The 255,986-nt window shown below is 57.0% G+C and overlaps 38 protein-coding genes and 2 non-coding genes across 40 annotated transcripts; 16 read left to right on the forward strand and 24 right to left on the reverse strand.

The window, feature by feature from the left end:
- Positions 1–221: 221 nt before the first annotated feature.
- On the reverse strand, positions 222–2,925 carry BESB_009830 (SGS domain-containing protein; the record flags this gene model as incomplete). The annotated part of the gene is made up of 6 exons (XM_029359737.1): positions 222–272; positions 583–648; positions 895–1,014; positions 1,405–1,641; positions 2,244–2,505; positions 2,843–2,925. The coding sequence occupies 6 exons, from the start codon at positions 2,923–2,925 to the stop codon at positions 222–224; spliced, it is 819 nt and encodes a 272-aa protein (XP_029222650.1).
- Positions 2,926–4,194: 1,269 nt separating this feature from the next.
- BESB_009840 (putative GCN1) lies at positions 4,195–20,995 on the forward strand (the record flags this gene model as incomplete). The annotated part of the gene is made up of 15 exons (XM_029359738.1): positions 4,195–5,274; positions 5,823–6,013; positions 6,282–6,507; positions 7,161–7,784; positions 8,364–10,994; positions 11,462–13,111; positions 13,498–14,652; positions 15,107–15,623; positions 16,335–16,948; positions 17,237–17,655; positions 18,241–18,481; positions 18,972–19,208; positions 19,439–19,617; positions 19,774–20,008; positions 20,747–20,995. 15 exons carry the CDS (start codon positions 4,195–4,197, stop codon positions 20,993–20,995), a joined length of 10,248 nt encoding a protein of 3,415 aa, XP_029222651.1.
- A 2,206-nt stretch (positions 20,996–23,201) lies between these two features.
- Positions 23,202–26,322, forward strand: BESB_009850 (uncharacterized protein; the record flags this gene model as incomplete). The annotated part of the gene is made up of 2 exons (XM_029359739.1): positions 23,202–24,836; positions 25,645–26,322. 2 exons carry the CDS (start codon positions 23,202–23,204, stop codon positions 26,320–26,322), a joined length of 2,313 nt encoding a protein of 770 aa, XP_029222652.1.
- A 698-nt stretch (positions 26,323–27,020) lies between these two features.
- Positions 27,021–29,746, forward strand: BESB_009860 (uncharacterized protein; the record flags this gene model as incomplete). The annotated part of the gene is made up of 4 exons (XM_029359740.1): positions 27,021–27,147; positions 27,827–28,192; positions 28,690–29,057; positions 29,384–29,746. 4 exons carry the CDS (start codon positions 27,021–27,023, stop codon positions 29,744–29,746), a joined length of 1,224 nt encoding a protein of 407 aa, XP_029222653.1.
- A 2,323-nt stretch (positions 29,747–32,069) lies between these two features.
- Positions 32,070–34,708, reverse strand: BESB_009870 (uncharacterized protein; the record flags this gene model as incomplete). Its single annotated transcript, XM_029359741.1, has 2 exons — positions 32,070–32,663; positions 33,410–34,708. 2 exons carry the CDS (start codon positions 34,706–34,708, stop codon positions 32,070–32,072), a joined length of 1,893 nt encoding a protein of 630 aa, XP_029222654.1.
- A 10,376-nt stretch (positions 34,709–45,084) lies between these two features.
- On the forward strand, positions 45,085–54,739 carry BESB_009880 (LsmAD domain-containing protein; the record flags this gene model as incomplete). The annotated part of the gene is made up of 13 exons (XM_029359742.1): positions 45,085–45,222; positions 45,948–46,082; positions 46,419–46,731; positions 47,077–47,360; positions 47,798–48,341; positions 48,684–48,771; positions 49,128–49,444; positions 49,884–51,070; positions 51,510–51,731; positions 52,429–52,561; positions 52,890–52,997; positions 53,143–53,894; positions 54,257–54,739. 13 exons carry the CDS (start codon positions 45,085–45,087, stop codon positions 54,737–54,739), a joined length of 4,704 nt encoding a protein of 1,567 aa, XP_029222655.1.
- Positions 54,740–57,171: 2,432 nt separating this feature from the next.
- Positions 57,172–62,298, forward strand: BESB_009890 (putative oligosaccharyl transferase stt3 protein; the record flags this gene model as incomplete). The annotated part of the gene is made up of 13 exons (XM_029359743.1): positions 57,172–57,327; positions 57,514–57,718; positions 58,102–58,841; positions 58,978–59,215; positions 59,697–59,836; positions 60,148–60,240; positions 60,589–60,649; positions 60,773–60,875; positions 61,008–61,104; positions 61,219–61,284; positions 61,439–61,564; positions 61,959–62,150; positions 62,251–62,298. 13 exons carry the CDS (start codon positions 57,172–57,174, stop codon positions 62,296–62,298), a joined length of 2,265 nt encoding a protein of 754 aa, XP_029222656.1.
- Positions 62,299–62,570: 272 nt separating this feature from the next.
- BESB_009900 (putative folate/biopterin transporter) lies at positions 62,571–64,835 on the reverse strand (the record flags this gene model as incomplete). Its single annotated transcript, XM_029359744.1, has 15 exons — positions 62,571–62,604; positions 62,670–62,826; positions 62,881–62,938; positions 62,994–63,076; positions 63,141–63,265; positions 63,336–63,459; positions 63,521–63,652; positions 63,715–63,814; positions 63,877–63,951; positions 64,097–64,220; positions 64,283–64,343; positions 64,400–64,476; positions 64,543–64,623; positions 64,699–64,709; positions 64,782–64,835. 15 exons carry the CDS (start codon positions 64,833–64,835, stop codon positions 62,571–62,573), a joined length of 1,296 nt encoding a protein of 431 aa, XP_029222657.1.
- A 1,493-nt stretch (positions 64,836–66,328) lies between these two features.
- On the reverse strand, positions 66,329–70,366 carry BESB_009910 (uncharacterized protein; the record flags this gene model as incomplete). The annotated part of the gene is made up of 10 exons (XM_029359745.1): positions 66,329–66,394; positions 66,585–66,678; positions 66,773–66,901; positions 67,107–67,261; positions 67,531–67,936; positions 68,399–68,529; positions 68,679–68,794; positions 69,007–69,152; positions 69,532–69,639; positions 70,014–70,366. The coding sequence occupies 10 exons, from the start codon at positions 70,364–70,366 to the stop codon at positions 66,329–66,331; spliced, it is 1,704 nt and encodes a 567-aa protein (XP_029222658.1).
- An 8,604-nt stretch (positions 70,367–78,970) lies between these two features.
- Positions 78,971–83,388, forward strand: BESB_009920 (SCP family extracellular subfamily protein; the record flags this gene model as incomplete). The annotated part of the gene is made up of 12 exons (XM_029359746.1): positions 78,971–79,046; positions 79,130–79,240; positions 79,562–79,759; positions 80,113–80,334; positions 80,431–80,580; positions 80,883–80,998; positions 81,360–81,540; positions 81,654–81,677; positions 81,806–81,963; positions 82,232–82,344; positions 82,758–82,969; positions 83,216–83,388. 12 exons carry the CDS (start codon positions 78,971–78,973, stop codon positions 83,386–83,388), a joined length of 1,734 nt encoding a protein of 577 aa, XP_029222659.1.
- Positions 83,389–85,423: 2,035 nt separating this feature from the next.
- BESB_009930 (tubulin/FtsZ family, GTPase domain-containing protein) lies at positions 85,424–88,840 on the reverse strand (the record flags this gene model as incomplete). The annotated part of the gene is made up of 6 exons (XM_029359747.1): positions 85,424–85,682; positions 86,045–86,305; positions 86,649–86,898; positions 87,259–87,567; positions 88,006–88,214; positions 88,647–88,840. 6 exons carry the CDS (start codon positions 88,838–88,840, stop codon positions 85,424–85,426), a joined length of 1,482 nt encoding a protein of 493 aa, XP_029222660.1.
- A 1,875-nt stretch (positions 88,841–90,715) lies between these two features.
- On the reverse strand, positions 90,716–91,060 carry BESB_009940 (uncharacterized protein; the record flags this gene model as incomplete). Its single annotated transcript, XM_029359748.1, has 1 exon — positions 90,716–91,060. The coding sequence occupies one exon, from the start codon at positions 91,058–91,060 to the stop codon at positions 90,716–90,718; it is 345 nt and encodes a 114-aa protein (XP_029222661.1).
- An 89-nt stretch (positions 91,061–91,149) lies between these two features.
- BESB_009950 (uncharacterized protein) lies at positions 91,150–91,464 on the reverse strand (the record flags this gene model as incomplete). The annotated part of the gene is made up of 1 exon (XM_029359749.1): positions 91,150–91,464. One exon carries the CDS (start codon positions 91,462–91,464, stop codon positions 91,150–91,152), a length of 315 nt encoding a protein of 104 aa, XP_029222662.1.
- A 2,415-nt stretch (positions 91,465–93,879) lies between these two features.
- Positions 93,880–95,279, reverse strand: BESB_009960 (DNA-directed RNA polymerase II RPB4; the record flags this gene model as incomplete). The annotated part of the gene is made up of 4 exons (XM_029359750.1): positions 93,880–94,054; positions 94,480–94,557; positions 94,737–94,833; positions 95,237–95,279. 4 exons carry the CDS (start codon positions 95,277–95,279, stop codon positions 93,880–93,882), a joined length of 393 nt encoding a protein of 130 aa, XP_029222663.1.
- A 3,973-nt stretch (positions 95,280–99,252) lies between these two features.
- BESB_009970 (uncharacterized protein) lies at positions 99,253–108,732 on the forward strand (the record flags this gene model as incomplete). The annotated part of the gene is made up of 3 exons (XM_029359751.1): positions 99,253–99,344; positions 99,523–101,306; positions 101,633–108,732. 3 exons carry the CDS (start codon positions 99,253–99,255, stop codon positions 108,730–108,732), a joined length of 8,976 nt encoding a protein of 2,991 aa, XP_029222664.1.
- A 2,215-nt stretch (positions 108,733–110,947) lies between these two features.
- On the reverse strand, positions 110,948–120,692 carry BESB_009980 (uncharacterized protein; the record flags this gene model as incomplete). The annotated part of the gene is made up of 14 exons (XM_029359752.1): positions 110,948–111,481; positions 112,134–112,465; positions 112,874–112,996; positions 113,986–114,120; positions 114,541–114,722; positions 115,146–115,198; positions 115,534–115,632; positions 117,007–117,097; positions 117,564–117,645; positions 118,155–118,218; positions 118,343–118,395; positions 118,910–119,009; positions 119,668–119,947; positions 120,313–120,692. 14 exons carry the CDS (start codon positions 120,690–120,692, stop codon positions 110,948–110,950), a joined length of 2,508 nt encoding a protein of 835 aa, XP_029222665.1.
- On the reverse strand, positions 116,067–116,137 carry BESB_011530. Its single transcript has one exon. It is a non-coding gene; the product is annotated as a tRNA-Gly (tRNA).
- BESB_011520 lies at positions 116,664–116,734 on the forward strand. Its single transcript has one exon. It is a non-coding gene; the product is annotated as a tRNA-Gly (tRNA).
- Positions 120,693–125,027: 4,335 nt separating the features above from the next.
- BESB_009990 (glucosamine-fructose-6-phosphate aminotransferase) lies at positions 125,028–128,066 on the forward strand (the record flags this gene model as incomplete). The annotated part of the gene is made up of 2 exons (XM_029359753.1): positions 125,028–127,124; positions 127,458–128,066. 2 exons carry the CDS (start codon positions 125,028–125,030, stop codon positions 128,064–128,066), a joined length of 2,706 nt encoding a protein of 901 aa, XP_029222666.1.
- A 2,306-nt stretch (positions 128,067–130,372) lies between these two features.
- Positions 130,373–134,697, reverse strand: BESB_010000 (WD domain, G-beta repeat-containing protein; the record flags this gene model as incomplete). Its single annotated transcript, XM_029359754.1, has 7 exons — positions 130,373–131,713; positions 132,092–132,329; positions 132,541–132,652; positions 132,756–132,856; positions 133,170–133,281; positions 133,849–133,999; positions 134,338–134,697. 7 exons carry the CDS (start codon positions 134,695–134,697, stop codon positions 130,373–130,375), a joined length of 2,415 nt encoding a protein of 804 aa, XP_029222667.1.
- A 3,606-nt stretch (positions 134,698–138,303) lies between these two features.
- BESB_010010 (uncharacterized protein) lies at positions 138,304–140,646 on the reverse strand (the record flags this gene model as incomplete). Its single annotated transcript, XM_029359755.1, has 3 exons — positions 138,304–138,741; positions 139,304–139,385; positions 139,757–140,646. 3 exons carry the CDS (start codon positions 140,644–140,646, stop codon positions 138,304–138,306), a joined length of 1,410 nt encoding a protein of 469 aa, XP_029222668.1.
- Positions 140,647–143,763: 3,117 nt separating this feature from the next.
- Positions 143,764–149,649, forward strand: BESB_010020 (sarcalumenin/eps15 family protein; the record flags this gene model as incomplete). The annotated part of the gene is made up of 13 exons (XM_029359756.1): positions 143,764–143,988; positions 144,212–144,319; positions 144,677–144,796; positions 144,983–145,153; positions 145,330–145,440; positions 145,820–145,915; positions 146,269–146,361; positions 146,926–147,087; positions 147,545–147,667; positions 147,914–148,060; positions 148,385–148,485; positions 148,769–149,058; positions 149,624–149,649. 13 exons carry the CDS (start codon positions 143,764–143,766, stop codon positions 149,647–149,649), a joined length of 1,773 nt encoding a protein of 590 aa, XP_029222669.1.
- Positions 149,650–151,254: 1,605 nt separating this feature from the next.
- BESB_010030 (uncharacterized protein) lies at positions 151,255–163,027 on the reverse strand (the record flags this gene model as incomplete). Its single annotated transcript, XM_029359757.1, has 9 exons — positions 151,255–154,325; positions 154,753–154,864; positions 155,372–155,760; positions 156,126–157,005; positions 157,281–157,893; positions 158,336–159,105; positions 159,442–159,773; positions 160,293–160,917; positions 161,525–163,027. 9 exons carry the CDS (start codon positions 163,025–163,027, stop codon positions 151,255–151,257), a joined length of 8,295 nt encoding a protein of 2,764 aa, XP_029222670.1.
- Positions 163,028–165,916: 2,889 nt separating this feature from the next.
- BESB_010040 (arsenite-activated ATPase family protein) lies at positions 165,917–170,465 on the forward strand (the record flags this gene model as incomplete). Its single annotated transcript, XM_029359758.1, has 9 exons — positions 165,917–166,066; positions 166,429–166,536; positions 167,148–167,302; positions 167,578–167,767; positions 168,226–168,291; positions 168,978–169,113; positions 169,404–169,588; positions 169,919–170,015; positions 170,350–170,465. 9 exons carry the CDS (start codon positions 165,917–165,919, stop codon positions 170,463–170,465), a joined length of 1,203 nt encoding a protein of 400 aa, XP_029222671.1.
- Positions 170,466–171,715: 1,250 nt separating this feature from the next.
- Positions 171,716–172,486, reverse strand: BESB_010050 (uncharacterized protein; the record flags this gene model as incomplete). Its single annotated transcript, XM_029359759.1, has 1 exon — positions 171,716–172,486. One exon carries the CDS (start codon positions 172,484–172,486, stop codon positions 171,716–171,718), a length of 771 nt encoding a protein of 256 aa, XP_029222672.1.
- A 2,352-nt stretch (positions 172,487–174,838) lies between these two features.
- BESB_010060 (uncharacterized protein) lies at positions 174,839–175,489 on the reverse strand (the record flags this gene model as incomplete). The annotated part of the gene is made up of 1 exon (XM_029359760.1): positions 174,839–175,489. The coding sequence occupies one exon, from the start codon at positions 175,487–175,489 to the stop codon at positions 174,839–174,841; it is 651 nt and encodes a 216-aa protein (XP_029222673.1).
- A 3,584-nt stretch (positions 175,490–179,073) lies between these two features.
- On the forward strand, positions 179,074–180,002 carry BESB_010070 (myosin-light-chain kinase; the record flags this gene model as incomplete). The annotated part of the gene is made up of 3 exons (XM_029359761.1): positions 179,074–179,104; positions 179,233–179,426; positions 179,544–180,002. 3 exons carry the CDS (start codon positions 179,074–179,076, stop codon positions 180,000–180,002), a joined length of 684 nt encoding a protein of 227 aa, XP_029222674.1.
- A 4,125-nt stretch (positions 180,003–184,127) lies between these two features.
- BESB_010080 (rhoptry kinase family protein ROP37 (incomplete catalytic triad)) lies at positions 184,128–185,384 on the forward strand (the record flags this gene model as incomplete). Its single annotated transcript, XM_029359762.1, has 1 exon — positions 184,128–185,384. One exon carries the CDS (start codon positions 184,128–184,130, stop codon positions 185,382–185,384), a length of 1,257 nt encoding a protein of 418 aa, XP_029222675.1.
- A 2,471-nt stretch (positions 185,385–187,855) lies between these two features.
- Positions 187,856–201,799, forward strand: BESB_010090 (RecF/RecN/SMC N terminal domain-containing protein; the record flags this gene model as incomplete). Its single annotated transcript, XM_029359763.1, has 23 exons — positions 187,856–188,239; positions 188,753–188,959; positions 189,504–189,731; positions 190,368–190,478; positions 190,765–190,908; positions 191,720–191,827; positions 192,345–192,407; positions 192,897–193,146; positions 193,386–193,525; positions 193,879–194,088; positions 194,383–194,511; positions 195,080–195,220; positions 195,480–195,678; positions 196,099–196,322; positions 196,695–196,796; positions 197,511–197,600; positions 198,064–198,211; positions 198,470–198,591; positions 198,801–198,977; positions 199,326–200,039; positions 200,483–200,606; positions 200,878–201,086; positions 201,533–201,799. 23 exons carry the CDS (start codon positions 187,856–187,858, stop codon positions 201,797–201,799), a joined length of 4,491 nt encoding a protein of 1,496 aa, XP_029222676.1.
- Positions 201,800–202,880: 1,081 nt separating this feature from the next.
- On the reverse strand, positions 202,881–203,889 carry BESB_010100 (uncharacterized protein; the record flags this gene model as incomplete). The annotated part of the gene is made up of 2 exons (XM_029359764.1): positions 202,881–203,144; positions 203,608–203,889. The coding sequence occupies 2 exons, from the start codon at positions 203,887–203,889 to the stop codon at positions 202,881–202,883; spliced, it is 546 nt and encodes a 181-aa protein (XP_029222677.1).
- Positions 203,890–206,598: 2,709 nt separating this feature from the next.
- BESB_010110 (uncharacterized protein) lies at positions 206,599–209,467 on the reverse strand (the record flags this gene model as incomplete). Its single annotated transcript, XM_029359765.1, has 3 exons — positions 206,599–206,874; positions 207,205–207,920; positions 208,486–209,467. 3 exons carry the CDS (start codon positions 209,465–209,467, stop codon positions 206,599–206,601), a joined length of 1,974 nt encoding a protein of 657 aa, XP_029222678.1.
- Positions 209,468–212,892: 3,425 nt separating this feature from the next.
- On the reverse strand, positions 212,893–213,701 carry BESB_010120 (ribosomal protein RPS25; the record flags this gene model as incomplete). Its single annotated transcript, XM_029359766.1, has 2 exons — positions 212,893–213,144; positions 213,627–213,701. The coding sequence occupies 2 exons, from the start codon at positions 213,699–213,701 to the stop codon at positions 212,893–212,895; spliced, it is 327 nt and encodes a 108-aa protein (XP_029222679.1).
- A 3,329-nt stretch (positions 213,702–217,030) lies between these two features.
- Positions 217,031–223,078, reverse strand: BESB_010130 (uncharacterized protein; the record flags this gene model as incomplete). Its single annotated transcript, XM_029359767.1, has 11 exons — positions 217,031–217,089; positions 217,642–217,795; positions 218,300–218,459; positions 218,765–218,938; positions 219,311–219,501; positions 220,148–220,262; positions 220,762–220,933; positions 221,280–221,322; positions 221,645–221,734; positions 222,005–222,805; positions 223,067–223,078. The coding sequence occupies 11 exons, from the start codon at positions 223,076–223,078 to the stop codon at positions 217,031–217,033; spliced, it is 1,971 nt and encodes a 656-aa protein (XP_029222680.1).
- Positions 223,079–225,909: 2,831 nt separating this feature from the next.
- Positions 225,910–226,224, reverse strand: BESB_010140 (PAN domain-containing protein; the record flags this gene model as incomplete). Its single annotated transcript, XM_029359768.1, has 1 exon — positions 225,910–226,224. The coding sequence occupies one exon, from the start codon at positions 226,222–226,224 to the stop codon at positions 225,910–225,912; it is 315 nt and encodes a 104-aa protein (XP_029222681.1).
- Positions 226,225–231,123: 4,899 nt separating this feature from the next.
- On the reverse strand, positions 231,124–233,172 carry BESB_010150 (putative ribosomal protein S11; the record flags this gene model as incomplete). The annotated part of the gene is made up of 3 exons (XM_029359769.1): positions 231,124–231,377; positions 231,917–232,004; positions 232,366–233,172. The coding sequence occupies 3 exons, from the start codon at positions 233,170–233,172 to the stop codon at positions 231,124–231,126; spliced, it is 1,149 nt and encodes a 382-aa protein (XP_029222682.1).
- A 1,921-nt stretch (positions 233,173–235,093) lies between these two features.
- Positions 235,094–235,898, forward strand: BESB_010160 (uncharacterized protein; the record flags this gene model as incomplete). Its single annotated transcript, XM_029359770.1, has 2 exons — positions 235,094–235,178; positions 235,537–235,898. The coding sequence occupies 2 exons, from the start codon at positions 235,094–235,096 to the stop codon at positions 235,896–235,898; spliced, it is 447 nt and encodes a 148-aa protein (XP_029222683.1).
- A 1,716-nt stretch (positions 235,899–237,614) lies between these two features.
- BESB_010170 (uncharacterized protein) lies at positions 237,615–239,929 on the reverse strand (the record flags this gene model as incomplete). Its single annotated transcript, XM_029359771.1, has 4 exons — positions 237,615–237,934; positions 238,607–238,702; positions 239,147–239,524; positions 239,710–239,929. 4 exons carry the CDS (start codon positions 239,927–239,929, stop codon positions 237,615–237,617), a joined length of 1,014 nt encoding a protein of 337 aa, XP_029222684.1.
- Positions 239,930–243,184: 3,255 nt separating this feature from the next.
- BESB_010180 (uncharacterized protein) lies at positions 243,185–244,901 on the forward strand (the record flags this gene model as incomplete). The annotated part of the gene is made up of 2 exons (XM_029359772.1): positions 243,185–243,958; positions 244,059–244,901. The coding sequence occupies 2 exons, from the start codon at positions 243,185–243,187 to the stop codon at positions 244,899–244,901; spliced, it is 1,617 nt and encodes a 538-aa protein (XP_029222685.1).
- A 1,161-nt stretch (positions 244,902–246,062) lies between these two features.
- Positions 246,063–246,320, reverse strand: BESB_010190 (ribosomal protein RPL38; the record flags this gene model as incomplete). Its single annotated transcript, XM_029359773.1, has 1 exon — positions 246,063–246,320. One exon carries the CDS (start codon positions 246,318–246,320, stop codon positions 246,063–246,065), a length of 258 nt encoding a protein of 85 aa, XP_029222686.1.
- Positions 246,321–249,296: 2,976 nt separating this feature from the next.
- On the reverse strand, positions 249,297–253,322 carry BESB_010200 (protein kinase; the record flags this gene model as incomplete). Its single annotated transcript, XM_029359774.1, has 1 exon — positions 249,297–253,322. The coding sequence occupies one exon, from the start codon at positions 253,320–253,322 to the stop codon at positions 249,297–249,299; it is 4,026 nt and encodes a 1,341-aa protein (XP_029222687.1).
- Between the last annotated feature and the right edge of the window lie 2,664 nt (positions 253,323–255,986).

Genomic DNA, 255,986 nt, shown 5'->3' on the forward strand with positions numbered 1-255,986 from the left:
GCCCCAGCCGAGAAACTCGTGGACAGGCGGCGCACGGAGAGGGAACATACAAGGCACGCAGAGAGCGAGAGATCCCGTGCCTTGTGGAGGCCAGCACGTGCATCAGAGGAGGGAGAATCGAGAGAACCGGAGAAACAAAAGGAAACGCATGCAGAAGAATCATACGACCTTTGACAAGAAGTTGTTTCAAAAACGCGCGCTGCGTCGCGGCTTCGCGGGGCTCATGACTGCGTCCACCGGCGGACTTCCTGGCCTTCTGGGGCTGTGACGCTCTGAAGAAACAAATCAAATCAAAAAATAGTTTGAATACATTAATTTATTGAGCAATTAATGAAACTACATAAATATTTATATAGTTGATATAATAATGAAAATACATTTCATACAATGTCATCATATGAAGCGCCCATACTAGGGAACCTAAAACAGAAATACAACCCCGATGCCTGATCAAGGCAGCACACCCCGGCGAGGATTGCGCTTGGTCTTTTCTGTTATGACTTGTGTAGAAGCAAAAGACTCCGGCAGCCGCGGGCAGATACAGCAGCAGACTCGCCCCCCAGAGGCACTCTCAAAACCCACCTGTTCGTAGTTCTTTCCTCGGACTTCGTCCCAGTTTGTTGAGAGGACCGTCCCACCCGACGTTTGCTGGAAACAAAGGACAGGAAAAGAACGAACGCAGAGATCCCACGACTGGTTCTTCTCACCACAGCCACCATTCTTCTACAGCGAAAGAATGACAAGGCAAGGACGGAAACGGGAAAAAGCAGAAAACACGGACGCAGAAGAAGACAGCGAAGGCGCACTAGCCACGGCGCTGGCCGGCTGAAAGGAGGACAATTCGGCGGAAGAGAGGGATAAGTAGGGCTAGAATGATGGATGCATTGAACGTACGTATGACTTGATCATAGCGCGCCTCGTGTCGTCATCCGCATTTGCGTAGATCTGTTGGAAGAGCTTCTGAAGCGCAGCCTCGCCTTCCTTGTCGTCGTCCTTCAACTCATCATCGATTTCCTAGACCGGAAAAGAAAAGGTCCGTCTCTAAGCGTCAAGCGAGTCGTGCACCGCACGCCAGCCGAACAGGCGACAGAGAGGTCTATTCAGTCGTCTGGCCGCGGACTACTTTACGCGCCTGTTTGTCTACTTTTTCCTCTGCGTGATTACATAAAAATCTAACCAAAACTCAATGCATGGATGTGCATCTTCACTTATTTGTAAGCATCCATTTTCTACTTGGCGATCTTCAGTCCTCCATTCCAGGCGCCACAATAGGTTAGGCCAGGCACGTCTATCTTTCTTTCTATCTATGTATCTTTCTACCTTTCTACCTAATGCAGAACGCTCTGCGTCCGTGCATGCCCCCGCCGCCAGGGAAATGCATGGCTTCCTGGAGAGCCCACTTACTTTTTCGACTTGGTTCCAGTCGATCTTCTTCTTGGACGACGGATACATCGGTTGCTTCGACTTTTCGTTCGTGTCTGCTTCTTTGTTCTCGCCCTTCCCGCACTCTCCCTCCGGTTTCTTCGCCGAGTCCACTGTCGCGATGGGCTGCAGAGGCGCGGCCGGTCCCACGGGCGACGCCTCGAGGGCAGCCCAGTGGAAGCCTGCGCGCTTCTTCTTCAGCGAAACTTCGATCTTTGTCTGGCGGCAAACGAGTGTCGCAGCAGAGCAAAGCAGATCCCACACGACGCTTGTCTGCGCACCGCGACGTTCGAATCCTCACAGAGACCGGAAACGCGAAAAACGGATTCAGGCAACCGTCAAGAGGCGAGTCTCTTCACTACAGCGGGGGCGAAAGGAAGGGAAGTCTTCCAAGATGTACACTGTGACACGGCCTTCAGCCAGAAGACGCAACGAAAACAAGCGTGCGCAGTTCCTCTCCTGCCACCATAAAGGTTTTACTGAGACGCGAGACGTCCAATAAGACGTACGAATTCGCGGGTAGAAGGCAACGGCGCGTCTAAAATGCCCGAAACAAGACAGAACAGACATCACGCGCCACCACAACGTACGCAACCAGCGAAGACGATGGACAGCGCCCGCCAGAACGCTCCCGCAACAACGAGGAAAACGCAAAGCCGTGTCAAGTACTTATTTATGCGTGCATAGACATGCCCGTGTCGGCGCCTTCGAGCGAGCAGATGCCGACAAATACCACCCTGTGCGGGAAGGTGCCGCGGACACGACGTTACCCACACAGAGCCGCGGCTCCACAGGACAGCCGACGAGGCGATGGGGCTTACCTGCGAGAGCGTGTACTTGGACTCTTCTGGAACGATTTCCTCCAAGAGCTGCTCAATGTGGAAAACGTAAAGCTTCTTCTCTTCGCCGCAAGTTGCAGCTGAAGCCGGCGCGCCTCCCTCGGTGGGTGCAGGAAGAGGAGGGACGAGCAGGCGCACGCAGAACTCTCGAGGTTTGAATTCGATGGATTGCACGTCCCCAGGAGACAGATGCTTCACGAAAAACGTGAGACACAGACGCTCTCCACTTTGCATCCATTCGAACCTGGGCATGGAGAGTGCATACAGCCACACAAAGAACCCTAACACTGACAACTGACACGCACGAAACGTACGCGCGCAGCACACAAGGCCATCCAAAATAAAGCAAGCGAAACCACGGTTCACCTTACACAATGACATATGGGGCTACGACTTGCTGAAGGTGCGGTCTATACGGGCAGCGTAGAACGCGTGTCGAGGTTATTCGGGCACACTGATTTCTGCTAGTTCAGCGCCGACAGTCACACGCACAGCTGCACTCGATGAAGCCCTACAGCTTTATTGCAGGTTAAGCCACACACATGCCATTCAACTAACTGGGAAGGCAAGGGGGGACGTACCGAGGAGTCTGCGTGCGACGTGCTGGCCCCGACGCGGAGCTCGCGCCGCCCTGCAGTGTACAAGAAGCGCTGGGTGAAGCCATCCTCGAAAAATACAGCTGACGAAATGCAGAGATAGATCTTGAAAGGGAACAGCTTCGATGGTCAACGAAGCCAGAGCGTGTATGAATGGTCTCGTTTTCGACGGTGTCCCGCAGAGAAAGCTGGTGCTGATCCGCTGCCTCACTTGGTCGGCGAAAGGGTCGCTCAGCCGGTGCACACCTGTAACGCACACGACTGAGTGAAGACTTAGACACCGTGTCGTCTTTACGGTGGTCAGAGGCTAGACTTCCCGTTTACTCAGCGATTGCGCTAGCTGCCGTACCAAAGCAGGCAAACGGCACAGATACAAAATGGCACAACTGTGTGCTGCAGTAACCTAACGTTGGCGGGCGCAGCCCGCGCCGAACGCATCCAGCTGCAGCGTGCTTTGCGCTCGCAGGAGGCACAAGTCAATCAACGCACGCACGCGACAAGATCCTCTAGAGAAGAGTACCCCGCCGCCTTGCCGTGGCACACCACTGAATCGGAAACTTTACACATGACCTCCAGATAGGATGAAAGAACAGAGGCTGCGGTGCACGCTGACAATCGAATGCACCATCAATGACGATGTCAGGCTACTGCAAACAGAAGCAGCATGAAAGAAGACGACGAGCGTTTCCAGACATGCCACAATCAAACGGAACAAGGATAAGCACGGTCGCGCAAAGTTGCCCGACAACAACTCATGCGATTGTTCGCAACCGTGCAGCACCAGGACAAACCGCTGGCAACGGGCGTACACGGCACCGTGTACGCCCGTTGCCAGCTCACAAGCCGCTGTGCGCATCCGACAAGAAACGCTGTTGCAGCATGCAAGAGCAGGCGTGCGGAGTACACAAGTGTTTTGAGGTGTAAGATTACCTCGTCTGAAGGCCACTAGTCACCGCAGTCTGCTCGCTTCTGTCCTCCTCCCGTGTTCTGTGATCGGCAAAAAGAAGACGGCGTGCCGCTTTGTGCCTGCGACCGATTGTCCTGGCCAGACTCACCCCTCAAGCTTTCTCCGGAGACGGGTCCAGCTTGCAACCGCGTTCTTTCGGCACCCTCATTGCCCGTTAGGTGAACGCAGATCGGTTAGGCTGTCACAACACTGAGTGTGCTGCTCTGCTGCTGGAGATCCCTGGAAGAACTTGTGCCGTTGCCAGTTTCGAGGGCATCTGTGCCTCATTTGCTCCCGCGTGTCGCCTCTTCGCGTCTCACGCAGAGCGGCGGCCAATAATCGAGCCGTTCCTCCGAGTCCGCTGACGTGGCTGTGTACTGGCGTTTCCGAAATGAGTGCGGATACGCTGCCTGAAGGCGCTCACAATGGAGTGAGCCCTTCGGCCCGGGAGGGCTTTGAGGGCGCGAGCGACCCTGTGTCGATGACGGACGCTCTCCGTGCCGCTTCGCTGGCAGCTCGCGGGGGAACTCTCCCGGGTGAGTTGGCTGCTTCTCTAGACGTCGTGCTCGCTCTCCTTCAGTCGAATTCTGCAGAGGGAGACTCTCCAGAGGAGTTGCCTGCTGCGCTGGATGCCGCCACAGTCAAGATCCTCACCAGCGCAGTCGGCCTGCACATTCCCGTCACACCGGAGACGGCCAAAGCGGCGTCGGCTCAGCTTCAGCAGATTCTGCAGGTTGTTTGCAAAGCTCTGGTGCTTGAAGTCCGCGCCGCCGGTTGCTCGTCGGGAGCAGCCGCCAGCGATGACGTGTTGCCAACACTGACGGCTTTCTGTTTGGGCGCACAGCACGCTCTCAAACGTCTGAAGACGGCATCAGCCACTGTTGCAGCGGCTGGAGTTGGGCGGTACTTCGCTGTGCTCCTGGATGTCATCCAGCAGCTGAGTGACCCCGAAGCACAGCTGTTCTTTCAGCACCAGGCATGCGGCTCGGTTTTCTCGGCGGCCCTCGCGCTCTTGGGTCGAGCTCTCGCGCCCGATGCGGCCGCCGCAGCAGAGGCAGCGATCCGGGCGAGCGGCTCACAGGACAGCGTGACACAGCTTGAGCAACAGATGTTCCAGCCCAACGCGGGGAGTTCCAACGCCATTCTCCGAGGAAAAGCCGTCCATCTGCTGGAGCGACTCTGCGACATCTCACCATCCGTCCGCGAACTGCTCCAGCAGGACATCTCGAAGGGCCTCGCGTCACCCCTCGCGGAAGGGGCTTGTGGACCGTACGTTTCTGTCTTCGTTGTCGGGCGCTATCTGCGCCAGACCTTGCTGAGCAACGCCGCGAAAACGCGAGGAACAGCCAACAAAGGAGGCTCCAGCGCTGCAAAGCACACGGCTGCTGACGACGAAAAGGCCAAACTTTTGGCCGCCAAAAAGGCAGAGGCGCTGGAAATGAGGCAGACCATGCTCGAGGTGTATGTTCAGGTGAGATGCGCACGATTCTTCCAAGACGTGTGTGTCTGCGGTTTACGGCACCACTGCTAAGCAGCAGCACGCTGCTGCAGTGCGGTGGAGCGGTCTGCCGTCTTCGGTTGGAGCCTTGAATTCTGCAAGCGGCTCCGTGCGTGTGCTGCAGTTCGGCTCCTGTGCAGATTTTTGTATCAGTCTGTCCAGTTTCTGCAGTAAATTGTATAGAACCAGTAACACATACAGTGTATAGACGGAATTGAGGACCATATCCTTCAAAACTGGTGGCAACATCCGCTCCCCGGCGGAGGGCGAGGTTGCTGGGGCAGCTTTTTGCGTATTTTTGCGGGAAATACCAAATACCGATTATACCGATGCCTGCTGCGTACGTTGAGTTCGCAGCCTCTTGCGAACGCTGAGTGCATGCGTGCTACCTACGCGGATGGGGACGCCTATGGAGGTGCGTCGCGTTGTGAAGAGGGATGTCAGCCCTCCGGTGGTTTCAGTCAGGACTCGACTTGCGGCATGCCGCGCACCCGAAACATGCACGTGGATGTTTCTTGCAGGCAGTTGTGGAGGCCCGACAGCCCCCCGCCGCTCTCCTCTCCGCAGCGTTTCGCCCTCTTCTTTCGCTCGTTCAAGAAGGAGACTGGGCGACTCTCCTGCCCCCGCTGCAGCGCAGCCTGAAGCGCACTCCGAATGCGGCGCTGGCTGCGGCCGTCTCTCTCTTTTCGTCTTCTTCTGTCGAGTGCAGCAGGTAAGTGACGACAGCCGCAGACACAGCGAGTCGGCAGCGCGAGCAGTGGTGCGACGCTCTCTGTTTCAAGGACCGGAGGCACACGAGAGAGCGAATGCAGCTGGAGCAGCTGTTTGCGCGCCGCGGATGCATCTGTGACGACGCATCCTTCGCTGCCCAGCGGCCTGACGATGTGCCGCGGACTCGTGAGTGCCCGTCAGAGGGACTCTTGGACCTGTTCCTTGCGATGTGCGCTCTGCGCACCTCGTGCCGCCTTTGTGCTCTTCAGCTGCTTGACTTCTGTCTGCGACCAAGGCCTCCTCGACATCGTGAAAAGCAGCAGCACTACAACAACCGAGACTGCTCGACTGCAGACGGCGCTGCAAGTTATCGGCTTGCTCGCGCAGCGCTGCAGCGACACGGCTGCTCTGGTCCAGGTCGTCTTAAAGCGTCTCTACGAGCCGCTCAAGAAAGGCAGTTTCACGAAGGCTGGAGAGAGAATCGCTTTCCTTGCGGTGAGTCAAACAGACGGTGCCGATCTCGAAGGGGTACCTAGCAACCCACTTCTGCACGCTTCTTCGCAGGATTTTGCGACTTTGGGCAGTGGGGGTGTTCATTTTCTTCGACGCGTCTCAGCTAGTTTTCACTGCGCCTTGAGAGTTGGAGCGACCGACTGACACCAGACGTGCTCCGTGGAACCAGCCAGCACCTGCTAGGGCTGCATGGAGTGCGTCTCCTTGCTGAGGCGAAGAGCATATCACATCTAATGATAATCGTGCAATATGCACCAGTGCGAACTTCCGTAAAGAGTTGTCTACGTCTTCCGCGGACGTCTCACGCGTGGGCGGAGGTCGGGGGGGGGGGGGGGGGGGGCGGGCGAGCAGCGAGAGAGGACGAAGAACGGGCGGAAGCGAGAAGAGTCTCGAAGAAGAAGGGACTAGTGGGGGACTGCAGCGGTAGAATTGTGGGATTGGAGACTGGGAATCTACTGCACCAAAGAGGACGACGAGGCGGCGGGATGATTCCTTCTCCTGTATGCCGCGTCTGCGGCTAGTCGAGACAATCAGAGCGCAAAGGAGGGGACAGAAGCGTGATGGCTCTTGCAGGCACCTGCTGTATGCCTGTGCGGGCGGTCATCCTACCTGCGTGTGCTGGCGTGTGTGCCCAGGCCCTGTCGGAGTGCCTTCTGTCGCCACATCTGCGCCGGCGCTTCCCGTCGGAGTTGCGCGAGGAATGGCTTTCGGACTTTGCGTCCGGTAAGACTTCGTTCTTCCTCACGTCTCTGCAGAACGAACTGAACGAAGAAGTGAAGGTGGCAGTCTGCCGAGTTGTCGGCCTTCTCCTCGCCGTGTCGCTTCCCCTGGCGCCGGAGCCAGATGCCCTGAAGCCCTTCGTCGCTGCCCTGTCCAAGCTCCTCTCTCTGCCGGGAGCAGGGACCGCCACTGGCAAGTCTGCGTCATCGTCGCCGCGGCTGGCTGCCGCAGCTCTCGAAGCGCTCACCGTCGCGGCGGTCAGCCAGCGGAGCCGCGTGGCGGGCCTTGGCGTCCTCAGGGAGGCGAGCGCCGCCGCTGCGGCTCTGCTGCCGGTCGCGACGACGAAAGTCGGTCTGCGGCCGCAGTGTCTGCAAGCCTGGGCGCTGCTCTCTCTCTTGGAAGACCTGCGGGCGAACGAGGAGGGCTCCGCAGGCGCCGCAGCAGGAGACAAAGAGGCGACGGATCTCGTGCCAAAGAACGCCGCGCAACTGATCGTCGAAGAGGACTCCTACCTCAACAGCTTAGTCGCCATGGAGAAGGTCTGCAACCCGGGGGGGAGAGATGCGGGGGCAAGGGGGGGAGGGGGGGCAGCCTGCCTGGCGAGTTTGGGAGCACAAAGAGGCAGACGCCGCGTTCGTGCGGGTCACAGACTTGCCAGCCAACTGTGTCTCTGTGTGCTAGTGGCTAAGTTCGATTCCAGTGCTGCGCTGCCAGATGATTCTTGTAGACTTTTAGTGGGAGGGTAGCTCGTAAATCTGTTGCTCTCGCGGCTTTGCCATGCGCAGAGGCCCAGGGTAGCGAGCATGCTTCACCTGAGAAGCGGCCTCGATTTTTTTGGCGTAAGCCGGAGGACTACGCGGCTCGGCGTTGACAGCGTCGCTGTCTGTTGGTCTGTTTTGGTCCGCGTCTTCTCCCCTTCTGTAGAGAGCCGATCTCAACTCCGCGGGCGCGGGTCGCCTACGCTCTCATGCGCCTCATATCTGTCCAGAGGTATTTTGCAACGCAGATGCATAGACATATATATATATATATATATATATATTGCATTTTTTGTGTGCGGTTGGCTGGCTCACTGCACACACGTCTGATGTGTATTCCTTTTGGTCTTCGGCGTTTAGGCCCAGGAAGCGGAGGAGCTGCGTTCGCAGCTTCGTTTCTTCAGCATCCTCTGTGCGCGGCGCCCCCTCGTTCTGTCGGCCGTCGCGTACGGCTTTCCGCATCAACTGTCCACCGAGCCTCTTCTCCTCGCTGGGAGCGGAGCCGGTTTCCTGAATCTCGGTGACCGCGCGCAAGTCCCTTTTCCTCTCGAGTCTTTCGGCCCCGCTTGCTCTCTTCTGTCTGGCTTCCACTTTGGAGTTGTGCGCCTCCTCATGACCGTCATGCAGCGGCGTCTTCAGGGCGCCTCCGCGGGCGACGAGGAGACTTCGGCCTCTCCTGCGCCTCGGGGAACGCCCGCAGCTTCCTCCAGCCTGTCGCGGCCCTTCGGCGCGACGTCATCGTTCTTCCTCTCCCGCCTCCAACAAGCCGTCCGCACTGTCCCTGAGTTTGTTGACTTGCTTCTTCTCGCGTTCTACTTCCAGCTGGCGCGTTTCTCCGCGCCGGTCGGGACGCCCGCAGCGTCTCGGTCTGTCGCTCAGGCTGCGGCAGGAAACGCAGCGCCGTCGAGCTCTGCGTCGACTTCGGCCGTCGGCGTCCCTCCGTCTGCCGCGGCGCTCCGCTCCACGCTGAGGTTCCTCCTCACGCTGCGCTACCCGCAGGCCTCCACTGCGCCTGCGCTTGCGCACGGCGGCCCTGCGGCGCCTTCGCCGCAGTTCAACGCCCTGCTGCTGCTCTGCCTGATGCATCCGCTGCTGCTTCAGTCTCGCAAGAAGTCTGGGGGCCACGTGATCCGCGCGTGTCTCGTGCGCGTCCAGGCGCTGTGCGGCGCCGACGCCGCGGGCGCTGGAGAGACCGAGTCGAAAAAGAAGAAGAAGCCCGGCCTCGTTGCCTGGGATACTCTTTTCGGGCTCTTGCCTCTCGCCGCGCAAGCCGGCTGCTCGACGAGCGAAGCCACGGGCGGCTACAGGGATGCGCTCTTCGGGCTCGTCGAGGGGCTGAGAGGCCTCTGTCTGGCAGCCAAAACGGAGGAACGGATAGAGAAGACGCCCCCCGGCGCCGCCAGCCGGAAGAAGAAGAGCTGCGGCGAGGTGGCTGCGCGTGACGAGGAAGACCTGGGAGGCAAGCCGAGCAGGAGTGGTCGCGCCGAAGAGGCCTCGACGCGTCAGAGCAGCGTGCCGATTTCTTTGTTGCTCAGGGGCCTCGAGTCGGCTGCCAAGGCTGCATGCAGCCAGCTTGCGGGCTTGTTGGGCACGGAGGAAATGAAGGCTTTCTCCGAGCAAGACGTCGCGCTCTACTTTGCGCGCGACGACGAGCTTTACCGCGAAGAAGGGACTTACCAGGCGCAGGAAGTCGAGGCGAAAAACGTGAAGAAGAACAAGTTCCAGAGCGCCTTGTACGGCGACCTCGCAGACGAAATCCAGCAAGAGCCCAAGACACGGGCAGGCGCCGGAGCCTCGAAGAGCTCCGCCAAGCCCACAGGCGCCGCCGGCGTGCACCGCGCGGGCGCCACTGCGTCGGCGCGGAAAGATGCGCGAGGCGCGCGGCCTGGTCACGGCGCCGGCGGCGCAGCTGCCGGGAGTGGCAACCAGACGAAGGCAGACTTGGAGGCCGAGGAGCTCGCTCTGCAGCAGGCGCAGCGTCGCCGCATGCGCGCCAGCGTCGAGCGGACGGAGTACGCGTTGCAGTGCCTGGGACTCTTGGGGGAGTGCATGCCTGGCGCAGTGGAGGCTCTCTTTTCGGTTCAGGACGAGGGCGGGAAGGCGAAGGCCGTTGCCGAGGACGCTAGCCAGGCGGCGGGGGGCAGGCACGCGGAGGGGGGAAGTGTGCGCCTGCAGGTTGCCTTCCAGGATCTCATGCGCAGCCCCCTGGTGAGCATGGAGGCGCTGAAGACGCTGCGGCGGATCGTGAATGGCGGGCTGGTGCCGCAGGCCGTCGTTCCGCGGCGCAGCGTTCTCCCCGATGCGCTGCTGCGCGTGGGGTTGAGCCTGCCGCTAGAAGAGGCGGACGTGCAGCTGCTGGCAACTATCCACCCGAAGGCAGTCCTGTCGCCGGCTGCGGCGGCGTTGATTCTGCCTGTCGTCTCGGCGATTCTTCAGAACGCCCAGAGTTCCGGCCTGCCGGCCTCGCAGCAGGCCATGGAGCTCCTCCGCCAGCAGCTGCAGCTGCGCGCGCCGTTGCATGAGCGCGAAGTTCTCGGCTGCCTCTCCTGTTCGCTCCGCGCGCATCCGTCGCTAGTCAGCACGGCCGCGACGGCGCTGCAGGACTTTTGCGCATACCTCCTCGCGCGCAGGGAGAAGAAACGCGACGACGCTTGCGACGCGGAGACTGAGGAAGCTGACCAGACGTCGCTCCTGGAGACGCTTCTGAACGTCGCGGTCGCCGACGATGCCACGGTGCGGCGCGCAGTCGTCGAGGCCCTCCAGGTCGCCCCCAAGGACTTCCTCAAGAAGCACCTCGAGTGCATCGCGTACTTGCTCGTTCTGCAGCAAGACGTCAAAGAGGGCGACGAAGACGCAGACGCGAAGCGCACGCAGCTCGCCGCCAGCAAGCTGCTCAAATCCGTCTGGGTGCAGAACGAAGTTGTCAACAAGGAGAGACTCGGGGACGTCGGCGTGCTCCTGCGGACGCCCCACAAGGGCTTCCAGCTCCTGGTAAACTTCTGAAGCCCGTAGAGGAAGGAAACTTAAGCAACGAAGCGATTTGGGGGTACATCGTGTTGCTGAGGCCTCTGCGCATACGACCAGTTGGACACGAGGACGGCGATCAGACGAGTGACGTTCTTCTTCCTTGTTGAGTTGCGAGCGGAATGCAGAGTGCGCGTCCGCCGCACGCGCCTCATCCGCCGGCGCTCCCTGCGCACAGCGTCGAGCTGGAGTCTCTGCATCCGCACCTTCGCGCCTCCGCGCACTCTGCGCAGACGTGCGAACGTGTATGGCCTTGCGGTCGTGTCTGCGCGGCAGTTCTTCGGCGATGCAAAAAACTGGGTGGAGCAAAACCTCAGTCTCAGTCTCAGTGTTTCAGGTGCCGCAGGGAAGGCGTGCACTCTCTTCTACGTAGAGTTGCGTGACCCTTCTGCGTGCTGCATGGCCTTTTTTGAGTTCTTTTCTTGCGTGTGCAGGCGGCGAAGGCCTTCGCCTCGCTCGTCGCGGACTTGGGCGGCGCGAGCCAGCTCGACGTGGCGATGTCTGCGTTGCCGCAGCTATTTTCTTGGTATCTGCTGGAGTCGTATCCCGAGGGCGCGGAGAAGGCGGCGGCGCGTCGCGCGCGGCGTGCGGCTGAGAAGAGCGGCGCGGCTGCAGAGGGCGCGGAGCGCGGCGCGCGCGGGGGCGATGCGAAGCCGACCATTGCGTACCAGAAAAAGGAGGCAAAAGACCCGTTTTTCGTCGGCGGGAAGGGCCGAAAGACGCAAGGCGGCTCGCCTGGCTCGCCGGCGTCGCCGCAGCCGACCGCCGATGCACGCGAAGGCGAGAAGAACGGCGGGGGAGGGGCGAGTCCGAACCTGAAGACGCTGGAGGCGCACGGAGCCGCGGCACGGCCTGCGACGCGCGGAGAAGAAGAGGAGCAGCAGGAGTCGTTGAACATGAAGCTGGGTGTGGCGCGGACGCTGCAGTGCCTCGCAGAGAGGCGGCTGCTGGCGTGGGAAGAAGCCGTTCAGGAAGTGCTTCGCTTTTTGCTGACTTCCGCGTTGACAACAGTCGAGGCGATCGAGGACGAGGGCCTGCAGCAGGCGCTGCTCGCTGCAGGTGTGGCGGCGATTCAGAACTGCGCGACGGAGAACGAGGAGGACGGCGGGCAGGCGGTGCGCCAAGAGCTCTTCCACGTCGTGGAGAAAGCGTCGAAGAAGGGCGTCTCCGCGTGCGGCGCGGCGGGCGAAGGCAAGAAGGCGCGCAGCGTGGACGCGTCTGAAGTGCAGGCGGTGTTGAACGTCGCCTGCTCCGTCTTTTTCGGCGCGATTGCGGAGAAGCTGGACGGCTCGGATCCCACGGTGAAGAAGATCATCAAGGAGTTGATTGCCTGCATCGTCGACCCGCGCGCGCCCTCGCCAGACGTCCAGCGCACGATCTCGCGCGCGCTGTCTCCGCTGGTTCGCCTCTGCGCGTCGGGCGGCGCCACGCCTGCAGGCGAGGTCTCCGAGAGCCAGGCCTTCTGCTTCTCGCTGCTGTCGCAGATGCTGGACGCCGCGCTGACGGGCGACGACATCGTGGTGCGGCGCGGCGGCGCGCGGGGTTTGGGCGGCATCGTCAAAGGGCTGGGCATTCTCACGCTCAAGACGCAGCACGTGATGGACGCGCTCAAGGAGGCGATGGAGAGCAAGGACGGCGTGCGGCGCCAGGGCGCGTTGCTCTGCATCGAGGCGTTGTCTGACGCCCTCGGCCGGCTCTTCGAGCCCTACACGCTGCACACGCTCTCTCTGCTCCTGAGCAGCTTCTCCGACACAGCCTTCCCCGTGCGCCTCGCCGCCCAGCAGGCAGCCAGGCAGATCATGGCGCAGCTCAGCGGCCATGGCGTGAAGCTCATCCTCCCCACGCTGATTGAGAAGCTCGAAGACCCGCAGTGGCGAACCAAAGTCGGCAGCATCGAGCTTCTCGGCGCCATGACTCACTGCGCGCCGCGGCAACTCGCCTCCTGCCTCCCGCAGGTCGTCCCCCTCCTCAGCGAAGTCATGTCAGACACGTGCTTCCCTAAAGTCCGCGAAAGCGCCCGCGACGCCCTCTTCGCTATCGCGGAGGTCATATCTAATCCAGAAATCAAGCAGCTCGCCCCGAAGGTGCGGAAAGAACGAGGCGGGCGGGGCCTGGTGGCTCTGTTTCATCGCGAAAAAACGCCCGCTCATGTGGCGCCCGTAGACCTGGCGGACCTGCCTGCCTCTGCGCGGGCGTGTCTGTCTTAAAACCAGAGAGCAACGACCAGAAAAAGACGAGAGACGTGGATGAATGGCCCAGTGCAAATAGGAGGATCAAGCGTATAGGATGTCTTTCCGTCAAGGGACGCCACCACGTTCCCGCCTCGTTGATGCTGGGCTCTCGAACTCCGGTTTCAGGCGGGTTCAGTCTGTGTGTCTCTCTTGGTTTCTTCGCCACGTTTCGTCCACTTCGCGAGGAGGCAGCTGCCTGTGACTTTTTTCTTCTTTCTTCCGCGTATGAGTTTTCTCAGCTCATCGAGACGCTCGTGGATCCGACGACGGAGAATACGAAGCGCATGCTCGAGGTTCTGCTGACGACATCTTTCCGGAATTCCGTGGACGCTCCCTCGCTGGCACTGGTGTGCCCGATTGCCATTCGCGGCCTGCGCGAGCGCGGCTCGGAGACGAAGCACAAAGCGGCGAATATCGTGGGGTCCATGGTGTGTCTGGCGACGGAGCCGAAGGACTTCCTGCCCTACCTCCCGCAGATTCTCGTGCACCTGCAGTCGACGCTCGTGGATCCGATTCCGCATGTGCGTGCGGCGGCTGCGCGTGCCTTCGGCACGATTGCCAAGGGCGTCGGCGAGGAGCACCTGAGCGACGTGCTTTCGTGGCTCTTTCGCACACTCAAGACTTCGGAGAGCTCCGTGGAGCGCAGCGGGGCGGCCTACGGGCTGTCCGAAGTCCTCGTCGCGCTCGGGCCTGAGCGCCTCAAGGCCTTCCTGCCTGACATCCTCGCGAACGCCACCGACCAGCAGGCGCCGCCCGACGTCCGCGAGGGATACCTCGGCTTGTTTGTCTACTTGCCCACGGCATTCCGCGAGAGTTTCCAGGACTACGTGCCCGAAGTCCTGCCGGTGCTTCTCGGCGGCCTCGCCGACAACGCCGAGCCCGTCCGCGAAGTCTCGCTGCGCGCCTGCGACGTCTGCGTCCAGCAGTATGCGCAGACGCACACCGCGCTCCTGCTGCGGCCCCTGGAGGACGGGCTCTTCAGCCCCGACTGGCGCATTCGCCAGAGCTCCGTGACGCTCATTGGCACGCTCCTCGATCGTCTGCTGCGCGGCTGCGGCGAAGGCGTCGCGGCGGAGGACGTGATGCAGACGGAGATCCTGAGTCTGGAGCGCCGTGCGTTCATCCTCAGCTCGCTCTACATCATTCGCTCCGACGAAGCGGCGGCCGTCAGGCAGACAGCTGTCCAAGTCTGGAAGAGCCTCGTCTCCAACAGCCCGCGCACGCTCAAGGAACTCCTCCCCATCCTCACCAAGCGACTCATCAGCAACCTCGCCGCCTCCTCCGCACTCCCCGGAGGCGAAGAAAAGCAACGCGTCGCCGCCCGCTGCATCGGAAGCCTCGCGCACAAACTTGGAGACGCGGTGCTGCCCCAGCTGCTGCCCTGCCTCGAGCAGGTCAGAGACGCCGCCCAGAACCCGCTTTCTTTGGCGTCCTTCCTCTGTTAAATGCCCGCGCTGTCCATCTTGCTCGTTGATCGAAGGGGCTTTCACGCCGTATCCTCTCTGCCTACGTCCTGTCTGCCTGTTCAGAGACTCCGCTCGCACCCCGACGTCTGTCGCGGACCGTCGTTGGTCTGCTCCTGTGTTACCGCGTGAAGACTCGCCGTTGTGTTTGTTGCTGTAATTACAGTCTCGTTTTGAAAGTGGAAGTTCAATGTTGAAACTATTCTTAGCCTACACGCGGAGGGGAAAGGGCGATTTTTGTAAGAAAATTCGAAGGAAAATTCTGAATTTTATTTTTCTATAACCCATATAATGCTCTCGGGAACCGACCTCCGAGCCACCCTATATATTGGTGCGACGAGTGCGCTGTTGTTTATCGGCCTTTCTGCTGCGCGTTTGTTCGCAGTCTCTCAGGAGCCCAGATGCCTCGACGCGTCGGGGCGTGTGCGTGGGTTTGGCGGAAGTTGTCGCCTCGGCGCCGCGCGCCACTCTGGTGGAGCACATGTCTCCGTTGCTGCAAACGGTTCGCTCGGCGTTAGCCGATCACGACGCGTCGGTTCAGCACGCAGCGAGCCGCGCGGCAGGCTGCCTCATCGACGGCCTCGGCAGCGACGCCTCAGACCGCATCCTGCCCCCGATGCTGTCGCAGCTCATCGAGCCCGCGGTGTACACGCGTGAACAGGCTGCGAAGGTTTTCACGTCGCTGCGCGAGGCTCAGCTGCAAGGCTTCGAGTTGCTGCTGCAGGAGCAGACGCAGGCCGTCCTGCCGCGACTCCTCGCACTCGTCGGAGACGCATCGCGGCCCCTGGACGCCTCCAAGCTTCGCCTTCTTGGCTCATGCGCCACAATTCAGCCTCTCGAGAGACTGCAGCGCAACCTCAAGCGAATCCTGCAGCTCCTCCTCGGCGCCTGCTGTCAGACAGGTGGGTTAGCCCAAGTCCAGCGCCGAGGCGCCGGACTGCGCCGAGGCGCCGCGAGAGGAAACAAAGACACGCACGCGGGCGCGTGGACGCCGCAGGGATTTTTGATTCGCTGATAACTCAAACATATCACTGTCGATCCAACAAACTTCCCAAGCTCTGCATACGCGGGGCAAGCACACAACAGAAAAGCGAGTAGTGCCTTCTCAGACAGAGGCTCGCCTGTACCTTCGTGCATTCTGGGCCTACACCGGTCCTCTCTGTCTGCCAGTCGCTGAAGTCAACATTTGCCCGGCAAGGGAGAAATGCATGGTGCACTGGGGTGAGGCAATTTGTGTTGCCCTGCAGCGGAGACGCGACCGTCTCAAGTGTACGAATGCTACCAGTGCCGCGTTTTCGGTGACTTTCTTCGTTGTCTGCGGCCTTCGTCTACCTCTGCTCTGTCTGCGTGCGTCTCTGTGCCCTCTCTTTCTGTGCACGTGATTCGGTTGTCTCACTCTGGACCCTGCTCTCCTCCGTCGCGTGTTTCTTTCTTTGCTTTCATACGTGTTTCGTGCTGCGTCGTTTGCCTTCCGTTTGCACGAATCTCTCTCCTTCTGGCCGCGGGCCTTCCCCCCGTTTTCTGTCCGTCTCTCGGGTCTTTGTCTTCCGGCGACTGATACGGTGTCAAGCGTTCATCCTATGTCTTTTCTCGCGTGTCTCGTTCTGCGTCAGCTCTGCCTGAGAGTGCGGACTCGACGCTGCTGTGGACGGAGGCGCTCGCGGCGGCGCTGCGGCTGATCAAGCGCCTGGACGCGGAGGGGATCACGCTGCTCGTGGCAGTTTTGGAGGAAGAGCTGCGAAACGTGAACCCGATCGTCGAGCTCACTGCGCACGGTCGCCAGCAGCTACTCTCGCGAAGCGCGGCGACTGCGGCGCGGGCTGCGTACCAGAACGCGGCGGGGGCCGGCAAGTCCAAGCGAGACGACGACGGGGAGGACGGCGAGGAGGCGGGCGCCGCGAAGACCGCGACGTCGACCTTCGCGCCGATCGCCGCCACGGCCTTCTTGAACATGAAGGAGTTGCGGGCACATCCGGACTTCATGAAGTTTGTTGAAACCGACCCCCTGAACGGCAGGCGCAGACGTGCCATCGGAGAAGTCTTTCTGCTGCTGCTCTGGTCGCGCGGCGTCAACTCCATGGTGCCCTTCCTCGAACACATCCTCCAGCTCGTCCTCCCCATGGCGCTAGCCGACCCCGCCGAAGAGGCCCTTGTCGCCGGAGGCGCGTGCCTGGCTGCCCTCCACGTGCAAATCAGACGCGAGGAGCTGCTCGGAATCATTCCCGAGGTGCGCCTGGCAGCGGGCTCTGAGGGCACAGACACCCCCACTCTAGGCCGCACGTGGGCACTCGACCCCCCACACACACGCAACTACGACTATATATATACGCATATATGCATACGTATATCTGTATATATGTATGTATGCATAGATATATGTATGTATGCATGTATGTATATATACAGGTAGAGATGCCTGTATGTCGCAGAACGGCAGCATCAGGAGAGAAAGGCGATGAGGTGAGGTGCCCCGTGTCGAGACTGTCTATTGGGCGTGCGGTGTGTCGCTTTTCAGCTGCACGGTACAGTGCTGAAGTTCGTGGCGGATCCGGTGACTGGGAAGCCAGTTGGCAGCCAAGTGCTGGTGCTGCCTGGACTGGCGATCTCGAAGAAGGAGCCCGCGACGTTCGCGCTGTCTCCCGCGCCGCTACCGCCCGCGTTCCCGCCCTTCAGCAGCGCCTCGCTGCTGGCAGCTGAGCCGCCGAATCCGTGCCCGTCGACGTTCGAGACGCTGGCGCTGATTTACCAGCAGGGACTGATGTATGGCACCTCGACGATTCGGGAGGCCTCCGCCCGCGCGCTCCAGCAGCTCGTCCTGCATGCAAGCGCCTCTGCAGTCGAGCCCATGGCGGTGAAGCTCGCGGGTCCGCTCATTCGCACGGTCGGCGACAAGTTCTGCGGCCAGGTGAAGGGCGCAATCCTCCTCGCCATCCGGTGAGCGCCAGCAGACACAGCCGCGTCTGCTAAGAAGACGCAAGCTGGCGCCGCCGCGCCGCGCACGCTACTCACGTCACCAGAGTTCCCAACGGTGACGAGAGATCGGCGGCGCTCTCTCGAATTACCCCTTCCCCCCCTCCCCCCGCCCCCCCGCGTGATTGTGCGCGACAGGGGTCGCGCATGCATGAGGTGCCGCATCCGGTGGCCCCCGCAGATATACGGACTACCGCCTCGACCCTTCAGATGCAGACCCATTTCGACACCAATATATATATATATATATATATATATATATATATATATATATGCATACATGGATACCGCGTGTGCCCAAGGGATGTGTGGAAATCGTGGCGACGTGCTGCGCATGCATGTCCGTGACCGTTTCTTGAGCGCTTGTGAGTCGCTTCTATCCGTTCTGTCTTTGCCGCTCTGTTCACGCGGGTAAAGCGCACAGTTCCGCGCCCACGCGCTCCCGGTTCGGGATAGGAGCCCCGCAAACTCCCCCCTTGCTGAACCCGCCTCGGCCCCCGGTCAAGGAAGCGTCTTCTGCGGGTTGGTGGATGTTTGTGCCCTTTGCAGAGCGCTGCTGCTGAAGGCTGGCCTGAGTGTGAAGCCTCTGCTGCCGCAGCTCCAGACGACGCTGCTGAAGTGCATCGTCGATCCTCATCCCACTGTGCGCACTCTCGGCTGCCGCATCATTGGCACGGTCACGTCGCTTAATGTGAGCACGCGCGTGGAAGGACTTCTTGGAGACCTGGTCGGCCTCATTCAGAACGCGGCGGCGACCGGAGCCGGTGCGCTGCAGGTTTCTCTTCTCCAGGTACGTTGGCGACTCGGTGCCGCGTGGATCGCTCCCGCGCTTCAATGGAGCATGCACTCCACGTGGCGCACGGCGTGCCTGGAGTGCAGAGAAGGCGGGCGCGTCTCTTTTATTCCTGCGACAAAGCAACTCGTTGGAGCGGCGTGCGACACCGTCAGGCGTTTCCACCACGTAGGGGGTACCGGTGTGGCGCCCGCATTCGCGCCGGCGGGAGACTTACCTGCGCGCATTCTCTTCGAAGCGAGGTATACATGCGCAGAGCGTTGGTGACTCTCTGTGTGCGTTTCTTCGTGTGGTGTCCTGCGTATTCCGTGCTTCTCTGATGGCCTGTGCTGACGCGTAACTCCGGCGTGTTGCTCGTTCTGCACATCGCGCGGGCCCGTACATCCTTGTCACTCCGAGTCTACCTTCTCAGCATGCGGCGGTGGGCTGCGCTCTTGGGGACGCGACCCTGTGTTCACGATCCGCGGTCTGCCTTCCTCGTATTCAGGCGGTTTCAAACGTCCTTCGCAGCCTCACAGCTCGGTGCTCCGGAGCGACCTACGCGAAGGTCCTCGACGCCACGTGGGAAGGCGTGCGGAGCCGGCAGGAAGAGGAGGCGAAAGTCGCGGCCGGTCAGGCGATCTCCGTGCTCCTTCTGAAGCATGCGAGCCGCGAGGATGCGCTCGCTTTCTTGCGCGACCAAGTTCTCGACAGCGGCAACCAATTCGAAGCGGACAGCCGCTTGGTAAGCGGCTGCGAAATTCTTAGCTGAAAACGGCGGGCTGCGTGCGAAAGCGTTGAGTGCGGCGGGGGGGGGGGGGGGGGAAGGGGGGGGGGGCAAGCGTAGTGAAACCTCGTGCGAAAAGAATAACGCTTCATTTAGGCCTGGCTTTTTTTCCGCCGCGTTTGTCACGTCGCGCTACATCCATAAGCACGTCTATGTCGGTGGGGTGTGCGCTGCTGGCTGTTGTTCAGGCCGCTTGCCTCGTCCTGACTCCGATTTTCCGTGGAGGCCGAGACGGTTGGGAAATCCTGAAGGACTCAGACATCGAAGACGAGATATTCGTGCTCATCGGCACTCTCCTGGAAGACCAGGCGAGCGCCGTCCAGCGCGCAGCTCTCGATGTCTTCCGAGTTGCAGCGGCTTGCAGCAGGTAACTCTCACCTCTCTGTTTTACGCGTATACATGTATATATATATATATATATGTGGAGGTTCTCGGGCATGTCCCGCTGAGTTTTTTTTTCTGAATCTGTGTGGCTTGTGTGCGTGCATGACGTGTGGCGAGTCGCGTGTCTCCATTTCTGCAGACACGACCAAGCGGTTGCGCGTCACTGCTTCAAGCTCGTTGGCAACGCGAAGGCTGCTGCGGCGGCGGCGGGCGTGACGAACACAGGAGCCCTTCTCGCTTGTCTCCGGGGCCTGCGAAGCCTCGCCAAGCACTCCACCGCTCTGCTGGCAGACAAGCGCGAGCGCTACTTGCTCGACACCTGCGACTTGGCGTCGCTCTATCTCTTCCATCAGTCTCCGGTTGTCAAGCTTCAGGTGAGGAAAGAATGGAGAGAGGAGAGAGGGGGCGGTGAGTCTCAGATTTCTAAGCCCCTGGGGGCGGGTGGGCATTTACTTAAAGGCTCTCCTTGCGTCCACAGTGGACCGGAGGATTTTTCGATAGGCTGGCCCTGCATTTTTATAGCGCACTGAGTTTTTTAAGCGCCGCTGTGATCCACCCGACTCCTCTCGATGACACGCGAGCGACACTGGGCTGTCGAAACGAAGGGCTAGGGCTTTGCGAGTCTCGGCGTCGCTCTGTCCGCGACAAAGCTAGCAAAGAAAAGCCACGTTGTGGTGCTTGCCCGCGTGGTGCAAAGGGAGATGTTGAGTAGCAGCATTCCTTTGGTAGGGCACCATCTGTAGCAGGGCTAAGCAAAGTCGTTTCCGCTGCGCCGGTCTTCGCCGACCCGGAGGAAAGGAGATTTTTGTGGAGATTTTCGTCTTGTGGATCCTTGCTTCAGAAGTATTGCCGTCCAAAATCGTGCGGTGGCAGTGTTTGGGTTGCCAGCATGCCCACAGTTTCAACCTACTCTTCCCTCTAGGCGGCACTACGAGCTCGCGCTGAGTAACTAATTGAGTGGTGGTAGTTTTGATCCGCCCAAACGCGTTTTTCTCCCGTTTTGTCTCTATTCCGCAACCGAGCAGCCGTGCGTTGACCTCTGTGCTGGTTCCCATAGTTGTATACTTTCAGCCTCCTTCTTTTGCTTCGCCCTCTCCCTGTGTGTTGTTCAGGCCGAGGCCGTTTTCCGCTACGCGCTCCGTGTGTCGGGCAGCGAAGATGGACGCGATGAAGCTGGGATCTTCGAAGCTCTTCAGCAACTGCAGGCAGGCGGTTTCGATCCTCGCAGACTCCAGCAGCTCTCTGAGTACGCGAAGCGTGTCCTGACACGCACGGCTCAGTCCACCAACCAACTCTCAGACACGGACGACGAGGAAGAAGACAGCCAAGAGGATCTGAACGACTTCGACTGGATGGCCTAGAGCTGGCGGAAGAATATGAAGACCCCTCCCCCCCGTCTCCCGTCCCCCATCCCCCCGTCCCCCCGTCCCCGCCCCGTCCTTCTTGGCGGATAGGAACGTGGACGTAGTTGTCGTCTTCGTGTCGGCCTGCTGCGGCTTATATGCGTGAGAGTGCGGTGGTAGTACCGTTGGACGTTCAGACACTCGCGAAGCGCGGCTGGGTGGTATGAAGCTGTTTGCATGCGTTGGCCGTCACTGCACTTCCTTCCTCGCAGTGAAACGCGGTCCTGGTTCCCTGAGGTACCTAGTCTTACCCTTTGTTGTGTTTGTTGGGAGTCCTGTGCCGACCCGGCCTGCTGCGTATCAAGTGGTTGTGAGAGCCTGGATTCGGTCGTGTGCAACGTCTACATTTCTGAGCTTGTACCTGTACGTAGGTGCACGTAAATGATTCGGCGTATGCGCGGCTACGCAATAGTCTACAGCAGGTTGACTGCCGCTACGTGACGATTTCCTTTCGGCTCTGCTCGTCGCGCAATGACTTTTAATACATCACTATTTCCTTCCGGCCGTGATCGCCGTTCAGTCACGCCAGCAGTTTGCACGCGTCATTTGGGCAAAGCACGTCCCTGTCAGACGCCGTGTTGGAGGGGCCTGCAGTCTACCGAATTTTAAGTTGTCAAACGACACCTACCTCGCGCGTGCCGCTACGGTACCTCACGGCGCGCGGTCGTGTCGCCTGCTCTGAGCGGCCTCACCCGCAATCGCCAAGAGGCGGCCCTAACAGGAGAATATAGTGCGCTTTACTAGAGGGATTGTGCCGCGAGATATGCCTGGCGGCGCTGGCATGTAGGCTCGAGGCTGACGACAAAGGTGATAAGCTCGCAGCCCCCCCCCCCCCCTCCTCCTCGCCCCGCCTCCCTCGCAGTCCGTTTCGTGATCGGTTCCCAAATGCAGTTGTGTCCTCTTTGCTGCGCTGTGTAACAAGCAGAGACAATTGTTTGGTACAGACAGAGTGACCAGCTTTCACTGACAGGTTCCCGCGCCGTTGGCCCGCGTAAATCTCTTCACAAGCACGCCGTTTTAGTGTCGAGATCCTGAACCGTTGTCCGAAGGGATGACGGGAAAACGGCGCGCAGGAAACAATCCATCGCGCATCTGGTCAGAGAAAGTACCATTTCCGGCTGAGACTGAAGATCCGATTTCTTGTCTCCCTCCGCCGGTTGCTTGCACCTGACGTTTTAGTGTTTCCGGTTTGGCTGCTTTTAGTATCCATCACATCCCAGGACACTATCCTTTGGGGAGAACCTCGAGAAATCCGAAGTCTCGTCGAGTCTATATCAGTTCTGGTTCCCACTGGCATTTTTGTAGACACGGCTCACGTTCATTCCGTGGTAACCCAAATTACCGCAGCGTGATATCGGGAGCCACACCAGGCGAATTGCAAACTGTATGCGAGCCACTACCCTAATGTCCTCTCGCTTTCGGTCAACTACCAGCAGGGAACGTCCCTGTATGCGAAAACACGACAATTCTCTTCAAAGCAGCAAAATATTGGATGTGTTCTTTGTTTTCTTTATATCGAGGCGTCTTACCACGAGCCCGGGTCTAGAGCCAGTGAGTGTTCTACTACTTTTTAGTACAGTGTAATTTGTTCTTGCATGCGAGTAAATCAGATAGCCCCTGGTAGCCAATTCAGTGTTCACCGGACGTCGGGTAGGATTGCTGCACAAGGATGATGCAAAAGTGTAAAATCGTTTGCGATGTTACCCAGTAGAAAAAACTCCTCCTCCGTCCGAGCTCACGCAGCTCGAAGCCGCAGAGCTTTGCCCGTCCCCTGAGGTATTCTTACGCCGAGTTAAAAACAAAAGTGGGAGGGAGGTACCCCACACGTCCAGGGCCCTGAGGGGGGCAGTATGCTTTCCGTTTCAGTGAGACATCCTGATGTCCTACACGGTTTTCGTAAACCCTCAACCGCGCTTGCAGGCGGCCACATTTGATCGGGTTCACCGGATGTGTCTACGAGCTTGCTTTACTTTCCGTTACGCTTATCGTGACTAAGAACTGCAACTGGAAATAGAACAACAACATGAACCACCCGGAGCCGGATGCATGATGAACAAGTGGAGGCCATGAACTGGTGTGATAACGCTGAGGCAAAACGGGAAAGTTCATAGCGGACAGCTGGATGGCAGTAGACGCTTCTCAGTACGAGGTTTAGCGCTGCAAAATGCTTCGTCAACTAATGCGGTCGAGTCCACGCCAGCTGGACAGCTCCAGCGCGTTATCGAGCAATGGGAAGAATGGTGAAGAGCGCGGACGAAGGCGCGTTGGTGGGCGTCGCGGAAGAGCGCGCTCTCTTCCATCATCGGTAGGCCGTCAGTCTACGCTCCGGAGCGGCCAAACTACGGATCCTCTTGAGTTGGTGGAACGTTATGGACCGGGTAAGGAGGTGTTGAATGACTGCCGAATCGTACCTCCTCACTTGAATGAAGGCCACTCCTCAAACGCAATTGCGATGATACGACAAAGGCCGAGGCCTGCCCGGCCCTCACACCGATCGTTATCGCCATCGGCGGCGGCGTGTTCAGAACGCAAGGTGAAAACGCCGTATGACAGCGACACAACCGCGAGGCGAAGGTCGATGCCAAGGACCTTTACTACGCGAGAGAAACGGAGTAGCTGCACATCAGCATCAGAGGCACTCTTACGTTTCCGCGATAGTGAACTCACCAGCTCGTTCTCTAAAACTCCTAATGACGAAGCTTTTTCGAAATTCTCCTACGGCGGACGTGGCCCTGGTGCGAGAGGAGGCAACAGTGTCTCAAGAAGCTCAACAGAAGTGCCACTGGTAACGACTAGTCCAGCTAAAACAGCGCAACACCTGAATGTGGCGGACACCCCCCTGCCACCGCCTTTACGCATGGAGATTACAGGCCGCTTGGCGACATGGAACCACGGTTGTCATGTGAGAGCGCTGCATTCGTCATCGTCCCCGCTAGCCTATATAGATTCCCCCCGCTCTCGCTCGAGAACCCTACAGTCAGGAGGTCAGCGAAGTGATGACGTTTCCATACTGAAACGAGGTGCCGAGAAGGCAACAATGCTGAATATAGATGTATGGCTAGAGCCGTTTCGTAAACGAATAAACACCCTCAGCGATATATGCAGGGATATGGTCCGCGACATTGAGCTGACAATAAACAGCCGTCCGCCCTTTCGGGGTTCTTCTATTCACATACCTGCGGAGGAGGACCACCATCAAAGTTTACAAGATCTCCCGCCATGCTCCTCTCGGTCAGTTGGAGGCTCTTTGCCGAGCTGTCAGCAAACCCCACAAGAACTGGCAAGACATAAAAAAGTTCCGTTCCAGCAAACTTGGACGGAAGCCGGGGAGAACGGTCACTGTGAGCCGTACAAACGGCGTCTTATACCTTTTCTACCCGGAGGTGAAGGTCACCAGGTCATTTCTAAGGCAGAATCTGGAGCAGCAGAGCCGGGAAACAACGGTTCTCTTCGGTTTCCTATGTACAACAAGGCTGGCAATGCGGCCACCGCGGTGTCCGCTGCCCGGGGATCAGTGCCGTGTTACCCCATGGCGTCAACGACAGTAGCGTTTCTATCAGGAGAGGAAGAACATGCAAGAGTGGCAGCGTTCACGAAGCATCTTGCTGAGATAGCAGCAATACTGCGTATCACTAATCCCGACGCCGTCAAGCGCAAGCTCTTCGTGGCAGAAAATTGCCCCTTTTTGATCCCGCCCAGCGAGGCGGAGGACTTCTTCGCTTTCTCTATCATTCTATACAGCTTAACGCTTCCCCAAAACTACCGGTGGAACCAAGGAGTCTATAAGCTTCCACCGGCTGTGAGCGTCAGAGAGGCTTGATAGCCCCAGTGACGAATGCCCAGGCTCCGCGGGCGTGCGTCCTCGTATTTTCTCGACATAAAGAAATGGAGAATCTCGTTCCTACCGGCTGTGAGCCACGTCTACTCTCACTTGGACTCGTTTTCGCCGTAGCCTTCCATCTCGAAACCACATGCTCGTCTGGATCAGCTAGTTTCAGTGATAGGCAGTCTCGCCGAGCTCTCAAGAGGCCGAACTTTAACGCTGGCAGCGTTCTCCAAGGCCGGGGCGCGGGGGGCGGGTAGAATATGGCATTTTGACATTCACTTTGGCAAACCACGTCACTTCACTGGCCGTTAAACAGCATCTACTAACTCGTTCCCGTAATGGCTGACTCAGTTTAGGGTTTAGGGGGTTTAGGGGGATAGTCGCGACAATCGCCAAATGCGTGTTGGGTCCCCCGGGATGACGTGGTCTAATAAAAAAATCACACGCTAATGCTGTGTCAAAGTTGCTCTGAACTGCCGTTTTCGTCTCCGTACTGTGCACTACAATCTACACACCCTACAATGGCATCAGCAGGAAAACAAACATGTGACTGACCATCGCCACTTCGCTTGCGTTTCCCGTGCGTACACGGGCACCACGCCGGTGATGAGCTCGTTCCCCGTCCGTTACGCTGAGCAGCTCAGGACAGCTAACAAGCTACCATGAGGAACGACGCTTTCGCGCCCCCACCGCAACTCGCCGTTCTTTGGCCACACCACAGAGGCAGGATTTTCTCCTGCTTGATGTTTACTGCGTCCGCATCTCTGCACGATGCCTGCAGGTCCATGCTCTGTCGTGGGAGCTGAACAACGCGCTCCTGCGCCTGTGCAGAGCGATTCCAGAAGACTGGCTACTGGATCTTTACAACGTGATTCCGCGCAATCAAAGGGCAGGCTGGCAGCAACTCCTTCAGACAGTTGAGTCTCAACTTGAGGTATTCACTCAGAGCTACCGAAAGTTTGAGGTGGAGTATTGCACCCACATGGCCAAACTACTTCGGATGGTGTTTGAGCCTCTCGCCGTCATGTGCCGCGAGTCCCGCGTTCTCCTCGATAAAGCTAATACGGGTCCTATCGAAGGGGTATCTTGGATAAGTTATGAACCGCCACGAAACAGGAAACATGGAAGACCCTCTGCATTTCCCGCCGAACAGGAGGAAACGGGGAGACGGCGGAAGGATAGTCCTGCTCAAAAGTTCAGTGGCAGTCCAGAGCAGGGAGATGAGAAAGCTGCAGTGACAGGCGACCCCCTCGGTGCCCGCAGAGAACAACAAAGGTCCCGTACTGCAATGATGCAGTACCAGAGATCGTCTTGCTTTGAGGCAGTCTGCGAAACGAACCTGCTTCAACGGCTCTATGAATTGTATACAACAGGCAGACTGAGTTTTGACTGCGATCCCGTAGAGACCTTCGATCCTGGAGTCCTTTACAGAGCAAAACGAATTAGATCATTCCGGTAGGCGCGGCGCCCTTGGCCACACACACCGGAGGGCTCGCAGGAAGAATCTATACGCGCATTGCCGCATGCCGCTGCAAGCGTGCTTCCTCTTCGCATACTCACGAACTTCTCAAATAGAGTGTTGAAGCAGCATGGACGTCCGGAATTAAACCAGAACTGTTCAGTGCTGCCGAAGACGCGCCTGGCGATTGCGCAACAGCCGCCAACCTAAGTTTATCTCTTTGATATTATATCCGTATCTCTTTCGTGCTTGTCTTTGGGAAGCATGAGAAGGCGAACAGTAACACGGTCTCGATCAAGGGTATTCTTTGCGTCGCGGCTTTGTTTCGGAATGTCATTGCAAACCAAGATTATTCCGTTTGCAGTCATTTCCATGAGAGGCAAAATCTTTGTCAATGATAACTCCGCAAGTGTTTCAATTGGGGTGTTGGCCACCTCATTGAAGGCGTCTGGATCGTGCTGCGGAGGCGTGAACGGAGAGAGCTGGTGCTAGCCTGGACATATGATGCGCCTCCTCTGTCGCCTCTCCAACGCAGGACGGGAACAGACATAGACAGACTCTGCGTGGCGCATGCCATAGCAACCGCAGTTCTATACGAAACACAAACCGGCAGGTTCGCTTTGGCGGAGGCTGAAGATTGCGTGCAAAACTTCGCTCTCAATCCTACTTTCAATCGCAATCCGACGCTCGCCCGGCGCATGAAAACTTTCGAGCAGACGTGGAAGCTTGCCGAGAATGTGTTAGACCAAGACGCTTTGATTTTCGCCGAGAGTATAATTGGGATCCTATGCCGAGAGTATGGAAACCCTGAACCGGAGGAACACCGTGAGCATAAAATCCAACTTGACACCGCCCAGCAAACCAATCTACACATTCTGTCACCCCAGAGTCTCCGTCTCTTTGCCGGAGCTTCCAAGGAGTCTTGTATCCTGCCTTACCTTTGGTCTTCTTTTGCTCGTATTCACAATACAGAGGCTGCCCCGGGCGGAGCATATACTGCCGAAAGCCTCCTTACCCTCACGTGTGTCTATTAGAAACCCCGTGATAAAGCAGGCAGATCTTTGTCACGTTATTCGTTCATGTATTCAAGCATACGTATACATGCACACATACATACATACATACATACATACATACATACATACATACATACATACATACATACATACATACATACGTATATACATATATACATACATACATACATCGTATAGCCGATCTTTTATGGAATTCACATGCCTTGGAGCGCGTCACTGCGTGCGTTTCTTTTTTACACCGAATTCTCGTTGCAAGCCTCACCGCTGAGAGGGAATAGAGCTTCGTGCGGATTTTTTTGTGCGTATTGGGAAGCTCGGGCGGGTCTCAAGTTCGGCGCTTTATGCCTGGTGTCTAAAGTGGATACGAGAGAGGAAGGAGGCAGCTATTTTCACTCAAAAAACACATACCCCCTCTGTTCGAATCAATCTTCCGCGTGGCGACTCTCCTAATTTTATCTCGATGGCAGCATTGATCACGGACGACGAGCCCTTTGACTCACCGGTACAGGACACAGAGACGACGGCGCTCATGCGAAGACTCCTGTCAACGGTAGCACAGCCTGACCCACCCTCAGCAGTCCTATATGACCTGCTACCAATTATCGTGCTCCTAGAGCATCTCGTCCGCAATGATACCGCAATATATGAGCGCCTTCTTCTTCCAAGGACGGACGAGACCCAGGATTTGATGAAAAAAATTAAACTAGATACGAGGGAACTGAAGCTTGATAGCTGGAAGCGTCTGCGCCTCCATATCTTACAAGAGTTACTACCGCGCGCACCCAGGCCAAAGCGACTCCCAAGCCGCCAACAGAATGGTGACTTCCATCTTGGTAAATGCTCACGCTACATTGGGGAAGCGGACAAAATGACATGTGTTTATTTATTGTGGTTAGGTCTGTTTAAACGGTGAAAATACGCCCCGTTCATAGCCAAGCACCCACATAAAATGTGTTGTGCCCGCTCGTGCGCGCACATACTCTCGATGACGCCTTGTCTCTCAGTCATGACGATACCGGGAAAAATGCTGCCGTCGGCAATACTGACCGAAGACCTGCACCTTTACAGTCCTTGAACTCCATTAATGCAGTTTGTGTGCCGATCCGCTCTATCCCCCAACCCCGATTCGTGCTTTCGACGTCTGCTAGCGCGGGGAGCACCTGGCGCGGGCACGCAATTTCGAACTCCTTCGAATCGACAACAAATCAGCCACTCTGCATTCTTGAAGCTGCTGAAACCATTCCCTCCACCCGCTTCGCTGACACGGAGAGCTACCCTATCACAGCTGTCCTCAGTGTCGCTTGTTTCCTTTTCCTCGATTTCCGTCTAGGCGGCGGGGTTCGCCCAAGGTCTCCAGATGACCAAGAACGGGTTGGAACAGAGAAGCCTAAGATCGGTGTGGGTGGTGGATCGCCGCGAGCTTCACCTCCATCGAGTGCTTGGTACGGAACTAAACCGATGAGCCGAGGTCGCTCTCCAAGCCCTCCGCAGTCAGGTGTGAAAAGTCCCGGCGAAGACAAATCCAGGATGGTGTCATATGGCGGAGGAGCGAGGCTCGCCGACATGCAGAATCAGAGATTCGAGATGCTGACTTCGTACTTCCTACAAGCCGTCGAGTGCCTCTCTCCCTCTTTCGAAGATCTGCCTGCATTGCTTCTGAGTTTCGGCGGAGAGTGTCCGCCGGGGAGTCGAGCTCGGGTAGGGGCACGTGCTTGGCCAGGCACCTGATCACAGCCCCCTCTCTTGGGGAAAAAAAGACAACACCGATCAGATAAGAGGCCCAAGGTTCGGGGTCAGATTCTGGCCTTCCCGCAGAAGATTCCGTCGTTCCTCTGCCGGAAATGCGGACTGAGGGGCAACACTAAGCATCGGGTAGAACTCCCTGAGGCCATGAATCGTTCAAACAGGAGCAGTTAAGTGCTGCGGAGGGGTCGAGTCCCGGCACTGGTGCTAGCTGGACTGCTCTCCAAGCTGTAAGAGAACTGCTTCCATGAATGCGTGGCTTCCTCTTTCGCATGTCTCAGCCCCTATCACCGTCTCCAGCAGCGTGCCAAGAGCAAAAGAGAGGCGGGAGAAGGGACTCTCGCTGCACGCGACGGTGGGAAGACATTTTCGACTTCGTGAAGGAGGAAATTCGGAACCGAATGCTGCAGACGCTCCACGGTGGAAGCCAACAGGCGGTACCTAATCCAGTGGAGGTGGCAAGGGGGCGGCCACGAACCCAAGAGAAACAAAGCGGCGAAATCCGACCCGCCCATTCTGGAACGAGCAACGTCGCCACCCAGCCAGCTGGAACGCCACAGCCGGAACATCCCCAGAGTGTTGCAGGCACCAGAGACATTGGTCCGTCTGCCGCTCTTGCGTCACTCTCTAGCCATGAGTGCTGACGAAATCTTGCTGAAGCCCCTCCCACCTGCTACAGTAGACCGAAACGCACTGCCGCCGTGGCTCCTGCACATGCGCTAGTGTGCGTCGAGATTTTGGCATACACTCTGAAACCTTCCTGTACAGTTACGCATACGATTTTCCCCCTGACCATACCAATAACGATAGCGTAAGTATATATGCATCTACTAATGTACAGATATATTTAGGCCCACATACGGCTCACGCTGATGGATACTAGACATACACGTAGATGTCCATGATCTGTATGGTCGTGCCTCTACCCATGTGCTCGCAACTGTGGACCGAGTGAAATCGCACAACACCATATGGAACTTCTCTTGTGTGGGGTTGAGGATCGAAGCCGAGCTATGGGCGCTCGACTGGATGCTTACCGAATATCCTCCGCACTCCGAGCCCCAATCCACTGCCGTTTATCTCCGCGTGATGTACATTCCTCTTCTCTCTTTTAGAATATCGGGACAGAGGACATAGCGGAGACTTGTCAAATCCTAGCCACTCGAGGAGGCAGAATTCGCCACCTCCCGTTCTCCGCGGGCGTTCTGAGTTTCAAAAGCAGCTTTTTAAACTCATGTCCAAAGATGCCATCGTCACCCTTGCGGCTGGAACAAGCGCCGGAAACATTTCCCCCGGTCCTCTTTACGCCTTCATGAGGAGGTCGCCGGCATGTTCAGGAGCATCCCCTGGGGCCGACGTGGCGCTTTCTTCGGGTACGTTGCAGAAGCAGCAACAGAAACTCTCGTCGGTTTTATTCACTGCCAGCGCCAAGGCATCGCCCTGCATAAAACGAACTACAGCTGAGAGACAGCTGTTGCATGCGCGAAATCCGTATGCACGCGACTGGGTGTTGTTATTGCTCCGATATCAGGTCCCCGAGAACTAGTCGACTTCATGCCGGATCTCCATCGCAAAAACAGCACACTCGCCGCTGTCCTGATGCGCTACATAGCAATGATAGAAACATCCTCGACTTTCGACTAGCTCGCTCGTGATAAGACGTTTTCACGCTTGCACGGATAAACCGAAAAATGCCAAAGAAGCGCGCACATGTCCATGATCCTCCGTCACACGATACCGGGTCACTGGGACCAGCTTCACAGTAGGCGGACAGGGAGGCTGAATCTCAGTTCGGTCAACTTGCTCACGTCCTCTGCATCTGCTTATGCGTTCTGAGTAAAGTGCTAGGGACGCAAGCGCACTCCTACTCATCCTCTGTGACCCTCGTGTCAACAGTACTGCGTCACGTAATTAGTAGTTGCGTGCTCGTGTTAGAGCCGCGACAACAATGTATCACTGCGCGTGTGGTCAATGGCCTAGAGACCCAGACACGTGCCGGAACAACGCGCGTTTGCTTCAGTATATGTATGCATATATCCATATGTGCAGTGAACACCAGGTGCCAGCCTTGGGAGCGGATAGGGAACTTGCTACTAACTCCGCCTTCCTGCGTCAACGAGCTCTTAAGTTGTTGTCTGAAACGTCTACACGCAGTAGAACTGCTTGTGCTCGATGTGCGCCGTTCGTCGCCAATCGCTCTTGGACCCCGGTAGGCTTCGGCGGGGCGTCTACCTGTCTATTCACATGATAGGCATTTCCAAAGCCGTTTGCAGGATTCCAATAAATCCTCTGTTTGAAAAAGCGAAAAGAACAAGTTCTGTAAAGCAGGTTTCTGAAGCGCCAGCCGCCAGCTAGGTCTCGGCGCACAAAAAGCACTCGCATCCCCCTTCTTCCCTTTACAAATAAAAAGACGGATGCATTTAGATATCCGTGCATAAATAGATCACTGAATACAAAGGGGCTGCCACCTGGGTGAGGGCAGCGAATCACTCGCTTTCCTCGTCGAATTTACGCGACTCTCGTACGAGCTACGGAGCACGCATCCATGGAACACCCGCGCCCTATTCAAGGGTCTCCTCGTCACAAGTTCAGACGCGCTCTACTACGTACTCCGCCTGGGACTTCTCTCCGAAGAGCTTTCATTGCATCGCTGCAGACGAACACAGAGTGTCCGGCACACGCGCAGAATACAAGCTCAAAACAGTATGAATAACAGCAACAGGCCTTTACTGCCGCGCAGCGCCGTACCAAGACTAAAGAAGCGCGCCAAATTCTGCAGCCTCAGACTTTGTGCAGTCTGGAAAATCAGATTCCCTCCTGTAACAACACAGACCCTGCTCCGCTAATTTGACGCGCACAAAGAAGCTAATTCAGTTACTGGCCAGAAAAACCCAACTCATATATGACGCACTTCTGCGACGGCGAGCGCGGCACACGCTTGCACTCGTGCGAAGCGAAGCCTGCAACTTACATCAGGAATTGAACCGCCTCGTCCGTGGGCGCTCCGACTACGTGCCACCTGATGAGCCCGGCGCGGTCGATGAGCATCGTCGTGACCATTTCTGGACGGAAAGCGAGGCCAGTTGCCTCGACTATTTTTCGGCCTCCTTCTTTGGCGTTTCCGAGAAAGGTGCCCCACATAGACGGCGCACTTCCGTTGAGCGTAAACGCAGGCGCTCCATCGCCGCCCGCATTTCGCTCCGACTGCGGAGCGAAATGCGCAGCTGTGAATCTCATGGACCGAATACACAGCCAACGAAGAAAGAGCGAACACGATTCACTGCACAGGTACGCAACCTGATACAGTTCGTCATGGCGCGCAGAGAGTCGGTTCGCCTCGCGCGGAGGCCACAGGGGCGCGGCCGAGGGCTGGCTGTATGGCGAGCCTAAATCAACGGCGCTGGCGCTCGGTGGAGTTCTAGCTGGATACACAAGAGCCGAGTACTCCGGATGTTCCTCCAAGTCGCGCCGCCATTTGACAAGGTCCTTCATCTCGCTGTGCGGCGGCTGGTCAGTAAAAATGAAGAGAAGGGTGAGACGACCCGCACACCGCTCCGTAAGCTGAGAGATGAATCATCGACGGAAAGACACAGGGGCAAAGCACAGCACTGCACGGAAGGACCTTTCAAAGGAAAAGACACACTTCCCTTCGAGATGCGTACTCAGAAGTTGCTCGCACTGCTGCACCGGCACAAAATAGCATGGAACTGAACATAAGGTTGCGCCCACCGCGGACGCACACACGCATATTCATAAGTATAGGCAATCCATCAAAACACGCCTGCAAACGAGCACATATACATTAACTGTTGGAATCATCTACACGCGACGGGAGGCGAGGTCAGAGAGAAGATTTCCATTCATCGGCCTGTGCAGGACATGCCGCCTCAGCATTTCTGAGTTTGGAACGAAAAAACGTGGAGCATCACTCCAGCCTCCTTTTGGGCGCGAAATTCACCCCTAAAAATCAGTAACCACGGACAACACAGAATTCACGTTAACACAGTTACCAGACACAGACATGTTAACTCGCGCGGCCAGAGGACAGTGCAGGAAAACGCTGACGGCAGACGGTGGAGTTAGAAGTTAGAAGCGCAACGGATAGAAACAGCATACTCAAGCGTGAAGCAGGTGCCAGGAGGCACAGACGGGCCGCAGATATGCACACGGTCACACACATACATGCATTCATACACATACATGCATGCATACATATACGTGCAAATATATATATACATATTTATATGCACGCATGCACTCTGGGAGCTCTAGTGTGTGTCATTTGTGTTTGGTGGGGCATGGCTTACGAGGACAGGCATCTGAGGGCGATTCGTGTTCCCGTCGTTTGGGTCCTGACTGGCCGCGAGCGGCTTTCCCGCTCTGCGAGATCTCGGGGAGGAGACCCCTGCGCGGCTCGCCAAGCTCGTTCTGCTGAGGGGCTGCTGGAAGTGCGTCGCAAACGGAGTTACTAAGACGTTTCCCGGGAGCGGGGCCGAGTGGCTAGGGGGCAGCAGGCGAGAGGGATAGTAGTGGGCGGCGTGCATGCCCTCTTGGTACTTTTTGAACGTGATTGGCGGCAGGCCGCGAGGCAGCGAGAGTGAAGAGAGTCTCTCCGCCGACTCCGGCGCCGGACTCGGAGACGCCTCATGGCGAAACGGGAGCAGCAGAGATCGCATGTACTGACGAAAGTTAACGGGAGCGCCTCTCCGGTTTTCCTTCCTCATCTCCTCCAGCGAGTAAAAACTACTCCTGTCCACCATCGGCGGCGCCTCCCTGAGACTCGACAAAAAAACCTGAGATTCAGAGGGAGATGGGCTGAAGCCGGAGACTGCGGAAACAGACGTGCTGCTCCAGCGAGACTCGCCAGTGTCTCTTTCCCTGCCGCCGAGGCGCGCCGCTCCTTCCAGCAAGATTGCCTCCTTAGTCTTTCGGCTGGCGCTCGAGACCGAGACGTCCGCGGTGAAAAGCCGCTTCTGGCCGCCGGCAAGGGCTCCGCTGCGGCCTTGAGAAAATCGACATCTGGAAAACGTGTTGTCTTCGCTTCCCGCAAAGCTGCCAGTGCCCTGCGTTGGAAAGGAATGCAGGGCTACCCCCGACGAGAAGAAAGGTAAAAACCATCGAGGCAGCACTTCCAGCGTATTTGAAGCTGGAACTGCATGCATCACGCTGCCGCGGTGCCCGCGTGTGCGTCGCCCACCCACGTTTCGCTTTTGTCTACATGACCCCGCTGCAGCTACATTTCCCCTGGAATAAGAACCACAGAATGGCGACGAAAACGGAAGAACTGAAGAAACGGCAGGATTCGCCTGCGAACTGGAGGACGAGCACCAGCACGTGTCACGAATCACTTCGCCGTCTTCCCGTCTTTCTCTCTTGTCTTCCGCGGGCTCGCTGCCCCCTGTCCCTTCCCATGAGCACACACCAGACGCGGCGGCGCCCCTGACGCAGGTCTTCTCTTTGGTGGATTTCTCAAGGAGACTCGATCGCCTGGCACTGCCATCCACCGGCAGCTGCGTACCCGCCTTCTGCCGAAGGAAGAGCGGAAGCCGCCGGCAAAAGTGCGCGAGATGTATCTCGCAGAAAACCGAGGTTGCCAAATTCGACATTGGTGCCGCACTTATAATTGTAGCGCCCCTCACACCAACGCGGAACGGCAGATCCTGACTTCAAAGGAAGCGGAGAAACCTATACGTAAATGTAGGAAGTCTCTCTCTATATATATGTCCTCCTAAGCGTATGTGAGGGCACACACAGGCGTCTATGTAGACTTCTGGGCGAAGAGAGCGCTGTAGTTCATTTTTGCACTGTGGAAGCCCCTCAGACGCCGGACACCGAGGACTCGAACGAACAGGGGAACAGGCGCGAGCCTCAAGTTCCTTATCCGTTGCGGTGCGGAAAAACTAGAAGGCCGACGCTTCTCCCGCGCAGGGCGGAGGCCTCTAGCGGTTAGAGCAGCGCGAGTAGCGGCGAGCGCTGCAGACGCCAATAAGCGAAGGCGAGGAAGACAGCCGAGAGAAGAGCGTGTGTGGAGTCGAGATATCGGATCGATCGCCAAGCGTCCGACGAGCCCTTGCAGTTTTGTTTTCGCAAGAGCGTGTGTGGAGTCGAGATATCGGATCGATCGCCAAGCGTCCGAAGAGCCCTTCAGTTTTGTTTTCGCAAAAAGCCTCATCTACCATGGAGCGTGGATACCGATAGCTCCCGCCAAGTAAAACCGACAGGAGATGGCTCCAATAGGTTCTCAGTAACAGCTTTGTGCAGCCTTAGTGCAACCGAATACAACAATCACTCGTCTCCGGGAAAAAAAAAAGAATTTGTTTAGCAGTCCGACATCTGGGAGTCCCTCAAGGCACCCAGCTCGGAGAGACGCCCCCAGCACGACGTCGAATGAACGACAGCTTCTTTAAAACGAAATGGAAGAGGAAATACGTGGCTCTCCCCTCTTTCCATTTAACACGGGGTGGCATAAATATTTGTTCATCCCTGAAAAAGGACGAGGTAATCCAGCATTGGAGGCGCAAGGAGAAAACATGCAGACGCATGCGTGCGGACCCGTTGGGGCAAGATGAATTGAATGAACATGCTGTTTCTTCTTCCACGACACGTATTGCATCTCATTTCGTCTACTTCAATTTTATGAGTGTTCCATTGATGTCACATGGTTCTCTCCCCTTGGTGTATGAATAGAGAGGTGAGGTCGGGTTGGATCAGAAGATGTCGCCGGGCAAGAGCGTAAACGGATCATTCATAAGTCGTGTGCCTAGTTGTGAAGCTCAAAAGTAAAATACGCTTGAGGAAATTCATCTACGATGTGAGCTGAGAGTCGCTTTTGACTTTCCGTGGTGGAAAAACAAACGCACTGCCGCCCTTCCCACGACTGCCGACTGCGTTTTCGTCTCTACTTCATCTTACGGGCTGCCCTTGTGGGATCAGGGAAACACTTCGCGGTAGCGTACGAGCAGGTTCTGCGCTGATGTCAGATTTCCTGACACTCTTTTCTGAGGCACCCGTCGACTGCCTTCCTGCTCTGCACCGCTGAAGTGGAGAACGCTGGGCACATGGAGAAATATATCACGCCTCGGTGAGCTGGAGCGAAACACTAGGATCATTACAGACACACATCTGCCCTTTGATCGGGTAAGAAACCGTAGCGAAAGCCCACCCTGCTGAAAAGTAAAATGGCTGAGTATGGAGAAAGACTATAGTCCCCTTGGGGGCCCGTTTGCTGCACACTGTTCTGCAGTGTTGACCCATGCTGACCCCTCTGCTGTTAATCCACAAAAAATAACCTGTCAGTTTTTTACAGAAAACGAGTGAGCAGCAGTTCGCATGGCGCGAATGTGCACGAAAAAATCCCCTTCCATATGTCTGGAATTGTACAGGAGGATGCGTCCACAGGTGCATACCTCCAGGTCCACGCACACACCCCACCAACAAATAGATGCGACTACGTATTTGCGCATCCACAAGCTCGCTCAGTCTAAATGCATGGACGATTCATCGCAAGCGTCCGTACGCGCGCCGCTTCTGTACCCGTACTACTACACTCCGCAGTTCATTTCGAAGCCTTCTTGTCTGCTGAACGCGTTGAAATCGATCATTTCCTGAAGTTCAGAAAGGCGGCGGAGACAGCAGAGCAGCTTATTTTTGACAGACGTTTGCTGCCGGGCTACCACCTCATTGTTTCCTGGCGTACTCTCATGCGAAAGGTTGAAAAACAATGCCAACCAGATTGCCGCAGGTGTCAGCTGCGCCGTCTCTGCGTCCGTCCGCTCGTCTTTTCCGTGCTTGGTTGGCCATACTGTGTGCGAAGGCACTTCGTGACCGACAAGAGGAGGATGCGAGCGGATCACAGTTTCGAATGGTTCCAGACACTCCTCGAACTCTGGTGCGTGGCAGGTTGCCTTCTCGGTATTGCAATATACGAACGGTGTAGCACCTACCCAACAGTCTGAGTCGATTAAACAGGGTTTCCCCGTAATGTTTTCGCATTCAGAGCTCGCGCCCTTGAGCTCTCCCGCGCTTCTCCTATTTTTCAGGGTATTTAGGTGAACGCCACCCTTTTTGCCCTGTTTTGCTCGAGTTTCTTTCGGGCTCTGCCACGGTTTACATAAGAGCGCGGCTGACGCCTCAGTGTGAAGCTCTTTCTGTGGTGCATTGAAAGAATGCTCCCCCTCGGGTGCATCGGTGCCCTCAAGTACAGGTTGCGAATATAGTGGGAAGCTAGATGGTGCTACACCAGCAGTTTGAGAATTCTGTGGAACGACTCTGCTCTGGCGATAATCGTGCCCGTTATGCGGGTGTCTGTTATCTGTGGAATCCCCGCTGCGTGCTGGCGGCGCTGCGAGAAAGCCGAAGAGAGCGTCATTCGTGGCGGATGTTTCATTTTTGGAAGTATGGGCGGGTGAGGCCGAGAAGGCGTACAGCACCTCCGGTTGGCAACGTCCGCTTGCGCAGATCAAACCTCTCTGGCATTCCCTTGGACTGATGTTCCTGCATAGCTGCCCTTCGCGCAGACGAGGCAAGCAATTGGTTGTCGCCGGGACGGGACAATAAAAATCCTGCGTGATAACAGCAACCACACATGTCCACGACAGGCAGAAACAGATCACGCGCGATACAGACGCATGCCCCCGCGCCCGTCTGAGTAGCAATAAAAACACTAATAGAGCCAATGAGAAGGCTCCGCCTCCTCGACGCACCTGGCTTTGCGGCGTCGGCCTCCGTGCATCCACGTGCCATGGAAAAGGAACGGCGACGTGCGTAACGGCTCTGGTAGAAACATAACTCTATATACGTGCCTGCTCAAGGTTGTGCACGAAGATATCGTCAATCACGGGTGAGCAAGGAGACATGGAATTTAGCTGATGTGCTCTGGGACTGGCAGCAGAGCAGGAATGCCTATACTTGTCTGCACTCACGCGTCTGAAACCTAATAACCAAGATGATGCAAACATCTCTTTTGCGAGAGGAGGGTGAGGTGCGTCTCCTCGCGTGCACAATCTGCGCCGCTCCGCTCACCCGGCCGCAGCACATATCTATGCATTTTTCGAGAGTGAATTGGCCAGAGCTGAGGTTGTTGGGTTGGCCGTTCACGCCAACAACGACAACATTGCCCCCCACTCCTCCAGGACGAGTCGGTCCATACGGGCCCTCTATGACAATATTATCTCCCATAACTGAGTTTGTTACGCTGCCTGCCACACCGTTATTTCGAGGGTTGCTTCCGACTGCGGCAAAGGGAGAATATTGCGGGTAAGACGACGGGGTAGAATCGCTGTTTGTTACGGCAGCAAGAGGCAGCCGAGGCGCTGTGGCGATCCCTGTTTGAGAATTATAGACATTTGCCTGGGGATAGGCGTTGGGTCGATACAGAGAGGCCACGACAGCAGGGCCTCGTGAGTTTGCAGCGTTGTTCACCGGCAGAACGGGGACAGGCGATACGTACTGCCCACCTACAGGAGTTGAAATGACAACAGGAGGCGGGGCTCGCGAGATAACGCTTGGAGCTGCGGCAGGATTTCGAACTACTTGTTCGCCAACAAGTACTGGCTGGGTTCCAGCGGGAATGCTTGCTGGCTGCTGGGGAGCCACAACGGCTATCGTTGGCACAGAAGCGGGAGCGGCTATTACGTTGGCAGTGGGCACCGCCACAGTTACAGGCTGAGTGGATTGGAGCTGCATGTTCGCAGGAACTACTGGAAGCTGCTGCGCCATCCGGTTCCCATTTATGTTTTCGAGGGGGCCAACTGCCGTCGCGATCCCGTCAAACAAGGAAGAAATCCGTTTTGCAAGCGTTCCTGGAGGCGGAGGAGGCCGCGGTGCAAACGGATTCTCAAACGGATATCCGGAATATTGAGGCATAGCGGGTGGAGGCATGTATTGCTGTCCGTCGAGAGACGCGGCGTCTGCTGTGGGTACAGCGCCATCCTCTTGGCTTCCTGGCGATAAATCAGCAGGAACGGGTGATTGCAGGTTCCTTTTTTGAGTGGGTAAAGTCTGAAGGCTCACTAGCATTATTGGGGCTGCTGTCTTGGACCCACGGGCGAAGGTATGCTTCTTGGTGACGGCGTCAAAAGCAGACAAGTCCGTAGCTGTTGCGCTTGCTCCATTCCTATTCGGTTGTATTTTACCAAACTCTGGATCCCTGTCGGTAAAAGCTTCTTTTATGTCGTCATTCAGCGCTGATACAAGAGCTCTGTCTTTTGGCGAAGACTCTCCTCGGTTTCCAAGAGAAAGACGGCGAGGGTATACAACAGGGGGTACGCCATTATAATTCGGGACAAGAACCCCAGGTTGATTGAGTATACTTCCGGAATTCGGAAATATCCCGTCCCCATTTCCACCTGACGGATACCGTCTGCAAAGTCCTTGGACGCAAACGTGGCACGGAGCCTGGCAGTGCTTGTATAAGTCGCATGAATCCCCCAGTGGCACATTCTTCTGTACGCATACAGTTCGGCGAGGAATGTTGCTGGAGTGCCGTTGCTGGCCTGACAAGTCGCGATTCTCGTTGAGTTCGGAAGAATAATGATTTTCTCTCAAATTACGAGAATAGCTCTTTGATTTACTTGTTGAAGCCTCGGACCCCGATAGCAAGCTGACATCTTCACAGATTCCAGACACGCAGTGATGTGCCTCATTAACAGAACATGGCTGGCCCAGCGCAATATTACCGAACCCCTGGTTGTTCGGCGTTTGCCGCTCACAACGGAAAGTCTGTTGGTCACAGAAAGTCGATGTTTCGCACAGATAGGGGGATCCTCTGCATGAGCTTCCTGCAGGCCGGCTTCCGGGCATCCTGCAGACGCCTGGAGGTACTCCATACACAAGAATATGCATGGAGCCATCATCCACACAAGGAATGCTGAGGAAAGAAGCGGCGGACAAATGTGTGCTCTACTAACGACTTGAAGAGAGCTTCCACTCAGTCTGTCTTCCAATCACGTCGGTGCTCGCTCAATAGTTCCAGCGCATACATCAATCGCTGGTCACGCTGGCCATTGATCTACATGCACTCCTACCAGCATTATCATTGTTCCTCAGGGGGGAGGGACCCATGTGAATAGTACTTGCGTGCGCATACGACGTCCACAGACATGTGAGGGGACACACAGGAAAGTATTCGCACTTAGACGCGTCTATACACAGCTCATCTGAACAAACGTGCGTGCAGCTACGCTCACCTGTCGTGCTGGTGGCATGCTGGAAATCACAGAGAAGCGGTACTGCACAGCGTCTCCGGTTCGAAAGGACGCTGGATTCCCAATAAACCGTGCAAGGCTCGCCATCGGGCTGCCACCCGCCTCCGCCAGATCTTGTGGCGGAAAGAGTCGCTACGGCAATCACGAGAACCAAAACAATGACCACCGCGACCGATGCCGCACACACGATAACCTTCGTGAATGTGTTCATTTCCTTTCTCCAGATGGGACGATGAGCTAGGGGGTTTCAGGAAGGCAGGTGGCCTGCTTAGTGAAGGGGCTGCTCTAGGCAATAAGTGCGTCAAAACGACAGAAAGTCGTCTCACGAGACACGAGGAAAGGAGACTACGGGAATACCGTACGTTGGTACTAGTCAAGAGACATGATAGAGGCACACAGGCAATTCACACCGGGCGGGGCGGGACTGGCATGTGGATAACGAATTCGCAAGCGGATATGTACGCAGCGCCGTCTCCACGCATTTGCACGCAAGCAATGCAGAGCATTGCCCGTGAGCAGTGGGCTCGGCATCAAATCCCTAAATTCGGCACAGTACATCAACAGAATAGACCGTGAAAGGGTTGTATGAACAGGGCAACAACAAACGCAGCGATCTCGTTACTTACTGCGATGTGTAGCATGTTAACAATACGGCAACGAAACGAGAAACTAGCTGTGGACGTGGGCTACCAGGTTATATGCTTTTATATTCATCAGCAGACGTGCAAGGGATCAGATATGTATCGAATGCCTCTCGGAAAAGGACAAGCATGCTCGCGCCGCTTTGAGGTTCAGCCACTGAAGGGCAACGATGAAGGACCACGCCCGTTTGCAGAAAAAGAAGGAAACTTGCCACTGGGAAGCGGACCCCAGTTGAGGTCACACAAAGTTGCGCGGCAATGAACGAAGAAATATATTTTTTCCCGAGTTCATCCTTCACTGCCGCGGGGGGTGCGGGAGATGGGCTCTCGACGCACTGGCACGCTGAAGGTATTGAAAAGACAGGATGAAGAATCGACGGTACGCATTAACCTGTGGAAAGGAAATTAGTTCCATGGTCTAGGGGAAGGGACACACCGCAGCAAATAACTGGTAGAACGGAAATCAATACCATGTTTTAGGGTAAGAGGGGCAAAAACTGAATTTCAAGATATAACCTGTGGAACGGATATTATTGGCTCTCGTGCGTATGGCTTTACCATATACCTTATATCTACTTGACCCTCTCCCATGAAGAACATGTCTTCTCCACTTGGCCTTGGCGAGAGCTGTACAAGTCGAAACCGACAAAAGAGCACAACTTGTCGTGCTCTAACACTAAGAAAGAGAGCTGCCATGCAAAATAGGTTACCCCTTGAACAGAGCCTACAAAGAGCACAAAGACATGCTCTTGTGTTTGCCGCACAGCTACATAATGCTGTGCCCAACTCACACATACCTTTTGTCCGGAATTTCCCGCACAAATGCATACAAGGGGATATTCCAAGCCTTCCGACCCTTCGACGATAGGGGGAATGGGAAATGGGAGAGAGGCCATTAACAGCCAAAAAGGATCACTGAGTTGAAATATCGCAGGAACGTGTCCCCCCATGTATCTGTCAAAGCCTCAGAAAGAATCAGGGAGATGCACGTGTTCCATGACGCACTTTGTTTTTCTCGCATCAAGCCAGCAGGCAGTGCGTTTCGCCGCGCAAACCGGGGAATATGGCACTAAAGCTATAAAGCAAAACAGCGTAGAGGGATACACCATCCATAACAGCAAGATGAACGCGGGTTATGTATGCATACGTATTTGCTTACTCTAGAGGAGGAGAGCGGTGGAGGAGGGTCGCGACTCAGTTAGACAGATACAGGATCACACTCAGTGGCAAGGATGCAAATATGTAGGGTTGCAATAGGAAAAACCAGCCTACATAGTAGTCTACAAAGGCAGCTAGCGACTGTTAGGGTTTCAGAGAGAACACGCTGTTGAGGTCAACCAATGTTGACTTCAACGTGCGCATATACACTTTAGACGCGGAACACTTGATCGGAACACACAGGCGCGAGCGGTGTGTTTGTTTATTGAGAAGGCAAGGAAACCAAGGGGCACACTCACATATCTGACTTAGAATCCTGTCGATGGCTTACTACCGGTGAGCCTGCCGCGTGCCGCGAGCGGCTTCAACCCTCATGCATCGATAGGGCAGCTATATGCCAAGGGTAGCCTCTTGAATGCTGCATTTTCGTATTCGCGAGCCGAAAGCTTCTGTCACCGAGTAAGCTCGAAAGCATCTGCCATCTTGGGTTTGGGCCTGGTGACTGCCTTTGCATGGTAAGTTCGTGTCGCAGTTGTGGACTTCAGTAGTGGACCTGGTTTGCACCTCTCTTGAGGGCGACCGCGGCGTACAAGTGTGCAATATATATATATATATATATAGCCAGAAGCCATATGAGGCCGTAGCTTGTTCCGCTGCGTTTACTGCCTCATAATCAGATTTAAGGTAATCGGATCTGCCCGCCAGGTCCGAACGCGAATCATCAGTCAGCACGCGTGTGCGATGTTCGAGCTTGGCGTGGCACCGAACCACACCCCGCCTTGCAGGAGACGCTGGTCCATACGAACCAAGGCAAAGGCAACTTTGTATAGCGGCGCCAATCTTTGACACGTATAAGGTCCTGTGATCTTTGGGAAGTCCTGTGATCTTTGGGAAGTCCTGTGATCTTTGGGAAGTCCTGTGATCTTTGGGAAGTCCTGTGATCTTTAGGAAGTCCTGTGATCTTTAAGAAGTCATGAACATCGTCGTCGCTGTCGAGCCGTTGCCGTGCGTGCGCGTCGCGTAACGTCCCCCGTCGTGAAGGTACTGTATCGGCCGCTATGCAGATCTCCCCCACCGTCGCATCCAGAGGTTTGTGTGCATGTGCCCGGAGCTCCGTATTCTACATCACGATTGCAGCAGCCGTGTGCTTGTGCGGGTTTCTCTGAGCATCAGTCGTGTAGGCGCGTACTAAGGGTGATATGCAATGCACGCCAATCAGTAGGTGTGAGTCTGTTACCTTCTGCAAGCCCAAGGCGCGTTGAGGTTCGTTCCGCACCATAGATAGACAGGGTGGGAGGAGAGAAAATGGACGGCGGGTCAACAATTTACGGGTCCGTCCACAATGCAGAATCGCGGTCGTCGGAAAAAACAAGGGAGTTTCTGCACACTCATTATTATCCTCGTCTTGTTTATGGCTTGGGAACAAGTGTGTCGGGGGTCAACGTTTTTGCTGCACTCACCCGCGGCACGCTGTTCCCTTCCCGCACGAGCAACGGAGGGAGCCGCCGCGCGAGGGAGTGGCCTATCTCTGTTCACAAGCCTTCGTCCTTTCTTTTTTGCTGGCCTCGCATGAATCCATGCGACCGAGAACCAAAGTCGACGCTGTTGAGCGGAGCCAGTCATGGCGGGTTCTGTTTACTGGAAATAATGACCGGGCGGAGATAGTGGAGAGGCCGCAACAAGGTGTGTTCTCTCCCTCTTACGTGGACAAAAACTGGCGGGAAGAAAGCTGCAGCAAGGCGACGTGCGCTTCCATGCATACGTTCATCGACCGAGCGCGACCGTGTTTTCCCTCTCTCGATATTTCCTCAGTAGCACTGCGCCCACATGCATTTTGCTTCATCTTTTTCGAATTTCGTCTTCCCACCGAAACACGAGGGCGTGCGGCGAACAGCTGTTTGAGCATCCATTTGCTGAATTATCGAACGGGCTTTTCTTCAAGGAGCCCGGGAACCCAGGCTGAACTCATCTGCCTGAGGAGACGAAGAGGACTGAATTTGGCGGCTCTTCTCTCAAGAGAAAACATCTCTGTGTTGTTTCATTTGGCGAGACTTCTGTTCGATCCCTCTTTTTTAGGCATCCTGCCCCATTCTTCCGTCTCATCTTCTGCGCCTTTTCCAAATACCGTTCCGCAGTCTCTGCAACCACGGCGGCACACAGTCCCCCCAGTCTTTTCCTCCCCTCCGCGCGGCCCCATTTTTCAGCAAACCTCTTCTGTCCACATTTTGAGCGCAACGAAACGCAAATCCCTTCGTTGCAGGTTGAGACACGGAGCCAAAAAACCCACCCATACAGCTCTGCACTCGACCAGCCATCCCCGTAGACTCCTTTTCTCCTCCGTTGTTTCCTTTGCCACCTCATGCCAGAGTCGGTGTGCGCGCCTTATCGTCTGCTGAAAACCCCCTTGGCAAATAAGTGAACGAACGTGTGTTGCACATGATATAATGCGGGTCGCGTCGGTAGGATGTCTTACTGCGTGTTGAACAAATTTCAGATGTTTTCGTTGGAGCAGGAGGAACGTGCGGACTATCAACCCAAGCCATATTTGCATGAAAGGGTTGTGTACGACTTTGGCGGCCTCTGTTTTGCGCACTTTGTGTATCACTTGATCTGAGGCCAAGTCCTACGTGGGTCGTTTGAGGCATCGAATCCGTTGATATATATTTGATCTATTGTTTAAACTTCTGAAAGCTCGGAAGTCTCAGTTCTGAACTGCGTGGTCGAGACCCCCGGTGCAGGAAACTTTGGACGGCAAGATCTGCCTCTCGCCTCCCTCTCTGCGTCACGCTCTCCACAGCAACTTGCCCTGACGGAGTGTTTTCCCGGTTTTCTCCCCCCGACTCTGCTTGCCTTCTCGCAAGGCCCTCCACACGAGGAGGAGGGCTTGTCTTCCACCGGTGTTTGAAAAGGAACGACACACGCGAGGGAAATTGCCGCGGTGCCGTCCTCCCTCCTGAGTTATTTCAGACGCTTGTGTAGATGGGGAAGCCGGAGCCGCAGCCGCCCGCCGCGGGCGCGGGCGCAGGGGGGCTGCGATCTGAGCGGGGCGGGAGAAAGTCGCCCTCCGTGGCTGAGATCAATGAAATGCGGATGAACTACTGCATGGCAGTCCTCACGGTAAGGGTCGAAGCGCTCAGCTGCTTCTGCTGCATGCCTCTTGCGGCAGGATGAATTCCTCCTCCGCAGCACCTCCATGTCGGCTCTGGACTACTTAAGACAGCTAAAAGTGTTGGATATTAGATTCTTCTATAGTTTAACCGCTACTGCTGCGACTGTATATTATGTACTTAGGGTAGTACTATCAAGCCTTTTGTTCCAAACAGATTGTATGGAAAACCTAAAATTCGCATGTTTGATTGACATTTAGCCGGTAATATACAATCATCCAAGATACCTTTACCGCATGAGGGAATAAACAAGAACCTTTCCTCTGGGCTTCCTGCGTCGTGGCGTGTGGGTATCTCCCCCTTCCGCCTTGGTGTTTCGTAGACGCTTTTTTTCTTCCACTTCTTCTTCGTCTCCGTTCTGTCTCAGCGCCTTCACAGTTCCTAGGAATGCTGTTTCCCTCGAAGGGGTGTGTCTCTACTGCAGCATTTCATACTCGGTGTGGCTGCGAGCTCTTTAGGAAGGATGCCTTTTCTTTTTTGGATTCGGTGTGGGAAGTTGTCATCGTTCCCCATCTGCCTGACTTCGCGTAGAGTGGGGGGTTTCCTTCTTCAAATGCGTGTTTCGTCGTTCTTCGCCTTCATGGTGCGTTCTGTCTGCTGCAAGCGAATGCATACGCGGGGACGGTCTCCTAGATTGAGCTGTGCGTTTCCTGAGTGTTCCGCGCCTTTTTTCAGGGTCGTGAAGTCCGCGTGAAGTTGGAAAATGGCGGTCAAGTTCAGGGCCTGTTCCACGCGTATGAGAAGAAAGAAAGAAAAGACGGCCCAGAGGGCGACTTGGTTCTGTCGTGCGCCAGAGAACTCCCGACGGCGGTAAGCGAAATGCTGCTTCGAAGCCAGAAAAGGCTTCTTCAGATCGCAGCGCCTACTTCGGACTCGTTCCGCCCCCGGGTTCGTCTCTGCCTGCCGCGGTGATTGGTTCCGCCGGGACTAGCCCGACGGGGAGGGGGAGGGGTGGGGGAGGGGGCGCATGTGGGCGGCGGAGGCTGCAGTCACCAGAGCAAAGCTGCACAGCCGGCAACTTTTCGTTTTCAGGCGGAAGGCTAAAGGAAAACTAGGAGAAGGGCGACGCCCGGGGGGTAAAGAGACCGTATCGACGTTGGCTGGTACCTCTTCTGTGTTTCTCGTTGCCGGATTCCGCGTTTGTAGAACCGTTTGAGCGGAGAAGTGAAGCGCCAGCTGCATCTTCCAGACCGCTCCTTTCTCTCGCTGCACGCCTATGACGTCCCGCTCGCACCCGCTGCGCCGGCGACCGGTCCGGCGGGCGCCTCGGGCTCCAGTTCTGTCTTCTCGACCCCCGCTGCTTTCGCCTCCGGCGCGGGAGGCTTCCAGACAGACACGCAGATCAGCTCGCACGGGGGAGGAAAGCGATTCATGGAAAGAGGACTCGGTCACGGCCCCTCTGGCGGTGGTCGCGGCGGCGCAGGCTATCCCCGAGAGCTGCAGAAGTGGGTTGCTGATGGTAAGGCTCAACTTTTGTCTTTTCGCCCGAAACCACGCGACGCACTGGAGGGGGAGAAGACGTGACACGCTGCTGGTGGCAGAGGGCGGTGGCGTTGAGGCTAGGCGCTGCTGCTCGCCCGGCTCCTCTGTAGCGCGTCTCACTTTTCCTTCCTTGTCTGTCTTTTTTTACTTTTTCCACTTTATCTCTCCGTGTTTATGTGTGTTTTCCCGCGGGGGCGCCGCGTTGACCTGTCTCCGCGGTCGCGGCGCAATCTGGCGTTGCCTCTTCGACGTCGGGTCGTTCATGCGTCCTGCCTGTTGACACTGCCCGCTCGCCTTTGCGTGTTCGCTCTCGTGTCTTCAGGAGCGGGATCTTCACGAGGCGACGACGCCCTCGGCGCTCTGGAGCCTTCGGGCGGCTTGGGAGGGCGGCGACTGAGCGGCTCCGCGGGCACGGAGTGGGATCAGTTCGCTGTGAATGAGCAGCGCTTCGGAGTCCGCAGTTCCTACAAGGAGGAGCTCTACACGACGAAGCTCGATCTGGACGCCATTCCCCTCCAAGTCCAGCAACAAGCCGACAGACTGGCGACTGAAATGGAGAAGCAGCAACAGGGGGCCCGCGACGCCGCCGTCGACGACGTCAGAGGAGTAAGTCCGAAACGGAGGGCGTCGTCGCGCTGGCTTCGGGACCGCAGAGGCTTACGAAAGGGGGGCTGGAAGTCGTTAGACCCTGTGCTTGCTGCAGGTCTGCGTGGATGTTTGGTCGTCTTGGAATAAGAAACGCAAAAATGCTTGTTCCCTCAGATTGTAGCTAGGGGGGACGCTGTCGTGGAAGGCGAAGACGATGTGCATAAGCACCCGGTCCCGTTTTCTCGTGCCTCAGTGGAACTCTGCTGTCGAAGGTTTTCCGAGACACGCTTATGGGAACTCGCAGAGACAATACATACACGTCCTGCGGTCGTCTGCGGACGGACGCAAGATGTGTAATGGCAGTCAGTGGTTGCCTTCCACGAGATGGGGTAACGCATCCGTTGTTGTTGAGCGCTTGCAAGCTCTGATCGTTGTGTGGGCACATTTTTATCCAGGGTGAAGACGAAGAGGCCCTGTTCAGCGCGGTCACAGGCACGGGCGGCTACGCGCAGCACCGGCGCTCGCCGGGAGGCTCTGGAGGCGGGGTCTTGCGAGCGTCGCCGCCGCCGCCCGACAGCGCGGGTGGCGGGGGCGGGCGCGGCTCCACACGCAGTTCTGTGGCTTCCAACAGTCCCCACGCTGCTGGCGGACCCTCGGGGCTGGGAAACAAGTCGGGTGCGGCGAGCGGGTCTGGCGCGGGGGCGGCGCCAGCTGGCGAGCGCGGCGGAGACCGACGCGCGTCTTCTTTCGCGTCGTTGCCGGCGCAAAACTCCACGGGCCAGCGAGGAGACACCAGTCGGGCCTCGGGGAGCGCGGGTTCACCGGGCGGCAAAGGCGCGTCGGGCGGAGGCATCAGCGGCCACGTCGCCAAAGTCGCGGGCGGCGCCTTGAGGGAGTTGAGAGAAAACCTCGAGATCGCCGCCAAGGAAAACCAGAGGAAGGAACTCGCCAGAGGCCACGCGCCTGCTGCCGGGGGGCTTCCGGGGCCCAGAGGAGCCGGTAGGCGTTTGTTTGTTTTTGGTAGACAGGTGTGATGTGGGCTAGCCCACCAGAAGCGACGTGTGCATGCCTGTGGCGGCTGTGCTGTGAGTCTGCGAGTGGGAGGCAAGTGTCGAAGGAGCTCCGATGCGTCTGCAGTCGATGCAGAGAAAGGAAGAGAATACAGCCCGATTCTGGGGACTGCATTTCTGTTGGAGACGCGACGAAACTTGAGTCTGTATTGAGGCAGGGCGACTGTAGACCTCAGAGCTCTCGTCCCTCTTGTTCAGGCGAGGGAAGGCAAAGATGGAAAATCGCTGGAAGAAATGACACGGCTGTTGTGCGGGTGTTTGTCACTGCCAGGGGTCACCTCGACTCCTCCTGCACATAAAGAGCTCCACGAGACCCACAAGAAGATGCGCAGCATCCTGGCGTCAGGCTCACCCGGCCGGTAGGTTGTCTCGCTCCCTCGTGGGCGCGAGAAGTTCATGAGTCTGAGCCGCTTTCATGCGATGCTCAAGGAAGGCAGGGAGGGCAGGGCTGAGAAACATATCGCACCCAAGGTTCCATGTCCCCCATGGGAGGACTCCCTCACGCTGTTCAACGCTGCTTAAATAGATTTTGCAGAGACCTGTGCTCAATTAGGCGTGACCGCGTCTCGCGGGTCACTGCGGCTTTCTGGTGTCGAGTTGCTCTATTCAAACAGCAAAGGCTTGTTGTGTTTTTGGCGCATCTGTGTGTAGCTTGTATACGTGCTTGTGGGTAGAAACATTTCCTGTTTCTGCCTTCTCTCCGTTGCGTCTTCAGGGCTCCCGCGCTGCATGAACTCGGAGGCATCAATGCGTTGAACTTGGAGCCGGCGCTGCCGAAGCTGGACGACCAGACGCAGGAGGAATGGCTCAACTTCAAAAACAAGAAGACGCAGCAAGCGCAGCCAGGAGGCGGGGAAACAAAGCGCCGAGATCGAGCGCAAGATAAGAACGAATTTTTAAATGCGTCGAAAGTTTTCACGCAGCTGCTAGAGAAAAACAAGTCGCCGGGCTCTGCGAGGGGAAGTGGAAACAGCACAAGCGGCGGGCCCTCCCACGATACCTCGCCCGCGGGGGCAGCCTCGTCCGCTCAAAGTTCTCCGCACTTCAACACAAGTCATCAAACGGCCAACGCGGTCAATGCTTCTGGAGCTGCGGAGGGAGCGAGCGCATCAGAGGCTGCCGGGGGCGGCGCGAGCCCCTCGGGGGCTGCTTCAGCCGCAGGCGGGTCTTCTGCTCCCTCAGGCGCGGGTAAAGACGCTGGTCGCAGTAAGAACGGCGCGGGCTCATCCGCCACGGGCGTCAACGGCAGCGCCGGAACAACGAACAAGGGTGAGAAAGCGAGACGGGAGGAGATGGGCACATCGTTTTGGTTCAGAGGCGAATACTCCTGCTGACATGGTTGCTGGATTTGCCCCGAACGGTGGCTTTCAGGCTGTTTCGACGCCTTCATTGGTCAGTGCCGCGTGAGCGGCTGTGTGCAGGCGATCGATTGCTGTGTTCTCTGTCGTTCTTTTGCCTTGCACCGCTTTAGATTCGTCGCAGTCTTCATCGACTTTCGGCACTAAGAAGGGATTCCAGTTCAACCCTCACGCGAACGCCTTCACCCCGTCAACGCCCTCCCACACAAACCCGGCGGCCCTCCGGGGCCCGCATGGTGCGGCGGGGGCGGCTGCGTTGCATGCGAACGCGTATGGCGCCCATCGGCCCCACCCTGGAGTCCCAGGAGCGCCGGGGATGATGACTGGGTTGCCTCCGCAGCTCGGTCCAGGGGGCATGGTGGGAGTGCCTGGAGCCGCTGGCGGGCCGCCCGCTGGGCGAGTTATGGGCCCGTCGCCTGCGTCCGCGATCCCAGTTGTGGGATTGCCAGGAGCAGGGGGTGTCCGCGCCGGAGACCCCCCCCACATGCACACGTCTCTTCCGCATGCGAACGCCGCTGGGGCGCGTCACCATCCTCACCATGCTGCCACCGTGGATGGGACTGGTACCTCTGCGGTGCACGGCAAGGGTCACCTTGGCGCGGGGAGCGCAGGAGGCCCGAATGGGCTCGGTGGCCCACAGATTGCAGGGGCAGGCGTCCCCGGGGTACCGGGGGCCACCGGTGGGGCTGTTGCCCCACACGGCGGCAACACTGGAGGAGCCAACGCTGGCGCCACCGGAGCTGGCGCTCGCGGTCATCCTCAGGGGGCGACTGGCGGGAACCCGAATCACGGGGCTCCTCAACACCTGAACCCGGCTGGCGGCATGGCACTCACCCAGACGCCTCCAGGAGGTTGTGCGCCGCCTCCTGCGCATCCGTTCGCCGGTCAGCCAGGAGGCCCACCCCCACACGCTGCAGGTTGTTGGCCCGGCGGCATGGGTGCGGGAGCATCTAACGAGGGCCTGGTCGCCGGCGTGGTCGTCGCAGGAGGGACAGGCACCGCAGGAGGACTCCCTCCTCCCCAGCATCCGCAGGCCCCCGGCGGAGTGGCCGGGCCTCACCCCAACCACGCAGCCGGCGGCACGCCTGGAGGCGCCGCAGCGACGGGTCTCATGGGCCCGGCAGGGGGTGCTGGAGACCCGCAGAACCCAGGTGCCGCGGGGATGGCAGCAGGTGCTCTGCAAGGAGGCGGCATGATGGCCACTGCGGGCCCCGGAGGGGCGTCCGTGATCCCTGACGGACTTGCGGCCGGAGCGATGCCATTTGGAATGGGTGGATTCGCAATCAATAGCCACATGGCGGTAAGTGGATAAACAGGTCCGTGGCGCTCCGTGCCCTCCTGGGTTTGTTCGCACGCGCCGGTGACGGCGGCGCGATGCCTGTGCCGCAGCACGCCCTCGAGCACCTGCACTGCTCTTGCCTGCGTGTGGAGTTCCGCGCTAGGCTCTTGCAGCCCCACTCGGTTGAAACTTGGACATTTTTTGAGTTCCTTCGTCCACCCTGTATTATGCGAGGACGTCGGAACCAAAGTTCTCGTTGTTTCACCAGGTGCCTGCTGCACATGTCATCCCCAAGGCGCCGGCCTGCCGGAAGCCTGGCAGAGTCGGAGTCCCATGCACGCATGTAGGGCGATACCCCTCTCTCTGCTAGGTGCTGAAGGAACCGGGTCGAGAGGGATGCGGCTGACGCTGCTTCGTTCTCCCGGCGGAATGCCTGTGTCTTTCTGTGTGTTGCATGCAGCAAATGAACATGATGGGCGGAAATTTGATCGGCCAGCCTCCGCCTCCGCCGAGCCAACAGGGCCACCAGAGGCAACACCCTCATCACCAGCAAGGCCTCATCGGGAGCGCCAACATGCGAATGGGCCCCGGGGGAACGGTCGCTCCGCATCCCCACGGCGGAGGGCATCCTAACGGCAACGGGGCGCCGCACTTCGCGCCCTTCCAGCGTCTCTCTGCCTCTGTGGTAAGCGTTTATTGCCTCGCAGGAAGACACGAGACGCAGGCGTTGCGCAGTGAAATTCCAGGTGAATGCCGCGTGGGAGGGGCGCTCTCGACGACTTTTCTACCGTTTTCTTCAGGGCCCAGTGGCGGCGCTCAGATGTTACAGGGCTTCTCCGCAACGAGAGAATCCTGGTCTACTGGGCCAGGAATCATTCTAGGAAAACTGGGGGAAACCGCATCTGTTTAGCAGTGCTGGCGTCACGAAGGAGAAGCAGGCTTTGCGTTTTGCGTTCGTCTCGTATGTGACGCGGATAGTAATAGTACAGTCGACATAGTGATCAAGCAGTGCGGACTGTGTGAACCGGGTAGATCCTTTGGCGCTGGTGTTACATACTTTTTTGCGTGTGTGTGTGTTTGTGTTTGTGTGTGTGTGTGTCTTCGCCCTCAGAAGGTAGGCCGGTGACTCATGTCGCGCTGCCAGAGGGTGGAGGGTGACGGCTGAATGCCTCGCAGGCATCGTCAGCTCTCCCAGCGAGCCGCCTACGCAGTTCAGGTTGAGAGGGACCCGCGACGGCTTGGCGGTCAAGTGCGTGCGTTGGGTCGCAGTCGCGCGTATGCAGGAGTTTTTAATGCAGGTGGGAGGCGAGTGTGCGCTCGGCGGGGTGCGTTTATGCGCCTTTTTCCACCTTCTGTCTGCGTTGGTATGTCTTTTTCAGAAGGGTGGTAAGGGAGGCCGAGGGTCGTCGGGCATGCAACGCAACCGCGATGTTGGGGAGTTCGTGAACTCCCTCATAAACAAGGCGCGCCATGAGAAGCTGTCTCAAGTCTCGTCGGAATGGATTGGCCTCGGTAAGGTCGCTTGTCCACTAGCTCCTCTGCTGATGTTTTTTCTGTGCTATTCCTCTTTCGATGGGGCCTACCAGTACCTTAGTTGCAATTCAGGCGGGCACGGAAGAAGCAGGCGGCTGCGAAGCCTGTCCATTGCGGCTCAAGAAATCAGAAGGAGCCGCAGTCGAAGAACGGGGGCACCCAGTCTCTGCATGCAGTAGGTGGAGCTGGTGCCTCGCTCTTGTGCAAGCGATCGCGGGAGGATGCAAGACGTATCTTTTGGCGGGTTTTCAGAGCATGGTTTCATGCACCATGGAGTGCGGGCGGCGTTCGCTTTATTGGTTTCCAGGCACTGATTCATATAGAATGATTCTTGGACAGATTCCTCCGACGTCCTTCCCCCCAGCCGCGGCTCTGCCTGCCGCAGCTCTCAGTGCGCCCATTGCGCCTTTCCCGAGTAAGCTACGTTGAGTGGAAGGAAGGTCGCCCAGTAGCCGATCGCCCTTTCATCACACTCCACCGCTGTAAGACTGCGGACTGAATATCTGTGTGTCGCTCATCAGCACGCTTGATGTCTCCTTCCCTTCCTTGCTGTGCTGCAGTTCTTCACCCGCAGCTTTCGGCGCCGTTGCCAGCTAGCCCGCTGTTCAGCCTCCACCCGCGGCTGCTGTTTCCGGCTGGTCCCCAAGCCTTTTTGCCGGCGGCCGGCGCGCCGCCGCACCCGGGAGCGATGTCCTACCCTCTGATGTATCCGCCTCTCCCTCTCGCTCAGCATCTGTCCCCGCTTGTCTCTAATCCGGCTGCCGCCGCCGCTGTCGCGGCAGCCGCGGCGGCTGCAGCTGCGCACCAGCAGGGTCATGCGTCTCACCCAGGGGGCGGCGCTGGGGCGCAGGCGCCCTTGGCCCCGGGAGCGCCTGGGCAAGCTGCAGGGGCGTTGCCGAACGCCCCGAACCAAACTGGCGGCGTGGTGGGGGCTGCGGGGGCGCTTGGCCCGCCGGCGTTGCCTGCGGGCAACGGGGCCGCCGCGGGAGCCCCGGGCGCAGGGTTTCAGCAGTCCCAGCTACTTGTGCAGCAGCAGGTCCCTTCGGGAGGGGGAGTGCAGCCTCACCAGAGAGGCGTGGGCGCCGTCGCAGGAGTCCCGTGCACGCTCCAGGCGCCCCAGGGGCAGCCGCAGTCCGGGCAACAGCCCCAGCAGACGATAGTGGGCCTCGCCGCTGGTGCCGCCATGGGCCAGCCGCTGGCCGCGCAGACAGGGCCCGCTAACTTCGCGGCCATGGCCGCCGCGCTGGGCCACCCGCACTTCCCAGGAGCTGCAGCCGGCGGCGGCGTCATGGGCGCCGCGCATGCTGTTCCGGTAAGGGGGAGAGAGCAGGAGTTTGGTGCGGCACGCAGCAGAATGCTTGTGTAGAGGACTGTAATGTGAAGCTGTCCGATGCTCCGCGATCCCCTACTGCCTGCGGAGTTTCGTGCTAGAAGTGCCGACAGACGTTTCTGTTCCGAGCTGTCTTGTTTCGAACATGTGGAGGGTAGAAATGAGTGGAATTTTCCCAAGTGGAGCCCGCCAAGTAAGGTGCAAACACTACCGACTCAGCAACTACCCATAGTTGTCTCTCGACGTGTTGGTCGCTCGTTTATGCTCAGTTTCGCGTGTCATGATCTCCATGCGTGTTCCGTCTTGAGAGTTGGTTTTCTGCTGCTTTTTCTCCCTGTTCCCAGTACGTTCCGCAGCCGCTTGCGGGTCTCGCGGCTGCCGGTCGTCCTCTAGCGTACGCGCCGATGATGGCTGCCGGCGCGCAGCAGCCGGGACTTCTTCATGGATTCGGGGCGCCGCAGCAGGCAATTATGCCCGTTCCGCCGCTGCTGGCGACCCCGGCGGCGACAGCGGGCGTTGCTCACCCCTCGCAGGGCACGCGGGGGGCCTCCGGAGCGCAAACAGGCCCTGCAGAGGCATCGGCTGCTCCACAGACTCCAGGTGGGTCGAGTGGAGGCGGCGATACCGCCCCCGCTGCAGGCGTGGGGACCCAGGGGGCTGCATCCGGGGGGTCTCAGGGCGCCGGGGGGGACGCAGGACCCGGGGGCGCGGGAAGTAGTGGAGAGAACGGCAGCACAGCCACCGGAGCAAGCGGAGGAGGAGGACCAGGCAGCGAAACTGGTGGGGGTTCGGGGAACAGCAGTGGGGGAGGAAATGCAGCGGATTGAGGACCGTAGGATGGAGCTGTGTAGGGGGAAGGGGGGGGGACGGAAGCAGATGTGGATGAATGGGCGTGGAGAACGTGGTATCAGGCTTCGGAGAAAGCTGCTCCACAGTATGAGGCGAAGAAAGTGGAGAAGTGGCGCTCGAGCAGAAAGTGACTGTGGGGATTCGTCTCCTGTCTACCTCTCTGCTCACGTGCGTAATGCGTGGCGGCTACATTATGCAAGCTGAGCAGCGTACGGTGGTTTTAGGTTCCGTGTGGCTGTTGCATGAGAAGCAGAGTGTGACTGGGTCGCTAAAGAGGAAACAGCGCCGCTAACAGTGGCAGGAGCCAAGAGGCCTGTTGCAGTGTTCAGGTCGCCTATCGGCGGTATGATTGCAGTTATGTGTGTCTCTTTGTTTTCGGTAAGGGATGTGACACTCCAATAAGGGAGCGGCTGTGTGGTGAGGGAACGTGTTCGGTACTTGGGTGATGAACCCGGTCGCTGGAACCATGGAGTGCCCGCCTAACACGGGGATGAGTCCACGGAGCGGCTACCCCGCCCGTAGGCTGCATCTAGAAGCAGACAAAAGAACGATACGGAACACGGAATGCTACCAACCGATGCAGAGCCAAGCCTATTTTTATCTGCGCTGCGACAAAAAGGCACGGCGAGCGAACTGCATACTAGACAACAAGCGCTGGCAAATCGCACTTCGGCGCTTGCACGGACACGCACTCATATCCGTCTCAGATCGCGCATGCGTTCACTAAAACCCAAAAATACGAGAAGCAGTAGGTTAGACGCGCTCTTCCAACCGCTGTGTTCCTCAGCAACCGCCCTCCTACATACCACACTAATCAGTCATACACTTATTCCGGAACCAAGCATAAGCCTGATACTTCTAGCGTCGAAAACTCTCACGAAGATGGTGACATCGGGTTGTGGGTAGTACCCGCGTTTTTTTCCTCTGCTCAGGTCAACAGGGAAAGCATCCATTCTTGGTGTGCATTCTGAGCTGACCGGAGCGTGACATTCAGTTTCCTGAAAAGATTTCCCTTGTTTTGCCCGAAGCTGGATGCTCCACGAACAAAGCGATTGAGGCTCCGCGGGATGTTGCGCATGCTTTTGCAGGCATGTGGCAAGCTGGTCACTGCTGTTCAAGACTCGGTGACCTACCTCACGCTTCAATTTTCTGGTGCGGCCCGTCTGGTTGTGGCACCAGTCGAAGGCGCTTGCATAGCTTGACGCCTTGGCTCCGTTAGTCGATCGTTGCACTATTGCTGGGTAATAGGCGGACTCCATGCAGTCCAAAGAAACACATGCCCGCCCGGTTATTGTATCTACTGATGGCAGAGTATGTGAAGCACTTGGAACCATGCGACCGTGTGTATTATTGACTAGGGTCCCGCGTATAGGGCAGCCTCGGGCATCAGCAATTGCATGGCGAGCAGGTTGGACAGCTCTGCTAGTTCACGGGAATGCGTAAAACCGTAGACAGAGAATGTCTGTTGCCTGCTCGTGGAGAAGAGGCGCGTAATAGAAACACGACGACTTGTTGTCGCCAGGCCTACCAGGTGGTCGCTCAGCTGCAAGACATGACATTTTCGGCGATCGCGTCGATCAGACAGCCTGTGCGGTGCAGGAACAAAGTTGGTGGGTATGCTTTTGCCCACTATTCACAGCCGGAAGAGTTAGCCTATTGATTTTCAAGTAGAAACCGGTATATGGAAAGCTGTCCTAGCAGATGCGAACCGTTCTGTTGTTGTGTAACGAATCGAACTCTGGAGCATGCGCGTGTGCATGCACAGTCGGCAATGGCGCATTAGCTACGGCGGAGCCAAATGGAAGATTTCTGATATCTGGAAGCGACTGCGCTTGTTTTTTGCCTCACACGCTCAAAGAATCTGAAGCCTCCCAGGAGACGTACTATTTTGCATGGGTTGCCGTGGCTAATGGAGGCAAGCCGAAGCTGGTGACAGCGTCTGATTCTTCTCCGTCGCACACATCCCGTGTTGCCGTTTGCGCATTCGAAAAATGGCCAGCTTCTCGCGGGTAGTCTTCCAGCTGGCATCAAATTGAACCGGAGAGTCTACCGGTGTGTTTTGGGAGCCTCGCAGTTACGCGACGTCGGCAAAACACGGATGTGCCTGGCAGAACTGTTCGGCGTATCTTGCCGCATCCTGGCGGTTTTCGTCTTCCTGTCTCGTCCCTCCGCCGCACTCAAAACAAGAAATCGGACATGTCGTGAAACGCTTGGCTAGGGCAGGACGCTGGTGCACAGGGACGCCGAACCCGAGACGGCGTATTGCTGGATCCGGACCCGAGGCGTCCTGTCCCGCAAACCAAAAGAGTCTTCTCATCTCTTGGGAGCCACATCGCAGGCGAGTAGTTATTCATGAACGCGCTGTATATTTATTAACGCTTCTGCCACATTTAGGAACGCCAAATGCGAAATGGCGGTCAGGTCTGCCTCATCTTCCGTAGGCGTCCCGACGCCCGAGCCGCCTCCTCCACGGGAGGCGGCATCTTGTGAAGATGACGACGATCACCAGGTCTTCCGGCTGGATTGTGTGTTGGGGCGGATCCTTCACAGCCGAGCCGCTCGGAAGGTAAACTTCTGCGACAGAATTACCACGAAAGCGTGTGTGTGCTGCGGGGCGATCGCGTGCGGCCATCTGGCCAGTAGCGCGCAGCCTCTGGCGATTTCCGTGGCGCCTCCATTCCACACACTGCTCCTGCAGGAGAGTTTCCAGTCTCGCGGATGTGTTTGGTTCGTTCGCTCCGTCTGCGTGCAGGTTCAAACAGTGGGCAGGCGCTGGAGTCCAGTCGTCGAGGCTGCTGCTCTTTTGACAATCTTCGTCCTCTGTTTCTGTATCCGCCAGTTCGCGGTCATTCGTTACGAGTCTGTCATTCACGAATTCGATCCATACTTCAATTACCGTACAACGACATACCTGGCTAACGAGAGCTTCTACGAGTTTTGGAACTGGTTTGACCATGGTAAGGGAAGTCACTCCGCCTTCGGGTGCCGCTGCACTGCGTAGAATCGCCGCACATGCATGGCTGCGTAGCGGCGGCGAGGTAGTAGAGTAAAAGATATTCTCTATTAACGCCCTCTCATCGAGGAATCCGTTGGCGCAAAGGACTGCTGTCGCGGTATGGAAGGCCCTTCACGCCGGACTGGTCCACGAAGCGGTTGTCCGCTGATTTCCATTCGGATGTGTTGTTTCCACATATAAACCTGCAAAGCCGCAATTTTTGCGTCGGACAAATTCTGAGTGTGGACCACTTCGTTGTCTCGCACTGCTTTCGACCGACTGCGGGCTTTCTGATATGCGTGGACTGTCGTGTCCGTCCGTTTTTCTGTGTGTGCTGCTTGGCAGAAACCTGGTATCCTTTGGGCCGCGTGGTCGGGCAGACGCTGTTTCCGGGGCTGATGTCAACGTCGAAACTGGTGTATGATTTGGCGCATGCGGTCGGGTTTCCGGTGGATATTCCGGGTGTCTGCGTCCTCCTGGCACCCGTGTTTTCCGGTCTCACAGCCGTGGCTACATATTTCCTCGCCAAGCAGGCGAGTGGGTCCGCAGGGGCTGGCCTCTTTGCTGCCCTTTTCGTCGGCATTTCCCCCTCGTACATGTCCAGATCTGTCGCAGGGTCGTATGACAACGAAGCGGTGGCGATCTTTGCAATGGTGAATGCTTTTTGCATGTGGATACGAGCTCTGAAGAAGGGCACGATGCTCTCCGCTCTCTTGGCGGCAGTCGCAACAGTGTATATGGCGGTCACGTGGGGCGGATACATCTTTGTGATAAATACAGTCGCAGTGCACATGGTGGCGCTTGCGCTTCTCGGGCGCATCACAGCCCGGCATTTTGTCGCGTACAGTGTGTTCTACGTCCTTATGACAATCATGTGTCTAAACGTCCCCTTCGTCAACTTCGCGGCCGTCTCCAGCTCGGAGCACATGGCGTGTCATGGCGTCTTCATCATGGTCAACGTTCTGGCGGCTTCTTCGTTCCTCAAGGAGGTGCTTCCCGCCGCCGTCATCAAACAGCTCCTCAAACTGCTGGTCCTGGGCGTAGTCGGAGTCTTCCTCAGTCTCTTCATCTGGCTCACAGCGACGGTAGGCTCAAGGGAGGGCGCCGGCGATGCCGCAGCAAAGTTTCACCAAACCAATGGGGCCCATCCTCGAGACGCCACGACAGAGCGGCTCTCCTTTGATAAAAACGCTCCCACGGCTGGTTCTCGTCTGCATGCAGGGCCGCACATCTTGGTCAGCACGGTCGCTCACCCTCCTGGATCCCACATACGCCGCCAAGTACTTGCCAATCATTGCGTCCGTCTCAGAGCACCAGCCCGCCACCTGGGCTACCTATATTTTCGACCTCCACCTTACGACTCTCCTCGCCCCTCTGGGCCTCATCGTCTGCTTGCGGAAGCCAACAGATGGATCGCTCTTTGCTGGAATCTACGGCGTCCTCGCCGCCTACTTTTCAGGTAGTCTAGGGATGCCTGGGCATCGCCAGAGACCCTATATATCCGGTGCTCGCCCATGAGAAGACCAGCGGCTCCAGATACGACTGCGCACTTCACGATCAATTTTGGCTTCGCTGTGTTGCAGCATGCCCCCTAGAATGAATCTCGGCAGCCAGCGAGAGTGTAGCGAGGCCTCAGCGGCTTTCTCAAACCATCAGCCGCACTGTTGCTGGGGCGTCTGCCTTCGGGACCTCGACGGACGCTGTCGATTGCCGTTCACTGAGTGCGCGTCTAGAAAGCCACGACAATTTGTCGGCTCGGAATCACCACGATGTGCCTTTTTTCCCTGTTGTTTCTCTCGCGTTGAAGCCGTTGCTTCTATTCCTGGAAGGGAAGAACCGTATGAGAGAAAAGTATTGCGAAGGCAAATAGAAAACGCGAAATCGCTGAAATGCAGTGTGTCTTTACTCTTGATTTGCGCGTGGTCTGTGTTTTGCGCTAGGCATCATGGTTCGGCTGATGCTTGTTCTTTCGCCCGCGGCAGCTGTTCTCGCGGGGATCGGGGCCTCTCGTTTCGTCAGCAGCCTTGTGTCGTACCTGAGGCTTCCAACAGCCTCAAGAAAGTTCAGCATTCCCGCCTTCGTAAGTCGTGTTCTTGACACATAGTCCCTTCCACCATGGACAACAGTAGTTATCCCAGCTAGAAGCTTCTCTGCGGTCTTCGTTTTGCTATCGTGTGACACCCCTACAATGTTAGGCGTTGCTCGCATTCCGTAAATTGTGTTCTGCACTGTGCCACGTACAAATCCAACAAAGAGCTCTGCTGCCAGATGGGTGGCAATAGACGCCAGTAGGCAATGTCTGCGTCCCCCTCGAATGAAAGGAAGAGATAAAGGTGTCTGGATAGCATGCGAGAAGACATTATTTGTGCGAAATCTCCATGTCTCATGCAGAGAAATGTCGGAAGGAAGAGGTCCGAGCGCAACACTGTTCCTATTTCGTTCGCGGCTTTCGTCCTTCTGATTTTCGCCTGGATCACCACAATGGTAAAAGAAAGGCTGGCTTTTTTCGCGAGTGTCCAGAGCTGGGTTTGGCAGGTGAAGCGACAGGTGCAATGCCCCTTTGCCAGCCGCCTCCGCCGCCGCAGCGTCACGTCGCGTAGAGGGGTCCCATCCAGATCTGGCGTATGGCGAACGATACGTCGCACCAGGGCTCCATTTCGTCTAGCGGAGTCGTTTGACCAGGTGCTCAAATGCGCAGCAAGCATGCGTAGATTTCATCCCAGCCAACGGTTGCCGCATGCGTCTTGCGCTTGCGGCGGCGGTGTACTCCAAGGGTGGCGTTCCTCAACTGGAGTTGTCTCCATCTCTAGTGTGGTGTTCTTTGTTCTGCAGTACATAAACCACTGCACGTGGACCGGGTCAATGATCTACTCCCACCCTAGTATCGTACTCAGTAAGTGCCCGTCCTTCAGCTAGAAATCCGAACTAGGACTGGCATTGCTTATTTTCCAGCCCCGAGCTGACGACGTAGTGGTGTGACGTGGCACGTGCGGTTTCCTGTCTCTGCCAATTGTAGGCGCAAATCTTCGCGACGGAGGGCGTCTCATCCAGGATGATTTCAGAGAAGCATACTACTGGATTCGTCAAAATACCCATCCTCGAGCGAGAATAATGGCGTGGTGAGTTCGGCTGCTAGGGCTGCACGGTGAGGTTCGTTTACCTGTCAGTGTCTGACCGTCGGCCTTGGCATTCAAATCAGCAAGAAGTAAATGTGCCCGTGCTTTTTCTGCTATATTCATTTCTTCCTGCAGGTGGGATTACGGTTACCAGGCGACAGCCATGGGCAACCGAACGGTCTTTGTGGACAATAACACGTGGAATAACACGCACATTGCCACAGTCGGGCTAGTAGGTCAAAATAAGTTTGCTCGCACCGAACGTCTTTACTTTTTCAGTATTCGTGCATATCGCAATGCTTCGAGAGCTCAATTCAACCCGTTGTGGAATGTGGTGGCTGTGCAGGCTCTAGCTTCAAACGAAGAAAAAGCTTACAAAATAATGCAGGCGCTGGACGTGGATTATGTTTTCGTAAGCAAAATGTCGCTAGGTCGCTTGCCTTTCCCCTTTTTTATTGTAGAAAGCTACAGTAATACGCATCAGTGCGCGTCGAAGAACCAGGAGCCAAGCAGAACCGCAGGACTTGCTATCCAATGCCAAGAACTGTGGTTTCTTCCCTTTGCAGGTTGTTTTCGGAGGTGTGGCGCGATACCAGAGCGATGACATCAATAAATTCTTATGGATAATCCGCATTGCCTCTGGCGTGTACCCTGCTATTCAGCAGTCAGATTTCCTAAGTAGACGAGGAATGGTACGTCTATTGAAGCTGCACTGATGTGTATGGGAAGGTTCATCGACTTATGAATCACTCTGCATTTCGGGCCCCCTCTAACAGTCGCGGGAGCCAGTGCCATCTGTCGTGCTTGTTTCTCTGTAACCTCCGAAGCGAGGTGGGCAACTAAATGTGCCTACTTGCCCGGCAGCCCTCAATAGCGCTGTCTGTATTGGGCGGTTGCAGAATGCGATTGCACCAGAAAGCACCCGAGTCTGCAAGCACGCTAACACCAGAAAGCATATAGTGGCAGAGTCGGCACGGGGGTGCGAGGCTACCAACGGGCGCCCGCTGGCGTAGATCAGACGACAAACGTGACTACGGATTACCGTTTGTTCGCTATCTGCTACCTTTCGTTTACGCGTGTGTGCAGTACACTGTTGGGAAAGACGCGCCGAAGGCACTGGTTGACAGCCTGATGTATAAATTGTCGTATCATCGGTTCGCGAACGTTACCAACGGATTCGATTTCGCGCGCAATGTGGAGATTGGTCACAAGGACATTTCGCTGCATTACTTCGAGGAAGCGTACACAACAGAGAATTGGCTTGTCCGTATATACAAGGTAAGTTGCCGCTGGTATGGCGATAACCACACATCTTCGCAGGAGTGTTTGTCTACGCTACAATCGAAGAGACACTCGTATATGTGTATATTGCTTGCAGGTGAAGCGGCCGGAAACTCGTTATGGTTTCACCCGCGGCAGCCGCTGACACGATAATGTTCCACCCTAGCTGCTGTTCCTCCATGTTTAACACGTTCTGTTGGAATGCGCTGGAGTTTCTTACTGTCACGCGTTTTGCTGATGTTTCAGTTTTTCGTGAAGTTCGTCGTGCTGCCGCTTGATTTTCCCAACTTCATTGTCTGAGCAAAGGATTCCTTTTTCACCCTGAATCCGCTGAACATGCGTCTGCATCCTCACTGTCCGGTCTGAAAGGCGGTCGTATGAAGTGTCTAGTACAGATATCAACACCCCTTTGTCGCCTTACATGAAGCCGAGGAAGAAGAGAGGGAGAAGCCTGGCACGTAATTCGCTCATTAGCGTTGACACCTCTTCAGAACGTTAGTGACAAAGACATCTTACAGCCATGCGCCGCATAGGAGGATGTACGAACTAAGATGAATGAAGTTGGTAGCTGTTATGCCGGCTGCCCACGCAAAGAGAGCGCTTAGACCGCGGGAGACCATGGAGCCGGAGTTTCGAATAGACATCATCATCCCGTAAACACTCCCCTCAAGTCCTGGCAATGAGTGTCGCCCTGGAACATACCAACGCAGTGAGCCAAAATCCTAACCGGGAGGGCATATAGAAGCGGTCAAGACCAGCAATGGAAGGAGCTGGATCTCTGCCGTCTAAGGAGAAAGTCGTGCAGCATTACTTATCCGACGCATGGTTAATGGACCTTACCGCTTCGATCAAGACTCCGCCACTCAGGACAAACGCTTGATTGCTGATACCAAGCTTGTGATTGAAGCCGGTGACCAGAATAACTAGAAAGGGGGAAGGCGGTTGCGGATCCAGATTCACTGCTTTCATGTTGTGTGTAGAGCCTACCAGGGGAAATATATATAGGGAGAGAAACTATTATGGTCCAGAACAGAGTTTGCCGGAACCCTGCCTGCCTAAATACGAATCGGTAGAGAACCACTCCAAGCAGAGCTGCTATGCCGTAGGTGAATCTGCGGAAAAGGGAAGTAGATGCTGCTGTTCCACTTCGGAAGCACGCAGATATGTTTTTATGTGTCCTACCTCAGCGTGCCCATGAAAGTGGGGGAGAAGCCGAGTTTGTTTGAGAAAAAGAAGAACAGTGCATCGTCGTAGTCGGGGCCCGCCATGTAGATGAAGATGTACAGCGCAGGACCCCAAATCACAGCTGTTATTTACGCGTCATTTGATTCAAAAGCCTCTGGGCCCTCCTCCTCAGAGTAGCGTACGCTGTTTCAGAAATGTGCTGAGCTCGCGGAATTGCGCCTTGAAGTCCCGTGCTGGTGGGGTTGTGACATCGTTCATGAAGAAGGAAATGAAGGTTATGAAAAGTGGAAATGTCGCAGTTGCGACGAAGATGCCTAATGAGATAAATGAATCATGGGTTCACTTCAGGGAGGGGTGAGGTACTGCACGGCCCTACTTCCTTTTGATGTTTTTTCCAGAAGGTAGCCTGATAAGTACGCGACGGCCAAACTGCCAACGGCCTTCGCAGTGATGAAGTCTGACACGTTCTCCGCGCTCTAGAAAATGTGGATGTATAAAGATGCGTCAGCACGATGAAATCGCAGTTTCTCGTTCTCACTTGGTCTAATGTCTTCCCCGTGGTGCTCTCTACAACGAGGGCTTCCGCCACAGCCGAGCAAAAGGCAGCGCAGAGCTGAAGCAGGTGACGTGTCTACAAGCACGCAAGTCGGGCTCTCGTTACAAACTTACCGAAATGAGGAAAAGTGATGCGACCGCAACCGAGACCTAAAATGCAAAGGTTGGGGTTCATGATAGGGGGTGGGCACGGCGAGACATACCGAAGCAGGAGCAAGGCCCAGCATCAGAAAGCCGATGGCCTCCAATGTGCTAAACACTATCATATATGGTTTCCTCCGATAACCAAATACAGCGAATGTATCTGAGAGGAAGGCGAAGAACGGTCTGCAACGCAGAATTCGATATAGGGTGGATTCTTTCACGCATCCCGGACTCGTGATTTGTACTTGAAAACCCATGGCAGAGCAGGCGCAATGAAAATGGCCGAGACCTCGGGGGGAGAAAGGCCTGTTTTACGGTCGCACTATACTCTTGGTTCAAACGTATCGTTGCAAAGAGATTACCAAGGTCGTCTTTTAGCAGGTAATATATGGCCAGAGCCGCAAGGTGAGTAAGACCCTCGGAAAAACCAACGAGGTATCTGCACGTTGAGGGCGGTTACAGACGCACGGCAGCGCACAACGAACGACGGCCCGTTGCAACCTACATCACGAACTGCGTAAAAGTCAACTTTTCTAAATATCCCGCCTCGGTCCACGGAATAAGGGGAACCTCGTCCACTCCGTCACTAAGGGCAAACGACGAGAGGGTTCGAGTACGAATAGAGCACGACGCAGTCACTTGGTGGACGGTCCCCGCTTACCCTGATCGGACCTGTCTTCCAGCGTGATGATCGTTGCACCAGCTTTCTTCTTGAACTCTTCAGCAGTAAACATGTTCACTTACAGCCTCAACCTCTTCGTATCCAGCAAAAGCAGTTCGGACTCCCACGCCCCGCATTGTGGTTCCGGGTTTCTATAGCTACGTCTCACGCGGTTAATACTGAGTTACAATGACCAGTGCAGGCGAAAAACTGTATCAAATGCCGCGTCATGCAGGTGTTTCAGCCTTCGTCGCTACAACACTTCGTAGGGGATCCCGATCGAGCGGTCGACAGTCACACTTCGACGCGTCACGCGGCAGTGTAGCGACAGCGGGCTCCTTGGCAACCACCACAAAAACTCGGAGTTCTCATACGCATCCGTCGTGAAGCACAACCATCGCTTGTCTTTCATATGTACAAGATGATGCTAGAATGGCAGCGGTATTCGGTTTTCTGGGCGATGAGCATTGCGGGAGGCCCCTGTGTGGGACAGATCGGCCACCGCAGCCGACATCGTATGCAGCCGACCACTGAGCCCTGTCCTTGAACATTTACACGCAACAGGCGAAGACGCACAATACAAAAATACTAGTTCCAAAACCCCTTTCTTGTCGTGGACTGTACAACTGCACATACCAGGCTCCCACCAACCCTACTTCCCCCTCTGCGTCTGTCTGTCTACAAGACGAACAGATATGTTTGTGTTTACGGAATTTCGCAGGCAGTGCTCATGTCCTGCTGCACCGTTTTGCACGTCGAAGTCGAAAAAACCTGCCACCTGTTGGTAGCGTGATTATGAGCGAGTGAGTGCGTGGAAGCGGTGGCATCGTCTGTGCCAGCTCCTGGATGTCGATGCCACTGTGAGCCCTGCGCGATGGTTGTGTGCATTTGAAAGATCTTCGCGGCTGAAGTGTCTCCGACAGATTCAAAGGAAGCGTACTGTCGGTGCTTGTTGACTCGCTTCCTCCAGTGTAATATCGCCCTGCAGCTCCCCTGTTGGCGAGGCTCAACTGTGCAGCGGAGTGAATTCTGAGCCGAGACAGGTGAATCCTTCGCCCGATCTAGGCTTCCACTTTTATCTGCTAACTAGAGTTGTGATATAAAATTTCCTTGGGCGTGACATCACGTGATACGGAACTCGCATGATCCTCCTGACTGGCGGTTTGCGTTGAGACAGAACCCAAGCAGTACCACAGCGACACACTGAAGCGATATCCGAAGAATGCATCCACATGCCATTAATAGATGTCCAGTTACGGAGACCACCGCCAGCCTGCCAGAATTAGGCACTGGCACACGAAGCGAACATCTGCACACTGCGGTATCGAGAAACATTCCGAGCCAGGAAGGAAAGAGCTCCGACGCTTGCTCTTCACCTGCTACTGTGTGCCTGTAATAAAGGTGTAACTGCGTCGGACGCCATACCTTCAGGCACCCGCTGAAGCGTGACACACCATGATGCCCATTGAGGGAAACAAAACACATAGTTGGTCTGAGTGTCTTCCACATCTTGATGGCATGACCAGCCGAGGCGTGCTGCAGGGCAAACTTAAAAGTGAACATCGCGAGATCGCTAACCCGCTGCCCAGCAAACCGAGAAATCTGTTGAACACCTCTTGCCACAGTGAAGTCAGACGAAAGCACCAGCGAAAGCGGTAAGACGCGCATTCCGCAGCTTCGCTTTGGTAATCTCCAGCTGCGAACACCACAAGGGAGAAGGACATCGGCAGACGAAGTGTGCCTTGTATCCTTGCTACGTTCTGTTGAAACATACTTAAGCCCGCCTCGATCTCGTGTGGTGTCCTACCGCAGTCGTTCGCGTCAGCTACCCAGTGCCACAACTCAAGAGTTGAAACCGCCCGTTTCGCAACCTGACACAACCTTACTTGAGTGTTGACGAAGTCAACGAAACCTCTGGAGTTTTCACTCATGGGAACAATCGGCTTGATAGCGTCCTCGTGCAAAGTTTCAAAACCGACTCTGCAACAAACACACGACAGACGAAGCCGCGTCGTTTCAGAATTGGGAACAGAAACGGATCCCACAGTGTGTGGAAAAACAACTACCACTTTACCTGTTGTTGACTGTTGAATAGAGCTGCTCGAGCCTGCACAAGTCCTCCTCCGACAAAGCATGAAAATCAAACGCATTTCCCTTTTGGCACTTGCCAACAAGCTGTCGGATCTCTTGTGCTTCGGAGGCCCTGAAAAACACGCCAGCATCGATAAACCGGCAACGCAAATGCTCTCCTTCCTGCCCTGCTGACAATTTCAGCTTGTAGATCTTTGCCGAGATTGGCCCAGATGTAGCACGTGAGAACTACCACGCGTATCAAAGAACTTGCGCTGATCGGGAGTGATCCTTGAGATTCGTGCAGATGTACGAAGCCCGGTGCGTGATTCTCTTACTTGACTGTAAAGGAATCTAAAAACTCCTTTTCCCGCTTTTGAAAGACAGCAGCCACTCTCTCTACGACAGATCCTGCAGGGTTGGCCGCCGTGGTAGACAGATTCACTTTTGCCAGCTCCTGCAGCGAGGCCTTGAAATGTGCCCCGACAGGGTCCTGCCAACAAGTCAACACCCGAAAATACGCGTTTCCAATCCATCTGCCGACTTTGTAGCTCGACTCTACAGTCGCCTTTCGGAGACATTCTATACCACAAACATGCGCGAGTCCGATTATTCTCCCACTTATCGACAAACATGTGCTGTTCTGCGAGCCACACGTGGACCATTAGCTGCCACGCGCGGACAGGTGCACCGTGCGCGCATCTTGTGCAGTCAACTCAGGTGTTCCTAATGGTTGCGGAAATTGCTAGAAGGGAAGCGTACCATCACGTTGTCGGAGCCGGACAAGCCTTGGAGAGCGCTTCGCATCGCCTCCTCTTGAAGCTGCGGTCGGCTGCCATACGTATCTCTGAAAGATGCAACAATCTCGCGAACCATCACCTCCTGCAGAGAGCCCTGGATAAGCTTCTCCGCTTGCTGAATGCCGTTGAGCTTCTCAACCAGACGCTCTGTAAGTTGACGTCTCATCTGGGAAACCAGTGCCTTTTTGTAGGCTGCGATCTGATCCTCTACCTCTCCACGGAACTTGGAGAGGTAGTCGAGGCACTTTGTATCATTGGCATACTGTTTCATCTGCTTGTAGACGGACTCTTCACCCATGTTCTTGTTTTCTTGAGCAGTATGAATCAGAGCCTTCTCTTCCTTCCAGAGCTTTTCGCGAATATCGCGACTGCGCAAAGCCAGTCCCAAATAGGTACGCGTGTGCGGAATACTGCACGACTATGCAGGTTCCAGTGCCCTGTGGATACTCTTATTACGTGGTACAAAACGGCGCCGTCACTCCATGAGTCGCAGTGAGGAAAGCGAAGGAAGAAAGCACTGCACTGCCTGTGATGACCGGGTTGCTGTCTGAGCAGATCTTCAAAATGGTCGGAGAGTGCTCCACTATCCCGGATATGCAACATCTGCGCGGCAGAGGCACATTCAAGAACAATTCGAATTTACTATCATTGGGCACGAAACCCCCCCGCTCCGTGGTTACAGCGCGTGAGCGCGGGCCTATTGCATGGGGTTGAGTGCCTCGCTGACCCGGGAGGTGCGTCAGAATTTCTTGCAGCATAACGCTACCGGCGTGGTGGCCCAAAGTGATACGCAGGGCGAGTCACTGCGTGGAACACACTAGTCCACTTACTAAAAGTAGGATCCTAGCATGTAGAAAACAGCGCCGAAGGGAAACGTCTTCGAGTAGAACCAGGCATTGCTCAGAACGGTGTTGGAGAAGCCAAACCACACGCCTAGGAAGCAGAGACCATATGAGGACACCTGCAGTACACAAACACACAAAAAAAGGTCTGTTATGTCGCCCACGCTTTGCAGGCAGGAAAGCCTACAGGAAGACGGGGAAAAATCGGACAGAGACACTGAGTTTCGCTGTAGGTGGTACGGCACCCCGGCGTAGTTTACTCCCTTACCAGGTTATTTGGCTTTTTGTACTTGAGCTCCACCAACTCCTCGGGCTTCGCGGCGCGTTGGCGCAGGCAGTACTTGTAGCAGTCCTCCTCAGAGAGCTCGAAAAGGACGGCAAGCTCTGCAAAAAATGGAAGGACTAGGGAGACGCCTCCACTCCGCACTCGCCCTTCTGCCCAGAATCACCTAACTGCACGAACTGCAGACGACGGTTTCAGTTGACAGAGGATGCACAAGCATGGGAAAACGACCTCGCGTGTGCACTACACCCGCCAAATCAGAATTTGGACATCATTGTAAAAAGAAGCCCCTCACTTCTCGGTCACGCCTTACCTGGGTAGTGAAACTTGTAATCACCAGGAAAGGCGATCTCGAAAGCGTTGATCTCCGTGTCACTGTATCCATTTTTCCAGAGGCACTCGAGTAGCTCCTTCTTCGTTACGTACACATCCTTCTCCACGGTCAAGCCGTTCTCACACCTGCAGTCCAAAACAGGTCAGTCCCCGACAGCGAGTTGGACATTCAGTGTTCAACAAGCATGCACAGGTGATAAAAGCGGTAATCCACTTGTATCCCGCTCCGAAACGTGCATAACATGGAACTGACAGTCACATTCAAAATCGACACCCTCCCACTCCCACCTTGCTCCTGCCATCGAGTCCTTTTCCCTTTTACCAGTAGCAAAACACCACGATAGCGTGGCTCTACCGAAAACACAAGCGTCCAATCCTCTAGAGCACATGCCTTGCCATTCGAGTTTGCACGTTTGCACACGGGAGCATGGAGGCGCTGCACACACCACCTCGGAAAGCTGAGGCATCAGCGTCGAGCTCTCCAAGCCTGTGTCGTCCTCCTTACCTCCTTGCAAACTGAATGAACGCGTCTTGGCGTCCTTCGACATCGGTGACAAGCTTCAAAAACCTAAGAAAGAGGGGTGCTTCCTTTGTAAATTTGGCGAAGTCATCCCTACACGCAAGGATAGAGAGCGGCGCTGACCATGGGTTTACATGCATCAGATATCGACAGAGAAGCTAGCGACCCGAGAGGGTCTCTAGCTTCTCTGCCAGTGTCACACTGTTCTGAAGTAGCCAATCTGCAACCTGCCGTCGCCACTCCAAGGACTCTTCGTGGCGTAACGCACACGCACCGCCTCCGTGATTTTTAGTCTCCAAATTAGGTAAGCCCGCATTAGTTTGCCAGATAATGTACCCCCACTCCTCGCAACGCCGCCTACGCCATCTTCCGTCACGTCCGCCAACTGCCTCCCGTCATGATGCACAGATGGGCATGCTCTCGATCCCGGGGATGGCAAACCGATCCAGATACCCGCCATCACTCACTTTGATGGTTGAGACAGAATTATGTCATCAAACATCGTGTCCGTTGTCCACGGCTTCGTAATGCGGTACTTGGTATACTGAACCTTGGAGAATGACCAGTTAGATCCCATGGTAGCGTATCGACGGCGCTGGCTCTGCGTGGCGGGTCCAGATCCGAGGACACACGGCAAAGCACCCAGCTGCGATGGGAAAGCTGGGCCAACACCAGTGTGCCATCCTTGAAGAAATAAGCCGGAGACACTTGGGCCCTGACCCAAGAGCCTCCTGCCCGTGGCCAGACCGTCGCAGGTCGCGTGGCCTGGAGTTGGCGTTTGACGCGCCGCTAGTAAACGCGCAGAAGACGGGAGCCTCATCATGCCAACTGCGTCGAAGAATCAAGAACAATACGGGGGTGACTCAAATTGACTGAGGCACGTTTACCCTGAGGATTTAAATCTTGGCCGCACAAAGCACTGGCACCCTATGCATGCAACACGGGCCACCCACTGTGTTCCCGATGAGCACTCACCCCTAAAATACCACAAAGACCATCCCACAGACGCCGCAGGACGCGCTGTCGTGGAAAACATAAACTTCAACAGCTCTTTGCCGATTTGTTGGGCCGGTCGGCGCTTGCTAGTGCATCACGGCAGTCGGCGACCGTAAAGTAGGTATTCAGGACGCTGAGACACAAACGAGGCGGAGGCGCCGCCCACCTTGCCGGCTACAGCGAACAAGCACAGGAGACAGGCCGCCCTGCGGCGTCGCCAGCGAACCACCAGTTGCATGCACCGCAGCCGACTGTCGTCTCTCGGGCACTCCGCCGAGCAACCCTTCTTCTCCGCCAGTACGCTGCGTCTTCAAGTGCGAACAACGTGGTAACTTTGTGCTCATACACTTCCGAGAAACCACAGTTGAGCTTCTCCTTGTCACAACGCAATGCTTATCCCTGGCGGTGGGCGCGCAGTCCTTCGGGCCTGTGGAGATCCGTGATCAAAGGTAGTGACATTGTTTCGCTCCGCCGGTAGCCGTTTGCACATGCACTGAGGCCTGTTTGAGGCACAGATGGGACTATATGGGACGCGTGTTTTTTTAGCTGCTCTTCCCAACACTCGATACGGCCCAATAACTGCCACATCCAGCCACGGCCGATGGTGCCCGGCATCCATGTATATGGTATATTTAGGTTTGCGAAGAGGAAGTGCGGGCACCGGCATTTGATTTGCGCTTAGAAAGCCTCTAAGGAGCCTGCCCCAGAATACACTCAAGTAAAAATTATGCTGTTGTGTTAGAAGGGCATAGAACGACGGCGCCTCTCTGTAGTCAATCCCTGACGAAATGCTTTTCGCAGGCGCTCTCTCCCCTGCCTCCCCGCCCCCCCCCCCCTCTTCGGGCGCTGGATATCCTGCAATGTGCAACAGTGACGAATATATGATTTTAGATATCGCTCGCCCCATAAGCGACCGGAAACATCACCTCGCGTGGCCACGGCTCCGCTGGGTCGGCGGGGTTTCTCAGTGGTGAACTGTTGGCATACGGCGGGAACACCTCGCTCGTTGAGATCGCGGCAGCCACCAGTAGCAGAAAACATTCGACCGTCTCTAGCAATAAAAGAGTAGGGTGCGAGCAGAACCCGTAGAGTGATGCTTGTTGGCTTGTGTCTCGTAGCGGGGCTACACCTGCTACGCTCATATTAAATAGTGAATGAGCGATTGGCCCACGCACATTGACTGGCCACTGCTACTAAACGACAATGCGTGCCCGACTAAATTCACTGAAATAGACTGTACTGGCAAAGGTAAAAGCATGAGCTTATGGTGGCCAGCCGTGAGCCCGCCATGCAGTGCCTTGTGGCGGAGAGGGCGGGACACAGGCGGCTCATGAACGGAGTTAATTTTCGGTTATTTTCGCCCCCATGATATTTAGTAGGTCAACATGAACGTAGAACGTTTAGCCCTGCTACGATACCAGGAGCCAACAAGCGTGACTCTACGGGTGGGGCCGAAACTGTGGCGCTGGAGGCGCCCGTCCGGTGAACATTGAGAAAAGCGGCTGGAGATTCCGTGTCCGCTCGATCGGAGACAGGTGACTGCGCTCCCTATTCCGGTACGGGGGATGAGTATTTCCCCTGACGCTAGTTCTGTTTAACATGGCATCTAGTTGACGTCATGACAGCCCTATGACTCTGGTACGACTTACACATGTCATCCGACTCCAAAGCCAGAAAGGTTTGGATGCCGTCAACCAGTGGATCGAAAAATCAATGCTTTAATGTCACATCTCTTCGGAAATGCATGCATGTCAACAACTATGACATGCCATCACGTAAGGCATCATGGAAGCGTCATCTATACTTATTTGTTTGCCGCCTGTATAATCGGATCCACGCCGCCTCGGTTAACGGAGGGGGGGGCGGGTGGTGAATGCGGTTCATGCAACACGATTCGAGCGCTGCTCATCCGTAGCGAGCTGCCTACACGGACGCACGTTTGGCGAGATGGGGATATCTTTACGTGGTGGCTCCAGTCCATGCTACCAGTATGAGGTGGCTGGCCGCCGAAAAACCTACGCGAAGACGACGTGGTCGCCACAGTTGCCGAAAATGTTCTATAAGTCTGTCTGGAAATCACTTTCGAATCGGGGGTTCAGACCGCGCTGCTGAGGTGCTCCTTTCATCCGTGGCGCAACGGCAGCCTGCGTCGACGCCCTACTGAAGACACTGCTTGCAGCCAGCGAGCCCTGAGCCGCCTGCGTGGCCTCTTGGCCACAAGACACTGCAAGGCGGCGCTTAAGGCTGACCACCATAAGTCCATGCCTTTTCATTTGACAGTGCAGTCTAATCCAGTGAGTGTAATCCAGGATGCATTGTCTTTTAGTAAGGATGACCAGCCGATGTGCATGACCCAATGGCACTTACGACTGCGTCCAGGTTACCTGTCTTCAGTACAGCAACAGCTGGTTCCTCTCGTACTACCGCAGGCCGTGCCGCTGCACTCGGCAAATGCTAATCATGCACGGATAGCTCTACTCTACCATCTGCAACAGCGGTGGACCTAATTATATTATGAAGACAAGCGACAAGCCTGTAGCTTCCTCAGATCGGCGGGCCGGTAGCGGTTTGCGGAGGATACGCCCATTCTTCGCATTACACGCAGGCGCAACATGGGGATGTCATTGTGTCTTTTGTTCTCGGCAATCTGGCACTTTTTTTCCTTCCTGAGGGCCGACAGTCACGATGCTTTTCCCGCTTCGTCGCACTTGTCACCGGTTAACCCGGTGCCATCGTCGTTGTCAGGAAACATGCCCCGCTTGAGCTCGCATTTGAGGGGCTCCTCCACAGTCGACACCGACCAAGATGGACTACTTTCCCCCCGACAGCAGTTAGCCGGTTTACTTGTGTCGCGGGCATCTTTTGCACAGGTTAGGAGGCGGCGCCGTGGATACTTCACTATGGCTGCTCATCTCCGCCTCGTACAACAGTAGGACACACGGTTTTTCAGTTGCTCCGTCATCAGGCACTCCCTGCACGTCTCATCACCTCGTTTCTCAGTCCTTCACTGCCGCACTACGGGGATCCAATCTCCTTTAGTGACAGGGAACAAGCATTTGCGACGGACTGAGTAAGACGTGCCACTTCAGGGCACAGCTCTTCCTCGATGTTTGGCCTCCTATGTGAAGGGCCGGCTTCACTTAGGCACGACATTTTATTCTGCGTACGAAGTTCCTCCATTGCTTGAAGCATATCTTCAAGTGCGGGTGAAGTGTCTGTGCAGCTTCAGCGCCTTGCATGATGACAATGGGTATCTCTTTCAGGTTCGGACACTCGCTGCAAGACGCGCAGCAGCCGCCGCCGCGCTTAAACAAGTAGCTCGATCTTCGACCCAAGGTAATCAATGTGACATGGCCGGTCGATGGTCAGTGTTTTCCCCACGCTCACTGCAGCTACCTCTCTTTCGTAGGCCGCCATTGCAAACGTTACCCATGAAAGCTGGACGGTTTCCGTGGCCCCATTGCACGATCATTTATTCATGCATGAGGGTTTGCTCCACCGCGACCTCGGCACGATACGACTCTCTCGAGACTGTCGCATATACAGGTGAGGCTCCGAGTCATTTATTCTTCTTGTTGGAACTTCATCGCTCAGGCAGTGGGCCCCCTCGTGGGCCGGGCAGAGCAGTGGCAGAAAGGAAACTCAGAGAGGCTCTTGAAGTGAAGGCTCGCTCGCGTCATCTTCTCGCTCAAGTCCAGAGGTCGGTGACTCTGGATCGCTTTGAAGAGAACCCTAAAGACCGTAAGAAACTCGCTGTGGTGGTACAAAATAATTCGAACAGTCCCTCAAACAGGCTATCGTCTCTGCCGCATGCCCTTGCTCCCGCGGAGTGTTGGTTCCGACTCTGGGATGTCAGGATCAACTCAGCGCGAGACTACAAGTCCACGGCTCCGATGCGGGTCAGGAGCTAAAGAAGATGTAGTTCAGCACGGTGTCCGACTGCATAAAATCGGAAGCATTCTATGACATGTTCATGTCCCCTCCTATACAACTACGGGTGGTTGTTTGTGACGAGTCGCGCAACCTAACCCTCTTCAGGCAGAATTTGCGTTCAGAGACTCGAACGCTTCGCGAAACTCGTGCACGTCCCCTGCGACGCTGGCCTTTCACTTGCGTCTTCTCTATGTCTGTGTCTGCCGTGTCCTAGCGAGCTGTCCTGAGATCAAGTCCTCGTGGAGCGTGTGCACCGATGAATGTGGCCAAGGAACAAAATATATGCTGCACATCGGCTCACAAGAAGGCGTATGTGCGACGAACCTCGTGCGAATGCCGTGCATATCCTTGGAAGGCTGCCGAAGTAAGTCGAGGACGAGGTCTCAGACCGCAGGAACAGAGCAGCCTTCGTCATTAGGACAACGGTTACTTCATTGCCACCTTGCAGATACTTCTTGATGGCAGCAAATACTAAATCGATGACAAAGATTGCATTGCTCTGGCTACTTGCAGGTAGCACGGCCAAAATGGCTGTCTTCATGGATCATAAGCCTGGCAACATTCCATCCGCCATACTGAGAGAACTTGCTGGGAAGATCCCATCGGAAGAGAAGTGGCAACGAGGTTGGCAAGAATTGCAGGCAGTGCGTGGCTGATGATGATGTTGAGTTGTCGATCCATGCAGAGAGCCGTGGCAGTTACGGCTTCCTCGTACATTACTTTATTTGCTTCCCCCCCTCCTCCACACTCATTGGGGTGCGTCTGGAGGGAAGGTTTTCCAACCCTGAACCCTAAACGATGCGGCCACAATCAAGCTAGATTGTCGTGCGGTAACGTAATATGTTGAAAGCGATGGGGGGTCGCTGATGACGACTGAGGCAGCGACGATGCAGTTGTTAAGTGACTGCGTCGACTGCTTCCGGACTCACCACAGCTTATGCGTATCGCTTTTAATCTTACTTGGTCTGCACTGTTCAAATCTGAATGCTCGCTCGGCAGCGGTGCGTGACAGACACGCGGTGCTCGGCTGTCCACAAAGAGCAAGATGGTGTAGCCAGGGGAAGCGTACTTTTGACTGTCATGCTCAGATCCTTCCGGGGAGGGCTTCTCTTTCGAGACGGCCCCGTCTTCCCTTTTCAGCGGCGACAAAATTTTAAGCGAAGATGCATGCGGCCCGGCGACCGACGCGATCTTTTGGGCAACTGGCAAGAGGGAAGGCAACACTCTCCGGATTCAATCTGGCATTCGGTTGGAAGAGAAAACGCTTTCATGTGGGTTTGCGGAGGCTACTATCCTTAATAGACGCAGCCGATTCCAGCGGCGCGGAACACAGTCACCAGTAAACCGAGTAATACAAAGAGAATGTAAAGGAGTAGCGGGTGACCCCTCGATCCAGAACAGATGGTGGAAATTACCCCTGCAGAAATGCCCTTAGCGCTAGAATTTGCGTTCTACCACTACAGTGTGACTCTGGCGGTGCCAAAGCAACACGGGATACCACATGCAACATGCTGACGACCACCATTCTAATCGGCGCGAGGCGCTCCTCCCTGCCCTACCTGCGATTTGCTGCAACATTAACAGGCTCGAAAGAATCCACAGGCGCGTCGGTCTCCAGAACGGCGGTGGGAGTTCGGAAACACGACGGTGCCGGCGTCTCACTGACGCGCGAGTCTAAGCTGCGTGAGTCGAGGTCAATAATTGCTCGATGTAGCCAGCGTGCTTCCAGTACACAGTAATAATGCCTGCCACATGTTCCCATTCCATGATGCCACTGCTTGGCAGGAACACCAAATATCTGTCTGTGTACTTTGTGCGGTAGGGAGCACTTCCCCCCTCAGCAAAGAGAAACCGGATAGTGACACGCCGTCATCCGCTCCGCATTCCCCAACAAACCATCTGCCTCGTAAGAAAACGAGACATCAGGCTCTCAAAGTGGTGAACCGGCAGCTCCGCGTTCGCTGACGAGTGATGCAACCATCACCTTGCAATATAGCATCGCCTACCTTAACCCTGAGTTGTCTATCCAAACCTGATGGTTGTGATCCACACCTTGACTCACGTGATTCAGCGTCTCGATATCAAGAGTAACATACGACCTTGATATCATCCTTTGCGCCCCGAACGAGGCATTAAGTGATCTGAGCGCTTCGTTCAGCAGTCGCTCGTGTGCATATGCTGATTATTATACTCGTAGACGGAAAGCTGCGGAGGACTTCGTCAGTGGCGCCCGTGGCTAGTCTTCATTCTCCTTCGCCCTCCTCAGATATAGGTACGTCTGGGCGACGTCTAAGACGATACGAATGAAACCTTTCAGAATGGGCTCCCCTATTTCTGACGGCGCGTCTTTCACCGACAGTTGCCCTTTGTTTTGGTGAGGCGTGGCATAGCGCGAGGGGCCGCCGACGGCATTTTGACATAAACGACGGCTTTTAGAAGCCACTTCGGGTCTATCAAACATGTGGAAGACGAGCACGACGCTCGTTGCTGGCATGTGATTTCTGTGACGTAGGCAAGAGTCCAACCCCTACACACCGTCCAACGACTGCTAAACAGCCGGCGGGTGCGTTATTGCATATCGGGTGGGTCGGTGGTGATCAGGTGCAGCCCCATATCTAAGAAACAGCCCAAGTATGAGAGTCTTTACTGTGACAGATGATCGTGTGGGTGATACTGCGCACACTAAGAGTTTATTGCACAAGCGCTATCGGAAGTTCTGTTTCTCGCTGTTAGCCACCGTCGCTCGAATTGAGAACTCCGAGACGCTGACTATGGACGAGGTAGCAACACATACTTGAGTTAAACGGTTGGCCCATGCTTGGTTGCTGGCTTAGTTTAGTAAAAATAATGGAGTTGTCTATCTTCTGCATTTGACCAGGACCTAACCTCGAGACAGAGACGTCCGAACAGAAACAGGAGAATCGACCCTCTGGCATATTACGAGAGGCACCAAGTGAGCACGCTTTCACCACTGTGCTTTCTGGAGCGGATATCTGACATCTAGCAGCGGGGAGCTTTTTTTAGCGGTGGCCTGGACTGCGAAGAAGGCTTAGCCGCCGATACTGCCGCAGTACGACTTTAGGCACAAGCCAGTCAAATGCAGACGCGACAAACACGCTATGCATCGGATCTCCAATTCGCGGTGTCCCTCCTGAGCAACTTTGATGCATCGACGCAGCGTCCAAGCATGATCCTAATACGCCTTCAGATTCGCAGACATCATCGCCACCTGCGTCAAGTGAGTTCGCCTTCAAGTGCACGAGTGTGAAGTTAGCGCGATTCTAATACTGCGTGCCAGTTTCCTGTCATCGCGGATTGGCTGCCGGGCGGCCGGGGTTGGGATACTATCCGGCAGTTCCGCGAGTTTCACAGGAGTCCCCTCGAGCTTTGCAGGCGCTGCTGTCCGTCGATCCACATACTATGGTGTGTGACTTTAGAACCAACTATGACCCGTGCCCGCGTTGGCTGTTTGTTAGAAGGTGCCGTGACGCCTCTGGGCATCAATCCCGAATGTCCCGTGGAAGAGCTGCTGCCGGAAAGATCCAGTGGTCTGCCGTGCATCCTTCAAAAAAGTACAGCACCGACTACTAAGCAGCCTCCCCACGTGCAGGTGTGCTGTCGGTTCGATTGTGGACACAGCAAATTCAGATTTGCGTGCGGCAGCAGAAGAGCGACTGGAGGCGAGGAAAAAGCAATTGGTGACCAACCGGGGTCCAGGATTTGCACGAATCATCGATTCAATGAAACTCGAAAGTGTAGCGCCCGAATCCACGAACCGTAAGGACGCGGACGGTTGTGCATTGAGATTAGGTTTTTATCAATTACGCCCGCAGCATGACCGATGCCTGCAGCACCCTGCAGGGGATTTTCTCTCGTAGCAAAGCTGGTTACACCACGATGACGTGACGGTGCAATTAATCTATTTGCAGTCAGAATACTGGAGTACCTAGAATGATGCGCGCGTAGTAGACGAGTTCTTTACATGTGTTCAGCGGCGTGCCCGCGGGTGACGTCCACATGGAGCGACTGCAGCGCAAGCTGCAGCACAGGAGAAAGATACCGTTTATCTGTCCACCCGGTCGGCAAGAATTCATGTGGCGGTACGCTGCAACAGCTGCCGTGTATCCAGGTGTCGGACTGCACAGGTAAGACGAATCTTGGTAGCGATGACCTTCGACACACATAAGAATTACTGAGGCCCGACCGACGCTATAAACCTTATACCCCGCCCGGCGTAGAATAACCAAGCAGGAAAACTCGTGAGCCCGTTCGTCAAAGTCAACTAACCCGTGCCGCTCAGGATGATGTCTGCGTGCGTTACCGTCCAGAGTTTCACTGTAGAGGCACAGTGAGCCTTCTTTCGTAAGGACTTCTATGCAAGCTTTCTCATCTAATCGTTTCGTTCTCCGTCGCCGCCGGCGGTCACTTTTCCTCCCCCCACGATTGAATCCCGGTGCCGCGGCCCACGTAGATGACGTAGACTCCCTCAGCGCCAATGTTGACTGTAGTAGCCAGTCGTCTGCTGGTTGCCGCGCTGCGCAACAAAGTCCGTCGTCTGCTGTCGGAAACAGGTGGTGTGTTGGCATCGGTCAAATCCTCCGTCTTCTGTCGCTCAAAACGCCACTTTCTAGACGTCATGGTGTTCTCTTTTTAGATCTCATGAAGAAGTGGAAACTACTCCATGCTAGGACACCAGAAGATATGCCCCAGAGCGTCCTCGCTGACCTTGCAGGAAAGATTCCCCTGGAAGATAAATGGCAGCAAGGTACGTCTTTCTCGCTCGCTCAGTCGTCCCACTCTCTGAGAATTGCCCGTGAGAGGGTGGTGATGCCCTGTGCCTCAGCAGGCCGTGCGGCCCTAGCACCATGCTTTTTAATCCTTCGAACAAATATGCTTCACACAGAAAAGAGGATCTGATACAGATGTGGATGAGTCCTCGTTCAGTTGTCCACGTGGCGGTACGCCGAGTTGATACGTGCATTGACTGCGCCGTCGCACACATTTTTCTCTTGTTGCTCTAACTAGCGACGCGTGATTCTAGCCGGTTTGCCCCGATTGACTGCTTTTCTTTGCATGCCGTGCGCAGTGGGAACCAATGATGCGCCACTGATGGCGTTTACCACGGAGTGGTCAAAGAGGTACTTCGACAACAAGGAGCTGTCTGAGGCAGCATGCGGCTTGGGGACCAAGTCACGTTTCGTCTACACTCAAGAGCCTTCTGCGAGTGGGTTTCTTGTGGTCACGCGGTTCGAGCACCAGCCGGCGACGAGGATGTGCGAGCGAAGTAAGCGGAGTCAAGTCTTCTAACCAGACGAGGGTTTCAAACTGGGATTCGTGGTTCGGCTTCCTTTAGCGCGAGAAGAGTCTCTGTGGCCGAACACCCGGACCCCGTTCAGCGACAAGGCCCATCCGAGCAGTCTGGGGCAGAGTGCACTACCAGGGCAGCGTGTTGGGAAACGAGACGTCGGCGCTGTCGAGTGCCGAAAGTGAACCTAGGCTTGCCGGGAACTGCTTCCCATCAGTTATGACCCTGCCCGTGGGGCAAAGACAGGGGTGGTGTTGACCTTGAGGTGAAAGAAGCCCTCAGCTCAGGCTCAGTTCGGGGCGCTGTTCATGTGCATGTTTGCTTTTCGTCAGAGAGCAACCAGGAACAGCCCGAGTTGACGCGACTTCAGAAGCCTGCCGAGATACCCGCAGACAAGGTTGCACCCACTCCTCCGAAGCCAATCGCTCTCCCGCCGGATAAACTGAAAATCTTCGAGGCGTTTAAGCAGCAGCTTCGATCTGGGAAGGATGCAGTACCCGAGAAGGCTCTCGAGCAGCTCAAGCCGGTCCGCTTTGAAACAAATCGAAAAAATCGTAAGACGCCACCTCAGGGCCTCACTAGCTGATGCTGACCGAGGAAGACCACGCAGAAAAGCGAATCTGAATAGGTTTGTGTTTTCGTGTCTGCAGCCAAGTGCCCAGAAATCGATTCAACTATCAGTGACTGCCAGGCTGAATGCAGCCTCGGAGCATCATACTCCTTCTCAGTCAGACAGAATGGCGGCGACTGTGAAGTCAAGGCGGAGAAGCAAAAGTGCATTGGACTGTCTGAATGCAAGAGTACGTAATCACGGCGTCATTCAGGGAAATAAGCTGACTGGATCTGCCAGACACAAATGGATATTCAGCGATTCACCATTGCCTCGCGGCAGTTGCCCACGAATGCGTCCACTTGCTCCAGAGCAACTACACTTCACTCATTGAAGAGCTTGATTGGTCGGACGAGAAATTGCATCTAAGCAGCATTGGCATGTAGGATCTCTCTCGATGCGCAATTACAGCAGGGGCACCTGGCTCGATCCGAACGTGCGTACTTGTAGATGACAACCTCGCGTCCATGTCTTTCCATATTGCTGTCGCAGATTTATCGCAGAAATGGAAAATGCTTCGACAGCAGCCGCCCGCGTCTATGCCAGCTTCCCATGTCGAGGATTTGGCTCGCTTGCTCCCGAATTCCATTCCCATGAGAGCCCGTAGGGTAGCAGCGCTAGTCTTTGCTCTGGACTGTGGTTGCGAGCAGTTTCCCTGTCCTTGCCCGTGTCGGGCGCGATACCTCGGAGGCTTGCTGTAGCGCCTCAGGACTAGTCTAGGTAGACCGAGCGTTCCGCCATCTTGGTACCATGCTGCACTGGAACTTGTGGGGTAAAAATCGCCTATACACCAGCGATATTCCGACCCTGTTCTGATTATTGTGCAGGGTAGTATTTTTTTTGGACTCCTTTTGGCGCCGGCAAGAAGTCAGAAGCCATCGATGGATGCCCCTACACAGTTTTTCGGATGCTGCGCGAGTTCCGTATATTTCCATCGTCTTTGATTGTCAATGTTTTGCAGATCCTCAGCGGCCAGGAAACCTATGTGCAGTCTTCAACACACAGCTCTCAGGCCGGTATGCTTTGGACGGAAGCCCTCTCTCTACGGACTGCGGAGAGGGCTACCGCCGATACGCAGCGGGAGGCTTTTTGTCCGATGGGAAGTGCTTCTTCTCATTCGGATTGGTCGAGGAGAGCTCCATATGCGCGGGTAAGGCCAGGACCCGAATCATCCATCTGCACCGCTTGCATGACCACCTGGAGCTACCTCGATGAACATTATACTTCTGCTGACGGTGTTCCTTTGTGGTATGCGTATCGCAGTAAATGACGACGAATTCGATGACGGTGAGCTCGTGGAAGATGACAAACCAACCCGCATTTAACCAAGGTCGCAATCACTGAACGGAAACTCAAGGCTGCCAAGAAGTGGTAAGTTCAGGTTTTTGTGAGCCTTCTTGTGACCCTCTTCGCAGGGATGCTTCGAAAGCACAACGAAATCCGAGGGAAATATGGTGTGCCGCTACTGAAGTTTGATCCTCGACTTAAGAAATTCGCCGAGTATTGGGCAGACAGACTGAACGAGGAGCACGAATGCGAGCTCTACCACTCAACACCATCAATACACCGAGCAGTAAGCGGCATAGGTCGGTGAATGCCTGAGCTTACACTCTGCTAGTATGACATTTGAGACTGCGCCTAAGGCTACAAGAGCTGCTGAAGACTGTAGCTGCAAAGCGTTGACACCTATACAGGCAGGCGCAGTAGACATCGTGGTTTACAAGTAGTATTTGCAATGCGCTGCGTGGGAGGCAGCGCCTGTCCGCCGTGATCGTTGCTCATCGACTGAGTCCCTTTTGGAAGCCTGTGGTGGCACTGTGGGCTGCTTATTGGTGCGCCAGCTCGTCGAAGGCTTTGAGAACGTTGGCGAGAATCTCGCGGTCCAGTGCGTCGGGGGTAATCTTCGGTGGCAAAAAGTCGTGCAGGATTGGTTCAGCGAAATTCTGTGCTATAGGTATGCCACAACATAAACCTACAGGCCTCAAGACTACAATCATTTCTTGTAGAAAGGGAGCTTGTTGTTTGGGAAGCTGCCCGAGAGGCTTGCTAAAGCCACACCGAAGTCTGCCGCTCACACTAGTGACTCAGGGAAAGATTCGTGTAGAAGACCTAACCATCCCGCTCGTTACAGGAAAGATGTTTAGTCTGGTCTGCGCGTGCGGTAAAAGGCGAGTGGCAATAAAATCACAGAGAGAGACGAGAACGGCGAGTAGAGAGGAGTGACGGAGGGTAGAGTCTCCCTGGAAGTCGGCCCGTGACCAGCATCGTCTTGATTCTTATAAGCTTTCTGTAGACAGAATTACAGTAGCGGCTTCCAGGCCCCATCGACTGGACGTCGAACATTATGCCATGTGCTCTGCGCATCAGATATGGAAAGGTGGGGAACGCCTGTACTGCAGACAAACTTCCAAAGTGTGACAACAAATTCCACGACGAGGGTGTCATGGTCGGGCACATGACTCAGATGATGGCGGATCTGTCAACACACGTAGGCTGTGCTTATCGAATCTGTCAGTCGTCATGCCGTACGGCCAGCAGCCCCACCAGGAAGTTCCTTATTGTCTGCAATTATGGCCCAGGTAAGTGTCTCACAGGATGGCTTCGCCGACTTTCCTGCATCCTCAGGAATATGCACCAGCTCTTCCTCACAAGCCACTTACCTATGCTGCGGGAACAACGCGTGCTAATCACTGACCCACGAGGGGCTCGACGCTTGCTTTTCGACAGTACAGTTGTGCCCTGGCCTTCAATCTAACTTGTAAGTGTGCAGACAAGCTTCCCACGTGCGTCTGATGCTACCGTGCGCTTCCGTCACTCCCTCGCAGCTGGCAATATCGTTGGGACCCACCCTTTCAGCAAGACTGTGGCGGAAAAATTACAAAGACAGCTTCCAGGCGCGGCGCTCCTGCCAGAAGCTGAGGAAGACGACGCCAGCCAGAAGAAGTGCCAAGAACGGCATCGGCAGTTCAAACGGCAGAAGCCAAAGGAAAAGCTGTGATGAGACTTCCCGCTTCACTGGCATGTCCGCCATGAAAGAGAGGGCGAACTCCAGATGCCCAGTAGACTTCGTGGGTGGGAGATTTCTACTGGGGTCAGGCAGAAAGATTGCTTTCGGATATCTTTGCCGGTTCCGCCTTTCTGGAAATGGGCGCTCTACAAGCGCTGTGGAAAGAATGGCTTTCGGTCAGTACTTTTGCTGGCAGATTGCCCATCCTACTTAGGTGTGATGAGTTTGAGATGCGGCATATGCAGACAGCTTTGACTTCCTCTTTCACTCGTGGAAGGCTTTGAGTCGTTTGCGTATGTCAACCTGGAATATGTTTTCTAAAACGATGTAACGCAACATAACGAGGCAAAGTAATCCTGCTGCAGACAAGGGTGACCGTCTGTGTCCTCCGGTGTACTCCCTCAGGGTCTATGTGATAGCGCGGCTGGCCAGGCAAGCATTTCTGCCGTGATTGTGCCATTCTTCCATTCGTGTTAGACGAGATAGAAGAGAATACGTCATTACTTTGACAGAGAAAGAGTGCTGCTCTCCCGCGATATTCCGGTGTAGCACAACGCTATACAAGCTTGCTGGTGCACATATAGTCGTCCGGTGACAGGATTTTCCAAATATCTCCTTCTGAGAACCTCTCTGCGCGGCATAGGCCAGTGAACGCTATCGAGTATGTTATGCCGCTCCTTTTCTCGCCCTATGGAACCGATTCACTCGGACTATGTGTAGCCAAAACTCTGTATGCGAGTCCTACCCCGTGAGTGGCGGACCCTTTGGATGACGCCTGCGAGACCTCTCGTAACATGAGGCAACCGCATGAGCGGGTAGAGCAGCGCCAGCTGAGCCGCACCCGGCTTGGGTATCCGACGCACTGGTGGAATTCCATCTACAGAGGGGGCTTCGTTGATGCACTGAACGATCTCCGCAGCAGCAAGCGTGCTAGTGATGAATGAAACTTGGACTGATCACATGACCTCGCATACCGGGGGTCGACGATGCTCGGGTTCCGAGCAAGACTTCTACGCGAATGATTCACGAGATACCAGCTAGTCAGCGAGGTATTACCTTTGAATGTATCCACACGCTAAATGGAGGCACGCGCAACTCCAATTCTATCGTGCTCCAAGTGGACGCAAGCAGGGGAGTCATGGCATTAGGATGTCAAAACGCGACTCGCAGTGCCAAGGGATGTCTCTCTGTTCCGGGCGGCGCCGCCGCTTAGATGCCCTGGCGTGTAAGTAAAGCTGATATTAGATTGATAGGCATGCGAGGGAGAGACGCTTCTCCGCCGCGGCTTACAGAGTCCTAACTCTATGCCAACCGCACACAGATCCCTGGCCATCCGAGCGCGCTCGTTGACATACTCGGGCAACGAGATCACCAGTCGGACAGGATCACGATATTGAGACTGCCAATGTACCAGCGCGCTGATATGACAAGATATAGGGTCGCGCGGGGGACAGTGTCTCACCGACGCGTCAATAGAAGACAACGGTGGACGTCAGGCTGCCTTGGATACGACTCGCTCCCTACAGAGACTACCACCGGCATACCCACAAGACCAGCGAGAGACCAGGGACTGACTGTCAGCGACAGCCATCAACAAAAAACTGTCTGCCACCGCGACCTGCTCGACTGCACGAATATATGAGTACAATCTTACGGGAACAAATGACCACAGGTTTCACCCACCAGTGAGTAGCGCCGCTGGAGTCTAGCCTGATCGTGGCTGTTTTCTAAAGCTTCCCCCACTGGTGGACCGTCATTCACTGCATTTCAATTTGCAACATATTATGCCAGAAGTTGCTGTGGCAGGCTTCCGCTGCACCGCCCTTTTGTTCTTCGGGGTGACTGGTCGCTTTGAGCGCTCTCCGACCTAAGCGGTATGCTGTCATGCAGCGCTTGCGGGACAGCGACGCCTTTCCTTAGGCTCCTCGTCGTCGGCGCTTCATTACCTCAGGTGGCAAGGACCATGAACCGCGAATCATCCGCGTGCTCAGTTGCTGTCCAGGCATCCATACGTCCGCTCCTGTCCTCAGCCAGCAAGCGCAGCCACTACGCTTGCGAGCTTTTCCTCTGCATCGCTATCTCGTTTGTCTCCGAAAGTCGGAGACGACGGCGCCGTTGTCGGCGTTGATTGCGGCGTCTCCTCCTCACGCTCCTTCTTCACAGGCTCTGCGTACTTGTAGTAGTACTCGACATCGGCCACGCTCTCATTATAGTCGTTGATTTTTTGTTGAAGCCGCTCGTCTGCTTCCGAAAACTCTCCTTCTTCAAGGCCCTCTGCTACAAACCTACACACATTGAGTACCACCACGGCAGAGACCTCAGCAACTGGACACAGAAAACGTGCGACACGAGAGACGTAGACACACGGCGCGCAAGAACGTGTATTCCCGCCTCTCTGCCAGGCTCTTACGCGAGTCAGGCACGCGCAGGTTTTCTCCACTACTGCTCCCGAGTCTGCCCCATTCGTGCCCGCGTTTCCACGTCTGTCTTTCGCTACTACCTCCCGTATCAGTGTTTGGATAAGCGTTCGTATGCATTGCACTTAACTGCCAATAAAGGCAGGCCGTACTGGGTGCTCAATCAACTAAAGGGCAACATAAAATCCGTCAAGCCAGCTGTCATATCGGTCCTTCCTCGTTCTGCTCACCAGTTAACAAATGCCCGTTTGCTAAACATCTTGCGAGCGTTGCCAAGAGTCCGCTCAAGAACTGATGTGACGGCAGTGTTGTTCGCGAACATACAACACGACTGGAAGGCAGGAGCGAGCTCAGAATCCCGACTGACGCACAACAGACGGTTGTTCAGGCTGCATTTGAACCCAGTAGGCATCCAGTCGACGAATCGCACAGCCCGACTGTTTTTTGCGGCGACGATTCCCTCTTGCACATCTCGCGGCGTGACGTCACCTCTGCGTCCACAGACAGCATGGCAGGCCTCATGACAAAAACACGCTCACAGGCAGCACATCTGGCAGCACAACGTTGAGGTCGCTATCCAGAACGGTGTGGGCAACGGAAAGGTGAAGACAACCATGTAAACTGGGAAGGAGAGACCTCAACGGGGCAGGTGGTGCGGTTTTCAGTTGATGAAAGGCCACTTGTATCACCAAAGGAGTGGCGCAGCGACACGCTACGGAGAGTGTCTCAGACGCCAGACGCCCTTCTGTATTTTGAAAGTATCCGCTCAGAGCGTTCCAAACTGGGTTGCCAATGCACTCATAGCCGAAGTTTCGCGCTTTCAGGGTCTCTCACCGGTACATAAGATGGCAGGCAATAAAACGACCTTCGGCGCAGTTGACCTCCGCCAGACATCGTGAAGGTAGGAAGGACTCCATGGTGATGTCTTTAGTAGAGGCTCGCTCGTAGCGGTATCTTCGCCGATTTGCCAAGGGCGCGAGAGATGCTGTCAGGAAATTCACCTCCGGGTACGGAACCGTGTTTACAAGCGTCTGCTCCACGGTACTGTTTAGCGAGCCCTCGAAACGCGTTGACAGAGTGACAGCTGCGCCAGTGGAACACACACGTGAGGGCAATAGCAGGTCGCAACTCACGCACCAGAAAACAAGGCTGGGATGTTTGAGGCATTTCGCAATACCATGCCATACGCCTCCACAAAAAGTCAGGGCTGCTGAGCGCTATAATCTCGCGTCACGTGTGTAGAGGCCTCGCTTGCCGCGAGACGCCGCGCGGGACGCGATGCCGTGCGCAGCCACGTGTTAGGCGAATGTACCGTCTAGCGTCTACTGATCAAGACCAGGATATCCGGCAGCGTCGGTCTACTCCTGAGAGACGATACAGCCACATAACCGGCCTCTTCGCTGGTGAGAACGCCCCAAAAACTCGGCAAAGCTCATCGTCTTACCTGAGAGCACCTGAGCGACGAGCTGGTTCAGATTTGTGTAAAACACAGCTTCGACATTCAGCAGGTTTCGACATACTCCGAAAAGAGCCGCATTATCAAAAAGTAGGGCAGCGGAAGAGTGCGAGCTCATAGCGGGGACCGCGAGCATGGCGTTATACGGCTCTACGACGCTAGACGTCTGGGATTCAGAAGGCCAGACAACAGTGTCCAGCAGATACTTTTTTCCAAACTCATCCGCAATGCTCTCCAGGACAAGCGACCCCAAGCCTGATCCTGTGCCACCGCCTAACGATCGGCATAAGAAAAAACCTGAGTGGACACGAAAAAACATAATATGAAACACTAGGTGCATGGCAAAATTTTTTGCCGAAAAAATCACTCCAGAAAGCAGAAAACGCAGTGCTCGCACGAATGAATACAGTCGTCCTCTCTGTTTCTCCGAAAGTCGCGTTCAAGGCAGACATCCAGGTGCTGTCAAGCACGGGAAGACTCTAAGCACAGATTCAAGACCTCACGAAAAAAACGTCCTAGCAAGTGTCTAGCCCTCGTCTCCCGGCTACCTCCCTCTGGCTGGACCAGGCAGGAGTGGAACGCGAGAAAAGCACAATTTGAATAGACGCTGTGAAGAGCTACACTCAGGCCACGTGAGCCCGGCGCTCACAGCCACCCGTATTGCATAAAACCCGCTTGTAGGAGCAGCCTGGGCGGTCAGGGGACGCTGCCAGCTTTCCCCAGTTTGGTACTCACATTGAAGTGAGTCACACATCTCTGCCTGCCGACGAATGGCCTCGTTTGTCTCCCGCATTACCGCCCTGCCGACACCAATGTACCCGCGAGCGTAATTGCTCGAGGCGTCTTCTTTGTTGGAGACAAAATAGGTGTAATCGAATAAGTGCCGCATGGGGCTCCTGTCAATTGTACTCTGTACGGCAGTATCGAGGTCAATCATCGCGCTCCTGAACGCATGAATTCCAGAGTGAGTGGGATCAGCGGCGGTTGATTGGAGGAGCGACGTCTTCGTATCACGAGACTAACGTGGTGCTTCCACATTCGCCTTTGTAGTCTTGTTACTGCTGAGCTGTTCTGGGACGAGTACAAGACTTCTGCGGCAGCTTGTCGTGCTCGCTTGCAATACGAAAACACCCTGAATGGTGATATGCCTGAGGCGTCTATCAGTCAAGACCGCCCTAAACAGAGAGGGCCGATTCATATTGGACGATGCACACCTGCTCCGTGCGTTTCCACCTGTCATTCTGTGAGAGCTGTGAGATGAGAATGTGCTGGGGCGTAAGCAGGCAACGACGCACGCGGCGCTTCCGCATGCCTATGGAGGAGGCCCTCGTCAGACATGCTGCCGTTTCCTCCTGTCCTTTTGAAATGGTGTTTACCTTGGAACCCTCCGTCCCGTGTGTGCCTCATAGAAGAAACAGTCGACATTGTTTTGACAGCCGTCAGGCACATTGTGGTCGCCGATGCCACCCTCGTACGTCAAGCCATGTTCAGCTAGGAGCAGCTCCCAAAAAGTGGAACCCAGCTGCTCTCCCGCCTGGCCGCACTGTACTGTGATAACCTCTCGCGGCATTGTTGAGGGCAGCTTTTCTGAAAGAAGGAAAAGATGGATCCTGACCAATCTGCCTTTCAATCAGGCTAAGCGGGAATTTTGGGGCAAGAAGTACCTTCGCCCGCGCGCCGCCGCGATCCTCGTCGTCAGTGAGACTACTGAGCGAGAAGAGATTCAGAGCGGCACGTCAGGCGCAAAAAAAGCATAACTGCCTTCGTCGAGTTCGAAGACCCGCGTGAGTAAATCAGAAAAAGAGCGCCTTACAGAGCCGTGACAGGCTGCTAGTCCTGGAAATGTGTGTACAGCAAGGCTGCTGGCAGTGCGAACCGTCGTCGCTACCGTCGTGGGAGGGACGGTCGCAGCCGCCACATGCAGAAGGAGAACCGGGTGGAAGCGTACCAACAAAAAACCAACCCAGGCTGAAGCCTTCTTTGAAACTGCTAGGCGTTCACCAATATTGGACGGCTGATGGATTCACGGGCGCGGCCCGACTCACTCGCAGAGACACTGCTTCGCCCGCCTCGGCGAGCTCTCGATTCTTTCGAGTTGCTCACTCGAGCTGATAAAAGTGTGGTATCGGAGACACGCGGAAAAATATCGACGAAACCAGATAAACTGCCAGAATAAATACAGCCGGACTGCGATAGTCCACTGTGTAGCTGCCGCTGCTGCTTCATACCCGCAATCGTGGGACAGCTTGGACAGCGCGGCCCTCACGGGAGCGCGCTAGAAAGGAGACGGCCACGATTTGCCAGACTGCGGCGCCTTCCGAGGCGTCCCTGCACCTGATGTCGCCGTGCACAGTAGCAAAAATGGGCAACAAGACACAACGCTCATCCGCTTTGGCGTTGCAATCGGAAGAGAGATGGAAACGACTGCACACAAGGTGGGGGGTGGACGAAATACAGGCAACCGGTGGTCGGACTAAAAGCTGGTCGCGATCCGCGTCATATTTTCAAGAAGGCCTCTTGGCCTCGCCGCGCGCGGGCGAGGAGGCCCACTTCGTTACGCGAGTTGGTGAATTCACCAGCAGCGACGAAAAAATTGCAGGCAAGCGCAGGCTTGAAAAGAGGTTGTAGAGCGACAGAAAACACTAGGCAGATGACTGAACACTCACCGGCGTCTCTTCCACCCCCACTTGGCCTGGCAAAGCGCCTCTGGGAAGGGCCGGGCGGGCACTATGTCGTCCTGCCTCAGAGAAACATACAAAGACATGGGAGGAGAGATCTTCTCAGTTTGCGGCTTAGCGTAAGACCGGATAGTTGCTGTGCGCGAGAGACAGCCGGATACTAGTGGGAACGAAGGGCCTGGTCTCTGGAGACCCCATCGGTCACAAGTCTCTACTTGGTAGCCTATGATGCTGGACCGTGCCTAAACTGACAGAGGCGCTACCATTGAACAACGTCACGAAAAACGTTGAAAGCGTCATCTAGACAGTTATATCAGCTAATATCGAGCCATTCATACCGCATCCAGGCGAGAGATAGTTCCGAATCCAATGTCTTGACATCCATCCGTGTGAGGAGTGAGGTGGCTGACAGGCGTAGCATGCTCCAGCCGGAAGTGTGAGCCGGGCAAGAAAAAGCATGATGCTCTTTTTATAGTTCCAAATGATAACGCGGACAAGTTTCTACATGAAGCACTGACATGACAGGCGTTGGCATGTCTGCCACAAGACCTCCAGACATAATGACAAAGCATGAGACTATCACCAACCGCCACGCGGCAAGACGTTGTTTAGAAGCCAGCATTGACATCAGAACACGTAGCGTTGTACATATCTTCCAAGCATACAAGTGCCATGCAGCGCTCGGCTACCTGATCTTCTGGTAACTTCGCCGGGGACTGGCAGACAAATATTGGGTGGTCAAAGCCATGGCACCACCCCACTGAAGGTCAGGGTTGGCGTATTGCGCGAATGCTCGTCACTTGTGGCGTGACGTCATGGAGTGAAAGGTGCTTTCCTGTAAGAGTTTGACATATGGGCGACGATGTGTTTGTGGTACAGTTCGGAATGTCCAGAAGTGCCTGTTTCGCAAGCTGAGCCAGTCGCAGGTCACTGTCATTCTTGATGATGAGAATTTGTTCAACGCCGTTGTTCCTTGCTGACAGGCCTCCGAGCTTCAGGCGATCTTTTGTGAAACCTGGATCGTTAGCAGCCTTGGAGACAGCGCGAAAGAGGGAGTCTTCGAACTCTGCGGCACAGAGGTTCCTGTACCCCTGGCAAATTGTTCTGAGCATTTTTAATGGAGGGACGTTCATGAAGATGCGCAGCTCGGAGTTTCCTCCGCGTTCCTTCCTCTTCTCATCCGGCGGTGATATAGCTACATCTACCACAGGGGGACCGGCGTAGCAGCCGTATCTTTCACTGATGACTGAAGAGGCACCTGCAGTGCTCCACTCGTCATGAAACGTTCCAAATGTGCAAACAGCTCCTCCAGATAGTACATCGGGAGTTGCAGGACACTGCCTAATGTGCGGCGAGCTGCGGAGTCGGTGTTCGAGCTCCCATGCCGCTCTTCGAAGTTTGCTAGTAACTGCTGTTGTCCCCCCATCAACTGAACGGTGGCGCTCCCGTCGTCATCTTTCTTTTCGTCGACAGCATCACCAGCCGATACCACTTCTGCAATAGACGAGACACTCATGCAAAGAGAGACTGACGCAAAGCTCGGGCGACTGTGCACGAACAATCGGCGCCTATCAAATCAACGCACCGTTCGACGTCTGGTATGCGCCGCCGCGTTACGAATGCGAATGACCGCGGTGGGTATCGCATCCCCTCGTACCATATTCAGTCTCCAAGTGACTTTCAGGCATTCCACTTTCAGGGGGCTCATCGACTGCTATTCCAGACGAATACGATAGATATTTCTTCCAGCTGTGCCGCCGGTCTGCTGTTCTTGACAGTGCACGGACGCGCGCAGGAAAGGCCTTGGCAGTGAACGGGCCTTGCCAGTGCCGATGGCTTGTCAAGGTGCCTGCTGTTCTGGGCTCAATTGGTATGGTGCAAGCTGAAACGATTAAAACCTCAGAGTTGGTGGGACACGGTGAGGATTCAATACCCATACAGGCAAAAGGGTCTACATTCTCCCGAACAGCTTTTGAAATGCTTCACTTACCAGTCATTATCGCCGCCGCCACAAGAAACAGCAAAAATCCAGTGTGTAGAGATCTCATCTTTCCTGAAAATGAGCTTGCAGACGCGTGCTGCCTACACACGCAGCAATCTCACTGTCCACGTCGGTATTGTATCCAAGCTCGGCGGACTGCTCAGAAGCGGAGAGGACGGCAGGCAAAAATTCTGCTGTTTGCTCCGCAGCGATTGATTCGGCACCCAATAAATGGAAATGAAGCCACTTAGAGCTGCGTGACGCCTGAGACAGTTACTGCTCTGTGTACCACAAAAAACATTGGAACGGAGGTCGGAACCTCATCAGAAATGACGAACGAGTACGAACAAGGAAAAAAACCACTGACAGGCTTCCTTAGTAACGTACTCGTTCCACTTTTCGTAACTGCCACATAAATAGACTAAGGAGTACTGATTCGACGTCTTTCAAATGCTCTCTTAGCGGTTAGTGATACCGCCTGGCAGGCAATAACAACTCTCCAGAAGAATACACGCTTGAAACTGAGAGCATATTGGTGTAGAGCACTGAAGCTCCTCAGGTGAAGGACAACATGACATAACGCCAGGATCTCCCACGCCTTTTCCCTTTTTCACAGTTTCCGCTGCAGCTTCTTCAATCCATAAGGGAGTACGCTTTTCCCGAGGGCGTTTCCCGTTCAAAAAATGAAGGCAAGCACGGACGTCGTGCTGAATGGAAACACGGGGTGCGGCAATAGCAATGAGTATGGCACCCCAGAGCTCAGTCTACTTCCTGTATTCCAGTTGTTACGGCACCCGAGTGCCCGCCCGCCTTCGAACCATCTACTAGGCGTACTGGCCCACTGCACGATATGGTGGTCTTCCTGCATAGGATGATAGGCTATCACTGTGTCGTTTGGTTTACAAGACTCCATGTTTTCCTTCCCCCGAACAAAGAACTCAACTCTACGCACGTCCAGAACAACTGTACATTCTTCGCCTTGCCTGCAAGCGGACAAGTAACATACAATGGGAAAAACTAGAGGCCGGGGCTAACCGACCGCGCGATTACTGCGTTCCTCTTGATGCCGCTTGTCAGCGTGCGCGAGGGGTCTCTTTGTGTCATCTGGCCACACCGATGCTAGCTCCAGCGAGTCTTCAGTATCACTAGCTTTTGTGTTGAGGACTGCCACAGCACCGGGGGACATGCCGCCAAACGGAACCTGGACTACACGACGGGTCTTCTGTACACCGATACACTAGCTCAGGGTCAGTTTCTCAGCTTTTGGGAGACACCAGAGGGAGGTTGTAGACCCATTGCATGGCTTCATCCGTGCCCCCCGGCACACGGCTTGTCAGATTCAGCCATAGAAGATGACACCTCGCAGGGTAAATACCGAAGTTGGCATCTGCCAGTTTGCCAAAGCGGGCAGCCACTGACGCCACAATCCGCCACAGACTACGCGTCGTGGTAGGCCACTGCCCGGATCTGCGCACTGTTGCTCTCCGGTGCAGCATCGACAGTGCCTCAGATATACCTACAGCGTCACGTCTCTGCAGAGATGAACGACGATTAGTCTGGAGCGGTACATGTGGTGACTCTGCGCAGAGAACAGGAGGTGGGTCTTCAACATGAAGAGCTACGTGCCTCGTGTCAAGGGAACCAGCGCGAACCTGTACGCCTGTCATTCACGCCAGCCGCGACAGGCTTCCCCAGAGCTTGCCAAAGGCCTCAGCAATACAGAAATAGTGAACCTCTCTGATGAGGCTGGACACCACTATCAATCCTTAAACCGGTATTAACCACCTGCTCGACTCCCGTTGACCATGAGGACTCCTCGTGCCAGCGATTACTCACAAACGCTCTTCATAAAGAACACGAACGAAACGTCCTAATGAACCAGTGCGTGCCGCGGTTGACAATCAGATGCAGCGCCGGAATGCCCCCTTAAAAAAACTCCACTCAGAAACTTCAAGCTGCGTGCACGCGGAACATTTCAAGAAGATCGAGGATGCGTTGAAGCCGCGGGGCGGGCAAACGGTTGAGCGTCGGAATTAGTGCTTTTGCTTCGTCTGGGGATTTGGGGAGCAGGTCCACCAGCTGCGCGATCTCGTACTGGTGGAGATCTCCTTCGCGCTCAAGGTTACTGTGAAGAAAGGTACAGCCAAGGAGAGTGCCACAATGATAACCGGAGCCTCTTGATAAGCACGGAGCCTCTCAGAGGGCGACGCAAATGCCTACGACCACAAGCGGCCACTTCGTTCTGTTGACTCGGTTGGCAACCAGTGGAACAAGGCAGAGACTGTCAGGGGACGTACGTACATGGATCACCAGACTGCTCCCCCAAACGAGAAGTGCAAGGGCGGCCGAATAGGTACGGCAGAGCTGACCGGAGAGTGCGATCCATGACTGTTTGCCCGCTTCCAAAGTAAGATCCACATTGGTGGTTACGCGGAAAAAGGCCATCGGGCGAGGCACCCTGAATACGGAGAGTTGCTAGCTAACGATGCGCAGCCCGGGAACGGGTTCCACCGCATGTGATATACGCATTGAGGATCCTACAGCTCTTACCTTCGAAGATCCACAATGACATTGCGTGTCCTCAGCTTCGCGAAACGCGTACTATAGTCGTACGAGGCCTTAAGCAAGCTGTGCAGACACAGAACGAAGCATAATAAATGCCCCGTATACTCCCTGATCACAAAACAGGGCCCAACTGTGAGTGTGCTTCCCGTGGCAGCGTACAGGACGAGACACTCCCACAAATGCGGGTTATGCGGCGACGAAATACAGATTTCAACACGCGCCTCTGTTGCGGGACGCCATACCTTTGCGCCTCAGCGGATCGGGTGTTTGGCAGACGTAGCTGATCACTGAGGATCAACTGCAGCTCGCATAAGTTTAGACATTTCGCCGAGCGGAACTCTGCAGAACAAAGAGCACCAAGTGGAGACGAGACAAAAGGAAGGGTCTGCACACACCATCAACCCTTCCTCTGCCATAAGCCTGCCCGCACGATTACCCAGCAACTAGAGTTCAACACGGGGAGTCCCCTGGAAACCCACGAACAGCTACACTACTGCCCTACCATAGGAGCGGCACAGCGAGGACTTTGTTCCGCTGAACGCGAACGGCAATAGAAATAGCCACCTAGAGGAGCCACACTTGAACACAGAAAGAGCTAAAACCCTGCAGTCGTGCACATTCCGCTTACAACTCCCTGCCTTCCTGCGAGTTCAAGAAAAAGAAGACGAGTCGCGGTCTAACGGAAAGAGACTTTGGACGGGGCTCAGGTGCTAACACTGACAGGGAAATTACATTCACTCACCTGGGCCCAGTCCCATAAACTGGCAGTCGATTTTGCGCTCCATGGAGACCACCAGAAAGAGGGTAAACTAGACAGTCGGGCGTTAAGAGGGAAAAAAGCGAGGCTACGGGCCTCGCCTACAGAGGACACTCTGCCTCGGACTGCACAGATTCCGCAAACGGCAAGACGAGAACCGCTAGGCTGTCTTCGCCAACGACAGCAGTGGGGGCCGACTGGCGTCTGGAGGACCCAGGAAAGAGTGCAGAAGTGACGCACTGGCTGTTCCCTTCACGCAGAATCAGCTCCGAGCATCGGGCAGGCATTCACCGAACAAGACAGACGAAGAATTTCCAGCATGTTTTCCCGCCAAAGGTGGGATGGGACTGGCAACAGGAAGACGGCAGACGAAATGCAGTTATGGCGGAGACAGAGCCGAGCCTCCACACGCTTGGGCGTACATGGATTGGTTGACCGAGAGAGCGCCCAATTGAAATGAGCTAAGAAAAGCACAGATTAGCCGCCGGCGACGGGAACCTGCGTGCAATTGGGATGCTCACTCTAGCGGATACAGAGCTCCTACTCGACCAAATACATACTACGGAGACCTGAGGAAGTGAAAGAAAAGCGCGCAGATGCATACCACGTGTCTGTCCAGCACGAGCCCACGCCACGGGGGAACAGGCGGGCAACCACAACCGAACGGTGCAGGTACAAAGAAGGTAGATTCTTCTTTGCCTTTCGACAGTATATGACCGACGGGCGTCATTCGGTTTGATACATCAGCCAGAAACTTTAGTGCCTCCAACTGGGGCACCGCATGCATTGCCGACGCATGCGGCCCGGTTAGCCAGCTTACAGGTAACGAGTCTCACACAGTCTCACCCGGCCGCGCTACGCCCAGCCCGCCCAACACCACAAAGAATAAGTCTACAACGACAGAAATCGCGTTGTGTTCTATGACTCCACGCGGAAGGCCTGTTAACCAGCGACGTTACCAGGGTCGAGCCGCTGTGGAGGACGATTGAACGGCGTCCGGCCCTTTTCGAGTGTCTGTGCTAGGACGAACTCTTCGCCATTTGTCCCCACTGCACCTGCCGAGGCAGAAGTGAAGCTTGCAGCCCCTGCAGTAATCCGGTTTGATGACGACGGCGGGCTGAGCGACTCCGGAGAGGGGGCGGGAAGGCAGTTCTGTCGGGTACAGACACTGTCGGGCGAAGTACGCAACTTGATGAGCCACTTTGAAGGCGCATCTACTTTCTGTGAGCCCATCGCTCTGAACTGTATATTGCTCCGTGTGCGCCTGTCACGGCTTTACGGAGAAGAAGGGCACATCGAATGCTGAGATATCATCTGGAACCCTAGTTTCTTTGTTTGCGACACGCACATCATAAGCCAAAGGACTCTGCGGAAAGCCTTGGTCAGGTAACCGACCTGAAGGGCCGCAGCTGAAAGCGAGCCTGCCGGCCCAAACTACGTTGCGTCTTCTCGTGGACCGGCGGGCTCTTGAAAATGCGACGTAGAGTAGCACGTGTGACTCGTTGCCTTCAGTACGTGACCAACGCGCGCATGTTGCCCACTGCAACCCTGCATTTTAACCCGCTTGTTCTCAAGACGACTGCAGGATTCCCACGTGCACTGTAAGCCTCCAACCACGCAGCACTAGGATTGGTCGGCATAAACAACGGATGGGCTCGACTTCTCACCAGAGCTGTCGCGAGGTGGTGAGAGGGAAAGCAGACGAGCACGACTGGTTGACGGCGGGAGGGCAAGGCGCTGAGTCGTTCACCGCGTTGATATGCTGCGCAGACAGGGCTCTGTAAAGTGGGAAGCTCATTCTCTTTCAGCGGCACTGGAGATTACCGTTAGCTTCACAGGTACTGCTGCTCTCGCAGCGACTGTGAGGTTGAACGCGAGTGTGCAATGCCCGGGCTGCTGCGACCCCACTGGAGGAAGGCTGGAACCCTCTGCATTCCTGCGATATTGACGCACCTACTGTATGCTCAATGTCGCCGTACACCAGCGCTTTACACCTCCCCCCGGGGCACGACGCTTAAAATCATTTACCGGCCACGGACTCATTTCCATCTACTACTTGCACGAAAGTGACCTACAGACGTGCGAAATGACCTTGCGTGTGTTGCACCACCACTTCTCGCTCACCACGAAAGGTTTGTCAAGTCTTCCGGCCTCTGTCCGCACCCCCCGTCAGCGTACTCTGTAGCAACCCGAGTACGCACGACCGGGTCACCGCAACTCACACGCTAGGCAGCCCTGGAGTCAGGTCTCACGGGGTGCTGTCTCCGTTCCGTACACACACACACACACTGAAAGAAAAATACACTGTTGCTCCAGTCTACCCTGGCGGCTGCTCTCGGCTATAGTACTTCTTCAGAGATTCTTTTCCACCTCCGTGCGTGCCACGGGTCTTTGGTTTCACTGTGGTTGCCGTCTACGGTATAGTAGGGAATCTGGGAGCACCGCGGGATCATGAGTACTCGCCTGAGCATCTAGTTGCGGCAGGCGCAGCGGCTGCGATGGGTAAACAATACGACGCCTTACTAGACACGAGCCCACAATTTTTAGCACACGGGCAGCTGCTGTCGTCCTCGGCATCTAAGCACGACTGGCAAGAGAGATAAGGCGTCTCAACGACTGTCTCGAGCCCATGTTACACAGCACAGCTCCACCGGCTTCTCGGTAAAATTCTTCGCCACCGTCATGGCGCGATGCGCCTTCGGGCGAGTATACTAGACCAAATTGCCACCTCCGACGGTCAGGCTCCTACCGTAGCACCACCCTTCCATCTTTTGAAAAAAAGCGAACTCTGCTAGACGGGAAACGAGCAGTCTCGGTGCACATGCAGTGCCAAAGAGCCTTGTCCTTGGGACGAGATTGCGCGTGCCCTGGCCCTGATGCGGAGCCTCGGGACTCGGACCACTCGGCGCAAGGCGCACCATGGCTGGGCGTTCGCCCCGCCTGTACTGAAGGCGCCGAAACCGCCCTACGTAGCGTAGCTCTTGAATGCATGACCCGAGCCCATGTAGGAGTGAAATCACACCATTTCGCGAGGCGAGAGCAGCCGGAAACGCGTGTGCCGTTGCGAGAGACACGGGCGCGACAGAACGGGGCGGGCAAGACACTGCGACAGCCGATGCATCTTTACGCCCATTGGTGAGCGCATGTGCCGCTTCCCGCAGCTATGAAATCTCTGCCCTCGCGGGCGCGAAGAGAGACGTCTTGTCTCGCCTCAGAGCGACGGCGAAAGCCAACCTGAGTAGAGAAACGCGCTGCTTCGCGGGATATCGAGCATGTCTCATCACGCGTGAACGCCTGCCTGAGCCAGGGACGCAGAGAGACGAAGCCGATGCATGCCGTGCGTGTGAGACTGGGGAAACACAGGAACCATCCAGCCGCGATTCTTTCACGTCGCCCAGAAACCCGACAAATCTACCTGAGGTCAAAGACGGATCTGCGCAGTCCACTTCGCTCTCGTTCGTGGGCGTTTTCGACGCTGCCTCTGGCATCGGAGGCGTTCGTGGCCTGCTCCACTACGCAACGCCTTGCACACGGTCAACGAACAGCCGTCTCGCTCTTCTACCCCTCCCTACGCTCTTGTTGATCGGATGTCTTCTGAAGACGCTCGCTTTTTGTGACACGCATGTGACGGAGTCCCCTTTGGGCCATTCGAGGGACACGGTAGGCTCCGCGAAGATGCGCGGCCTGCAGGAATGACGCAGCCCCGTAGTCTTCGGGATTGATGTCTTCTCTCTTTCCGGAGTGCCGCCAACGCCCAGCTCTTTTTTGTAAAACTGGGCCAAGATGGGGAGACTCGATGCGCGAGGAAGCTCGCGGAGCAAGCGGCCGAATGTGAAGGGCTCGCGCGCGTACACATTCTGCCCTCTTTGCTGGCATGACGTTCCCCCTTCCAGCGGCGCCTGCTTCCCCGCTGTCTGTACACCCGACGGCGCGGGACATGGATGGACTCTGCGGCTCTTTTCTCGGGGAGCCTGTTGCGGAAAGGCGCTTCAGAGCAGAGTATGCGGTCGCTTACCGCAACGACAGCGAACGGCTTCGCCCCCTTTTCAAGCGGCCGCCGTTCCCTGCGCGCTTCGTCGGGGAAGGACAGTCTGTACGGAGTATGAAGGAAGCCACATACTTCTGGAGACGTTCTACAGGCGGTTTTCGGGTCCTCTGCCAGCATGTTCACTTCCCGCTTCGGCGTTCTGTGCCACCTTTCGGCGCCCACCGTCGAGTCTCAGTCTCGCTTCTTCTGCCTCTTCCTGTGTGTCGTGTCTCGTGTGCAATAGGCGCGTCGTCGTCGGCGTGCGGCTGTTCGTCCATTGTGTCCAGCGCCGCTCTCCAAAGCGTCATGCGGCCGGCGAAGACAGCGTGCCTGCGTGTCATCGTCCGCGCCACTCTTTTACAGAGATCGCGTGCCACCAGAGAGTTCTTCTCCGTGCCCGGCGACCGCTGTTTACGACTCGAAGCTGCTCCAACGTTTTGTCAGTCTTTCTTTTGATCGCCGTCGTTCTGGCGCTCTGCTACGCAGTCGCCGCGAACGACAGACTCTCCCTCAGCCTCGCCTCTCTCCCACTCACAGGTCTCCCGCAGCTTCTCAACAAGCAGCTGCTGATCCGCGGCCATCGCTTTCTGCACTCCTCATCCATTGCAAAAGTGCCGTCCTCTCTTTTCCTTCATAGGCTCTCCTTGCGGCTCTTCTCCAGGCCTCGTTCCGCGCCTCTCTTCGCCGTCGCAGACCGGCCCCGCCCCTCGCACCTGCGCCTGTCGTCTGCTTTGGGCGATGCCGCTCCGTCGCCTTCCCTTTCTTTTCTTTCGTCACCTTTCTCAGCTCCTCACTCTCCTTCAGCCGCAGCGTTCATGGCAGGCGCGAGTGACGCAGAGAGGGAAAGAAAAAGTTGCTTTCTTCGCGCGCTGCCTGCACTGCTTCTCGCCTCCTCTCTGCCGCCCGACAGGACATCGCCCTCTTCTTCCTCGCTGCGAAGCACGTCCTGCGGGAAGCTGGAGGGCTGCGCGGTCTCTCCCGAGCGCCTCTGCGGCGCCAAGACGCCGAACTGGCTGGAGTCTTCCCTTCCGTTTCCTTTTTCCTCGCTCCTTTCCGCGTCGCCCCTGTCGTACGCGTCTGGCTCCGACGACCCCTGCACCGCCAGTGCGGACTTGGCGCGTCTCTGCTCAGGCGGCGAGGTGCAAAAGCCTGACGAGAGAGAAGACGCCGAACCAGCCGGGAGAGAAGCAGACTCGACCCGCGGTGAAGCGCGAGGATTCTCTCGCGGGCCTTCAGCAGAATGTTCAGGGAGGGAGCAGCCGGTTCAGGCACAGACACCGGAGGGAGAACGGATGCGCGCGGAGCGACAGCCGCTGACGCATTCGAGTACCTTACATGATGGCAGCCCTGCGCCCGATCGTCCGCTGCAGGAGCGCCCGCGCGTCCCCGCCGACCGGTACGACGAGACAGGGACGGTTCTGAGACAGGTTTCGTCGTTCTCTCGCCGATCTTGTCCTCCTTCCGCCCTCTTTTCATCGTCTTCTCTGGCGTCGCCTGCTGCTTCGTGCTTCACGCCACTTTTCGCGCCCTCCACGGCCTCGCCCCGCGGCAGCCCGCGCGCGCCCTCGTCTTTCACCGCGCGCCCGGCATGCGACCGTTCATGGCAGGCTGAGAGCGAGACGGGCGACCGCAGGAAGCGCGGGCGCTTCGAGGAGCAGAGGATGTTCAAAGAAGACGCATACCTTCCGCTGTTTGCGTCCGCCTCGAAGAAGCCCGAGCCGTCGGGGGACGAGAGCGACGACGAGTGCGAAGTCGCGACAGGCGCGGGAGTGGGAGTGCATAATCTCATCAGGCGAACAGAGAGAGCCGACAAGGACGAAGAAGACGAGGAGGAGCGGGACGCCGAGGCCCGTAGAGACGACGGTGCGGCGGCCCCAGAGGCGGGCGAGGACGAGACTGACCGGCCTCTGGAGCCGGGAGACAACGAGGCGAAGAGAGACACAGATCTTTCGAGGAAGACACAACCTCAGCGCACACACGAGGAGAATCAGGTTCACTTCGACTTCCAGGACATCGCCGCTTCAGCTGGTAAGCATGGCGTTTCGGCCCACGAGGTGCAGTTTTGTCGCCGCGCAGAAAAAAGATGTGGTGCCCCTTTTGCGGGGATGTGTTCACGACAACGGGAAACACACTTTAGACCGGCACGCGTCGATGCCTTGTTGCGCTCCGTAACTCTTTCTTTTTCGCGAGGAGCCTGCGCGTCTGCGCAGACAAGCAGCGTGGGAAACGCCACGGTTTACAGTGCAGCTCGATCTCTGTAGTCTGCAGACCCTCGCCCCCGAATGGAGTGGCGGGGTGCCGCCGTTCGCGTGTTGACTGCGTGCGACCCTCGTGTCTCTTCCGGCTCTCCGCAGCTTGCAACATTTTCATTCGCACGCTCCTCTCTCGCGCAGACGCGCTGCACATCGCCGCGCGTGGGCAGCTGGTGCGGTCGCTGCTTCGTCTCGCAACTGCGTCGTCGGCGGGTGCCGCGTCGCGTGCGCCGCCCGCGGAAAGCGCCGCCTCGTGCGCGACGGCCCCTTCTCCGGCTGCTTCGGTGCTGCAGCAGGCAGTCGAGGAAGACGTCTTCTCGGCGCTCCTTCCGCTGCTGCTCGCGAACGCTGAACGGCACGCCCTCGCGCTCGCCGCTCTCCGCGCGTCGTCGGGACAGCGCCGCTCGCCTTCCCTCTGGCGCCGATGGGTGTGGCGGCACGAGGACGACAGCGAGCGCGGCGATCTGCCCGTCGAGGCGAGAAGAAGACGCGCGCCCGGCGCGGCACCAGCTGCGGCCTCCTCTGCTGGTCTCGAGGCGCTCGGCGGGCCTGAAGCGACCGACGGTGAGCGAGAAGGGGGGATGAGAGGCGACGCTGGGGAGAGGGAGACGGCCGTGGGGGAAGAAGAAGAGGTGGATGGCGAGGCGCTGCTGAACGAGCTCCGGACGCAGCACGAAGAGGCGCGGCGAGACGCGCTTCGCTTGATTCTCTTGCTTCTGAAAAACATTCCAGACGCGCTGAGGCAGAGGCCCGCCCAGACGCAAGCGCTGACCGCGCTGCTCGAACGGATTGCGGAAGAAGGAGAGATCGAAAAACGCGAGGAAGGCCACCGACGAGGCGACCACCCCCCGGGGGGCGCCGTGGTCGGCGACAGGCCCGCAAGCCCGCAGGCGGAGCGACCCGCTGAACGCCCTACAGGGAATGCACGCATGAATGCCGCCGTCGCGCAGGGAGGTAGGAACCAGGAGCTCCTCTCTCCTCCGGAGACGGCGCGCGCAGGCCCGACATCCCGAGCTGTCTCCGCGTCTCCAGCGGCGGCGTCTCCCTCGTCCCCGTTCTCGCTCTCTTTGCCCTCGTCGTCGCCCTACGACTGCCTCTCCACAGTTGAAGGCTCATCATCGCGCTACGACTACCCGAGCAGCGGGACGCAGTCTCCGCCGTCGTCACCGACCTCCTCCGTCATCTCAGGGGTCGGAGGCGCGCGCGCCTGGGCGGCCGCCCCTCGGCTCGACGAGGGCGAGAACAAACCCCCCTCCGAAGGCGCCGGCGCACAAGCGAGCAAGCGAGACAGACACGCGCGCAGCGACGCCGCCGGCTACGCAAGAGAGATCCCAGAGAGCCAGGCGGAGGAGGCAGAGGAACGGCGGGGCGAGGATAAAAGCGCGCCAGAGGCTGCTCCGTCGAGCGGGTTGGCAACGGCGCCCACGCGGACGCCAGCTAGCCCTGAAGAAAAAAAACCGGGTGCAGCAGCTGCGGGGGAGAGAAGAAGCGGAGCGGAGGAGAATGGCGAACAGGCCACGAAGGAGGAGACCGCCAGAGACATTCCTCCGACGTCTAGAAGAGGCGAACTGGACAACACTCAACGACCATCAGGCGACACCGCGGGAGAGAGCGCACTCCGCGCGAAAGACGCAGCGGCAAAAAATACCAGCGGACGCGATTGCCAAGCGAGAGAAAACGCCGCAGACACGCGTGGCGATGCAGCAGAGGCCAGTCTAGACCGCAACGAGCGGCCGACACAACGCGCGGGGGAATACGACGCGGCGAAGGCGGCGCGCGAGCACACCGCGAGTGAGCACGCAGAGAGTGAGCGCGCCGTGAGTGGAGGCTGTGGGCGCGGGGAGGACGGAGAAGAAGCCCATTCTCGTGGGTCTCGCGTGCAACAACGAGAGGAGGGGAGGCGCCGAGCAGGGGAGGCAGCGCGCGAGGACGAAGCAAAGAGACTAGCCGCTGAAATTCTCCTTCTCCTCGCGTCTCCGCCTTACGCAGCTGATTTGCACGCGGAGGACGCTCCGGCGCATGAGCAAGAGGGGAGAATAGCCGCGCCCCGAGAGGAGGCCCCCAGGTCGCTCGTCTCACCCACGCTTGCGCCCTGCGACGAGGAGGGCAACGAGACCGCTACCCAGGATGAGAGACAAACGAGTGTCTCGGAAGCGCCTCGTTCTGCGTTGTCTCCTCCATTTCCTGCTTCTGCCGGCTCCGAAAGCCCTGCGGAACGACCCGCCGGCGACGCGGAGCGGGCGCCCTTTCGCCCGTCGGCCTCTCCCGACTCAGTCGCGTCGTCGGGCTGCTTTTTCTCGCGTCTCCTGAGCGGCCTGCCTGAGCGCGCCGACGCTGCCGCGCGCAGTCGCGAAGAAAGAGCCGAGGAGGATAAAGCTCGTGGCGACGCGCCTGGGGAAGCGCCGCCTGAACAGGAAGGCGCCGCCGGCGCAGGCACAACCTTTGCTGCTCCCTCAGATGCCGCTTGCTCCGCGCGTGCGCTGTGGGTTCCAGTGCTTCTCTCAGCGAATCGGGCGAGCGAGCAGGAGGCGCTCCAGGCGTCTCTGGCAGCGGCAGAGCCCAGAATTCTTGGCGCTCTGCGCGCGCGGGCGCGTGTGGCGCCCAGGAGGGCTCGAGAGGAGACGCACAAACAGGCCAGTGACGCCGGAGAAGGAGTGGGCGCAGAGGCTTGGGAGAAGCCGGCGCGTGAGGGAGAGGAGAGAGGCGGCGAGAGTGGAGAAATCGATAAGGAAAGGACTGCGACACAAGCGAGAAGGGGGGGAAGGCCAGAAAGGCGAAAAGCAGAAGACGCTCCGCCTTCCAGCGGCGACGAGGAGTCCGGCGGAAGAAGAGAGGAGGGCAGTTCCAAGGTGCTGCGCTCGCCTGAGGAGCCTCTCGCCTACCGCCACGCAGGGCCTGAGGCGCCCGCGCACGCGCCCGCTCCGCCTTCCTTGCGCGAGGAGGATGCCGTCGCTGCGCAGGTCGACGGCCTCCTGCAGAGTCGCTCCTTCTTCGTCTCTGAGACGGGGGTGGCGGAGCCATGGAAGCGCGAAGACTTCCGCGAGACGCGCAAGGCAGGCAACGCCAACCGACCAGGAACCGGAGACGAAGAGGAGTGGGGTCTTCTGGGGCTGTATTTGCCAGGCGTTTTGGACGATGCCGCCGCGCCGTCCTCAAGCCCCTCCTCTGCCTCGTCTTCGTGGTCTTGGTCTGTCCCCTGTGAAGTTGTCGCTCTTTTCCGCGGGCCGGGACTGGCTCGCGCACTGGCGCCACGCATCTCGCCTGCGTTTCCTCTGCTGGCGTCGGGCGACGACTCGAAGCCGCTTTCGAAGAAGCGCGAGCGCGAGCGCGCGAGGAAGCGCGCGGAGAAGCTGTTGCGCGTGGCTGGCGTGCGCGCGCTCTTCGCCGCCACGCAGGCGCGACACCCGGAGGCGCGCGCCCGCGCGCTCGAGATGCTCCTTCGCCTCCTCAAATCCGCGACCCAGAAAGCCCACGCAGCTGAGGAATTCGCGCAGATTCTGGGCGCGTTCCCCCTATCCACTCCCGTGGACAGCGCCCCTGCCGACCGCAGCGTGCGGCAGCAGGAGGAGGACGCGCAGGGCCCGCGGGGCGAACTGGAGCCCAAAGCGGGCCGCGAGGGGGAGAACCACGCCGGCGAAGGCCTGGCAAATGACGAGCCGCACCCACCAGATGAAGATCCGACGCAGCAGAGGAGACGCGCGCGCCGCGCCGTGGTAGACCTCATCGTCAGCGCACTCCTCGCGTCAGTGCTGGAGCGCCACGCACGCAGGCAAAGGCCTGCGTCCTCGGGTGCATCGGTGTCTTCCGCGGCCTCGGCGTCTTCCGCTGAGGCCGTCGCCTGGGGCGAGAAGAGCGAGGCCGCGGGCCTAGAGATGCTCTACGAGTTGTGTCTTCTGTCGGCGGAGTGGATGAACGTGCTTCAGACGCACACGGGAGTCTACGTGCTCCTGCTCGCGCTGTCGAAGGAGCTCGACGGCGAGGTGAAGCTGCACAGCGCTCCGTCGCCAGCCGCGGCTGCGTCCGCCTCCCCCCTCGCGTTCTCCGCGGTGCCGCCGCTTCTGCGCCACGCACGCGCCCCTGCGCGCGTGGCGCGCCGGCTGCGCTACGTGGGCATTTTGCGAACCGCGCTGGGCTTCGCGGCGTTGTCGCCGGCGGCCGCGTTTCCGCCGGCGTGCGCGTCGCTGTCGTCCTCGGCCTTGCGCGAGCGGCGGCGGCGGCGTCGCGGGCTGCGCATCTTAGCGTTCGACGGCGGCGGCACGCGCGGCGTGCTGAGTCTGGCGCTGCTGAAGCAGATCGTGGCCTGCGTGGGCAAGGAGGCGCACGAGACCTTTGACATCATCTGCGGGACGTCGACTGGCGGCGTGATAGCCGCCCTCCTCGGCCTCGAGAAGGCGAGCGTAGTGGAGGCGGAGCGCCTCTACGATCTGCTGATTCGCGAGATCTTTGTGCGCGACTCCGCCGCGGTGACCGGTGCGCGGCTGGTGCTGCGGCAGGCCGTCTACGACGAGCGCGGCTGGGAGGGCATCCTCGACAAGGCCTGGGGCGACCGCCGCATGATTGACTTCGCCGCCGATCCCTGCTGCCCCAAGGTCTTCTGCATCAGCACCGTCGCCTCGTCCAACCCCACGAACGTCATGGTCTGGCGAAACTACAACTTTCCCGTGAACCTCGTGGAGCAGTCAACGAGCCCGCGCGCGCGCCGAGACGCAGGAAACCCAGAAGAAGAAGTGGGCGCCGCCGCGGAAAAACGTACCCGCGCGGCGAATGACGAGGGCGACGCCGAGCGGAACGAGGGACTCTTTCGGGCCTTCTTCGACGGCTGGCGCAGCCGCGAGGCGGCGCACGGGCGCGCGACGGAGGAGGCGAGCGACGCTCGCGCGCCGTCGAGTTCGTCTCGACGTTTGGAGGACGCGCGGCAGGCGTACGAGACGCGCCGACCGGAGCCGCCGACTCGCGCGCTGTCGCCCCGAAGTGCGCTCCAGAGGATCGTGCGCTTCTTTCTTCCGTGCTCCAAAGCAGGGGGGCCCCGCCGCCCCTCGCCCTCGTCGCCTGCTGCGGCGTCTGAGGCGGCCGCGGGAGGCTCGGCGACGGCGTCGCCAACCTCGTTTCTTCTTGTGCCGTCGCGGGGAAGCCGCCACGCGGGGTCGTGTCGCATCCTGGTGAAGGACGCTTTGCGCGCGACGACGGCGGCGCCTGGCTTCTTCTCGGGGATCTGCTGGGAGAGTCAGGCGTTCTCCGACGGCGCGCTGCTCGCCAACAACCCGACGGCGATCGCTCTCGCAGAGGCGCGCGGCCTCTATGGCGAAGACGTTCCTATCGAGTTAGTCGTGAGCATCGGCACCGGCAAGTTTCCCTCGTCCTTCTCGTCCTCGCGGCGCGGCGACAACATGCTGCACGTAGAGGCGCAGGGCGCGGCGAAGACCCGTGCGCACTCCACCAGCGGGCTGCCTCAGGACGCGTCCGCGGGGGCCTCTCAGTTCATGCAGACGGAGAAAGAAGAGACGCCGGCCGGCGGCGTCTCGTCGCTGCTGGGCATCGGCGGCTGGGAGACGCTGCTGGCGCAGCTCGCGAACTGCGCGACCAACACGGAGGCGATCCACGACTTGCTCTCAGATATGCTGCCGCCCTCGATCTACTTTCGCTTCAACCCCGACATCTCAGGCAACTGGACGATCGACGAAACGCGACCCGAGAGGCTGAGTGCGCTCAAGTGCCTCGCCGAGCGCTTCTTCCTAGACGACGAAGAGAATCGGCGGAAACTCGTTGAACTCGTGACGCGCATCAAACGCGACGACGAAGAAGACCGCGAGTTGGCGCAGCGCGAGGCTGGCGAGCGAAGCCCCGCCGCGGCGAAGGAGCGGCCGGGAGAGGAGGAGGAGGGCGCAGGCGCCAAGAGGTGCCAAGCGGACAGCGCGGCACTGGACGCGGAAGAAGATGAAGAATGGACAGATCTGGGGGGCTTCCAGTCGGAGCGAGCGGCGTGGAGAGAACAAGAAGAAAGACCGAACGCGCGCGCAGCTGGCCCGGGAGGCGTCTGGGACTCGCTCGTCTACTCGTTCCTCTCCGCGGGACCGCAGCCAGAAAGTGTGGGCGACGGCGAACCGCGGCGAGCGCCAGCGGTCTTACAGGGGCGAAGGCCGCGCAGCCAACAGGACGCTGGAGTTGAGGAAGAACGCGACCCGAGAGACAAAACTCAGCAGGAGACGCGCGACGAGCCCTGGGCGCTGGAGCGCGACGCGGAGGGAGGCGGCCGACAGCATCCGCCGCAGCGACCGACATCGCCTTCCGGGGATCTCGGGCCCTCGATCGAGCCCACGAAGCCAAACAGAGACGCCGCGGCTTTCCTCGGACCGTCGCCGGCGGTGACCACAGCCTCACTTCCAGGTCCTTCGCTCTCTCCGGCGCACGCAGCGTCCGCCTCCGCCGCGTCACCAACCTCCGCTGCGTGGCCTTCGTCGCACTCGCGTCCGCGGCGGTCGCTGTGGACGTGGCTTACGAGCGGGCGAGGCGCGGAGGACGCGGCGGCTGCAGCGGGCGCATCGCCGTTTGGAGCTCGCGCCGCCTCAGACGGCGCGCATCTGTCCTTCACGGAGAAGGTGTTGTCGGTTCTCTCGGCGCCCGCTGAGCACCAGGAGCTTCACAGACGGGCGCTGCTGTCCGCGCGAGAGTCGCGGCGTCTGCATGCGAGGTCGCCGCCAGCGTGCGCGCTGACGCCCTGCGCGTCGGGGTCTGGCTCGCCGCTCCCCAACGCGCGCGCGCCCTCAGTGCGGGGCGAGGAGGGCGAGGAGGCGCAGGGGCCCGCGGCGGAAGGGGGCGACTGTTCCGGCGAGCTCGAAGGCGCGGACGAGCCTGCGGCGGAGGACGATGCGAGAGACGAGGGGGACGAGGACCTCGTGCCCCCGACAGGCGTCCAGGTGGTGCTGCAGACGATCCACGCGCACCTGGAGGAAGAGGCGAGGGCTGCAGAGCGCGAGCGAGAAGACCGGAAGCGCGCCCGTGTCTCTGCAAGTCGGCAGGCGGACAAGCTGGAGGCGACGGCAAGAAGCGCGCAGCTCGAGAAAGACCAGATTTCGCACTTGCTCCAGGAGCAAGCGATGATCCACGAGGCTGCGGCTGAGAACCAGAGGCGGCCGAGATGGGCGCTGTCGGCGCCTCAAGGCCCTGACGGAGAGGCGGAGGCCAGCGGAGGAGAAAGTGACTGAGGCGGCGCAGCTCGGATGTGCGCCGCCTGCCGCACTCGGAAGGGGACAGGAGGTCGCGCACCGCGACCAGAAAGGCGCCCGCACGCTTCGCAGGCTAGGAGAAGATGTCCCCCTGCGCCAGCGACGCCTCTAACGTGAACAAGCCACAGCGTGCGCGTGCAGAGAGGATGAAACGCCGCAGATGAGGTGGTGTGCCCTCGAGCCAAGCGCAGGAGGGGAGGCGCACGCCGGCAAAAACGTACCGAACTCACGAGGCCTCGAAGCCGCTCAAAGGCGGTCCAAACTAGCTTCTCAACGAAAGATATACCTCGACGCACATCTGGGGTGCCCATGTGTGTATCTGCAGATATGTGTGTGTGTATGCGTATGCCATCGGTTCTGTTTGTTTTGCTGCATGACGAGAAATGGTTTTTTCGACGGCGGGAGAAGGCGTTTGCTAAAAAGCGAAGGGCGGTAAAGAGCGCGGGGAAGCGCGCCGCGCATGTAGCAACGAGAGTCATGTTTCGTGTTGTTTAGCCGCGGCCTCCAGGGGATGTTCGTGGAAGCCCTCGGCTCCGTTTTTCGAACTGTTTCATCTACGCTGTCAATCGCCAAAGTGTCTTGCAGCTGCTGTCGCCCCTTCAGAGAGGTCGACTCGTCCCTCTCGTTCTCCCCAGCTCAGCTCCATCCGCCTGCGCCCTCCTGGAGGCATCTCGTCGAGGCTCCGCGGGGTCGGTTGAGCTGTGAGAGAGGCGCGCGTAGCCACGCTTGCCAGACGCATTCGTGTTTCAATCACGCAGCTAGAGTCGCCAGAGATGACATCATGCGCAACACACCGCAGGCAGTGGCGTTTCGTCGCGCCTGCACGCACCTAGGCAGTTTGCGCAGCGCTCGCCAGAGGTACGTGCGAAGTCTTCAGCCCCTCCAGAGCTGATGAGGCCTCAGTCTCCCAGGGCGACACCCGCGGATAGACACAGGGTCAGACGGACTTTCAAAAGTGTTCACGGCATTTTTCACTCATGCCAGAGGCGCTATCCGCTGAAGAGCCAGTCAAGCAGTCGTTTCTCAGAAAGGCGATAGGGAGGATACGCCTGCAAGTCAGACCTCGCTCACGCCGTCGGGGGACTGGACCAGTTCAGGGCTTCGCATACAGAGGAACTAGAGCCTCGAGGGCGCGCCGAACCTAGACTTTACACTCTAATTGCATGCTCAAATGCAAACGAATTCCCGTTCTGCGTCACAGGGAGGCGGGCAGCGTGTGCGACTCCGTCGGCCAGCGGAAGCCTCCTCGGTTCCTAGTGGACTCTGCTTGAGGCGAGACGATTGTGGCAGTCGCTTAACTTCAGAAGTAAAGCGAGGTGGCTCTGCTATGCGTCTTCAACGCGGCTAGCGCATTGTGAGAGATGACGGGCCCTGGCGACGGCGCATGCGGCAGAGACGAAAAGCCAGAAGTTTTTGGGAGTTGGCGCAAAGGACTGCCAGCGTCTCAGAAAGGAGTTGCGGCTGCGACGCCGCACGCCGGGTATAGGTTCTCACGAGAGAGTGGAATCGCTCCCGTGGGCGGATCCATCCCCTAGAGGGCGGCGTGTGAAATGGAGACAAAACGATCTAAAACGCTATAAAATCCATGAAATACCCCAAACACGCTAAGAAGCAAAAGGGCCTGAGTGTGCATACAGACTACAGAACGCGTCTGGGGGCATGTCCCTTCCCTATTGACAAAAGAAACAGAGAGGCGTCGCCGCGTCTCTCCGAGTACAAAGACATTTTTCAAACGGCAAGGCGCGACGCACGTTCCCACACCCGCGCCTCCATGGATCATCAAAAATAGCGCATGCCTTGCAGGCCAAACGAGAGGCAACCGTTCGCTCTAAGCCTTCGCGGGGATACCATCGAAGAAGACGCAGCCCTTTGACTTCATGCTGGAGTCTTGTTCCCGCTCGCCGTCGCACGTACTCCTCTCTCTCAGGCCTGTCTTCCCCCCGGTTACGTTTGCTCAGCATCTTCGTTCCAGCGCGGCTTCTCTCTGCGGCGCGTCGAGCTCTTGTTCCGCACTCGGTTCAGACGCGAGCCAACAGCTTGCAGGAGCTGCCGGTCAGCTCCTCCTTCTTACGGCAGGCGCAGCGCTGCAGGCTTGGGGAGAGACTTGCATCGCTTGGGTTTGGGTGCCTGTACGCTTCGTTCTTGCTGTTCCTCGCCTTCTCTCTCTCTTCTGTCTCTACTCTATCTCACGTGTCTAGAGTATCATGCCTTCGTCACTGCTGCCCTCGTCGAACTGGTCGTAGTCCTCTTCTTCGAGGCCGTCGCGTCTGTCGTCGCCTTCCCCGAAGCGTTCGTAGGGACTGTTGTCGTCGTCAGCCATGTCCTTCAGCTCGTCGCCGCCCTCTGCGGGGGCGTCGTCGCCCCCGTAGAAGCCTTCGCCCGCGCCCTCGCGCTCGATTCTCCGCATATACGCCGACCGCTCGGACTTAAACAGGTCGCGCGCGTCCCCCAGGTCCGCGTCATCGGCCTCCGGCGCTGCGTCATCGTCGTCCTCCTCCTCGTCCGCGCGCGCCTCCCCATACAGCTCGCCCTCGATGTCCAACAGAGGCTCTTTCACCGCGTCAGTGTCGAGCGGCGAAGCCCCGAGCGAGTCCGCGCCCGCGGGGCCCTGCCGGCGGCTGCGCACCTCCCGCGGCGCAGGCGCCGACGCTGCCCGCAGCGAAAAGTCGCCGTCGCGCCGCAGCGAGCGCAGAACCCAGGGAGAAGACACTGGAGCTGTGCGATACACCTGCGACGCGAAGGCGAGATTTCAGGCCAGCAGAAAAAACAATGCAGGCACGAAAACCGCAGAGGCAGGAAGAACGACGGCGCAAAGAAGGAAAAAGCAGTGAAACCACCTCGGGTTCCACCGAACACAGCGTCTCTGCCACGCCCCGCCAGCTCGGCACACTTCAGAATCCAAGACACGCGCGCTGGCTCTGAGTGAAAACTCGACGCTCACGCTCCGCCCCCATATCGAGAGGAATGACTCACACGCCGGCAGACAGAATATACCACACATGGGCGTTCTCAATGCCTGCTCGCGACCTTACGTCGGTGTGTGTCTTCCTCCAAGCAACATATATATATATATATATATATATATGGATATACACAGGCACGTATGAACCGAATTTTTCAGCAGAGTATGCATGCCTAGATGCTTGCGAAAACGTGTACGAGTCTCGCGCCCGAATAGTCTAAAACTACACAATCTGCCGCCGCCCCTGCATCCACAACTGCCTTAAAGCGTTGCCGCTGGAGCGCGGCGTGACTGAGTGCGACGGGATACAAGCTATTGGCTGGAGGCAGAGCTTCAGCGCGGAGCCACGCCTTCGTCGAGAAGCGCACGTGTAGACAAGAAATGCATTTTTTAGTTTTCTCGGCGCCGCATGTCTTACTCGCTTGAGGTGGTCGTGAGCAACGTAGCAGACTCTGCCTCGGACAGCCAGCGCGAGCACAAGGGGACTCGGCGATCCTAGGAGGAAGCCTTGGATGATCTCGCCTCCGCTGCGCCCCAGAAGGTCGGCTAGAAACTCTTCTCTCTCTCTCACTCCGCCCCCCTCGTGTTCTCCGTCCCCCCTGAATGCGGCGGATCGCGCAGCGCCGCGCCGAAGAGGCCCCGAGGCCTCCACCGCCGCCCGCAGGTTCTGAAGGACTTCTGCGTGAACCGCGGTCTCCGGCTTGAGAGAAAAGTCTTGAGGAAACATCGCCTTTTCGTGCACGAGCAGACCTGAGAAAACAGGGACCGGGCAGCCCACGCCGCACGAGGGTCCGGACAGTTCCGCTACTCACGGCGGGCGCAGCCTCACCCGCGAGGAGCAACTGACGAGCCCCGCCCGGCGAGAAGGTCCTGCCCTGGCAGAGAGAAAGCGAGGCTTCGGGGAGCAGAGAGAAAAGGCAGCAACTGGGCGTCGGCTACTTCGAACAGAGCGACACTGCGGAAGACCAGCACAAACTCAGATCCCTCCAGGAGGATGGAGAGGGGGGGGGGGGGCTACACTCCGTGGCGACAGGATGTTGGCAAGCGAGCGCTAGAAACTGCAAAGGAAACACCCCACCATCAGGCTTTGCATCGCCCTCACGCAGCGCCGAAGAACAGGGAGACAACTGAAAAAGTCAAAAAGACCAAACAGCGTACTTCGACGGGCCGCTGTGACAGACGTGGCGCACTCCTCTAGAAGCAGTTCCGCCGTCTCTTCATCGGGAAGATCAGAAATCACTTCTGCAGCGTTCTGGTCAAACACGAAGGTGGCTTCCGATCCTGAATTTCCGCGCATGCACAGCCAGAGGCGTCCTCGCCGGTTTCACAAATACAAGCATGCACACCAGTATACGTCTGCGCGCGTGCAGCATATATTGACGAGTGTAAACACATATGCAGATATACACAAATTGATATATACACATATGTATATAGATGGCGGTGCAGCCATGTACAGGTGAAGTGGCGGAGGGGTGGCGGCGGCGGCCCGCCTGGGCGCGTCGCGGGAAGACGCCCAGCACTCGAAGCGATGCTGCATAGATGCAGACTGACTCCGCGGAGAGAGGCAGAAGAAGAGCGACAGGCAGAGCACACCGACGACTGGGTCGGTCATTACAGTCTGCCGCCTGCAGCCTGAGAGAGGAATTTACAGCTTGCAATTTCTCGGCGTCTTCAGCGCAGTTCGCCAGCATCCGCGCATGGTTCGCAAGGCGACACTGTGCCCCCCCGCCGGCCGACAGATCTGAGAAGGTCTCTACGCCGCGCCTCGTTATCTGTCTACAGGAATATATAGATACATATACATATAAATACATTTATGTAAGAGTGTAAAGCAGGAACGCGCATGCGCAGGCCGATGGGTATAGTCCCCTGTGGCAGAGCGCAGGGCGGACGCACAGGCTCCTCCTCGAGTTTTCGCGTGAGCAACGGAAACCACGTAGATACAAACATCAACTTTGTGCGTGTCATATATCCACACAACACTATGCCAAGAAGGCTCAAATGGCTATATACGCACTTATACATCTACATATGCACACAGGGGCATATTCATCTACATTTGTGAATGTGTATGCAGACCCGCGCGGACAGACACGAGCGGCAGCTTGCACTACGTCGGAATCCACGCACATATATACATACATGTACCCACGCACGAACATATGCACAAATGAAGATATATATATGTGTATGTGCCTAGCAGAATCTGGGGGTTGGGCCGTGCAGGTATTCTCCCCTATTCCAAGGGTCGTGTGGCATGAACTGACCCGCGAAGAGGTTGTAGTCCTTGCGGCAGCAGAGCAGCCTCCGCTCCGCCCCCGCAGGCAGCGACGAGACGACAACTTGGTGGTTTTTCAGCACGTAGAGCTGCTCACGGTCTTCTAGGTCCTCCAACATGTCGCCTGCGGACGCGCAGCCACAGGGGTAGGGTGGGGCGGGGGCGCACGCGCATGTGGGTGACCGGCCGTCGCGGCGCCTCCTCCGCCCTTCTCTCTCGCTATGAAACATGGCTACGATCACTGACTCAGCAACGCAGACGCCAACGCAGAGGCTTATACACGGATTCTTTCGTTGCCGTGAGGTCGCTTCCAAGTGCCTACAACCGCATTTCCAGGCATATCTTAGATTCGCCTGTAGCAAGCAGTACTCAAGCCCTCAGCCGCGATGAGAAAGTCTCTTTTATGGGAGGACGGGGGGCCTCAGCCGGCGGCCCTCGCGGCGCGTCGGCGCAGGCTGCGCGGTCTCTGCGCTCGTCGTGCGTGATGATCATGACGATACACGGCCCCGCTGCGAGTTTTTGGTTCTTAATGCCTGCCGCTCACCGATGGCCTGGTGGAGGCGCTTGAGATCTTGCAGCGAGAGGAGCTTGGCGGCGGGCGGCGAAGGCCCCGGCAGTACCATGACGACGACGTCCAGCAGGCCGCCATACCAGCTGACGTCGTACGTCGTGAAGCCTGTGCGGAAGGGCCGTACGCGCTCGGGAAAGCCCCACTCGACGACGCGCCTGCGGAGACCAGTTACGAGACACAGACAACCAAGTTTCTATGACTGCGCGGCCTCACACGCGAGAAACCCGACGCCGCAGATCCTCAGGTACCCCGGAGACAGAGAGACACCAGCGCAAGCGAGGGCGGGCAAGCCAGTAGAAAGGGAAGGTGCCTGCGCGCGCAGACGGCGCAGCAGAGGGAAGACGCAGACAGCGGCGAAGCGCAACACGGCAAACAGCACGCGGCGTTCCATTCCACGCTCAGTCTCTCCTCGCTTGACGCCCTTAGCCGGCGCCGGGCGGGTGCCTCCCTGCGCGCCCCTCGAGGTGTGCACTCGTTTTCACGTTCTGGCGCCGGCTGAGAAGTTTTTTTTGCGACCTGCTAACGACCAGGCGCCCTGAGAGCCCTAAACCCTATCTCGACTTGTCGCCTCGACTCACCGAATTTTGTTCTCTACTCGCCGCCGCCAGAGCGCATCGGGTGGGTCGTCGTACTGCAGCACAGAAAAGTCGTCGCAGAGGCGTGCATCTGAAAAGCACGGAGGTCTTTCCCTCCGGGCGACGACTGTGGAATAGATTCGACTGATGGCCCGTTAGTGACTAGACAGTGGCAGGCGTAGTGCCTATGGCTTTTCATTCTGCAGAAAGCCACGAGGGGGCCCTCAGCGTCGCGCCTGAAAGGGCGACTGAGCACGTCGGGCACGGACAGGCGAGACAGGCCCAGAGGCGAAGGACAGAAAACGCGAATGACCGACGCGAAAGACGGTGAGGCGAATCCAAGAAGCAAAAATGCTCTACGAGTTTGAAACTCAAAATACGAAATCTGTACCATGTCGGTTTTGCCAACAATCGGCGAGACAGGCGCGGTGTACGTATACGTGTCCTCCCGCAGCCGCAGCATGTCAGCAGTGGCCTCTGGCTCTTGCTCCTGAAGCAAACCCAAAACAAAAAAAACTCCACATGCTCGCTCGGGATGCCAACTACCTTCATTAATTTACGCGCAAAGAGATACGCATATATACATATATATATCAAGGTAGTGGTTTAGAACACGCATGGATCTTCGTGCTGAAAGACACGAGCGCGTATCCATGCCAGCACAAGTGTACATGCCCACATGTGGGCGTGCATCTCATGTGCAACAACACATATATGCGATTATGTGCATATACATATATAGGTATATACATGAGTAGATGCACAAACGCGCATCGGTGCCCCGCGATTATTGCCCGATGCATGCAAACTCTTCTGAATATATGCATATTTGGTGTGCGGGGAACGTACATCTCCATAGATCGCAACTGGGCAACAGCGAATATAGGGGAAGCGACTCACGCCCACACAACGAGAAAACATTTTTGCGTTTGCCGGGAATCGAACCCGGGTCACCTCGATGGCAACGAGGTATTCTACCACTAGACCACAAACGCGACGGCAGTCACGAGGAGCGTCCTCTACCGCAATGTGTAAAGCGCCAACCTTCCAGTCAATACGAAAATGGGAATCATCTTCCCTAAATTAAACGAGAAAACTTCTACACGCGAGCGGAACGAAACATGAGACTGAGAGAAAGTGCTGGCGACACGTTGAGGCTCTATATGCTCGCGGGTGATTCTCGGCACAGAAAAGACAGAATTGAGAAACACAGGTGAAGAGCTGGCGAGCACTGGGGAAGCAGGATGCTCTACAAAAGCAGCACTCACTGAAAACACACGCTGGGCAAAGGCGCCGGAAGCTCAATCTCTCGACATGTAACTCCGACAGACCCTTAGTTGATCAGCGGGGATTGTAGCGACACGTGTGTTCGGTTTGATAAGTAGTCTCCCTCTCGCCTTGTGCGATGACAGTGGCCCGTTGACAGATGTCAACTGAAAGACAGCGGCTGAGTACTTGCGCTTTAAGACAAAACGGCTTGCCTACGCTGGAAAACTCATTCTCTATGCACAAGCTACTGTCGCGTTTGTGGTCTAGTGGTAGAATACCTCGTTGCCATCGAGGTGACCCGGGTTCGATTCCCGGCAAACGCACGTTTTATTTTGTGTTCCCTTGGGCTGTCTATCGGCCAACAGAGGGCCACCGCTCTCTTTTTTCTCTTAGACTCCGCGCTGCATACGCTATTTCGTTGTTTCTCCTATGCCATACATATATGTATATATCTACCTATGTACCTATCTCTCCGCCTCTCTCTCTACATATATATATATATATATATATATATATATATACTTGGCCACTCGCTTCAGACATAGCTTGGCTGTGTATGCAGGTAGCTGGAAGTTTCTACGCAGTGAACACGCACCTCCTCTGGAATGGCGACTTCGGGTAGCGGCTCGTCCGGCGACACGTAGTTCTCGCCTAACCAGTTGGTGAACTGCTGCCGGGGCCCCGGTCTGAAGGCAGAGAAACAGCAGGAAAGCAGAACAAGCGATTCGATCCAATGTGCAAGAGATGATAAGAGAAGCCAAATGATTGGAGGAAGGAGAAAAAGAATGGCGAACAGACCCTCCGGCTGTCCCCGCCAGCCCGCCACGCCCGAAGGCCGACCGCACCTCCTGCCGCGAGGAGAAAACAGACGCAGAAGCATGCCAGGTATGCGCACGCGTAAATACGCATCAATCCCCTCACCCGCGCTGTCGTCTCGTTCTTCTCACTCACACAACCGCGTCTCATCACATCTGCATTTCATCTCTACGCACTCTGAAATAAATACATGTATATATATATATATATATATATGTATATATACATATATATGCGCCTAGGCACCACGTCGACGGCGGCCTTATTATTAAGCGCGAATCTACAAGTCTTCTGGCAGAGACGAAACGAGCGGGTTCTAACTCGTGAAGAGCTTACAAGAGTTGACGCCGGATTGTCTTGTAGCGCTTTAGAAAATGCGGAGGCAGCTCCTTCTCCTCGTCAGGCTCGAGAACCCAGTCTGGGGCCAGCGAGACGTAAGGGCATGTTCACACCGATTAAGCGCAACTTCACCTATATATGCGCTGTGTATGGATACACGAAAAACGAGGAATCTGGCGTCCGAGTCATAACTGTAGGTTTCGTTTGTAAATGCGGAGACAGTTGCATCTACATGGGCGGGGTACAGACTCAGGCACACACCGAATCAACGGGTGTATACACATATAAATAACATATATGCATATATATACATATATGCATGCGTGAGGACAATTCTACGTAAAGCGTGTATGCATGTCGATTACGTACGCAGATGGCGAAGTGGGAATATCTCTATACCACAGAAATCACAAAGGATCCAGGTAAAAAAAAGAAGAGACCGGTCAGGGCATCTAGCCCCTCCGGCGCAGCCCCCCGACGCCACTGCGGCGCGACATGCGGAGCGAAGGCAGCCAGGGAAAAAAAAGTGAAAATGTGGAAACGGCTCGACTTCGGGAGCGGAGACACACGCGAGGGAATCAAACTCACACAAACGATCGATCCCCATGCGCGGCCGCCATCGCTCGAACTCGGCTTGCGCCTCTGCGATAGTCTGCAGGAAAATCGAACGAAACACGCGCAGACACAGGGTCGCATTTCTTGAGCTTCTTTTGGCCCCACGCGCGCGCAGATTCAAGTCTTGATTGGATTCATTCGCATTCTTGTCTGCAACTCACCTTGACTTCAGCTCGAAAGTGCAGCTCTGGATTCGTGTCGTCGTGCAGCGTGCCTGAGGAGGGGCACATGCAGAACGACCTCACGCCAAAGTAGAAAGGCAGCTGTGATGAGAAGCCGAGAAAACCGCCGCTGATTCCCCCGCGACAGACATATCGCGCTGCAGCGGCGGCCCCGCCTGCATTCGCGGACAGCGCTTTCCGCAGAAGTTGCAGTCGCCTATCGCCTTCCGGCAGAACGGCAGGCGGAGAGAAGCCCGACGCACACAGATGCAGAGTTGTGTTGTGAGCAAACACACGCTTTTCTATACGTGCTTATATGCTTATTCTCCGCCGCACGCGTAGGCACCCAGCTCGTGAAGAGATAAGCGAGCTTCGAGTGGTTCATGCGACGAAACGGGGCTCTCAGCGCCCCGGAGTCGCCGCAACGAGCAGCGGCAGGATACTGGAAGCCAAAGGGGAACCTTGACAGCTTGCGTACTTCTCAACCGAGAAACAGAGGAGCTACTCGGGAGCCGGCCAAGAGGCGTGGGAGGACTCCGGCTTGCTTTGGCGAGTCTTTTCTTCTACCTGGGAGCTTGTCGTAAGTGGCGTTGAGGCGCTGGAGAGCTTCGGTCGAAGGCCAGGGCCCGAGACCCCGGTAGAACCGGTCGAGCTCCACCAGGTCGGTCTAAGCGCGCAGCGAACCACAGAGACCGAAGGCATCCAAACGCCTCGACAAGTGACCTCCCTACACACAGGTAGCTATCCGTGTCCAAAAACATACATACGAGGAGTTCTAGATTTTCCTCTAACATACGCATATATATATATACACGCAGGTATATGTGTATATACTTACATATCCATGGACGGCAGATGCGAACTGAACAGAGCCGGATGCACGCGGGATTCGAAACAAGACTGGTTTTCTTTCCACTCAAGCTCAGTTGCCTCATCACAGGAATTTTTTATCAGCTTGTCAACGCCACAGATGAGGCGGAGGAAGCCGCGTATAGTCCAAAGAAAGAGCCGAATCGCGTTGAGGACGCCTCCGAGACGGGCGCGGCAGCTGCATGCCGGTCTCGCGTCGTTCTCATTCATGTGTACCCATGCGTAAGCATATGTACATGTAAGTACACTACTTTGCATTTTTATGTTTAGAGGTTGATGTGCGCGGGAACTCCCGACGAATGAGGCTGCAAAGGGACGGAAAGGGGGACGACGCAGAAACAGGCGAGCGCGCAGCGAGGCAGCCGTTGCAGCACGCGGGGACGAGTTCGTTTATTCCAACTTCGAAAAGGGTCTACGGTTCACTCGTCCTGTAAAGCCGCGTGAGGTTGTCGCACCTTTACATCTTCCGGCTCGCGGTCATATTCTTCTTCCGCGGGCGCACAATTCGTCCACGTCTGTTCAACCGTGGCGCTCTCTCGTTTTTCCGTGCTGGCGTTCTGCTCAGATTTTCCTTCCTCGGAGAGGGTCGAGTCAGCTGACGGCGCCGCGCCCCGCGACTCAACGAGACTCTGCGCAAGCGCCAGACGCCGTTTTCTTTGTCTCCGCTCGCGCATTTCCTTCCGAAGAGGCTCTGGATCGATCAGCAGATTCAGCGGCGCGTCCACGAAGGGGTAGCTGAGGAAAAAAGTAGAGAGACAGTGAGGCCGTTCGCTGCTGATCAGTCCACAAACCATCGTGCGGGGTTCGTCTTAAACCGTAAACCCTAAGCGAAAAGGCGATAGAAGGGAAAGGCGGGTGCCACGCCCGCCAGCATCGAGACGAATCCGCTGTGCCTCCAGGGCGCGAAAACGGAGGAAAAACCAGGCGTAAAGATCGGGATGGAGCGCGGCACGTTTCAAGATATACCCGCGTGTGTATGTGCATATGAGGGAGGCGAGAGACTCGGATGAAGCTCGAGGCGAGGCGATAGGGACGACTCAACAGATCGCAGCGGCTAGGCTCAGAGAAACGGCAAAGAGTGCACGAGGAGCTTTACGTACTGCGCTTGCTCCTCTTCTTCATCACTCAAGAATCCGTCAGAAATCTCAACTGTGTGCACCGTCTCCTCCGTCGGCCTCACATACGGAGTGACGCCGGAGCGATGCTGCAAGAAGAGCGAAGAAGAAGTAAGAAAAGGAGACAACGGAGGCCGCAGAAACGAAGGAGAGGGCGACGAGCGCGGAGCGCAGACTTCACGTGAAGACGCGGCGGAAAAAGCGAAGGCGGAGGCGGTAGAGTCAGAGTTCAACGATAGGGGAGAGGATATATTCACAAGCGCGCACGAGGAAGAAGAGAAAGAAGAACCTGCCGCCGCGGGATATGGCGCAGGGCACGACGGCGCGCATAGAGACAAGAAAGAAGTTGAACAAGCCACCTGCATGACTAGGGAAGAGGAGGAGCGCGGAGCGAGCCAAGACAGGGAGAAGTGCCGGAAGGAAGAAAGAAAGGACGGGGCCACACCGCGTGTGGAAGACACCGGCGTGCGGCTATCGCAACGCTGCGCCTTCCAGAGGTTGGCGGGCGCTCGAGGTAGAGGTTCTGAGCTTTCAACCTCGCCGTTTGCTTCCCCATTCCTGGGGGACGCACGCAAAAATTGGAGACTGCCGCTTCTGCGGGGAGTCCATCGGTGCGACGAGACCAGCTGGCGGGAGCCTCGCGAAGAGAGAAAAGGACGAAACCGCGCAAGAGACATAGGCGGCGCAGAGGAGCAGGAGACAAGGCTGAGGCGCGGCACTGAGAGCTTTGATGAGGAGGGAGGAAGGAAGACAAGCGACCAGAAAACCGCGAGCACGAGAGGAAGAAATGCAGCGGGCCGCCATCGCAAGAGAGAAGGAAAAGGAAAGCGATCGGGAGACTGCGGAATGCATGCGGTTGAACAACAGAGAGACGACAAAGAGAGAGAGAGGGACGTCGAGGCCGGCGCTGCAGCCATCTTGGCGGAAACAGAGTTTCCAGTAGCTCGGAGCCCCCGATTCGCCTTCACATCTCAGCCGATCTCCCCCCGCCACAGAAAGAGAAAAGTCCGAGCTCCTCCATCTGTGGAGAGACTCCTGCCGGCGCAGCGATGCCTCTTTTGTGCGTGCTCGTTCAACGCACCTCCGGGGTCATGTGCACTATCGAGCCTCTCCTTCCAAATAGATTTCACGGAAAACATAAAAATCGCATGTTTGACGGTGCGCGGGCCTCCTCACAGGCAAGGAACGCCGGGAAGAAGGGAGGACGGGGCGAGGAGCTGCATGCGCGCGAGACTAAAAGAAACGGTAAGGAGAACGGGGTGAAGTGGACAAACAAGGGGAGGCGGAGGAAGTCGCGGAAAAAGAAGCCTGTGTGCGCGAAAAACGGTTACTAGATCAAGACACTGCCGCTTGTCGGCGCCCTTGCTGCAGCTGGAAGTGTAGAAATCCTCGTCCCTCTCTTGACGACGAACCAAATGAGAAACAACGAGTGTCAGGAATGCAGAGGAGCACTAAGTCAATATACAAACGAAGAGCAACGAGAAAAGGGTGAAGTCATCCCCGTCCCTGGTCGCTGTTTGCGCGGTGTCTCGTCTCCATCACGTTTCCCTTCCTCCCTCGCGCCTCTCTTGCCACCAGAAAAGGCATCGAGGAGCGAGAAAACGGAATAAAAAAGCAATCAGCCTGCGAATTTCCATCAAAGGGTCTCTAATTCCACCTTAAGCGGCTATGTTAGCTAACTCGATTTTGGCGCGGAAGGCACTTCTCGCAAACAGAGGGCTGCTGTTCGTTTCGTTCTGCATGCAGTTCTGTCGATACACCCGCCGTTGACGGACGCCGAAATCGACAGGGCCAGTGGCGAGATGGAAGCCAGACGAACCCAGGAGAGACGCTGCCTCACCGTGGATCTGAGTTAAATTTTCGTCTTGTATGATGTTCTATCGGCATGTGTTATGTGATCCTTCTTTCTAAATCTCGGCGTCGCCACGTAGACCCACACTCCACCACGGCTCTCGCCGTCTTGCTCTAAACCCTAACCTTGAACCCAACAGTGTCGCTGCGAGCAGGGCGAACGCGGTGAGGTAGAAGGCTTCTTTTTCGAGTCTCGTGTAGCTCTATGCTTGCTGTAGGGCGTTTCTTGGTGCGTGTCTTCGTGTCTGGGTGAATGCACCCAGCGATTCCACCTCCGGTTTCCAACCGGGGGGTGACCGCCAGCGTGCCACAGGCTCGCGACGGTTTCAGAAAAACGCACAAGGCTCTCAGTGTTGTGGTTCCTTCCCCTGCCTTCACTCGCAAGGCACGGCCCTCCAAACACACGCGTCAAGATCGATGCGTGAGGCACCGGTAGTGCTTAATGCTTCCTAGCGGCGTAGTGACCGCATAGCAAGCTCACTGGTGGGTAAGTTTTGAAGAGAGTGTTGAGTCAAACAAATGGCGCCTGAAGGAAACATAGACAGTTAAGCCACGCCAATTACACGCGGAAGCGTCAGATCTTGATTTAGCAAATCAGCAAGTCTCTTGTTTGCAGCAAGGCATGAGTTGCGATCTCTGTATCGATCGCTCCAGCTGTTCGGAACGGCTATCTGGTGCGCCAGTCACGCGAAGCGTGTCGGATCCCTTTCACAAGCTGCAAGCAAACAATCCAGCGGGCTCTGTAGATTTCATCTCTTCTGCGCTGGATTGCTCTCGCGTGCGTCAATGTGAGCGTTCTGACTCGCATTTTTGGAGATAGAGGCTCTTGCTTCATCATGGAGATAGAGGCATCTGGCTTCAGTCAGAGAGAAGCGAGGTCTAGGAAACTGTTTGCGTGTAGTCACGACATGAGCACTCCGGCGACGACGCTTGAGCTGAAACGCGAGCCGCAGCGTTTGAGAACGTGCGGAGTTCGTCCGTGTATGTCAGCCATGTCACTTCAAGCGAGAACCTCACAGCCTACAGCGTTGCGCGAACTCTAGACATCTGAAGCAGAAGTACAGAATTGAAGACACACTTCTGGAAAGCGCCGCTTATTTCTGTCATGCACAGACTCTTCGCCTTAGCTGAGGACGCGAAAGGAAAGAAGGAAGGGTGTAGCCGGGGAAACCGCCTCGCTGTCCCCATACAACGATTTGCCTGCATGCGGCCGCACTCATCAGCACAGTACACTACTGATATCTTTGGCAGCTTTATCTGCGAGTCTCATCCTTTCTATGTTCTCATATTCTCGGTAATAATTCGAAAAAACTGGGGAGACGCATGTGGCTCTCCAGTCGGCATATTGACGGATGCTTATGAAGGGGTACTGCGGTACTACCACCCCCATTAGCCGCCTCGCGCTCCAAACACCAGAGAGTCCGACTCGCACTGCTAAAAGGCTTCATCAAGAGACCGACATCACCGACAAACTCACTTATTTATATACTTATATGTATGTATATACCTGTTTACGTGTATGGGTGTCTGTACACGGGGGCAGTACACATAAACGTTGGCACATATACATCTATACAGAAGCGCATGCAACAGAGTCGCCCAGTTTGCAAATTTATCCGCAATGCCAGGAAGACACAATTACGTAGGCGCTTGTGTCGAGGCCAGATGTGCGAATACACATTGCTGATTCAGATTGCACTCCGATCCTCAGCTGTCTCCGTGCCGGGCGCGCGCTTGTCGCTGTGCTTCTTCTCGCTGTCCAGCGCAGAAGTCTTCTTCGCACGAATACGACGGACCGCAGCGACTAACTCTTCCTCTGACGAACCTATGTGTGAAAATTCGCGCGAATGAAGGCACTGTGCGCCCGTTCACGCTTTTCGCCCTCGGCGACTTTCGACCGCTCGCCCCGGTTGGCCTTGTGCCTTCTCGCCCGACCTGTGTTAGTACACCGTGCACACCTGGACTAGAGGCGAGCGGAATGTGCTCGTGATCTCGAGCATGAAAAGTCGAGTCAAATGCCTTGAAGGTTTCTCAAGTTTGTGAACACGTTTTCGTGGAAAGATCCATCTTCGAGGCTGCTCTCCGTGCCCTTCGCGCGGAGACTTGCTGCCGGCGAGCGACAGAACGCGTGCAAATGCACGCGTAGCTGTCGGCCTGTGTCTTCACCGCTCCTGACACGAGGAGAGCTTCTTTGTTTTCACGACACATTCTCTTTATTCACCAGCACGTATCGTCGGAAATTCTTTTCGGCGTTCGGTGCCTCAAGTGTGTTCACGGTCTTTTCTTTTTTCATCGACGACGCGTAGCGTTTAAATTCTTTCTCGGGATATTTGTTCCTTCAAGGCGCCAGCGGGCGCAAGGTTTGTGCATCTGCGTTACCTGGCCGTTGTTATTTGTCTGTACAGAGTCTCCGTCGCTTCTTTTAGCCGCTCTCCCGATGCACTCTCGCTCGGATCTTCTCCTCCTTTTTCCTTCTGTCTTTTTTTGCCCGTTGCGCTCGTGTTTCTCCTGGCGGCTCGTCGCACGTCCCTGCGTGGTCTAGTCGATGACGCCTGGCGCTATACTGTCTTCATTGTTAGTGTTTTCCTCTTTTTCCCGTGTTTTCTCTTTTTTTTCCGCCATACGTTGAAGCTCTTTCTCCTCTCTGGGGCATCACCCCTGCGCATCTCCGTCTGTCTCGGCCGCCGCGGTGTCTCGCCCTGTCACGTCGTCCAGCCGCCACTGCATGTCGCCTTCCTCCGGTTTCTTCTGCTCCTCTCTTTCCGCTGCCCCCCGCCTACTACATCGCCTAGTCCTACGTTCCCGCGCCTCGAGCCTTTCGGTTCTTCCTTCTTCCTGTCTTCTCAGCAATGTCAGCCGCGCGCTTGCTGCTTCACAGGCGCTCTTCGTCCTGCTTGCAGTCTCAGTCGCGACTTTTTTCCGCTTCGTCTCCGCTGTTGGCAGGCCTTGTGTCGGCGTATGTTGTGTCCCCGGCGCCGCCGCTCGCGGGCTTTTCTCTCCCTGCGTCTCTGCCTTCTTCCTCCTCGCGCCTCTCTCTCTCTCCCGCTACCGCCGCAGCCGGGGCTTCTCGGCGCACACTCTCGGGGCGCCCGCACGCCGCTCAGCGACGGTGGACAGCTGAAGCCAGCGCACCTGAGACGGCTGCAGCAACGGCGCACGCGGCCGAGGAAGGCGGGCAGAGCGAAGAGAGGCGGGAAGAATGGAGGCGACGGAGACGCGGGCCTGAGGGGCTGGGCGGCCGTCGACTTTTCTCTTCGTGCGTGTCGGCGGACTTCGAGGACCGACGACGACCCGAGAGGCTCTGCTCGGCCTCCAGCGAAGGCGACGGAGAGTCCAACGCTCGCAGCAGCGCGGCAGGCGACGGCGCGTCGGGCGCGCAACGGCCCTTCCGCTGGTCGCTTCTGCCGGTGGGCGCCGTGCTGGGTGTTGCCCTGGGTGCGTCCCCGACTGCGGAAGACCGGGCGCCGCCGTCGCGGTGGCTCCCGCGGCTCGGCTTCGCGTCTCCCGCGCTGGCGCGCTGCTGCGGAATCGTGGGCTACCTGGGGGACAAGGAGGCGGAGCCGGTGCTGATGGAGGGCTTGGAGCTTCTTCAGAACCGCGGCTACGACTCGTGCGGCATCACCTCGATCTCTGCGGCCGGCGAGCTGGTCACCACGAAGTTCGCCAGCAAGGGCTCGACGTGCGACTCGATCGACATCCTCCGCCGCGAGGGGAAGCTGCGCCACGCGGGAAACTGCGTCGGCATCGCGCACACGCGCTGGGCGACGCACGGCGGGAAGACCGACGAGAACGCGCATCCACACCACGACTGGAAAGACCGGATTTCCCTGGTCCACAACGGCACGATCGACAACTACGCCCTGCTCAAAAAGGCGCTGATCGAGCGCGGATGCACTTTCCGCTCCGAGACCGACACGGAAGTCATCGCCAACCTCATCGGCTGGTACCTCGACCAAGTCGCCGAAGACCTCGGCGACGCCTCCACAGAGGCCCCTGAGTCCTCCGCCGCCTCCGCCTCCGAGCGCTTTGCACCCGCGGCGGGCGCCCTCGCGTTGCTCGACCCGAGTTTGGGCGCGGAGGCCACGCTGGCGCTGTCTAGCGCGTCGCGCACGCCGTCGGGCGAGTCAAGGCCGCGGCGGACGCTGTCCTTCGAGGAGGCGGTGAAGCGGGCGGTGGGGGAGCTGCAGGGCACGTGGGGCCTGTGCATCGTGCACCGCGACTATCCAGATCGTTTGATTCTCGCGCGGAATGGGTCGCCGCTGCTGGTGGGCTCCGCGGGCGGGCAGGTCTTTGTGGCGTCGGAGCCGGCTGCGCTCGCGCGGCACACGAACCAGTACCTGATGCTGAAGGACGGCGAAATCGCGGTGGTCACGGCGCAAGGCGTTGGGCAGTTGGAGGCGACGCGGCCGGTGCATCGCATCGCGCAGGAGGAGAAAATCGAAGTCTCGCCTGAGCCCTTTCCGCACTGGACGGTGAAGGAAGTCTTTGAGCAGCCGCAGGCGCTCGCGCGCGCGATGAACTACGGCGGGCGGATCGCCCCGTACCAGAACCGCGTGAAACTCGGCGGCCTGGACCAGAATCGCCAGGCGCTGCTGGCGATCAAAAACCTCCTCATCTGCGGCTGCGGCACTTCCCTCTACGCCGGAATGTACGGGGAACTGCTGATGCAGTGGCTCAAGTGCTTCGATCAAGTTCGCGCCGTCGACGCGAGCGAAATCGACCTCTACCACTTCCCCAAAGCTGACGCCGGCGTCCTCCTCCTCTCGCAGTCCGGCGAGACTCTCGACACGGTGCGCGCCTGCCAGCTCGCCGACGTGCAGGGCCTCAAAAAGTTCTCCGTCGTCAACCAAGTCGGCTCCCTTCTCGCCCGCATGACCAACTGCGGCGTCTACCTCAACGCAGGCAGAGAGGTCGCCGTCGCTTCCACCAAGGCCTTCTCATCCCAGGTGAGTCGCAGGCGAAGAAACCGCGCGAGACGCACGCGAGGCTTTCCAAGCCTTCGGGGCGCCCTAGACTGGCATACAGGTAGTTCGTTCTGCATATCTAGCTATCAATGCATGCGACAATGCTTATTTATATGCATCTACATATATATATGTATCTATATGTAAGTATGTGTGTGGATACGCATGTGAGGATGTGTGTATGCAAACATGTAAAAAGCACGCGTTCGCCTCGCGGTGAGGGCACTATTTCGCTTTTTCTTCGAGTGTCGCGTCGCGTCTGAGCCGCCGTCGAGATGCTTGCGCGCGAGCCTGTGTGCATGTGTCTCTTCTCAGGTCGCGGTCTTGTCGCTGATTGCCGCCTGGTTTGCGCAGAATCAGTGTGTGCAGACTTTCCCAGACCGCTGCACGGCGCTGATGGACGCGATTCACCGGCTGCCGGTGTACGCAGGGATGACGCTCAACTGCAGGGCGGTGTGTCGGGAGCTCGCGGCGGGTCTGAAGGACGCCAAGACGCTCTTCGTCCTCGGGAGGGGCTTCGGCTACCCCGTCGCGCTCGAGGGCGCGCTGAAGATCAAAGAAGTTGCGTATCTGCACGCTGAAGGCTTCCCGGCAGGCGCGCTGAAGCACGGCCCGTTCGCGCTCATCGACGAGGCCGAGCGAACGCCGGTGATTCTCCTCATCTTCGCCGACCAACATGCGGCCTCGCTGCTGAACGCCGCGCAGCAGGTCAAGGCGCGCGGCGCACGCCTCATTTGTATCACAGACGAACCCGACATCGTGAGAGACGTCGCCGACGCCGTCCTCGTCGTGCCCAGCAACGGCCCGCTCACCGCGCTTCTTGCGTGCATTCCGCTGCAGCTGCTCGCCTACGAACTCGCCGTCGCCAAAGGCCTCAACCCCGACAAGCCCCGCGGCCTCGCTAAAACGGTCACCGTCATGTGAGAGACAGCCCTCGAAAGATGGGCCGCCAAACCGCGTGCGCAGAGCGCAGAACTCGACCTGGAAAAGCAGGAAGAAGAACGCAGGAGGAAGCGTATGGCCAGGGGGAGGGGCGGAGGGGGAGGGAGAGGGAGAGGGAGAGGAGGAGACAACGAGCTGACGTTCGTGGCGGCGCGGGGGGAGAAGGCGATAGAGCGTCCAGCGACAGGAAACTGTAAGTCGGACGTACAGCGCCCCGGCAGGACGCAGAAAAGCGCGGCTCTCTTTGTGCAGACTCGAGAGAGAAAAAGGGCGTGGAGAGGATCTTCAGGCAGCAGTTCTTTTGTCGCCTCTCTCGCGGTCTCGTTCATACAAATAGGCGGATGCATGCATACCCGTGCGATTTGAAGGTGCGTTCAGGAGATCTGTAAGCTCCATACTTCTACGTGTCACGCGTTTCACACGTATTTGAACATGTGTGCGGGTCGACTTTTAAGGGTTTGCGACGAACGGGCTTGGGAGATGTAGATATAGTTCTTGAGTTGGTGTGAGGTCGTCGACATCGATGATTCATACGCCACCGCATGCTATCCCCGACAGCGAAGCTGAATGCGAGTCGTTTCTGAAAGATGTACGACGTGCTGCATGAACCATTCGCTCTTGCACGTAAATAGAATGACAACTACCGACCGAGTCACTTCGGATCCACGCACGTGAGACTTCTGTGTCTCAAGATTCCACTGAGTGGCGTACGTACACTGAGGTCCCTGCACGAAGCCGCGTGATACGCGCAGACCGCTATTTCCGCTTTCCTGGAAGCGGTCGCGCCTGCTCCGCTTCCAAAATAGATATGCCACGTTGTAGTCAGCGAGAAAACGAGAGAGGGGCAGGCCTCGCAGCCGTGTCGAGATTTATCTGGATCTTCGGGTAGTAGGCCGCGCGGCGAAGAACCCTTCCCAGCGCTGCTGGAAGGCTCAGCTTTCTGTGTTTCAGCACTCTGAGGGATATCCCTTTATTTAGCAAGCAGTGAAGAGTTTGATTCGTTTCTATCCTCTTCAGCTAACCTCCCCAGCCCACCTCACCCCACACTACTCGACCGGTGTACGAAAGAGCACGCTCCTGCTCGTAGTCTGCATCGGCCTCCATTCTCACAAAGCAGCCTGTAAGGAGCCCGCCGCAGGCCCACAAGTGACGCTCTAAGTGTAACACTGAATAAAAACTAGTGACTCGCGCCCAACCGCGGCCGCCCTGCTCGAAAAAGGCGCTGACTCTGGGGAGGCCATTTGCCATGCCGTGAGAAAATCCCCCTGGAGCTGCGAAAACGCCTTTAGGGCCAACCCGCGAGCGAAAGGAAAGCCAACGCTTGCCGGATTGGTTCCCGTCGGTACGCTACGCAGGGTCCCGCTCTTGCGAGACTCTAAAACGTGCATGCCTCCTCCCACACGGGGGAGTCAGCTGCACCTCGGCGGTGCAAACGCCATCAGCGCGGTCCTTTCTTCGCTCTGTAGGTCTTGCAGGGCGTGTGAGATCCTCGGGGGTTGCGCGACGCTCAGGGCGGGCATCGTTTCAAGGGCGCAGAAACGGGAAGAGGCCGGATGTGGAGGCACAGAGTGGAGAAAGCGAACGGCGAAGAGCCGTCTCTTTTGAAAAGCAGAGGGACAGGATCAAAGTTCGCCCCAGGCGTCCCGCTGGCTCCGCACAGTTGAGAGGCCGGGGCAGAAGGCTGTCTGGAGAACGCACACGGCGACAAGCTTGGCCGCAGCGAGCCACGCGACTCGAGCGCGAATGGCGCCGTATGATCCACGCGAAACTCCATTTTTCTAGACACGGAAAAATCCGAAGCCAAAAAGAAACAAATGCAGAGTGCCCTCGTGGGCCGCGCAAGCCATGCGACCCGAGCACCAAGAAGGGCGTCGCCACACGCAGGCACGGCCAAGCCGGATGCATGCACGTCGCCTGCGCCAGAAAGTCTACAGGGTTCGCGCGTCAAATGAGAAAATGGCATGCGCGGCGGGGAAAAAAACATCAGTGCTTCGCCTCCGGCAGGAGAGACAGCGTGCACTCCCTCCTGGGCCGCGCAGCGGTCCGCGTGCAATGCTTCATTCCGCTATTTTTTCCGTCGTCCGCGTCCGCGCCCTCTACCCACTTCTCGACGTACTCCGCACTTTCAAGTACATGCTCTCTGTGCCCGCCTAGAGCGAGTGTACCTTTGTCCCTCTTTAGGGATGTCTGAAATCATGCGGGTAGGTGTAGTGCTGCATCTGGGCACAGGAGTCACGAACCAGGGCGCAAACTCGACGGAGAGCAGGGCTCGGCTCTCTCAGCAGACCTCATGCTTCTTCCTTCTGCCGCAACACCGCGGCGGCGGCATTGCCGACGACGAGCAGCCTCTTGCCTGCGGCGTTCCCCACGACGCCGAGGCGCCGAGGCGCTGCAGCCGTGCCGGCCCCCGAGGGCGTCTCGAGCCCCTTGCGGGGACTGTCTCTCTCTCTCCCGGCGCCGAGCGCGTCTGGGAGGCCCGCCGCGGCCTCGGCCTTTGCCCCGCCCGCCGCGCCCTCGCCGTCCTCTCGCCAGCTCGCGCCTGGCGCCGCCGCAGATGCGCGCCCGGCGGGCTGGAGCGCCGGCGCGCGGAGCTTGCGGTAGAAGAATCCCGCGGGTCGCAGCGGCTTGCCCAGCTCGTCGACATCGAAGAAGACGAAGGTGAGGTAGCCGTCGCTGCTGCTGGCTACCAAGACGCGCCCGTCGCTGCTCCAGGTCGCGTCGGTCATGGGCGCGAGATGGAGGCCGTGCAGCTGCGCCAGCGGGCCTGCCATGAACTGCGTGTCGTAGATCAAGACGCTCCCATGCAATGTGCAGACCGCGTACACGAAACGCGGGAAAACTGCCGCCTCCGCCGCCGAAGCGGGGGCCTCCGCCTCGGTTGTTGCAGGTGCGGCAGGCGACGCGCTGGCGTCGGCGTCTGCCTCCGCGGCCTCTTCAGGCGCTTTGGCGTCGCCTTCGTCGCGTGGCGACTTGCGCGGCGGTCCCTGCTCGTCGGCGTTGTCTGCCTGGCGCTTCCGCTTGCCCTCCTCGTCGGTCTGGCCCCCGGGCGCGAGCACCTCGAGGCGGTGCGCGGCATCGAGCGAGGGCGAGAAGAGCCACGACTTGGGGACGCGCACCTCCGGGGGCGGGGGCCGACAGCCCGCGTCTCCGCCCTCCGCAGCTGCCGCCTGGCCGCCCGGCGCGGACGCAGGCGCGGGCGCGGCTGGGCAGGGCAGGGGCTGGTAGGCGACGGGGTTGAAGCGGACGGCCAGCGACGGCCCTGCGGAGGACCGGTGTGTCACGAAGGGCGTCCCGAAGGTCAGCAGCTTCCGGTGGAACACGTACGTCGTGTGGCAGGGCTCGAGCGAGGCGCCGGGCGCCGCGGCCGCCGGTGCCGCGGCGTCCAGGAGGTACTGCAGGCCCGCGGGCGTGACGAGGATCGAGCCGTCCGGGGACCAGTCCGGCCGACGGAAGAAGGAGCGAATCAGCGACTCAGGGTAGAACAGCGAGCGCCCTTGCTGGCGGAGACGCTCGCCCGAGGACGCGGGCGCGGCGCTCGACGGGGCGCTCGCAAGCGCTGGGCTCGTCGCGGCGCCCGACGAAGAAGACGGAGACGGACTCGCGTTCAAGTTGTTCAGGAGCGCCTCCGGCTGAGCGCATCCACACCGCGCAGACAGACGCGACAGTGAACAACGCGACGCACAAGGAAAACCGAGACGCGCACGCATCACAGCGCAGACGACGCGGTAACCAGAAAGGAGGCGGGCAAGGGAAACAGCAGGCAGAAAAACGCGACTGGTGCCTCTCTGGGAACGAGATTCGTTAGCGCTTTATCGTGCGCTTGAGGAGAATCCCACACACTCGTTACTCTCGGAATCCGTGGTGCCTGCGGAAGGAATGCACGCAACCCGGCGTCGCGCCCTACGTCTTGGCTTTCGACTCACGCGAGGCTCTTGAAGTCTCCGTGTCTCCTGGAGCCTTCCCGCGCCACTCGCCCTCTCGGCGCTCAAGCAAGACGCGAGCCTTACGTCATCTTCTTCGTCATCCTTTGTGCCGCCACTTCCATCTTTTTCGCGCAGCCCACGGTCGCGAGCGTTCCTGAGAACGGCCTCGATTTTCCACTGGCCCTTCGCGCCGCCCGACGCCGCGACCGCGGTCGTGGAGCCCGACGCCGCACCGCCAACCGCGCCCGACGCGCCGGGGCCCGCGCCCGCGCCGCCCGCGGCAGGCCCGCCGGAGACAGCTCGGCGCCCCCATAGACGAACGCTGCAAAAACAAAGGTGGAGTAGAAAGCGTGCACTGTCACCTTCTTCCAGAAAAACCGAAAACGAGTCCACCGACGACATTCAAACGCTTGTGCCGACGGCCGAGGGGCGGCCCGTGGAGACTGGAGACAGCAGAAGGCGCCTCAGCGCAGGAAACGCGCATGAGGCGAAAGCTGTTCAGGGACTGGGGCTTTCGACGCTGAGATGCTCACGACTGATCTGAAGACTGCGAGACGAGGAAGGTGTCGAGAGGGTCCCAGGCGACCCCCTGCACCATGTTGGAGTGGCCCTCGAGCACGCGCGCCGACTTGCTCGCCATGACGCCTGAGGCCGCACACACCAGAAAACGAGAAGAGAGACGGGTCTCAAGAGGAGACTGGGGCGAGCACGGAACCCGAAAAAAAGGAGACTCCCCTTTGGCGCGTACCGTTCTGCACGTCGACGACGATTAGACGACCGTCCTCGGTGCCAATCGCGAGTTGGCGCCCCGACGGCGACCACGCCAGCGAGTTGACCGCTTCAATGCATCTGAGAAGACACCGCAACGCATCCAAAAGCAGCAGAGGATGGTAAAGAGCTCGATGCCCCGAATACACAGCAGGACAGCAAAGCAAGAAACACGCAGTCACATAATATATATACACACATAAATAGTTGTATCCCATATCAGTGGAAAAGCGAAGCCACGAGGGTAACTGGAGACACGCGGCGCGACAGCCGCGAGCCACGCGTGAAATTTAAGCGAGAAGGAGATAGGGGCGTCTGTGGGGCCCTGCCCGCATTGGCGCACGTGATGCATTTGAGATTTCGCGTCTTCTCGCGCGTCAAAGCCGATACGCACCTGTAGAGCGAGACGCGCGCCCACCACTCGTCGTAGTCCAGCATTGAGGAGTCGTAGCCCAGCGGCACGGTCTCCGGTTTCTGCCCGAGCTCCCAGATGCAAGTCGCGTTGTCTGCAACCGACATGCGACACACCACACGACACGCGGCTGCCCTCTGTCCACGCTCGCGCGCGAAATCATGCGCATGCAAAAAAGTCCTCAGTGAAACGGAGCAGCGCGCGTGTGCAGTCCTCAGAGAGAGATATGCCGGCGCCACGTTCACGTGAAGTGCTTCTTGTGTGCGTTCCGGTGGAGCCCGCTCAGCACATTAACCACGCAATACATAAAAGTGCACGCATATGTAAATATATGCTTGCTTTTTTGCTCGTATATACGCATATATATATGTTTGCATGCATATATCTATATATACAGATATATATGCACGGATGTATATGTGCAGGATTCACCCGAGACCCTTGTATACGTGTAACTAGACGTGTATGTGTGAGTGCACGTTTATATCAATACATATTTATGTATAGGAAAGTATATATGTAGATATATATATATATATATATACATATAGAATGTACTGCACTCCTGATCGGGGCGTGTTCATTCGCCTAGCAGGCATCCGGTTTAGGCAAAATTCGGTGAGGGTCCTCTGAGGGTGATCCTTCGCGGCGCTTCGCGTACCGTAGCCTCCCGAGGCGAGGAAGACGCCATCCGGCGACCAGCGAACGCAGTTGACTTCGCGTTCGTGTCCCAGGAGACGCGCAACGCAAGAGATCTGCAGGCCGCTGCGCGACGCCAAGGAAGGCGCGCCTTCGAAGCTCCATCGCCACAGCTGCGCACACACACACAGATGCGAGACATGTGCATACCGCAAACGAGCGGCGCAAACAGAGGCGCTTCCCTGCCCGTGTGCAGACGCGCGGCTCGCTGACAGGCGACTGAAGGCTACAAGACGAGAGGCATTGAAAGAAGATTCCTTCTTCCGGTTCTCCAGCAATCTCATGCGCGCCGTGGACTCTGCAGACGATTCAGATCCTGCCCACGTTTGCATGTTTTCGATTTCCCGCTTTTTCTGCGAGTCTGTCTGGCCGCGCGATGTTGCTCAGCGGCGCGCGGGAGGGGCTTCAAAGCGCCTCCGCGTCTCGAAGTGAGTGCCGTGTTCGCGCTCACGTGCACAAACTCGTCGGCGCCGGCAGTGGCGAGTCTGCTGTACGCCGCGAGTGTGGCTGCGCGTTTTTCTCTCGCACGTTCTTCTCTGCGGGAGAGGCCGGCGGGGCGGTCTCTGTCGACCTCGCGCTCGGCGTCCCGGTCGCGCGCGCGCTCCACCTCGGAAGACTGCGGCGCGAGGGGCGAGCCGGTCGCGGGTTCTGCGCTGGAGGCGGCGAAGGCCGCCGCCCGCGTCGAGAAGGAGGGATGGCTGGCGAGTGCCGCGACAGAGAGGAATGGCTGCAGGTCGACTGAGTAGACACGGTCGGAGTGCTTGTCGTCCTTGCTGTGCCAAAGAACCTGCGGAAGCGACACACGAGGCATCTTGGCGACAGGAAGCCGGCCCCGGGTACGCGACCCGCAGAGACGGCTAGGGAGGTGAAGCAACGCCGCACACTCGGCCGAATAAGCAGAAGAGGTCCCGCGAGGCCGCACCTGAGACGAGAGAGAGACAGGGCGGACGCATCCGCGGAAAACGAGAGAAGAAGGCGAGGGGAACGGCGGAGTGGAGAGAAGAGAAGCGGAAACAAGGGCAGAACTCGGAGACAGGCGCGGCCCGGGAGCTGCAACACGAGGAGAGCGGACGGGAGAGAGTGTTGCGGCCTGGGCTGAGGAAGCAACAATTCAGCAAGAGGGACCGAGGAGAAGAAGACAAGGAAGGCGCTGAACCTCGCAGGAGCAAGAGGGCAAGGAAGGGACTGAAGAAGGAAACGGAGGCAGTTGTGTGCGCAGGCAGCACGACGCACGCTGCTCAGCCGAAGGGAAACAACGAAAGAAACATAGCGGAGACACCATCTACGGAGAACCGTCGAAGGGCTTTCGTTCTCTGAATCCAAGGAAAGTCTTTTTTCTTCGGCCTGGAATGCCGTAGGAGCAAGAGAGAGGGCGCCCAACGGAAAACAACAGCCCAGAGGAGACGGGACAGCGAGGAGAGGTAGAAGCTGCGGAGCACCGAGGGGCTCAACGCGAGACTCTGCTGGCGTGCAGGAAAATAACGAAGCGAGAAAAAAATCTGAGAGAAAGACGACGCTTCCGCAGGAGGGGGTGGTGTGCGCGGTGTCTCGTCGGGCTGCGACGGTTGAGCGGCGTGTGCGCCGCAGCGTGCGGCGACGGAACAAGAACGGAGTTGCAAGTGACGAAGAAGCGATGAAGCATCACGGGCCGAAAGCGTAGGTAGCAACCCCTGAAATAAAGCAAAGGTGAAGGGGGAAGATCTGAAAAACACGCGCATCGTGACGATCAGGGTGGCTGGGGTGGCGCGGGTGGCGCATGCAACAAAACTGGTGTCTTGTCTGGTCTCTTGCTTTCCATCGTGCTCGCGCCTCGCTGGAGGCAGGCCGCGGGTCTCCGTCGCTTTTCTGTGCTTCCTGTTTTTGTCCCCTGCTTTGTGCCACATGCTTCGCAGACCTGACTTTCCGTTCGTCGTGTCCGCCGCTCTGCCCTCTCTCGGGTTGCGCAGGCGGTTCTGTATACTTCTACCTTCTCGCGAGCGCGCCGCGCAAAACTGTGGCTTTGAGAGAGGCAAATTACGGGCCGAGGCACCAGTTCCGAGACTACGCTCTGGCAGGGGGGGACACGCAAGCGCCTCTCTCCACGTTCTGCGCACTCGACACGCTCGACTAACGAACCCTACTTACCACTGTGCTTCTGTATCTGTAATTCGAAACTGCGCGTACACGCGTACATATATATATATATATATATATATATATATATATATATATATATATATATATATATATATATATATATATATATATATATATTTGAGTGTGTGCTTGTATGTGCTTCGCATCATCGCTCGAATCTACGCAGAGTCTTCACGGCAGTGAGCGAATGAGCTTCCCAAGAGGTTCCATTTCACGGCGTAAAGGGGCACATGCCGAGGCGTCCCCGCATTCATTGATACAACACTGTGACGCAGTCACCGGTGCACTCCGATATTCGGGCGCGCCATGCCAACTTACGCTTGATATACACGAAAGTCAGGATTTCTCTGCGCGCTATGCTTCATGGTCACTTACACTACTCTGGAGAGAGGAGACACAACGCGAGGTAAAGTGGTTCGAGAGAGAGTTCATGACCGGTCCACCCTCCTGCACGTCGAACCCCCCCCAACCCCTCCCCGCGACGCTGAATCCGCTCCCAGCAGAGGGGATGCCTGAAGAAAACGATTTAAAGCTGTTCAGCACGCAAATTGCTGCGCCGCGCGTGCGCATTCCTTGCGAAAATGGTGTTCCTGCGGGGTCCCTTGCCTTTCTGGTCTGCACTAGAACAGCTCTCGCCTCGGCTTACACGTGAAACTCTCTGCACATATATATATATATATATATATATATATATATATGCATATATACACATATTTTTACCTGCATATACATATATATATATATATATATGTGCACGTGCATATATTGCAGCAGCCCGCGGTCGTCCGCCAATGCAATTTCCTGCTTAGCTCGCTCTGCTGTCGCGTTTACGTAATCTGTTTTGCGCAAGTGTATTGGAAACTCTTAACAAGATGTCGGACTAGCTCGTTCTGGGCAAAAACAGGAGCCTTCTTAGGCCGTTGAGGGAACGAAAGTCACCCAGCGCGACAACTTCGCATGACTTCGCGGGCACTTTGCATACCAAGGCGCCGCCGCACAGACACTCCCCCACTGGCCACGCGCGCCCGCATGTTTGTTTCCGTCTATCGCATGCAGATGCGCTCTGCGACAGCGTTGCATGCCCCTTGCCGCGGCACTTTTTCGTGGGAGACACACGCGGCGCAATAGAGCGAGCTGCTTCCGCGCGGACGGAGACCAGCCTGCGCGTCCAAAACTATGACGAGGGGAGCGAGAGACAAGGAAAGGAGGGCCCCAGGCAGCAGCTTCCCGGCGCGACAGACGGGCTCTGTAGAGACCTATTCGACATGCATCGGCTCTCCAAAAAAAATCCCCAACCGGAGAGGAACGCAGTCCGCGCCAGGCCGCGAAAGCCCAGGCGACCTCGTAGGTCTACGTCTACATGTAGTCGCCAAAAAACGATACAGTCTTGAGAGCGCGAAGATAGCCCTCTCAAACGCACAGACAGTAAATATGTGTGTATAGACTGCCGCCGGGGAGCGTGTAGGATTGTAGGTACGAAGACAGAGGAGAGGACACGCCTCACAACACGTTTACAAAGGATGGAAGTGAATTCGTCGCTCGCTGCACCGTGCGCACGCTTCCGCTTCAACCGGTTCCCTTTCTGCTAGCCTATTTGCTGGACGGTTCGCCGGCCTTCGTCCACCTCTTTTTCTCCCTTAAAAGCCGGCGCCTCCGCAGATGAGGAGGAGGCCGCCCTCTAGCCTCCACAAGAGGCACGCATTTTCACCGTCTCTCTCCCCTCCACCGCGCGCGTCCATAAACAGACGCGCGCGGGGCTCGTGTCTGCCAGCACCTGGTGCGCAACGAGGCACGCGAAGCCGAACCTCTGTTTGGCGTTCAATCAGACTTCCACCGTTCACGCCATTACGGTCAAATATACATAATATATATACGCATTTATGATTAAATAGACACATCCGTATATGGACTGCTTCCCTCTCACATGCATCCGCCTTGTTGCGTATATGAAGCGAGCGCCCACACGTTCTGCGTAGCACGAAGGAGTCGCAGTCTCGGACACAAATGAAAAAGAGAGGCGATGGACTCTTGCGCGCCCGCGCCGCGCAGGGGGATGAGAAATAGCTCTCCTGCGCGCTGCCAGCTTCCTTTTTTCTTTCTCGCCTCTTCTTCTCTCTCGCGTTCCCTTCATCCTGTTCCGCACACACTGTCCACTTTTTCATGCGCGTCCTCTCCTTTCCCAGTTCTGCAGAGTCTTTCTCGCGCTCTTGGGCTCGGCGTCTTCTGCGCAGTCTCCGTCTCAGTTCTCTGCTGTTCTGCCGGAGGACGCTGCGACTGCTCTCTACACGTCCTTCTTGTCGTTCGCTGCCTCACCTGCGTCTACGTCTGCCTGCTTGTTGCGGTCTCCTCCCCCCGGGAGCAGCTGCGCATTTTCGTCCTCGGGTTTCTCGTTGACCTCCGCGTCTTTTTCGCTCTTGTCTTTTTTCGAGAACGAGGCGTGCTTTCGCAACTTGTTCAGAAGGTCCTCGTCCTTCTTACCGCCTCCGCCGTTATCGCTCTCAGTAGAGGCGAGCTGGTAGCGCGCGGGCATCGCACTGCGCACGCCAGACGCGAAGCGCAGACTCATCTTGTGCGAGGCTTTCTGCAGGAACGCGCTACCCGCCGGCGCCGCCGCGGCGCTCGTCACAAACGGCGACGCGAGAGCCTTTTGCCTTGGTGAGGGCACGTACTCGCTCGGATGCCGGGGCTCGAAGCCCGCGCCCGGGGACCGCGTCTCGTCCTGGACACACGCGCAAAAAACGAAAGAAACGGGGAAAACTTTACCACAGCCGCGCTCCTTTCCCCCTCTCAGCGAGAGAACTCACGCGACCAGCCATAACACAGACCGCCGACATAAGGATGAACCGAGACGGCATACACGAAGAAACACAGGGCGCAACGCGTTTCCGACTGGGCATGAAAAGGCACCCCTGCACACAGCAAATATACATACGAGAATATAATATAAAATAAAAAGGTAGTAAACATGTAAAAGTATATGGCCATGTGTGTTTGCCTGAGACAGCCCTTGTGGTGAAGGGGGGGAAGGGTGACCCCGCCGTATGCGCAGGATCCACAGAAGTATCTGAACGGTTTATGTTAATATATGAATATTCATATAAAAGACGAGAGGAGGCGTTCTCTAGAGAGATGCGACGCGCCGTCCGCAGCGGTGTGCAGACGCCCGCGTCACCGCCACGGAGGCGAATGTTTCACGCGGCGATCGCGAGCGGAAAAAGCCAAGACCCCTCTCCCAGCCCCCCCCCTCCCCTCGCGTCGCCCTTCGGTTGGGTTCTTCTCACTCCGTAGTCTGCGTCTAACATGGCGGAGCTAGACCGCACGCGCCGATAATCGCCGGCAGGATCTTCCGCCGTCGCGACGGGCCTGAAAAAACCGCGCCCGCAAGAGACACACCCCGGAGATACCCATACACATATATACACATCTATACATTTGTATAAATGGATCTGCATATAAAGATGCAGGGATAGGTATATACAAACAGGTACATATACATAAACGTATTTACGTATGTATACATCTGTCTCTGAATGTATACGCCCCCGGAAGAGGCGGTGACGCGGGGCGGCGGACGCGCTTGCAGTGTCGGCTGCCTCGCGGTTTTTTCGGGAAGGTTTCGTGAGGCGCCTCAACTGCAATAGTGCTCCAAGCCCCTGGCGTCCGAGCGACACGCGCCAAACATTGTTTACGACACAGCGGTTTTTGCGCTGGCGTTTTTTGTTTGCGCGTCGCACCTATTGGCCTGAATTTGCCACAGCGTCCACTTCTGGTGTTGGATTTTTCGCAAGTTGTGGGCAGCCATGAGGGCAGTCCACAGGACGAGAGGGACGGAGAGCAGCATGACGTAGCCGATCCACGAGCCGAAGAAGGTGAGGAGGCGGGGGATGAAGATGCTCCCGACCCAGACGCCGAGGAAGATGATGCCGACGACAAGGACGACGATGGCGAGCAGGCTGGAGCGGCTGCGGTAAAGGAACCATACGAGGACTTCAAAGAGCGTGATGATCATTTTGGTCAGCGCGTAGGCGATGGCGAGGTGCTGCGTGTAGGTCAGCGTGTCGGGTCGCACGAAGCCGATGCAGGTGATGTAGCGGTAGTTTTCGCGGATCTCCTCTTGGATCCGCTCGGTGCGGAGGTCTTCGTAGGAGTACTTGACGCACAGATTCGGCGGCGCGGCGTTGACTGAAAAAAAGTCGTAGTTGTGACGCGAGCCGAAGCAGTCCGCGTCATCCACGGTGCACGCCGTGACCAGACTCGCGCGCGCGGACGTGTCGCGGTAGTCGATCGCCCAGTAGGACAGCAGACACGTCTGCCAAACGTAGCACCCCACGACGAGGATCGCTGTGCGCAGCAGCCACATGTAATGCATGCGGACTTTCCGCGCGCACGGCCCCGAGCTTATGTCAACTTCGAAGCAGAACATCCGCCGCTTGCGCAGCGTGATCATCTGGAACGCGTGCGGGAGCACCGACGCCGAACGCGACATCTCATGAATCAACAACACGCAAAACAAAATGATGCAACTCAACATCAACGTGAAGCAGTTGTAAACCTGGTAGCCCCAGTTCAGCGGCTTGCCCGAGGCAGCCGCCAGCGACTCGCCGTCTGGCATCGGCTCCACCATCGCGACGACGAAGCCAAAAAGCAGAGACAAAACAAAGCGCGCAGGCGTACACCCGCAAGAACGAAAACAAACCCTCAACGCGACGAGCCAACCCCTGCGTCCGCTCGAAACGGAAAACAGCGAAATATGCGATGGAAAGGAGACAGAAGCCAGGCGTAAAAAAGGCCTGGGAAAAGGAAAAACGAGTTAGACAAGAAACGAAACTCAGCGAGGCAGACCGCAAGTGACTCAACCCGAGAGCGAAGAGTGCCACCTTCTCGGCAAGCAGACGGGATCGCCGACGCGCGGCTACAGCGGCACAGAAGCAGCCCGTGAACAAGAAGGCGGAGACCAAAACGAACGAACCAGCACGCCGACGGCGCAAAAAAAAAACGCGGTGAGGACGAAGAGTCCAGCGCCGCAGAGTCGCACACGCGGAGTCGCACACGCGGAGTCGCACACGCGGAGTCGCACACGCGGAGTCGAAGACGCGGAGTCGCAGACACGCGAGACTGCAGACAGAAGACGATAAGCAGACACGCAAAATGCACGCAGGAAAACAAGCGGCGGAAGCGGGTAGAGGCGCACGCGAGGAGGCAGAGAGACGGGAGTTGACGCTGGAGACAAAGGGCGCGGGGGCCGCGAAGTCGCAGGCCCTCAGTCCGCAGCAGGCAGACAGAAAAAGCGAAGAGAGGAGAGACAGCGGACGTGAAGGATCCGCTGCGGAGGGGGGCATGCCGACTGGAGGCCGCAGGCGCGTCAGACGAGCTTTTCCAGTTCGACTTCTCGGCCGCGCAGGTTGAGAGGCTTCATCGTGCGCGCGCCGTCCCTCGCGCGGAGACTCTACAGAGAAAAGGGCACAACCCTGTGACCCGTGCGAGCAGTGGCGGGGTCTTCCACCTCGCCCGAGACACGCAAGGAGGCTGCTTTGCCGTTGAGCACGAGCTCGACAGAGAGGAGGAAAACGAGGGAGGGAGAGGGTGAGCGGGCTGCCGTAGGCATGGGTTCGACACATGCGCCCACGAGGCCCATGATTTCAGGTCGTTGCTCGCCGTCGCTCGCCCCGCCTCCGGTGACTTCACCAGTCAAGCGTGAGGCGCGGAGAAGCGGCGTACGTGCGAGTGTCCGTCTGGAGAGCGAGAGGACGTTTTGACGCAGTGCAGAGATGAGCGGCGGGCCTCCACCGCGGAGGGCGGGCGCCGCGGACGCAGTCGACGCGGCAACGAGCTTCTCGCTGCGAGAAAAGACACACGAAGAAGCCACGGCTAGCCCTTCTGATCGCCGGCCGAGACCTCGGCATGTCTGGCTCGAGTTTTTCGCGTGATGCCGGCATTCCCTCCGCCTCTCGCGCGTCCAATCCGTCATCCACCCGTCCACACGAGCGCGCGGCGCTGGGAGACAATGGGAAGCGAAGAAACAAAGAGGCCGACGACCCGAGAAAGAAAATGCAAGACGTGACAAGCGCTAGAGCGCGGCCCAAAGCGTAGAAACGCGAAATCGCGGAAATCGTGCCCATGTATAGGTATACAATGCGCTCCTCCTTTCCTGCGAAAACAAGCGACGCTTTTCGCAGGCTGGCGGGCTGGTCGACACACCTGGACGCTCGAGCTCATCGCTTGTTTCTCAGCTTTCTGGTCTTCCCCGTCTATAAGCCGAGCCACGAGAAGTCGTGAGACCTGTGAGCCATCAACCGACTGTTTTGGCTTTTTGTACCTCAGCAGACACCTCGAATCTCGGAGTCTCATCTCCTTTCCAGCACCACTCCAACGGCCAAGGCTGAAGAACACAGAAGGGGCAACCACTCGATGCGAACAATCGCTCCCCATCTGGCTGTCACCTTGCCGCGCCAGAGTTGGACTCTCTCTGCCACTTTGAGCGAAACTATTCACAGATTCCTCCACAGACGCACTAGAAATAGTCGGGTGAGTGTTTTTAGACGAACTGTGTGAGTCTTTCGCCGTCAGCGAACAACTTGCATGCTTGAGTCTTTTTCCCGTCCGGAAAACGACTTGGAAGTATGCGAGCATAGTTGCATTCAGACGGCCCTGAAGCGAGAGAAGACACACGGCGCTGCCAGGTCTTCTGTCTCGATTCAATAAGAAGCGTTAGCGGAGTCGGCTACGAGCATGTCCAGAAGTGTTTCCTCAGTGCTGTGCTGCGGCTTTTCAACTTTAGAACTTCGTCTTTCTTCTCCGTGAACCGCCTAGCCCCTGTTGTCTTGCCGCAGCGAACCTTCTACGGGGGGAACTACTAGCAATCGAGAAAGGTCTCAGCTCTCGGTTTCCGTTCTCACGAACTGCTTTTCCCACCTCTTCTCGCCGTCGTTTTTGCTTCTCTCCCCGTCGTTCTGCTGCCTCCATCGCCTCCTCTTCGAAAGGTCGGTTTCTTGATTCTTGTTCTCTGAACTTTCTTCTTGAAGGCCGGTGGCCCGGCAGAGTCTGGGGGTCCGGCAGTGTATGTACACAAGGCAGGTTTCTCGGGGCCTCCTTCTTCATCTTCCCTGCAGTCATTCTTTGCCCCAACATCTCGGATTTTTCACTTTGTTTTCGTCGTCTGGTGTGTGTCTCCTTCCCATTGTCTCTCCTTACCTCTCGCATTCGGTCGGTACACCGCAGGAGGACCGCGGTTGAGTCGCGTTAAAAAATCTATTTTCGCCAGTTTTCCTGTTGTCTTCGCTTCGCAGTTGTTTTTTGTTTGCCTCTGCGAACCTGGGACTCCTGCCTCTACGCACACGGCTTCTTTCACTCTTCTGCCTTTGTTTTCACGTTGGTTCACGCTGCTGCGGGTGTCGCTGCCTTCCTCGATCTTCCGTTTCCTCTCCCTTCTTGCCTCTGCATCACATGCCCTACTCCCGCGTCGCCTGCCTCTGCCATAGTCATAAGCTGCCTCTTTCTGCTCTCGCGCGGAGGCAGCCGTCCACTGCGTCCAGCGTCGAGGCCGCCAGCCGCCTCTCGCCCGCGACAGGTCTCTCGGCGTCGTCTTCCCACCGTTGCCGCTTGTTCCGCGCGCCGCTTGGCTCGCGTCGCGGCCGCCCCCCCTCACCCGGCCCCTGAACCCGCCCACCTTCTCGCCGCCCGTCCCTTGGCGTACCTCTGTCCTGTTCTGCTCCGCTGCGGCTTTTCCCTTCACTCTTTGAAAATGAGTCGCTGGTTCCGGGGACGCTCGTCGGGGGCCATGACGGCCGGCGCCGGCTCGAGCGTGTACCAGAACGTGAAGGCTGGGCTTCAGGAGCTCTACCGCTCGGTGCTGCTTCCTCTGGAGCAGGACTTCAAGTTTCACCAGTTCTTCTCGCCGCTGCTCACGGACGGAGACTTCGCCGCGAAGCCCATGGTGATGCTCATTGGTCAGTACAGCACAGGAAAGGTAAGAAGCAGGGCCGGGCGAGCTCAACGGCTCGAGGGAAGCGCGTCGAGCGCCGATGTCCCATTGTGTCGCACTTCGCGTGAATTTTCAGGGCTCCTATGAGGTTGCCCCGTTTGCAGTTTGCAGCGTGCGAGCCGCGGGCAGTCCCCGCACGCGTCTCCCGCGTTTCTTCCGCGCGATTCCTCCGCTGCTGTGCGTTCCGCGTTTTTTTCGCCTCCTGCAGACTTCTTTCATTCAGCACTTGCTCGAGCGCGACTACCCTGGCTTGCGCATCGGACCCGAGCCCACGACAGACCGCTTCGTCGCGGTGATGGAAAACGAGACTGAACAAGTAAGCGACTGCGGGCAGCGCGCAGTCAATTTGGGGTTCTGCGAGGGCAAGGGGAGAGAGCGAACGTGTCTGGGAGGTTTCTGGCTCGATCCCAGAGTGGCCTATGATTCCTAGATATTTCTGTTAAATATAAAAATATAAACGTTGTATAACCACTGTATCAAGTAAAAAGGTTTGGACAACGCTTCGAGGCGGTTTTTTTTTCTAAGTAATTTTCTAACCCGAAAGTTGACGACGCGTCGTGGAAGTCAGATTTGCTCGTGGACTCGCGCACCCCTGGCTCGCGTCGAGCGAGGCGGCTGGACTCTCTGCGTGTCTCGTGTCTGCGGGGGTGTCTGATATCTTTCCTTTCTGCAGGTGGTGCCAGGGAACGCCGCGGTCGTGGATCCCACGAAGCCCTTCAGTCAGCTTTCGAACTTCGGTAACAACTTTCTTCTCCGCTTCGAGTGCTCCATGCTCCCCTGCGTCATTCTCAACGTAAGCGCCTCAGAGCGAAGCAGAAGGAATGCGCGGGAGCGACGAGAGGAGGCGCGCCGAAAACCCGAGGACGGAGACGGAGGCCTCGCTGCCGCGTCAAGCGCTGAAGACCCGCAGCCGCGCTTGAGACCGCGCGAGGAGGCTTGTGCGGTCATGAAGAGAACTCTCTTTCTGCACGTTTTTTAGGGAATCACGCTGATTGACACGCCCGGCGTCCTGAGCGGCAACAAGCAGACCAGCCGCGGCTACGACTTCGAGGGCGTCATCCAGTGGTTCGCCGAGCGGGTTGACCTCATTCTTCTCATTTTTGACGCGCACAAACTCGACATCTCCGATGAGTTCCGCAGATGCATCACCGTGAGTCGCGCGGCGAGAGACGGGTTTTCCTATTTCTCTTGACTTTCCAACCTTTTTCTCCTCATCCCGGCTGTCGACGACATTGTCGCGCGCAAGGCGCTGCGGTGCACGTTTTCGCGCGGTGCCGCAGTCTGTGCGTTCTCTCACTTTGAACTGCGCGTGACCGGCTTCTGCAGGCGCTCCGCGGCAACGACACCAAGATTCGCATCATCCTCAACAAGGCCGACATGGTTTCTTACCAGCAGCTGATGCGCGTCTACGGCGCTCTCATGTGGTCGTTGGGCAAGGTGCGTTCGCGGCAGGCGAAAAACAGAGAAATACGAGAAAAGCAGCCTCGCGAGGGGGACGTGGACAGCGGAAAAATTGCGAGAAGAGAACCCTAAACCCTAGAGAGGACAGCGAACGGCGCGGGTGATGAATGCCACTCGAGAGAAAAGCTGAGCGAACTGGACATCGCAGGGCGCAAGACGGGAAGGCGAGATAGAGCCGGGACTCGCGAAAAATTTATAAAAAAGAACTAGGAAAGTCAGTTGAGAGAGAGGCAAGGCCCAGAGGTGGAGGCCGCCGGCAAGTCTGCGCTGGTGTCCATTTTTCAATTTTTTGTTCTCTTTTCTGTAGTTTTTGTCGCAAGCGAATCTAACTTGAACTTTGGGGTGATGCGTTCAGGTTATCCCCTCGCCGGAAGTCGCGCGCGTCTACATCGGCTCCTTCTGGAATCAGCCTCTGCAGAACGACGAAAACAGAAAGCTCTTTGAAGCTGAGGTAGGACTGGAAGAAGAAAGCTTGTCGCGGGCGAGAAGACGAAATTTTTGTTGCCTCTGCGTTCCTCTGCGGGTGCCCGTGTTTATGTGAGTCGTCGTCTTGCCTGTCGGTGGTGCGACATCTTCAGTCGATGGCGTGTGTGCTGCAGATGTAGCTGGTTCGTTACGGTTCAGGGGTTTAGCTAGAAAGATCCGGTTTTTCTCAACGGGTTGGGCGATATCCTTTTATCTCCGCAGTAAAGGGGCTCTCGCGTGGACGTCTCTTCGTGCTTCTGCTCGTGTGTCCGGTGTCTGGTGTGGCCTCTCCCGCCATATTTCTCTTCTCTCGTTTCGTTGTTGTGGTCCCTCGCGCAGGCGAACGACTTGTACGCCGACATCGCGCGGCTCCCTCGCGACGCGGCGATTCGCAAAGTGAACGATTTCATCAAGAGAGCGAGGCTTGCGAAGGTAATGCTCATTTTTTTGACTTTTTGCCTTCTAATGCTCATTTTTCTCGATTTTTCACTTTTTCTCGGCGCTCTGCGCATTTCCGCGCGATCCAGTGTCGCCCTTTGATTTGTCTCTGCCTTCGCGCGCTCTCCACACTTGGAGTCTTCTGGAGTTGGAAGAAGCTCATTGCTTTGCTTTTTCTCCGTTTTGTCTAGAGAAGTGCCGCTCTCTTCTGAGGCCTTCCACTCGGTCGCCGGGCAAGCCGAGCAGCGCCCACGAGCCGCTGGTTGCTGAATCAGCATCGGTCGACGTTTCTCATCAAATATTTTTATATATCCATAATTTTGTGTATGTGTGTGTTTGTAGCCATACGAATAGTCAACTCTAGGCTTATCTACCTATATGCACGATATATGAAAGATATATATATGCGTACGTGAATCAATATGTATATATGTACGTATGTAAGCATATATATAATGCATAGTGTATATGTATGTAAATATACGTGACCCCGGCCGCCGAGCCTTTCGGGAGCGTTTGATTCGTTCTCACCACGACGGAGACGCGATTTTTCTACAGGTGCATGCCTACCTGCTGACGAATCTGCGCAAGCAGCTGCCCATGTGGGGCAAGGAAGCGAAGAAGAAGCAACTTTTGAATCAGCTGCAGCAGGTGTACCAGCAGGTCTCCACTGACTTTGCGATTCCTCTCGGAGATTTCCCCCCGATTTCCCTCATGCAGGTAAAACGCGCGCGACGTAAAACAAATTCGCGTATGCACGCGCAAAGGCACACAAACATAATGCATATTATATATATACGTGTTTGCATGCATGTGGGTATTCGCAGGCGCCAATACGCTCGTGTGTGCGCTTGCGCATATATCCATGTATATATGTTGCAATACGTGCATATATTTATATATGTATCGACAAGTCTGTTTTTGTGTGCTGTCGTTCGTGCCCTGCAGCGCGTTATACATGGTCTGTGGGATTGCTGGAGCGCCGTGGCGTATCTCTTTTTAACGATGTGCGTGTGTCGCCCTGCGCAGGCAGTGCGTGTTTTTGTGGATTTCCATATTCTTACAGCTTGCTGAAGATTGTGTTCGGAGTCCCGGCCGTAAGTGTCGCTGCCTGGATGTTTGAGCGGATCTAGGTGGGATGCCTTGTGCATGTGTGCGCTTTTCTCTGCGTGCGCAGGAGAAGCTGGCAGCGTTTGACTGGAACAGGATTCCCAAGTTGGACTCGAAGCGAATTGAGGCCCTCGACTTGATGATTAAGACACAGATTCCGCAGCTCATGGCTCTCATTCCCGCCGAAGAGGCAAGCCTCTTCGCTTTCCGCGCGAGTGCATCGTTCTCGCCCATGTACAGATACATATATGTATATACATACTTACAGGTGACACATGCGTATACATATATGGACAAATGCATATATTTATATATTTTTTCAAGTATTGATGTATAGAGAGCTCCAGGTTTGAGTGTGGCGGCCGTGTGAATCTGCGTGACTGCTTGGAACCTGATGTGCATCGTGTCTTTTCGCGCTGTTTTTGCGTGCGTGCAGGCGCAGGCGGCGCAACAACCTTCTGACGGGAGTGTCGTAGAGACGAAGGCCTCGCCGTTCCTCTCACTGAAGTCCAGAAACGCGGGATCTGTCTGGATGCTTGATAAGTTCCTTAACCAGCCTGTCGACGTCGAACGCTACCGAGCGGTGAGACACTGAGCGGCCCCGAGGCACACAACTGCACAAGCATACACGCGCACGTACATATATCTATGTGTGCGTCCATGTATGTATTTTTACATATTTATACATCCGCTTTTTTGGTGCCTCGGGCACGCGCATTTTTATATAGTAAATGCATGTATTTGCCTGCATATGTATAGGTAGATTTGCTGTGGGGACTCCGCGTTGGAGCTGTTGTGTAGAAAGATGGCGGCGCTGCAGCCCAGCAGCGCGGAGACGAGTGCAAAGAGGCCCGTAGTCGGCTTGATCTTGAGGCTCGATGCACTTGCTTTCGCTGGCCTGTTTCAGGATTTCGAGTCTCTCGGACCCGACACCTGCGGCCGCATCAACGGCACGCAGGCTAAGGCGGACCTCGTGAAGAGCAAACTCCCGAGTGCAGTGCTACACCGGTAAGCAACCTGGACGACGAGTGCATGCAGTCCATGCATGTCCACGCAGAATCCGAACCCTGGCGTTTTCTGAACTCAGCTTCTCTTCTCGTGTCTCTCGCCTGAGAGCTGCATCTGACGGCAGCGACGCGCTGCAGGCATTCGGCTGCTGCGTCTCTCTTCCCCTCTCTCCAGCGCCATGCCGCACACGTGCTTGAAGACGTCGATGAAGCATCTGGGCGCTCGTGTTTGAATCCTTGTCGCGGACTTTGCGCGCTTTGCGTGTTTTTTTCTTGCACTTCAGCGTCTGGAACCTGGCGGATATCACGCGCGACGGATACTTGGATTTGTACGAGTACGCGCTCGCACGACGCTTCATCGAGATGAAGTTGGAAGGCTTCGAGTTGCCGGCGTCGCTGCCAGAGGCATTGCTTCCCTCCTTCGACCCACACGGCGCCAGCGTAGACACCTCGCCTTCGCTTCTAAACGACCGTGAGGCCTCATTCCAGCGCGAGAGCTGCAGCGCCACACACGACAGTCTCTCGCGCAGGGGAAGTGCGGCCGGATGGAGTCCCGCCAGAGGCCCCCGCGCAGGTTAGAAAAGCAAGTCCACGCAACCGCGCCTCAGGCGCCGGCGTATATGCATGCAGAGACACAGGCACACTGGGTTTTACAAAGCGCCTTACAGGCATGCGCATACATACGTACACACATGCAGAGACGGAGAGAAAAAGAGAAACAGACAGGCACACCGGCATATGCGCATTCGGATGCGTGCGTGTGTAGATGTGTGTCATTTTATTCTGACATGTGCTGTGCTTCGGTGAATATTCATTTGCATGTGTGTAAGACCCTGGCTTGGTTTTTCCTGGGTCGTGGACGCTAGAGGAGCCTCAAGGACTCGAGAGTGCGACGAGTGTGTTCATCACGTCTCTGAATCGCAAACCCTACTCTGGCAGGCAAAGTAGGGTTTGCGAGGAAATTCTTCGGTCGCCTGAAGCGCTCGAATGCCTCGTGCGACTAAGATTCAAGACTGAGCCGCTCCGTGATCGCTTCTCATGCCCGTGGTTCGCCGCCGGAAGCGCCAAGCATAGGCGCACAAGGGAGAAGATCTCGCATGCGAGTTCGTTTTTTTGTGTTTTTTTCGCTCTGTTTGCAGATGCTGGCAACCCTCTGGGTGATTAAGCGGCTTGAAAAACTTGCCTCCAGTCATTTTTCGTCCTCCGTGGACTCTTCGCTCGCCTCTTTCCGCGCTGATTTGTGTTTTAATTCACGCCATCGGTGGACGTGGAATGCCGAGAGAGGTGCTGAATAATGCGAAAGCCGTCAGGAGACCTCTCTGTTGGATCTTCGATTTGTTTTTTCGGCGGGTGTGGCGGCGGCCATGGCTGGGGCTTTTTCCGCGGTCGTTCTCCGCACCGCGTGTTTCGCCTCTGCGTTTCTCTTCCAGCCGTAAATATGTATGTATTTCTCTACGATTTTCACATTTAATCTTCTGTGTGCTTGTGTCCGCGGTAGTTGGTCGCGCGAGTTCTGCCATCCGCTAATGATTCAAGCCGCGGGTGTTTGTGTGCCGAGACTCGGCCTGGTGCTCCCTCTCCGCGGCAGCTCGAAGACTGGTTCTTGAGCGCGTTCGCTCTAAAAGAAGTTTCGCGGTCGCATGCATGCAGCGGGCATTCCGCCAGGAGCACCTCGCTGCTCCAGCCGATCGGTTTCGAGGCTGAAACTGCGCGGCTCGCAGAAAGAAAGCGAAAGCAGAGTCGCGAGAGACGACGCTGAAGCCCTCTTCTCAGCACCCGGCGCGGAACCTTACTATGGGCAGCAGCGGAGGGAGTCTGCACAGCCACTCAGCCAACGGCGGAGACGCACGCGAGTCGCGAGAGCGACTCGCGCGTACGGATAGGCAGCTAAATACGGATAGATTGACTCGAGCGAAGCAGTCCAAGAGGCGATTGGTCCTGCTCAGCTGCCTAGAAAGAAGAGAGCGCCTTCACAGCGCCCATGCATGCGTTAACGGATGAGCATGGCTACGCAGTCTTCTCAAAAAGCGGCTAGGGGAGGCTTTCAAAAGCTGCCTCCAGGCGAGAGAACACCTACCTAGAGAGCGACTTCCGCTCCAAGCTTTCTTCAGTTATTGAAGACACGCCGTCGCCTTCCCGCGACTGCCTTCGCGCGCCTTGAAGGGACCAGTTAGGTTGTGAGCGAGGGGCGCCTGCGCCAAGGCGTATTCTACGTGTTGTTTTTTTAAAAAGAAGGCACTGGAAACAATGCCTGCACTTAATAAGAGAGAAACCTGGCAACCTGTGCTTCGCCAGCAACGCAGACAATCTGAGACAACGCGGAGGCTCGCGCAGCCGCCGGATTTCGACAGAAAAAGCGAACAAGCCGGACAAACGAGACAGCCTCTTCCTTGCACGCATGAAAACAACAGCGCCAAGGCGAACGCAACACAGAAGAGCCAGACTGCTTTTCCAGCAGCACATAGATACACATAAATATACATATATATCTATATATGTATGTTCATGTAGAGTTGGGATTACAGTGCGCAAAACAAGGTTTTTCCTGAGCAAACGACGACACAGACCAGTTTACAAGAGAGACAAAAAAAACAGAGGTGCATACAAAAGTACATAAATACGTTCTATAGGGTTTGCGGCAGCCCCGGTTTGCCGCATAGGGGTGAGTCGCCTTGTGAAATGTGTACCAATATATACAAAATATATATGTGTGTGTATCATTGAACGCAACGCGTAAGTATATTCCAGACTGCAGGGCCGTCCTGCGGACTCAAAACTCGAGCAAGTCCTCAGCAAACGAGGTCGCTTGGCTGGCAGTCTCCCACGTCGCTTGCTTCTCTTCGCGTGTGTGTTTTTGCTTGGCTTTCGTCGGTTTTCTGTCTCTCTGCGTGTTAGGCTCGGTGTCGTCTTGGTCGCTGTCCCCCGGGAACGCACCCGTTCGCGAAGGCGCTTGCGGTCTGCGCACGGGCCGCCGTTTCTCCCTCGCATCGCGCGTGTGGTCTGTGTTCAGCGAGCAGACGCGTTCCATTGCATCGAGGATCGCTTCGCCGTCCTCCTCCCATACGTCGAATTCGCTGCCATTCCAGTCTTCGTGTTCTTCCTCGGACGCGCGTGAAGAAGGTGGCGCGGAGCCTCCTCTTCTCCGCTCGCGGGCTTTCTTCAGGCCATGTCTCAACTCGTCTTCTCGCTCTCTTTCATCTCGTCTCGCCGTCCGCGACGGAGGCGCAGGCGATACGGCGAAGCGCCACAAGTCTTCGTCTCCGCCGCCGCTCTGCGCCTTCTCTCGCGCGCCTGCTGAAACTGTCGCCTCCCTGCGCCTCTCAGCAGCCGCAGCCGCCGCGGCGTTTTCTCTCGCGTCGAGCGACCGAGGCGGTCTTGTGTGTCCCTTGTCCGCCGCATTGCGCTTCGCCGGGGGCCTGTCGCGGGCCTCCCTCTCTGCTCTCGCGGCCTCGGACCTCCTCCTTCGCCGCTTCTCCGTGCGCCGTCTGCGTCTCCCTTCGTCTTCGTCGCTCTCCTCTTCTTCTTCGCTCTCTTCTTCTTTGCCCTCTTCTGTCTCTTCTTCTCTCTCTTCAATTCTGCTGTCGGACTCGGAAGGCGCGGCCTTCGCGCCTGCGCGTCGGCGTCGCTTTGGCGCCGCCTGGGAGTCATCCTCTTCCTCCCATTCTTCGTCCTCAGACTCGGATGCCGAAGTTGCAGAGATCTCCGTTCGGTCGGTCTCCTCCTCTTCGCTCCCGCTTGGCGTGCGACTTCGCACCTCCCTTGTGCCTTCTTTCGGCTTGGCCTCCGCGTTCTTGTCGCCTGTTTTGTCGCCCTGCCGGCTCGACGTCGCCGCCGCTCCGGCGCCGCCCTTGCTTCGCGAGGGGAGTCGCTCGGCGGTGGTCGTCGGCTCCCTTCGCTTCTTCGACTCCATCTTCTCCTCCTCGTTTCTGTGTGGGCGCTGCTGGTCCTCGTCGCGTCGTCGCTTTCTCGTCGCTTCAGCTTCTCTTCGTTCCTCGTCCAGACGTGCCTCTGCGCCCCGCCTCTCCCTCTCTCTCTCTCGCTTTTCGCTCGTCTCTGCCTCGGCACTTCGCCGTGCTTCATTCACCACCACCATTTCCTCCCCTCGTGCTCGCTTTTCGCGATCGCTTCTCTTGGTCTCCTCCTCGCGCCCGCGCGCGGCACGCTCCAGTCGCTCCTCTGCGCTCCGGCGCTTTTCTTCGCGTTCTTCTGCGTGCCGTCTGTCTCGTTCGTTCGCTGCTTCCTTTCTACGTTCCGCAGCGGCTTCCAGGCGCCTCCGCCGTTCCTCGCGCATGTTCTGCAGAAGCGAAAGCCAGCCCTCCTTCTTTCTCGCGGCCTCGAAAAGCCGCTTTTCGCCGCACGTATCCCAGCTCGCGAGTCGCCTCTCCCGGTCTTCCCACCGCCTCCTGCGATCTTCGTCGTCCGCGCTCTCTCGCGCTCTCGTGCTGTCTTCTTCCTTCCGCCGCATCAGCTCGCGGGTCAGTCCTGCGAGCTGATTGAGCAGGTAGTGCGGCAGAAAGCCCTTCTGAATGAGAGGATGGAGAACGTCGAGGAACTGGAGGCGCGGGAAGGCTGGAGTGCCCGCCTCGCCTCGCGTGCCGCCCTCCTGGAGCTGCCAGAGGACGTGCCGGCGTGCGCGCGCGAAGGCCTTCTCTTCGTCTTCCGCGTCGCCGTTCAGGCTCGCAATTCGGCCGTCTTGCGGCGTGACCTTCTCGCTCTCCGCGTGCGTCGCAGCCTCCTCCGCGAGCATGCGGTTGTGGCGAATCGCCGCCTTCCAGAAGTTCATCATCTCGGTCTGCTGGGAGCCACTCAGCGCACCCACGCCCAGCCGCTGCGCGACGGCCTGCGTCCACTGGAAGAGATGCAGGAAGCGCGGCTCGACGTCCTCGTCTCGCAGGCGCCCGCTGGTGTCTCCTCTCTGAAGCAGCACGAGCGCGAGCGGAGTGACGAGCCGCGTCTCGAAGAGGTCCTGGGCCGTCTGCAGCAGCGCCTGCAGAAGGAGCCGAAAATTCTCCCGCTTCAGCGCCTGGAGAAACGCGCGGGCCTCGAGCCCCACAGCCGCAGACGGGTGGTCCAGCAGGGACAGCAGGCCCGCGCCGAGGCCTCCCAGCAGCCAGCGCAGCTCGCTCATGCAACTCTGCCGAACCAGCCGGCAGCAGCCGAGCGCCAGCGACTCCTTCACACTCAGCGCGAAGTCCGCAGCCGCGCGCGAGGCGTCGCCCTCCTGGCTGGACTCGCCGCCGTCCAGGCCGGCGGCGGCGCCCTGCGCAGGCCACGCGTGGCGAGGAGGAGACGCCGCGCAGACCGCGACAGAAGCGGACGACAAGGAGGAGGCAGAGGAGGGAGAAGAAGGAGCAAGGACGAGGGAGTCGAGGTACGAGAGAGCGGAGGCGTCATAGCGGCTCATGGCGAGGAGAAGAACGCACGGTGCCCCCGCCGGGAGCGCCGTGCCGAAGGGCGACGGCGAGAGGGCCGCCGAGAACGGCGCGCTTGCCTCCGTGAGGCGCGCGAAGGAAGCGAAGAGCGAGGCCGATGCGGGCGAAGAGCGTTTTTCTGCGGTGCCCCCGAGACGCCGCGCGATCGCGCGCGTCTCTGGCGAGAGCAGAGAAACGGGGTCTGCCGCGACCGGCGAGGCTAGCAAGAGATCCAAAAAAAAGTGGAACGTCGCAGCCACCGACTCGACGTCTGAAGGAATGTACTCGTAGGCCTGGAGCGCAGGGAGCAGAACTTCCGCAGACCACGCAGAAGAAGAGGAAGCACCAGGCTTGAGCAGAGCGGAGGAGAGCGACGCAAGCGCACGGCAGCAGGCGCGTCGCGCGGCGAGGATCGAACTCTCCATTTGCTCTGCGCGACCACCGCACGCAGCCGCACACAGAAAAACGCCGAAAGCCCGGCGATGGACGGCCGTCAACCAAGAAAAAGGAGACGTGCAAGGAGGGACCACGCAAACCCGCATCCGACTCAAAGCCAGCTATAAATATCGATCCACCCTTGTAAGCATACTAGCATGCATCTGTGTAGGTATATATTGTATATATATTTATTTACATATATTTTTGTATATATAACTCTAGCGTATATAGCAGGAGATCTGTCATCGTCATATCGTTTCCGCGAGGTGAAGTAGGGTTGTCCACGCGCTCTTGAATCCCAGTACTCGATTCATTTCGCGCCGTGCCGAAAACAAAAGGTAAAAACGAAACGGACAGGAGAGTGGCGAGTCTTTCGCTCCACACTGCTACGGTTGAGAAAGAACCTGCCTGTCGCCTACCGAAAGAGAGGAGAGAAAAGAGAGAGTTGAAAAGCACCAGGGGTCGAGTCTCAGTCTCCAGAAGGGCGACGAGGAGCACCGTTGAGCGGTTGCGGCAGGCAGCAGCCTCGGCCTGCAGTCGGAGAAAAGCCACAGCGCTGGAGGGAACTAACCGTGGAGAAAGTCCCGCAGAAGAGAGAGCCGGCTTAGAGAAAATGACGGATCTACCCCGACACCATCGAGACAACGCAGCGGACATGTGCGCAACAGGCCAGGGGAGAGAAGTGAAAAACGAGGAATAATGGACAACAAGAACTGGGGAGAGCGAGAGCCCGAGGGAACGGCTTGACCGCGTCCAACATGGCAAAAAAAGAGGGAATAAGGAAAAAATGAGGAAACAGAGGAAAAAAAAGAAGAGGCGACAGCGGTGCGAGGAACTCGGAACTGGACGCAGCGCCGTTTAGACCACCTCGCCGCAAACCAAGCAGCAGCCCGTAAGGGCGCAACCGCGTTGACGGAAAAACCGAGACAGGGTGGGGATGATCGCAAGGACCGTCCGAGCTTCCGGACTTCCCACACAGCATAGGACGCCCGTGCGCAGCCCCTGCTGAGGGCTTCGTGATTTCCCTGCGTGACATACGAGTGTCTGCTGCAGCTGCCTGGAAAGCTCAAGAACCTCTTTGCGGGCTCTCTCCACGTCTTCCTCCGTGGCCTTCCGACTTGCATCGCCAGTATTTCCTCCCCCCCCATCGTCGCCGTCGAGCGAGTGTCTTTCCGTCCGCCTGCCGCTTGAAGACGCGCCTCCACTCGCCTCTGTCGAGTTCGCATCGGCATCCCACAAGCCGTGAAAGGCGCTTGACTCAGCAGGTTTCTCGCGGCCGCGCTCGCGAGGCTGGGCAGCGAGGGTCTGCAGCCTCGCGACCCGCCGCAACGCCGAGGTTAAACACCCAAGAAGAAAGAAACTCCGGTACGAAAGGTGCGCGTACACCGCCAAGAGCACGTCGGACGCATGCAGCACCAGCCGTGCGGCTGCAACAGAAAGAAAAACACGCGGGAGAGCGCACTGAGAAGACGCACGTGAGGGCAGCTGGCGCAACAGAGGAGTACAAACCCCCAAAGCGAGAGCCTCGCTCGGTAGGAGACATTCAACGCATATTAAACGCATAGGCACAGCAGACGCGACAACACACGTACGCATGTATAGGCATACGAACTCGCATGTGTGCATTACGCCCATCTGCCAACGGGAGCATATCGTTATGTATGCGCGTTCCGTAGCTGAGTGTCGCGAAATCTCTTTTTGCAATAAAAAACTGTTTACGCTCCATATCGCCTCTCTCCCTCTCTCGCTCGCTCTCTGCGGTGCTCGTCAGTTTGTCCTCTGTCGCTCTTACTCGGGACTTCAGGCACCTCGGCGCCTTCTTCGTCGCCTGAATCCTCTCCGTCGCCGACACTCGCGGCGACGACGCGCAGGTGGAGGACGGCGACGGCGGCCTCGGTGGCCGAGGTGAGCGAGACGAAGTTGAAGGCACTGAAGAGCCGTTCGTCCGGGCGCGCGCCTTCCGCGCCTTCGTCGGTCTTCTCTCCCTCGCGCTTCTCCACAAGGAAGGAGAGACATGTCGAGTAGAAGGACGCGACTCGCAGCAGGTTCGCCTCGAGTGCCCCCTGTCGGCGCTGAGTCGCGTCACGCAATTTACGCGATTTCTTGATTCGCCGCAAGTCAAAGACCGGCGGCGCGTGCGCGTCTTCTCGCTGCGAGTCCAGCGGCAACGCCGAGCCCGCCCCGTCGGCTTGTCCCGTCTCCTCGCGGGCCTCTGCGTTTCCTCCGCGCGCCTTCGCCGCCGGCTGTCTGAAGAGCAGAGCCTGGAGCGCCTCCACGTCGTCGACAGTCCGCGCGAGAAGCAGGTCGTGCAACTCAGAGAGCGAGGCAACAAACTCGCGCCGACCAAGCGGAGAAAGCAGAAACCCGAGGTTCGACAGACAGCTGAAGACTGTGCGTGTCGCGAGTGGCGAAGACGAGGAGAGCGCCAACGAAGAGAGACACGCCAGCAGCGAAGAAGCAGAGAAGAACGACGAGGTCCGCGCGCAGAGTAGCGCGGGCGATAGGCAGTCCAGCGAGAGAGGCGAGAAGAAGGACGACGACAGAAGAGAGAGTGTTACCGAAGATCCAGAGAGCGACAGCGACCGCTGAGACAAATGGAATGGCAAGCACGGCGGAGGAAACGACGCCCAGTACACGCTCGAGAGTAGGAGATACAGCTCGTCGCGATCCGCCTGCGAAGGGGCAAAAACCAGAGAGGCACATTCTGGTCGGCCGGCGCGGGTGAGAGAGACGCGACGCCGCGCTGAGAAACCGAACCACGACACAAGTGGCATGATGAAGAGAACCCAAGACACAAGAAAGAGGCGCAGAGACGCCGCAGATGCGAAAAAGAGAAGGTACTTCCTGAGGAGAACGCAATCACGACGCGAGTGAGAATGAAGTGATGGTTGTTTTCTCGATTTTTTGTAGTTTTTTCCTTTTTCTCGAAGCACAGGTTTTTTCTCACCTGGTGGATCCGCACCAGCATGGGCAGGTGCGCGAAGATCGCTTCGGTTCCCTCGACGAGGCACTGTCTCTCTTCTTCTCGTTCTTCTCTCTCTTCGTCCACCTCGTCTTGGGCGTCCAGCTCGCGCAAGTCGACGCCCCCGGCGCTCGCTCGTCTCTTCCGCCGGCTGGCGAAGGGCTTGGATTTCTCGGTGCGGCCTTCTGCGAGCGTCGCCGCGGCCGAGCACCCCCAGTGTGCGCGCGGCTCGCCGATGCCGTGGCGGTCCTCGCGCTTGGGCTCTGCCCCGAGGTCCGTGTGCTTCGCGGGGATGCCTCGCTGCCGCAGCTGCAACACAGCAAAGCTTCGCTCGCAGAAGTGAAGCAGAATCTTTCTCTCCTCGTCGCTCAGGCCCGCGCGCGGATCGCCCTCCGCCTCGCCGCGCGTGAGGAGCTCCAGCATGAGCTTCGGGCGCCGAAGACCCGCGCTTAGCGGCCAGAAACCTTCAACGACACGCCCCGCGCACGAGTGCAGCAGCTGTGCCGGGCTTGCAGCCGAGAGATTTTCACGAGGAAGGTACGACAGGCAGAACGCGAGGAGGAGTCGAATCTCGCGCTCCCCAGACGCAGAGACGAAGCTGCAGACAACAGGTCCTCACAGACGTGCACAGACAGCGGTTAACGCAGCTCAGCGCCCCAAGACGACTCATTGGCTCGTGGCTCAGGCTGAAACACTCTGATGTCTCCGCGGCCTCGCGCGACGCACACCGAGATTTTTCTAGACGTCGCGTGCGCAAGCCAAGCTGTGACGCCGTCGCGAAGCAGATGCGCCGAGTGACGAATCGCCTGGGATGAGAAGGCCCCGCTACGGGCCGCCGGCGCAACCGCTCTTCGAATTTTCCTTTCTCTGGTCTGCTCGTTGGCTGTTTCCGCGCAGCCGCTGCGGCTGCTCGCACCTTGCTTCTCGCGGCTTGCCGCTCGAAGGCGCGCTCCGTCCTGTGCGCTTCACACGCGTGTGGAGCCTCCTGAGGCTCCCCGGACCCCCGGTTCTCTTTCTCGTCTCCCTTTGTGTTGGCTCACGCGTTCTGGAGTGGGCGAGCTCCGCACTCGCGCTCAGCCGCCGCGGCGAGGCGCCCGCGCAAGAAGAGCTTCTCAAGGAGAAGGGCGTAGGCCGCCGCGACGCGCATGCCCTTCGTCGCCCAGAAGGCTCGAAGCAAGGCCTCTGCGTCCTCCTCGCTGATGCTCCACGCGCACTGGTCTTCCTCGCTCTCCGCGGTCTCCACGCTCGGCGTCTCACGAAGAATTTCAGTTACGTCGGGGCGCTCCGCTCTCTCGCTTCTCGCTGCCCGCGCGGTTTTTCGTCCTCTCTGTTCGCCAGGCGGCCCTCGCGCCGCGGCGTCTCCCCCCCGACCTCCGCCCTCTTCAGCCTCGCGCGCGGCGACCGAGGCCTCGACGGCCGGCAGGAGCGCGTCGAGCGCCACGAGGGCAGTCTCCTCGTCCGGCTGGCAGGCGAGAAGCAGCACGAGCGACTTGGCCGCCTTGACAAACGTCCGCGTCACGTTTCTGGCCTTGGCAGTCACTTCGTCGCGCAGCCGATCGTCCTCATCCGCCTCCGCCGCGCGCGCGTCGCGCTCCTCCGCGGCAGCCATCGTCGCCGGCTGGCGGTCACACAGCAGCGCAACTGCAAAGGCGAAGAACCGCAGCGCGGCTCGCAGCGTCTTCTGGAGGAAGCCTGAGGGCTTGTAGGGTGGCGAGACCGACGCCAGCGAAGAGAGCGACGAGAGAACCGCCGCCGCGAACGAAGGCGAGCCCAGAAAGAGAATCGGGCGCCTCGGAAGGAGATCGTGCGCCTGAGGAAGGGAGGACAGCAGCGGAGAGACTAGTAGTGACATGCACAGAGACAGGGTCTACGCGAAGGAGAAACGAAGCGAGCTCGCGGGCAGCCCTTCTGTAGACCCAGGGGGCGCGACGCCCCTCGAAGGGCTGAAGGCGAGGATCGCGGCGAGACGCTCGACGTGCCTCAAGCGCAAAAGAGGAAACCAACGAGGACAACTCCCGAACAAAGTACGCGTGGAGCCACTCGACTCCTCACAGACACCCCAAGCGCCGCCGCGGCGAGACGAGGCGGCTGCGGGGTCGCTGCGTTTAAGGGCTAAGGGTTGGCCGTTCCCTCCTGCGCATCTTACCAGTGCGTCGAGCGTCTCGGAGCGAATGAGCGGACATACGTCCCGCACGCGAAACGCGAGCGACTCGGCCGCCAAGACGTCTAGCAGCTGCGCACACACTCGCGCCTTGCTCTCAGCGAGTTCAAGTCGCGCGCGAACGTCCTCTGCAACTCTGGTTCCCCACGTCGAAGGCGGAGCAGGCGCCGCGTCGCCCGCGTGAGCAGACGACGGCGGAGGGGGGCGAGGGGGGCCGGCGTTCGCGCCCTGCAGCTGCTGCAGCTGCTGGCGAAACTGGGTCTCCTCCGCGTGCAGCGGCCCGACTGAGACGGCGAGGCCTTCTGCGACGCCGAGAACTGCGGAAAACACGCCAAGGAGGACAGAACCACTCACCACTAGGCGCTTGGAACACCCGTAGAGTGCAGAGAATAGAAAGCCTCGTGAAGGAAGACGGAATGGAACAAAGCGCGGGAGCGAAGCCAGAGAAGGCTTCGCGCGAGGGCGTGTGAATGCAGGACAACACGACAACGCGAAGGCAGAGAACACGAGTGGGAACGCGGCAACTGTGGAGAACGCCGACTCAGACACCCGACGCGCGCGCGGAAGTCGAAAAACGAGCGCGGAAGAAAAATGAGGTTCGCAACGAGAGGTCGCGAGAACGAAGAGAAAGCGCGCTTTGAAGAGACACACTGAAAGCATCATCGCGCGGAACTAGGGGAGAGGCTCCGCATTCGCGATGGATTCACGTCTGTGCAACCGGAAAAAATCCCAGAGACGAGACAGGGCAGACTAAGAAGAATCGCAAGCCAGAGAAACGCCGCCTACGTCGCAGCGCACGCCGCATGCGTACACAGCAGGTGCGCCGAGTGTCTCACCCGCGAGAGTCGCTGAGGCGCGCATGCGCCTCGCTCCACTGCCAGCCAGCCCCGAGAGGAGCCCAAGTAGGCCTCCCCAAGCCCCGCCCTGGGACTGGAGAGCGCCTTCTCGCTCGCACAAGAGCGTCGCGTGGAGGAAGACGCGCTTGAGGAGCGCGCGGAAGTCGCGAAACGCCTGGCGCGGCGACTCGAGCAGCGCGCAGTGCTGGCGCTCGCCGCCGCCCGCGATGCTTCGCTCCGCGAGCGCATCCTCTGGCAGCGTGAGGGCGCGCGCCGCGGCGCCGCCCATCGCCTCGTCTCCGGGCCTCTCTGGCAGCGTGCGCTGGGCTCCCTCACCTTGCATCTTCGCGCGAGAGGCCGCGGCGTCCTGTTCTTCCATCAGCCGCGCAAAGAGGCGACAGACGCCCTTCTGCAGGATGCGGCGTGCCGCCGTCGCGCCCGCCGAAGAGGGCGCGGGAAGCGGCGCAGCGTGCGACGCGCCGCTGGCAGACGGAAGTGCCGCGAGCGCCGCGCGAGAGGCTGAGGGCCTGCGAGGCGCGGAGGCGCGCCGCCGCAGGGCGTACGCCTGCAACAGGAGCGGCGCCAGGTGCTGCGGCCGAAAAAGAGGCGACGCGAGTCCGCCCGCCTAAGGAGAGAGAAAAAAAAACGCAAACACGCGAGCTCGAGTCAAGGCTTCTCGCGCAAGGCACCGCGCAACCCAAGCGGAAGCGAGGAGGCGAAGCGGAGGCCAGCCTCAAGAGTTCAGAGCACGGAGGCGCTTCGTGCGCGGCAGGTCGGGAATGCACGCGGGCGAGGCAGAACGAAAGAGAAGGAAACGAAGACAGCTAAGCAAATGGAAGATAAACAGACACTCGAAGAAACACACAAACACGCACTCAGCGCTACGTCGAGTGGCCGTGCGTCCACAGCACAGGCCCCATGAGCGAGACGAGCCCGCGCGAATCGTGGCTGTCGAGGCACTCTGAGACGCGCGCAAGATCCGAGAACGGCTGGAGTAGGTACAGGCGGCCCTCAGAGCAGCGCCCGCCGTCACGAGAGAAAAAACACCTTGAGAGGCGCACGTCCAGAAATGCATGTGGCGCTTGTAAGTGAATATGTCTCTATGAATCTACGGGCTACAGGCGCATGCACACAGCAGGGCTGAAATAGTCATCTCTAAAGTCACAGGCTGTTTTGTGTCTCGCGCCTTTGAAAAAGAGAACCGCTTTCCTGGATATGTGTATTTCTTATACCTCAAGGAGCATGTTGAAGATGGCCGCGCCAAGAGCGGCGATGCGGGCCGTCGCTTTTTCGTCGCTCTGTCGCTCTCGCTCTGCTCTGGCTTCGTCGCCTCGCGTGTGCGTCTCTGTCTCGAGCGCGCGTTGTGCTCCCTCGGCGGCGCCCCGCCCTCGCTCGCTCGTTTCTTCTTGCTCCCTGCCGGCGAGCGCCACCTCCGCGGCGATCACCTCTGCGACCTTGTACGGGCAGTAGATGACGCCCTGCACGGAGATCAAGCTGTCCAGCGAAGCAGAGAGAGCCGCGACAGTCGCGTCGGCCTTCTCTCGCCGGCGCCTCTTCCGCTCGCCGCGAGATGCCGGTGCCGAGACGTGCGCCGCAGACGCGTCTTCTCCCCCCTTCCGCTTCCGACCCTTCAAGGCCTGTCGCCCCTCTCCGGGGCCACGCCCGGGCCTTTCGCACACGGCACCCGGCGGCCCCGAGGTAGAGGCATATCGAGGCAACGGAAGCAGAACGGCGAGAGACGAGAGACGCTCGGGTCCGCCAAGTGAAGAGCTCGCGTCCGAGGAGGCGCTGGACAAAACAGGACATCCAGGCGAGCCTGGCACGAGTGCAAGGTCTCGCTTCCGAGAGAGTCTCTGCATTCTCAGCCGACGCGGCTGCTCCTCATCTTCGTAGTCCTCATCGTCTGAATCATCCTCGCTGGTTGAAGAGGAACCTTCTTCCTCTTCGTCGTCCTCCTCTTCGTCTTCACTTTCATCTGCTTTTGGAGCGGGCGACGGCGACCGCTTCCGCCCTCTTCCTAAACCCTTCCGTCCCGTCCCTGCCTCAGCCTCCCCATCCTCGCCCTCGAAAACCGCCCGCGCCTTTCCAGTCTTCGCTCGCCCCTCGGCTTCGCCGCGACCTTTTGTCTCCACTCTTTCGTTTCCGCATGCCCTTCTGGGCTCTACCGTTCTGCCCCCCTGCTTCTTTTTCAAACCAGGCAGCGGTCGCGGAATGAGAAAGCCATCGCGATCCCGCGTCCCTTTGCCTTCGCTGCCTCTCTCTCTCTCCCGGCGACTCGCTTCTGTCGCCTCGTCTGCCTCGCGAGTCGCGTTCTCCAGGTCTCGCTTCCCTCCCTCCGCGCGTCTCTCCATTCTCGCGCTCGAGGAAACACCATTTGGAAAGCTCTCGCTCCGTCTGCTGTGCCCGGCGCTCAACCCAGTAGAAGGACGCATCGCCGCCGTTCTCCGTTCCTCGCCTCGATGCGTAGACAGAGAAGGAGCGTCGGCTCTCTTCGCTGCCCCCTTCGCGGTCCCTCGCCTTGCCGCTAGCCCGGCCCGAGACCCGCGCGTCGCCTGCCGGATATCGTCCTGCCCTGCTTCCTCGGGGGTTTCTTCCTCAGAAGTTTCCCCTTCCTCGGAGGTTTCTTCCTGCTCTGCCTCCAGTTTGCCTGTGCGACGTCTTTTCATTTCGCCAGGGGCTCCGCCCGCAGCACGTGCGACGCCCGCCGGCGGGCGCTTGCGACCTGCTAACACCATCTTGTCTGCTCGACGCAAGGGCGCATTTCTACGGACCCCCGCCCGTACAAACTCCACCTCTAGTCGTTCGGAAGTGCACGCAGCTCCCCTCCAAAAGAGCCGCATGCAGGCGGCTGCATATATACGTGACCAGTAGGTGCACGTGGCCGAGGCGTTGGTGGCTCAGCAGCGCCGCTCCAAAGAGAGACGCCCGCGGTAGTGTGTCTGGAGCAAGTGAAATCGCGCACCCGTCTCTACGCGGAACGGCAGGAAGGCAAAGCAGAGCTCCAGAAGAGAGAGAGCGAGGAGACGAGAGTGACGGGACGGAGGCGGAGCGAAAGCAGGGAAGAGGCACACGAGGAACCGAGGCGATATGGAACGAGCAAGACTCGAAGCCGGAAAGCACTCAATGGCGAGCACCTGAACGAAGGCTTTGAGAGGAAAGGTGCCTTGGCAAAAGTGAACAGCGTGCCCGCCTCTCCGAAACAGCAGCACGAAGCGAGGCGCCTAAAAACACCAATCTCTCCCTGGCTTCGCTGTTTCGTCACGCCGCCGCCCTCTAGTGCATGCTTAGCAGAGAAGACGAGTAGTCGTATGAGGGCGCCGCGGTCCAACGCAGGTGCTCAGTTCGGTCTTCCCTCTGGGGTGAACAGCGGATGGCGAGTAAGTTACAAGGGGGGAGAGGCAACAAGGACTGCAGTCCAAGGATACCTTTCGTCAGCGGAGGTGAGCGAGTACGTAGGATTTTAGATGTTTATGCCTCTGCAGGCCTGTGACTTCTCAAAGAATGACGGATTGACAATACAATTCTTACAAGCGAAGTAGCCAGATGTGACTGCAGGGTGCGCTTATTGACCGCTTTCCCTACACTCGCATATCAACGCCAAACGACGAGTGAAAGCCAGTGCCGGTTTTGCCCTTTTGACGAATGGAGGCAACAACACGTCGCTTATCGGAAGGACAGAAAGTGGAAAATTCGAAGGCTATGCCGGTTTTGCGGCCGTGGCAGCGAGTCTGAGTCGGCTGGCTTGTCAGTTGCGCCGTTTTTGAAGGAAGGGGAAATGGGGAGGACCGCAAAAAAAACTCTGTACAGTATTCGCATGCAAGCTGAAAGTCCCAAAGCGTTTCCCTGCCTACAACAATGGGAAGGAGAGAACGAAACGAGGCGGCGCCTGCGCTCTTTCTCGAAAGCGGCTTGGTGTGCACGCAATGGTAGTTCGCCTGTATCGAAAAGTGAAGGCGAACTCGAGGAACCGCGGAAGAAACGGAACGTCCTCCCAGTCTCTCTGAGGAAAGCGTAAAACGTCTTAGTCTCGGACAAGGAAAGAGGTGTAAGGCACGGCAAGCTGTCGAGCTTTACGGCTAACGCTCGCCTCAACACAATGAAAAAACCCAAAAAGGTAAGCTGGAGGGCGCCGCGCACCCAGACACGTTCGGGTGTGCTTACACCTAGTCCCTTCTCCGGTGAGTCGCAGGTTCAGTGCGAGGTTCCCACGAAATGTCAGGAAAGTAGTTTCGAGAGCAAAACACAAGCGTCCTTCCAGAGGACGCGGACAACTACGTTGGCGAAACAAGGAAAGCCTCACGTGGCTGCCGTGTTCCCTCGCGCCCTCCTTTTCGGGCGGGTCTTGCCAACCGGCGGCATGCGAAAAGAGTTCCCTGGTGGGCACCCGAACATATTCAGTCCTTGTCTGTCAAAGCACTCTTACGCGAGTTGATTTGCTCCAAGGGCTTCCGATTCCCCCCACGTTCGTATGTCTTGATGTTTTTCTTCTGAAAAAGGAGGCGAAGGTGCGCATTCAAATGGTTGGCAGATCTGTTAAGCTCAGCCGACAGACACGGAGGCTGCCAGGAGGTACCGGCGCAGCATGCAAGCGGAACGGGGGAAAATTCCCTTCCTGGTGGGTACTTTTCGAGCTTTTTGATTTGTTTCGTCCGCAATCGCCTGTGCCAGGAAGCACCTAAAACTCCGAAGGTCGCCAGAATTCATCTCTGGTGGGTGAATTCGCTCCCGTAATTCTCCTGAATGTTTTTTTTGTGCAGTGTGTGCATGCGCACTCAATCGAAAGAAGTGACATAGGCGCGCCGCGAAGGATCAGATTTCGTCTGTTCAGTCCTTTGGCTACCGACACTGCAGGAATTGTGTTTCCCTGTTAGTTGCTGCCGTGCACATCCTCCTTCGCCCGGCTTGTGTGGAATCCTTTGTCTGAGAACTCCTTGCTCTGGAGGCACGAGGGTAAGCGAGCCCCCTTCCCTAGTTACCTTCACATTTCACACAGTATGCGTATTCACACAGTAAACGGCACAGGATCGTCTTCTGCTGGTTCCGCATGGCCCCCTCTAGACTTGAAGGGACCTAGAGTACTTTCCGAAGACTTCCTGCTCGTCGCGATTAACTGTGCCTGTCGCGTCGCCGCGCGAACGGTTGTCTCCGTCTCATCGCTCCGGTTCTTCTCTAGCCCTCCTCTTCGTCCAGATTCTGCTTTTCTTTCCTCTCCTCAATCAGTTTCACTTCTCTCTACCCGCTCTCCTGTTAGGTGCATGCATTTCTCTCCTCTGCTAGTCGCTCTCACAGCACTCTCGTAGAGCATTCAAGCTTGTGAGCGTGCCAGTTGGCGGGTCTCCGTATGAGGAGACGAATAAAACGAGAGACGCACTTTTCTGTATGAAGACGCGAGTCTCCGAATGGTCGTCGCGGTGGAGCGTGAACGAATCAGGTGAATGGCAGAACGTCCTTTTTGCACCCACTTTTGCCGGGTTTTTCTTTGCATTTGATTTCCTTTTCGCAGGAGCCTCGCGCAGACAGCCGCCTTCTTCTGTCTGTCGTCAGGCTCGACTCGCGGTCCAGTGTGGCTGTTTTGTCGTGCGTCGCGGCGTCGTGTTAGAGTCTTTGAAAAGCCTTCGCGCACCATGGAAGACGACCTCGAACTCGAAGGCAGCTTGAAGGAGCTTTTGGAAACGCCTTCTCTGCGATGGATTTTCGTCGGCGGCAAGGGTGGCGTCGGCAAAACGACGACGAGTTGTGCGGTCGCCGCACAACTGGCGAAGCGCCGGGAATCGGTAAGAACACGGGGGAGAGCATGGAAGAGAGGAAGAGCAGATGCGCGGACAGACTGGAGTGAAAACTGCAGTTAGAGACGCGGAGATTAAATCGTTGCAACGGGTTACAACAGGCCGACGCGCACGCGCAGAGACAGGGGCACGCGGGAACACAACGCGAAGCAAACGGGATAGCGAGGAGGCGAAAGCGGCCGCGGTGTGAGATAGTTGGTGCGAGCGGAGGCAAAGGGGGAAGCGTGCAGCATCTGATACAAACAGAGACGCGGCGAGAAGGTGGCAGCCGGAGGCAGTGCGGCAGCGAGCTGGAGCTGCGCATGCGTTGCGAAGGGTGAAGTCTCTCGTTGCTTTCCTGATTATCGCAGGTCCTCATCATCTCGACAGATCCTGCACATAACATCAGCGATGCATTCACTCAGAAATTCTCAAACACGCCCTCTCTCGTGAACGGCTTCGAGAACCTCTACGCCATGGTAACCCAGGCACACACATATATACACGCCCGCACAAGAAACTTCGTATCTATCCGTATCTCCATTTTTATCATAATTATCTTACTACGCATCGATTTTTCTGAAGTGAAGCGTCCAACTCCCTCGTTGTACGATGCGATAACGACGAGGAGCTATTCACATGTGTGGCTCGCGTATCCAGATGGACAGCACGGACCGTGTGGTGGTTGATGCATGAACACAACATATCATAACATATCCTATCATGCGTATGTATGTATGTATGTATATTCGTGTGTGTATATTCATATGCTTCCATGTGTATATATATGGAGGTTCGTGAGGGGTGCGACACCATGCAGCCGATGCATAGGGCGGTGTACTTGTATATCTTGACGCATGTCGATGCGTGTGCGTCTACGCCGCGTCGGGAGCTTGCATGCACGGCAGGGCTGCGGGGCTGGGTCGCGGCCTCTCTTTTCGCCTGGAGGGTTTTTTCTCTCGACCTGAGAGGCGACGATCTCACACCGCAGTGCGTCTGTCGTGGGCGACTTCTCTGTGCCTCACGGGGCAGAGGCGCGACACGTGATCCTGCTGCAACCTGCCGCGCTGACGTGAGATGTCTTTTTTAGGAAATTGACAGCTCCTACCAAGAGACACTCGACTTCCAGCTCGGTTCCCTGCCCGGGGAAGGGAACGCCGCGTTCAACTTGACCTCGTTGCTGCCTGAGATGCTCCAGGCTGTGCCTGGCATCGACGAGGCGCTCTCCTTCGCCGAACTGATGCAGTGAGCAAGCAAGGCGCTGGCGAAGCCGCGCGATGGGGGCGACACTCCGCAGCGCAAAAACATCGCGAGAGAATCGAGCATAGATAATCCGAGGCACGCGTCGCGTACAGCGGAGGCGCCAGGCGCGGAGATGCGTGGCTCCTCCGGCGCCAGGGGATGGCGTTCCGGTCGCGCCTTCTCCCTCAGTCGTTTTTTGCGACTGCCTGCACGGCCGGGAGCCGTGCTCACTCCTGGTATTTCTCAAGGAAGCGTCTCGGGGTGTCTGTTCCTTTCAGGAGTGTGCAGAGCATGAAGTACAGCGTCATCGTCTTCGATACCGCGCCGACTGGGCACACGCTGCGGCTTCTCGCGTTTCCTGATCTGCTCGAGCGAGGCCTGAAGAAACTCTCGACGTTCAAGGACAAGATCCAGTCCGCGATTCAGATGCTCAACGCCGTATCGGGCAAACAGATTCAGGAGCAAGACGTATGCAGACAGGAAGAACGAATACTGGGTCACATGCAGCAACAGACCTCGCTGGGATAGGCGCCGCTCCACGTTCGCGCGTGCTTCTCGTCTTTTGTCTTCTCGCCATGCCGTCCTTCTCTCTTCCCGAGAGCATCTGTTGTCGCGCGCGCTCCCGTTTCCTCTCGTCTCTCTGGACCTCTTCTCCCTTTTCATCTTCCGCGCCGCGGCCTCTCCCATAGTTGATCCTCCTCTGTCGCGTCTCCTTTTTCTTTAGGCATCAGTCTACGCCCCTCTGCATCGCTCCGCGTTCTTCGTGGTGTGTCTGCCTGCTCGGCGTGTGTTCACTTGGTAGTCTCTCTTGCGGCTCCGACGGCGTTGCCTCCTCTGCGTAGGCCCATCTCCGTGATTCCTCTCTCCGCCGTTCTCTCTCTGTCTCGCCACCGGTCCATCCCTCGAGCGCGTGTGTCTCGTGCCAGTTTGCAGCGAAGATCGAGAATCTCAAAGCGGTCACGACATCGGTGCGCGAGGCCTTCCAAGATCCTGTAAGCTACAGCCAAATAGCGCGTGTGGTTTTTTCTCTCTTTCCCTGTGAGTCGCTTTTTGCCACGCGACGCGCACAGGGCGGCCGCGGCAGTCGTCGGTCGGGCTCTTGGCGCGTCCCAGGGCTCTCCTGCATCGCATGGGATCCAGGTGGTATCTCCGTCTCAGGTTTCCTCCATCCGCTGCTGGAGCATATCGTGTAGATCTGCTGTGTGTGAAATGCGTGGTCGGCGCGTAAAAGCTGCCTCAGCTAGCTTCAGAGTTCTCTTTTGCACGGTCGCGGCCTGTCTCGCACTGCCGCCACCTTTCTCGTCGGGCTGCATGGTTTTCCTAGCGCATCTCTCGTATCTCTGCGCGTCGCGCAAAGGTACTTAACGCATGCAAGCTTTCTGTCTGGTTCCTCGGGCGTGGTGTGAATCGAGTTCGGCTCCGCGGGCGTTTGAGACAGTCTCCGACGCCCGCCGAGAAGGCGCAGAAGTCCGTAGCCGAAGCTCGGGAGACGTGTCAGCGCCGCGAGGCGTCGGCGAGAAGAGCCGGCGGGCGGTCACGGCTTCTCAGCCCCACGTCTCGTCGCAGCGCGGAAAACCATCCAGGCGGCTCGAGGGACGCGCGGCGACCTTGCATGCGTCTGTTGGATCGGTGAGCAGGGCCTAGCCTTGCTGGCTCTCTCCGTGTCCGTGTGGTGCAGGCGCACACCACGTTCGTCTGCGTCTGCATTCCTGAATTCCTCAGCGTGTACGAGACGGAGAGGCTTGTGCAAGAACTCGCGAAGCAGAGAATTGACTGCAGCAATATCGTCGTGAACCAGGTTCTTTTTCCCGTCGGTAAGGAGTGCAGGGCCCGCGCGATGTGCCGGGACTCGAGGGCGAGGCAGAGAGCCCGTGGGGCTTTCTGACCTCACCCATGCACGTAGTCAGGGGCTTCTCCGCTGGATTGCTGTCTGCGTCGACCGTTCGCGGGGGAGGATCTTCCGGACGCCGCCATGGCGCGTCCGCGGCGAGGCGTTCGTGCACTCGCGACCGTCTGCTGTTTCTTCCGCTGTCGCGCGTCCTGGCCGCGGCCGCGGGTTTGCGTCGTGTACCGTGTCTCTCTGGAGCCGCGTCTGTCTGCGCAGGAGGCGTGGAGGACGAAGACGCTCGCGCGCCACCCGCGAGTCTCTCCTATTCTGCGACGGAGGTTCCGGGCTCCCTCGTCCCGCTCGAGCAGCTCCTCGCCCCTCCGGCGCCGCGACCGGCTTCTGAGGGCCCTGAAGAGGAGGCGACGCGCTTGAGGCGACTCGTGCATCGCCTGCAAATCCGCGTAAGTCCGCCAGCCATGCTCCGCTCAGTCGCGTGTCCAATCGCCGACGTGTGTCGAGAGAAAGAGAAAGAGCGCGCGCGTGCGATGGAAGCCGCGTCGCTGCACTTCTGCGTGCGGCCTCGAGACGCGTCTTCGTTCGCGGCTCTGTGGCCACGTACAGAGGGGCACGTAGGGTCGGAAGGCGCCTGCAGCGCACCAAGCGTCTTCTGTAAGCATTCACCTTCTCCCTGTGTATATCTATGTTTCTGTGTGTATGAAAGCATATATGCGTGTGAAGGCAGACCCCCCCTTCTGGCAGTCGTCGCTTTTGCGCTTCTTGTTGGCGTTCAGCTGCTGGCGTTGGAGAAGTCGCACTACTCTAGACGAGCCATGCAGTCGCGCTATCTGCAGCAAATTCAGGATCTTTACAGCTTCGACTTCCACGTGGGTAAGTCGAGTCTCTCGTGCGAGTGCACGTCTTTCCGCATGCAGATATCCGCCTCTGCGTGCGTCTGCGCCCTCGGGGAATGAGACTTCTGGGAAGGAATTTGACAGATCCTTGAAACGCGTTGGCACGGAACGTGCGCGCTTCTCATGGTGGATGCTTTCTCGTCATCTGGGGACACATGCGCGCGGCGACACGCTGTGAGTGTGTATCCGTGCACGCTCGCGCGTGCCGTGGTCGCAGTTCAGGGTCTATGGCCTACGCAAAAATAAACATAGGCGGTTTTCTCCGTGTGCGCTGGATGGCGTTGTCTTGTTACGTGATGCGGTGCATGCAGTCCCCATTCCGCAGCAGCCGGAAGAGGTGAGAGGCATTGAACGCCTTCTTCGCTTCGGCGAGCTACTGACCACTGCCCGCCCCCTGCCTCTTCTCCCTGTTTCCTCTTCGTCGTAAGTCTCTGCAGCCGGCTCCGCGCGTCCTCACTGCGCGTGTGGTCTTCTGGCGGCCGCTTCGGTGCAGTTTGCCTCTCGGTTCCGGTCGAGTCTGCTTCGCATTCCGCGGTGCCTAGCTTCCCATCCGTCTTTTGTTGGCGAGTGGCGCATCTATTTCGGAATTTGCCCCTCGCGTGGTGCACGCGCGAGTCTGTTTTGCCTGTGTGTCGGGGAGCGGGCCGCGCCCGCTGTTTTAGACTCTAGGCTTCTCGACTCTGAACGTTGCAACATTGGAAAACGGCGTCGCTGCGGCGCACCGGGCTGAAATCCTCTGCGTCAACTGTTTTTTCTTCGGCTCTGATTCGCGACTACTCTGAGTTTCGTAACTTAGGCCTGGCGGGTGCGCGAACTGTCTGCATGCCCGCCGGAGCTCGCGGGCGCAGAGGGCACCTTAGGAAGCAAGAGTATCGCGGCCTCTCTGAAGGCCCGCAGCAGGCATATTCACGGTTTGTATGCGGTGCTGTCACTGCCTCAGGCTCGCACCGCGCGGACGGGGCGTCGTTTAGAAGTCTTACCTACCTCTGGGTCTTTACACAAGCTCACTTTGTGTAAGCACGAACACGCCTATAGGCGCTGTTCACTAAAAAGTAGCACACACCTGGATAGGCACAAATACAAATCCCAGGCCAAGCTGTTGGTCGGACAGCCTCTGCACAGACCACAGCAGCTGTCAGCGATGGACAACTCTGCAGCTCCGAAAGCAGTTCACAAGTCTCTCTGCCCGTCGAGACGCCCTTCCCACTGGTCACTTCGGCCACAAACCCAGCCGGGATTTTTCTTTCTAGGTTCAACCGCGAGCTTCCGCGTAGTCCTTGTCGAGCGAAGAACTCTCAAATATAGGCAAGTCGTACAGAGCATTGCGATGCCATAGCAAAGGAGTGTTCGGACGACAAATTTCCGCAGGCTGTTTCCTGAGAGCTGCTTGAGGGACAAGGCCGCGAGACCGAGCACTGCATCGCGCGTCACGCGGCTAAGTCTGTATTCGAGGCCGCGGTTCGCGGCGATCAGACGACGGCGATGCGTGTTTCGAAAGCGAACCAAAACACGACGAAATGGATAAACACGGCAACGAGGAACTCTCTCGGCCTCGCGCCAATCCGGGCGAGAATGTCGCCTTCAGCAAGGACGGCTTTTGCGGTGTCTGTTTCATTCGTCTACGTCCCCGAGCGCGCCCACCCCGTGTGGATGCGGGACGCGGTTTCTGTCACGAAATCAAAGAACGAGGCTGTTTTTTTGCCAGCTGCATCGCTCGCTGGGGTGTCGCCTTGGCGCAGCAGCCACCGCCACCGCAGGATCGTCCTCGCTTGCAGCACAACCAGAATCCCAGCGGCGAGGGCCCGGGACATCCATCCGAAGCCCTTGCCAAAGCTGCGTCGCGCGTGCCGGGTACGCCTGAGGGGATGGCGGTCGGGTGTGCCTGGTTCGCCATTTCGCCGCCCGCGCCTCTCCGCGGCCTTCCTCGTCGCCTGGAGGTGCCTCGAGCTCCGGACCGGTCACGCGGCGGCCCGCCTGAGCCACGCGCCGGGCTGCACGCTTCACTATCCCAGCGGCAGACTTTAACGTCTGTACATCTCCGCTGGAGGCCCGATCAGCTTCGCTTTGGAGAAGCTGTGCCGTCCTGCTCAGTGGCTCTGCCCGGCGCTCAGGGAGGAGCGCGCCGTGGTCGGCTCGCTCTGAGGGTACTTCGCGCGCTGGCAGGCTGGCATTTGTCTTCTCTAACGTTGTCACCCTGTAAGCCGTCGTCGTCCGAGGACGCTGCAGTAGCGTCTGTTGTCGCTTCACGGAAGACCGCAGCGGCTCACGGGCTCGGGGCTCGCCCGAGAGGTGCCGCGGCGGCGGCAGTCGCCCCACCCGGAGCTGCACGAGGATGAGTGAAGCGGTGGTCCCGCAGCAGAACGCAGAATGGGAGAAAAAGCCCAACAGAGAAGCAAGTGTTGGGAGCAGTCCAACGGTCTGCAGCTGTGGCTTCACCGGATCTGCCATTGCGCAGAGAAGTAGCATTTCAACGTCGCCCCGCCTCTCGCGTCCTTCCCGCAACCACCGCGCGGCGAAGGGGGCGAAGGGAAGTAGGGCGCACCGCCTGTGTATTTCACAAGTTACGCCCCTCTGTCGCGTGGTCCCGCAAACAGTCATGTGTCGTTCTGACAGTGTCTTCAGGGTGAAAGGCCGCGGCAACTGGATAGCAGAGAACGAGCTTTATAAGCACGTGGAACCTCGGTCGCAACAGTCACATGCGTAGTAGTAGCGGCGTTCAACCCCGAGATGGTACTGTCGCGAACGGAAAAAACTCCCAAGCTCCGCTCCTCGAGAAATTCTGCCCAGCGGCGCAGCGTGGAAGACGCTCGACACGCAAAACTGAAGCAAGCGACGCGACCGCTGGCTGACGAAACAAAAGCCGAACGGTTTCGCGGTTGCCCTTGCGCGAGCAACAGGCCCATGTCGAGAGTCAGAGAGAGCCCTGAGCCCGACACGGTGTAAGGGTCTGTCGGGCCAGGGACGTGATACATAGGGGCGAGCGGTGGTTAGACAGCAACTGAGGGTATGGAAGGCACCAGGCTGCCGCTATCCTGCTTCGTTTCCCCCCAGCCGATTACCCGACTCGAGGCGTGCAGGCAGCGGAACCCACATGTTTCTCTCAGCACGCGGCTTGGGGCCACGAGGGCATCAAGTATTGGAGGGTCTCGCCTGCCAGTGGAGCTGCGTAACACGCAGCATAAACCGAGATGTGCAAGTCTCTTGTAGACTGGTTGAGAGGCCGCTCGAAAGACGAACGCCGGGAATGTTCGGGAGAACCTGCTGCATCAAACGCCAAGTATGTAGCGGGGTACATTTTTCGGCAGCACGGAAGTAGGGCGTAGAGACGTGATGTCACCGTAAGATAGAGTATTGCTCTTCGCGGATCGGCCCGTCCGACCTCCGCTTCACAGCGGTGCCCAGCGACGGGTGAGGTGTCCTTTCCGCAAACACGGGTTTCAGCACCAGAAAACTGGGTACCTTGCGCATACAGCTTCTGTGGTGTCCCTCGTCGAGCCACGGGACGACACGCAAAGATCCGCTGAAGTCGAAAGAGAAAACCGCGCGGCGCCAAACCGACAACGTGCACATTTCGCACACCGCAGTCGACCAGAGGGTGCTCACTCGTGGGTTGCCGCGACCGTGAACCTCGGCAAAAAATCAACACGACACGTTCGCGACGACTAGGGATTTCTTGAATCTTCCTCCTGACGAAGAGGCAGGCATATGAACAAGCTGCTGCATGTTCCGACGCTGTCGACTCTTCCTCTTCCGACGAGCCAGCTTCCTGATCGCGCGCGCGCGCCATCATGCGAAGATGAACAGTTCACTAGACGGGGGATGCTGCCAACATCAGTGACGTCAATGTTCCTCCCCTCTCTGCAAATAGGAGAAGCTCCCGCATGGGCCCATTTTCTGCGTACGATTCAACTGTGAGTCTGAATCCTGAAGGCTTTCACAGCACCTGGCGTAGGCTCCAGCGCGAGGATAGAATGGCGCAGTCGTAGGAGTGACGCCTGCTTAAATGAATCACTAGAAGACCCGTGTCAGTGGTAGGGGATGGACAACGGATGAAAGGATCAGGCATCGGTTCCACAAGTTTGACACGACGACGTGAATCGAACCGCCCAAATATTTCTACCTGTTTTATGAAAGCCAGTCGACAGATAAGACTCTGCAAGCAATCAGGCATATTTCCAACTAGAAAACAAAAAGCGGGTATCGGCTACGCCCAGCACGCGTTAAAACTATACAAGAGGCCCTCACGCAGTAATGAGGGCACCACCACGCGCCCGCATCCGAGCCACCAGCGAGCCCCTAATTGTTCAAAAACGAGGCTTCGAGAGTGGCGAATTTCTGATTTTTAAAGGCATCCGCCAAAACGACCGCGCCAATCACTGTCTGTGCGCCATCGTTGCTGTGCCAGTTTCCTTCCACGCTGGACTTCGTATGAACGAGCTTTCTCGCCGGCAGCCTGAGTAGCGGCTGAAACGGGAAAAAGGGGGTAAGAAGCGAGGCCGTCAAAGGTGGCTCGCGTGTCCGCACACGGGTCCAGAGAAACGTCTCATGTACAACGCTTCTGGCAAGTTATTAGATTGGGTCGAGACGATAGTTGCCGACCACACTCTGTCGCCGCTAGCGTTCTGGCAGCAGCCTGAAACAGGCTGCGGTGTAGGGCTGTCCACGGAAAAGGCGGTCCCTCGCGCCAGGCAGTCGTTCCCTTTCTTGCGTGCACATCCGCTCAGCTGGTTTGACCAGCATAGACCAGCACAGTAGTTCACACGTGGCGCCTCGAGCCGGCTGCAGTCCGAGCGTGCCTGTCTACGAAGCACTAAGTGAAGGAATGACGTTGTTCGCTTGTGTCTGCGCTTTCTTAGTTGCCAGAATCGTGGATGCGACAGCAGCGCCCCAAAGTCTTCCGCGAGAGAGCTTCACTGACGAGCGGACTGCTTGACGAGTGTCATCATCAGCCCACCATTCCCGCGGCAACGAAACACGGACGCGCGTCTCCGACGACAGAGCTTCCTCCTCTTCCGCAGCCTCCCGGAGCTCACTGAATGAATCTGCAGGGGCATCTTCTGAAATTAAGGGAAACCACTTCTGGCTGAACCCAACTCCGTGATCTTGGAACGCAGCGCTTCCAACTTCCACGGATCCGCCCGCACGCCGGTCAAGCTCCTGTTGGGGTTCCGGAATGGGGCGGGGATGCGATGGCGCCAGGACGCTCGTGTTAGAGGAGTCTGCCGCGCGCGAACTATCGAGAGAAGCCGTAGATGCGTACGAGGCAGTGGCGGCAGCGCAAAAAAAGGTTGACAACACTGCAGCGAACAAAACGGGGACCGTGAAGTGACACCGAAGGCGACAGGCAGCGGAGCGTAGGAAGGGTAGGAACTCTGGCAGGAGATTTGCTAAAGGCACCACCGAACACGAGTACGGCGCCAGGGGCGAGCGGAGCCGGATGAACTCCTCCATTACGCCAACCCACGTGGAGAATCTCAAAGACAGGCGTATTCATAAAGCACAAGAAATGTCTGAAAGCGAAACAAAAAAGTCGAAGACCATATTGTCGAGATGGTCAGGTGTTTTGTCAAGTTTGGCAGCGGATCCTCGCAATCGAATCGTCCGAGCACGGCGTCCGGCTATCCGAGTGAAAGGACAGAGGTACATCACGACTACGAAAAAGGGCCTCTGAAAAGCCGCTCATACGCTGCCCAGGATCACATGTACCAGTCGTAGAGCAAGTGAGAAAATTGAATTAGAGCCTGACCCCGAGTACCCGATACACGCTCTCTCGAGAAATCGAATCGCATGCGATAACGTCTCCCAGGCATGTCACGAAGACCGCCTGCACGTATTCGCAGCGTCCACATATTTCACGAGGAGCAACTGTGGTAGAATGGCTCTCCGGAGGGAGCGCCAAACAGTGAAACACACATCCGATCCGTCTAATCAGCGGGACGTGTATGACTGAATATGACACACGCAGCAACCGCTCCATGACGGACACAGCGATACAAAATACCGGGTGTAGACATCTGCGGAGGGGGCAGGGGCGAGGGGGGGGGTGGTTGGGGGCCGAGAGGCGGCTTCGGGAAGCAGCAAATCAACGACTCTCTACGCCAGGGCCGATCCTCGATAATGGACCATCGTGAACACGCGTCGGGGTACCAGAGCAGGAACGACTGTAAGATGTAATTCGACGGCTTGTCCCAGGGTGGACCGCGACAAGGTTTAGGGCACTGAAGGAAGAAATAACGAGTAGCAGCCAGTTGCCTCTCCGCTTACTGGTAAGGCCACAGGAGGCCTGCAGTTGGACGTGCTACAGATCCAACTGAAAAAAAAAATGTCCGATGCTGTATCACTCACGCGGAGCTGTGCATGCGTGAATAGCTCTCAGTTCTTCAGGAGAGCGGAGGCGGCCGGCGCCGGCGTGCCTGGCCTGAATCGGCGCCGGCGAGCCTGGCCTGAATCGGCGCCGGCGAGCCTGGCCTGAATCGGCGCCGGCGTGCCTGGCCTGAATCGGCGCCGGCGTGCCTGGCCTGAATCGGCGCCCTCGACGCGCGGCGCTCGTTTTGTTACGCAGGTCCACCACATCGGGCGCGGGGTGAGAAATTGGCTTGCCAGGTTTTTTTTGGGACGAGACGGGGGATAAGGAGGTGTGAAGGAGCAAGGGGCGCCGGAGCCCCCCTTGTGCCGATGGGAGGATGGGGAGATAGCCAGGTGATGTCACTCGACGCGACCACAATGTGTGCGCGGCACTGCTCCTTTCAGCGACGTGGCGCTCAAGGAGTCACAGGTCTCGACCCGCGATCGTTTCTGCCGCCGTTAGACACGTATGATGGGGCGGCATGGCTAGCGCAGCATCGGCGTTACTCTATGGGCAGCGGTAGCCGTCAGTGGGTGCCCAGCAGGGAATGTCGCGAGATGTTGCACAGATTTGATAAGGCACAAGCAGTGCCGTGGGGTAAGGGAATTCGCCGCAGCCTCTCACGAGTGAAATCAGGACAGGCTCCAGCCATAGCGCCTTGCCTCACGTGGTCATTTATTGGACAGGCCCCGCGAACGCCTGCCTCCACAGCTGTGTAGTAGACCCGGAGGGAGGAAACAGAGGCTGGACTACTGCTACTGTGGCCGCACGCGCCGAATTTGATATTCGTTCAGCGGCGACAACGAAGAAAGGCTGGCTGGGGCTAGTTGAGGGGAGAAGCGAGACCACGCCAAAGCGGGATTCCACGATAGGACGTGGCTGTGTGCGTGTGTGTTGGTCGATAGAGCGAACACGCACTGCGTGGCGTCGCCCATTGAGGCTGAAATAACAGACCAATCCAGTGTCGTTCAATCGCAGACATCGAAGCGCCCCGCAGCAGCGGGCCACGCGTCTGGTGCAGAGAACTCTAAACAGAATAGCAGCAGCTTGGTGCCAGGGCAGAGGGCAAGGCAGCCTGCCGATAATCAGTGCGAAACTGAGGCGATTTAGCCTTGAGCTGAGTTGTGAGTTTCCCCTTCAAACAGTTCAACAGACAGACGTGTGCGATCGAAGAGAATCGCGATATCGCCTGCGAAGCCTCATGGTCTCGGCATTTATCACACTAGTGGGCGCCCCAGTACAAAGTAACTCAGTCGACGAATCTGTTGCAGCGGACAGTGCCGCAAAACTGAGTGCCCCACTCTCATATACGGGTCTGCAAGACGTGGACCTAGAGTGTTCCTCAACATCGGCTGCCGCAGGTTATCGTGTTGACGTGAAATGGACAAGGCGCTGTTTTCCAGCTCGACACCTAGCACGACCACGAGCCGACAAGGCTGCTCAATTTAACTTTTCCGCAGAATCACTGCCAACGACGAAGTCGTAGGCTAGTCACGCTCCCTCAGTCTGAGTCTCCGTAACGTCGCCTGCCACGCTAGGTTTAACTCACTGCGGCGCAGCTATTATCTCAGAAAGATAACACGCTCTATGCGGAATAGTGAGCCTTGGGCCTGGGACAAGCGTACTCGATCGTGTTTCACTGCACAGTCCGCTTCCGGTAGCCCCATAACCAGTGATTCATCGTTACGCAGCGAGGGGTCGCCCCTTAACTGCTGAGCAGTGCTGCCGCGCGTCGAGCCTGGGGGCAGCCCCGTGATCACCCTGATCACTGGCACACCCTCTGCACGTGGCGTGGACCCATGTCCGACGATGGCACGAAGGTTGGGACATCTCAATGGCAGCGGGAGGTGGGTCGCCAGCAGTAAGTATGCACGCTGCAGATCCGGTTCTCTAGACAGCGGTCCGCCGGGACGGGCTGGTATCCGGCTTGACGTCTGTGTCCTAACATGGCATGCCTGCACTCGCTGCCCATCTGTAGAGTGGCGAAGGCAAAGCTGAGATCGAACCTGGACAAATTCACTCCAAGCTAATGCTGGAGAGAGGTCGCTTGCATTTGCTCTTCATCCTGGGCACGCTTTGCGCCTTGTCGTGTCTTGCCCCTTGCCGCGGCTCCCGGCACCGGGTTACCGAGCGCCCCCATCAACTAGCGACGGGCGCATGCATGAGCAATCAAGACGTTCAATTCGACGCTCCATTCTCACGGTGGAGCGGCTCTCTCCAAATCTCTCTGGTACGACGGTTCTGCGGAGACAATACAGCATGGCCATGGACTGGAATGTGCTTACAGAGAGGCGGGGACATTCGGCAGGCCAGTGTTTGACGTCGGAAGCAATGTAGAGCACCCGTACTCATTCGAGCAGGTTTCAGACAGGATAAACGGCGACGATAGCGAGGACCGGCGATCTGGCTCGCGTGCAAAGGCGTCGAGGATGATGTCGGGGATGCGAAAGCGTTTATGAGGAATGTGGCGCGGACCAGGACGGGCGGTTTCAGTTGAGCAGGCTTCGCTGGGAGATTCAGATGATAGAACAGATCGGCTGACAATGTCGCTACTGAGGAACGGCCGGGAAGACCTGCGAGTCCTGTACAGAGGAAGCTACCAGAACTACCGGGGCGTTATGTGGAAGCGCTACATGACAAGGGCTACGCGGGCTTCGCGACGGGTTTCTGTGACCATGCTCCCCGTTCAATGAGTGCGCCAGATGCGTGTGTGCCGTATGGTGCGTTTCGTGACACGGTTCCTACGGACTCTGTTTACAGTGCTCGCGACGATGAGGGCCGCCAGAAGAAGCTCGGCGTGAAAGGAATCGTCGGTGGAGGAGCTCAGGGTATCGTGTGTTCTGTACAGGGGACATGAGCAACAGGGGCGAAACTGTCGATTACGCAGGCAAATTCTTCTACGGATGGGTTGACGCGGAGCTGCTTGATGGCGCTTCCAGCGAAAGTGAGGTCATGGATGAGGAAATCAAACGCCAGAAATCATGCCACAGACTGTTATTGGAGAGGGCACCAGTCAGCGACCTTCTCGCCCACGGAATTGCGGTTAGTCAGGACGCGTACGCGCTGGAGTCGACGTAACCGCAAGGAGTCCCCCTGCCATCACCTCTAGTCAGCCCCGCCGGTGGAGGCAGCAAAGGTTGGCAACTTGCTCCAAAACAGGTGCTGCTGATGCCACTCCTCGGCCCGGCCTTGGCGCAGTTTCGGCCGTTGAAAGTGGTTGATGCCGCATTGGCGTGTCTGATGTACAGTCTGGTGAGGACAGCGAGCTATCTCAAGCAACTTGGTACTGTGCATAGAGATGTGACGCTGGACAACATAGCGGTCGATGAGAGCGGCCAGCCGTCTCTGGTCGACTTCGGTTTTGCCACCAGAAGGGGAGTGCTGTCGCTGTGCTCCAGGTGGATTACATCAGAGTACATCAGTCCTGAAAGGGTATGGTGTATCGTCAGTGGCGAGACTCACCTGGTCGTGTCCGAGACGCTTGACAGTTGGGCTCTGGGCATTACACTCTTTAGGCTGATCTGCCACCCGCATGGGCCAATTCCATACGACGTCGTCGAGGATTTGGATCCCGCCGTGGACAAATACAGTCACCGATTACTCCGCGCCCTCAAATAAAATGATTTCATGCAGAGAGTATGTCCGCGCTTGAGCCCACCGCGTCAGAGCCTCCTCAACATCGTGAAGCTTCTCCTTCATCCGCAAGAGACGAGTCGGTGGACAGCGCGAAGGCTGACGCAAGAGCATCCCTTTTTCAAGTTTGAGGAAGACTGACCGGAGCTGTATCTGGGCTGTCAGGAAAGAACGGCTTACCCACCGCGCCCATATACCCGCCTGTTGGCCTGGCCGTCTGACATGCCAAGTGTGAGGACGCAAGGAGGCGGAGCGGGCACCTGCACCAGTTGGTGGACTGGTGTGGAAGCGCTCAGCGCCGGTAGGTAGCACTCTCGTAGGAGTCAGGAGCGCACCCGCCAGTCAGTCGTTTCTGTTCTTCCTCGTTGATTGCGAGACCGAGGGAGGTTTGTTTCTCCTCAGAATCCGCGTCCCGCAGCAGTGTGAGAAACTGTGGATCTGTGGTGTCGACAAAGTTCGCCTACTGGGGGGCAGTGCGGCAATGCTGAAAAGAAATACCGCAACTCGTTGAGTCGCTCGTCCGCCTCTCCTTGCTGTGATGCTACGTCGACGCCTTGCAAGTTTACCTCTTGCCGTAATAAGGATTGTGAGCAAGGGTTCCCATGGGTAATGTGGGCCTGCCAGTGTGCGAGTAATTCGTGCGCGGGGGAACTCACACCACATATAATTTTTCCAACTGACGCAGGCCCTTTGATCCTGAATTTCCACGTTTCCCGTCGTTCGTCTGTGTGTCGGCTCGGAAGCGGCTGTTGCCTGACGCCCTGCCGAGGCTGCGCCGCGAGGAGGGGAGGCGCAGTCAGTGGCGGCAGTGTGTGAATGCGGACAGACTTGTGTAGTGCACGAAACGAGCTGGAGCCGCTCGCAGATTCGGCTGGACGCTGTTTTGTGTGGAAACTGGGATCTCGATTGTGAACACCTGGCGGAAAGGGAATGCACTCTCTTGTGGTAACTGTGGGGCGTCTCATGAGGAATGCCTGCGTGTGATCAGAGCCAGCAGTTCTTTGATAATGGTAGGCAATGGTAGATTGACTTTCCAAAGCAAGTGCAAAATACGAAACCGCACATCCGCCCTGTGTGAACAGCTGGCGTCGCTGGTTGATGTTGACACAACCAAGAACCGCTTCCCGACAGACACAGCGACCCGTACTATTGAGGGGGCGGGGACTAAGGGTGCGGGGGAAGTCGTTTAGCCAGCAGCAACCAAGGACTTGCAACGCCGAGGCCGCGGTACTCTGAGCGATGCTACTCGTCACACACGTCGCGATACCACAGCAGGGAAACCGGTTGACCGCACGTAACGGCATACCCCAGGATAGGACCCGACTAGAAATAGCACACTGACTGTAGTGCACCTAACGCGTAGATGTCGGTTTGCTCTCTCCCATCGGCACGGCCGCAGGTCCCCGCAGTTGGCGGCAGTACAGATTCGTCGGCTCCAATGTTCAAGACAGACGCTCACGGGTGTCTGCGCACACGTGAGGAGCTCAGTTCTTCAGGAGCCCGCATGCCGCCCGTACCAGCTTGCCTCTTAAGCCAAGGTAGAAAGTCAAAGTGAAGAGTGCAATCCTCTCATCTTCTCGGATTCTCGTCGAGCTGACGTCTACGCTTCGCCGCTTTGGAACGACCGCTAAGCGTTTGAAAATCACTCAAATCCATACTGTGGTGCCCGTGGTCGTGGCCTGTCGACAAACCTGTAGCTGAGAATCGTTTCTTCACTTGAAGGGAGACGAAAAAAGTGGAAAGGAGAGAGGCGCAGCAAATCCCCCTTAGGCGTGACCTTCAACCATTGGCTGGGCTCGCCCAAGCCGGCGGTTGCCTAAACAAACTGCAACCTGTGGCGCTATGCACAGCGCTGCGTTCAGCCTTGTGACTGAGCAAGTGAATCCAAGAGGTACGTTGCTGGCGTATGAGCTCATTGACTTAGCTTCCGTGAACAGGGCATGCCGGCATAAGTAGAAGCAACGCGGAAGTGCAAAAGCTCTTTGTGTGAAGGACGCATAGATCCTGTTCTGAAAACAGGTCAAGCGCATGATAGATCATATATCGAGCAACACAGTGAACAATTTTTTGATTGTTCAAGCAGCGCATGAGGGCGCCCAGGGGCGGGCGCCCGCGGAATGGCACCAACAGCTCCAGCGGGACGACCGGTAAGGCTCATATTCCATTCATGCGTTCCCACCTGCCTCTGATAAAGCTTTTTCAACGATCTTGGCACCTGAAGAGAAACTTAGTGGCTCCCCTGCACGTCGTAAGGCCCTCTTTTCTGGATTCATTTCAAAGGCACTGATAGAGTAGCGCGGACGCTTTTCTTGGACGAGTCAGTTAACATAGGTGCGAACGTGCTCGTCTCTGCCTGGAGCATGGAGACCTACAATATTTCATCGACGCTAGCAATGCATCAAACTGGGAGGCCGTTCTTATCAGCCGCGGCTGCTTGGAAGGAAGATGCCTTTCACTGGGCGCCAGCAGTCAACACAGGCATGCTGGGATGCCGTCAGGTGTCCACAGGTCCTCTACTGTTGCGCTTTTCTGACCGCGGTAACCAAACTCCGTCGCTCTTTCAGAAGGGAGGACGCGCGATATAGGCCCCTGGAACACCGTCGCACCACTCATTTTGCTCTAGGCATTCCGCGGAAGTACTGAGGCGTAATACGAAATCAGGAGTGTTTGGTGCCCTCTCCAGAATACAGCGCACCAGCTCTGCATCTCCAGGGGATGCTGAGCCGTGCCTTCTGCGGATGCTTCAGATCTTTCGCCAGTTGGAGATCTGCAGTCTGTCTGTTGTGTCAGAGGGTGTCGGCGGCGGCAGCGACATCACGCACACACAGCGCTAAATAGCAAGCAGCGAGGTGTTTACGCGTCACCGCAACATACACACGGTCTGCCGTTGGGATCCCCAATCTTGGAAAGTATCTCCGTGCTCCGTACAGCAGTTCTCTGTTTTCAGCACGCACAGCACCTCGCTCGAATCGCGGGGGGCGGCGAATGGACGTTTTCCGCATGCAAGGAGGCTCGAGTCTGACCTTCAAAAAAATTGCACTTGCAACAGGTTCGCCTTCGTGTGCTCAGGTGCCCCTTGCAGATGACCATCCGGCACGAATCGCCGCCACCCGCCTGCTAAGGCCCCTGTCGCATCAATGTGAATAACTTACTCATGAACCTGGACTCACCGTCGCGCTGGCGGAGAGGAGGGGCTGGGTCTGCACTCAGAGCCCCGGAGTGACCGTCAGCTAGGTAGCTAGGCAGTGGCAGCTAAAGGCCCACAGCGGCGCCGTGTCTCGAATATCTAGCGACACGCAAGCTCTTCCGTAAAGGGGGTGAGCGAGGCCTCGTGGCTCTGCAAGACACAGCTCTGCAACCGAGAAGAGAACAGTCTCTCCGCCGTAAAGACATCTCACTTGTTCATCGGTGCCGACATCACCGGCTTTAACGCTTGTCTGCGTGAATCTGTGAAGCTGGCTCTGGCCGAAAACTCAATCGCGGGCTGCGGCGTACTTTCGGCTGGACATCTGAACTCAGCGTAGGGCAAGTGTGCCCTTGTCCGATGCCTCCGCAGTTCCGATGGGAGAACGGCAGCAAGTTCTTCGTTGGACAGCGTTATTTTTTGCGCTGGGCCTTTCCCTCACAATACCCTTGGACACTAATGCCGAAGACCACTGGGTCTTGCTGTCTCCCGACAGAATAGCACCGCTCAGCGAAAATGCCCCAGGCCGACCCACCATCGGAGCGAGGCACTCCGTGGAAATTCATGCGCACCAGTTTGCTCCGATGCCCGCCTCCACTTCCTCTCGTTGGGCAGACAGCCTGGCAGGGCGGAGGAACACAGCAAGGCACAGTATTGCGAAGATACGGTCGAGCGGTGCCCCGTCCGACGTTCTCGACCGCCTAGCCGACACACCCGTGTTTGGCCGTGTTTCCTTTTTCATGAAGAAAGAAAGGTCAGAAATACCCGGTATTGAATCAGAGGAGGTAAGAAGCAGGCGATTTGGTTTACGCGTAGGGTTTCCCTTTTTTTCCAGAGGGGCACGCTGGAGCCCCACGGCATTCGACGCTGCAGCGGCCTCTCCACCAGGGCAGCGGCAACAGCCAAGCACGTGGGTAAATACTGCAATGAATCCGATCACATCGGAGGAGCTGCGGACGGGAGAGAGCGATCTACGGGAGATGGTGGCGCGGGTCTTGTCGGGACAACTTGAGAAAGAAAAGACGGCTTGGCGTATGGAGGTCGCTGGGGAGTACAGTGCTACCGACACCGCCCCGCTCCCCGCAAGCCGATCGGAGCGACAAAAATTACGCGAAGCAGCCTTCCGGTCCGCCATACCCAATGGATCGTTGTTTAACGCATATGATACCACTGGCGGTGCCGCTCGGCTCAGTGTGGGCCGAATTCTCGGTTCAGGAGCAAATGGTATCGTATGCCGTGTACAGGACACCAGCGTATCAAGTAGAGCCGTAGACTACGCAGGGAAGTTCTTCGTTAGGCACCTAGCCCCTGGGTCATCACAGAGTATCCAAGATGCCTTGTCTGAGCTTACACAATCCGTGGAGAAGGAAACGGCTGCAAACGCGTTGCTTTTGGAGCGAGCAGCTCTAGGCGACCTACTGGAGCATGGAATCGCCGTTAGTCACGGACTGTGCACGCTCATCTCGACGCATCCGCAAGACACCAAGCTCCCATCTCCGTGGCTTAGCTCCCCAGACGAGGTTTCGTCGAAAGGTCGGCTAGTAATTGGAGAGAAGGTACTACTGATGCCACTCCTCGGTCCGGCTTTGACGAAATTCTGGTCGAAGGCCATGTCTGACGAAGCACTGAAGTACCTGGTCTACACGCTGGTCAAAACTGTAAGCTACCTCCATGGTCTTGGTTTGGCCCACAGAGACGTGAAGCTGTCGAATTTCGTCGTGGATAGTCGTGGAAAGCTGTTTCTTATCGACTACGGGTTTGTGACAAAGATGGGAGACACTGCATTTTGCGGTAAGGGCGCCCCTCCCTCGTACATGGACCCCCACAGGGCGCAATGTATTCTGAATGGAGAGGACGAGATAGTCGTTTCAGAGCATTGGGACAGTTGGTCTCTGGGAGTCACGATCGTCAAGCTACTATGCGATGGCGAAAAACCGTTCCGCTTCGAATTTCCCGACAGGAAACTACAAGACTTAGTGAAAAACAAAACGTACCTACGCGAATTCCTCCAAAAATTTCTTAAAGCTCTTGAAAGGGACAAATTTGTGGGAGATTCGTGTCCGTTCTTGACTCAGGAACGCAAGAAGCTTCTGAGTATCGCCATGTTACTTCTCGATCCGCAGGAGGGGACCCGGTGGACAGTGCGCCAGCTAGAGCAAGGACACCCATTTTTTCTCACCTGAAATGCTAGCAGAAGATCACTTGTTCGTTTCTTCCAGAAGCAAGACGCGATTGTGGCTTGAAGACTGTCTCACCAGGCGGCTATCCAAGGCACTCTGGGCACGCACGTCCACTGTCATGACAAGGAATTGCAAAACGCTGCCGGCCTGCCGGGATGTAGTTGCCGCTTTTTCGCATTGAACCCTTTGACCTACAGGGGAATCGCATGGCAACTGCCAGTGAGCGGTGGCAATGCGTTCTATAGTTGCATGCGAGGGATTCGAATACTCGCCGGGGCATAGAGCAGTACTGCCGAACTAACGATGGACATGCCCCCGCTACAGTGGTTGTCGCTGTGGCTTGTTCCATCGAACGGTGAGAACAACAGAGACTCTCTCTGCCTCCCGTCGCGTCAAGCACTGTACGGAGACAGCACAACCAACACGATCGTCGAAGGCGCATACGGTAGCCTTTGAGTCACGTTTGCCGCCTTCCGCAGCAGCGCGGTCTATGTGGCATGTAGAGGCGTAGGTGGTGTATGCAGTTATAAGGTTGGAGAAGATAGGACCGAGTTCCGGGCCCGGCTACTGCCGTCAGCGTAGCGTCTTGTCTGCTGCACGATGGTACTCTTCAAATTCTTTCGACGCTGGCACCCCCTCTGTAGGACGTCGCATAGGGGAACACCCAGCTGGACTGTGTGTATGCACGTCGCGCAGCCACGCTAGGCATACTGGCAGCCAACAGCCTTCCGCTTCCCACGCCCGTAAGAATGTTTCCTTCTTTGTTCCGATGTTCCATTCTTGACTATCAATACGCCCCTTCTTGAATTACCATTATTTCACGTACACGTGAAATTAATGGCGTTGGATCTCTCCGCGCAGCAACACGCCGTGTCAGCCGTGAGCCGCATCAACTGAGGAAGCCAAAAGCTACAAATGTGCGTTTTTGCACAGCTATAGGCGCGGCGCTACACAACTGGCGTGAGAGAAAGTGCCACACGGGGGGATGTTAACCGCGTTTCCTCGCGTTTCGTCCCCCGCACCAAAACGGGGATGCAAAGAACGCATGGAGTTCTCTGGCACACTTCAGTGACCTATCGGGAAACCAATGGGTGAACGCGAATCGGTCGCTGGGCAAGAACAGCTGTGATCGCGGAGCTCAGACACCCAGGTGGCAAAACCTGATATACACAGGTGGAAAGGCACCGTTCATCGTTCTAGGTCGGACATCAAGGACGGCGGCTCCACACAGAAAAACATGCGCATGAATAAACCAACCGAGCCACAAGTGAGACGTCACCGCCCCATTGCTGAACACGGGAATGGAGGTCAGACACAACAGGCTTTTCGGTATACATGCAGACATCTACTGCATAACGCACGACGGAGCAGCCGCCCACTTTCACACTTCAGGATTGAAAACAGGATCTCGTTTCCGTGTTGCTCGCTCTCTGTTTGCCTTGATGAGAAACCCAGCGTGAGAGTGTGGTCTCGCGAATGAACGACAAAAACTGGATGTCTATCCGCACGATGCTGCCTGTCGCATGTGCAGAAGGCACCGCGATATTTTCAGGGTCGACTAAACGGTGCCACACTGTAGAGCAGCCATCCGCGGGAAGTTGGCGATCGCTTCCGAAGCGTCTCGAAATCGATGGAGCGAGCTGCGCTCGTTCGCAAAAGTTTCCATATTTTTCTGCTCCTGTCTTGCAACGCTGGTCTTGGCTGCATGCAAGGTAATATGCGCGGTCCTGCCCACCCCGAGGACGGCCAGCAGACGCGAAAGCCTACCGGAGTGCGAATGTTTCAGCCATGAGGACCATGAGCCGTATGAAGGGCCTGGATTTCCATCTGTTTTAAAACACCTCTGGGCCGTTAGGAAAAGCTTGTCTCCGTGTGAGCATGCCAGCACACTACACTGGCGGACCGTACAGCGCATGCCTGCTTTGCGTTCCTTCGCCTTCCGCGTCTTGCCCTTGCTTCTGACAGACTTCCCGTCCCTCTGCTCTTCGCCCTTAGTGTTTTGCTGTTGCCTTCTTATTCTGCGTTCTCTGGCTCCCCTGGACTTCGTCACTCCACGCCGTCTGCACGGCTTCCAACGGCGTGTGCTCTGGTACGCGCCGAGACTTCCGTACGCACACAAATCGCTCCCTTTTCGCAGGGACTACTCGCCCGTCACCGCGCTTTTCCTCTCTCTGTGCTTAAGTCACGCGAGTGCTGCCTGCTCCAGTGACTTTCTTTCCCCAGCCTCTGCGACGTGCTGGTGCGGGCGAGATCGCTAACGGCCGGCCGCGCCAGCTTAGCACACCAGGCTTTTGACGGCGATGCAGAGAGCATAAGGAAGGCTCCGGCGAGGAAAGTGAAGAAGGTGGAGGGGTCCTTATTCGCGTCTTCCCTTCCCTTGCTTTTGCTTGCGCCGAAATCCCACTGAATCTCCTGACATTGCCCATCTGCCTGAGGCGTGTCTCATTGCCCCGAGCTCTCAGGAAGGATCCGCGATGAGGGAGGAGCCTGCGAATGTCGACGCCCACGCCGCGTTTTCACACACCGCACGGGCTGCATGCGCTGAAGAAGGGAGTCTCCTCGCAGCCGAGGCCGGAGCGGCGGCCGCTGGAGACGTTGAGTGTGTCATCCCGGCTGCGTCTGCCCTTCCTCTGGCGCTCGTGGAGAGCCAAGCTGCGTGCGCGGCGCGTGATGGAGGAAGGGGGAGGGACGTTGAGGCTGCCGCGCGGCCGCAAGAAAGCGGAGAGTCCACCGACGGAGACGCCGCTCTTGCGCCTTTTCTGCCGCCTCCCCCCCGGAAGCGCTTGATGATTGAACGCGTCGTACTTGAGAACTTCAAGAGCTACGGGAAAAAGAAGGTCATCGGCCCCTTCCACAAAGTGAGGAGTCCACGCAGGAGAGAGAAGAAAGCACGCGACGGAAGTCCGAGTCGAATACAGGCTCTGATGAGACACACACAGCGCCCCTGGTAGCGTCACTCGCCGGCCGTGGACGCGACACGACAGGCGGAAGTTGCACGCCTACACAGCTCCCCCTCCCTCGCAGCGGCGACAGGGGCCATAGATGCATACAGGAGACGACCGCAATTTAAACAGCCGCCGCATTCTCTTCGAACCGTCCGCGCACACGTCTCGCGCGAGGTCCTCTCTCCCTGCAGACACCTGCTCTTGAGCCAGACCCCCGAAGGCAGACCCCACGGTGCCCTCAAGGGGTGGGGCGGTACTGGGAGCGAGTCGGTGCGCGTGGCGGGCGCGTCGACTAGCTCAGGCGTCCTCGGGTTCTGCTCTGGGGGGGAGACTGTCTCTTGCCGCACTCTCCTGCGTCCCCGTTCGAGGTGGGTCCGGATCACGCGCCGTCATGTCGCTCTCTTCCGCGTGCGTCTGCTTTTTCAGCGCTTCACGGCGATCGTCGGCCCGAACGGCAGCGGCAAGAGCAACGTGATTGACGCAATGCTTTTTGTGTTTGGGCGACGTGCACAGCAGATTCGGCTGAAGAACGTCGTCGAGTTAATTCACAACTCCGCGGCCGCCGGCGGGGCGGGGGGCGAACCGCTGCAGTCTGCGCGAGTCACCGTTTTCTTCCAAGAAATCATCGACCAGGTGAGACGGGGCTTCTATGCGAACGCCCCAGGAGAGAAGAGACAGACAGCGAAGCGGCGAAGCAAGACGCGCTGCAAACGACAGGCAGCTCCGGCAGCCGCGGCCCCTGGCGCTCACGCTAGCGCGCAGTTTGCGCGGCGGTGACAGATTAAGACACAAGTGTCTTGCTTTGGAGGGCCGAGACGAGACGCCAAACAGCTGCTGCTGAATTTGACATACGCCAGCCAACGCCCAACGAAGCGTACTGCGAAACTCAAACACGTGGAGCGCGAACCACCAAGCCACAGGCTACTAGCAAGGAGGAGGCCGCGCGACACGAAGGCGGCACCGCGGCGTGCCTTGAATGCGGAGACATGCAGGCAGGAGCGCACTCTTCCGCTTCTTTCTTCCTGCTCTCCACCTGGCTTCGTGCCTTTGGGCTCGGCCTGTTTGCTGTGCCTCCTTTGCTTTCGACGTCTGCTGTAGCCTCACCGGGGGGGCGGCGGCGCGGTGACGTGGGTTCAGGAGACGGAAGTGTTTGTGGCTTTGCTTGCGCGTGTCGCAGGACCCAGATTCGGAGACCTACGAGGTGGTGCCCAGTTCGCAGTTTGTGATTTCCCGCGAGGTCTCGCGCGCGTCGAACTCGACCGAGTACCGCGTCAATGGCCAGAAGGCTCAACAGCGCCAAGTCGTCGAGCTGCTCAAGTCCAAGGGCCTCGACCTGCAAAACAACCGCTTCCTCATTCTGCAGGGAGAAGTCGAGCAAATCGCGCTCATGAAGCCCAAAGCGACGGTGAGAGCAAGGACCGCGAGAGGGCTTCGCCCGAACAAGAGAGATACGCGACACGCTGCAGAAGGGCTGCGCGCACCGGGAGAGCGGGAGAAGCGAAGGTAGAGGGAGGGTGAGACGCTGAGCGATGCAGAGGAGGCGAGGAGGAAAAGGTGCACCCTGAGGAGGGTACCCATACCACGAACGCGCGACGAGAGGAGCAGCGGCCTGGCGGAGCGGGGGCAGGCGCAAGCAGAGAGAGACACGAGAGAGGAGAGAGAAAAGGGGAGCCTTGTGCTCTGTTTGCTTCGGCCCCCGAGGAAAAAGACGGTCGGCGTCTGCCTCTGTGGTCGCGCACACATGTGCTGAGATGGCGCGTGAGGCTGCACATGTGCTTCTGCCTGCTCCCTTTCTTTTCTCCGCCGTCTAGCTCTTCCGTCCCCCCCGCTAGGGCGAAGGCAACCCGTTCTCCGGTCGGGACTCTCTTCTTCTCGTGGGCTGGGGAAGAGACTGGCCAGGCGGGCAGCCCTCGTAGGGCTTCTCACACAGAGCCCTGGTGCGCCTGCGCTCTGCGCGTTTTTTGTTTCGTCGCGGGAATGAGGGCTTGCGGCGCCTCCTCGCGCGACGCGCGTCTTCTGCGTGTCTCTCTTTTGTCTGCAGCGGCCGGAGGAGACGGGCCTGCTTGAGTACCTCGAGGAGCTCGTGGGCTCGAACCGGCTGATCGAGCCCATCCAGAAGGCGCAGGAGGACTACGAGGCGTCGTGCCAACAGGTGCAGTTCACTTGACGGCCCGGGGGACGGGGCTTTGTGTCTTCCCTCTGTGTGGGGTCTGCGCTTCGAGTTCCTGCGGGTATGTCTGTGTCGTGCGCTTTCTCGTTTCCTCTGGGCTCAGCTCTTCTTGGAGGCTCGGCTCGGAGACGCGTCCTGTCTCGTCCGCGCAGCATGTCCGCGGGGCGAGCCCTGCGGCTCCGAGACGTTCCAGAGCAGCCCGCATCTGTGCGGTGCGCGTCTGTCTGCTGGGATCGCGCCTGTCCTGCGTTTGGTGCTGTCCTCTCAGTACCAAGAGAAAGCGAACCGCTGCCGCGCAGCCGGCCTGGAGGTCAAGCAGCTAGAGGGCCCGAAGCACGAAGCCGTCAAGTTCCTCCAGTTCGAAAGGCGGAGCCAACTGAACGCGCTGCTGCTCGCCGCGCTCGACGGGCGGGTAGGTTCGCGGGCGGCGCGCAAAGTGAAAACGGGCGCCGGCGGGGATGCGCAGAGAGTATGCAGCTGAGCGCGCCGACGCACATGCGAGAGCGTGCCGGGTGAAGCAGAAAACAGTCAAGACTCAGCGTGTACACTCTCGTGGAGGCTGCCTGCGGAATGCGTTTGGAGAGATGCACTCGTTCGCGCGCAGCGCCACAGGGGGAAGGGCGAACGAGAAAAAGGATCAGCAGCGAGGGCGCGGCCCCAACCCGCGGTTAAGGGCTCGGCGCAGGGAAAGTGGTGGAAAACTCGAGCGAAAAACAAGTGGAAGAGCACAAAATTCTGAGCGAAAGGCACAGCCCAAGTCCCCCGGCAGTGAAGCAGGGAGAGGGCGGACGGGAGAGAGCGAACGGAGCGAGCCAATCAGAAAGCCGTAGCGTGGTATACGTGCCTCTGACATAAAAGACTCTGCGAGACGTTTTTCCGTCTGTCGTGTTCTTCTGTTGCCTGCCGCCCTGTGTGTGACTCTCTGCTTTGCTCAGTTTATTCATACATACGTGCACTGCAACTGCTCTATTCTATAGTTTTCGAAATAAATATTTTCACTATCATCCACGTTTATAGGACTAATATTACATTCGCGTATTTAAACACTAATTATTTTAAAATAGGAATTAATGTCTTCTTAATTAAAGGGTTGCATACATGTATCTACATCCACATGAGCACCTGCATGGATACCCCCGTCCATCAGTATCTGCCCCGAACTTCTTCTTTCGTCTTGTCTTTGCATGTTTCTTGTGCGCGTGTCTCTATCACGTGTGATCCAGGAGTTGAGCAACGCGTACTGCGAGAGGCGGCGCGAGCTGGCCAAGCTGGAGAAGCAGAAAGAAGAAGACGAGGAGAGGGGCGCTGCGCTCGCGAAGCAGTTTGAGACGGTGAGTTCTCCCGCGCGTATTGGTCTTTATTAGCCTCTTTGCTCTCTTTTTCTTTTTTTACCGCTATCCCGGGACTTCCTGTTCGAGTCCGCCGCGCCGCGTGCCCGCATCTGTCTCGCCGATCGCCGCCGGCTACGCGCGGCTCCGAGGAAAATGCGTGAATCGGCTTTTTTGCGTGGAAAAGCATGGCGCGATCTAGTTGCAGCTCCTGTCGGTGCAGGCGTCAATATACGCATCTCTATATACACAGAATGCACAAAACGATGCCGTCTTTCAGCAGCCCTTTCGGTGTCCGTCGATATCGTCTGTCTCTGTATTTGCATCGAGCCGCCCCATCTTCCCGTCTAGGTCTGTTTTACCGCCTGGAGTCGGTAGAAAGACGCTTCAGCGACTCACCAGGGCACGTTTACATACAGATACAGGACCATGCATGCATGTGCGCATATATCCACCGGTTTCGAGGTGTGTGATGTGTGCATGCGATTTGTTCGTGCGATCGTCCGCGTGTCCTCTGCAGCTCAGCAAAGAGTTGGATGATCTCTTCAAGAAAGACAGAAAACTGCAGACGCAGTTCGCCGAGGTATAGCGGCTCTGGAGGCCCAGAATCACGCGGTGTGCGCACGTGCACTTTGAAGCGTGCGCTCTGCTTCTCTGCCGAATCCTCCCCGAAAAGCAGCGTCTTCCATACTGGGTTCCCGCGCGACGCCCATGTCTCGTTTTTTCGCTGAGGCCATGCTAACGGCTGCAGCCCGAGGTCTCGCGAGGGGCAAGAGGCTAGACGTTTGTGGCTCGTAAAACGTGGAGACAAAGTAGATGTTTCCCAAATAACAAGCGTTTCGTGGAAGTCGACAGAATGTGATGGTAGATCGTGTGCGTCTTTGCGTGATTCGCAGCCGCTCGTGTGCAGAACCGAAATGGATACTTTGTGTTTTTGCTGCCATCCTTTTTCGTTTCGTTCCTGTTCACAAACGACGCCTTGTGCGTTGTGACGCTCGCCTTGAGCCGCGGACATGGTCTTATGTTGCTGGAGGGCGCACCTTCACGATTTTTTCCTTTTTTCGAATTTTAGGTCGACGGCAAGTTCAACCAGATGGTGTGGCGCGACGAGGAGCTGCGGAACGAGCTGTTCAGCGAAGCGCAGGCTTCCGAGGAGAAGACGCAGAAGGTGAAGGCAAATTCGCAGAAGCGCGAGGAAGAGCAGCGCCTGATCGAGTCGCGGCAGAAGGAAGTCGACGAGAAGCGAACTCAGATCCCTGCCGCCGAAGAGGCTTACGAGAAGGCGAAGGACGACGTTGAGAGCTACAGGGACTCCATCAAAGGTAGGACGCTACCCACACGAGGAGACGTTAGCGCCTGCGCGGCGAAGTCTCTCGACCTTTCCGCAAAGAAGGGGATGTCTCGGCCGTGTTCGGAGACCTGCTCGCCTTGTCTTTTCGTCGCGTCCTTTGTGTCTGTGCGTCGTTTTTGTCACCGAGGGGGAGGGGTGCGGCGGCTCTGTCTCTCCTGGGGCTTCTCCTCACGACGTTCGCTTTTTCCTCGTTTTTTTTTCCAACTCCAGACGAAGTGCGCACGCTGGCGTCGCGTCACAGCGAGGCCGAGAAGCGCCTCGCGCCGCTGCAGGCGGCCCTCGACGACCAGATGAAGACGATGGCGAAGCTCAACAAAGAAAGCTCTCTTTTAGAGAAGAAGAGACTTCGCGTAAGTTGCTGCATGTCCACGAAACGCATGCTCGCTGGATGTCTGCAAAGAGCGTGCTGTGCATAAATCTTCCGCACTCCTGCCCAGACGCGCAAACCCTTCAGGCGCTCGCGCTCCATCGAGGGCTCTCCAAAAGCGCCCTCTTTCCGCCCCCTCCCGTGCTCCCGCAGCCCCGGCTGTTACGGCTCTCTCCGTTGTCAGGTAGAAGTTTTTTTCGAGGGACTGCGTTTGGCACGAGCTGTGTCACTGTTTCCGCCGCCGAGGGGGACTGCATGCACCACGCCTCGTTGCTCTTCACGTGCGTTTTGGCCACGAGTGTCTCTCTGTCTCGGCGTCTGTCTCCGCGCCTTCAGGGCGAACAGGAGCACAGGAGTCTGGAGGAGAATCTGACGAAGCTGCGGCAGTTGCTGCAGGACCGAGCGACCGGCACAGAGCAGAAGAAAAACTTGCTCGAGGCGATTCAGACTGAGCGGAGGGACGCACGGAAGAGGAAGGAGGCTCTGGCCGCTGAAGTCCAGAGTCTGCGCGAAAAGCTGCGAGAGACGCAGACGAAGGCGCACAAGGTGAGCACTCTCTGTGCAGACAGCCGTTCCCCAGCGCGTAAAAACGCTGAGTGGAGAATCCAGGGATAGGACTCCATCGATAACGCAGTTGAAGTGTCTACAAGTTGAGATGAAAAGTCCCTCATTAAAACATGTGCGACGCAGAAGGCGATCAGCTGGGAAGGCGCCGTGCCGCGGGGCGGCGGGCGTCTCGAGGCTCGCGGGCGTCCGTTGAGCGCCAACTGGCAGCGCGGGGAGACGGAGACTGACGGCACTGCGACGCGCCGACAGGGTGGGATGTTTTCGCCTTCGCAGATCGAAGCGCGTCGCGTCGAGTCGCGGTCTAACAGCCGCGTCATGCAAGTCCTGCAGCAGATGAAGAGGAAGGGAGAAATCAGGGGCCTGCACGACAGACTCGGCGAACTCGGATGCATCGACAGAAAGGTGCGGCTCACAGGTTTCGGCTTTACGAGGGAGAGAAAAATTACGGCTGCGAACGTTTCTCGTGCGTGCAGTCTGATAGACACACGCATGCACGTAGTTGTTCAATGTGACTCCACTTGACGACCTCGAGGGAGCATGCCTGTACAGCCAGAAAGACTATACGAGCATCGGCATATATATATATATATATATATGCGCCGCTATTCCTGGTTTTATCTTCCTGTTTACTCTAGGTGGTCACAGGTGTAGTCGTGGGCAGCGCTGGTAGGGATACTGTCCTACACTATGCATCGTTTACTGTAGCTCGTTTCCACGTTGTACTCTCTCTTGGTGCAGTACGAGCTACTATTTGCGGCTGAGTATATGTATATTTTTATTTAGTTATGTGCATGTGCGTGTATCTTTGTGTGTATTTTGACGAGAGCGCGCCGCGCGACGCTCAGGCCTCGCCGCCCTTATCCACGCAGCCGGCCTTGCACCGGAGCCGAGCGTTCTGTCCATTTTTGTGCCTCGGTCTGCGCGGAGGAACGCGCCGTCTCTGGGTTTGTTGTGATCTTTTGTTTCGCAGTACGAAAAGGCGTTTATGGCAGCGGGAGGAGGATTCTGCTCCTTCCTCGTCGTCGAGGAGCCGCAAGACGCGACAGCCGTCTTTCAAGTTCTCCGCCAGAAGGACCTGGGGCGCGTCAACGTGCTGGCGCTGCAGGTTCTGGTAAGTTCCGTCTCTCTCTCTTGCTCTCCGATCTTCTCCTCAACGGCGTCGTCGTCAGAGTGGAAGGCGCATATGCTGTGCCGGCAGTGTGGGGCGTTCCAGCGCACGTTTGCGTTCGCGGGGTTGCAGCCGCCTTCAACACTTTTCGCCTTCGTGTCTCTCACGCGTCGTGAGCGTTTATCTGCCTCACGCTTCTTCGCGCGTCGCTCGCCTCAACTTCCAAACTGTCTGCGTGCGCGCGCGTGTCTCCTCTGCGTAGGAACGAGATCTCTCTGGGTACATGCAGCGCTCCGACGCGGAAGCGCGGGCGAGCGAGTCGCCGTTTCCGCGCCTGATTGACCTCGTTTCTCTGAAGAAAGAGCGGTACCGCATCGCCTTCTACAAAGCTGTGGGAGACACCATCGTCGCCCCGAACATGGACGAAGCGACGCGCATCGCCTACTCGCAGAGGAAGCGCGGTACGGAAAAGAAAAACTAGTCGCACGCGTGTGTGCGCATCTGCAGGCCCTCTGCGCCACAGTGCAGAGGCACATCGACGCAGCGCGAATGCAGAGAGCGACAGACATGCGGTGGATGCGTGACGCTCAGAGATCGCGGATCCTCGAGCGAACCTGTGTCGAGATAGCGCCTTGCGTACTGCCCAGGCGAATACGTCTGTTTGTTCAGCGCGCAATAAAGTCACACAGCAGACAGGTGCGCGGCGCGCGAGCGGTACATCCATATATATATATATATATATATATGTTTGTGCAGTCAAGCCTTCTCCGCTTCAGGGTGCGAAAGCACACTGCAAGTCTGGCGTGTGTTTGCTGCGCCTCGAGCACGGATAACTTCTGCTGGGCGCGAGTGTCCGCGAATCTTTCTGTTTATTTTTTCAGTGGTCACGTTGGATGGCGGGTTGATTGAAGTCGACGGGCGCATGGTCGGCGGAGGCGTCCGCGAGCGCAGCAACGGGCAAGGCATCCGCGTGGCTGACGGCGCGGGCGCGGCGAGCATCCGCGAAGAAGAGAGAGATGACGAAGAGGAGGAACGGCTGCTGCCTGAGCTCAAGGAAAGCATCCGCGCGATGGAGCAGAGGCTGCAGGCGGCGCTGCGAGAGATCGTGAGTCGACGAACCGACGCGCTGCGACAGAAAGCACCATCATGGGGCGAGCCGCGCGAGCGAAGGCGACTTGGGGAAGGAAAGACTCCAAGGGCACTTGCATAGACGCGGCTCTCTTGAGCCGTTCCGCGGTGGCATGTTTCCTCCTGCACCCGAACTCCACAACATGTATTTGTATGTGTGTATGTGTGCGTATATATGTTTGTATTTATGTATGTATGTATGTATGTATGTATGGGTGTATGTATGGATGCTTATATCGTTTGTATAAATATATATATGTATAAGGGCTGCATGCACTCTTTTTTGTTTTGCAAACGCCCGTGTGCCTGAGAGCGTTGCATTGGCTTGTTTGGTGTGCATGCTGCGCAGGAAGAACTTGAGGAGCAGCTATCGCGTCTGGACGCGCAGGAGGACGAAGCGGAAAACAGCGTGGCGCTTCTTCAGCAGGACGTTCAGGCTGCAGAGAGGCAGGTAAACCGCGAATTCAGTTGGAGGCTCCCTCGTTCGGGTTTCACTTGTGAAATGTGTTCAGGATAACGCAAATACGTCGATATTGTGTGGTTTTTGCCAGCGAGGCATCTCGATTCTAATACGCTGTTGTCTCTCGTGGACACGGGTTGGAGAAAAGCACTTTATATTACCTTTTTTGCGTTCTAATTGTATCACACATCTTCTGTTTACATTTATATCGCTGCGCCGCGTTCTCCAGGCGGGGCGGTGTAGGTGCGTGGGACGTGAACCTGATGCTGCGCGGCGTCTTTCCGTCGGTCCTGTGCTCAGAGATACCTCGTATACGGCGTATATTTTACCATTTTACTGCATGCATCTGCACCAATATTCGTCCACGGAGGTCTCTGATGCTAGCTGAAGAACAACTCCGCACTCGCCTCGAATTCCGCGCGGCGCGCCCGTCTCGCGTGGGCTCGGGGCTAGATAAAAAGTATAGGCACTGATGACTTCGTAATCCGGTCTGGCGATGCGGCAGTCTCTGATAGAAGCGTGCGCAGCTTTGCTGCGTACGGCAGGCGAGTTTCGTGCAAGGTCTCTTTGGACGCTGCCGCAGTGAAATCGGCGATGCCACTCTGCAGAGACCAAGAGAAGATCCATTGCCAGCGGATTCGTCTCTGCAGCCCTTCCTGTGCCTTACGCACCAGCAGCCTTCTGCTTTTTTTCGATTTTTACCAGATTCGAGAGGTCTCGGACCGGCTGAAGGCGCACAGCAAAGAGAGCTTGACAGCCGAGGAGCGGAAGAAGCTCGCGAAGCTTCAGCAGGAGGTAAACCTCTCCAGTCCCCCCCCCTACCCATCCCCCGCCCAAATCCGATGGGGGAGGCTCCCGCAGGCGAAGTGTCTCTCTGTGTCAGCATCGCGAACTCCCCTCATATATATATATATATATATATATATATATATATATATGTATATATATATATATATCTGCGTTTGCGCCAGGCGCGCTGGTCGATGCCCGTCTCCTCAGCTGCGTCATGCACATACGTATATGCTTGCCGACGCGAGGCTTTCCCAGACTAGCGGACAACTGCGAGTGTTAGGCCTTCCTTCGTCGCTTGGCGCCGGCCTCTCAGTGTTTCTGTTTAGTTCTCTCCTGAGTGCTTTCTTCGCGAGTGGTTTTCACGCGATACACGCACGCCCTCGAGTGTGACGGGTGTCATATAGTCTCCGTGTGAGCCAAGCCCGATCTCTCCTGTGTCCAGTCGTGTTCTCTCAATTTTTTTTAGATTGATGCAGCGAGCGAAAAGCAACAGAAGGGCCTGGCGGATGTCAAGGAGCAAGAGAAAGTCGTCGCTGAGCTGCACCAGCAGCTGCAAGACGCCGGTGGAGACGAAATGAAGAAGAGGAAGAACAAGCTTCTGCTCGCCGAGAGAAGTGAGAGCCAACGCTTGTCGCCAAGGCCGCAGAAATAAAGGAGAGTCGGCCGGAGCTTTTCTCGAGAGACAGACACGCGGCAAATCAAATCTGGGCTGGCGGAGGGTCGCCTTTTGTGTCGGATTCACGCTCGATGCTGCCTCTCAGGGGAAGACGCGACACACAAGGAAGTTTTCTGCGCACGCGGGAGAGCGCGCGTTCTTTCTCACTCGCTATGGATGCACTCTGCCCCCGTCAATTCTGTTTCTCTGTGTGTAGACTTGAACCGCCTCAAGGAGCAGGTCGCGTTCCAGGTGAAGGAAGCGACAGACCGGCAAGTCGAGTGCGAGAATTTGAAGCGCGCGAACGCGCGTCTCACCAAGGAAATCGCTGATCACCAGGTAGGAGTTTTCGATTCTGTCTATGGAGAGGTCTTCTCCACTTTTGCTGTCCTGTCTGTTCTCTGTCTCGCAGTGTTCCCGCTCGGCTGCCTGTCGCGCGTCTCGCCGTGTGGCCTTTTTCGCGTTCGCTGCAAGCGGCCTCACGCGTCTCTCTCGTGTGCGACGAGAGCTGTGAGAACTGTGTTTGCTTTTTCGCTTTTTTGTTTCAGACGCGGCTGACGGAGATCTCCGAGCAGCTTGCGCAGATGGAGGAGGAGGCGAAGGGGGTGTTGGCAGAGAAGGAAAAGATTGATGAAGAAAGGAGGAAACTCGAGGAGGAGATAAAAACACTCAAAGCAAAGAAAGAATCAGTTGAAGAAGAGATCAAGCAACTTGGCCTGAACACGGTAAGCGGCCTCACGAGTGACGCGGCGTGGCTCTCCGTGCGCGCCTCGTCTGCCCGTCTGGAGCTGCGTGTTGGCGCGGTGGCTGGCGTGTGCGTGTGGAGGCGAATCCATACTCAGTCTTTTTTCACTTTCTGCCGCCGAGGTCTGCCGTTCGGCCTTCCTTGTCTCTCTCCGCCTCATCTGGGCGTTGCTCCTGTCCGCTGTGTCGCCTATCTGGATCGTCTGCGAGTTTTTGGGAAAAAAACTCGCAGACGGTGCGTCGAGGGCGCGGCTGCGTGGCCAAATCCGTCCGCGGGTACGGGCAGTTTTCACAGTCGCGTGCGTCGGTCCTCTGTGTCGTTTCTGCAGCTCGATGTTCAGCATCAACTCACGACGCTGCAAGCTGCAGTCGAGCAAGCGAGTCAGGCGCGACAGGCGCAGCTGCAGGTCGCCTCGGCGTCACTCGAGAAGCTGAGCGAGCTGGACAAGATGCTGCGCGAGGAAGGCGAAGTGGATCCTGAGGAAGCGGTTGGGGCGGACGACGCCGAGATGGAGGATCTCGACGCACAGGACGAAGCCGGCAGGAGCCGACAGAAGAGGAGAATCGTGGCAGAAGAGGGTGACGAACGCGCGTCCGACGCCGCAAGAGGAGCGTCTTCTGCTGACGCGGAAGACGAGGAAGCGGAGGCGAGCAGCGAGGACGATTTCCCGTCGCTGCTGCGGCGGCGTTTCGGCGAGGTGCTCAAGCAGCTCCGCCTGGAGACGCGTCTCTCCGCCCCGCACCTGCGCACCCTGGACAAAAAGACGCTGCTCGCCGAGAAACAAAAGTTCGCGGTCGATCAGAAGAAGGGGAAAGCCGCCGCCTCAGCTGCAGGCGCGGGCGAGGGCGGCGGCAGCCTCCACGCACTCGTGCTGTACAGACAGAAGAAAACAGAGTACGAGAGGAAGGAGGACGAGATGCAGAAAGCCTGGAAGGCGCGCGAGGCTTCCAAGCGAAACGTCGACCTCCTCTGCGCAGAACGAAAGAAGGAGTTCATGGATGCGTTTGTGATCATCGCGGCCAAACTCAAAGAAACCTACCGGGTACGCGCCGCCACGAGCTCCAGTCCTAGCGGTCTGCGCTCGACTGAGAAGCATCCGAAACTCGATGCACCTGCCGACGCGTGGCGGCTCGACGCACACTATAAATGTATCTCCTTTAACACTGCTGTGCACATTCACCGCCTGACCCATTTTCCTTTCCGTCTACTCCGCATTTTGACCTTACGGGCGAGGAATCGTGTGCTCAGTCTGTAGGAAAGAGCCAGACGACGCGCGCATATTCGCACGAAAGTTTCTAGGTGATTGTCCCAGGGCGCCGAAGCCCTGTCGAAATCGAAAAATGCCTGCACTCGGTGTATATATAGATATACATATATATGTATGTGTATATATGTCTATGTATATATGTGTGTGTAGGCGTCCGGTGCCTGTGATACAAATGTGGACACGTCCGTGCAGCATCGTTTCTGTTTTTTTCCGCGTAGATGCTCAGCCAAGGAGGCGACGCAGAACTCGAGCTGGTCGACTCCTCAGACCCGTTTTCAGAGGGCATTCTGCTTTCCGTGCGGCCGCCGAAGAAAAGTTGGCGCTTGATTCAGCATCTCTCAGGTGCGGCACTATCGAGAACTTCTCAATAAGGAGAGGAGACGCTGTGTCACTTCAACGCTGGACGGCATCTGCATGCGGCCTTTTGGCGGTTCTCTCACAGCAGTCTCTCCTGCAGCCGCTGCAAACGGCGTTGTCATCACATTTTTTGACTAGGCGGGCGTCTTTTTCGCACTTCTTTTCGCTTTTTTTGAGGCTCGTTTCTGAAGCGTCCTTGCACTCAATCGCGCCGAACCGTATTTGCAACCTTTTGAACGTTTTACCTCTTCTTCAGGAGGAGAGAAGACGCTGAGCAGTTTGTCACTGGTTTTCGCGCTGCACCACTACTCGCCCACGTGCGTGTACTTCCTCGATGAAATTGACGCCGCGCTCGACTACCGCAACGTCTCGATTCTCGCTAATTTCGTGAAGCAGAAAGCGAAGGACGCACAGTTCATCATCATATCACTGCGAAACCAGCTCTTCGAACTCGCGAACCGCCTCGTACGTCAAAAGTGACTGAAACTCTCTCTCTCTCGTATGTTCCCTTTGTTCACTCCTCTGTATGCTGTGAATGTGTTGCATCACCTAGAAGAGACTCGCTTTCGAGCTCAGAAGCGCGAGTAAGCATGCATATCTGCATGCAAATGTTCATTTGGTTTCGCCGGAGTCACACTAGGCGCTTAGGGGATCTAGATCGACCCGACAAATCGCCGTGCGTGCTCGCTGGGCTCTCCTTCGATTCTTGACCAGCTCATGGGTGTGGATATGGGACATGAGTTCGATAATAGGGGCAGATAGACCCGCGAGGCGACTTGCGAGGGAGTTTCATCGGTCGGTTACTTCTAGAAGGCAGCCGCTGTTCTCTCTTCCACATCCGTCGGTCGTCCTGGTTTCGCGCTTCCTCGCGGGCATGGTGGGGCGTCTGATTCACATTTGCTTTTCTTCAGGTGGGAATTTACAAGACGCACGACGTGACCAAGTCTGTCGCGGTCGACCCGGGGCGGTTCTCCTGCGACGAAAACAAAAACGAAAACAAATCCGAAAACAGACTCGAGCTGAACGGCAACAAGCGCGCCGCGCCGGCGCTGGGTGACCAGGGCAATTTCGCCGCACCCTTCGTGTCGCCGGTTCTACAGACAGGCCGCAAGCGGGAGGGGAAGGCGCGAGACGAGTTCGCGCAGACTCCGCTTCTGGAGCTTCCGGACGGGGCGTAAATCGGCAAAAACGGAAGAAGATTTAAAAAGCGAGGCGAACGCGTAGGGGACCGCAGCAGCAACCCGAGCAGGGGAAGCCAAGGCAGGCGGAGGAACGAATGCTCAGGCGGGCGTCGCTCACGTCTCTAGATCCTTCAAAGAGGACGAATCGCCAGAAAACCAGGAGGGAAGCGAATATGCGTTGTGACGAACGAAAGCGCGTTTGCAGAGTTACGGGATGTAGAGCGCACGTAAAGCGTGCCAATATAAACGCGTAAGGAATACAAGAATGCGCGAGGAATGCAGTCCCCTTCCAGGTCAACTCAGGAGGTGGGAGACAGTCTTCGTTTTTTCTCAAACTCCTTGGCAGTTTTTTTTTTACATCTGTTTTTTGTGGCTTGGTGTCCTTTCGTTCTCAATTCATCACCAAGGCCTCCTGAGTGGCGACCCGCGTGGTGACGGGCACCTGGTTGACGTACTCGCGCCTGTCAGATTTTCCTGGTTATGAAGATGACACTGTTTCGATTCTCTGCTTCTAAAAAGCTTTTATAGTGCAACTCTGACGACCAAGAGGCGCTACGTGTGCGTTGAGGAAGTCCATCAGGCTTATGAAGCCGTCTAAGAAGCGGCATAGAATGAGTCCAATAGCCAATGAGTCTTTAGAGAAAGGCCGGTCTACGACGTCTGCGGGTGCTACTACTGCCAGTTTTTCGCCTGCTCTACGGCGGGTGAAGCGACCCAGCAGCCTCTCGAACTTCTTTATGTATATATACGCGTACAGATATGTATGTGAGTGTACGCACGGAGGCCAGCAGCATCGTCAGGTCATATTTGGATCCCGGTTCCTAGCATCTCTGTGTACACCAATGCACACTTATATACAACTATCCGTATATTCACATCAGTCGTGCACACGCATACAAGCACGTATGCACCTGTGCGCGACGAAGTCTACCCCTAAAACATTCCGACCGGCGGTGCCGCGCGGCGCTCCACGAGCTGCCTGCATTCCTCTCTCTCGAACGTGAGAAAAACAGGTGAGTCGCCGCCTCTGTGCGCTTTGCACTTCGCGTTCCTGCTGCGGGAGCGAACGCGAGTGCACTCAGCAGCACCAGCGGCGCGCCTTCCGGGCGGGCGGAGTTGCCAGCGACTTCTGCTGGGCAGCGGGGTCTTCGGCAGCGATCGGCATCGGCGAGAAGCAGGCAGCAGGGTTGAGCATGCCGTAGGGGTCGTAGTAGCACGGACCAGGCAGCGAAGTCGGAGCGTTGTAGAAGGAGGCAGTGAGCGGAATCGCGCCGGGCGCGCTAGGCAACTGAATCAGAGGCGTCTGACCTCCCATGCCCGGGTACGGCTGGCTGCGCAAGCCCTGAACAAAATCGCGATCGAAACGGCCGGTGTCTACGTGATGCCAAAGGAATCCGGCGCCGAGCACACAGCAGGGTCTAGCCAGGCGCCTCGGGCATACCCGACAGCAGTCACAGGTGTGTACTTGTGCTCGCGCGACAAGAGCTTCTAACAACTTTGCAGAAGTGACATAGCTTCTTTCTAGACTGCTCGTGAATTCGTTCTTGCCGGTGGCGGTGAGACCGTGTCGCACATGCGCGGGGTGCCGCTCGCCGTGTGTGTGTGTGTTTTTTTTTTTTCTTTGTATCAACGCTGTCATGGTATTTCTGCCGTGCAGAGGCCCTTGCTAGTACTTTTCAGTAATTTCTAGACACTCGCCAAGCCGCTGGTGTACCACGTCTAGTCTCGCATTATCTGAGGTCACCGCTCGGCCCGCTACTTCCCTACTGTCGCGCTGGTCGTAGCTTCCTCTGGAAGGTACTCACCATGGCGGGTGTGTTGAGCGCGTAGGGGGAGCCAAATCCACCGTACATCTCCTGCTGCTGTCGGATGGCGGCGACCTGGACTGCAATCGGGTCGGTGTTTTCGCCAGTGCCGACGGCGCGGTAGGGCGTGCCGTCAGTCATGATGGTCTCCACAACCGCCGCCGGTGCCTGGCTAGTTGGGCTCTTGGCCTCCGCCGCGGCCGCAGGGACAGTCTCGGAGACGACCAAGGCGGGAACCGCCCCGACGCTGGGGATTTCGGGGGTGGTCTCAACGTTCGCCATTGCGGAACAGGAAGGGAGCCAGAAAACGGAAGTCTTCTGTGGGTGACTTACAAGAAAAAAATGTGCTCACGCAGAGAAAAGGAACTCCGGAGCTCACGACACAGGAGGGGAGAAACCCAAGACAGACAGACCGGCGAACGATGAAACGACAAAGATGCCGAGGGGACGGGAAATGCTGGAAGGCAATAGGAAAGAATACGATTGAAAAAGACGGATGGAACAGCGACAGCGCAAAAGCGTAGAGAATCTCGAAATGTTGCTGGGTGCAATGGCAGTTGTTCTTTCCCCGCGGGAGGAACTTTATCACAAACCACAGTTCGTGCTTTTCAGCACTGTCAATTTCCGGTGCTAAATGCGCTGGTAGGGACAGCCAACTGGAGAAACACGCGTGCGAAAGGCGAGAGTTGGGCTTTTCGAAAGTCAAGGGAGAGCTCGTAGCAGATAAACGTCGATGGTTCTGCCAGGTAGGCACACGATGCGCGACAATTTATGCAAGCCTTGGGGCGGCGACGAAAGTGCGTACCAAAAACAAAACAAAATCGCTAGGCAATTGAGAAGGCAGGAGTGAGGGAGAGCCTTTCAGGATTTCAAGATGAAGAAACTAGGCCACTCCGCGGCGGCCGATGGTCGCTCGAGCTCTCTGCCACACCCGGCGCGTGCGCAGCTAGCTACCGAAAAAAGTTGTGGAGCAACTGCCGTGTGTCACACATAGTCCACGCGCTACAAGACAACGCAAACCATATCTCTTCGTCCTTCTTTCTTCCAATATAAGAAACCGGAACCTTCGCCGATTTCGACGGTAAAACAAGCAGGAAGTAGGGGGCGGAGTCACGACAACAAAGAAGAAAAGGGAGAAGTTCAGGAAGTCGGCGCTGAGCGCTGTGCAGCGCACAAACTCGAATGTAATGACACTGCGGGCGAGCTTGTTTTGCCTGATCATGCGAATAGAACGAAACAGGTTGAGCAGACGCAGTTTGAACGAGGCACAGAACAGAAAATGGGTTGTAGAAAGATAGCGAGTTAGAGAACGCCTTCAACTCGTTTTGGAACCGTCCATCGGACGCGAGCGTCGGCTACGATCGAGGAGCGGGGAGCGCTAGGATTGGTTAAGACGGTCTGCAGTTGAGTTTCGTACGCGGAACCTCTTGTGGATGAGGGAATGGCAATTTTACAGAACACACGTGGCAAAACACCCGAAGGTGAAGCTGCTTCTCCCTCGAAACGAGATTTGGCAAGTGACAAGCACCACAGTCCCGGTCGCCCAGCTCCCAAATTTTCAGCCACAGTACAGCCGTACAAAGCAAGCATATGCACGAGTAGAATACCACACCTGTTCTCCGTGGTCGGTATGGCCAGTTCGGTTCCTGCTTGATTACGCAGGGCAGAGGGGAAATGGAGAAAGCGGCGAGACGCAGGGCGAATACCAGAGAGCCGCTCTAGCGGGTCGTCACAGCAGTTCAACGTGGCGATGTGAAGCTGGTGTCGGTAAGCAATGCCCGAAGTGGCAGTCCAGAAGGGAACAAAGCTACAACCGAGAAGCAGCGCATCTTCCATCAGGCCTTTTCAACGCCAACTGGGGAGTTCTATATCGCGTGGCACAATGCGTTATTACGTTGCTCTCCAAGGAAAGACAGGCCACGACGTGCCTCCAAGGATCACATGGATGAAATATCGATTAGAGGCCCTCTCCAGTGCGCTCAGTTAGAGATACTCTAGATGAAGAATAAAACACGCAGGGCTCGTCGCTTACCACCGACCTCACGCGCCTCCCTTCCCTGAAGAGGGGCGGACGCAGACGCGCTGCACCAAGTCCGTCCTTCATGTGCAGCCAGACGATGTACAACGACTGACTGCCCTAACCTCTGAGTGCGCATATATTTACCCGCAGTGACTTGTATGGTCCGGTGCAGGGCGGATTTGCCGGTTGAGAGGCTCCACGAAGAAGCCGCGTGCGGCGGCGACTGCCCCTCTCGCTCCAAACCTCACCTCGATGTGTTGAGATGCGCAAGTGTGGGGAGTGTTCGTACGGCTTTGTGGATATGTCGGTGTTTTGGCTACAGGGTGTGTAGCTTGCCTCTCTAGTTCTTCGCAGTTCTATCTTTACAGCCTCCGCCAGTAGCGGGGGCTCAGACACGGCAGGTGGGAAACTGCTGCGGCAGCATGACGCGGTTTCACAAAGAAGAATAGTGCAAATCGCTTCTGTTACAAAAGACAAAGGGCGCACACGCGGAAAAGACATTTTCGGGTCGGGTCAAGTATGCACGCGAATGGCAGACGCTCTTCTCGATGCGGTTGTTCCTTCAGGCGACACATTGACAGACTGAACAGCGAAACTCGCACGAGACGAAAAAAACACGAGAGAAGCCGCAGCGGCCAAGGTCAGCATGCAGGCCTCTTCCAAAGGCAGATACGCCGCCACGACGCAGCGCCAGGAGCTCTCCGTCCCTGCCGAGCGGCCTCAGCGGGAATCCTTGTCCTAAGTAGATTTCCATGATCCGTGCGAGACTTTGTCAGCATCTCCAGACACAGCGAGCGAACCTCCCTCCCCTGCTCACTCCCCTTCTATGCCGCGTTCGGGGGTGCGCTTTCGTCCTCATTTTGGTACAGGCCCTCGCAGCTTCTACCTGCACTCGAAGGCGATCTCCTGTCACGCATGCTGCACGTAGGCAGGGGCTCTCCACCTTCCGGTGCGAACCTTGCCGCGTTCGCTTACGGCAGCCACAAATGTGCACCGGGCTCCAGGATGGTGAACTGCCCTTTTTTCTCGCCGCCCTCTGCGGCTCTCTCCGGCTCCCCCCTGCTGAGCGCCGCATCGCCTCTGGAGCGGCCAAGCTCGGAGCTCGCAGTGAAACCGTCCACGTGAACGCCCTTAGCCTCGCATGCAGCGATGAGGCGGGCGGGCGCCTCGCGGAAGCCTTCGCTTCCAACCGGAAGCACGTCGAAGTGCGAAGGAACCGTTACGCTGGACTCCAACCGAAGATGCGCCTGGAAGGAGAGAACGGGAAACAACGGGCGGAAAGATGAATACGCACGTGTTTGCGCGCGAATGCAAACAGCAAGGCATGCGCACATATGCGCACATACGCAAAATCCGATTGCTAAGACATGTAGTGCTGCGCTACACATACAGCGACGCGGCCCCCTGTGCAAATAGGCACATTCATATGCATATGAATGTGTATTCGCTCACGGCGATATCTGTAACCTACGACACACACCACCAGGGGTACAGAGAAGGTGCAGCTCAAAGACAGCGAAACTATAGTGGTGAAAGGCGTGCAACTGGCGCTTGGAGACCGCGATTTCGCCGCTTACGTCTACGGCTTCTTCGGGGCTCATTTGGTAGCGCTTCATGTACTCCCTCGGCTCGAAGCCCCCGATCGGGAGGACGGCGAGGTCAAACACAAAGTCCTCCTTCTCTCCCTTCGTCTCGGCGTCGCGTGCGTCCACCAAGTCCTCCGCGGTGAGCGCCTGGTCCTCTCCGCGCCGCCTGCGGCGTTCTTTCTCCATCGCTCTCTGCAGCTGCGCCTCGAGCTCCATCTCCTCGCGGAGCGCCGCCTTGTCTCGCCGCGTGCCTTCGCGGATCAAGTCCATCATCTTTCGACTGTACGCCGAGCGGCCGCCGTAGTACACAGTCTTGCTGGCCGGGCGCGCGCGCGGGCCTTCCGCGGGAGGCGCGAGCGTCTCCTTCTCGCGCCACTGCAGCACGAAGCTTCCCCATCCCGGGATCCCCCAGTCGAACCCGTAGCGGCCGACGGGCGCGTGGAGGGCGGGACAGAAGAAGACGAGAAAATTCTCGTCGAACTTCACGCGCTCGCCCCAGTTCATCGAGTACACGCTGCCAAAGACGCGCGGCGAGACGTAGCGCCGCGCAAGCACGCCAGAGGGAACGAAGAACGTGGAGCCGTCGCGCTTCGCGAGGAAACGCAACGTGGAATGGTCATACGCGTCGTAACGGACGGAGGAGAGAAGAACGACGTCAATCGGCGGAAGATCCGCCAGCGCAACGCCCGGCTGGCTGACGCGAGGCACTGAACCGCGCACACACGCAGACAAAGACACAAACGCCGCACACACACAGCTGACCCGAGTCCGCCGCCGACTCGCTCTCCCGCGCGCCGACACTGAGATGCAAGCGCAAAGGGCGACGTGTTGAGAAGGAACTGCGACTGAGACTTGCCGGATTCAGCCCAGGCTGTCCTAACGGAGGCCGCGCCACACACACCACATGTATCTTCCAGCTACACGCATCTATAGGCGCGTCAGGCGCACCCCTGCTGCACACGGTATTCTTCCTCTCCCTTATAGTCCCAACTCGGCGTCTCGCGCGCCTCGAAACGGTAGACGCGAGACCTCAGGATTCGTCACGGCTTCCTTCGGAGCGGCCTTCAGGCGTCGCATAGAGTGCAGAAGGAGCCCACAGACGTTAACCTAAGTGTATGTCTGTGTATCCCAACATATATATATATATATATATTTATGGAGAGCGAGAACACATTCGAGGCAGTGTGTGTAGCTGCCACTTGTGGCGCGAGCGCGTCTCTCTGCGGCTCTTCTCGGCTCTCGGGCGGGCGTGGGGACCTGGGGTTCGCTTACGGCCGATCGCGCCGAAGGGACCGGCTTTGTTGGCGAAGAGGGGGTCGGTGAGGACGTTGATGCCGCCGCACTGAATGAGAAACGTGCCGTGGCCAATGGCTTGGATGCGGAGTGGCAGTCCGGCCTTCTTCGCGGCTGGGTCTGCACTTGCCTCCGCGTCTGCGGTCTGCGCGCGAGCGTCGCTCTTCGCAAAAACGTACTCCGGCGGGGGCGGTGGAGGCGGCAAGAGGCGCTTCGCTGGCCAAAGCGCGGGGATCCGCCAGCGCGGGTCCACGAAGGACGAGCGAAACGAAGAGAACACGGGAGCCGAGGCCGAGGCCGAGGTGCGAGGCACGGCCGCCGCAGACTCGGAAGGCGACTTGCGCGAAAGAGGGCCGCGGGCTCTCACAGCCTCCGCGGAGGACGCAGGCGGAGAGCTGCCTCGCTCGTCCTCGGCGGGAGCCTTCTCTCTGTCAAGCTTCCGCTGCGCATCCTGGCGAAACGGCCAAGGGATTGCCTGCTGCTTCGCGAACTGCTGGAACTGCAGCAGGCGATAGCGAAGAAACCTCCTTCGCTCCTCGGCGGAGGGCGCTGGGAAGGGCGACGCAACTGGCGGCTCAAAGTGAAGAACGAAGCGCCGAAGCACTGCGCGAAACAAGCGGGAGATCGAGAGAGACCTGCGAGACGCCGAGCACGCGCCGAGCGAAGGCGCGAACGCCGCTCGCCGCGCGCAAGCGGGCACCCCCCCGAGGCTCGGAATGCAGCCCGACGGCGACGGCGACAGCGCAGACGACCCAAGCGGTGCGGAGAAAGATGAGCGCGCAGAGAGGCTCGGAGACGCAACGGACGAGGAGCGAGTTCGGGAGGAAGAAGTGGGGGAGGGACTGAGTCTCGAGGATGGAGCTGGAGAGCAAGACGAAGACGAAGGAGTAAACGAAGAAGGGACAGACGAGGGCGGCGGAATGCGCCGAAGAAGAGACGCAACGGGGAGAGGCCCTGGCATGGTGTCTGAGGCCCCCGAGCCTTGACAGACGCTGCGCTGGATCAATGCGAGTGAAGCGACTTGTTTCGCAGGCTAGTTTGTGTGTCTCGCAGGTGCCTCTCCGCCCTGCCTGCGCGCGGGCAGAACGAGCACGTGGAGGGAAAGAACGCCCTGTGATGACCGTTCTCTCTCTTACAGAAGAGTCCGGTAAAATAGACGGCCGATCTTCGCGTCTTGCATCGAAGAACCGGGACAAATTACTCTTCCCCTCCTCCCGATTTCGTCTGAAGTCCCAAGAGTGCGAGAGAGACACGAGCAGGGCCAAGATGCGAGAAGTCGAACGGCATGCGTGCATGCGCCGAATGACACACACCAGAAACGAGCGCAGGCCGGAAAGCGACATAAGGAGCGGAAAAACCAAGACACTAGCAGTGGCAGTGAAAATAAGGAAATGAGAAAAGGCTCCGAAGTCTTCACCTTAGTCATCTACCGACGACATAGCTGTGACTCCTTCCTGCCGTCTCCATCGCTCGACTATGGCAGGCCGCAGTTTGCGAGTCGAACTCGAGAGGTACTGCGAGACAGCCGTGACTCTACGCGGCGCAAAGCAAGAGAGAGACCGGGAGACTCTTTCATAGGAGCTCTTGCGTTGAACAGGGGAGGGGAAAGACTGGTGTCGCCTGCTCAAGAGCTCTCACCAGAGATTTCCCTTTTCGAAGTTGGCTGACGAAGAACGCAGGACGTCGTCATTCCGTATCGGGGGCACCGCTAGTCGAGGATACGCGAGCTCCTATTCGGACAGGGACGAATGCAGTGCAGTGACTTCGCCCTCACTGCTTTCGCCTCTCTACGTGAAAGAATACTGGGCCCTTCCCCCTCCTTGATGTGTTCGCTCTCCCCTACATCCTCGAGCTGCGACAGTTTATGTGTGTAGGCGTGCTTAAATACCTGAAATGTGCATGTCTGCGGCTCTCTACGAAGTATTTGTCAGGTTACCGCCGCGAACGCCTACATGCTTTGGCATCTAAAACACTCTCGCATGGGAAGCACTTCGAGACTCCCTCAGGAAACAGGAGCCCCGCTGAAGTGGTAAATCCAGAAAACTACACCACAAAGAACAGGGCGTCATGAGCCAAAATCAATTCGCCGACATGCTGTGGAACACGAGAAAAAAGCACAAAATGCCGTCTTATCCTGGTCAAGGCATATATATGTTGAGATATTAGTCAAGATCCACGCGGACATGGGTTCAACTGCTGTACCGGTGTCTCTTGCATACGCTCGTCATTCTAAAACTTGACTTCTTCACTTCATCGTTGCGGAACAATCTACGGAAGAGAAATAGGCCACGTTTTTCCGGCCTCGTTGGCTTGCTTATTAAGTGATCTAGGCCTCCAAAAGCAAGACGCACACAACCGAGGAAGGATTTCTATCAGGATTTCCCAAACTAGAATCCATTTTAATGCCGAACTTGAGGAACCAAGAGAAAAAGAAGACAGGTAAACATTCAATTTTGAAATTGACTATCATTAAGAAACTCGTAGACCGATTTGAAGCGATCGCAGTGAACGAGAAGCGACGGATCTACCGATTACCAGCAAGTTGGGTGTTGATGAAAAGAAGGATCACCCTTGTTGCCATTGCGCTACAGCCCGCTTCTCCGTTACGAGGCCCTACGTCTGCTGAGACAAACCTATACTACGTCGCTCTGAAAAAGTAGAGAGAAGTCCCAGTGTGTCGAATGAGTAAATGGAAAGAAAGCACAGCCCCTCTGTCTGTGTAGACGCCATGGCCTCGCATGAAACTCCACGAAACCAAATAGATGAAGAATCAGCGATAATGCGTCCGCACAGCACTTGTTCGTGAACAGAAATGTCGCACAATCAAATCGAGAGACACAATGGGCATCGCGACCAAGGTATATTCAGACCACTACTATTTATCGCGCCAAGTGCTGTCAGGGCCCCGTAGAGTCCATCGGCGTCCGGTAATACATGCGCTCAATTTTTGTCATCCTCAGGTCGCGGACACCCAAGTCATTCACGCGCACGACACAGCGCACACAGCAGCAGCACACTCGGCATCTTTCACAATTGCGCCTTGTCAGGGATAGATTATTAATTGGATAATGCCAGCGACGCAAGCGTTGACTCGCGCCTCCATTAAAATGCGCTTGGGAAATGGTATCATCAGAAGGGCGCAAAAGCAACAGTCCACAACCACGAGACGACAAATCCGACTGCCACGCAAAACAAGGAGAAAACCACGCTGTCAGCTGCTAGCGTCAGACAAATGCCTCAATTGCATCACGGGAACATGACCTCGACAGGCACTGTCTACAGCCACAGTTCATTCTCGTCATCAAGTCATCACTCTAGAGCCTTGCGCGCAAACTCACGGAAACTCGCGAAAACAGAACGTAGCCAAGTCGGATGCATCACCGGGGAAAAGACTGAAAGCCAGCGTCAGACAAATGCCTCTATTGAATCACGGGAACATGACCTCGACAGGAACTGTCTACGGCCACAGTTCATTCTCGTCATCAAGTCATCACTCTAGAGCCTTGCGCGCAAACTCACGGAAACTCGCGAAAACAGAACGTAGCCAAGTCGGATGCATCACCGGGGAAAAGACTGAAAGCCAGCGTCAGACAAATGCCTCTATTGAATCACGGGAACATGACCTCGACAGGAACTGTCTACGGCCACAGTTCATTCTCGTCATCAAGTCATCACTCTGGCGTTTCTGGAGTCGGCTGAGCCTACATCGTGGAATGAAAGCCAACGGCACTTACACACCCATGCCACGGCGTGGTACAACACTGGAGACACACCGATGAAGGTGGCAAGGCATCGCCGGCAAATTCACACAGCAAAGAAACAAGCGGGACTCCAAGGGAACGAAATGGCACGCGAATTACGGAATAGGATCCAAACGGCAATGAGCGTCAGAGTAACTATGACGAAAAGAAAGGGTCTCCATGGGAATGCAGAAACTAAGAAGACGCCAAAACGGCGTCTGCAGTCTGCTATCAGAAACCATACGAATTTCATCACATTCTCATTGCCCGGAGAGACTCAAAAACGTGGAAAAAAGCACTTTCGTAGGACGCGCGCCAGAAAAAGGCAGAGGACACAGAACACGAGAGGCTGTGCTGTACACCAAACCGGGAAATATCTATGTTCAGGGCTCTCCTTGTCTGCCTAAAGCCACGCTGAGCCAGTGTCCTCCCCCAGAGGGCCGCTGCCGTGGTGTGTGAGATGCGCGCGCGCATGTCAACTTCTCTGCGTTGCCCTCAGCGAGCGCCAAGAAAGCGTCTAGTTCTTCTTTGACGGGAGACTTTTCAACAAAAGTTCGTTCGATACATGGGATGCAGACACACGACGCTCAGATCGTCGCTCGACAGCGGCAGTCTGCAGGACACAGTGCTCGCCTCAGCCACAAACTTAGGCGCTGGTGTTGCGAGTGTAGATGTACTGCGAGTGGTGATGCTCACCGACGATCTTAATCAGACCCTGATCGCGGAGGAAGCGGATCGCCTGGCGAGCCAGGGAAGCGTTCACCTTCAGCCTTTCGCACACGGTGTGCGGGGTGATCAGGCGCGCCTTGGGGATTTCAGAGAGCAACTTGTCGTAAGTTGCCTTGTCAAACAGAACGGCGTGGTTCAGCTTGTCCTTGCTCTTGCCCTTTGACCACTTCTGCGGAAGCGAGGCAAAAGAAGGAAGAATCAACAGAGCACACGAATGAGCCGAGGGGCCACGCGGACACAGGAGAGAAAGTGCAGGAACCCGCCAAGCAGGCACAAAAGGGAGAGCAACCAGGAGAAAGCAGGAGAGCTTCGATTTCAGCGTCGGATTGTCAGCTAAAGGTTGTCCTCAACACTTCCGCCAAAAGACGAGAAGATCAGACCTATCATTGAGTGTCATCCTCGAGCTCTCCTTCCTCCTCCGCAGCCGGCACACAGACTTCCGCAAGTAAAGAAAACCGTCGCGTACACAGAGAACACGACAGCGCGAGAGTCAGAGCGTCGAAAGACGAACCAAAGAAACGATGGACTTGAACACACGCAGGGAAAACGCAGTCGACGCAACACCTGAGCAAGTAGCTCTGCGGAACCTTGCACAGGGGACCATAATGAAAGCTGGAAATGCAGATCAGACCGCAGGGGCTGCTCGCTCACCTTCTTGTTCTTTCGGCTGCCGGCCGCGGCCGCGGCGGCGATCTGCTCTTTAGTCTTCTTCTCCTTAGGCGCCATCGTGAATCTGTAGACAGGGACAGGAGCGGAAAGCAGCAGGTGAAGCTCCGTCACGACCAGGGCCCCCGGGAGCCACTCAAAGCCGAAAACGCATGTCCGTTGCCGCCGCGGGGGTTGAGGGCCTGTGAGTCCCTGTGTGCCTCCACACCGCACGAAATCGAAACAGCCTCGCGAACCACCCCCACAGGTGGCGAGGCATGAGAGCTCGAATGGCTGACCGCCAAACTCAACACTCGCATTCAAGCAAGCCTCAGTCAATCGCGAAGAAAAGCGGAGACACCGATTCGCGTTGCGAGACAACCGACCTAGGCTGGCGGAATCGCAACAGGGCGAAGCTCGGCGCAGTCAGAATCACAGACTACGACTTTGGTGCGCTCCCAGGGGCGAAGCATGCAATCCAAGTCGAAGCAGACGGATCCGTGATGAACAGTCAACATGAAGTGGAAAACAAGATTTGAATGGAGACTCTCTGTTGTTGTTGAGTGCACACCCAGCAAGTCTGGGGACCCGCCGCCACACACGAGCGGGAAGCTGCAGAAGAAAGCGCAGGGCGCACGACCCCATCGCTGCGAAAAAACTCCGCTGATACGACGAGGCAAGGGTACAGGGCGAGGCGGAGAGACTGCAAAAGGGACGAAATATCGCGCAAAGGTGGACAGGGAAAGGCACGTTTCCACGAAAGAGGAGCGCAAAGCCGTGGGGGAGTGCGGAAATACCCGGGACGGGCAAAAGTAAGTGAACCTTTGGGAGAACGTCCAGAAGTTCGGGTATGCAGACAAATGTTGCGGTGAATCGCGGGCAAAAGGGATTTTACCAGGACTCCCAAAACAAACCGCCCCAAGCGAAAAAACAAACGATGGGAGGATACGCACTGCAGGCAGACGAAGGGGGAGAAGAGGCGCGGCCGTCGCTTACCTTGGTCGTCAGAGAGCACAAAATTCAATTCCCGAGAAGAAGATTTTCTGCAAGCTGGCGAGAATGCAAAGGATCTTCACCACGAAAAACGCCGAGACACAAACGGCTACACGGCGACCCAGCTCTCCGCCGCGCCCTCGATCCCCATCCTGCGCCGCCTCCGCCACACCGATGCTCATTTAAATGCCTTGACCCCACACGTGTGGGCAGCCAGCCTCTTTTCCACGCTGCATGCAGTACGCTGTAGACGCACGGCTCTCCTCCAGCTTCCGTTGAGAAACGGCTGCCGACTCTTGTTCGCCAAGGAGACGACGTCCCTTGAAAAACGGCGCGATCCTCCAGAGGCGGTACGCGACGGGCAGCTGTGATGCCGGATGCGCATGCGCGGCGACACACCTCAAGCCTCTGGGGCGGGAAAGAAGCGTGTCTCAATCAGCCAGGTTGCTCGACTCTCGTTGCGCTTCGCGTTTGTTTGTTAGCAGCTCTTCTTCAAGCAGATGACTCCCCACTTCGGGACGACTCAGCCTAGAGGAGCAGGTTTGGGCGAGGTGCGCCGCAGGCCCGAGGCCTTGACTGATTTCTTCCCACGCACACGGGTCAGAAGACGGGGGCTCGGAGGAGGCGCCGGCTGGCCTTGGCTCTCATGCTCCATTTCAGTTTACCCCGCAGAATGACGTGATGGCAGCGTTCACACGAGCATCCTGTGGACTGGTCGTGGCGCCAGTTCGCGAGGTGGTGCCTCTCTGCGCCAGCTTTTTTTCTGTGCGAGGTCGAAGGGTTGGTCACGCGCTCGGCAGACAAATTGAAGATGGCATGGCGCAAGGTGAAAGACCCTACCAACAGACACACGAGACAGTTACGTATTTTGACCAAGGAGCAGTTGCCAGGAACATGAACGCTTGTACGCCAGGTTCGCACCATTTGTCTGGGTTTTTTAAAACAAAGGTAGAACGTTGCTGCGCGAAAGCGTGCCCTACGCACTAGGGTTCATGCAACCGCGACTGAACCGGTTGCAGAATTCCGGTATCGGCTTCAGATCGGAATTCTGCAGTCATTAGGTACATCGCACAAACCGACCAGCACACGAAAGCGCGTTCGTCACGCTCGCGGTGCCCCAGCGAAGCGGTTCAAACTCCGGTGACCGCCACGGATGTTTTCAGGCATCTTTTCTCGTGCGAAATTCAGAATCTCACACGGCCCTGCTGCGGCTGATAATTAGCTTTTGGCTGTGAGTCCCGTGAGGTATCGGCAGACCACGGGAGCGCGGAACCGGCGAGAACGCTCCTCTTTTTCGGGAAAGCAACGACTGTCGTGGGACGGGGAAGCTAGGTCGGATAGCGTTGTGTGTCTGCCACGGAACCCGCTGACCACGAGCAGATGACACGTGCGATTTCATGCATCCGTTCACGCAGAAACCGCCCTGCTGTCGTAAGTTCCGTGGTCCCCAAGCAGGAAACGGTGCTGCCATGCCATTTCGCGCGTCGAAAACTGCGGCTGCCAAGGCTGCCAGCTAAGGGCTCTTCTTGTGTCGGACGGAATATCCCTCAAAATTTCCTGCTGTTGCATCGTGTCAGTGTTGCCGAAGGATCCACTGATGCTCTCAAGTTGAGTTTGTTCACGCGGCCCGTGGCCGCAGCGACAGTTCTGAGTCAAAAAACCGACTGCCGCAACTTTTGGGAGCGCGACGGGACGTTGGGTCAGCAACGATACGAGAACGCATCGGTGATGAGAGTCACGGTTGCAGGACCAGAAACAAGAGCGCGAGCCGTCTCCGCAGCGTCTTTACCTCGCCCACGACAAAACAAAACGCTTTTAAAAAACCAGCGGAGGCACCAGCACAAGGCGTGTTGGATGGACGCACAGCACACGGCGGTGTCTGACCGCATAGACGCTTGTTCGGACCTAGGGCTGCAGCATTATCAGCGTTGAAATTGAAAAATAGGAGCGAGCGTCAATGCGGTCGGCGTACAGCATGCCAAGGCTGAAGATGGAAAAGAGAAGGCGCTGTAACGGCAGGCAGGAGAAGCGCTAGCGGTGAGCAACACGTTTGAACAAAGAGATGCGCTGTTTGCGCATGTGGATCCTCCGCATACTCTGCGTTGCTCTCTAGTTCTCCGGTAGTCACGCTGCGGCACCTCTTTCCTTCAATCTTTTCGAGTCCTTCCTTTTTGCCTGTTCGCTTCCTTTCAAGCTCAGCCGGAAACGGGCAGCGTTCTTCGCGCCGTTTTCGCCGTTTTTCACTGGAAAAACGCCATTTCTGGCCTTCCTTCGCTGCCCTGTTTTCTCCGTTCATCCTTTGGGTCGGCAAAGCACTCACTGCGGGCCTGCATTCCTGAAGGTCGGCTCTTTCCTCTGTTCTTTGAGGAAGACAAAGGGATTCACCTCCGCGGGACCGGCTGCGTTGCGCGGCTCGACTACACAGTTTTGCGCGTCGCCGAGCTGGCGGATCCAGAGCTCGAGAAGAGAGAAAGCACTGAAAACGAGAAAGACACGCACACGCACAACTCGGAAAAGATGCGGCCCTGTAAAGCTGGTACGCCAACAAGTCGCGCCGAACCCGTAGACACACTCTCTTTGAAGAAAGCGCCGAAACCTGCAGTGCTGACACGCGTGAAAGTGGGACAGACCGCTGACACCGCACACGCCGACTAAACTCAAGAGGAGCGACGCGACGGGCAGCTACGTGCAAGACTAAACCCCATCAAGCGGAGGTCGCAGATGCGCCCGCAGACCTAGGAGCCGCGGGGACCGGACAGAGAACAGAGGCGCGAGGCACAGGCGGAGGGGCCGGGAATGGAAGCCTCCCCTCCCCGCTCCCCCCCTCCCACCCCTCCACGGCGAGTGCAAAGCAAGGATATAAAAGAAGGGATCTGACCATAGCCCTAGGAAAGCACAGCGTGCGAACGCCGTGTTCTGCCTTTTTCAGGTTGAAGCGGAGGCTCCCGAAAGCAACAGTACAAGTTGGGAACAAAGGCCTCTTGAAGAAATGCAGAGCCACGTGTAAATCCTGAAGCAGAAGCCGCACCTGACGTGGTCAAGTTGCTAATCGAAGGGAGAAGACGATGCCATCCAACAATCGAGTAGTACACGGTGAAGCAATAGGCAAGAGCCGCGAGGAGACAGAGGACGTCAAAGAGGGCAGGGCGCGTTTCAATCACACTCAGATACATCGGCGGCTCCTGCAGACACGCACGTCGCCGCACCGCTCACTCCAGAAACGCTCATGACGACGCAGCCCTCAGCGTAGCCCTCCTCTGCGGCGCCGCTGGGCTAGAAAACCTGCGCCTCTACATTTATGCGCGCGTAAATGTCTGCATGCACAGCTACCCACGCCTCAGCGCCCTATCCACATCAATCTGGTGCATGCGCCGGGCGACGCACGCACAAGAATACAGACACACGCCTTTTGGGTGTTCTACGCAGAGTCCGGTTGCGCTTGGACAAACCCTGGAAAGGCAAGGAAAATCGGAACACAGAAAAGTGCGACGAAGGCGTGCATGCATGCACCTATACTGCATATATATACATATTCTATGTGCCGCCATGCATACATACGTACATATATATATATATATATATATATCCACGGTCCGTGTCTGGCTGCCACACCAGTCTGTGTACATCTACAGCGTGTTTCTTTGAGTTCCTTGGCATGCAATGCGTAGACCACGAACGCGGCTTACATAGGTGAAAACAGTGCCGGAGGAGGGAAGGGTGAACGTCTGCGACTGCGCAGGAGGGACAAACTTGCCGAGCCACGCGTGCAGCGCATCGGCGAAGGCAGCACTCGGCGACGGCGTGCTGTCTGTCCTGTTTTTCTTCGCTTGTCGGTAGGCGTAGAACCTAAAACAACACACACAGTCCGCACGTGGCACAGAAGAGGCTGGGCAGGTGTGACACGAAGATCTCGGGGGGCTGGGGGGGAAGGGGCGACGCTGAGCCATACCCGCCCTCAACGCGTCCGCTGAAACCGGGCACATAGACACTCGACGCACGACGTGGGAGAGCAAGAGAAGCCGCCCTCGTGTTTGGCGGCGGCGCCTCACCGGCTTGACTGTACACTAGCTCGCTGTGGGAGGGGAGGGGGCGGCTGGGCGGCGTTCAAATCCGTAACGGTCCCTCCTCTGCATTTTCGAGTTTCTGCATACCGAGGAGAGCGAGATGCGAGCGAGAGCCACGCGTCGAGGAAGGGCACCAGGGGGCGGTTTGAGCCTTCGGCGATTTTGACCGAAAAATCGTCCATGTCGTAGACAAAGTGTGCAAGGCCCTCCGCCAGAGCGCCCACGACGCGCGCGAGGTTCTCACGAGACTGCGGAGAAGGACTGCGACGGCGACACAAGAAAGAAAAAGAGGATTAAACATGTCGGAAGCGCACCCGGGAGCCCGCGAGGCGCCGCTTGGAGGCAAAATCAACTGATGCGCGGCCTCCACACTAGAGCGCACATAAGTATATACATATATACAAATACATACTGTATGCGTGAAATGGGAAGGGTGTCCTGGGACATACACGGCAGCGGTGCAGACGCCCTCCTCACTCATGGCTACACATACACCTTCGTCGAACAGCCGTTCTCCTGGACAGACAGCCTCTATGCATGCGTGCGCATGCGTCTGCAGAATGTGCTCGCGGTATCGAGAAATACCACGGCCGCGGGGCTGCGCTGGCGGCGCTGCGGCGAGGCAGGGCGTACCTGCGGTCGAGGAGAGAGCTTCGCGCCCACAGACTGGTGACGTCGGCTCGCGACGATAAAGTCCCTGCAATCAGCTTCTTCATCGTGAAGTGCTCGTGAATCCAGAAAGGCTTGGGCGGCGTGCGCACGATGATCTTCCGCGGCTCCACAGTCAAAGAGAGACTCGCCATCGAGAAGGCCTTCTCGAGGTTCTGAGAACGCGAGGGGGCTCAGGGCGCACGCAGACAGCCGATAGAGTGCCGTCGGGAAATGCCACGCGAAAATAAAAGAAAGAAAAATTTGCGAGGCAGAACAAACGAGCAGAAAAGCAGAAAACCTGCTCTTCGAAGAGGCAGAGTCTCTTTTTCGGCACTAACACGGGGAGCGGTAGAAAGGCGCGACGGAGGCGCCCAAGGCCCCTACGCTGGGCGCAGTAGGCTCACGCCTATAAATATAAATAAATCTATAAAATGTGAATAGAAGTATGAATAGCTAGATGGAGACTCAAGTCAGCAGACGGGATTCAAGCCCTGTCACCATAGATGCAGACGCAGGTCAATGCATAGCTAGGTAAATGAGACGCGAGAGCGAAGTCCAGCGCGGCAAGCAAGGCGCTGCAAAAAGCCGCCAGGAGTACGCGCTTCTGGGATGCTGCAGTCACTGCAGATGTCCTCTCTCCACTTCCATATTTATTGCCATGTCGCTGACGTACGCAGGCCGCATGCACGCACAAGGAATCACGCATTCCCGCGAAAATGGCATGGCGTTGTCAGTTGTTTGGGGTCCTTTGAGGCAGGTCGAACGAGAGAGACCCCCCCAAACCAGTGTGCAAGGCCGTCGTCTTCGGCCTTCACTCACCTGGAGCAGTTTTCGAGCGCGGGGATCCTTGTACTTCTTCGGCGTGTGGAGGCGCAGCTGAGGCGAGGCGGCGATGCCGTCGAGGCACAGCACGTAGCTGATGGACTCCAGGACCCTAAGAAAGCGAATTTCGCACTTTGCGTCGACAGCTTGCCAACGGAGAGGCTTTCCACGCGCGCTCAACGCAGTCGGAGTTGACCCGTGCCTCATTTCAGCTCGAGCTGGCGAGCTTGCCGTCTCCGTTTGAAACAAAGGCAGCTTGCCAAGATCGAGAGAGTATGAACGGCCGAGTTTCAAAGAAAAAAAGCCTGGAGCGCTGAGAACGCGAATCCCTGGTGCGCCGCGTCTAGAATACTGATCTCGCGTATGGAGAGCGTGCGAGTGGGAAGCGTATCCATCCGTCAGTATCCATGAACTCATACGGCGAGTTCAGCCTAATCGTGAGGTAATTGGTTGTCTAGAAGGCATGTGCGCGCCTTCAGGGTGACGCGCGGGGTAAGGCGCACTCGCCGCGAAACTCGAGCTGAAACAATTCTAAAAACAAACCGATGGTTCCCAGCAGAGATGACTATTTTGCGGCCTGCAATATGCACATGCGCGCGTTCACCGCCTACCGGGGCTCAGCCTTCGCCAGCCACTGGGCAGCGCCAGCAAAGTCCGCAGCACCCGCGTCGGTGAGCAGGAAGAGTAGCGAATAGTCGCCCGGTTGACTCGAAGCCGCAGCGCCGCTCTCGTTCGCAGATCCCGTATACAGACCGGAGAAGATTCGAGCGAGCTCCATGAGGGCTGAGAACGACAAACGCGCAACCAAGGAGGGCGCGCTCGTCAGTCAGCCTCTGAAGTTGCCCAGCCACTGCGTCTTCGCGCGAGCTGATTCCGGCTAAAAGCAGAGGCATGCTCACCCTTGTCTGCCAGCGACAGGAAGCGCTTTTCCGCAGGGGGTACGACGTGGATAGATTCACAGAACGCGCAGATGGCTGCATATCCATGTGCCTCTCCACACACAAATTTACCGATAGATCTCTTGGCCGAAATCATCCTCAAAATTCCAGAAAACCCGCCGAACAGGAATGCATCGTTGGAAACCATACGCAGCGACCATACACAGGCGAAGCTGCCCCCTTCTGCTTACCTGCCACGCCGCTGCCGTTCTCTTCTGTGCCGAAGGCCAAGTTCTGCACGCACACGCAGATCCAAGAAAAGCGACACAAGCACCGGAAGCCATCTGTCCGTGGCGAACACCCGTCTGATCTGCTGTATGCTCCGCGCCTTCTGTGGCCCCGGTCGAGTGCGTGTTTCGTCTTCCCCTTCGCCTCGGCATCGAGGCGCCGACGCCAGTGCGGCCTCGAGTTCTCCAAGGTGCCTCTCTCTTCTCCTCTCTTCGCGCGCCGGGCGCGAGGGCGTCGTGGAATTTTACGCCGTGTACACAGACCTCTATCCAGACAGGAATGTGCATGCATGCCTAGATGCAGATATAGGCCCCGCTTCCAGCCTCACCGGCGCCGCAGCAAACGCATCGTAGTGGGAAACGATTGCCACCGCAGGCGGCAGCCCGCCGTTCTCGGGGCGTCGACCGGGAAGCCAGGCCTGCGACAGAAAGCGCACACCTCCAAGCCCCGACAAGGTCTCCACGCGGGCACTCTGACGCACACATGTCTCCGCCTCCTCATGCATGCCGTTCCCACGCAGTCACACGCGCGCGCACGTGTCTGTGTTGAAACGGGGAATTCAGATAGCACTGAAATCGGAATGCGGATATTTATCTGGATCGGTGTGCGCGCAAATACCCAGATGCTGATGTAGGCCCCGCGGGGGAGGGCAGTGCCCGCTGCCCAGCAGCTCTCAGGCTCCTCTTACGAAAATGTTTCGGCCGTGGAACGCGGCTGTGAGGCGAGAGGAAGCCAAGGCAGCGGCAGGGTGCCAGGCGGGGAGCGGTGCGCGCTGGATGGAGAGCGTCGGCGCGACGCCGCGCTGAAGGAGAGCAGGCAGCGCGGAAGACGAGGCCGTGGGGGACGCGAGTGCCTGAGAGGACAGCGCGCGCTCTTGATGCTCCTGGAGCTGCTCATACAGCGACGTCAACTGGGGTGTTTCGTGCGCAAAGAGGCACGCCCCGGCGGAGAACCTCGAAATCAGCCTCTGCTCGAGTTTCTGCATGTGTCGTCGCAAACCTTCCGCGAGGGACGGCGTTCCCTCGAGGGGCTCCGTCTCTGGACTCGCGCCCCGAGGGCCTGCGCCCAGGTCGGCGAGAGACAGAGACTCGAGGCCGCTCGCCTGGGTATCCGCCGCCGCAGGGAGTAACAGAAGCAGATTCAAGCCCCGGTCCAACAGCGCGTCAACGAGAGCGACCGGCGCGTCAGCGACCCGCAGAAGGACGAGGTGCTTCTTAGTCAGCGCGCGAAGCTGGTGCTGGACTGCGGCCTGCTGCAGAAGCGACGCAGAAGCGACGTCGTCGTCCGCATCCCTCCAGCTCGCCGCCGCGGCGCCAGACGGAGCACTGGCGACCACGGTCACGGCGCCGAGGGCCGTGCTGAGGGCCGAGGAGCCCCAGGAGCCCAAGAGCAGAGGCGAGGCGGCGCCTGCGGGACTATCCCCCGCGGTAGACGGGGACGTCTCGTACTGAATCAGGGAAAAGGCCTCAAAGTCTGTGAGAGAAGCGGCCTGCGAAGAAGGACGAACAGTCGCGTCGCAGAGAGCGGTGCAGTCGGCCGAACCGCGGCAACGGGGCAAACGCAAAACACAACGGCATCGCCGCACCACGTGTGAACGGGCCTACATATGGACGAGGCGAGGAAACGAGACGGAGACGAGAGGAGACAGAGAGGAGACGTGGCTGGGGCGGAGGAGCGCTGCAAGTCTGCAGATGGGCTGCGAGGCGCCCGTCGGTGGCGACGGACTCGGGGAAGCAGGCGCCGGCCGCACCGGCAGCCTCATGAGATCCGAGAAAGGAAATCGAATATGCGTGAGAAAGAAATTGAAAAACTCACCTGTACAAAAGAAGGGCTTCCAAAAAAAGAGGCAAGGAGGACGGAGAGGGCGACGAAACCAAGGAGAAGCGTAGTGAGAGCTGGACGACGTGAGGCAGGAGCAGTGGCCGAGCAAGAGGGAAGCCGAGCTTCATGCGTCCTTCTGCGTCTCGCTCGGAAAGTTTTCTCCGTGGACGCTTGCGCTGAAGTCCCGCAGGACGGGCGAGAGAGCTCGCATGCCATAGTTTTGATCCTCGAGGACTTCAAGAGAGTCAAGCGGCGCTGAAGAAAAAGTCGAGACGAGACAAAGAAAATGAGGCAGCTGGCCCCTCGAGGGAAAATTCGGGAAAGCGGAGTAAAGACAAATGCGCAGCATTGCAGCGGAATTTGAGTATCTCTGGGACGAAGGGTGGGTAGAAGTGTCAACACGCACAGAAATGCTCACAGATGGAAAACAGCGAAGCTACGGCACGGCCCACTTGCACACAGGAGGGCCGAAGAGGCTATTCACGATTTTTGTACCAAGTAAAGATCCTGACTAAAGATGTTCGCGCCGAATTTGGAGGCTCTGAGAGGAGCGCCCTCAGAGCAGGGCAACGAAGTTCGCGTCGACAGAGCTGCGGAGAAACGAGCTGGTGCGTGTGCCACCCCACTGTTCCAGCGTCCACCAAAATGGTAAGCTGCGACGACCTGAAGTCCGCTAGGCCAGCGAGCTTACCTGCAGAAGGGCGACGGCTAGAAAAATCTGCGGAAAACATGAAACCTGCGATCCGTCGAATACGGAGGACGATCGCGCAGCCACCACGGGGTAGCGCCGAGGACGTCCCGGTCGAAGGCTAATCGCCAGACCGCACACGTCACTGAAAAAGACAACTTGTCTGACGCTGCTGGTGTCTAAAGAGCAACCCTTCTATGGGTGAACTGATTTCAGGTGTATCACCACACAGCCACCTCTATGCATGTGTGGTAGAGTCACGCGGTGCAGTTCGCTCGGGATACATCAAGGACCTCGGGATCCAGCAGAATGGACAGCAGAAGAGCCCTCGGCAAAAGACGCTCTTCAATATTTTTTTAATACTTTTAGAGGTGATATGTCAGGCCTGTAAATCAACAACACAGCTCTGTCCGAGGAGTTTGTTCACACGCTCCTGTCCAGGGCGGAAAAACGCATGCAGTTTTGCGCAAACGACTGGCGGCAGTCGACCCTGTTAATCTGTCAAATGAAAATGTTCCACAGCTAGCGGAATGCCATGCAGCAAGCGTTCGTTTAGCGTGTGTCAGCTGAGTGCATTAGTTTGCATTAGAAGCGGTCTTGTAGCTCCATGTTTGTTTTCTCCAGGAGCAACATGGGCAGACACCTGCATGCAGACACGAGACACCATACAGCCCTTCAGAACGTCCGCTCATCAGTCTTCAGTGCGAGAGGAAATCCTTAGGCAAGAGCTGCGCAATCGATTGAGCGAATCAGTCACTATGCAGTCGCGTTGAGTAGCGGTGCTGGAGGGCTCCACATATCAAGTCGGCTTCAGCCAGAAACATGTCTATTCCCATTTCGTTGGCTTGCACGAGGTCCCCCATCGTGCCCTTCCGCGGGCCACCACACCGACAAAAATGCGTTTCGGGCGGTTGCCCAGCTTTTGGGATCCCCGTATTTGACCTGACAAATCGTTCACCGAGTGTTGAGTCGTGTGCCGCGATAACTGCAACTGCACTACCTGGACCACCACTAACATCGACTGGTCAATTCCATCGTACATGCCCACCGACGTATCGGCCATACCTTCAGTCCCATAGGTCTTTTTCGCGTGCGTGCAACCTCCTCTGCTCACAGTGTTCCAGCACGAGATGCAGAGGTACTGGACATCCACGTAGAACTCCAGCGATCGAGTGCAGGACGGGGTTTTGCAAGAGCATATTCTCGGACTGAAGGTATATTCGCTTGCAGATTTGAATAAGAAACAAATCCACTCATAGAGCACTTGGTACATCTGAGTAACCGACTTCCTGGGGGTCTTCGGGTTGCAGCAGACTCGGCCGATTCGAGGCGCCGCGCACTTGGATGGATGATCCACAAATTCACCGGGATGCTGAGGAAGAAGGAGCATGGATCCACAAATATATAAAAAGGGGGTCACCCGACATGCAACTATGCCTGAGAAGCCGAGTGCACAATTGCACCCCACCCCAGCAGTACCTACGGCACACACTGCCCGGTGGATGCAGACTACGGATATTCCTTACATCCGCCGGAAGCGCCAACCTCACAAGAAAATACATTGGAGCAGTGGTGCTCAAAACATGACACGGTGGGCCTACAACGCATCGCATTCGTAGTTCTCAGCAGTGTCGACTCGTGTGCAAAGGGTTATAGAGCGGAAGTGGCATTATTCACAAAATACCGTATTTCCGACTATCACTCCCGGGACATCAGGCGATATGCTGCTCTCTGATTCCCGGCTTTTGAAATGGCACATGCCAGTTGCATAGTATGTAAACACACAGCCATCAACGTAATAACAAGCACTGAGGCAATCGTACGGCCCCAGCTTTTTCCTTGGCGGCGCCATATCGGGACCGCCAACCGATGTGTTGGGATGTAAGCACCTCTCATTGCATCGGCGAGGCCCCGTGATGAACGATATACGGCCGGTCTCCACATAAGATGCGTCGCCCTTCCAAAGAACAAAGCTGCTGTACAATCTGTTTTACGACCAGTACACGCAGGCGCCATATTCTTGCGCGTGCTCTTGCTCACATCGAGTCCGACAGTCCAGGAAGCTCTGCACATCAGTGACAGTCTTATGTATCACGCGTGTTCTGAGAACGGCGTCTTTGTGTATGCATTTCAAGTGTCTTCACCTCTGCATCATCGGTAGGTTCTTGATTCTCGCACCATCCTCGAGGTCCGGAAACAGCCCCCACGAAGCGCGACGCAGTGCCGAATGCTTCTTCTGTCATCAAATGGCATGTGCGTTTGCCTCCTGCTGTGCCTGCTTGCCTCGTCCAGAAATCGCAAGGGTCTGTGTCTGTGCACCATATTTGGCAATCGTATGGGCTGAAGGTTTCGCCCGAAACAAGGACTGGCCCGCCGTACACCGTATCCGCCAGAAGCATGACTTATCACAAGATCTAGGCCCGCACACAGCGCCACCTCTGGCTTCCATCCCTGTTGGATTCTTCGTTAGCAAGCGGCATTCACCATTCCGCGACTTGAAACAAAAATAAGTTCAGTTGTCAAGCTCCTGGCATGTTTGCTGACACTCTCGTGCGGTCCCTAGACCTTCGTATTGTTTGACATAGAATCCTTTCGCCTCCTCACCGGAGTGAAAACAGTGGAGAAAGGAAGCATCGTTCCGAAGCTGGTCTCGAGTACTCACTTTGCCTAAAGCAATACCTCGTGTACTGTTTTGCACGGCTGAGCTCAACAGGAAGGTCACGAGCATTTGAAGAAACAGCAACCGTGTCATAGAGGCTGGGAGCCAACCTACCCAAGGAACCCGCTGAGCGATCTACTTCAACCAGGCCATCGAGAATTGCGTCGGCGAGCGGCCCCAACGACCGGAACGGGTTGTAGTAATATTTTCAAAAGAAAACCGTATCATACCACGCACAGCCCTTTGGGGGTATTCAATAGAGCGTAAGAAAGCACAGTTGATGAGAGAGTGAGAAGCACTCTCCTTTCAGTGGCGCCGCAGCGTGGTGATAAGGTTTCTAGTGGTGTTTGCTCTTCGAAAGATAGAGTCTTTGATCAAGATACAGGCCGCACACTGCTACCACCCTTGTTTGCAGCCCCGCTTCGCTAACCGTTCAATACGAGCCGGGCACCCTGCGCCTCCGGAGGCAAGAGAGGGCAGGGTCATGACGTCGAAGGCGACATTATAGCAGTTCTAGTAACTCGCTCTCACAGTACAACTCACGGATGAACTAACGACGGTTACACCTACAGCAGAAAACTGCCGTTACAGCGGAGGTCCGAGTTCCATGTGCCTTACCGCCTCGCAGCCACTGGCTGTGGAGTTTGAGCCGAGAATCGCTACGTGACGCAGATGGGCACTTATCGTCTTGCTTACGCCACTAGTCTCCGAATTTCGCTCACCATCTACGCCACTGGATAGGACCAGACAACGCAAACCAGGAAGACATTTCCTGCAGTAGCCTTGACGCAGGGCTTACGTTGGGAAGTTCGACACGCATCAGGCGTCGCATACGTGATCGCCGGGAGCCCGCGTAGTCTCCTCGCTCTTGCGGTACCTCCTCAGTAAACTTGTTCACGTCGAATATGAAGACAGGTAGCCATGCTCCCTGAATAGATATTACTTGCCTTCGCCGACGAGCTGCCTTTGCCGACGGGCGGGCGGCCGGCCCGCATCCTCCCTCCAACACTGAAGTCACTCACATGCCGCTAGTAACTAAGCAGAGACGTATGGTGTACTGAGCTTCATTGTGGAGGCAAATCATTGCGTCGGTAGTGCGACCTGCAGCGGTCATGCTCCATGATGGCGTGGAATCCCTGGCTGGCTGCACTGCGTACCCGACCGTCTCGGGCAAGATCCCCGTGCGGAGTAGCATTCTTGTGTCTAACATCGTTAGTGCGCAACAGATATTCAAGGTGATTTTGATAAGCGCGAATAACATCCATGAGAGAGTCGGTGTCAACCCCAAATTCTTTTGGCAGTTATACTACAGTAGTAAGTTGGCATTTGGCTGTCGAGCCAAAAAGTGCCACGCAGCAGAGGAGAACGCGGTTGCCCGAGTTCATCGACGGACGATGGAGGGAACGGCGTGCAAATGATAGGAGGCTGCTTCCGACTAAAGTGTCTTCTGTATCGGTGCCACATTCAAACGCTAGTTCAAGTGAAGCATCGAGAAAGATGCCGTTGTGGCGCCCCGGCCCCAGCTGGATACAGATGCACAAGAGGTTACCTCATAGATGAATGGCTATCCTTAATCTAGGCACGCGCGGCAGCATTCCAGTAAAATATGACGGGCATCATAACGCGAGAGCAAGCTAACTGGGACGGCCCACCTGAGTTTCCGAGGTAAGTTCCTTTGCGCAGGGCGGACTAAGCTACAACACGTTCGAATATATCCTATTTTACCCGGGCGAGTGACGGAGCAGTCAATGGGGTCACACGAACACTGAGGTACCTCTCCTAACACGGTGGCGCTCATTGTGCCTGCGAGCTTGCGTGTCTCGACTGTAGAATATCTTGCAGGCCCAGGCCTCGCAGTGCACGCCCGTAAACTGTGACTGCTTACATGTACCCGAATGATGTGGAACAGCGTGCGTCATCGCCAGTTGCACGGGCGCTCCGGGGGAATGACTACACGTTTGTGCAAACTGGAAACGCAGCGCAAGGGTTTTGTGCCGCGGACTTGGTCGCGCGGCTGCCCTGCCCCAAACCAACAAGTGCGACCCGCTCCTCCAGAATTTTTTTTGTACCGTGAGCAAAGGAGCAACACCCCGAGCTCACACACTCACAGCAGTACCAGCAATGAAGAGGCGCAAGATGCACGAACTCCGCCCGCTAGACTCTGGTCGGCATTCTCAGATCAGCGCGCAATAACGCTCACTGTGTGACCCAACTTCAAACGTACAAATCCGCGAGAGGAACGGCAGCCACTTCGTGCTCTTCCGAACTGAATGAGAATGCAGGTTCGTTTCGCTGGTCTCCTTGCGTCATGAGTTCCCTTTCCTCGTGTTCGCCTGATGCCCTCCGTGGGAGTAGACTCTGCCTTGCGTCGCCGAAACTGAACTCAATATCTACAACGCTGAGGCCCAAAAACCACTCAGCTGCCTTTAACAGCAGAAGGAGTAACAACAACAGTAGAAGAAAGATAACCAGGAAAATGAGCTGAAGCCCGATAAATTCAAGAAACCGCAGCAATGCCCGAACCACAACAAGTGCCCACGACTTATGCACTGCAAGGGAACATGTACGCGAGTGGCTCATCGCCACGAAATTAGAGCAGCTCCGCGACGACCGGTCTCTGTACGCCAGGTGAGATGCCCTTGGCCGCCGCTGTAGTTGCACTTTGTCCGGCGAATCAGCACAGGTCAGGGCAGGCTCGCATTTATGCAGCCACCCAGTGGCGGACGGTAGCTGATGAGTATCTAGGTGCTTCAATTTCATGTACACCAGGGGGCGAGGGAGCAGTGAGTTTGCAACGATGACATTTGAGGCAGCCGTCACCAGAGCATCCAAGAGGTGGAAAGACCGAAAAGGCTGCTCACCATCTGGGCAACATAGTCCCACCGATTCTGAAGAGTTGGGATATCCAGATGGCACTAGACTGGATGCGAGGGGTTCCACCCGGGTTGGAGAAGCCGGGCGAGGCAGCTGTGTGCTGCTGATAGCATCCACGCCTCCTCTCAAGGAGAGAGCTACACAGAACAGCAGATATGAGAACCTCCGATACATCCAGCTAACGTGCACAAACACCAGTGTTGAATCAAGGCACGAATCAATGCGTACTTTACATACACCGTGCCCCGGAGTCAGCCGTCCCATCCCATGGAAAAACACTAGCGGCAAAGCCAACAGAAGGTGTACAGCCCCGGTCAGCCCCAGAGAGCGAATCTACACCGCTTTTTGTCGAGCCGAATACTAAAGCGTTCAACAGCAATACCACTTGTGGTGAACTTCACTGGGGCCAGCGCCCGGGGAAAGAAGGGAGCACTGCGACAAAAAGTACAGGGGCAGGACAGCCGGAGAGGATGGCAAACTCTCACAGAAAACGCGCTGTACCATTAGGTGTAGCTCACCCGTTGACTTTCTTGCACCCAGGTGACGCTGTTTCCCTGAAAATCAGGGGCATGGAGCGGTGGGATTCCCAATAGCGTGAGTGACCGTGACGCATGTATTGACCCCTGGGGCTGGAGAGGAGAGTGTTCGAAGAGGAGATCCGCTTAACCTGGCTTTTCTGAAATCCGCATCGCTGAAATGCTGACGACGTTTGAGAAGCTACTTGGCCCCCACAAAACAATAATGTAGATCCCTTCACAGATATTTTCCGATGAAGACTGGGTTTTCTACGGCCAGCTTCTTCGTCCAGATGCTGCTTCCGCGCGCAGAGATGACGAGCTAAATGGCTATCCCGGATCTGACAGAGTTGCGTCGCGCGGCGCTAGCTAAATCTCAGTAGTGCACTACGTCCAGTTGCCCCTGTTGCTTTGAGTGCAGCCTCTGAAGTATACATGCGTGCCACGCAATGCATTAAGCAGATGTTACGGAGTACTTGCACCTTCCATTATCGTGCTAGTGAGGCGTCTCTACATCGCGCCGCGTTCCGATGCTCTAGGGGAAGGAACATCGATGCGTAAGCTCGCGCCCCACTTGCGCGGGCCTATCGAAGCACCACGTGAATCTGAATGAGCGCTCTACGGGGTGCTGCTGATGTATAATGACGCTTCGCTGGCAGGTCAGCATGAGCATCCCGGTACGCTTCGGCGCCCCATTCCGCGCCCTGCTACAAGGCTGCCTGTAAGTGATACGGGCGTTGCTCTACAATGCAGCCAGTGTTGTCAGCCGAAAACGTGTCATTGTGCGTGGTACACGCCTGAGCGCACCGAACGCGTGTGCAATGCCCACTGTCGCCCCAGCCACAACACCGGGCACCACGGTGGGTTTCTGAGGTGCTGACTGGCCAGGCAAAACGGTCAAGCGGACAAACCTAGTCGAGCGAGCCACCCCCCCCCAGCGTAGGCAGCGGCACCCGTTGGGGCGTCGGAGCACCTGTCAGCTTGCAGTAGCGTTGTTTAGGTTGCTTACGACGAAGCTTGTGCCTCTTGAAAACACGCAACGTCTTGTGACGAGATAGGAAGATGAGAAAGGTTAAACGTCTGTGAGCGTCACTCGCATACCTGGAAAAGGCATTTACTAGGCTGCGGCCTCAACCGACGTGTCTCTCGGCGACATCCATGAGCTTACAGTAACAGAGACAACAAACGAAAAGACAATGCAATATATGGCACGCCCCAAAACACACTTTACGGAGGCCGCAGCTTCTTGTTCACACACGTCGCCGCTTCCTCGGTTTCGTGGCGTTCTGTCCGCATTTCGGCAGTCTTGGCTCGTGCGCAATGGCCGTAACGCCAAGGCCATGAGCAGTAAAGGCTTGAAGCAGTTGATTCACTCTCATGATTCGCCGAAACTTGATTTCGACCTGCGATATCCCCAGCCGCCTGCATTTGCGGGCAATGTTTTGCCCAATACGGTAAGCGCACTGGGAGCCCTGCTGCGCCTGTTTCCGGATTCCGACGTTCCCTGAGAAACATCATTCGCGACCAACCGTGCAACGTGCCATTCAGCCGCGTAATGATACTGACAGCCCATAGCGGACAGCTGGCGTTCAAGTGTATCATCTAGCGCGGGGTGGTGTGGGAAGGGGGATACCGACCCTAGCTTAGTTAGACCCTGAGAATTAGCCGGGATAACGAAATACCCTGAAGTGCTTCGAATGCGAAGGCAACCCGGCTTGACGAGGTTACTAAGGAGAGAGCAGGTAGTTCAGCTTGGGATTCTCGAGTTTCGTGTGCCACGGCGTTTGGGCAAGACACTCTACGCAGCTGGCGGGAGAGGATTCACTGTATACGGTCCAGGCACTTCGAATAGTCAGCCACAACATCCGAAATGACAGCAAAGCTATCCGGAAGAGAGCAAAAAAAAAATCCGCAAGCGCCACAACCAGCAAGGAACCTGGGCTCCCGGTTGTTTCGCCCACTCTTCTCCCGGGTCCCTCACACTCCTGCGCAGTGAAAAATTCTCCGGAACAGTAAACATCAACCAATAGCCTTGTTGCCTACCTGCAAAAGATCCAAAAATCGTGCGATACGCCCTTGATTTGTTGACAACCTGGGCATGGACGTTGTTTTTGCTCGTCGTGATGACAACCTGGAAGCACAGAATACGATACGTGCGGTGCGCACACCCACACATGATGCCTTGCCCTGTAAATCACCACAAGAATGACGACGTTACCGTAGTTGTTGCCACTTTCTCGGTGTGTTCAACGAGGCAGATGTACGGGCACAGGCAGGCAAACAAAGATGAGCGTCCTGGCTAGACACCTGAGTGCCGCACAGTCACTGCGACGTTTGCGGAGCGGGCGAGAACACAAAAAAACGTGTTATTCGGTCCTGCGTGTATCTCGAAATTGCGTCCGGAAGAGTCGTGCGCGAAAGCAACCTGCGAGCTGAGAAATGTTGCGCAGCAACCTGCCTGCACCTCCACCAGCTGCTTTCCAAGTAGTTACCTGGAACTTATCCGTCGGCTCAATTATATGTCCATTTTTGTTGCGGTCCACATGGTGGAACTCTGGTCGCCCGCCCATGAGCTTGAACCTCCGGGGATGTCCGCCGAGAGTCCTCATTTCCTTTTTGGAGAGCTGCTTTTTCACCTGGCGTCCTGCGCCACCACTGCTGCTGGATGTGGCGGCAAGAGCTTTTCCTTTTTCGGCAGCTCGCTCCACGTTGCTGCGGATCTCGCTCAAGGCAGCTTGAGAGCCGGGCGAAAGGTTCGCGTCCGATGCAGAAGCGGGCTTTGTTGTTGAGAAAAAAAGGCGCTGTCGAAAGCGGTAGTAAGCGTAAACCGGCTTTGGGATGGCGGGGGTGAAACCGAGCAGCATCTCAGGAGCCGTGCCACTGGTATAGGCTTTTCCTTTTAGCCCACCGCTGTGAAGCGAGAGCTCGCGGACCGGAAACCTGGAATAGTGGGCACCAATGCCTAGCAAATAGGGCATGCATGTCCCGTCTGTCGGATTGTCAGAGCGCTGCGGGACTGTCGTTTTTCGCCTAGAGGAGCTGGACTCTCTGTGCATGCGCAGGCGCGAGAATGTGCGCCTCATCGGAAGACCGTGCTGACTTGCGGTAAAGCCCGCATACAGAAGGTGCTGCGCGTCTGCAGATGCCCACGAAAAGGTCACAGGATAAGCAGATGTTCTGGCACATGTGCCACGGATAGAGACAACAGCCTGCCGGAGACAACCGGGAGTTGGAGCCGCTGTCATGAGTGGCACGCAAGACTCCAGGCCGGAGTGAAAAGCCGCCACCGGCAGCGCCATCTGCCCCCCTCCTCGCCAACCAACAGTTTCAAGAGTTCATTCGTCTGTCAACGACGGACTGTTCGAATACGGAGGTTTTTCTGTTGTACACGGGTTTTTCACCCAACGCCACTCGCCTGGCCCGTCAAAGCATTGTTTGCACGGGGGCAGTTGGCGTCCACCGACATGCACACGCTAACCTCTGTCACTCAGCGGGAACACAGCGAGAGGTGACAGCAGGTGGTATTTGTAAGGTGGAAATATTCCAACTATTGCTGCACATTAACGCCGAGAGAAGATACTGCTCATAGTGATTCTCCATCGCATGCGCGCAGACCTGCGTGCTACTTCTCACAGGGGCCCTTATGCGCCGAGACATGCAGATGGCGGCAAGACTGCACAGTGTTTCTCCTCAGGACAGCTCTCTCCTTGTGTTGAGACAGGCGCACTGCCAGTCTAGCGTTCAGTGATACATGTGAGCTCGCTTAAGAACACCTTTTAATTCGCACAAGGCTTATATGGAGTGAGGAATTCCAGTGTGAAGCGCGTAAGCTAGCTAGCGGCAAAAGTCTCGACAGTGCGTTGTGCTCCCGACCAACATCGTGGAGGCGCGGCACGTTGTCGCCTTCGTAGTTTTCCACTGTCCAACAGGCACGTCCGACGGATGCTGCTATTGTCTTCTACACCGAGGCATATCTATTGCATGCGGGATCATTTCCTATCTCTTTGATTCAGCTATCGCTCTCTTTAATGGTACGGGGGCAACTAGATAGGACTCAAACCGGCGTCATGAACGAGCATGCACATGGCAAAAGCATCATTGCGGCTGAGGTCCCTATATGGGCAGCTCAGCCTTCTCACTCCAGCATAGGTTGGCGCTACACATCGATGCTGCTTTAGCAAGCCATGCACCTGTGAGGAGACATCCGGCCCCGGCTGATACGCGAAATAGGTAAGTCAAGTCCAAACCGCCGGATACACCCTGTTAATTATTCTCCGAGTCCTACCTCCGATGCCGATTAGATGCTAATCCATACCATACTGGAAGACCATGCACTCTTTCGTCAATTGGGTGTGGATGAGTTATATCCGTCTGCATCGTAACAGGCAAAGGAGCTACTGGATGCTTACAGTGATCTTTGGGGCAGTAACGGTTGGCGGCCGACCTGCAGGCCCCCACAGTAGTTACGGGCGACTCCACAGCACTCCTTGCGAGGTCCTGCGAGCAAATGCCAGCCAATCTCGAGTCCTTCAAAATATTCATCTCTCTGATGGAGGCACATGGATGGAACAGCGGGAATGCGGAAGGCCTCCTCCTGGTGATGAAATAGGTTTCTCGTGTGTTCCCGTGTGTTAGGGGTCGTGTTCCGTCTCTCCAGCCTCATATAAGGTTGTCACTGTATGCGCCAGGCTTGCCGACGTGGCAGCTTGGCGTGTTGCGTTTTCATTCTGCTGTCTTGTCGGTCGGGGTGGTTACCGAGGTCGAGAGGCTCAACAATGAGTCCGACCAAGGTTACCGCGAGAGAAACGACCACTGGGCAAAACAAATGGCAGCTCCGTACCACTGTTGAGAAGTCTGCAGTACCGGCAGTGCGATGGGTGGAGACTCGCGGCTACTCAAAAAAAAAAAAACCACACACGCACACTCGTGCCGAGCTAAGCCCGTTTGCTGGGGGTTGGCTGCAAGGTCCACCGACCCAAAACGTGCAGCTCTAATATTTTTCGAAGGCAGCAGACTCTGCAGGAGGTTTTCCAAAGGATCAGAGCAGCTGAAAACGGTGTCGTGCATTGTGGCGCAAGAAACTGCGGTGTCGCTATTGGCGGGATCCGCGGTGTGTGCAGCTCTTCCACAACGCAAAAAGGGCACGTCTGTTCCGGTAGTGCTTTTGTGACAGGTGTTTGTGTTAAAACAATCTATCGCCGCGCCTTTCGTCCGCAAAAAATGTCAGCCGACGGAGTGCTGGTTCGCTGCCGGCGCGTACAACTCTCTACGGTCGCCATCACGTTTGTGTCCTTCATTACTGCCGGTAAGTGTGGCGCGGCATTCCACCAGCAACAGTCGCCAGGCGAGCCAGCGTTTCTAAAGGCGCGCATTAATCCAATAACGAAGTCGTCCCCGAAGAAAGTGTACCATAATACATAGAATCGTAAAGTTCAGTGTTAACGTGTAGATCAAAAAGGATCATAACTAATCCACCGGTAAGAATAGGTAAGATCGTGGACGCTCAAAAAACAATTCTCGTGGAGCATCGGCAGCTCCACTGCTTCCCATGTATTATAGGTCCCACGCGAGTTCGTTTGTGGTCATGGCCTCACACTTGCCTGCATCCTCATGTTCATTGTTCTGTGTCGTTCGCTCCGTGATCCTTCTGTCTTTTCTCTCAGGTATCATCATCGCCTCAGGAGTCCTTGGCACTGTATTTTTCGATCCACTGCGACTTGCTGTCAACGTTCTTCACGTCTGTACGGGGCTACTTTCCATCACCGCAGATGTGAAAGCCTTCTCGTTCTTCGCGTACGCGAAGTTCCTCTACCTTCCAGTTGGGCGTGGCCTGTATTACATCATCATCGGCTTGATTGTCTTACAGAAAGGCTTACTTGATATAATACTGGGCGCATCGATAATAACCCTTGGTGTACTGTACACCGTAGCCTGTCTGCGGAGCGGAGGCGTTCCAAAGCCGCTCACGCAGCTTCCCGTTGAAGAGCTTCCGCTCAGCGCAGTGTTGAAATTTGTGGAGTCGTAAGCATACTGTAAGTCTTTCATGAAAACAGTAAGTTCACACGCACCAACGGTAAGGCGAGAGAGGGGCAGAGGCACCCCCGCGTGTGGTGCACTTCCTTTCAGCACGTGATGCTTCATCTCTGATCGGCGGGAGCTGTTATCGATGCAAAGACCGTCATGGTTTTCGAAGGAATGCTGTACATCATCCCTCGATGGCTCCTTTGGTAGCCGGTAACTATCCGAGAAAGCTGCATTGTGGGTTCGATGTTTGTAGAACAGCCGTGCGAGTTACGACATTCTCATATGCTGTACAGCTACATAACTTTTTTCCACCGACTGGTTACATCCTTCAAAATGTCTGTCAATACCCAGAGGCCGTTGAGACCGTCGCTTGGTGCCTACTTGCCCCCGGGTACGTATCTTCGCTTGAGACGCACAATGACGCAGCTTGTTCGCAACGCGCGAAATGGCGTAACCGTGTGCCTATTCGCAGCCACGCACTTGATAAAAAGCAAGCACCGTATAGGTATATTAGAGTAGGTCTTCAGTTTGCGAATATCAACTGACGACGGGGTATGCATATACACGCTTGTGCAGTTGGTGCGGATGAGCATAACTGTCTTGCAAGCACATTGGTATTCATCACGCATCTGCATATGTGCAGATGGAGAATATAGCGCCCAGCCCTATTTTCAGCATGACCGTTCTCTCACACACTCCTGGTGCCGGTGGTCCTCTATAGCACACAAAAACCGAACAGGGGTCTTCCACCATGCGAGAGAAACGGCAATTTCGTTTCTAACACCTTCCTTGCATCGCAGCAAAAGATGAATTCACAGTTCCGCCACCACGCTCGGTAAGTCCCACCTCGCGCGCTCGCTTGGCCCAACTCAAACGACTGCAGACTCGTGTGCCCGCCACGGCAGCACATAGGGTCGTCTGTCTTCGAAATCTCAATATCACATGTCCACTGGTACCACGAAAAAAAACCAGTAAACACGCAGTTGCATTCAAAATATAGAAGCAGTGGTCCTTTTGTCGCCCGTCGCTAGGCCGGAAAACGTGCCGCGACATCTGAAAACCAGACTCCAACACGTGCTGGCATTTGTGAACTGCCGAAGGTAAAAAGCTCCTGGCCATTATCCCCTAATAACGCTCTGGCAGCTTCGTTTTTTTACGGGGCAAAGGAAACTCTGAGACGCTATCGGACCGCGTAACACAAACCAGATAAGGCAACGCGATAAATATCGCTCAACTCTCACCGGAAACGCACGCTCTCACGTGCATAGATTGACACCTTGAACCTTCCCAACGCCCGGCAAAAGAGACACCCATACCGCGGCCCCACGGTCACCTCCCTTCAGTTGCTACGAGATGGAAGTGGGCAAGAAAGATATGTGTGTATACATGAGGTTCCATTGCTATACATCCACACCTATCTTTCTCGATTTGAAAGAGCCAACGTGAGGCAGTTTGTCTCCCCTTGTCCATCTTATTGCCGAGCCCAGCGACAGCGGTGTTGCCGGAAAACGTCGAAGTGTTTCTTTCACACAAAGAAAACACTTCATTTCCAGACCACGGCTGCGCTGGCCTCCCAGCGATTCGAGCGGTTTCAACCCACTGCTGTACACGGATGCTGTCATTCTGCTACAGCAGACAAGCTAACTCATGGCTTTGCCAGCTCCGTCGGATGCGGTGGTTGCGTTCGCTGTTCTCGTCACCCAGACCTCACACAGAATCAGAAGGCAACCGCGCTACTCACGGCGATGACCCCCCCAAAAATCAAAGACAAAGTAACCGACGATATAGCCTCGGGCGCGTGTGCTGATTCGAGCTTGCTCGTGCCCTCAGAAGCCTTCTCCTGGGCGTACGCTGTCAGCCCGTTCTCATGCTCCTCTTCCATGCACTCCAGAGCATGTGTTCTTTCAATCCAAGCGCCTTTAGCAAGCAGCAGGTGGGCGTTGACGACTGTCATCGGAGGCGACAGAGGGGGGACGACTCCCGTCGTAAACACGGCTGCAGCGTGGCCATCCCTCACCATGCTGATTGCTGAGTCAACTGCAGCGTGAAAGAACAGCACACAACAAACCTTTGTCCAGAATATGCGGGATATTTCCACTGTATGTCCCGTGTGTCTTAACAGAGACAGAATGCGCCCATGCCGCCACTCAGAGCGCGTATTCCTCTACACGGTCAGTGCAATCCGAAGCTTGGCGAGAGTTTGCACATGCGGCAAAACCCGGCAGACGAGCTACTGTAGCGCTGCACCGTGCCACCACAGGGTCATTGTAAAGGATGGGGCGGCATCTTCAAGTATTTCCCGCATGACAGCAGGCAACTGGGCAGTCACTGCACCCTACGACACGCAGGTGTGGCACGGCACTTCATGCACGCGAGCTACAGCCGGGCCGTGTTAACGTGCACTCATCGCTGCTCGGTACAGCACCAACGCTCGTCGGACTCGGCAGCCCGGCAACCCAGTTCCTGTGCAGAATCTGCCACTGTAGCACAGAACACTTTTGCTGGTGGCCATGCAATGGGAAAGAAACGCGGGTGCCACGTAAAGGAAGCGGGGCACCTGGGCGCTTGAACACGCGTCGTTGTGTGGCCTGTCATGGACAGTCCACGAGAAAAGATCCGTGGGATGCCATCATCTACAGGTGCAAAGGGCAGCCTTTACTCGCGACAACTACTTGATGATAACTCCGTGCCAGCGCGTGCAGATCTTACGGTCGGCCGCGAAGTGCAGCAACGCTTTCGGAGAAAGGCTATGCTGCACCGTATTCGCGAGATCCCGCGAAACGAAGACGACCTTTCTTTCCCGCTCTGGCAAGCAAGCCAGCGCACGCACAGAAAAAAACAGGTCCTGTGTTTTCACGCTGTCAACCGCCAACCCCTTGACTCTACGTACAATGTGTTTTCCAGAAATAAATCTTGGAGGTGCACTTGTATGACTTGCCAGAACTGTGTCACGTAGCATGCATTTCTGATGGGACTGGTCTCGCAAAGTCCAGTTGTTCTGCGTAAGCGTGGGCTCCTTCGCGGGCAGCCCGATCACTTTCTTCGTTGGTATGCGGCCGCTGGATGGCGTCCGCAGTGAGTTGCTTGCGTGCGTTAAACATAGTGGTAGCCATTTCTTGTGTCCAGCTCGCTATCCCAGTGCACAGCCCGCAACTTTTAGCATCACCCCAAAGCAGTATGAGGCGTGTCCTCGCAAGTTCTTTTGAGCGTTCTCACTCTATATTTCACTGTACTGGGCTATCAACATACCGTCTGAAGTGTTGTCAATCCGGCGGTTGAGATTCAGGAGTGCATGCTTGTCCAGGCTGGAAGCAGAGTTCGTGGCGGGCTGTTTGGCTGGCATCCCGGGCGCGCCTGGGTTTTCGGCGACTTGATCCTCCCGAAGGATGAGAAGAGCCGGCGAACCGACAACGGGGCAGGTTGCGTAGAAGTCCATCAGGGGCTGCGGCTCGCCAGGAGTAGACTGACCAAGGAGGAAGTAGATGTCCGTCATGTGCGCCTGCCCTCTGAGAACCGCCTGTTGCGCCTCCTCCACGGAGGGATAGAACAGCCACTGCACTGTGACGGTCGAGCCATAGTGGCTGCCGATGATTCCCGCAATCATCCTCATGTACTGCGGAAAGAACCCTGAAGATGAACGCACATATCGAGAAAACGCAGCAATACGCGCGGACTGGCATCGACAGTCCAGACAGCTGGAGATCTGAGAGCTGAGCGACGTGTAGGGCTGGGTAGGCGGCAAAGCCCCCGAATTCCGCAGGCCGTGCGACAGCACGTGGCGGACCCGTTGAGCAGAGTCACAGCGTACGCACCTGTAGGCTCGGGACTGCTGTAATTCCCTTCTTCGCCTCTATTTTGTGCAGCGACAATCGTCATAGGGCCTAGAGACACTGCAGTCGAGCCCACACCGGCCACCCTCAGCGTTCCCGCGCTCAAGACGTCCCTGAGGAGGTCGCCTCTCTGCAGACGCTCCTTCTTTGGCCACGGCAGCGTAGGCGCGTACGGGAAGAGAGACGACGGGCAGACGAGCATTGGAACGTAGGGGACGGCGCTCCAGAGGCGGAGGAGGTGTTCAACCAGAACTCGCGTGCCTGAACAGGGACAGGGAGATCGGGATGAGGTCCAATTATTTGTGTTCAGGTCATTTGTCGCCGCTGTGGACGTCGAGAGGCGATCTGGCGAGATCACCGAGAGCCAGCGAAACGCGGCGGTGCATCAGTGTCAGGAAACAAAACTCACCACTTTGCGATGGAGACATAGAACATGTCGTGCATGAGAAAACGCACAGCGTTACCATGTAGCTGCTACTTCGGAGAACTTGCGATACTCGTCCGTAGGAACCGGAGCGGAGAAATCAACCACTTGCGAAAAAGGGAGAATATAAGGACGAGAGGCACGGGCGTGCACGCGGAGAGCCTGTGCGGCCGAGAGAGTTTCTGGTCTACTTCTGCACGGTGACAGGTGACTAGAAATGGGCCTGCGCTTCCGACCGGTTGCGTTCGATACCGTATATATAGGCGGCTGTGCAAACGTGGGCACAGCAGCCAGGGCTTTACACATGCAAAACCAAGACCGGACAAAATACCAAGCAATCTCGGTGCCTGGAGGGTATCTCACCGCTTATTTCGCTGATAGCTCCATTGACAGCGTCCCGAAGGTTCTGCGCACACCGGACCGGGGGAGAATCACTGCGTGTTTTCCGCAAGCGGCCCTGAGATGTTCTTCCCGCCGGTGTATCCCGTGCTGCCGCGCCCTCCAGCTCGGTGCTGACCCGAGGTTGTTGGCCAGTACTGTCTGATGAGGAAGTCACTGCCGAGCGCGCGGGGATAACGAATGGCTGCTGGTGCAAGAGAGGCCGAGGAAACGTAGAGATCAGAATGCCCGCAAACATGAGGAGAAGGTGACCCGCCGGGGAAAGGACGAGGCGGGTGCGTCCCTCCCGCCAGGAAGCAGGAACAGAGGCTTGCAAATGCATCGCTGGCAGCCCTGAAACCTCCATGGCGATCGACTGGATACAGAACTGGAGTTGCGAAGGCTCTTGTGGCACGCAGCGTCCCGGCTCCTAGGACGACTCCCGTGGGGGCGGCAGCGACACGTGGAGACGACGCTGCGCCACCACCCAGGGGGACACGAAAGGCTTCGCGAGGGCGCCACAGATGTGTTCACGTCGCCCGGACCCTCGAGTGAGACAAGGGAAAAATGGAAGGCAAGAATCACTGACGCCAGATGACGTTTCTTCCTCGTCGCCGGCACTTGAGCCGACAGCTCAATGCCGTGAAAAGGGCAAAGGGCAGCGGATGCCACCCTTGAGACACTGGGGACACAACAGAAGATAGACGCGCCTCCCAAAACAGAAAACTCCCGCCTTGGAGATTTTTACAGCCTCAAAAAAAACATCACCGCGCCGTCGATGCGTACAATGTCCCCCTCTTTCCATCCATAAAGCGATAATCAAACGATATCCTCATGCTACAGTTGTCTACCGCTGAAGGAGACAGCGCACGGCGACACAGTGTCCGCTGTTTGCGCAGGCCTCCTTTAGCGTACTCGTCCACGTCTGTGTGCTACCAGGCCCTCCAGATGTCTCCCCCACTGAGAGGGCCGTCGGCGTCTGCGAAAAAGGGACCCACAGACAGTTCCTGTCCAGAGACCACAAAATGCCGCCAAACTCCACCACCTCTCACTTCTTCTCCATCCTCCTCAGCCACTGAAAGTTCGCGCTGCGATCGGGCTTGCTGATGATTCATGCGATGGTCGATTGTCAACGCGCCGAGCTTGAACAATGCGGCTCTCCCCACGCTCCCTCGCGTCCGCTATAGCTCTCAGTCAGAACGAGCGAGAAGGCCAAGACGCCAGCCTTGAGCTGTCAGATGTCATGTGCGCTGACGAGAAGAGAGGGCGCTGGATGCATAGGTAGCTACTTCCGCGAGGTTTCAGTACAAGCGTACTCCATGAGTGAGACGAGTGAAGGATGCGGATTTGCCCTGTACAGACATCGATGCAGGCGCCGTCAAAGCTATTCATTTCTGCAGATCATGTAACTGGTAGCTGCAGATGCCGCGCAGTGGAGCACATCCCATCAAACCTGCAGTGCATAACGCTCGTCATCTGCACGCGCTCAACCGGTGTACGGGCCTTCCTTTCGTTCATGGCCCGGACGTGAGCGCCGCACATCGCGTCTGAGACAGTATATCGCCAACCCCCATCGACACGGGAGCTCATGTGCATCATTCGCTCACGCGCCTGAGTGATTCATGGATGCACAGCATCCCAATGGTGCTGAGCGATATTCGTAGGTTGACCATTTCTATACACACTCGCTTACTACACCTTAGGACACACGAACAAATTGAGCTAGTTCGAATCATGAGTGGTGGAAAAGCTAACACGGAGCGTGGTGCGAATGGGACTATTTCCGGAACTTTGCAACACGATGAAAGTGTGAAGTTGGTCGGAAACGGACCGCAGCCGCACCCTGCGTTACGGGGCAGCACTACTCGCATTCGGGAACCTTCTGAGTATCGATGGCTTAGGCCAAGAGCCTTCCCGTGTGTTGGGGGGCAGCTTTCCGCTTCTTCTTGCCAACTCATCAGCGTTACTATCTTTTCATCGAACGTGACAAGTAGAAGTATCCTAAGTACAGATGGGCGGCCTCAAGGCAGACCACAGGCCATACAGGAATGACGAAGGAAAGCTTTGTTCACAAGATGCGCAGCATGGTCCTGTACTACGGAACCTGTTTATGTGGGTGTCATCGCCGATGATGTCGTCAGTTGTTTGAGCGTGTAGTGGCCTCCTCTCAATCATGTAGGGGGCCATGCATGCAAATGTTTCAACAGCTTGACAGAACGGACCATGCTCGTAGCTGCGTTCTGAGCTCGAGCAATCGAGCGCGTCCACAGTGGCCTTTTGATAGGGTCGCTGACAGGCGAGTTATTAAGAAAATCTTTTATCGTATTTCCATTGTTTGTGGCGTAGTATGATGTTCCACTGCCTAACCAAAACTTCTATTTCTTCCCCTCTCACCGTGTGCCATTTTGACCTCGGAAGGGATTAAGGCGTCTTCGTTTAGTTTCTTTGGCTGCATCCCCGCTTCATCTTGTGCTTCATTGCCAGAACTCTTTGGATTTTTCAGGCTAGCGTCTCAGTGCACTTCCCATGCATGTGAACCTGTTGCAGGAGGACAGCAATAGAGTTAGTCCACCTAGTACAGCAAAGGGCCTATGGCCTAAAACGGAAATCGGCACCACACAGGAACCCCAGCGCCGCTGACCTCTCTATGAAATGATGTTTGTGCTCGGTCCTGGCGCAGCGGCACTCTTCTTTCTCATCTCAGCCGCATGCCCGGGTCACTCGACAGAGGCGCCGGCGGCCTTCGCGAGGCAGTCTCTGAAAGCTAACCAGACACGCGATGCCGAACTCCACGCTATGGGCACTCTCCCGACTCAGACTGTCTCGGTTGCAAGTCGAACACTCAAGGAGCATGCGAATGTGATTTGTACACCGACAGTTGTAGAAGCTCATGGCATTTGCAAACGTCTCAGGCCTGTGCAGAAACCATACCCTTGTAAAAAACAAATTATTGACAAAGTATGCGAGGGCGTTCCAACCACCATCCAGAGAATGTGCACGAGGACGCTTCACGAAAGAAAGCCTTTCAAGTGTGACAGAATCGAGTACAAGAACGAATGCGTGCAAACTGTGGAGAAGGTTCGGGATACATGCGTTCAGACCGTTATCAAATCGGAGACATACGCATGTCCCAAAGTTGACTACGCCACGAAGTGTTCGCCAAGACCGGCGCTGGTGCCTTCTGTGTGCAAACACGAGGTGCAGAAAGAATTCGAGTATCCCTGTGAACGGCATGTCTCCGAAGAGCAGTGCGCAGAGGTTGAGGTGCCAGTGGAACAGATTTGCGAGGAGGACGTCGTCGCGCAAGAAAAATACGATTGTAGTAAGACCGTATACGTCAAGAAATGCGAGCCCGCGCCGGCTTCGCGGGGCGCTTCCCTGCACGACGGGGCGCGATACGATGGCGAGGAAAGCTGGGATGACGGAGAGGTGAGTGCCGCCTGAACCAGGTTTTTCTCAGTTCTGCCGCCGGTTGAAGCTATCGTACATCTGATGTTTGCCGTTGTTGCCTGGCTGTTCTGTTTCTCAGGGCGGCAGGCGCCATCTACGGCCCAAAAATTTCGATAAAGGCGACACTATAGTTCTACCGATGCCAGCAAAGGAGGCACGTGTATCTCTCGAGATCTGCACCGATGTGCCACACGTTAAGAGGAAGACATGCACAAGGGATGTGGTGAAAAAGAACAGAACACCGTGCACGTCGATGAAAAAGACCCCCAAATGCAACACAGAGATCCGGACGATCCAGGAAATTTGTAGAACGATGAAGAAGGTTGTTGAACCGTATGTCTGCACAAAGACGGAAATACAGGAGGAGTGCTCTACCATCAAGAAGGAAATCGAGCACACATGCAGCCGCGATGTGCCTGTAGAGGAAAAAGGACCATGCGAAATTGAAATCTTCAAGAACGAGTGTGTCCCTACGCAAGTTCGCATTCCTGATGTCTGCTTTGAAGCAAGACCGAAAACGGAAGTGTATGACTGCTCAGAAAAAGTTGTGAAGTCCGTTTGTCATGAAGATCTGAAGGAGGTTGAAGAACAGTGCATGCAGACTGATTTTACAGAGGTGGAGTACTCGTGTACTCACAAGGAGCACGTGGACAAGTGTCTGCCTGTCGACATGCCAGTGAAACATCAGAAAATACCTGCGTACTCGCCATCGAAAAAGGAGGATATATCTGTGAGTGTACGGCCCAGCACAATGGACACAGTCGTAAAAGATTCACCGCTCAGGAGGAAAAAGCTGTTACTGAAGGAGAAACTTCACAAGCTTGGAGACCCTGACCTCATAGACGGCGGAGATGACGAACGAAACGAAACGACGACTGGAGAAGAACTGCAGGCTGAGGTGGAGGGCGGCGAGGAGCAGTGATCCTCTCTGCAGAGAGCTGGAACGTCCAAGCGTTTGTGCATCCAGCGTGTAAGCGAACCATATTTGTTGGTACGTAATGCTGTATGTATCTGCACTTTTGGGTAGACGCGAGCAACGTGCAACTCAGTGGGTTGTTCCTCTTGCAATCTGTCTTGTCCTCTGGCTCGACCCTGAGCTAGCTGCTTGGGGGAGTGTATCCCGTTTTTGTCGGGTGTATCCGGTGGCTGGATACACTTCAACCAGTGAAAGCCCTGACCTTCAAGACTCTCCATGCCAAGAAACAGGGTTCCGTCGATGTGGTACCACGTTGCTTTTTCTTCTGCTCCCTTCGGCCGGTAGATTGATACAGCTGTAGTTGACGTTGATGCGCTAGCCCCGCCGATGAAGTCTCTCAACATTGCCCGCCAGACGCTGTGATGAGCTGATTCACAGGTCAGCTAGGAGCGGCCGCTCAGCAGCGCTGAGAAAAATCCGCACGCCCCTCTCTCACCAGCTTACGTGTGGGCCAAAGCGGGCGGGTTCCGCGACACAACCTGTAGGACCCCCCAGTGGTAGTCGATCACTCAGGCACATATCTGCCGTTTCGGGTCAGGTACTAAACGCAGCCACAGCTGTCGAAGAGGGCTGTACCCCTTCGATGTTGAGTGTGGTGAACTCGTTCCAGCCTGCCTGCGCAAGCGTAGCGGCACCTGATACTTAGCTACTGCCTCTGGGAAAAAATGGCGAATCCGGACCTGCTCGCGTGCTCCAATCACACTGCCTTGCATCCGCCTGTCTCGTGCGGCTACTGTATCTCCCGCGCTTGCGAACTCAATCAGCACACTCGAGGCAATGAACCTGTTACGCTGGATGTCTACATCTGCGCGCGCATCAGAAACCAGGCCGACAACAGCAGCCACTCACAGGATCCCTTTCTGGGGTCAGGCGGCAGTAGAAACAGAGCTTTCAGCTCTATGCATTGCGACAGGACCGGCTGCGTCGCGGCAGGGGTCGTCCAGGAACAGTTAGCAGGATGGAGAGAAGACTGTCAGGAGAGGACCCTCAGTGTTGTTGCCCACGGCAACGCTCCCAGGCACAGCATGTTTTCATGACACTTGGAGATGCTTCATAACAGGTGCCAAGGGCCTCCACCGGTCACTGAGATAACAGATACCGATACGCTCATTTTTTGCCCGGGATGGACACCTTCTGTAGGCTCGGGGGGAGGGATCCCTCCAGCTTCTGTGCCTTCTCCCGATCCTCCACAACGAAGGTATACAAGTATCGGCTGCACCTGATCTTGAACTTGGTTACTGTAGACGCGCTGCCTCCCGTGATGGCATTGGCTTTCTTGTGCTGTCTAACAATGGTGACGCGCTTCGCATCGGGGCGGCGAGCGGTCAACAAGAACTTGCGAAGATCGCGGATCTCCTTCGCCATTTTGGTAACGGAAGATTCCTGCATACAGGGCGCAAAACAAGACACAGAAATCTGCTCAAACTGAAGGGAAAGGGGTTCCCAGCAAGCACAATGCGTCTCCCCAGAAAAGCCACAAAGCCCAGCAACGGACGTGTGAGCAGTTTCGCCAAAAGCGGCAGACAGAACAACCGTTGCGGCAATCATCAGAAAAGACCCCCCCACCCCTGCGCGAGCGCACTGATCACGTCTGCACTTGGGAAGACGTATGCACGCGCTTTGAAAGAAAATCAATCTCACGCCTTCGTGTGCTCTCTGGGTCCACAGGTGACGTTTCTCAAAGGATAAGGCAGCTCCAGCAAAACTGCGCTTCCTCAGCATACACTGCCTCCAACCGTCCTTCCCGTCCCCAAAAAACTTCCGACGTCTCTAAGGCGACCCATCACAGAGCCATGTAGGAAAACTCATCCGCCAACCCCTGAGCATCACTCAAGCCGTAGTTTCGGCAGACCTTGCGTCAAGACGCTCCCGTCCAGCTCCACTTAGTCCGCACAAGCACCCCTCCCCGTTCCCCGAAAAACTAATCAGACCCTCCACACAGAAAAGAGGACAAAGACGCCTCCAGTTCTTAGCACGACCCGCTAACTTTTGGCGAGGCGCAGCCCTCCTCCGTCCTCCCCACATCACTCGCCGGCACTGATGCTATCGCAACGCACGAGAGCAAGAAGAAAATTGAAGGCTAGAAGGTCCCCTTCCGAAAATCCCGCACTGAAATAATCCAGGCAACCCTCGTCGGTGGTACATGCATTTGACAAGATCCATCTGCAAGGAATGCAGCTCGGAAAATAACGTCGCCCTCGCGTTCGCGTGCACATGCAGTCGGTGAGGGAGAAATTCACAGGTAAAAAAATTCGACGGAAGACCTCCAGATGGATGCATCTCCTGCATCCGTTACGGTCCCCAAAACGCTGAAAAATAGAAGATACCCCACTCTGCAATTCAGGAGTTTCGTCAACCTTCCACTGCCCCGTCACAATGACCCTGTCTGTTTCCTCACCTCTGCTGTTACAGGGAAAGGCCACGGAGGAGAAGTCCTCTATGTCAAACGACACTTTATACTTTGAGAGCACACGGCCGAAAAACTCCCTGGCAGCTTAGAGAAAGTGTCTCGCCGTAAGGCTCCCGCCAGAAAAGGCTGCTTTCGCCCGCATAGTGGTATGCCGCCCGTTTTCGCCAACCGAGCAGGCTGCCCTCTGCAACCCGTCACACAATTTTCGACGTCGAAAATTGGGGGACTGTCCTATAGGTAGTGGGGTGGGAGGTCGCCCTTTAAGCGGACGCTGCATGCAGCCCACTGTGCGTGAACTCAGTACGAGGTTTCTGCGCACATGCAATTCAGACATGCAGGAATGACATTCGTAAAGCCTGTGAAATACTAGTATTCATGCGCCTGAAATACGTCTCCCACGATTGTGAGCATGAGTTGTCAGAAAGTTGTTCATGGCACGTGTCCGTAGCTTGGAGATGCTTCTGTGGAGGTAAACAAGGGAGAAAGCCCATCCTCGGAAAAAAAATGGATATCATGAGGCCGGCCGAAGTCGGGGCGGCAGAGTACCGCCAGCGGCAAGCCCTTCCGCGGCAGCAGGCGTTTTCATAGAACATCGCTGCTGTATAGCTGCCGCATCCTGACACACCTGTAGCGTAAACAGCCTAGTGGCGAGGACCAACATATGCTGTCTTCACACAAACGCGTCCCTCCGGGCTCCGCCAGGAGAGCTGGGCATCCCCGGGCAGATCTAGAACTGTGTAAGGGGTGAAGCGGCAACAGTCATGTGCTCGACACATTCTGTCGGTCTCTGCGCGGACAGTATGTGACGGCGCCAGCTGCCTGACTTGAGTGCCTTAAATGCGACCCCGCGGATACGCAGAGAGCATTCTTTCTCATTGAATGGAAAGCCGCGGCAGGGGAAGAGATGGCTCACACCAGAGGGTCACTTGGACACGGGAGAAAGCGTTAGCATATGAAAATGTGCGGTGCCTCGTTGACATCCAGCAAGGCACCGTTTTCAGAGATTGCCTATGGAACCCTTGGTACTGGAGAGGGGTGTGGCACCGTCTACCGGGTCCTGACCGCTCGTCATGAGCCGTCGAGTATGCCTTCTTATTCCCACCGCTTAGACGTGTGCCTTCTCAACTACGCGGGTGTCCACCATTTCTGTTAACGTTTGGCGACACTCCGCAGTTGTTACCCTATGGTGGTAGTCCGCGCTGACACAGCTCCCCCACGTTGTGTTCAGACTCTCGAGCTGCGTGCGATCACCTCGCTTCATGTGTGCCTTCTGCCGCCCGTCAGTTGGGGCCAGCCGCGCTAGTTCACCAGGTGACCCCCCGGTGCGGCGGTGCTCAACTCTATTCTGATAATCTGCTAAACACAATGAACGTGTAGACCAAACTCTCCCATACTCAGCAGGATCGCCACCTCCTCTCGGGTTGGCTGCCCATGTGAGCGGTTTGGGGGGAGACGCGTATCCGTTTTCTACGGCCAGGATGACTCTAATTCACGTGGGCTTCATGGTGGGAACACTCACCTGGCGACCACTGCTTCAAGAAGCTTCGTAAGCTTGCAAACGGAAGCTACGCGCTGGACAACGGCCGAGGGTTCGCAATGTGGGCTTACCTCCCCCCTCCCCCTGTTGGAATAAAATACAGGTTCGTCGCGTTATGCCGCGGCGCACTACGTGAGCTATTGAATGGCTAGTGGCGACGAGGTTGCATATCATGTGTAGGCGTACGCCCGGGACTGTGACATTCGACGTCCCTCGAAGTCGTGACTCGTGAGGTGAAGAAAGGCACGGGGAATCGCAGATCCACTGAGGGAAACGGTTCACCATTTCACACCAAGAAATATACGTCTTTATGTGCGGGCACGAGTACAAGAGGCATGGTGATAATAGTCTAAACCACACGCGGAGAGGCGGGAAGACCGCCTTTACCAAAACCTCAAGAGATGAAGTCAGCCGACGTCGGCGAGACGATAGCGAGATTCGGCACGCTCACGAAACCGTCCTCTCCCACGATGTGGCGAACAGTCGTCCTTCCACTGCTGTTTGTAAAGAGACGCGACCCGGGTCCTTCGTCTGATGTGTTTGTCCCCAGCGGACCCGCGATGCCCTGATTCGCAGCTGACAAACCCGCGGAGTCGCGTCTGGCCTGCATGGCCCTGTTCCCCCGCTTCCAGCCAGTAGGCGCCGGCGCGTAGGGCTCCTCTGTCTCTGTCTGCCCCCCTGACTGTTGTCCAGCGTCTCCGAAGGCACCAGACTTGCCGGAGAGGACAAGCGGGCTAGCGACTTGGTACTGCCACCCATTCTTCGGAAGGCTGTGGTGTGCAGACCTGCGATCCGTACGGAGAGTCTTGCAGACTGAAGGAGACAGCCGATTCGGGTAACTCGGAGGTGCGCCATCGCCATTTGGGTGTTCGCCGCCGGCTCCCACCACTCCGCTTCCGACCCGCACCAGACTCTCAGCACCGTTCTGCATCCTAGCGTCCTGAACCAGCTGCGCGCCTTTCCTCTTCGCGTGAACTTCCTCTCTGAGGCTTCGATCGCCTGGGACGCCGCCTCTGCCGCCCATACCGAGGACAGAGTTTTCGGGATGGAGGGAGGCGCTGACCAGGTAAACAGGATCCTGCTGCCCGGCTGGGCTCACCGCGTTGGCTCCCCACAGCGCAGCAGAAGGCTCCGCGTGTGCCTGAGTGCTGCTCGGTGCGTAGTGCTGCAGAGCGGGCTGGGGCTTTTCGCTGGCCGTCGCGGGTTGGGCAAGCACTGCGTCGATTTGAATGTCCTTCAGAAGCAGCTCATCCGCGCAGATCCACATGCGGAAGACTTCTTCCGCACTAGGTCTTTCGGCTGGGTTCGGATGAAGACACCTGGTGATGATTTCGCGGACGCGACCTTGGAGCCTCGGATCGATCACGGGGTGGAGGGTGTTCTGCTGAGCGCAGGTCTTGAGTTTCGCATAAATGGTGTCTGGCTGGTCAGTGGGCGCCACATACGTATGAAACGGGTTCTGAAAGCCAAACATTTCATGGAACACGCACCCCATCGACCAAACATCCCACTTTTCGCTGAAAACCACTTCTGCGCCTTGCCTCGTCGCATCGAAGCGGTCGGCCCCGGACGAAGGTCCGTATGCAGAGGCGCTGTTTGGGCCAACAAGGCCAGCGGCTCGCTCGATAGGCGACGACATCAGCAATTCAGGAGGCGCGTAGAACCAAGTCGCTCCCGACACGCGCGACACACGTCCGTCAGTGGATCCCTCTGCATCTCCGAAATCGCAGAGTTGAATGCGCCAGTCTTCATCGACGATGACGTTTTCTGGCTTGATGTCCCGATGCACGATGATGGGCTTGCCCCTCGCCGGCAGAGGCTCGTGTAGATATGCCACAACGGAGGCCAGCTGGCGACACATCGAGATCGCGGCGCCTGGCGAGATAGATCGCTTGATGGCGGGGTCGCGGGAATATTTTCTGGAATGAAGGTCATAGCCGTTCTTCACTAGCTCAGTCACCAACCAGACATCGAAGGGTCCGTGTACAACGCCCCCGACAAGACGAATGATTCCCGGGTGATCGCATGCAGCAAGGATTTTCCACTCATTTGTGAAGCGCTCCATGACTCCTGAGGGGTCGGTCTTCAGCATGGCTTCCACGGGAACTTTGATCGCCACTTTCTGGTCAGGACGGCGGGCCATCGAGCCTGCAAACACTTTCCCGAAACTCCCTTCTTCGATCACTTGGTACTTCAACTCTCCAGATGTTGAATTTGAGAACGACGACTCGAATATCACATCTCGAGGTTTGAGGCACGTGGGATGACTCTTCAGCTGCTCCAGGCCTTTGAGAAGGGCGCGGACGCGGCTCTCTTCCACGTCCACGCCTTCAGCAGCAACGCCCGAGGCGCCTCCGCCGCCCATGAACTGAAACGGGAATGACAAAGTACTCAGCGGATTGGCATTCATCAGCGACTCAAGCGCAACAGAGGCAGACGCCTTCTGTAAGCCAGCCGAAATCTCGCTGAACTGACTCCGCGCATCCTTGTTAACAGATACGGCTTCAACGCCACGTAAAGGTGACGCAGAAGCTGGCTCCGCCCTCCTAGCCAGGGGTTCGAGGGTTGTAAAAGCTTGAGGAATAGGAGGAGCTGTCCACGCCTGCGGGGGAGGACTCGACGAGGCACACCTCTCCCGGAACAGCGTAGGGTCCATGCACGAGGGAAGAATTCCCATGCTTTCGCTGACTCTGGCAAAGCAACCGCCGGGCGCTGCATCGGTCGCGTCTTCACCCTTCAGCGGCCTGAGCGCTGTATTGTCTATAGCGGAACAAGCCGCTGACGACGAGCTGACGGTTCCTACATAGGTACGGTCGCTCATAGTCGACGGGAGTGGAGTCATTCTTTCCGGTAATGCCGACGCGGCGCCATACCGAAACGCCAGTTTTCTCGAAGCTTTATCTGCGAGTGAAGGCACTGCGGGACTCATCGCATGCGCAGCCACCTGCTGGTTATATCGACCGACCTGTTGCTCTTGGCTTATCAGAGGCGTGGAGGCAAAGCCAATGAAATGGACAGCCCCTGCCGCTTCCGGAAAAGAACTTCCCGGGAGCTCAAGATTGGCGGCGCCTGACGCCGCACGGAGCTGTGTAGGAGAAGCCGCCCCGTTTGCCGCGATATTCGTTGAGCCCATCCCATGAGCAAAGTGCGAAGAGGCCTCCCGCTGGCTGCCTTCTGCCACCACACCCGGACCTGCCGCGTGTGCCGTGGGAGCTTGACAAGTTGTGACAGAAGGAACCCCCGGCGGGGCTTGGGAAACTTCTGCACGCGCCTCCTTCCAGACGGGTGGGTGGACGCTGAGAGTTTCTTCTGCACCCTTCTCTCTGGGATTCGCATCACAACTGAAGCCACGGCAACCAAAGAAGGGGTTCAGTTTGGCCATGGGGCTGGGCGGGGCACACGGGCGCGGCGGATCGATGACTCGCGTCCGCGCTTGGGCGGAGGTCGCTGCGTTGGACGGCGAAGGAATCAACCGGGGCATGGGCACCGCACGAGGCGTGAGCAGAGCAGCGACAACCGCCAGCTCGTAACGGCGATTCGGGGGACTCTGCATGCGAGGACTCCTGGGCAGCAACCACCCAGACTTTGTCTCCTCGGATCGCCTCGTCGGCCTCTTGGCAATGTATCTGCGCGCATTCGGCGAGCGCGAGGAACTGTATCGCACTCGACAAGGCGAGGGAGAATGCGTGGGAGAAAGGTAAGCCACACACATGGCACCTGCACCCATCCCGGGACCGTTTCGGATTGCGTTGCTGGACGGGAAGCGATGACTCGCGCCCGAGGCTGCGCGAGAGACGGGCGCGGGCGTGTCGCACTGGCGCGCCGCTATTGGGTGGAGGGACTGGCCTGAGCTGTAGGCGCAGGGGGATGGAAGAGCTGTCTGCCGCTCCTGACGATAGGCAGGCGAGGCGTCCCTGAAGCACATGGGGTCGTCCATTGGTTGGCTCCCATACAACTGCGAAACAGGAGAATGTGGGGGGAGCCTTTCTGTGCAGTGGACCCCCACGCTGCACTCTCCAACACCAGGAGCTGCTATAAGACTGCCATCATTCACAGAAAACGCCTGACTAGACGTCGCGAGGACCTGTGATCCGGTGGCGCGCGGGAGGGGACTGGCGCATCTTTGAGCAGAGAGGGCGTGTAGATCCATGTCCGGCGCGTTTCGCCGGCGCGGCTCGCGACGCCCACCTCCGCCGCCATCACTATGCTGCGGGGAGCACAGAACGCCCTGCGCCGGCTGGTTCAGAGAACCGTCGCGGCCTCCATAAAGGCCTGTTGTGGGTTGCCCGCTATGTTCGCTGACCGCAACAGAGGCACTCTCCGGGATTCCACCTTGCCACACTGCGGATGGACGCTCATATGATATCGCCGCCGATGGACTTGGCAGCCCGGTCGACAGGCCAAGAGTCGGTAGCGACATCGCTCTTCTGTGGAGCTGTCAGTAGGCAGACGCAAGGCCTGCAAAAATGCAACTCGTGAAGTTCCTCCCCCCTTCACGCCGAAATATGGTGAGCAGACCAGACGGAAGTCTGGGCTGACAAGCTCCTTTGTAATTTAGGGAACTGGGCGTGAAATTCTCCTTCTTGGTGCTTCAGTGTAGGCGCGAACCAAATCTTTAACACGCTGGCCGCTGCCCTCCACTGGAAAGTGTGATTCACGGTCTTGTAGCTACCTGGCCAAACACACGCATGATAATAAACCGCGAATCCTCAGGCGCAGCAAACCGCCGAATACATCGACAGACAACTCGTAGTATATGCCAAAATGACAAAAAAGACCGCAGAGAAACAAGCGGGTCCTCGGATTCGTGTCCTGCAGAGTCTGGCTGCATCAAGACCTCATTGCCGTGAATGCAACATTCTGCAGCTGGACCTTAATAAAACGTGCAAGGACATGGTAGAGTTCGAGTATGGCATTCTTTCCGAAGTACACACAGAAGAAGCACAAACATGTTTCAGCAACAGTCTTCACGGTAAAAAGCCTCAGACTTCACCGCTTAGCAAGCTGCCCATCCATGGGACTTTCCGTGCCGACAGTCGGCGACCACATTGCCGTTTGACAACTACGGGGGACACCCAGTCTTCGGAAGCGCCGGAAAAGATGTCATATAATTGAGAAAGAGGGTACAGATAGGGGTGAACACGAGAAATCCCGACAAGAGGGTGAAAAATTGTAAGCGTAGTGCGAGTTTGAACGAGTTCATAGGTTGTACTTATGCCCTCGGCTGTATGTCTTCCTGCTTTGCGCGCGAGTTATTAACGGAGGGCGCGCCGCCTCATGTGCAACGCCGAGGCGCAACCCTCGCGGCAAAAAGGGAGGAGCACTCGCCGAGACGTTTCAGATTCTGACGTCCCGGATTTTCCCAGCTCGATAGAGCTCTAGACTTTGACGGCTCGCAAGAGATTGGGCAGTTCGCGGCGATGACTGAAATTTTAATGCCCGGGGGAGAAGCAAATTACAAGCCAAGCACGCTGCAGTTAGCACTCAGTTTTGTTATCCGTGTCTTGAGCAGCCAATTGCACAAACTCGGATGGCCTGGAGTGCACCCGAGAAAGTTCGTACCAGACACCCGAAGCAAGTTGAGCCTTTCCAAGCTTAGGCAGAATATATGTTAGTTGTGTATGGCAGTGTGATCCTAGAGGAGAAATCCGAAATGTGTGGGCTTCTATTAGGCAATACCCACTGATATTCACGCGTGTCTCGGGGGTGAGTTAATACCAATGCCTTACACTTTCTCTGGTAAATGCAAGGCGCTTATCTAGCACCGAATGCACTTCGCTGTTCTGCATCAGCGGATGTTGTCCTGGTTGACAGTGGTTGCCCATATACATACGCTGTGATGAGTCTAACCCCGCCATCACATATGGGATGCGTGGACAGCAGTATGTATATGTGTGCATTCACATCATTATTCAGGTCTTCGGTTGGTGATTAAGGCAAAAAGCTCGACTCATTCGTGTCATGCTTGAAGGAGGCACTTTCGAGTGACGAGGCTTTCGCAGCAAGAGCTTGACAAACGGGTTATAGACACCGGCGAGAATGTTTGGTGCTTTCTACCTTCGAAAAAATATATGCAGCACACATTTTCCTGGGGGTGAAGGGTGTGGCGCGCAGCCGTTGGGTAAGTCTGCTATTCCCGGAGCGTGATACTATTTAGTGAGGTGAACGAGAAGAGGGTCAATTTGTGTCACTTTGCCATCGGCGATGCCTGTTATCAACCTTCGTCGCGGTCACAACTGGGGAAGAATCGAAGTAGACAGAGTCACACTTTCGGATGGAAATGCTTGTCAGTATGGACATAGAATAGGTCAGTTGATGGCCAGGGGCAATGAATTTTCCCAATTTGTACCAGTATAGCCATCGCTTGGTGAAGAAGACGACAAGGCAGTCCTATCGTAGGGCTGCCTGGTGCGCATTCCATCGAGCGTGGTGCCACGTATTGTTCATCGACCGGGGTTAATTCGGATCTCCCGCCGCGGCATCATGGCCCGCGAAGGAAGGTTTGCGTGTGTGTGAAAATGACCTGTTGGGTTGGGTTATTCTCGTTGTTGGTCTGGACTGATGTGACACTCTATTCTGTGCATTCGTCGCCCACATACGTCAAAAGGATGTATCTCGTGCACGGTGCGCACACATCGTGAACAGCTCATTGTATTATACGTTCTTAGCTTATATGTGCCAGAGAACTGCTTTGTGCAGCCTGTGTTGACCCTTCAAGCGCTGAAGCGCACGGGACTACCGCTCCGTGGTCGGCAGCCGCACCACAGTTGCGTGTATTCAGCCGGCACGCAAGCTCGTTCCCCTATACCTGTCAGTGACCTGCCTCCTGATAAGCCCCACCTCCACCAGGACACCCCATCGCTGTGTGAATCAGAGCGTTATGCTTGCTCCCCCGAAATACTGTTCTAGCTCGGCCGAGCAAATCGTCAAGCGGTGTGCAACCTAGCTTAATTCAAAGTAAGGACAGCACGCGGACGATACCGACCGGGCAGGGCCCCACTTGCAGCAGACGGGTAAAGCTGCTAATAACTGGCATTGAGGCTGATCTGACGGAATTGTGTTTTCTCCTCGTTAACCAATGATG

The sequence above is a fragment of the Besnoitia besnoiti genome, chromosome I, assembly GCF_002563875.1.
Source record: "Besnoitia besnoiti strain Bb-Ger1 chromosome I, whole genome shotgun sequence".
NCBI lineage: Eukaryota > Apicomplexa > Conoidasida > Eucoccidiorida > Sarcocystidae > Besnoitia > Besnoitia besnoiti.